Source organism: Dendrobates tinctorius, unplaced genomic scaffold, assembly GCF_039654945.1.
Source record: "Dendrobates tinctorius isolate UK_male_01 unplaced genomic scaffold, ASM3965494v1 ptg000106l, whole genome shotgun sequence".
In the NCBI taxonomy this organism is placed as follows: domain Eukaryota; kingdom Metazoa; phylum Chordata; class Amphibia; order Anura; family Dendrobatidae; genus Dendrobates; species Dendrobates tinctorius.
This window is the reverse complement of record NW_027361774.1, coordinates 378,047-608,744: the sequence shown is the minus strand read 5'-3', so window position 1 is coordinate 608,744 and position 230,698 is coordinate 378,047. Positions and strand designations below refer to the sequence as shown.

At 45.1% G+C, this 230,698-nt stretch overlaps 4 protein-coding genes and 2 long non-coding RNA genes across 7 annotated transcripts; 3 read left to right on the top strand and 3 right to left on the bottom strand.

The window, feature by feature from the left end:
• Positions 1-13,305: 13,305 nt before the first annotated feature.
• Positions 13,306-19,869, top strand: LOC141100552 (uncharacterized). Its single transcript, XR_012234713.1, has 3 exons — positions 13,306-14,106; positions 17,127-17,556; positions 17,629-19,869. It is a non-coding gene; the product is annotated as an uncharacterized lncRNA (long non-coding RNA).
• An 18,640-nt stretch (positions 19,870-38,509) lies between these two features.
• Positions 38,510-112,895, bottom strand: LOC141100529 (uncharacterized). The gene is made up of 4 exons (XM_073589092.1): positions 112,865-112,895; positions 104,237-105,418; positions 58,205-58,210; positions 38,510-39,317 (listed from the first exon to the last, which is right to left on the bottom strand). Exons 1-4 carry the CDS (start codon positions 112,893-112,895, stop codon positions 38,563-38,565), a joined length of 1,974 nt encoding a protein of 657 aa, XP_073445193.1. The 3' UTR covers positions 38,510-38,562.
• A 3,896-nt stretch (positions 112,896-116,791) lies between these two features.
• On the bottom strand, positions 116,792-117,477 carry LOC141100528 (oocyte zinc finger protein XlCOF29-like). The gene is made up of 4 exons (XM_073589091.1): positions 117,460-117,477; positions 117,225-117,404; positions 117,018-117,141; positions 116,792-116,934 (listed from the first exon to the last, which is right to left on the bottom strand). Exons 1-4 carry the CDS (start codon positions 117,475-117,477, stop codon positions 116,792-116,794), a joined length of 465 nt encoding a protein of 154 aa, XP_073445192.1.
• Positions 117,478-117,549: 72 nt separating this feature from the next.
• LOC141100553 (uncharacterized) lies at positions 117,550-120,873 on the bottom strand. Its single transcript, XR_012234714.1, has 3 exons — positions 120,500-120,873; positions 120,130-120,398; positions 117,550-117,681 (listed from the first exon to the last, which is right to left on the bottom strand). It is a non-coding gene; the product is annotated as an uncharacterized lncRNA (long non-coding RNA).
• A 3,632-nt stretch (positions 120,874-124,505) lies between these two features.
• LOC141100527 (uncharacterized) lies at positions 124,506-184,141 on the top strand. Its single transcript, XM_073589090.1, is given in 7 exon segments — positions 124,506-124,523; positions 127,174-127,353; positions 127,437-127,560; positions 127,644-127,741; positions 127,940-128,030; positions 135,057-135,646; positions 179,388-184,141. Coding segments are annotated over 7 exon segments (3,519 nt in total). The 3' UTR covers positions 181,806-184,141.
• Positions 173,230-213,497, top strand: LOC141100549 (uncharacterized). Of its 2 annotated transcripts, none has more exons than XM_073589111.1 (3): positions 173,230-173,318; positions 191,301-191,458; positions 211,836-213,497. In XM_073589111.1, the coding sequence occupies exon 3, from the start codon at positions 211,985-211,987 to the stop codon at positions 213,356-213,358; it is 1,374 nt and encodes a 457-aa protein (XP_073445212.1). In that variant the 5' UTR covers positions 173,230-173,318; positions 191,301-191,458; positions 211,836-211,984; the 3' UTR covers positions 213,359-213,497. The 2 variants fall into 2 exon arrangements, with proteins under 2 accessions (XP_073445212.1, XP_073445211.1); XM_073589110.1 differs by having other exon boundaries at positions 173,231-173,318; positions 191,298-191,458.
• Positions 213,498-230,698: the final 17,201 nt, after the last annotated feature.

Genomic DNA, 230,698 nt, shown 5'->3' with positions numbered 1-230,698 from the left:
CTACATATATACAACATTCATACTACATGCATACTTCATATATACTACATTCATACAACATACATGCTACATACATACTACATATATACTACATTCATACAACATACATACTACATATATACTACATTTATACTACATACATAGTACATATATACTACATTCATACAACATACATACTACATACATGCTACATATATACTACATTCATACAACATACATATATACTACATACAACATACATATATACTACATTCATACAACATACATATATACTACATATATACTACATTCATACAACATACATATATACTACATATATACTACATTCATACTACATTCATACAACATACATATATACTACATATATACTACATTCATACAACATTCATATATACTACATATATACTACATTCATACAACATACATATATACTACATTCATGCAACATACATACATACTACATATATACTACATTCATGCAACATACATACTACATTCATACAACATACATATATACTACATTCATACAACATACATACTACATATAATACATTCATTCAATACATACTACATATATACTACATTCATACAACATACATACTACATACATACAACATGCTACAGACATACAACATGCTACATACATACTACATACAATACATACATATAGACCTACAGTACATATAACATACAGTACATACTTACCATTACTTGTCACTTTGTTCCCCGAAGCCTGTGTCATCTATGAAAAAAATTAGAAAATAACAAACAAGCGATATACTCCCTGATCCGCAGAAATCCACGAGGGTCCCACGCCGATTTCCCGTGGAGAACAGCAGCATCAGCTGATGCGACCGCTCTCCAGGGGGCTTCAGGAATCCAATGACGGGAGGTAGGTATCCTTCCGTACTGTATTCCTCCGCCACTCTAAAAAAATAGTCCCTAGTCTCACTTTATGGCAAAAGCTGCGTGGGAACTTTCTCACACAGCAATGCCAAAAGTGAGACTAGGGACTATTTTTTTACAGTGGCAGAGGAATACAGTGCGGAAGGATACCTACCTACCCTTAATTAGATTCCTGAAGCCCCGTGGAGAGCGGTCGCATCAGCTGATGCTGCTGTTCTCCATGGGAGATCAGCGTGGGACACTCGTGGATTTCTGCGGATCAGGGAGTATATCGCTTGTTTGTTATTTTCTAATTTTTTTCATAGATGACACTGGCTTCAGGGAACAAAGTGACAAGTGATGTTGAGTATGTACTCTGTTATATGTACTGTATGTAGTATGTATGTATAATGTATGTATGTATGTTGTATGTCTGTAGCATGATGTATGTATGTTGTATGAATGTAGTATGTATTGTATGTATGTTGTATGTCTGTAGCATTATATATGTAGTATAAATGTAGTATATATGTAGTATGTATGTTGTATGAATGTAGTATGTATGTATGTTGTATGTATGTTGTATGAATGTAGTATGTATGTTGTATGAATGTAGTATGTATGTTGTATGAATGTAGTATGTATGTTGTATGAATGTAGTATGTATGTTGTATGAATGTAGTATGTATGTCGTATGAATGTAGTATGTATGTCGTATGTATGTATGTCGTATGAATGTAGTATGTATGTCGTATGAATGTAGTATATATGTAGTATGTATGTCGTATGAATGTAGTATATATGTAGTATGTATGTTGTATGAATGTAGTATATATGAATTATGCATGTAGTATGTATGTATTTTGTATATATGAAGCATGTATGTAGTATGTATGTTGTATATACAGTATGTAGTATTTTTTTTCTTTTTACATTCAACACATTAGCCGGATGATGGGACTACTACTGTCCCATCATTGGCTAATGTGTCAATCACTGTCATTGTAGCAGGCATATCCCGATGGGACTTGTAGTCCTATTGGACGATGCCTGCACATACAACCCCCCGGCAGGCCCGCACAGACCACCGGCAGTCTACACAGACCCCCGGCAGGCCCATACAGACCCCCGAGAGGCCCGCACAGGCCACCGGCAGTCTACACAGACCCCCGGCAGCCGGCACAGACCCCCGAGAAGCCCGCACAGGCCACCGGCAGACTACACAGACCCCCGGCAGCCGGCACAGACCCCCATCAGGCCCGTACAGACCCCCGAGAGGCCCGCACAGACCCCCATCAGGCCCGTACAGACCCCCGAGGCCCGTACAGACCCGCACAGTGTCCGCCCACACTCTTCCCCCCCCTCCCGAACAGGATGTACAAGGAAAGAAAGGGGTTTTTTTTAATTCCAATATTTCTGTCCCATTGACTTGAATGGGACTTCCGGTATCGATATCGGCGATACCCGATACTTTTTTGGGTATCGGGCCGATCCAATCCGATCCGATACTTCTGTATATCGGATGGTATCGCTCAACACTACTGATCGGGTTAATTGTTTTTATGTTTTTTACAGAGGGGTAAAAGACACACAGGCAGTGCTGCACAAAAAACAACAGATAATGTAACAAAAAACAACAGCGAGCACCGAAGGAGATAAAAACTCCAAGATCCTGTTATTAGAGAAGCCGATAAAGGCAATAATGTAGTGTTAATACTAATGGACAGAGGCATATCTAGGTTTCTGGCACCCGGGGCAAGAATTTGGTTTGCCCCCCCAAAGTACATATGCAACTTGCACACTTAGTCATGTTCTGACGAGCTGCTCTCCCTAATGCTCTCAATGTTCAGTGAGAACTGAGAGAAGCAGGAAGAGAAGCTCGTTGTCACAGGACCATAAGTATGAGAGTCGCATATGAGTGACGTGTCCATGTAATGACACGGGAACCTGCAGAGCTGAATCCTGACACTGCAGCTTCTGAATCCTCACAACGAATGCACTGCACACTTTTAGGATTCTCCCTTGCCGATGTACAGTAATGTCAGCACATGTATGTGATTTGTATACTTCTGGCCACATTCCGACTAGACGTGCCCGGCCCCGCTCTGTTCATTTTCATTGAGTGAGGCCACACATGTCTAGTCAGCATGTGACCGCATGTATGTAAATTACCGGCATGAGAGAATCCTGACAGCGTTCAGTGAGCACTGTGAGAATTCAGAAGTCTGCAGTCACATAGAATGTCTGCAGACTCAGCACAAACCTGGAGAACCCCTGTAATGCTCCTAACATAAATAAAAACAAGAGAATTAGTCAGTATCACAGATAACACTTACATCCAGGTACCTTACAGATGACATTGTTTCTGGAGTCGGTCTCCTTTTCTTCTTCTTGTCCAGACCCCATGATGAGTTTCTCATCCACAGCCGTCTCTGCAGACTTCCATCTTCTCCGGTCTTCTGCTGCAAATCTCCACACGATGCCCTTAAAGATAGAAGTGTCATTATAGTGCTCCTAAATAAAAATATCTGCAATATACTGTCACCTCACTATTCCCCTCCCTCCTCATACTGTCTCCTCTAACATCCCCCCTGTTCACCATACTGTCTCCTCCTATATTTACTATACTGTCTGCTCACACATACCCCCGACTCCCCATACAAGATTCAAGATTCAAAGAAGCTTTATTGGCAGGACTAAATACACATTAGTTTTGCCAAAGCAAGTGTACAGAAGGGACTGTAGGGATGTTGGGTAGGGGCTGTAGGAAAGGTGGATGGTACTGTGTCTGCACACATCCCATCACCCTCACTCCCCATACTGTGTCCACATACATTAACTCGTTTGCTCCCTGTCTATACTGTCTGCACCCATCCCCCATACTGTTTCCTCATACACACTCTTCATTTTGTGTCCTCAAATCCCCCCCCCACACACATTAAATCCCCCCATCCCCAATCCCTCACACACATTAAATAACCCCCATCCCCATTCCAAATCCCCCCACCCACATTAAATCCCCCATCCCCACTCCAAATCCCTCACACACATTAAATAACCCCCATCCCCACTCCAAATCCCTCACACACATTAAATAACCCCCCATCCCCACTCCAAATCCCTCACACATTAAATAACCCCCCATCCCCACTCCAAATCCCTCACACACATTAAATAACCCCCCCATCCCCACTCCAAATCCCTCACACATTAAATAACGCCCCATCCCCACTCCAAATCCCTCACACACATTAAATAACCCCCCATCCCCACTACAAATACCCCCACACATTAAATAACCCCCATCCCCACTCCAAATCCCCCCACACATTAAATAACCCCCTGTCCCTACTCCCAAATCCCCCCACACATTAAATATCCCCCACACCCACTCAATAACCCCACATCCCTACTCCCAAAGCCCCCAACACATTATGTACCCCCACTCTAAATCCCCCCACACATTAACCCCCATCCCCACTCATTAACCCCCCACACACACTAACCCCATCCAAACTCATTAGCCCCCCACACATTAACCCCCATCCCCACTCATTAACCCCCCACACATTAACCCCCATCCCCACTCATTAACCCTCCCACACATTAAGCCCCACCCCTACTCTTTAAACCCCCCACATTAACCCCCATCCCCACTCATTAACCCTCCACTCAATAACACCCATCCCCACTCATTAACCCCCCACTCAATAACCCCCATCCCCACTTATTATCCCCACACACATTAACCCCCATCCCCACTCATTAACCCCCCACTCAATAACCCCATCCACACTTATTAACCCCACACACATTAACCCCCATCCCCACTCATTAACCCCCACTCAATAACCCCCATCCCCACTCATTAACCCCCCACTCAATAACCCCCCATCCCCACTCATTAAACCCCCACACACTGACCCCCATCCCCACTCATTAACCCCCCTCTCAATAACCCCCATCCCCACTCATTAACCCCCCACACATTAACCCCATCCACACTCATTAACCCCCACACATTATCCCCGATCCCCACTCATTAACCCCCACACACATTAACCCCCCACATTAACCCCCATCCCCACTCATTAACCCCCCACACACATTAACCCCCATCCCCACTCATTAATCCCCCACACACATTAATCCCCACTCATTAACCCCCCCACACATTAACCCCCTTCCCCACATTAACACCCCCCATCTCCCATCTTTGGTGGTTTTTCAGCTCCACATTGGAGCACAGTTACTTACCACCAGCGTTCACTCTGGGTGTCGGGGACTGACGTCAGCAGCGTGATCACATGACCTGATCATGCTGCTGACGTCGCTCTGACCCGGCGGTCAGAGCTTCAATTGTACTGGGGTCTGTATATAATTGTTCCCTGGGAGCCGACACGGCACCTTCTCTGCGCCGGCTGTCAGCTTGACAGCTGACACAGAGAACCGCTGACTCTCAGGCTGGGGAGCGGCAGAACGCAGCTGCCAGGGAGGACACTGCGGACCGCTGCATTAGGCGGCCCGACTGCGCCCCCCTGCTGGCTGCGCCAGGGGCAACAGCCCCAGCTGCCCCCCCTAGATACGCCGCTGGCAATGGAACAATATATTAAGGAAGCAGAAAGACAGCGATCAGATAGCAGCACATAGAAAAACAAGCGCTGATCCCACAAATAACGAGAAGGAACAACTAAGATCTTCTCTGAGATTTCAGATAGAGAAGGGACGATTGTCTAAGAAATATCAGAGAAACTCTTCCCTGAATTTCCACACAAGCCGCATTGGTGTTATATTCCTAAAGTCCACAAAGACGCAGCGCCCCCACCAGGCCGCCCGATAGTGTGCGGGGTCGGATCAGTAACAGAATCTTTATCTACATTTATAGACCGGTGTGTGAGACCATTACTGAGAATAGCACCTGCTCACATCAAGGACACCGGAGATTTATAGAGAATTGTGTCCGGTATAGATTGGCAGGAGGGTTATAAATTGGCTTTGATCGACGTCGGGAGCTTGTACGCACGAATTCCACAAATCACAGGACTGGAAGCAATAAAAAATCTATGGAAAAAACTGCTGAAACAGATGACTATATTGGATTCATCCTGGAAAGCCTGAATGTTATATTGTCCCATAAGGCCTTCTCTTCTGGGGGCAGCTGGTCCACCCCGATGACGGGGACAGCGATGGGGGCGCCAGATGCTGCAGTTTCACTAATTTGTTCTTGCCAGACTGTGAAAATAAATATATTTATAGTGTAAAACCCCACCTGACACCTCCGTGCGGACCACCGGTATGTGGATGATGTGTTTCTGGTGTGGGCTGATACAGAAAGGGGTTAATGATTTCATTACATATCTGATCGAGGAGAATAAGGTTAATATGAGATTTATTCACAATTTGGACAGAATAACTTAGATTTCTCAGATGTGAATAATAAAATAGTGGATGGTAGAATAATAACCAGCACCTATAAAAACCTGCAGCCATCAATATGTCCCTCCATTCTAATAATGCGCACCTGGAACATACTAACAGAGGCCGACCATACAGCCGGTATCTGAGGCTGAGAACAATGAATAGTAGAGAAGAAGGTTTCCTACAACAAGCGAATAACCTGACAGACGACTTATTACACAGAGGTTATCCGCCAACATTATTACACTGTGCTAGAGCGATGGAGGAACCCATGTGGGTCTAGTTACAAGATCCAGGAGGAAGAGCAGAAAAAGGACGAGATAATAAAAGGTTTATTGTTACTTTTACACCTAATCCCAATATGAATGTAATAAAATCAGCGATAAACAGGAATTGGCATTTGTGAGGAGATAAAGATTTAGCCGTAGCAGCAAAGAACAACCCTCGATTGCTTCTAGAAGAAGCGGTGACTTAGATGACTTATCGCTACAGGAAAGATTCCAGGAGAAGAACAATAAAGTCACCTGGTTACATGGAAGACGCCCAAGAGGCCATTTCCATTGTGGGGATTGCTCCTTCTGTCATCTCCATCTTACAGGAGAAATCTGAGGATCGGGGCGATGACGGTAGATAAACCAATCACGGGCCGCACAGAGCAAGCGCTTTATGTCATATACTGCCCAGGACATTTATTATATTGCCCAGACTATTAGACCGCGGCACATCAGGCTCAGAGAACATTTCCATTCAGTTACACAGGAGAAGGATCTGTGACATTAATGATATAAGAGAGGTCCATAATGCGGACCCCGATGTGCTGAGATCTGCAGGAATTGAGCCCGCTGATTATCCTGTACAAGGCAGTGACCAGAATAGATTACTACTAAAAAGAGAAGCAGCATGGATTGAGGATTGCGATGCACAAGTTCCCATTGGCCTCAGTGATACATTGAATATGTCTGTGTGGCTATGATCTATGTTATATTTTAATTTTTTATATTAATCATTTCACTGTACTCACTATAAATGTTTTGCACTTCTCAGTTAACCATTCCCTAACCCTTGTTAAAAGGAAGTGGGGTAACCCCCTGACAAGCATGGACCGGTAGAAGTGCTAAGCAAGTGCGAAACGGCCGTAGTCCGTCAGGCTCTCTCATCTGTATAGCTCCCTGCTACCTGCACGCCGCACTCTAATATGGTCTGATGTCACGTTTCACCATGGAATAAAATTGTAAGAAGGATCTGGGTGACAATTCCTTCAATTCTTTATGATTACTCTTATACGTATACACAATGGTGATGAATGGAAGGCCGCATTCAATACACCGGAGGGGCATAGTGAAAATTTGGTGATGCCATTCAGATTAAACAATGCTCCGGTAGTCTTTAAAAATGTCATTTTTTTTCTCCCCGATGGGTAGATTTGTGGTAGATTACCTGATGATATATTGAGTTACTCACATCCTCTGCAGGAGCATCATGAGCATGTCAGACAGCTGGAGTGGGAAAAACATTACCCAGCAATCCCTTTTTGACATTTTGAAGACCTCCATCATTGAAAAATGTCCTAGCACCAAGAAACATAAAAGAGAAGGAAGATTTGCTAAAAATCGCCTGTCTCCCGAATAAACTCCTTACATGCAATCTGAAAACTTGCCTCTGTTGTGACTCGATCTGCCATGGTCTCTCTGAATTCACCCTTATTTCTACTGGTGAAATTTTCCTGACCAATAGTCCCATGTCATGTTCCACCAGTTATGTTACGTGATTATATGCTCATACCAGAAATTATATGTGGGAAGGACGACCCAACCCCTCCACAAAAGGCTGAACTCACACCGTTCCAATACTCCATAGGGTTTTCTCCAACATGGGCTTTCACGTCACTGCACCATCAAACACAAGAAAGATTCCACACAACTGAGAATATTCCCCACAGAGGAGATTCCCCCACAGGGTCAGAATCGCATTGGACAACTACATCGGGAAGAAATCTTCTGGATTTATAAACTAAACCCCCTTACTCCAAATGGCCTCAGTGAGATTACAGATGTTACAGAGGCTCCTGCTGCACCAGCCTGGGATAAGTCAGGTCATCGCCGGATCACCGCACACCTCCTGTGACCCGGCTCCACCAGCGCTGCCGATCCCCCCCCGGGTTTACTGAATTCAGACTGTGGGACAGACCCCCATTTGACACATTAACTTTTGCCCTATTTTCCTTCTGAAAATTTGGGGTGCGTTTTATAGTCTAGTGCGGCTTATAGTCCAAACCAATGAAGGGACTGCTGGGACCGTAACGGGGTCCATCTGAACCCCCAATGCAGAAGCCAAATGTCTTGAGAACTGGACCTGCTGTACCACAAATTGTCATTTCTCCAGGTTACCAAATAAATAGTTGTCACGAAGAACCTGGAGAACCTGTCTGACATGCTCAGCATGCTCCTCCAGAGGACGGGAGTAACTCACTATATCATCCAGGAAAATTACCACAAATCTACCAATCAGTGAGAAAAAATATAATTAATGACATTTTCACAGACTGCCGGAGCATTGGTTACCCTGAATGGCAGCATCAGATTTTATATCTGCCCCTCAGGTGTATTGAATGCGGTCTTCCATTCGTCCCCCTGACGTACACTTATAAGGTTATATTCCCCTCTCATGGTAAGTTTGTAAAACCATTTAGCTCCAGATAATTGGATAAACAGGTCAGGTATAAGGGGTAAAGGATAGGGAAGGTGACCCGTGACTCACAGGCCCAACCCTCCATCCTTCTACCAAACCCCCCACGGTGACTGGAGAGGAGCATGGCCGTATATAGCCTCAGCCGGACTCTGGAAGGGAGGAAATAAACAAGATTTGGGCATTTTAGCTCCTGGTGTGGAGTCGATAGCACAATCATATGCCGCCATATAGTAGACGGCCGGTAACTGGTGAGAATTCCCTCATGTGTGGGGTCTATTTCCCTCCAGAGAAATCACACGTTACATTCCACACATAACACTGTGTAGAAAAGGCGGCGCGGGGTAATTGTGCCAGTAGTGAGGGGCAAATAATGGCGGGAATGTCACTGACTGAGGAAAAGCCTCCATGGAGCCTCTTCACTCCGGAGATCATGTGACCCCTGACTTGTCCCCTCCTGTGACCTCATCAAAGGTCCTGTGCACAGAGAAGCCATATATGTGGAGTGCGGCTCTGCAGGTTAGTGATGGGCAGTCCGGCTCTTCTGGCTCCTTTCCCCACTTTTCTCCCTCCTGTCCCTTCACTATAAAGCCTGGACCTCATTATACAGCTGTACAGGGGTCTAGTGAAGGCTTTTTAGCCCTTTCCTCAGACTGTAGCTCCTGGGAACAGTCCCTGACTCCTGTCCCTTCACTATAAAGCCTGGGCCTCATTATACAGCTGTACAGGGGTCTAGTGAAGGCTTTTTAGCCCTTTCCTCAGACTGTAGCTCCTGGGCACAGGCCCTCACTCCTGTCCCTTCACTATAAAGCCTGGGCCTCATTATACAGCTGTACAGGGGTGTAGTGAAGGCTTTTTAACCCTTTCCTCAGACTGTAGCTCCTGGGCACAGGCCCTCACTCCTGTCCCTTCACTATAAAGCCTGGGCCTCATTATACAGCTGTACAGGGGTCTAATGAAGGCTTTTTAGCCCTTTCCTCAGACTGTAGCTCCTGGGCACAGGCCCTCACTCCTGTCCCTTCACTATAAAGCCTGGGCCTCATTATACAGCTGTACAGGGGTGTAGTGAAGGCTTTTTAACCCTTTCCTCAGACTGTAGCTCCTGGGAACAGGCCCTCACTCCTGTCCCTTCACTATAAAGCCTGGGCCTCATTATACAGCTGTATAGGGGTGTAGTGAAGGCTTTTTAACCCTTTCCTCAGACTGTAGCTCCTGGGAACAGGCCCTCACTCCTGTCCCTTCACTATAAAGCCTGGGCCTCATTATACAGCTGTACAGGGGTCTAATGAAGGCTTTTTAGCCCTTTCCTCAGTCTGTAGCTCCTGGGAACAGGCCCTCACACCTGTCCCTTCACTATAAAGCCTGGGCCTCATTATACAGCTGTACAGGGGTCTAGTGAAGGCTTTTTAGCCCTTTCCTCAGACTGTAGCTCCTGGGAACAGGCCCTCACTCCTGTCCCTTCACTTTAAAGCCTGGGCCTCATTATACAGCTGTACAGGGGTCTAGTGAAGGCTTTTTAGCCCTCTCCTCAGTCTGTAGCTCCTGGTCACCATGTGATCTCACCATAACCCTAACAAGCGAATTAAGGTGTGAAATCTTGGTCAAAATTATCTCAGTACACAAATCTCCAAGGGTGCCCAAAGTTTTGCATCGCCCCTTTTTCCTATAAGCAATTATGAAATTGTAAAAAAATCTATATATATATCTATTTTTATTATTATTTTTGCCTAAAATACAAAGGCCATGTGTCATCTTAGAGGTTCGGCCTTTTAGAGATCATTTCATCTTCATCTTACTACTGCTCACAATAACGGTCATTTTGACCCAGGGCGCCCAAACTTTTACATGCCGCTGTCAATGCTTTATCCCGCTGGTGCTCAATATTTAATAGGGTCTCACTATTAAACTTAATGAAAAGTTCGGTGAATTTCTTTGAGCTGTTATTACTAGAGATGAGCGAATATCGTCGGAGAAGTTGTTATTGGCTAATATCACTTACCGAATAGCTGCATCGGGACCCCGGATCCCTGGAGCGCTCCCGATAATCAGCTGCATGTGTCGCCCTCCATGCAGGTGCTGTGACTATCACACAGCGCGACACACGCAGCTGATTATCGGGAGCGCTCCAGCACACTGAGTCCTGCACACACTGAGGCCCCTGATCATGTGACCCCTGACTCCTCCCCTCCTGTGACCTCATCACAGGTCCTGTGCACAGAGCAGCCATATATGTGGCGGACACTCCTGGATCTTCTGCTTTCTGGGCCGGTTCCTCTTGTGAGTCCTATTAACCCTTTTGCTCCCTGTATTCTCCTTTCTGACAGGACAATATCTGAATTCGGATAGTGTGACAGGAATTTAAGCAATGTGGAAGGAAAAAATGACAATTTTACTTTATCTCCTCACAAAAATGTGACTTTAGCCCCAGAATTGGCAGCGTAACAAATCCTTATTCCCCCACTGTAGTTTGTAGACTCCATATACAGATCCGTTAAGTGAGAAAAGAGCTGAATTCCCCACTTAAGTTATTGCATTTTGGAAATTGCCCCCACTGGGAATTTATCTCCAGGTAAAGGCACAATTGTGTCTGTCAGGGGAGTTTGTCTTCCAATTAGAAATCGTCCAGACCTGAATAAGTAAGATGTTTCTTTATTGGACATGCCGGCACGGAGAGAGAGGATGACAGCCACACTAGGTGTGGGCCGTCCTCTGTCTAACTCAATACATATTCTTAAGAGTTTAAATAGCAAAGCTGAAAGGGTGTTGGAACACATTGCGTTTGCAGAATAGTAAATACAATTTGCTTAGCATTGGGTTATCCTTATCTCTGTTACCACAGAAGCAAAGGTATGACTGTTACTTTTTGTACGTTAGATAAGTTTTGCAACCTAAGCATTACACCCATGTATTACATCAGCTGAAAAGAGTGACTAGGGATAATAATGGCAGAATCATGTACGATATATACTGTGTATATACACACACATACACATATGTATATAGATACATACATATATATATATATACACATGCACATAAAAGAAAGGACTTTATTACAATTATTATAACATTCCCTCATCTTGTAATAAAATCATCTATCTGAACACATTGGGGACAGATTTCTTTTTGTCAGATTTCACAGAAGATCTTCATATAATCTAGAGGGAGAGTAATACGTTCAGTATATTTATCATTAAGTCCAAAAATTTTCATTCTTTTGTTGGATTCCAAGGTCTCCATTCCTTGATGCATAGTTTTTGTTATGGCAGAGTCAGTCAGTCTTTGAACAAGTCCTCTAGTGCATAGAATAGCACAGCATCCACAAACAATCAGCAGTCCGGCCACGATGGTAAGAGATGTCAACGCAGAAGTGAATAATCCGGACCATTTCCCAAACCATCCTTCAGTCCAGGAATATGTCATCATATCCAGAGTTCTCTGCTAATTCATTAGATGGGGCAGTCAGTCCATCAAGAGCTTTGGAGATACTCCCATCGGGATCTGTATTAGGGATAAAGGGTGCAACAAAATCCTCCAAACATTTTATATACACCTCCCTTTTCTGCTACTAACTTGTCTAATGCCATCTTATTCTACCAAGCCATGAGAGAAGTTGGTCCTAATTGCTCAGCTGTCCCTTTAACTACATCTCGGGTATAATTAACAAATCTCTGCTGGTTATAGTATAAGTAGTTTATCCAATCTACATTCATTTTTATAATCACCCACCAAATTATGGATTCCCACCCGGCTGCTACCTGGTTCCTACCCTTGTACTCGGTGGTCACTCCCCTGGGAACTCCAATGTCATCTCTGTAGATACTAGAATGGAAGGATCCTTGCGGAGTTTTATGCTTATGTCTCTTCCACTACGTACCTTTGGCCATATCTCTGTTGACAACAGGTGGAACGGCATGATTGGCTGGACCACCGCACAGTCCCTTCGGGAACCATGTGGTAGTCAGGCTCTTATGCTTTTATCACCGCATAACCACCATACATCCGCTCTCAGGGTAGTGTGGTCTGACCATATGGCTGAGTACTTGGCCCTGTGGGAGACAATGATCCATTCTCTACAAGAGTCGCCTTGGAGCTCTCCGAAGTCGTGCCCATGCCCTGGAAGACTAAAACAAGTATAGTTACCAGGATTAGCAATCACCTGTGGTGGGACATCCGGTTTCTCATGTGGAGGATATAAAAATGTTAACATTTTACATTTTCCTTCCCTTTCTGAGCAGACATAAGTTTTACTATATAGCTTAATTTTTTTAAGCTTTCTGCAATGTATTTAAGCCATTCTAGCCATTCATTCTCCTCCTCACAGCCTCTCTCTAGAGCTAGTTTATCTTCATAAGTTAGGTTAGACAATCTAACTATGAACCCTATGGACTCTGTTATGGTTCTCTCTGGCATACCTTCCTTGGGTCTATGTATGCTATTATTCTGAACTTCTATGTAGAAATGTCCTATTGGGTCTGCTCCTGACATATCAGCTCCTATAACCTTCGATCCCTCATCTTAGGCCTCTTTCACACTTCAGTTTTTTGCCATCAGTCACAATCCGCCAAAATTTGAAATTGGCGGATCCGCTTTTTCTTGTTGCGGATCCGCCAATTTCCCCATTGGGATACATTAGTGGCGGATTTTGACAGATGGTCGTCCGTTGCGTCCGATATTCGGCGGATCCGCAAAATTCTTTGCGGATTCTGTCTGAGGGGGACGGAGAATGTAACGTTTTTTTTCGCCGTCAAAATGGCGGATGACGGCGGATCCGCCGTCATCAGCCATGCGGTAGAATGGGGCCCTATGGGCGGCGGATCCGCCGGGATCCGCGATTTTGCGGAATCCGCCGGCAGGATCCGCAAAATCGCACTGCGCATGCCCAGAAAAAAAGATACTTTTCCAGACAGTCCCAAAACTATATAAGATGGGCTAATTGGGCCCAGACATGCAGTAGCAGCCAGACAGCAAGCCAGCCAGACCACCACCAAGCCTGCAAGACAGCCACCAAGCCTGCAAGACAGCCACCAAGCCTGCCAGACCACCCAGCCTGCCAGACACCCACCAAGCCTGCAGCCACAGCTATCAAGAGGCCTGCCAGTACCAGCTTTACCAAGTGTGAGTATACCTATGACATTTCTGTGTATGGCCTGCAAGTGTGTAGCGTGTGTGTGTGTGTGTGTGTGTGTGTGTGTGTGTGTGTGTGTGTGTGTGTGTGTGTGTGTGGTCTGCGAGTGTTGCATGTCTGTTTTTTTTTTTTTTTATATTTTTTTTTTCTGTTGCTTGTGTACTGCATTTTATTTTCATACAACTGTAATTATATTGTATTTTTTATGCTGTGATTGCTGCGATTGAGTGGTGTATGGTATGTGGTGTAATTGGGCCCAGACAATCCGGCACCAGCAACACTGAATACTCCAAGCAAGATATCCGACTCCAGCCTGCCTGACAGAAGATTCAACTAGAGCTATAAAACCTGTCTGCCCATCTGCAAGTCTACCACCTGCAAGACCCCTGGAGCGTGTGTGTGTATGTGTGTGGCCTGTGTGTGCATTTTTTTTTTTTTTTTTTTCTGTTGCATGTGTACTGCTTTTTATTTTCATACAACTGTAATTATATTGTATTTTTTATGCTGTGATTGCTGCGATTGAGTGGTGTATGGTATGTGGTGTAATTGGGCCCAGACAATCCGGCACCAGCAACATTGAATACTCCAAGCAAGATATCAGACTCCAGCCTGCCTGACAGAAGATTCAACTAGAGCTATAAAACCTGTCTGCCCATCTGCAAGTCTACCACCTGCAAGACCCCTGGAGCGTGTGTGTGTATGTGTGTGGCCTGTGTGTGCATTTTTTTTTTTTTTTCTTTTCTGTTGCATGTGTACTGCTTTTTATTTTCATACAACTGTAATTATATTGTATTTTTTATGCTGTGATTGCTGCGATTGAGTGGTGTATGGTATGTGGTGTAATTGGGCCCAGACAATCCGGCACCAGCAACATTGAATACTCCAAGCAAGATATCAGACTCCAGCCTGCCTGACAGAAGATTCAACTAGAGCTATAAAACCTGTCTGCCCATCTGCAAGTCTACCACCTGCAAGACCCCTGGAGCGTGTGTGTGTATGTGTGTGGCCTGTGTGTGCATTTTTTTTTTTTTTTCTTTTCTGTTGCATGTGTACTGCTTTTTATTTTCATACAACTGTAATTATATTGTATTTTTTATGCTGTGATTGCTGCGATTGAGTGGTGTATTGTATGTGGTGTAATTGGGCCCAGACAATCCGGCACCAGCAACATTGAATACTCCAAGCAAGATATCAGACTCCAGCCTGCCTGACAGAAGATTCAACTAGAGCTATAAAACCTGTCTGTACAGCTGCAAGTCTACCACCTGCAAGACCCCTGGAGCGTGTGTGTGTTGCATTTTTTTTTTTTTTTTTCTGTTGCATGTGTACTGCATGTTATTTTCATACAACTTTAATATTGTATTTCTTGCTGTGATTGTGTGGTGTAAAGGCTGGTTTCATATTTGCACTTTATAGCGCAGGGATAACCTGCACACGTCCACCACTAATCCCCGTCCCATCTGGTCATCACCGCCTACTAGCACACATGGACGCTTGCGATCTGCACACCCTATCTTTAGTATGGGGTGCGCAGATTGCAAGCGTTCATGTGCGCTAGTAGGTGGGGATTAGTGGCGGACGTGTGCAGGAAATAGCTGCGCTATAAAGTGCAAATGTGAAACCGGCCTAAATGGTATTGTATGTGGTGTTATTGGGCCCAGACATCTACATCAAACACCAGCCTGACTGTATCAGTCAGGCTGGTGTTTTAATGTAGATGTCTGTGCCCAATAACACCACATTCAATACCATTTAGGCCGATTTCACATTTGCACTTTATAGCGCAGCGATGGCCTGCACACGTCCGCCACAAATCCCCGCCTACTACCGCACATGAATGCTTGCGATCTGCGCACCCTAGCTTTATCATAGGGTGCGTAGATGGTGCGCTGGCAGGATTTTACCATGTGCTGCGCACTTTTGAAGGTGTGCCCTTGCGCGCCAAACGCAGCATGTTGCATTTTGGCGCGCACGGCACACCTTCAAAAGTGCGCAGCACACTGTAAAATCCTGCCAGCGCACCATCTGTGCACCCTATGATAAAGATAGGGTGCGCAGATCGCAAGCATTCATGTGCAGTAGTAGGTGGGGATTTGTGGCGGACGTGTGCAGGCCATCGCTGCGCTATAAAGTGCAAATGTGAAACCGGCCTAAATGGTATTGTATGTGGTTTGTGCCCAGACATCTGGCAACAGCCACACTGAAGAAACCGAACCAGACATCAAACACCAGCCTGACTGATAGAATTTCAAACTCCGCTGCAAATCTTCCACCTGCAAGACACCTGGAGTGTGTAGCCTGGCTGTGTGTTATGCGTGTTTGCGTTTTTTTATTTTTCATGTATTGTGGTATTTAAAATAAAGAGCAGAGTAGCTCCTATTTTTTGGAAAAAAAAAAATAATAAAAAAAAAAATAAATAAATTGTTTTGAAAAAATCTACTTTGTATCATTTTAAAAAAGGTAAAATTAAGTTACCATAAAGGTAATTGAAGTGTTCTGGTATACAAGTGTGGTTAAAAGTGAGATTGCAACATACCATGAAAAAATGGGTATACACAACTGAGTTTCAGGGAATTCAAAACCATGCAAACACAGTGGGTATACACAGAAATTAAACACCTTCAATCACTGGTTACATACTCTGTTGAGAGTTTCAGGGAATGCAAACACTGGTATACACAGCAATTACACACTACACGCCTTCAATCACTGGTTACACGGTGAGACCTTTAATCACTGGTTACACTCTCGGTGAGAGTTTCAGGGAATGCAAACTGGTATACACAGCAATTACACACCTTCAATTACTGGTTACACTCAGTTACAAAACACAAAGAAAGTAGGTTTACACAAAATATTAGACACCTTCAATCACTGGTTACACTCTGAGATAAGGGAATGTAGACATGCAAACACTTAAAATTGCGTATAATTAGTTTCAGGGAATTACACATACAAAATGTGTTTTTTTTTTTTTTTTTTTTTAAACTTTCATATCATTTTCTTTCAGTTCACACAATGAAGCGCCACCATACCGGCAGACACGGCCAGCCCAACCGTAGCAGAGATTCAGACCGCAGCAGGGATCAACGCAGCAGACATGACCGGTCAGACCGCAGCAGAAACAACCCTGACCGCAGCAGAGAGGAACAGCCACACCGCGGCGTACAGGCAACCATTAGTTTCCCTGTAAGTATAAAGACCTGAAAGCTTATTATGATCCTTTGTATAGTAGCTTAACAAGTCTCTTTATACTTGCAGATCACTTCAAGCACTACCAGCAGGGTAGCAGCAGAGAGAGCCAGCCAGGCTGCAGCAGAGAGGCCCAGCCAGACCGCAACAGAGACTGCCAGCCAGGCTGCAGCAGAGAGGCCCAGCCAGACCGCAACAGAGACTGCCAGCCAGGCCGAAGCAGATACTGCCAGCCAAACATTTTCCCTGTAAGTATAAAAGCCTGAAAGCTTATTATGATACTTTGTATAGTAGCTTAACAAGTGTGTTTATACTTGCAGATCAGTTCAGGAAGCAACACAGCTGCCCCAAGCCGTAATGTCTTCTCCTGAAAGCTCCCCCTCACATCATCAGCGAGCTGAGGTAAAAAAAATTTTGTTTATTTTTTATTTAAAATAATTTTTTTGTGGTTAAAAACACTATCCTATTATGTTTTAACAGGAAGCTGATTCAGAGGAGCTTCCAGGAGGAGACGTGCAGGGTGGAGAGACACACGGAGGGGGTGCGCAGATTGTAAGTTTAGCACATACACAGATACATAATGCTACACCCAACACAAACATTCATCACAGTGCACACCATAACTGCATCCATCCAAACATTTTTTTTTTTTTTTCCCACAGTCTTCAGAATCCGGTGCCCGCACTAGAGTGACTCCCAGGACATCCCAGGGTCGTCAAGGTGATGCCTCTGGTGGTCGGCAAACGGTAAGTAACCCTATTTTGATAATTGTTTAAATGAACATCATGTGTTTGAATATAATGTAATTTTTTGCTTTTTGTTTTGTTTTTTATCTTCACAGGTTTCACAGCGTGCTCCCCGCAGACATCAGGAGGAGGGTGTCATTATTGATAGTGATGACCTCATCCATGAGGTGGAAATCCGGGAGCCGCTGTGGAACATGGCAAACCGTCTTCATGCCGACCAACCAACCACACGACGGCTCTGGGATGAAGTCTGTACTTCAGTTATTGACAACTGGGAGGAACTCAATGCGAGGGCCAGGGATTTTGTGCGTAAGTATTACAACTTCAGTAACTTATATTTCCAGCATGTGAAGTGTTGAATACTAAACCTTTTTTTTTTTTTTTTGCTTCACAGGTGACAGGGTTATCACACGGTGGCGGTCGCTCCGGGATCGCTTCAAGAGGGACTACAACAAAGAGATTCAGACCCCGAGTGGATCGTCGGGAGGACGCCGGGGACCCCAGTACAAAAACTACCAAGCCCTGGCGTTCCTGCGATCTACAATGGCGTGCAGAAGGTAAATATTCCCCAAACAATTCCTGTAGTAGAAATGTTTAACCAATTTTTTTTTCAGCAGACTTAAATTAAATATCAATATTTTTAATATACATTTTTTTCTTCTTTTTTTTTTTTTAGCACCATCTGCAGCACTCGGGAGTCTGCATCAGAGTTGCGTCCCTCTGGAGTGATCCCTAGTGAGACCGCCCCCGGTGACCACATCGAGGTATCCGACCCCTCTGTACCTACCCTCTTGTCTGATCCCTCTATCCCCTCCACCAGCACTGGAGCAGCAGGGCAGACTTCATCACATGAAGCTGCTGGTGACGACTTGTTCCCTGTTCCCCACCCCTCAGACACTGCCGCAACATCTCGACCAACTTTTGGTTCTGGCCGGCAGCGTCTGAGGAGTCAGGAAAGGCTGACCTTGTCTGACTGTTTGAGTCTAAACTCAACTGTTCAACACGGTTTCCACACTTATGGACAACGGTTATCTTCTGGGTTGACCATGATCAATCAAAGTATCATGGAACTCAGAAGATACATGGAACAGATGAGTTTAGAATCAAACCAGACACCGAGACATACCTTTTTTCAATCTGTTGTCCGGCAAATGGAAGGTTTAAGTACTCACCAGCAGATGCGTGTGATGCAAGCCTGTCAGAATGCTCTAGTGGAAGTGCTTGCTGAAGCATCTCTTCCTCCCCCTGTCTATCCTTCCACAGTCCATCCTCCCCCTGTCTATCCTTCCACAGTCCATCCTCCCCCTGTCTATCCTTCCACAGTCCATCCTCCCCCCGTCCATCCTTCCACCACCATCAATCACACAGCCGTCCCTCCTCCTACCACTCCCTCTCCTTTCTCTAGTTCCCCATTCCATTCTTCCCAGTACCTACCTTCCCCATTGCATTATACCCCAATGCCCTCGCCATACCCACCCCCACATACACCTTCAATGTACCCACAAACCTCGTCTGTCCATCCACTCCCGTCCCAACCACATGTGTTAAACCCCCCTTCCACTTCTGGTCCTCACCAACTCCCTCCCCAGTCCCCTACCCCCCCCCCTCGATGTGGTCAACCCTGTTAACCCCCCCTCCAATACTATCTCCACCCAACATTATCATAGTTTGTAATTTTTCTGTTGTAATATACCAAAAAAAAATTAAAAAAGTAATATACCAAAAAAAATTAAAAAAGGTAATATTATACCAAAAAAAAGTTACCAAAAAGGTAATACCAAAAAAAGTTACAAAAAAAGTTAAGAAAAAAAATAAAAAAAAAAAAATACAGTTAATACAAATTGTCAGAAATAAACTGTTTTTTTTCAAAAAACTTTATTGTGATGTTTATTTTTTGCTTCTTTATTCAAATTACACCAGTGGTGTAAAAGGTAAACACAACACTTGTTAACACAACACACAACCCTGGGTAATATTTCACAGTACACCGGTGGTGTACAAGGTACAAAAAAACACTTGGTAGCACAACATTTGATAACCAACACTTGTGAACATTTCAAAGTGTAAAACGCTTGGTACACAACACTTGGTAACTTTACGCTTGGTACACAACACTTGGATAACTTTACGCTTGGTACCCAACAATTGTTAACACTGCAAAGTGTAAAATTAACCAAATCACATGGTAAAACACAATGCTTGTGCAAAGCAAACACTTGGTAAAATTTCAGATAAAAAAAAAAAAAAAAATTACTCACAATTGGTAAGAAGAAAATTATATCATGTGATATTGCCAGTCCACTTGTCCCTCTGGTGTAACAAAATAATCTGCAAAGGTATCCCTAATTCTTGCCACTGAACCAGTACTCCGAAAAGTTTGCTGCTCATAATCCCACAAGGTGGTTTCATACACATTGTCATCGATGGAAACTGGTTCCTTTGAAAGGACAAAATTGTGCAGGATTACACAGGCCTTTACCACCTCATCCACAGTCTCTGTTTTCATTTTCATGGCTGTTAACAGGACTCTCCATTTTGCAGTTAAAATTCCAAACGCGCACTCCACCACTCTGCGCGCTCTGGTTAACCGATAGTTATAGATTCTTTTCTGGTGTGTTATTCCACGACTACCATATGGCTTCAGTAGGTGTTTTGAAAGTTGAAAAGCATCGTCGCCAACACACACAAAAGGCATTGGTGGGCCTGTTGTTCCAGGGAGTGGTCTTGGAGGTGGGAAGTTAAAATTGTCTCCATACAAGCGACAGCCCATGGTGGAACTCTTGAATACCTGTGAGTCGTTAGAACGACCGTATGCACCAATGTCCACGGCAATGAATTTGCAGTTTGCATCCGAAATGGCCATTAGCACAATGGAAAAGTATTTTTTATAGTTGTAAAACTGTGAACCAGATCCCATGGGTTTCACAATCCCGATATGCTTGCCATCCACGGCACCGATGCAGTTTGGAAACTGGCAGATATCTTGAAACTTCTCTGCAATCTCCAGCCACCTCTCCTGGGTTGGCTCTGGGATGTATTCCTCCTGTAGAGAATCCCATAATGCCCGGCAGGTCTGTTGTACAATTCCAGCAATAGTGGAAATCCCAATCCGGAACTGGAAATGGAGGGAGGTGAAGGATTCTCCAGTTGCCAGGAATCTTAAAAAAAGGGAAAAAAAGTAAAATTAATACAAACTACAAGCCATAACATAACAATAAAAGCCTGCAGAATCTGAAACATTTTAAAAGGTAGATAACTTACCGAAGGGTCACCATCAAACGCTCCGCCGGTGATATAGAAAACCGCATGTAGGTGTCCCTTCTCCGGATTTGTTCTCCAACACGATCCACCAATATCTCAAAGAATTCCATCCGCATGCGCACGTAGTTGAAGAACTTGTCCGGATTCTCCCTCAATTCCAGGTACAGTGTGGAAAAAACGCCACGGGTGAACCTCTGCGCATTAATGGGATGAATCCACTGGCGCCGTCTCCTCATACACAGGATTCGCAGTCTTCTTTTCTCCCTCTCGATAGCAATAATTGCCAACCGATTCAAGTGAAGATCCAATTCCACACAGAAGCTGTCAATACTCGCAATAACTCCTTCCAGACTCGCACTAACTCCTTCCATCGCTGCCACTAGCTCTAAAACCTTTCAAAGAAATTGTATCACAACACCCTAGATATATTTCTCCCTAGTTTCCAGCATCCAATCACATTTGAGAGCATTTTCCAATAGCGAATCATATTTGGGAGCATCCCATTTTGGAGGAGTGGAAAAACGGATCCGCAAAAAAACGGATCCAACGGATGACAAAAACGGATGCAAACTGATGGAACGGATCCGTTTTGTTGAGGATCCGCAGTAAATCGGTATGGCGGATCCTCAACAAAACGGATCCGTTCCATCAGTTTGCATCCGTTTTGTTTCCATTTTTGCGGATCCGCCATTTTCAAATTTTTGGCGGATTTTGACTGATGGCAAAAAACTGAAGTGTGAAAGAGGCCTTATTGTCACAGGAAGATGGACAGAAGCTACATCTCTTCCTTTTTTTGCTGGTAGCTGTGCTGGTGGAGGCCGTGGATGTGGAGTGTCTTTCTTGAGCATGCTGGACACTTTTTACAATGGCTGTTGCTCCATCACTTCTGGGGGTCACTTTTCTGCTCTCAATATATGGCCTCACCAGGGTTTTTCCCAATTCCTCAAGAAATAATCTTCTTTTATACAGCTTATTCCGGTTCCAATCGGGGTCGATTTCTCTCCATAAGACAAATGCATTGTATGCAGAAACGTCCAGTATGTTATAAAATAAAATCATTGGCCACCGATTGGTTTTGCGTTTGCATGTATATGTTGATATTGCTTGGTCTAAAGTATCAACTGCTCCCTTTGTGGCATTATAATCCAAAATAATGTCAGGCTTTCTGTCTTCTCTATCACTTACGGCATTGTCATGGTGCATTGTGCTCATTAGAATTACCTGTTTGTTTGTTTTTGGAACATAAGAAACAACAGTTGTATTTCCAGAAAAATAAAAAGTAGAACTGTACACCTCTCTCTTGCTAAGGATACCTTGCGGTAGTTCAGGTTTGTTTTTTCTCATAGTACCCAGCATGGTAAGTTATTTTTTCTTCAACATCTGGCCTAGTTGATAGGATGTAAAAAAGTTGTCACATGTGACATTTTGTCCTTTTAGTCCATGAGTCAAATCTAGAACAACTCGCATACCCTGATTTTTTTCAGGTCTTTCATCAGGGGTTTTTCCTGTATACACTTGAACATTTAGAGCATATGAACTTTTGCTGTCACAAAAGTACACATAAAAAAACATAACTTTTGCAGTCAGAAATAATCAGAGACCTGTAGAACAGTATAAAATGCTATCGGGTCATATTGACCCGAACAGTACAAGTGTAACAATCAGTGTGTAGCAAAAAGTAAACAAAAAACAAAATGTAGAGCTCCACAAATGAGGAGAAGTCAAGGAACCACTAGTTTCAAATCCTCATTAAAAAAAATCTGCAGGGTCTCAAAAATCATTTTGGGTCATATTGACCCGAACAGTACAGCAGGGTTAAATGGGTTGTCTCTTGTCATTCCTCATGATTGCAGACAAAAGGATAAAACTAAACTTTATTAATTCCAAATGTAAAACTATACCCATAATTCACCCCTGAAGGTTAGTCAATAGGTGACATATACCCCACATCTCAGTATATAGGGTGAGGTGACATATACACTCACTCTCCAAGCCTCTTATTTCTACGGGTTTCATCGTCCTCACCAAAGACGACTCATCAAGAGACTATTTAATATTGACCTGCAGTTAGGTCCATATATATTTGGACAGAGACAACATTTTTCTAATTTTGGTTCTAGACATTACCACAATGAATTTTAAACAAAACAATTCAGATGCAGTTGAAGTTCAGAGTTTCAGCTTTCATTTGAGGGTATCCACATTAACATTGGATGAAGGGTTTAGGAGTTTCAGCTCCTTAACATGTGCCACCCTGTTTTTAAAGGGACCAAAAGTAATTGGACAGATTAAATAATTGTAAATAAAATGTTAATTTCTAGTACTTGGTTGAAGACCCTTTGTTGGCAATGACTGCCTGAAGTCTTGGACTCAAGGACATCACCAGACGCTGTGTTTCCTCCTTTTTGATGCTCGGCCAGGCCTTCACTGCGGTGGTTTTCAGGCCTTCACTGAGGTGGTTTTCAGTTGCTGTTTGTTTGTTGGCCTTTCTGTCTGAAGTTTAGTCTGTAACAAGTGAAATGCATGCTCAATTGGGTTGAGATCAGGTGACTGACTTGGCCATTCAAGGATATTCCACTTCTTTGCTTTAATAAACTCCTGGGTTGCTTTGGCTTTATGTTTTGGGTCATTGCCCATCTGTAGTATGAAACGACGAGCAATCAGTTTGGCTGCATTTGGCTGGATCTGAGCACACAGTATGGCTCTGAATACCTCAGAATTCATTCGGCTGCTTCTGTCCTGTGTCACATCATCAATAAACACTAGTGACCCAGTGCCACTGGCAGCCATGCATGCCCAAGCCACCACACTGCCTCCGCCGTGTTTTACAGATGATGTGGTATGCTTTGGATCATGAGCTGTACCACGCCTTCACCATACTTTTCTCTTTCCATCATTCTGGTAGAGGTTGATCTTGGTGTCATCTGTCCAAAGAATGTTCTTCCAGAACTGTGCTGGCTTTTTTAGATGTTTTTTTAGCAAAGTCCAGTCTAGCCTTTTTATTCTTGATGCTTATGAGTGGCGTGCACCATGCAGTGAACCCTCTGTATTCACTTTCATGCAGTCTTCTCTTTATGGTAGATTTGGATATTGATTCGCCGACCTCCTGGAGAGTGTTGGTCACTTGGTTGGCTGTTGTGAAGTGGTTTCTCTTCACCATGGAGACTATTCTGCGATCATCCACCACTGTTGTCTTCCATGGGCCCCAGGTCTTTTTGCATTGATGAGTTCACCAGTGCTTTCTTTCTTTCTCAGGATGTACCAAACTGTAGATTTTGCCACTCCTAATGTTGTAGCAATTTCTCGGATGGGTTTTTTCTGTTTTTGCAGCTTAAAGATGGCTTGTTTCACCTGCATGGAGAGCTCCTTTGACCGCTTGTTTCCTTCACAGCAAAACCTTCGAAATGCAAGCACAACACCTCAGATCAACTCCCAGGCCTTTTATCTGCTTAATTGAGAATAACACAATGAAGGGATTGCCCACACCTGTCCATGAAATAGCCTTGGAGTCAATTGTCCAATTACTTTTGGTCCCTTTAAAAACAGGGTCGCACGCGTTAAGGAGCTGAAACTCCTAAACCCTTCATCCAATGTTAATGTGGATAGCCTCAAATGAAAGCTGAAGGTCTGAACTTCAACTGCATCTGAATTGTTTTGCTTAAAATTCATTGTGGTAATGTCTAGAACCAAAATTAGAAAAATGTTGTCTCAGTTCAAATATATATAGACCTAACTGTATATTCAAGCGAAACTAAACGAAAAAATGAAGACTAAAATCATGTATCATGTTATCTGAAACAGTCAGAAAACTAGCCACATATTGGCAGATCCCAGACCTCAAACTATATACTTCGGAAGCTTATAAGCCACTCCAGTGTCAGGAATAGATAGTATGAATTTGAATTTACCAAGTGGCTGCAATGAAACAAAGAGTGAAAAATATAAAGGGGTCTGAATACTTTCCATTCCCCCTGTATCAGTAAAAATAACTCCTCTTTATTAGGTAAAGTTTAAAAGAATTGCACCATTTTCCGATACCCGTCGCGTCTCCATTTTTCATGATCTCGGGTTGGGTGAAGGCTTATTTTCTGTGTGCCGAGCTGACGTTATTAATGGAAACCATTTTGGTGCAGATACGATCTTTTGGTCATCCTTTATTGCATTTTAATGCAATGTTGCGGCGACCAAAAAAAAGTAATTCTGGCGTTTTGACATTTTTTCTTGTTACGCCATTTCACGATCGGGTTAGTTATTTTTTATAGTGATAGATCGGGCGATTCTGAACCCTTCTATAACAAATATGTATATGTTTGATTTTGTTATTGTTTTATTTTGAAAGTGGCGAAAGGGGGGTGATTTGAACTTTTATTTTTTTTTATATTTTTAAAAATATTTTTTTTACTTTTGGCATTGTCATACACACAGAACAAAAAGAACGATCCAAAAGTCCAGCAATTGATGTGAAAAATTCATAAAAAGTTCTTTATTATAATAGGAACATGAAAGAAGGCTAAAACACCACAACGTGATTATAGCTTACAAAACTAATGACGCTGACTCATCACACAAATATCCCATATATAAGACCAATAAGAGTCTAATAGCTTTGCATATAAAACAAGGTAATCTCTCCTGAGCCTATTGACATATCATGTACCATAGTGTATGTGCCTAAAACAAAGGGCACTCATATTAGCATAGAAAGTTAACAATCAATGAGATAAACATACCTAAGGAATCCACTTATTGCAAGAGCAGGCAGCAGGAGAGGAGAGATAGAAGCGGTCAGAGTACAGGCGTCTCCCCGACGCGCGTTTCGGAGCGCTATGCTCCTTCTTCAGGGGGCATTGTGAAGACATACAGCATTGTATCTTAATTAACCAGATGACTATTTTTTAGCAATGAAGAATAATAGAATGTTATCTGTATGTTGGCTTTCAAATCTAAGTGTTGATTTCTAATTGGTCAAGAAAACAGACTTTTGTTTGTGTAAGCCTGAAATATTGACTTTTATTGTGCGCTTATCCTTTAATAGGTTATAGGAAGTTTCGCCCCCAGCAGCTCGCCCCCAGGTACATTTCACCCCCTCACATTTCACCCCTATCATTTCACCCCCAGGAAGATTCGCCCCCAGCATTTCGCCCCTGGATGTTTCGCCCCTAGCATTTTGCCCCTGGATGTTTCGCCCCCAGCAGTTTGCCCCCGGATGTTTCGTCCCCAACAGCAGTTTGCCCCCGGATGTTTCGCCCCAGCAGTTCGCCCCCGGATGTTTTTCCCCCGTATTTTTTCGTTCCGGCAGTTCGATCCCAAATGGTTTGCCCCCAGATGTTTCGCCCCCCGATTTTTCACCCCTGGATGTTTTGCCCCCAGCAGTTTGCCCCCGGATGCTTCGCCCTCGGATGTTTGTACCGTTTTGCCCCCACAATTTTGCATTTGGATGTTTCACAAGTTTGTCCTTGTGGTTCATAAATTCCCGTCCGTCATCAATCCACATGTCACAAAAGTACTGTACAGAGTGCTGCACTTTTGTGACTTGTTAAATCTGTAAACCTCACAACTGATTGAATTATAGTGTCAGAGCATTTTGCCCGCACTTTTAACAAGCCATTTTCCAAAACGTTTCATGTCATTCTCCGCAAGGAGAAACAGTACTTCTTGGATATCGGTCAGACGCCTCTAACCCAGCCATACCAGATCTCACACTTTGCACTGACGAGGGGCAGTACCCCGAAACACAGTGTTTGCAAATTGAGATTCTCATTTTGGCTTTTATCCTAAGTCATGTAACAAGGCTCGTTAAAGGGTCGACATTGACTTTTAGGATTGCTACTTCCAATAGGTGGCACTAGAGTTCTAGCCCTCTTCCTCTCTGAAGAGACAATTTACATATTTCCCAGAGGAGCATTGCGGCTTTAAGTCTCCTCATCTCGGCATGTTTAGCATGTCATTCTCCGCAAGGAGAAACAATACTTCTTGGATATAAAACATTTTTGTGTTGCAAAAACATAACACGAAAAAAATAAATAGATTCAAAAAATGTAGTGTGAATGAGGCCTGATTTAGGTGGGGAATGTAAACCACTCAAAAATCCAAACATTTTGTGACCTTTTTCCTGACCCAGCCCTGACCTGCTTTTTTGCAAGTTTTGTTGCAGATGTAACAATTTTCATGTCGGGTGTCCTGCAAGTTACATTAGACGAGCTCTTATTCCATCGTTACATCAGAATACAGCAGTGTCAATGATCTCTACAAAGCTTCCACAGCAAGTCACTGTCTACAAGTATGAAGTCAGTTCTATCCAAACGTGGGAAGGAGAAGTTGGTCTACGAGAATCACATTTACGTATGTTCCAAACGGACGGCTGACGATGTCCATTCCATCTGGGTCTGTGAAAAACGGTCGACTTGCAAGTAACCAATCCCCACAACCACGCAGCACAAGCAGCAGGACCTGACGCAATCCGACTCGTCAATGAGGCGGTCACCAGGGCAAGGACCACACCGGAGACACCACCACAGATTCTCACAGAAGGCATCTCAGGAGCCCATGCTAATGTTGTAGCACTTCTCCCAAAGAAAGCATCACTGAAGAGAACAATGCAATGATCAAGGCGACTTGGCAATATTCCAAGGTTGCCCCAAACCCTTGATCCACTTGTTATTCCCCAGGAGTTCCAGGAGATCAGTATTGATGGTATCCAGCAGCAGTTCCTTCTGCTTGACTCTGGTGAGCATTTAACATTTCCATAAAGCAGAATCATTGCAAAGTTTATGTTGCACAAATGTGAAAAATTATATATTACACAGTGCTGATATAGAACACTATGTGATTTTTTTTTGTCTTAACCCCTTCATGACCCAGCCTATTTTGACCTTAATGACCTGGCCATTTTTTACACTTCTGACCAATTTCCCTTTATGAGGTAATGACTCAGGAACGCTTCAACGCATCCTAGCGATTCTGAGATTGCTTTTTCGTGACATATTGGGCTTCATGTTAGTGGTAAATTTAGGTCGATAATTTTTGCCTTTATTTGTGAAAAAAACGGAAATTTGGCAAAAATGTTGCAATTTTCAAATTTTTTAATTTTATTTTGTTAAACCAGACAGTTATGTGACACAAAATAGTTAATAAATAACATTTCCCACATGTCTACTGTACATTAGCACAATTTTGGAGACAAATTTTTTTTTGTTAGGACGTTATAAGGGTTAAAAGTTGACCAGCGATTTCTCATTTTTACAAACAAATTTACAAAACCATTTTTTTTAGGGACCACCTCACATTTGAAGTCACTTTGAGAGGTGTGTATGGCAGAAAATACCCAAAAGTGACACCATTCTTAAAACTGCAGCCCTCAGCCTACTCAAAACTACATTCAAGAAGGTTACAGGTGCTTCACAGGAGCTAAAGCAACGTGGAAGGAAAAAATGGACATTTTAATTTTTCCAACAAAAATTTTCTTTTAGCATCAATTTTTTCATTTTCTCATGGGTAACAGGATAAAATGGATCCTAAAATTTGTTGGGCAATTTCTCCTGAGTACACCAATACCTATGTGGTCATAAACCACTGTTTGGGCACACGGCAGGGCTCAGAAGGGAAGGAGTGCCATTTGACTTTTTGAATGGAAAATATGCTGGAATATTTAGCGGTTGCCATGTCACTGTCCCTGTGTGCCTAAACATTGGAGCTCCCCCACAAGTGACCCCATTTTGTAACTAGACCCTCCAAGGAATTTATCTAGATGCATAGTGAGAACTTTGAACCCCCAGGTGCTTTACAAATTGATCCGTAAAAAATAAAGGACCTTTTTTTCACAAAAAATTTCTTTTAGCCTCAGTTTTTTCATTTTCACATGGGCAACATCATAAAATGGATCCTAAAATTTGTTGGGCAATTTCTCCTGGTTACACCGATACCTCATATGTGTCATAAACCACTGTTTGGGCGCACGGCAGGGCCTGGAAGGGAAGGAGCACCATTTGACTTTTATGTAAAATTAGCTCCAATCATTAGCGGACACCATGTCGTGTTTGGAGAGCCCCTGTGTGCCTAAACTTTGGAGCTCCTCCACAAATGACCCTATTTTGGAAACTAGACCCACTAAGGAACTTATCTAGATGTGTTGTGAGCACTTTGAACCCCCACTTTTAGCCCACTATTTTTTATTTTCACAATGGTAACAGGAGAAATTGGACCACAAAAGTTGTTGTCCAGTTTGTCCGGAGTATGCTGGTACCCCATATTTGGGGGGACCACTGTTTGGGCACACGTCGGAAGTAGTGACGTTTTGAAATGCCGACTTGATGGAATGGTTTGCGGGTGTCATGTTAAGTTTGCAGAGCCTCTGATGTGCCTAAACAGTGGAAACCCCTGACAAGTGACCCCATTTTGGAAACTAGACCACCCAGGGAACTTATCTAGATGTGTGGTGAGCACTTTAAACTCCCAAGTGCTTCACAGTTTATAAAGTAGAGCCATGAAAATAAAAAATCTTTTTTTCCTCAAAAAATGATATTTTAATCCACAATTTTTTATCTTCACAAGGGTAACAGGAGAAATTGGACCCCAAAAGTTGTTGTATAGTTTGTCCTGCGTACACTGGTACCCAATATGTGGGGGGGAACCACTGTTCAGGCACACGTCGGGGCTCGGAACGGAAGTAGTGATGTTTTGAAATGTCAACTTTGATGGAATGGTCTGCAGGCATCATGTACGTTTGCAGAGCCCCTGATGTGCCTAAACAGAGGAAACTCCACAAGTGACCCAATTTTGGAAACTAGACCCCCCAAGGAACTTATCTATATGTGTGGTGAGCATTTTGACCCCCAAGTGCTTAACAGAAGTTTATAACGCAGAGCTGTGAAAATAAAAAATCATTTTTTTCCTCAAAAAATGATTTTTAGCCCACAATTTTTTATTTTCACAAGGGTAACAGGAGAAATTGGACCCCAAAATTTGTTGTCCAGTTTGTCCTGAGTACGCCGATACCCCATATGTGGGGGAGGACCACTGTTTGGGCACACATCGGGACTCGGAAGGGAAGTAGTGACGTTTTGAAATACCGACTTGATGGAATGGTCTGCGGGCGTCATGTTACGTTTGCAGAGCCTCTGATGTGCCTAATCTGTGGAAACCCCCCCCACAAGTGACCCCATTTTGGAAATTAGACCACCTAAGGAACTTATCTAGATGTGTGGTGAGCGCTTTGAACCCCCAAGTGCTTCACAGAAGTTTATAACGCAGAGCCGTGAAAATAAAAAATCATTTTTTTTCCACAAAAATAATTTTTTTTAGCCCTCAATTTTTTATTTTCCCAAGGGTAACAGGAGAAATTAGACCCCCAAAGTTGTGCAATTTTTCCTGAGTACGCTTATACCCCATATGTGAGGGTAAATCACTGTTTGGGTACACGTCGGGGCTCGGAATGGACGGAGTAATGTTTGACTTTTTGAACGTAAAATTGGCTGGAATAAATGGCGCCATGTCACGTTTGGAGACCCTGTGATGTGCCTAAACAGTGGAACCCCTCAATTCTAACTCTAACCCCAACACACCCTTAACCCTAATCGCAACCCTAATCATAACCCTAACCCCAACACACCCCTAACCCTAATCCCAACTCTAACCCTAACCACAAGCCTAGCCCTAATCCCAACCCCAAGCCACCCCTAACTTCACCCCTAACCCTAATTCTAACCCTATCCCTAATTCCAACCCTAACCCTATTTCTAACCCTATTTCTAACCCTAACCCTATCTCTAACCCTAATTCCAACCCTAACCTTAATTACAACCCTAACCCTAATTCTAACTGTAATGGAAAAATAAAAATTTTTTTTTATATTATTATATGTCCCTACCTATGGGGGTGATAAAGGGTGGGTGTATTTACTTTTTTTTATTTTGATCACTGTGAGAGTTTATCACAGTGATCAAAATGAAAAAATGAATCTGCAGCATTGCAGATTCGACAGGCGCACTGCGCATGTGACAGCTGTTTTCCAAGATGGCGGCGCCCATGATCCGAGACGGCGGGACACCGGGACGGCCAGAGGGACTTTGTAAGTACTGTGGGGGGTGAGGGGGGGATCGGAAGGTGAGGGGGAGCGGAGGGAAGGGGGGCAGATGATGACGGCGGCGACCGATCGCAGCCGTCTGTCGGTGGCGGGGGCCGATCGCCCCCACCAGTCGGTGTGGGGGGGTCGGGTCTCGGTCTCCAGCCATGGCAGATGCTATTGCAGTATCGGCCATGGCTGGATTGTAATCTTTCACCAAATTTCATTGGTGAAATATTACAAATCGCTCTGATTGGCTGTTTCACTTTTACCAGCCAATCTGAGCGATCGTAGGCATGTGGGGGCTAAGCCATGCCCCCTGAGGTTAACTATAAAGTGTCCTCTGTGTGCGGGTCGGGTGACCTTTCAGTGACCCCGGTCACCCGACCCACAGGGGGGCAATCAATTCATGACGCCACATAGGCATGATGGGTCATATTGGCACGACTTTTCATGACGCCTATGTGGCGTCAAAGGTCGGAAGGGGGTAAAGGGAAACTTTGAGGATAGTATAATGTAGGATGAGGCCTAATAATTCCAACTATGCCTCACTTGTTTATTTGCAGTCTGAGTCTCTGCTCAGCTTCAAAGTAGAAGTCCTGCCTTTGAGATACAGTGGTCTGCCATGTTCATAAGCAGAGTGGCAACCTTGTCCACCAACCATGATTTGCAGGTATCCAGCCATTGTCAATCACAGCCAGAGGACAAGGTTGTCGCATCAGACCAGCACCAATAGATGTCAATTTTAGTGTAGAATTTTCTGCTTTAAATTAGCTGCAGATTATCTATTGCAACTCCTTAGTGCATGTGAATGGACCTTAAGGATTCATTAACATGTCTCCTAACCTCTGTGGATTGTCCATGACTGTAGATCTACAGCTACTCTGGTGGAGATAATTCTACACCAAAATCTCTATTTAGCTCTATGGATTTAGGTGCAGGTTTTAGTGCAGGATTTTAGCCCCTTGTCTGAATGGCTGGAATCTTCTTTGCATACTGGCAGCATACATTCACATGCAGGGACATAAGTAGCTTGGCCCTGGCCCCATAACAAAGTTATGCCTCCTGACTAAGCTGTTTAGGGCGAAACGTACGTTGAGGTTGCAGGGTGGGACTCCTGCAGGGGCACCTACCTTTTGCTGTCGGCACCATGACTTCAGGTATAATATTTCACCCTCATTAGTGGGTATGCTTAGATAATTCATTTGGGCTCTTTGTTAGGCTAGTTTCACACTTGCGTTTTTTTGCTGCACGTTTTTTGCGCAAAAAAACGCATGAAAAAAACGCATACAAATGCTGCGTTTTTTCCAGCATTTTTATGCGCATGCTGGAAAAAAATGCAGCGTTTTTATGTGTTTGTATGCGTTTTTAGTGCGTTTGCGTTTTTTCTACATTTTTTTTCCTCAACCAAAAAAATCAAGATAACAATTATTAGGGTTGGGGTTATGGTTAGGTTAAGGGTTAGGGTTAGGTTAAGGGTTAGTATGGTCAGGGTTTAGGGTTAAGGGTTAGGGTTAGGTTAAGGGTTAGGTTAAGGGTTAGGGTTGGGTTAAGGGTTAGGGGTGGGTTAAGGGTTAGGGTAAGGGTTAGTTAGGGTTAGTAGTACTATCCCAAACCCTAACCCTTAACCCAACCCTAACCCTTAACCTAACCCTAACCTTTAACCTAACCCTACAAACCCTAACCCTAAATCCTGACCATACTAACCCTAACTAACCCTAACCCTTAACCTAACCCTAAACCTTGACTTTACTAACCCTAACTCATCCTAACCTTTACCATAACCATTGTACAAAAAAAAACGCATGCACAAAAAACGCATAAAAAACGCATGTATATGCGCAATATGCGCACCCATAGACTTATAATGGGTTTCTTGCTGTAAAAAAACGCAATGCGTGCGCATGCGTTTTTTTGGGGCAAGTTGGACGCTCAAAAAATGCAACAAGATGCAGTTTGTGCGCCCGAGCGCACAGTAAAAAAACGCATGCGCGCAAAAACGCATAAAAAACGCATTCACATAAGCGCATCCCATGCAAAATATAGGGGAAAAAAACGCATGCGTTTTTCAGCGCTATAAAAGTGTGCAAAAAAACGCAAGTGTGAAACCAGCCTTAGACATGTGTCTGGACTGATTATTAGCCATTCAGTGGTAGTGTTATTTATACTGTTATTCTATTACTATTTTATACAGACTATGCAGTCCAGACATGTGTATATCTACTTATGACTAAGGTTCCTTGTAACTGGAATAGAGGTGGTATATTTAGATACTTACATTGTTAAAGCGCCTTCCATAATATATAGTCAGTTGCTGACTTATTTGAACCTTCAGCCATTTCTAGGTGTTCATTGTTCAGTGAGTCCTTTATGGGTTCTGTGATGAGGTTTCACGCTGTGTATCAATTCTCACAAAAAAAAAATATGTATTTTTTTTGTTATGACTTGTTATCATAGACATTGTTAGTATTTTACTAAATAAATTTTGTACTGAATTAAAAAAATCCTTTTATGGTGATCTCATTTCTATATAGTTATATCTATTTAATAGAATATGTGCTCACATTTTGGTTATATGTTATACCCATGATTGTGTTTATGAAGCTACAGCTTCAAATTTAGAGGATTAGCTTGTTGGTGCAAAAAGTTTTGAAGGGGCCTGGGCCCCCCTTCCTCCGCGATGCCCTGCCCCTGTTGCCACGCCCCCTGCCAACAGCCTGAAATGAAGTTCCAATGCTGAATTAGTGCTGGGAAGAGGGTACACCGTGCTCCGGTAGGTGCCGGTCACCTACCGGAGCATGGCAGGGGGTGAATTAATATTCACCACCTGCTGCCACACGCTGCGTTCCTCTGCATTGATACAGGACCTGGAACGATGTATGCAATCATGTGATCGCTCACATCTTAGGATCTGCATCTAACCCTGCAGCAGCAGGCAGTATTAATTTATCCTTGCCAGGCTCCAGTAGGTGACAGGCACCTACCAGAGGATGGTAGATACAGGGGGCATTACAACCCTCGGCGGCAGGCCCCTGACAGCCCGAGGGCAGTGGCGTCCCCTGCCTACATGGTAGGTACGCCACTGCTGCCCTGCATCCATGTGGATGGGATTTAGACCTTTATGCTGCATATGACCCCAACCTAATGAACCGTTGAGTTAGCATGCTTTTTCTTCACAAATACTTCTTACATGTTTGCTTGTTTTTCCTGATGTAAACCTTTTATTTTCATGGAATTCTGCATTTTGCTAGTTTCTGCTGCCGTTAATCCTTTCACGACTTTGAAAATGTGACATTTTTGAAGCTTGGAAGCATTTTTAAACAGGAATATATCACAGTTATTCACCAAGGGCCACACCAATTTATGGTTGTCCCCGAAGGGCCGTTTGTTACTCTGCAGGTTCTGTAGAAGCTGGTTAACCACCACTTTAGTTCAGCAAAGCCAATATCTCAGTTCTGCAGCGATCGTTGGTGGGATTAACCCTGTAGTCAGTCAACAGTCCCCCTGCTTAAATACATAGCCTGCATTAAAGGGGTATTCTCATGCCGAACAGCAAAATAAGGCAGCATGCTTTCAGCAATCATGGGAAGGAGAAACAGATGCTATAATTACTTACTAAATGGGAAACTGCTGGGGAAATCAGACATGGAAAAAGACTTAGTCATCTTAGTCAATAAGAAGCTAAATTGGAGTGCCCAGTGTCAGGCAGCTGCCACCAAAGCAAATCGGGTCATGGGATGCATTAGAAGAGGTCTGGGGACACGAGATGAAAACATAATTCTCCCTCTGTACAAATCACTCGTCAGACCACACTTGGAGTATTGTGTGCAATTTTGGATGCCGATGCTCAAGAAAGACTTTACTGAACTTGAAAGGGTTCAAAGGCGGGCTACTAAAATGATAAATGGAGTTGGTTCACTACAATACCCAGAAAGGTTATCAAAATTAGGTCTGTTTACTCTAGAAAAGAGAAGACTTAGGGGAGACCTAATATATATGTACAAGTATATCAGAGGGCAATACAGAGATCTCTCCAATGAACTGTTTGTACCAAGGACTGTGACAAGAACAAGGGGGCATTCTCTTCGTTTGGAGGAAAGACAATTTCTGCACCAGCATAGAAGAGGGTTCTTCACGGTAAGAGCAGTGAGGCTCTGGAATTCTCTTCCTGAGGAAGTGGTGATGGCCAACTCACTGAATGAATTTAAGAAAGGAATGGATGCTTTTCTTGTGAGTAACAGTATAGAAGGTTACGAATAACAGAATATTATAGGTAGATGGTTGACCCAGCTTAGGGGAAGGAATTTTTTTCCCTATGGAGAAAATTGGCTTCTACTCTGTGCGTTTTTTTGCCTTCCCCAGGATCAACAATGCAGAACAGCTGCACTAAAAATAGGCTGAACTAGATGGACATAAGGTCTTCCTTCAGCCTTCAAAACTATGTTACTATGATCTTCTCCTCCTAGTACTTACCTAGAGGTCTTCTGCTCATCTTTGCCTGATCTTCTCCTGGCTGTGTGGGCTGGCGATCGCCATGCTGGATCTGGAGGCCACGAGTCCTCTTCTTCTTTCCAGCATCCTCTTCTTCTGCCTGATCTCATTGCAGCACTGCGCATGCGCAGCAGTGTCATGGTGACAGGAGAGGCATCCTGCCCCCTGGATTGACTGATGAATGGGACAGGAGTGACGTCATGTCAGTGAGTGGCCAGGAGACATTTGGCCTCACTTCCACGACATTCTTCATGTTTCATGGATCAGTGATCCAGGCAAGATGAAAAGACAGCCGGAAGCAGGAGAAGAAGACACAGGGAACCGCTAGACTGTACTCCGGGACCCAAGGAGCTGCAGTTGCGACAGGGAAGTATGTGAGTTTTTTTGTGTTCTAGGGTGATAATACTCCTTTAAGGCCAGCCAGAAGAGCTACTGAAAAGGCAGCCACAAGAATCCCCAGCAATTGGAGTCCTGTATATTTTACCCCCAGGTATGTTCAGCTCTAGATGTTTTGTTCCCTGCAAGCTGAGGGTGAAACATCTGGGGTCAAAATGCTAGGGGCAAAACATCAGATGGCAAAACATCCAGGGACAAAATTCTGTAGGTGAAACATCCGGGGGAAAACTGCTGGGAGTGAAACATCCAGGGGTGAACTGAGGGGGGTGAAAAATCCTTGGGCGAACTGCTGGGGTGAAACATCCTTGGGCGAAACATCTAGGGGCGAACGGCTGTGCCCCCGCACATATCGCCCCCAGCAGTTTCTCGCCCAGCAGTTCCCCCCGGATGTTTCACCCCCAGCAGTTCGCCCCTGGATGTTTCGCCCCTGGGGAAACATCCTGGGGGCCAAATGCTGGGGACGAAATGTGGGGGGGGCGAAATGTACCCGGGGGCGAAACATCCAAATCCCCCGATACACATGGCCCCCCTCATCCCTATACTGGTATGCATGGATCCCTCATCCATATCCTGGTATGCATGGCCCTCATCCCTATCCTGGTATGCATGGATCCCTCATCCCTATCCTGGCAGGAATGATCACCCTCATCACTATCCTATCCTGGTATGCATGGTCCCCATCTTTAACCTGGTATGCATGGCCCCATCTCGCCCTGGTATATAGGTTGCCCATCTCGTCGTAGTATGCAGGGCCCCATCTCGTCCTGGTATGCAGCGCCCCATCCTTATTCTGGTATGATTGGCACCCATCCCGGTCCTGGTATGCATGGCCCCATCAGAAAACATAAAAAAAAAATTACAATTACCTACCCGGCGCTCCTTCATAGCGTCCTGCTCCGATGTCAGCAACTGCTTTATGCTTATAAGCAGCACATGGCATGGATGTCATACGTTGCTCACAAGCAGAGCTCAGCTGCCGGAGTACTCAATGGGACTGTGCGCACAGAGAGCAGTGAGTATTCATTCCTCTTCAGTAGCGCGCAGTGTCAGCCACCGGCTTCCTGCTGCTGCCGGCGGTCACGTGTGCCGCTACTTAAGAGAAATGAATATTCATTGGATTCATCATTCATTCATTAGGAGACTATTTAATACTGAACCATATTCAAGCGGGACTAGACGAAGAAAACCCTAAAACCATGTATCATGTTATCTGAAACAGTCAGAAAACTATCCACATATTGGCAGATCCCAGACCTCAAACTATATACTGTGTAAGTTTACGAGATGGACTAAATGTATAGACTTGTTAGGAGACTATGTAGAAAAATAAATTTTTTTTTTTTACTATATTCATTGTGTTTATTATTCATTATCATTACTTTTGGATCGCCCCTCGTATAAGCCCCTCCAGTGTCAGGAATAGATAGTATGTGACAATCCCGTATATACCGCTCAGGGAGCACTTACCTTTCAGAGATAATTTCCATATCCATACTAAGTAATGGCACAGATCTCCCAGACATTATGACTGCACATATCCCTAGTCTTTATAACGATATTGCACTCATTCCCTGACAGACCGCAGCATGGCCATTAGTTAGAAGCTGCTAATGATCTTTGGAGCAGGTAAGTTTTCCCTGAGTGGTACATATTGGGCCGTCTGAAGACTGAGTTTAGTCTAGGACAATTTGTCTGCACTACTAATTAACAGCAGTTACATTACCAAACTAGGGAAGTCCCTATAGGAGAAAAACACAAGAATTATACTGTATTATCACATACTATCTATTCCTGACACTGGAGTGACTTATAAACTTACAAAGTATATAGTCTGAGGCCTGGAATCTGCCAATATGGGGCTGGTTTTCTGACTGTTTCGGATAACATGATTTTAGTTTTTTTTGTCTAGTCTCGCTTGAATATAGGTCAATATTAAATAGTCTCCTGATGAGTCGCCTTTGAGGACGATGAAGCCCATAGAAATGAGAGGTTGGAGAGTGAGTGTGTATACGTCACCTCATCCTATGTACTGAACTGTGGGGTACATGTTTTTTCTATTAGTCACCTACTGACTAACCCTCAGGGGGTGAATTATGGGTATAGTTTTACATTTGGAATTAATAAAGTTTAGTTTTATCCTTTTGTCAGCAAACATGAGGAATGACAAGAGACAACCCATTTGAGAAGATTCAGTTTTGGTTAAAACTATTCCAACACTATGAACATAAAAAAGGCTTCTCCCCTATGTGACATCTCTGATGTTTATTAACGGTTGATTTTCAAGTAAAATATTTCCCACATTAACAGGAAAAAGGCGTCTCCCCTGTGTCAGCTCTATGGTGATTAACTAAATCTGATTTCTGGTTAAAACATTTCCCACATTCTGAACAGGAAAAAAGCTTCTCTCCTGTGTGGGTTCTTTGGTGTTCATCAAGATTCCCTTTCTGGTTAAAACATTTCCCACATTCTGAACAGGAGAAAGGCCTCTCCCCTGTGTGAGATCTTTGGTGTCTAACAAAACGTGATTTCTCGTTAAAACATTTCCCACATTCTGAACAGGAAAAAGGCTTCTCCCCTGTGTGGGTTCTTTGATGGCGATCAAGACTTGTTTTCCATTTAAAACCTTTCCCACATTCTGAACATGAATATGGCTTCTCTGCTGTGTGAATTCTCTGATGTCTAACAAGACTTGAATTCTGAGTAAAACATTTCCCACATTCTGAACATGAAAAAGGCTTCTCTCCTGTGTGGGTTCTTTGGTGTTCATCAAGATTCCCTTTCTGGATAAAACATTTCCCACATTCTGAACAGGAAAAAGGCTTCTCCCCTGTGTGAGTTCTCTGGTGAGTAACAAAATGAGATTTCTTGTTAAAACAATGCCCACATTCTGAACATGAATATGGCTTCTCTGCTGTGTGAATTCTCTGATGTGTAACAAGACTTGAATTCCGGTTAAAACATTTTCCACATTCTGAACAGGAAAAAGGCTTTTCCCCTGTGTGAGTTCTATGGTGATTAACAAGCAGTGATTTACGTGCAAAACATTTCCCACATTCTGAACATGAAAATGACGTCTTTGTGTTAGGAGCAGTTTGTTTTTTATTGCCTCTTTTTTGACTTTGATTTTCCTTAGTAGTCAGTAATGAATCAGAAGATGGGACCTGTTTCATAGGATCAGATGACAGAACTTTGCTGTGAATGGATGATGATATATCTGGAGTAATAGCAATCACTTCAGTTGTATCTTGTAGGATCTCAAGATCATCAGATTTGAAAATTGAAGATGTCAGCTGTCCCTCTGATCTCCTGGTACAGTCATCTGCTAAGATAAAAAACAATTTTTTTTAATAAAATATCCTTGAGTTTTATATTTTTGAATGTTTCTACTTAAACTGTCCATAAAAATGGCAAGCTATGTAAAAAACTTTGATTATTTACCAAGACAATGACAGTTCACAGTCTAATAGAAAACCTTGTTGGATGAGCCAGTAGTGTGCGGTGTTCAACTGTTTGTTCATTCTGCCTCCCAAATATCGAATAAAAAGAAACCAATCAATGTAGGCGAAAATAATACCAATTCTCATCTCACAAAAACAAGACCCCACTCAGGTCCATCATCTGTCAATAGAAAAACAGATAAGGCAGGTTACAGTCAATGCTATAGTTAGGGTTAGTGTTGGGGCTAAAGTCAGGGTTTATTCTAAAGTTAGGGTTAGGCTAAAGAATTTTGCTTTTCTCAATTGTTTACCCAATAATTTAATCACGTCAGTCACGTCAGAGTTTTGTTTCCGGAAAAAAAAATAAAAACAAATAAAATGGCCGGTCAGTATTATAGTGCAGAGGAGGCTTATGCACTTTTATGTTCTGACAGTGAAGAAAGTGCAGTGTCAGATGGCGATGTGGATTTTGAGGGTTTTAGTAGCAGTGACAGTGATAGCTCAGAAATGAGCAGTGATTCTGGTCCATCCTCACACACAAGGACCAGTACAACAAGAAGGACAAATAGCGCTTCTGGAGAAATGTCTCCAACTCAGGGAACAATGCCCAGTACTAGCGCTGTCCCTAGTGCTCGTGAATTGGCGCACACCAATGTCCAAGGGGCTTTGCCTCTTGATGCAGCATTTCCCAGATGGGAGGCTTCGGATTCGGCTACTCCATTCATCCCTAATTTTAATGCCATTCCTGGTATAAATGTGGAGGTGGAAAATTTTGGACCAATTATTTTTTTAAAAATACATAAAATTCATTTGCGCTTACATGGAAAGCCGAGGGTATACTCAGTACATGTGCCTCTTATTCATATAAATTGATAGTAAGGTTTGGATAAATTAAAGTGATTAGTGACTACTAAAAATAATTTTTTATAAAAAATGGTGTTTTTGGTCCTAATTAGAAGTATTAAAGATAAAAAAGGCAACAGTCCAAGGAATCCTAAGCAGCTGAAAGATATCTGTCTTAATTGGTGACAGGACTGGTGGTTTTGGGAGCTAAATGTTCACATCAAAATGCAAATTAATGAATGCAAGCATAGAGCCATACCTGAGATCATGAATAGTAGCGGTTGGAAAGAGTGAGAAATGTAGGTAACTTGGTCCTTTTTTCAACGGTGATGATAGCGCTGAAAGTTCCCGTCCACAGACAGATGTCTGAGTCTCCAATCACATGTAGTTACTGCTGATGCCGTAAATCCTGAGATCAAGGCTGTCTTCCAGCGAAGAGTGCACGTGGACGTGCTGTCAGGAGCAAAGTCTGAAGAGCAACGATGGATAATCTGACACAATGGGTTCTGTCACGGCCAATGACAGCCCACCCGCCGCGTAATCGTCGTTGCAAGACGGTAATTTAGGCAGCTTGTCTGGATCTTTGGGAAATTTCCACATTGGAAAAATATCTGACCTTTAACTGTGTACCAAAGGGACTGGGGGTACACAAAACACTAACAGGAGATATTGGAGACCCAGAAATCTTAATGGAATGGGATGCCATGTTTCACGATTTTTCGAAAAGAGCAGTCTCCTTTATTATAGAGAAAAGGAGGAAAGAATTAATGAGGGTGCGTAAAGAAATTATTGATCTATTTGAGGAGATTAAGCCTTATGAATTTCATCCAGAAATCATACATCTTTCCGATAATATCAAAAAGAGGTTACGCAATAAGGAAAATGAAATTATGGAGAAAAAATGTAAAAAATTTGGGAGGGATTTTTCTACCACCATCATAGATAAAACTACATTAGTAACAGTATCGGAACATGGAAATGAACAAAGTATTAATCGGGATGGGGACTGCCAATCTTCCAAATTATTGACTTTGGATGAGATACAAGGAGGGGACACTACTCTCTTCACCTCCAGTGAGAGGTTCTCCATTCACCTGACCTAAGATATGGAAAACCCTACATGCAATGAAGTACCCATTGAAGAAGTATTGGCAACAATGCATATGGAAGAACCTCCTAATATATCAACACCAGTAACCTCTATAAGTTCTCAGGATAGATTTGCAGTTCTGGACAATTTAGATAATACCCCCTCTACATCTAGGGACAAGCAACCACGGAAAATCACTGATAAACCAGGTCCCAAATTACAGAGGAAACAACCAGTAAAAACAAAACAGAGCCACCTTCCTTTTTTTCAGGTGGGACTAAAACGAAACCCAAAAGGGGATGTAGGGGCGGGCAATTTACCAAAAAAAAGAATCAGTCAACATATTCAGCAAAAATCAACCAAACACTAATATCTGAACAGAAAATATTTAATTTAAGCCGACACCCTCTACAAGACAATGAACTTTGTTTACTAAAGAAAGGTTTGAAGTATGCTCCCAGTGCCAAGTTCAACAAATTTCAGGCATTTATTGGGATCAAATTATTTATGAGGAAATTGGCTTTGAAAAAGCATTATATGAAAAAGAATAATATTGGAATTAATCCCAACATCTCCCCTTGCGTAACCGACCCCTATCAGCATACTGCTTTAAAGAAAAAAATCGAACTTTAACCCGCTTCAAGAATATTCAGAAGCCTTTGAAGCATTCCAAAGTAATGTTATACATGAGATCAGAAAAGTATCTGAAAAAAGATGCAATAAATTTAAACGCAATTTGTCTTATCAAGAAACCAAAGCTCTGAGACAATTACAGTGGAATAAGGAACTAACAATATGACCGGCAGACAAGGGCGGGGGTATAGTTATACTTAATACTTCAGACTATGAGAACGAATCTTCCCGCATTCTTGGTGATACAAATACCTATAAAGTATTACTTAACCCCTTCACCCCCAAGGGTGGTTTGCACGTTCATGACCGGGCCAATTTTTACAATTCTGACCACTGTACCTTTATGAGGTCATAACTCTTGAACGCTTCCATGGATCCCGGTGATTCTGACATTGTTTTCTCGTGACATATTGTACTTCATGATAGTGGTAAAATTTCATTCAAATAACTTGCGTTTATTTGTGAGAAAAACGGAAATTTGGCGAAAATTTTGAAAATTTCGCACTTTTCCAACTTTGAATTTTTATGCCCTTAAATCACAGAGATACGGCACACAAAAAACTTGATAACTAACATTTCCCACATGTTTACTTTACATCAGCACAATTTTGGAACCAAAATTTTTTTTTGTTAGGAAGTTATAAGGGTTAAAAGTTGACCAGCGATTTCTCATTTTTACAACACCATTTTATTTTTAGGACCACATCACATTTGAAGCCACTTTGAGGGGTCTATATGATAGAAAATACACAAAAGTGACACCATTCTAAAAACTGCACCCCTTAAGGTGCTCAAAACCACATTCAAGAAGTTTATTAACCCTTTAGGTGCGTCACAGGAATTTTTTTGAATATTTAAAAAAAAATGAACATCTAACTTTTTTTCATAAAAAAAATACTTCAGGTTCAATTTTTTTTATTTTACCAAGGGTAACAGGAGAAATTGAACTGCAAAAGTTATTGTGCAATTTGTCCTGAGTACGCAGATACCTGATATGTGGGGGGGAACGACTGTTTCGGCGCATGGCAGAGCTCAGAATGGAAGGAGCGCCGTTTGACTTTTTCAATGCAAAATTCAGATTGGACGCCATGTCACGTTTGGAGAGTCCCTGATGTACCTAAACAGTGGAAACCCCCTACAAGTGACCCCATTTTGGAAACTAGACCCCCCAAGGAACTTATCTAGATATGTGGTGAGAACTTTGAACCCACAAGGGCTTTACAGAAGTTTATAACGTACAGCGGTACAATTAAAAATCATATTTTTTCCACAAAAATGATCTTTTCACCCCAATTTTTATTTTCCCAAGGGTAACAGGACCCTAAAAGTTATTGTGCAATTTGTCCTGAGTACGCCGATACCCCACATGTGGGGGTAAACCACTATTTGGGCGCATGGCAGAGCTCGGAAGGGAAGCAGCGCCATTTGACGTTTTTGGCTGGAATTGAGATCGGACACCATGTCGCGTTTGGGAAAACCCCTGATGTACCAAAACAGTGGAAACCCCCCACAAATGACACCATTTTGGAAACTAGACCCCCTAAGGAACTTATCCAGATGTGTGGTGAGAACTTTGAACCCCCATGGGCTTCACAGAAGTTTATAACATAAAGCCATACAATTAAAAAATCATATTTTTTCCACAAAAATGATCTTTTCACCCTCAATTCTTATTTTTCCAAGGGTAACAGGACCCTAAAAGTTATTGTGCAATTTGTCCTGAGTACGCTGATACCCCACATGTGGGGGTAAACCACTATTTGGGCGCATGGCAGAGCTCGGAAGGGAAGCAGCGCCATTTGACGTTTTTGGCTGGAATTGAGATCGGACACCATGTCGCGTTTGGAAAACTCCTGATGTACCAAAACAGTGGAACCCCCCCACAAATGACACCATTTTGGAAACTAGACCCCCTAAGGAACTTATCTAGATGTGTGGTGAGCACTTTGACCCCCCCCAGTGCTTCACAGAAGTTTACAACGCCCGGGCGTGAAAATAAAAAATTCGTATTTTTTCCACAAACATGATCTTTTAGTCACCATTTTTTTATTTTCCCAAGGGTACCAGGAGAAATTGGACCCCAAAAGTTGTTGTCCAATTTGTCCTGAGTATGCTCATACCCCATATGTGGGAGAAAACTACTGTATGGGCACACGTCGGGGCTCGGAAGGGAAGTAGTGACGTTTTGGAATGCAGACTTTGATGGAATGGTCTGCGGGTGTCATGTTGCCTTTGGAGAGCCCCTAATGTACCTAAACAGTGGAAACCCCCCACAAATGACACCATTTTGTAAACTAGACCCCCCAAGGAACTTATCTAGATGTGTGGTGAGCACTTTGACCCCCCCAGTGCTTCACAGAAGTTTACAACGCCCGGGCGTGAAAATAAAAAATTCGTATTTTTTCCACAAACATGATCTTTTAGTCACCATTTTTTTATTTTCCCAAGGGTACCAGGAGAAATTGGACCCCAAAAGTTGTTGTCCAATTTGTCCTGAGTACGCTGCTACCCCATATGTGGGAGAAAACTACTGTATGGGCACACGTCGGGGCTCGGAAGGGAAGTAGTGACGTTTTGGAATGCAGACTTTGATGGAATGGTCTGCGGGTGTCATGTGCGTTTGGAGAGCCCCTGATGTACCTAAACTATTGAAACTCCCCACAAGTGACCCCATTTTGGACACTAGACCCCCCACGGAACTTATCTAGATGTGTGGTGAGCACTTTGAACCCCCAAGTGCTTCACAGAAGTTTATAACACTCGGATGTGAAAATAAAAAAATCATTTTTTTCCACAAAAATGATATTTTTGCCCCCAATTTTCTATTTTCCTAAGGGTAACAGGAGAAATTGGACCCCAAAAATTGTTTTGCAATTTGTCCTGAGTAGGCTGCTACCCTACATGTGGGGGTAAAACACTGTTTGGGCGCATAGCAGAGCTTGGAAGGGAAGGAGCACCATTTGACTTTTTCAACTCAGAATTGGCTGGAATTGAGATCAGACGCCATGTTGCATTTGGAGAGCCCCTGATGTGCCCAAACAGTGGAAACCCCCAATTCTAACTCCAACCCGAACCCCAACACGCCCCTAACCCTAGCCCTAACCCTAGCCCTAAACCTAGCCCTAACCCTAACCCTAGCCCTAATCCTAACCCTAACCCTACCCCCAACCCTACCCCAACACACCCCTAGCCCTAACCCTAATGGAAAAATGGAAATAAATACATTTTTTTATTTTATTATTTTTCCCTAACTAAGGGGGTGATAACGGGGGGTTTGATTTTACTATTTATGGCGGTTTTTATATTTGGCTGCTGTCGCACGCTAAAAGACGCTTTTTATTGTAAAAATAGTTTTTGCATCACCACATATTGAGAGCTATAATTTTTCCGTATTTTGACCCACCGAGTCATGTGAGGTCTTATTTTTTGCGGGACGAGTTGACGTTTTTATTGGTACCATTTTCGGGCACGTGAAATTTTTTGATCGCTTTTTATTCCGATTTTTGGGACGCAGAATGAACAAAAACCAGCATTTCATGAATTTCTTTTGGGGGGGTGCGTTTACACCGTTCCGCGTGCGGTAAAATTGATAAAGCGGTTTTATTCTTCGGGTCAGTACGGTTACAGCGATACCTCATTTAGGTCGTTTTTTTATGTTTTTGTCGGTTTTATGCAATGAAAACTATTTTATATAAAAAATAATTATTTTTGCATCGCTTTATTCTGCGAGTTATAACTTTTTTATTTTTTCGCTGATGATGCTGTATGGCAGCTTGTTTTTTGCGGGACAAGATGACGTTTTCAGCGGTACCATGCATATTTATATGCGTCTTTTTGATCGCGCGTTATTGCACTTTTTGTTTGGCGGTATGATAATAAATCATTATTTTTTGCTTCGTTTTTTATTTTTATTTTTTAAGGGGTTCGCTAAAGGGGTTAACTAATGGGACAGTTTTATAGGGCAGGTCATTACGGACGCGGCGATACCTAATATGTGTACTTTTGTTTCTTTTTTTATTATTTTCAAAAAATGAATTTATTGGGGAATATTTTTATTTTTTTTTACTAATTTATTTGGCGATTTTTTTAAATTTATTTTTACACTTTTTTTTAATTTTTTTTTTACTTTATTACATAGTCCCAGGTGGGACATCACTGTCCTGTGACAGATCGCTGATCTGTCACATCACAGATCACTGTGACAGATCAGCAATCTGTCACAGGCAGTGCACAAGGCTTCCTCATGCCTGCGCTTTGCAGGCACTGAGGAAGCCAGCTTCCCCAGGCCCCCGTCGCCATCTTGGATTCGGGGGCCTGGAGGAAAGGAGCCCCCCGCAGCAGCGCTGCACATTGCGCTGCCGTGGGGGGCTCAGGGAAGCACGGAGGGAGCCCCCTCCCTGCCGATGCTTCCCTTTAACTCCCGGTACACCGCGATCGCGTTTGATCGCGGTGTGCAAGGGGTTAACGTGTCGGGGGCGGTCCGTGACCGCCCCTGACACATTGTGCCGGGTGTCAGCTGTGATAATCAGCTGACACCCGGCCGCGATCAGCGGCGCTCACCACGTGGGCGCCGCTGATCGCGGTAGACGTACTATCCCGTCCCCGGTCATACGGGCCCGGGTACCGTGGACGGGATAGTACGTCTCATGTCAGGAAGGGGTTAATGACCCCTCTGATATATATCTAATAGAAATGCGTGACTTGATTAAGAGGGGCCTTATGAATGGGCTCCTCAACAAGCAAGAATTTTATAGATACTCCATGTCCAAAAGTTCCCTATTTTTATTACTTACCGAAAGTGCACAAAGACCTAAAAAATCCACCCGGGAGACCAATTATTTCTGCTATTGGGGGTCTAACATCAAATTTATCTAAATTTGTGGACTGTCATTTACAACCATTGATACCGAAACTTCCAGCATATCTTAAAGACAGTACCCACATTTTAAATATTCTAATGGATGTAAAATGGCGTGAACATTACATTATAGGTACAATGGATATCACCTCTCTATATACTGTCATTCAGCACCAGAAAGGTTGTGAAGCGGTTAGGTACTTTTTGGGGATGGTAGACACATTACCCCATGACCAAATTGATTTTATTTTAGAATGTATTAATTTTATTTTAACTCATAATTATTTTAAATTCGGGATGCACTACTACTCCCAGCAGTGGGGTACAGCCATGGGTACCAGGTTCGCTCCTAGCTATGCAAATCTGTATGTCGGACGATGGGAACATGAAACCATCTATCCGGGAGGCAAGCTACGGGCGAACCTGGTACTTTGGCATCGTTTTATAGACGATATTATATTTATATGGTCTGGTGGTCCTGATTCACTGAAACAATTTTTTAATGAACTTAATAAAAATATGTATTTTTTAAAATTTTCTATGACCACCAGCACTAGTGAGATCAACTTTCTTGATTTAAAGATCTTTACAGAAGATAATAAAATAATGACACGAGTATACCATAAGCCCACTGATTCTAATGACTTTATATCATTGGATAGCTGCCATCTACCCAGCTGGCTATTGAACGTCCCGAAAAGTCAGCTAATAAGAGCACATCGGAACTGCTCCAAAAAAGAGGACTTTAATCAAGAGGCAGTGGCTATGATAGATAGGTTTGCCAATAAGGGATAAGATCGAGAGTTTTTACAAAAAACGAAAGAAACAGTAGAGAAAATACTGAGGGAACAGCTGTTACAACCATGCAAGCAGAAAAATGAATATGCAGCTGTAGAGGACATACCTATAATCATACAATACAATGCAAATAGTGCAATTCTCAAGAAAATTGTTAAGAGAAATTGGAATATTTTGAGAAATGATAGGATTATAGGAGAATCTTTACCACCATATCCTAAATTTATTTTTCGCAAAGTGCAAAACCTGGGCAATATGATAGCCCCCTCTATTTCTAAACCTTTCGAAACGGGCAGTAATAATGAGGTTACACTACCAGCCGGTTTTTTTCCCTGTAAAAAATGTGGACCTTGCAAAAAACTGGCCAATAAGAAACAAAAGTCAATTGCCAATAAATTTGCAGAGCTACACATAAAGGAGTTTATCACATGCAACACAACTGGTGTTATATATGGTATTACTTGCCCTTGTGGCAAGATATACATTGGCCGTACTATACGCCCGATGCATATTCGAATAGCTGAGCATTTGCGCAATATTACTAACAGATTTACTGGCCACCCACTCTCTCAGCATTTCCTTACCCACCATGGGGGTTCTATTAAGGGCATTATAACCACTGGTATATGAATAGTTAAAAGGAGCTGGAGGAAAGGGAACTTTATTCAGCAAATGTCCAGGGAGGAGAGTAAAATTATTTTTGAGATGAACACCTTGATCCCGAATGGCCTAAACAGTGAAATTGAGCTGTTCGCTTTTAATGTCTGAACTTAGTCATAGGAGAGCCGTGGATATATAAGCACTGATAGAACTCTAATGGACCTTCTCTGATGAAGGAATCCGCTGATTCTGAAACGCGTCAGAAATTTGTCAGGTCCAACCAGTGCCTGCTAACCATTCACGTGCTTTTACACGTGGCCGTGACGTCACGCAGGGTCCTGCACTATCCAGGCATACCCTGTTGGTTTACTATCCAGACACGCTGCCTAAATTACCGTCTTGCAACGACGATTACGCGGCGGGTGGGCTATCTGTCATTGGCCGTGACAGAACCCATTGTGTCAGATTATCCATCGTTGCTCTTCAGACTTTGCTCCTGACAGCACGTCCACGTGCACTCTTCGCTGGAAGACAGCCTTGATCTCAGGATTTACGGCATCAGCAGTAACTACATGTGATTGGAGACTCAGACATCTGTCTGTGGACGGGAACTTTCAGCGCTATCATCACCGTTGAAAAAAGGACCAAGTTACCTACATTTCTCACTCTTTCCAACCGCTACTATTCATGATCTCAGGTATGGCTCTATGCTTGCATTCATTAATTTGCATTTTGATGTGAACATTTAGCTCCCAAAACCACCAGTCCTGTCACCAATTAAGACAGATATCTTTCAGCTGCTTAGGATTCCTTGGACTGTTGCCTTTTTTATCTTTAATACTTCTAATTAGGACCAAAAACACCATTTTTTATAAAAAATTATTTTTAGTAGTCACTAATCACTTTAATTTATCCAAACCTTACTATCAATTTATATGAATAAGAGGCACATGTACTGAGTATACCCTCGGCTTTCCATGTAAGCGCAAATGAATTTTATGTATTTTTGATTTTTACCCTGGGACTTTTTTAGTGGCACTGTCTACATTTTGCTGCTATTGGAGCCGGTATCCGAGTTGCATGCGCCTAATATTATTTTTATCTACCAATTATTTTTTTAATTTGTTTCTGACAGACAGCTTGCTAGAGCATATTGTCCTACAAATTTATAAGCGTCCCAATTCATCAGCCAGAATCCACGATCCTATTATGCTAGGTCACATTTATGGAACCAACTAATGTCCTAGAAATGAAAACATTTTTAGGACTTATATTCGCTATGGGGCTTGTTAAATAAACGAGCATTCAGTCCTATTGGTCCAACCGCCCTGTTCAAGCCACCCCTATGATTTCTGCCGTTCTTCCTAGGACCCGTTATGAAATGCTCATGAGATTTTGGCATTTTAACGACAATAGTCAATGCCTGCCCAGAAATGCCCCAGAACATGACAGACTATTCAAAATCAGACCTATCATCGAAGACTTGACATAAAAGTTCTTAAAGCTTTACACCCCAACAGAAAACATTTCCATTGATGAGTCCCTTGTAAAATTGAAAGGAAGACTGCACCTCAAGCAATTTATTCCTTCTAAGAGGGCAAGGTTCGGAATAAAGCTCTATAAAATGTGCGAGAGATAAACCGGATACACATCAGCTTTTCACATTTATGAGGGGAAAGACAGCGAACTAAACCCACCAGGAGGCCCTACTTATCTGGGGACATCTGGAAAAATCGTTTGGGAGCTGATAACTCCATTTTTACAAAAAGGCTACAATCTGTATGTTGACAACTACTACACCAGCATACCCCTATTTAAAAGTCTGGTTGAACAAAACAGAGACTTGTGGGACCATTCGCAAAAACCGTCAGGGGTTTCCACAATCATTGGTCAAAGAAAATTTCCGAAAGGGGCAGTCAGGGGCTTTACACAATGGAGAGCTGCTTGCGCTTAAGTATAAGGATAAAAAAAAAGATATTTTTATCCTGAGCTCGATCCACACAGATGCCACAAGGGCCACTGCAGACCAACAGGGATCCACTACTCCAAAACCTGTGTCTGTCATTGACAACAACAAATATATGGGGTGTGGACCTTGCAGATCAGGTTCTACAGCCATACCAGGTATCAAGAAAATCATATATCTGGCATAAAAAGTTAGTCATGTATTTTTTTTTCAGGTGGCCACATATAATTCTTTTGAGTTATACAAAAAAGCAGGAAATGCAGATACTTTCCTTGATTATCAGGAAAAGGTCACTGAAAATCTTGTTTTTGATAATTTTGTCCCCGCCAACCCTTTAGAATGTGAAGATGTCAGAAGACTCACTGAGCGACATTTTATTGTACTCATCCCAGGGACTGAAACAAGAAAGAACCCCCAGAGAAGATGTCGTGTATGTTCCAAGAGAGGAATGAGGCATGATACCCGCTATTATTACCCACAATGCCCATCATTGCCAGCCTTATGCCTCCATGTCTGCTTTAACCCCCAAGGGTGGTTTCCACGTTCATGACCGGGCCAATTTTTACAATTCTGACCACTGTCCCTTTATGAGTTAATAACTCTGAAACGCTTCCATGGATCCCGGTGATTCTGACAATGTTTTCTCATGACATATTGTTCTTCATGTTAGTGGTAAAATTTTATTCAAATAACTTGTGTTTATTTGTGAAACAATGGAAATTTGGCAAAAATTTTGAAAATTTCGCAGTTTTCCAAATTTGAATTTTTATGCCTTTAAATCACAGAGATACGACACACAAAATACTTAATAAATAACATTTCCCACATATTTACTTTACATCAGCACAATTTTGGAACCAAAATTTTTTTTTGTTAGGAAGTTATAAGGGTTAAAAGTTGACCAGCCATTTCTCATTTTTACAACACCATTTTATTTTTACGGACCACATCACATTTGAAGTCACTTTGAGGGGTCTACATGATAGAAAATGCCCAAAAGTGACACCATTCTAAAAACTGCACCCCTCAAGGTGTTCAAAACCACATTCATGAAGTTTATTAACCCTTCAGGTGCTTCACATGAATTTTTTTAATGTTTAAAAAAAAGAACATTTAACTTTTTTTCATAAAAAAATTACGTCAGGTTCAATTTTTTTTTATTTTACCAAGGGTAACAGGATAAATTGGACTGCTAAAGTTATTGTGCAATTTATCCTGAGTACACTGACACCTGATATGTGGGGGGAACCACTGTTCGGGCACATGGCAGAGCTCAGAAGGGAAGGAGCGCCGTTTGACTTTTTCAATGTAAAATTGCCTGGAATTCAGATCGGACACCATTTCACGTTTGGAGAGCCCCTGATGAACCTAAACAGTGGAAACCCCCCACAAGTGACCCCATTTTGGAAACTAGACCCCCCCAAGGAACTTATCTAGATATGTGGTGAGAACTTTGAACCCACAAGGGCTTCACAGAAGTTTATAATGTACAGCCGTACAATTACAAAAATCATATTTTTTTCCACAAAAATGATCTTTTCACCCCCAATTTTTATTTTCCCAAGGGTAAGAGGACCCTAAAAGTTATTGTGCAATTTCTCCTGAGTACGCTGATACCCCATATGTGGGAGTAAACGACTATTTGGGCGCATGGCAGAGCTCAGAAGGGAAGCAGCGCCATTTGGCTTTTTTGGCTGGAATTGAGATCGGACACCATGTCGCATTTGGAAAGCCCCTGATGTGCCAAAACAGTGGAAACCCCCCACAAATGACACCAATTTTCCCCACAAATAACACCAATTTGGAAACTAGACCGCCCAAGGAACTTATCTAGATGTGTGGTGAGCACTTTGAAAGCCCAAGGGCTTCACAGAAGATTATAACGCCCGGGCGTGAAAATAAAAAAATCATATTTTTTCCACAAACATGATCTTTTAGTCCCCAATTTTTTTATTTTCCCAAGGGTAACAGGAGAAATTGGACCCCAAAAGTTGTTATCCAATTTTTCTTGAGTACGCTGATACCCAATATGTGGGCACACGTCGGGGCTCGGAAGGGAAGTAGTGACGTTTTGGAATGCAGACTTTGATGGAATGGTCTGCTGGTGTCATGTGCGTTTGGAGAGCCCCTGATGTACCTAAACTATTGAAACTCCCCACAAGTGACCCCATTTTGGAAACTAGACCCCCCACGGAACTTATTTAGATGTGTGGTGAGCACTTTGAACCCCCAAGAGATTCACAGAAGTTTATAACACCCAGGCGTGAAAATAAAAAAATCATTTTTTTCCACAAAAATTATGTTTTTGCCCCCAATTTTCTATCTTCCTAAGGGTAACAGGATAAATTGGACCCCAAAAGTTGTTTTGCAATTTGTCCTGAGTAGGCTGATATCCCATATGTGGGGGTAAAACACTGTTGGGGCGCATGGCAGAGCTTGGAAGGGAAGGAGCACCGTTGACTCTTTCAGCGCAGAATTGGCTGGAATTGAGATCAGATGCCAGGTTGCGTTTGGAGAGCCCCTGATGTGCCCAAACAGTGGAAACCCCCAATTTTAACTCCAACCCTAACCCCAACACACCCCTAACCCTAATCTCAGCCCAGACCCTAATGGGAAAATGGAAATAAATACATTTTCTTTTAATTTTATTATTTTTCCCTAACTAAGGGGGTGATAGCGGGGGGTTTGATTTACTATTTATGGCGGTTTTTATGTTTGTCAGCTGTCGCACGCTAAAAGACGCTTTTTATTGTAAAAATAGTTTTTGTATCACCACATATTGAGAGCTATAACTTTTCCATATTTTGACTCACCCAGTCATGTGAGGTCTTATTTTTTGCGGTACGAGTTGACGGTTTTATTGGTACCATTTTCGGGCACGTGACATTTTTTGATCGCTTTTTATTCCGATTTTTGGGATGCAAAATGAACAAAAACCAGCATCTCAAGAATTTCTTTTGGGGGGGGGGGGCGTTTACAACGTTCCGCGTGCGGTGAAATTGATAAGGCAGGTTTATTCTTCGGGTCTGTACGATTACAGCGATACCTCATTTATGTCTTTTTTTATGTTTTGTCGGTTTTATGCAATAAAAACAATTTTATATAAAAAATAATTATTCTTGCATCGCTTTTTTCTGCGAGCTATAACTTTTTTATTTTTTCGCTGATGATACTATGTGGTGGCTCGTTTTTTGCGGGACAAGATGACATTTTCATCGGTACCATGGATATTTATATCTGTCTTTTTGATTGCGCGTTATTGCACTTTTTGTTCGGCGGTATGATAATAAAGCATTGTTTTTTGACTGGTTTGTTTTTTATAAGGAGTTCACTAAAGGGGTTAACTAGGGCGACAGTTTTATAGGACTGGTCGTTACGGACGCGGAGATATTAAATATGTGTACTTTTATTGTTTTGGGTTTTTTTTTATTTCCAAAAAATGAATTTATTAGGGAATATATATATTTTTTTTAATTTATTTAGTGATTTTTTTACAAATTATTTTTACACTTTTTTTTTTTACTTTATTACATTGTCCCAGGGGGGACATAACTGTCACATCACAGATCGTTGTGACAGATCAGCGATCTGTCACAGTCAGTGCTGGAGGCTTCCTCATGCTGGCGCTTTGCAGGCTCTGAGGAAGTCAGCTCCCTGCAGGCCCCCGAAGGTCCCCGCCGCCATTTTGGATCCGGGGACGTGCAGGGAAGGAGGCCCCCGCAGCAGCACTGCACATTGCGCTGCTGCGGGGGTCTCAGGGAAGCACGGAGGGAGCCCCCTCCCTGCCGATGCTTCCCTAAACTCCTGGTCCACTGCGATCGTGTTTGATTGCAGTGTGCCAGGGGTTAACATGTCGGGGGTGGTCCGTGACCGCCCCTGACACGTAGTGCCGGGTGTCAGCTGTGATAATCAGCTGACACCCGGCCGCGATCAGCTGCACTCACCACGTAGTAACCCGTCCATGGGCAGAGGGGCCCGGGTCCCATGGATGGGATAGTACATCAGATGGCAGAAAGGGGTTAAAATCTTCCACACAGAACCACGTTTTTGAACTGTTTTGACATTCAAGCATTTGGATTATTTAGTGACAGACACATTTGAGTAGAGCTGACTTAATAATTTCCGGGGGTAGGTGGGGGGAGGTCTCCAGAGACACAAGCTGGGCACAATATATTGGGCACTACAATGACATTTTTGCAATTTTTGCTCTGAAACTTCTACTACGAGTTTCTGGAAATCATCCATGTAGTGAAAATAATAATAATAATAATAATCTTTATTTATATAGCGCCAACATATTCCGCAGCGCTTTACAGTTTAACAGTTTCAAAACACAAGTCATAAGTAACAACATTAACAATACAATAAATAAAGCAAAATAAGACGAAATAAGTCGTCCCTGCTGGTGAGAGCTTACACTCTACAATGAGGTGGGGGAGACACAGAGTACAGGGGTGTATTTACAATGGTGTATTTATAATGATGGTCCAGCCATCTTGAAGGAGTGAAGGATGGATGGAGATAGTGAATGGGCTACACACGCACACTTACACATAGAATGACTTTGATTAGTGAATGTGATAGGCCGCTCTGAACAAATGTGTTTTGAGGGAGCGCCTAAAACTGTGCAAATTGTGGTTAGTCCTAATTTCTTGGGGTAGAGTATTCCAGAGGATAGGAGCAGCACGGGAGAAGTCTTGGAGTCGGGAGTGGGAGGTACGGATTAGTGCAGAGATTAGTCGAAAGTCGCTTGCAGAGCGCAGCGATCGGCTGGGCCGATAGACAGAAATGAAGGAGGAGATGTAGGGGGGTGCCGCCCCGTGGAGAGCTTTGTGGGTGAGAACAAGTACTTTGAATTGGATCCTATAATGAATGGGCAGCCAATGTAAGGACTGGCGAAGAGAGGACACGTCCGAGTACCGATTACCCAGATGGACGATCCTGGCCGCTGCATTAAGTATGGACTGGAGAGGGGATAGTCGAGTGACGGGGAGGCCAATTAAGAGAGCATTGCAGTAATCCAGGCGGGAGTGGATCAATGCAACAGTGAGGGTTTTTGTCGTTCCCATGGTGAGAAAAGGGCGGATTCTAGAGATGTTCTTTAAGTGTAAGCGGCAAGAGCGGGCAAGAGATTGTATATGGAATGTGAAGGAGAGATTGGTGTCAAACATAACAGCGCGCCTGCTGCCGGGGTGTTATTGTGGTGCCACTGACGGAGAGGGAAATGTCAGATTTAGGGAGGTTTTTTTTTAATCAGATAAATTTTTATTAATATTACCAATTACATCATATGCATGACATCAAGCAATTTTTTTTAACATACAATCATGTTTATATTAACAAAACTTCCCCCTCCCTTTCCCCCCCCCCAACCCCCCCCCCCCCCCCCGAGATCCCTTCGGTGTCTTCCCCGATCCTCGTCCAGTACACTTTCCATCATCCATATATATAGTTATGCAATGTGCGTATCTTCCATAGCCAATGCCACCCTCCCACCCCTCTAACTCCAATCTACCCATGGCTGCCATATCTTGTGAAACACCTCAAGTTTATTTCTCTTAGTATAGATACTTTTTTCCAATGAAATTATATGCTCCGCCTGCACAAGAAATTCCCGTCTAGTCGGGGGCTCTTCCCTGATCCAAAACCGGGCAATCAATTTCCTTGCTATGAACAACAGTCTGGCAATCGCCAATTTGACCATAGCCGTCACTTCCAATTCTTCAACAAAACCTAGAATACAAATCAAAGGGTCCCTGGGGATTTCACATCTATATATCCATTTGATCCGATTCAGTACAACTGTCCAGTATGTAGACAATCTGGGGCAACACCACAGCATGTGCATCATATCTGCCCGTTCCTGCGAACATCGTGGACAATCGGAATCAGACCTCAAACCCATCTTGAACAATCTATCAGGAGTTCTATAAGCTCTATGAATTACATACAGTTGAGACATCCTCCCAGGTTCGCTCATAGATATCTTAGGCACATATTCTAAAATAGATTCCCATCTATCATCCCCTATATCTCCCAGTTCAGCTTCCCACTTCGCTCTAGCCTTGATGGGATGACTAGCTAGAAAAGTAAAAAGTAAATCTCTGTACACCTCCGAGATTGCCCCCTTCGTCTCGCTGTTCCCCAAAATGGAGGCCAGCGCGACATCAGTCTGGATCTCAACAGGCCTCACCTGGCACTGTGACCGATATGCATGCTGAATTCTTTTATACTGATACAAATTAAAATGTGGAAGCTGGAACTCCGATTGTAGCTCTATGAATGATTTTAGTCTCCCCTGATCCACAAGCTGACTCATCCTTCTGATTCCTGCCTTTCTCCAAAGCCCAAATCCCTCCATTCGTTGGAACTCTTGCAAATTAATGTTATCCCATACTGGAGAGTATTTAGTAAGGCCCGTGACCCCCCTAATTTGTTTAACTTTCTCCCATACCTTATGAATAAGGAAAACCGTAGGAAACCTAGAGCCAAATTTAAGAAACCGCCCCCCTTCCAAGCTCTCTCCCAGAGGCCATTTCCCAAACAGCTTTCTCAAACTACTGGGCGATTGATCCTGTCCCGTCTCCTCCCCCCATCCTCCCATATGCTGACATTGTGCCGCTAGAAAATACACCCAGGGATTAGGAAGCGCCAACCCCCCGTCCTCTTTTGGCCTCTGCAACGTTTCTTGTTTAAACCGTGGGCTTTTTCCCCCCCATATTAGGTCGCCGAACAACGATTTAATTTTACCGAACCTACTCTGTGGGATCCAAATTGGAGAATTATGCAATACATATAGCAGCTGCGGCATCACAATCATTTTAAGAAGATTCACCCTTCCAATCACCGAGAGATGTAATTTGTTCCACGCCGAGACCTAAGAGCGAATTTTTTGTTACAGAGGGCTTAAATTGAGTTCTTCAAAACTACTCAAAGGAAGGGCGATCTGTATCCCCAGATATTTAAATCTCGAAATTACTCTCAATTTCGGTGATATTTCAATCTCCCCAATATCTCCATCCACCGTATCAATGGGCATAATGCACGATTTATCCCAGTTAATTTTGAGTCCGGAAAATTCCCCAAATTCCTCAATTAATGTCATCACATTATCCAAATTCTCCCCAGAGTCCCCCAGGTATAACAGAATATCGTCAGCGTACAGAGACACCTTCTCCTCCTTCCCACCATAAACAAATCCCTTTATCTCTTGTGTATTCCTTATTTTAATGGCCAGAGGCTCCACGGCGAGGGCGAACAGCAACGGAGATAATGGGCATCCCTGTCTCATACCCCTATGTAGTGAGAAACTGTCAGATAATTTATTATTTACTCTGATTTTTGCCGTTGGAGAGGAGTAAAGCAACCCCACCCAAGACATAAACCTAGGCCCGAATCCGAAGCCCAACAAGACCGACCACAAGTACTTCCATTCTACGCAATCAAAAGCCTTATGTGCATCCAAAGACACCACCACTCTTTTTCCCGCATTATCGGCCGGAATTTGCATATTTAAATATAATCTTCTTAGATTGATTGCTGTAGATTTATTGGGCATAAAACCCGATTGATCTGGGTGAATTATTTTAGCCACCACACGGGTCAACCTGTTGGCCAAGGCCTTTGCCAAAATCTTTATATCTGCCGTAAGGAGTGAGATCGGTCTGTAGGACTCCGGATCCAAAGGGTCTCTATCGGTTTTGGGAATGACCACAACTATGGCCTCTCTCATAGAAGTAGGCAACAGTCCCCTCCCCAACGATTCATCAAATACCGTCACCAAATTATTTATTACTTCTTCATTAAGTATTTTATAGACCTCCGTCGGAATACCATCTGCCCCTGGGGCCTTATTACCCACCATGTCCGCCAATGCCACCCTCAGCTCCTCCGCCGTAAGCGGCCTATCCATCCACTCTCTATCTTCATCCCCCAATCTAGGAAACTCAATCGCCCCCAAATAACTATCCATCTCCTCTTGACCTTTATGTACCTGTGAGGAATATAACTCACTGTAAAACTGTTTAAATACTTCCAAGATTTGATCCCCCTGTGAAACCACGATACCTTTCTTATTTTTAATTGCATATACATGGGAGGATTCCCGCTGTGCCGACGCCACCACCGAGAGCAGGTGCCCCACTTTTTCACCCTCCGCGTAGAATGCCTCATTCTGAAATGCCTGCCGTCTCTCTGCCTTACGGATATGAAGTTTATTAACTTCCGATTGGGCCACTTTCATACGGGTCTGCGTATCTGCATTACTCTGCGCACTCAATGCCTCCTCCGCTGCCCTTAGTTCCTCCATCACTGCTTTATCTTGATTTTGAGACTTGGTCTTATATCTAGATACTTCTCTGAATAAAATCCCTCTCAAAAAGGCCTTCATAGTATCCCAGACTATATGGCACTCGGCACTACCTTCATTTATCCTAAAAAATTCTCCCAATTCCTCTCCTACCTTTTCCATATCCAGCAACCGTAACCAAAAGGGGTGAATCTTCCATCCCATTCCTGTCAACCTTCCTCGTCCTCCCAATTGTAGAGACACCAACAGTGGGCAATGATCCGATAGGACCCTGGGCAGATATTCCACTTCCTGTACCAAATCATTCATTCCCTCATTTCCCAAAGCCACATCGATGCGAGACAATGATCCATATGTCGCCGAGTAACACGAATAAATATATTTCTCCATATTCCGAACTCTCCACAAGTCTAACCAACCAATTTCCCTCATGTAATGTCCAAAAGGTGTCACGTTCCCCCCTTCCCACCCCCCGTGTGTTTACCTTTATCCCAATGATCATTTGCAATATTATTCACATCACCTACTACGAGCAGCGGGACTCCCATCCATTTCCCAGATAAGTCCAGAATTTCCTGTATCTTTTTTCTAGAGAATGGTGGAGGGATATACAAGGACACAATACATAATAATCTATTCAAAATTTTACATACAATAAACACGTATTGCCCGTCCCTATCTATTATAGCCTCCACTTCTTCATATGGAGTAGAATTGTGGATTAACACCGACACTCCCCTTGCATAGGCCGAGTACGTCGAATGATACGCCTTCCTCACCCATCTTTTTTGTAACATAGCTACTTTATCATTTACCAGGTGCGTCTCTTAGAGGCAAATCACTGAGGGCCTCAGTTTCAGCATATATTGTAAAATTGCACCCCGTTTTGAAGCGTTAGCGAGACCCCTAACATTCCAGCTCAGAATCTTAATCTTATCCCCCATGATATGTTGCAATGCTGTTAAGGGGAGAATATATGGCACATGAATATATACAAGAATCAAAACTGTACCACTATATAGTGGCTTTGCTGAATAATAGGACCATGTTGCTTTAAGATACTTCTGATTTTCTGCTGAATTATTTCTGTGCATGACCCACCTAGGCTTCATGTAAACATTAGACACGTTATAACTAGAATCTCGGTCTTCCCCCCCCACCTTCCCACCTCCAGCCCCTATCTCAACTTCCCAACTAGAATGAACTCCCCTCCCCCTCCCCCCCCCTCCCGGATTTAGGGAGGTTAGTAGACGGCGGGAGCAGAAGTTCAGTTTTGGAGAGGTTGAGTTTCAGATAGAGAGTGGACATGATGTTGGAGACTGCGGACAGACAGTCACTGGCGTTCTGTAGTACAGCGGGGGTAAGGTCGGGGAATGACGTGTATAGTTGTGTGTCATCAGCATAAAGATGGTACTGAAAGCCAAATCTGCTGATGGTCTGTCCAATTGGGGCTGTGTAGAGAGAGAAGAGAAGGGGGCCAAGGACTGAGCCCTGAGGTACCCCGACAGCAAGAGGAAGAGGAGATGAAGTGGAGCCAGAGAACAAAACACTGAAGGAGCGGTCAGAGAGATAGGAAGAGAACCAGGAGAGAGCAGTGTCCTTAATGCCTAGTGACTGGAGCCTATGGAGTAGGAGACGGTGGTCAACAGTATCGAAAGCTGCAGATAGGTCAAGAAGATTGAGCAGAGAGTGGTCACCATTACGTTTTGCTGTCAGAAGGTCATTGGTCACTTTGATGAGTGCAGTTTCAGTCGAATGAAGGGGGCGGAAGCCGGACTGTGAAGGGTCTAGAAGGGAGTGAGTGGAGAGGTAACGGGTAAGGCGGGAGTAGACAAGGCGCTCCAAAAGTTTAGAGATGAAGGGGAGATTGGAGACTGGTCTGTAGTTGTATGTGCAGGATGGGTCGAGAGCGGGTTTCTTTAGTATTGGAGTAACGATGGCGTGTTTGAAGGAGGATGGGAAAATGCCCGAGGAGAGGGAGAGATTAAAGATTGTAGTTAGGTGGGTTGTGACGACTGGAGAGAGAGACTGGAGGAGATGTGAGGGAATAGGATCGGTAGTGCATGTAGTCGGACGAGAAGAAGAGAGGAGTCTGGAGACTTCTTCTTCTGTAATGGGATCAAATGTGGAAAGTGAGCCAGGGGAGATGCAGGAAGGGATGGGAGTCACAGCACTTGGTGGTTGGGAGCAGATTTCTTGACGGATATTATCTATTTTTTCTGTAAAGTGGGAGGCCAGGTCATCAGCACAAATGTCTGTGATAGGGGCTTGTGCTTTTGGCCTGAGGAGGGAGTGAAAAGTGTCAAAAAGTTTCTTGGGGTTGTTGGCTAGTGAGGAGATCAGGGTGGTGAAGTAGGTCTGTTTGGCAAGGTGAAGGGCAGCGGTATAGGTTCTTAACATAAATTTGAAGTGGATGAAGTCTTCTGGTGTGCGGGTTTTTCTCCATAGGCGTTGAGCACTCCTAGAGCATCGCTGGAGAAGTTTAGTTTGCGATGTGAGCCAAGGCTGTTTTACTCTGTGCTTGGAGGTTCTGAGGGTGAGGGGCGCTACCTGGTCAAGGGTGCTTCTAAGAGTGTCATTGTAGTGATGAACAGCCAGATTAGGACAGGAAGAAGAGGAGATTGGGGACAGTGATGAGTGTAGGGAGTCTGAAAGTGTCTGAGGGTTAATGGCTTGTAGATTTCTGGCTGTGTGGTAGGTAGGAGTGAGCTGGGGTGGGCGAGGATTTGTGAGCGTGAAGGAGAGAATGTTGTGGTCAGAGAGTGGAAGCGGTGAGTTATTTAGGTCACTATAATGACCTAAATGAAAATGGTCACTATATCCATACATGAATTCTCAGAGGGGTGTAATTTCTGGAAAGGGGTCACTTCAGAGAGGATTCTGTTGTTCTGGCACTTAGCGGCTCTCCAAAGTGCCACAACAGCAGAATCCCCCCTGAAGTGACCCCATTTTGGAAATGACACCCCTCTGGGAATTGGAAATGACACCCCTCTGTGAATTCATCTATGGTTGTAGTGACCATTTACCTATCTACCTAATTTCCAATGTAATATCTGGGGTTAAAACAACATTTTAGTCGTAAAAACGTACAATATTTTTCGGACTATAAGACGCACTTTTTCCCAAAAAATTTTGTGGGGAAATGGGGGTGTGTCTTATATTAGGAATATACTTACAAATGCTGTGGCGGCGGCACTCTGTGCTGCGTGGAGGGCTCCACCGGAATTTTGTCAAAGTCCAGAGATCCCCGCAGTTCCATTGCTGCGATGCGGTGGTCTCCAGAAAAATGGCCGCTGTGAACGGCCCATGCTCAGATTCAGAACTCGCCCCGAGATCTCGTTGCCAAGATCTGAATCTGAGCATGCGCCGCCCCCAGCTGCCATTCTCCCGGAGGCCACCGCATCGCAACAATGGAGCTGCAGCGGCCTCCGCCTTTGACAAAATGGCGGCGGAGCCACCCCACGCAGCACAGAGTGCCGCTGCCCCAGCACAGAGCGCTGCCGCCGCCACAGAACACAGTGCTGCCACCGCTCCAGCACAGAGCACTGCTGCCGCACCAGCTGGGATGGGATTTTCAGGGGCTCTGACAATGTGACATGTCACCCACAAACAATTCCAGCAAAATCTGCTCTCCAATATGGTGCTCATTCCCTTCTGAGTTCTGCCATGCACCCAAACAGTAGTATTCTCCCACACATGGGGTACCGGCGAGCTCAGGAGAAACTGCACAACAAACTGTATGGAGCAATTTCTCCTGTTACCCTTATGAAAATGCAAAATATGGAGCTCAAAAGATTTGTGAAAAATCTTATTTTTTTATTGCCACGGCTCTACGATATAAACTTCTGTGAAGAACCTGTGGGTTCAAGGTGCTCAATACACATCTGGATAAGTTCCCTAGGGGGTCTAGTTTCCAAAATGGGGTCCCTTGTTGGGGGTCTCCACTGTTTAGGCACATCAGGGGCTCTCCAAACGTGGCATGGCAACAGCTAATTATTCCAGCATATTTTACATTCAAAAAGTCAAATGGCGCTCCTTCCCTTCCGAGCCCTGCCGTGCACCCAGACAGTAGATTTCCCCCACTTATGGGGTATCGGCATGCTCAGGAGAAATTCTAAAACAAAATGTATAATCCATTTTCTCCTGTTACCCTTGCAAAAGTAAAAAAAAATTAGGTGCAAATGAAAATTTTTATTAAATTAGTAAATGTTTATTATTTCCTTCCACATTCCATTCATTCCTGTGAAGCACCTGAAGGGTTAATAAACTTCTTGAATGTGGTTTTGAGCACCTTGAGGGGTGCAGTCTTTAGAATGGGGTCACTTTTGGGTATTTTCTGTCATATTGACCCCCCAAACTCACTTAAAATGTGAAGTGGTCCCTAAAAAAATGGTTTTGTAAATTTTGTTGTAAAAATGAGAAATCGCTGTTTAACTTTTAACCCTTATAACTTACTAACCAAAAAATTTGATATAGTTGATATAGAGGCTACTGCGCAGGAACCGCCATCACCAGTGACATTTTGCTGGATGTAATTTTTTTCTAAGCCTCACAATAGTCACAACAGTATCAACAATAATATCAACACTATTATATGCATTATGTAAAAATGGGGGGCAGGTCAGTGAGGGGTCAGCGACCTGTCATAAGCCAATACAGATGAATATGTAATCAGAGCACCACATAAAGCCCTGCCCACAGCCCTACCCACAGCCCCGCCCACAGCCCCGCCCCAGAGCACGAGAATCTCATTACTGAAAACTACAAATACAGATAACACAACAGTAAACCAGAGTTGCCCTCATTTATGGTGGACCATTGGAGCTACTATGGATCCTGACCAGAAGATTAGAGAAAAAAATATTGCTCCCCATTTCAGGAGAGATTGTGCAGTAATCTGAATTCCTTAGGATCAAAAACAATGTAATTGGCTGTAAGTTCTATAGAAAAGAGCTTTCAATGCCCAAAGTCATTTGAACAGTTTTGGGTGGAGGAGAATGTTGTGGTCTAGAGGCAAAATGGTGATCATGGTAATACGGCCGGACTACACCACCGATAAAGCAGCCACAGCCGGTGACTGAGAGGAATCTGTGACTTCTCTGCATTCAGTGGTTACTACTCACCTGGGTAGTCATATGTGGGAATCTCCTCTTTACACCACTCATCACCCCTCACATATGTCTCTGTAGTGTTAATATGGGTCAGATCTTCACCCTGAAACAAATATTGTAAAGTCACCGACAGATGGAGAAGTCCCATCTATGATCAGCTCTAATCCTGCCATCTCCACCGCTCTCATTACACAAGTATAAAACATATAATACTGGTGGATAAAACAAGACTGAGCACAAGACCTTCACAGCCGTCTACACATCATAGGGGCGATCTCCTGACACCTTCTCTCCATCTACCTGATGATCCTGAGGAGCACTGGGATCTTCTTGGTTACAGTCCTGTGGAAGAAGAGGACGGGGACATCTCTCTGGCGTTGTCCTCTTACTGGATAGATCTGGAGGAAACACATACAGGGACTGAATTCATTCTCTACATACAGATAATTATAGGCCGTGTGTATTTAGTCCTGTCTATTACCTGGAGATGTGAGGGGCTGGGGAACCTCCATTATGACGTTCTCGTACAGATCTCTGTGTCCTTCTAAATACTCCCACTCCTCCATGGAGAAATAGACGGCGACATCCTGACACCTTAGAGGAACCTGACACATACAATGATACCGTCATCCCCCGATCCCTTCATAGTGTTACTGTATAATGTCCCAGCATTCCCAGCAGTGTCACCTCTCCAGTCAGCAGCTCAATCATCTTGTAGGTGAGTTCTAGGATCTTCTGGTCATTGATGTCCTCATGGATCAGGGGCTGAGGTGGAGGCCCCGTGATTGGGCTCAGGAGTCTTCCCCATCCCTCAGACACAGGGTCCTGACAGCGATCACTAGAGGTCTTCTTCACCACTGTGTAATCCTGGTTATGGAGAGACACATTAATAAATCTCACTACAGACATTTCCAGAGTCCTCACCTCTCCAGTTCTGTCCATCTGTTTTTCCCATAGATAAGAATGATGTAATGTGACGTCATCAGAATCTCTCACCTCTCCAGTGAGACGGAAGAGGATCTCTAGGGTGAGGTGTAACATCCTCTCCGCCATCTTGTCTCTGTCCATATCCATCCCTGATGGGTAAATCAGGAAAATTCTCTTCTGTAGAAGATCTTCCCTGAGAGGATCCGATATTGTAGAGACCTGAATGAGAAGAAGATGATCCGATGTAACATCATAAGAATCCTGTGTAATAATACAATTACTGGAGATAATAAGGGAAACATATGAGGAGATTTATTATTTTACAGGGTTTAGTTTTCTTCCCTGACATCTACTAATAAAAGCTATATATTTAGGCCACAGACAACAAGCAGTTTCCTCCTCGGAGTCGGCAGCTGAACACGTTCCTCATAGACTCATCTTCCATAACGCTAATTCTCGTCTCATTACCGACACTGGAATCGGCATTAGCGATACTGCAGGAGATATTCATTACACGCGACATGAGAAATAACTCCTTCACGATGAGGACGACATCTCCATCTTCTACTACGGCTCTAGAGACAGATTTGGCCAGAGTCGGTCACTGCCTCCATCCCCACCGGCCGTCTATATGAAGGTTTCCCGTCTTCCCCGCACTGGAATCTTCTGTCATGTTAGATAGACCAGAAAAAGCCATACACCTGACAAATGCTATTGAGAACTCTGCTATTAGAAGTGGAAAGGAAGAACAAAGACAAAAGAATCTAAATAATAAAAATATTGGAGAAAGAGAAACCAATCACAAACTAAAATGTTTCTATACTAATGCACAAAGCATGGGCAACAAACAAGGAGAATTGGAACTACTAACACAGGAAAAGAAATATGATGTCATTGGAATCACTGACACTTGGTGGGACAATACACATGATTGGAATACAAGACTAGAAGGATCCAACTTATTTGCAAGAAACAGACTTGTTAAACGAGGAGGAGGTGTCACATTGTATGTTAGAAACGCGTATATCTGCACAGAGATTGAAGCTTCAGAGACTGGGAGTTCTGTGGAAACTGTTTGGGTAAGAATACAAGTACAGAACAATGGAAAGGACACCATTGTAGGCATTTACTACAGGCCGCCTGTTCAAGCTGAAGATATGGATGAACTCTTTATGCATCAAATGGCCAAGTTCTCCAAAAAAATAGGTATTAGACCTACCGGTAATGATGTTTCCAGGAGTCCATCCTGACAGCACCATGGAGGACGTCCTCCTCCTTACAGGGACAGGAAAGCACACGAGAGGTTAAAAGCCCATGTCCCACCCCCTTTCCCTCAGTGATTTGACAAGTACCACAAGGTGGATGATACTAGAAACGGTTTAATGAAACGATCATATTACAGCATATGACATGACATAATACATTGTAGTATAACACAACCGGGAGGGAACTACCCGTGCTGTCAGGATGGACTCCTGGAAACATCATTACCGGTAGGTCTAATACCTATTTTCCAGGACGTCCACCTGACAGCACCATGGAGAGTACCAAAGCACCTCCTCAGGGTGGGATTACCGCCTGGAGAACTTTCCTCCCAAATGCGGTTTGTTGACCAGCTAACACATCTAGCTTGTAGTGTTTGCAGAAGGTATTAAGACTAGCCCAGGTTGCCGCTCGACAGATCTGATCAACTGACGCCCCTGCTCGGCCCATGAGGCCGATACCGCCCTCGTAGAGTGGGCTTTTATGGAGTCTGGCGGGCTGGCGCCTTCAGCTTGGTAGGCATCCGAGATTACTGAGGTAATCCAACGCGCGATGGACGCCTTAGAGGCCTTCTTCCCCTTATTCTTACCCCCAAAGAGGACAAACAGGTTCGGGTCGACGTGCCAACTATTGGTGGCCTCTAAGTAGCCTATAACTGCGCGCCTCACGTCTAGCGAGTGGAGCCGCTGCTCCTTCTTATTTCGGGGGTTATCGCAGAAAGAGGGTAACACTACCTCCTGGTTCAGATTTTTTGTAGAGGCTACCTTCGGGGTAAATGCCGGGTCTAATCTTAGGATTATACGGTCCTCTCTTATCTGGAGGTATGGGTCCTTAGTGGATAGGGCCTGGATCTCCCCTATTCTTTTGGCCGTGGTAATGGCTACTAGGAAGGCCGTTTTACGAGTGAGAGCAGGGATGGTTATCTTCTCACTAAGGGCGAAAGTGTCTGAGCAGAGGAACCGAAGTACCAGGCCCAGGTCCCATGGCGGGGTGAGCTGCCTGATCGTGGGGCGCAGGCGCTGTGTGGCTCTTATAAACCTTATTACCCAGGGATGTGCAGCTAACTGGTAATCGAAGAAGGCGCTCAAAGCTGAAACCTGGACTTTTAGAGTGCTGGGCCTGAGGCCTTTGTTAAAACCTGCCTGCAGGAACCCTAGTATGTTAGGGAGATCAGGGGTGCCTGCCACGAGCTCGGACCTGCCCCCCTCCAGACAGAATTTTTTCCATATCTTCCGATAAATTGCCGACGTTACCGGCTTCCTACTGGCCTGAAGGGTGGAGATGACCTGATCCGACAGTCCTTTTGCCTTCAGGATGTCCCTCTCAGGATCCAAGCCGATACATGGAGTCTTGCTGGGTCTGGGTGGTGGATCGGGCCCTGGTGGATGATGTTCTTCCACGGGGGTAATTCGACAGGGCCTTCTACTGCCATGGCTCCTAGAAGGGGAAACCAGCTTCTCCTCGGCCAGTACGGCACTATCACCATCACTCTTGCGTGGTCTTCGCGTATCTTCCTGAGCACTGCCGGTATGAGGGCCAGTGGTGGGAATGCATAAGAGAGGGATTCTCCCCAAGTCTGACTCAGGGCGTCTACGCCTTCTGGATGGTCCATCGGATTTAGGGAGTAGAATCTGGGAACCTTCGAGTTCTTCCGGCTTGCGAAAAGATCTATACTGGGGGTCCCCCAGCGCTGACAAAGCTGGTCGAAGATCTCTATGTTCAACTCCCACTCCGTCGGGTGGATCTGTTGTCTGCTCAGGTAGTCTGCCACTTCGTTTTGGGAACCTTCTAGGTGTACCGCGGTCACGGATCGGACTGTTCGTTCTGCCCACGTGAATATCTTTTCCGCCAGTGCCTGTAGCGGTTGATGTCTGGTTCCTCCCTGGTGTTTCAGGAATGCCACTGTTGTTATATTGTCGGATAATATGCGGACATGACGACTCTTTAGTGCCGACCGGTTTCTTCGCAACGCTTCCCAGACCGCGAAGAGTTCCCTGAAATTGGAGGATCTGGCCTTGATGCTTGCTGGCCACTTCCCCTGGAAGATCTTTCCTTCTATGTGGGCTCCCCATCCCCACGCACTTGCGTCTGTGGTGACTACCACGTATGGAGAGGTTGTCCATTGCACGCCCACCTGAAGGTTCCTGGACTGTGTCCACCAGCGAAGGGACTCTTTCACTCGTTCTGGCAGCCTTAGGGGTTTGTCTAGTGACGCCTGACTTCTGTCCCACCTTGCGAGGATTTCTCTTTGTAACGATTGCGAGTGGAATTGGGCCCATCGGACACACTGGATGCAGGCCGTCATGAGGCCCAGGACCTCCATTGCTTCTCTTATGGAGCATTGACGCTTCAACAGGCCTCTGGTTCTGGCCTGAATGGTCTTCTGCTTCTGCTCGGGTAGCCATGATATTCTGTCGGCTGAGTCTAGGAGGACTCCCAGGAATACTTTTCTGGTGTCTGGTGTGAGGTCCGACTTCTCCCAGTTGATCACCCAGCCCAGGAACTCCATTACGGTAGTTGTTCGGATCCTGTCTCGGATGAGCGCTTCTTTGGATCTTGCCACCAGCAAGAAGTCGTCCAGGTATGGAACAATCACGATACCCTGATCTCTCAGGTAGGCCACCACCTCTACCACCAGTTTCGTAAAGATTCTGGGAGCTGAGGCCAGCCCGAATGGAAGACCCTGGAACTGGAAATGGCAGGTCCGGGCTGGTGAGCTGATCGCGAACCTTAGTAGGCTTTGGGAGGAGGGATGGATAGGGACCTGGTAGTATGCCTTTTTTAGGTCTAGGGTGCACATAACTGCGTCCCTGTCTATTAGGGGAATTGCGGACCGGATGGATTCCATCCGGAACCTCCTGTATCTGACCCAAGTATTTAGTGGCTTCAGGTTTATGATGGTGCGGGCCTCGCCTGATTGCAAACAGGGAAGAGTAGTGCCCTCTCTCTCTTTCTGACGGTGAAACTGGCATTATGACCCCTGAATTTAACATGTCCTGAAGATCCGACCACATTGCGGAGTCCTCCCGGATCATGGTGGGGGCAATATATCTGTCGGGGGGGATGTGAATAGAGCTCTATCCTGTAGCCTTCCCTGATGGTTCTGAGGACCCACTGATTGTTGGTGACTCGGGGCCAGTTTGCTGCAAAGTGGCGAAGTCTCCCCCCAATGCCTATGGCGTCATTGTCTCCTCGACCTAGATGTTGATGCAAATGGGGGACCTCTGTTCCTCCCACCTTGGCTGAAGGGGCCTTTGTAGGAGCTTCTATTAGACCTCACCCGACCCCTAAACTCCGACTGTCCTCTGAAGAAGGAGCCTCTCCGAAAGGACTGGGGCCGCCTGGGTTTTCCCTCCGGGAATCCCTTATTCTTATCGGACACCAGCTCTAGGATATTATCAAGGGCTGGACCAAACACCCTCAGGCCTGAGAAAGGGATGGCACATAACCCTTCTAAATCAAAGCTATCCCCCGACCAGGACTTAAGCCAGACTGCTCTCCGGGCCGCATTAGAGAGGGAGCTGTTTCTGGCCGCGAACCTTACTGATTCAGCCGACGAATCCGACAGGAATGCCGTGGCTGATTTTAAGAGAGGAAGAGATGCTAGTATCTCTGACCTCGGGGTCTTGTCGGTTAGGTGTTCCTCCAACTGCCCCATCCACAAGAACATAGACCTGGCCACCGAGGTGGCTGCTATGTTGGCTCTAATCAGGGCCGCCGACGTCTCCCATGCTCTTTTTAACAAGACGTCCGCCTTTCTATCCATCGGTCTCGAAGACCTGATGAGTCCTCGGATGGGATAGCAGTCTTTTTAGTAACCTTGGCGACTGGGACATCTATCTTAGGGACTTCTTCCCACGCCCAAGTTTCCTCGGGATCGAAAGGCAGTCTATTTTTAAAGTCTCGGGAGAGTGTCAACCAACGTTCTGCTTACTTCCACTCCTCCTGGATCATTGCTTTGATATGTTCGCTTACAGGGAACACCACCTGTTTGCGGGACACCAGTCCTCCAAACATTAAGTCCTGTCTGGACTGTGGTTTAGGGACTTCTTCCATCTGCATGGTATTTCTGACTGCGTGAACCAGCTCGTCCGTATCCTCCAGTCTGAATAGGTACTTCCTGCTCTGATCCTGTCTATCCCCCAGGATCTCCCCTTCTTCCTCCTGGTCTGAGTCCCAGAAGTCGGATTCCTCGCTAGGGCTCACTTCTGATACTGGATCAGGTTCCCACCTTGGACGCTTGCAACTTGGCCCAGGGCTGGGGGACTGACGCCGGGCTGTAGAGGCCTGAATCTCTTCCCTTATCAGCGACCTCATTTCGGAAAGGAGGGATGGCTGTTCCTCGCCTATGACCCTGGAGGTACAGGGTCCGCATAGGGTCTTGCAATAGGTGTCTGGCAGCTTTGCTCTGCACACCGGACATCTGACCGATTTGGAGGTGGCCTTTGCCGGATCCTTCCCCGAGGGGGATCCTGCCGGGATTCCCTTTTCCTAGTAATATAAGGGGCACCTATTCAGATCTGGGCTGCGGGGATGGGAGGGGAGGGTGGTCTGCGCTATGCGCACTTACCCCTCCACCGGCTGCAGCGTTGCCTTCCATCCTGCTCCAGGCTCAAGCTGCTGAGTATCCAATCACCGACAAATGCAGTCACACAGCCTAGAATGCCTGTGGCGACCCTGGAGGCGCTGTGGTCCAGGAGCGCACGCGCCCTGGATTTGAAACCGGCGTCTGACGTCACCGGATGTGACGCTGGTAAGCCGCGCCTACACTTCCTGTCGGGCTTCTGCGCGCGACCGCGCTCGGTCCCCGGTGCCCGCCGCCTGCAGGGAAACCACCTCCCCGCCTGCCATGGCGTTCCGCTGGCGGCTCCCAGCGCGCCAGTCGTCGGCGCCATCCTGCGGGTACTCGGCCCGCCGCGGGGCCCGGCTCTTCTGCCCGGGTAGTCAGGCTGGCAGCCCCAATTGCGCCTTCTTCTGTCGGTGCCCGCTCGGCCAGCCGCCTGCGGGGAGCCGACCCGTCCTGGAGCCGAGAGCCTCCCACCGGGAGGAACGGCTCCCTCCAGGAGCGTCGTCCTGCTCCTGGCCTTTGGAGCAGAGGGACTCCCCATCGGGGAGTTTCGGCCCCGGGACCTCTTGACAGTGGAAGGATTGGACCGGCCGCACGATCCCCTGAGCCCCTCCGGTAAGCTCTCGTGTGTCCCTCCATGCAGGGACAGGAAAACACTGAGGGAAAGGGGGTGGGACATGGGCTTTTAACCTCCCGTGTGCTTTCCTGTCCCTGTAAGGAGGAGGAGGACGTCCTCCATGGTGCTGTCAGGTGGACGTCCTGGAAATATGACATAGTTGTCATGGGAGATTTCAACTATCCAGACATTTGTTGGGAATCTCTCTCAGGCAAAACTAACAGGTCAAGGAAATTCTTATCCTCTCTTGCTGACAACTTTATCTTCCAAAACGTAGGGGAGAAAACAAGGGGAACTGCTACCTTGGACCTAATCCTTATAAACAGGGAGGAAATGGTTGAGGAGGTAAAAGTGGCTGGGACCCTAGGAGGTAGCGACCATGCTATTTTAGAATTTTGGATAACTAGAGGAGGAAGACCTGTGAAGACTCAGACGTCAAGGTTAGATTTCAGAAAGGCAGATTTTAAGGGATTCAGAAAGAGAATTGGTGGGATCCAATGGCTGGATATCCTTAAAGACAAAAATGGCCAGGAAGGATGGGAAATCTTGAAAAATGAAATTCTCAAAGCACAATTGTTACCAATCCAAAAAGAGGGAAGAATAGGAAGCATTTAAGGAAGCCAGGATGGATGAACACAGAACTTAAGCACATGCTAAAAAGGAAGAAAAAAATGTTTATAAAATGGAAAGAGGGAGGCATATCTAAAGAAGAATATAATGCTGTCTGCAGAACCTGCAGGGCACAAATCAGATTAACTAAAGCTGACAATGAATTGAGGCTTGCAAGAGATGTCAAAAGCAGTAATAAAGGATTGTGGGGATATGTCAAAAGTAAAAGAAAAGTCAAAGATGCTATAGGATTTTTACAGGATGAAAATGATGAAATGGTAAGACAGGATGTTGAGAAGGCCGAACTTTTAAATTCCTATTTTGCATTTGTTTTCTCTCAGAAAGGAAATGTAACATCAACTGTTCTTCACTGTCCTATTAAGGGAATAGAAGAATCCAGGATATCTATAAACAGAAAGATAGTGAGGAAACACTTAGCTAACCTAAATGAATTCAAGTCTCCAGGTCCAGATGAATTACACCCCAGAGTACTGAAGGAGATAGCAGAGGAAATTTTTGAACCCCTCTCCATAATCTTTGAAAATTCTTGGAGAACAGGAGAAGTCCCAGAAGACTGGAGAAGAGCAAATGTTGTTCCTATCTTCAAGAAGGGGAAGAAGGTGGACCCAGGCAACTATAGGCCGGTGAGTCTGACTTCCATACCAGGAAAGATCTTTGAACAAATTATTAAACAACATGTATGTTTGTACCTGGATAAGAATGAAGTGATTAAACAGAGTCAGCATGGGTTTGTAACTAATAAGTCATGTCAGACTAACTTAATTTCCTTCTATGACGGTATCACTGATTGGGTGGATCAAGGAAATGCTGTAGATATAGTATATCTTGACTTCAGCAAAGCATTTGACAAAGTATCTCATACAATCCTTATTGAAAAAATGACTAAGTATGGAATGGACAAGGCAACTGTTAGGTGGATTCATAACTGGCTTGGTGATCGGACCCAAAGAGTGGTCGTAAATGGCTGCACATCCAGTTGGAAGAATGTCTCAAGTGGGGTACCACAGGGCTCTGTCCTGGGCCCTGTATTGTTCAACATCTTTATCAACGATTTAGATGAAGGAATTGAGGGTAAACTGATTAAATTTGCTGATGACACAAAGCTAGGAGGGATAGCTAATACTAGAGAGGAGAGAGAGAGGATTCAAAAAGATATAAATAAACTGGAGCAGTGGGCAGCAACTAACAGAATGGTTTTTAACAGGGAAAAATGCAAAGTACTACATCTGGGCAATAAAAATGAAAAAAGCATATATAGAATGGGAGGAGTAGGGCTAAGCAACAGCACATGTGAAAAAGACTTGGGTATACTAATAGATAACAGATTGAATATGAGTCAACAGTGTGATGCAGCAGCAAAAAAGGCAAATGCCACTTTAAATACCTTTTCTCATGATTTGATACACCTTGCTAAGAAGTTCAAAGCTCAATGAGGTTACAAAACCAATTTAGTGCTTCAGGAAGTCAGTAAAAAGTAGTTAGGAGTGTTCAAATCAAGAAAATGATAAGGGTGCCCATACATTTGCACCGGTCAAATTTTGTTTAAATGCAGATTGCACATTTTCTGTTAGTACAATAAACCTCATTTGAATCCAGAAATATAACTGAGTCCATCAGTTATTAGATATATGAAACTGAAATACCTGTTGCAAAAACCAAAATTGTTATAAAGAAAAAAGGTTAACATTAATAAGGGTGCCCAAACTTTTACATATGACTGTATATAATGAGGCCCAGGCTTTACAGTGAAGGGACAGGAGTGAGGGCCTGATCCCAGGAGCTACAGTCTGAGGAAAGGGCTAAAAAGCCTTCACTAGACCCCTGTACAGCTGTACAATGAGGCCCAGGCTTTATAGTGAAGGGACAGGTGTGAGGGCCTGTTCCCAGGAGCTACAGACTGAGGAAAGGGCTAAAAAGCCTTCACTAGACCCCTGTACAGCTGTATAATGAGGCCCAGGCTTTATAGTGAAGGGACAGGAGTTAGGGCCTGTGCCCAGTAGCTACAGTCTGAGGAAAGGGCTAAAAAGCCTTCACTAGACCCCTGTACAGCTGTATAATGAGGTCCAGGCTTTATAGTGAAGGGACAGGAGTGAGGGCCTGTGCCCAGAAGCTACAGTCTGAGGAAAGGGCTAAAAAACCTTCACTAGACCCCTGTACAGCTGTATAATGAGGCCCAGGCTTATAGTGAAGGGACAGGAGTGAGGGCCTGTGCCCAGGAGCTACAGTCTGAGGAAAAGGCTAAAAAACCTTCACTAGACCCCTGTACAGCTGTATAATGAGGCCCAGGCTTTATAGTGAAGGGACAGGAGTGAGGGCCTGTGCCCAGGAGCTACAGTCTGAGGAAAAGGCTAAAAAACCTTCACTAGACCCCTGTACAGCTGTATAATGAGGCCCAGGCTTTATAGTGAAGGGACAGGAGTGAGGGCCTGTGCTCAGGAGCTAGTCTGAGGAAAGGGCTAAAAAACCTTCACTAGACCCCTGTACAGCTGTATAATGAGGCCCAGGCTTTATAGTGAAGGGACAGGAGTGAGGGCCTGTGCCCAGGAGCTACAGTCTGAGGAAAAGGCTAAAAAACCTTCATTAGACCCCTGTACAGCTGTATAATGAGGCCCAGGCTTTATAGTGAAGGGACAGGAGTGAGGGCCTGTGCTCAGGAGCTAGTCTGAGGAAAGGGCTAAAAAACCTTCGCTAGACCCCTGTACAGCTGTATAATGAGGCCCAGGCTTTATAGTGAAGGGGCAGGAGTGAGAGCCTGTGCCCAGGAGCTACAGTCTGAGGAAAAGGCTAAAATGCCTTCACTAGACCCCTGTACAGTTGTATAATGAGGCCCAGGCTTTATAGTGAAGGGACAGGAGTGAGGGACTGTTCCCAGGAGTTACAGACTGAGGAAAGGGCTAAAAAGCCTTCACTAGACCCCTGTGCAGCTGTATAATGAGGCCCAGGCTTCATAGTGAAGGGACAGGAGTGAGGGCCTGTTCCCAGGAGCTACAGTCTGAGGAAAGGGCTAAAATGCCTTCACTAGACCCCTGTACAGTTGTATAATGAGGCCCAGGCTTTATAGTGAAGGGACAGGAGTGAGGGCCTGTTCCCAGGAGTTACAGACTGAGGAAAGGGCTAAAAAGCCTTCACTAGACCCCTGTGCAGCTGTATAATGAGGCCCAGGCTTCATAGTGAAGGGACAGGAGTGAGGGCCTGTTCCAAGGAGCTACAGTCTGAGGAAAGGGCTAAAAAGCCTTCACTAGACCCCTGTGCAGCTGTATAATGAGGCCCAGGCTTCATAGTGAAGGGACAGGAGTGAGGGCCTGATCCCAGGAGCTACAGTCTGAGGAAAGGGTTAAAAAGCCTTCACTAGACCCCTGTACAGCTGTATAATGAGGCCCAGGCTTTATAGTGAAGGGACAGGAGTGAGGGCCTGATCCCAGGAGCTACAGTCTGAGGAAAGGGTTAAAAAGCCTTCACTAGACCCCTGTACAGCTGTATAATGAGGCCCAGGCTTTATAGTGAAGGGACAGGAGGGAGAAAAGTGGAGAAAGGAGCCAGAAGAGCCGGACTGCCCATCACTAACCTGCAGAGCCGCACTCCACATATATGACTGCTCTGTGCACACAGGACCTGTGATGAGGTCACAGGAGGGGAGGAGTCAGGGGTCACATGATCAGGGGCCTCAGTGTGTGCAGGACTCTGCTGTGCTGGTTGTCATGGTGCTGGATGAGGGGAAGTTTCTGTGTAGGGTCAGGAGGGGTTTACAGGGTGGATGTAGCAGAGCCGTGTGTGTACGAGGTGTACGGAGCGGAGCCGCGTGTGTACGAGGTGTACGGAGCGGAGCCGCGTGTGTACGAGGTGTACGGAGCGGAGCCGCGTGTGTACGAGGTGTACGGAGCGGAGCCGCGTGTGTACGAGGTGTACGGAGCGGAGCCGCGTGTGTACGAGGTGTACGGAGCGGAGCCGTGTGTACGAGGTGTACGGAGCGGAGCCGCGTGTGTACGGAGCGGAGCCGCGTGTGTACGAGGTGTACGGAGCGGAGCCGCGTGTGTACGAGGTGTACGGAGCGGAGCCCTGTGTGTACGAGGTGTACGGAGCGGAACCGCGTGTGTACGAGGTGTACGGAGCGGAGCCGCGTGTGTACGAGGTGTACGGAGCGGAGCCGCGTGTGTACGAGGTGTACGGAGCGGAGCCGCGTGTGTACGAGGTGTACGGAGCGGAGCCGCGTGTGTACGAGGTGTACGGAGCGGAGCCCTGTGTGTACGAGGTGTACGGAGCGGAGCCGCGTGTGTACGAGGTGTACGGAGCGGAGCCGCGTGTGTACGAGGTGTACGGAGCGGAGCCGCGTGTGTACGAGGTGTACGGAGCGGAGCCGCGTGTGTACGAGGTGTACGGAGCGGAGCCGCGTGTGTACGAGGTGTACGGAGCGGAACCGCGTGTGTACGAGGTGTACGGAGCGGAGCCGCGTGTGTACGAGGTGTACGGAGCGGAGCCGCGTGTGTACGAGGTGTACGGAGCGGAGCCGCGTGTGTACGAGGTGTACGGAGCGGAGCCGCGTGTGTACGAGGTGAACGGAGCGGAGCCGCGTGTGTACGAGGTGTACGGAGCGCAGCCGTGTGTGTACGAGGTGTACGGAGCGGAGCCGCGTGTGTACGAGGTGTACGGAGCGGAGCCGCGTGTCTACGAGGTGTACGGAGCGGAGCCGCGTGTGTACGAGGTGCACGGAGCGGAGCCGCGTGTGTACGAGGTGCACGGAGCGGAGCCGCGTGTGTACGAGGTGTACGGAGCGGAGCCGCGTGTGTACGAGGTGTACGGAGCGGAGCCGCGTGTCTACGAGGTGTACGGAGCGGAGCCGCGTGTGTACGAGGTGCACGGAGCGGAGCCGCGTGTGTACGAGGTGCACGGAGCGGAGCCGCGTGTCTACGAGGTGCACGGAGCGGAGCCGCGTGTGTACGAGGTGCACGGAGCGGAGCCGCGTGTGTACGAGGTGTACAGAGCGGAGCCGCGTGTGTACGAGGTGTACGGAGCGGAGCCGCGTGTGTACGAGGTGTACGGAGCGGAGCCGCGTGTGTACGAGGTGTACGGAGCGGAGCCCTGTGTGTACGAGGTGTACGGAGCGGAGCCGCGTGTGTACGAGGTGTACGGAGCGGAGCCGCGTGTGTACGAGGTGTACGGAGCGGAGCCGCGTGTGTACGAGGTGTACGGAGCTGAGCCGTGTGTGTAAGGTGTAATGTTTTAGAATCAAATTTTTCAATTTCACAGAGAGTAAAATGGAGCCACAGTTTACACAGAAATTTCTCCCAAACCTGAGGCCAGGAATGACTGCACATGGCCGGGCTCCAATGGGGAGAATCACTGTTTTGCTTTTGGAGCAATTTGGCAGTCCTCGCTTGTGGGGCCAATTGTAAAGCCCCCAATGATTGTAGACAACATACAATCCCCTAAAGTGACCCCATTTCAGACTGTGTACCCATCAGGGAAGTCATCTAAGGGTGTAATGGGCATTTTTATTTTACAGGTGTCACTGATTTCTTTACCACTTGCTGTGAAGATAATATTACATTTGTTCCGAGGTGCAGGGCGGGGTTCAGCGCAGGGACATCTGAGTGGGCTCCTAACCAGGTGTTATGGTGATCTCTCACATGCCCTCTCAGCGCCTCCCTACTCACTATGGTCACTGCAGCTTTTCAGCATTTTGCTTCCATTTAGCCTTGGGGGATTGGCCAGTCTCTACAGGAATTTAACCCTGCTGTGTCCTTCACAAATTAGGTTCCCCAGCCTATCCCGTGCCGGCAGATCCTATATTAGGCAGCTCCACCGTCCGCTCTCTGCTGGATGTTGGTTCCTAGGCAGTTCACTTTGCCTGTTGCACCTCACACTTATGTCTCTGACCCACCAATCAGCTGAGGTAGTCTTGGGGACTACCCTGGAGTAGTTCCTGGTGTCTACCAGCTGTCCAGCCTATCCTCTCCACCAGTAACTCTAGTGAAGTCCTGGTGGACACCTACTTACACCTCTCTAGGGTAAGCCTGGCCGATGGTGCAGTGGGTCCACATCCACCAGTGTTACACCAAGTAACTGTGCACACCTCACAACTTTTGAAGCACAGATAGAGGCACAGATCATGCGGCGCACATAGCAGCAAATTTTGGCCTCACCCTAATCCATGGCCATTTACCACTGCTTTCTCTACCGGCAGGAGGAGTTGTCAGAGGGGCGCTGGTAGTGAGGGAAATTCAGCAGACGCCTGAGACTGCAGGGCGTAGACCCAAATCCGGGACTGACCGCTGTATCAGGGACAGTTGGGACTAGAGATGAGCAGGTGGATTCATGGCTCTCTGGTCCAGCGTGCGTGGGACCTGGGGATTATTTTTTGTGCCTTCATTCACAGTCGGAGCCTCCAGAACATTCTCCTCTTTATGTAGCGTCACTATACGACACCCGGCTTATTTGTGTCTGTAAGGCCGTGTTCACACACTGCAGAAATACGGTGTTTTTTGTTTTCTGCAGGATCCGCACCGTCTACAATAACGATCTTCTCCCCCTTATTTGATGCGTTCTTGGTGCAGATGTGAAGCCGCGTTTTTATTGCGCTTTTTAGAGGACAGAAAAGCTTTGATTCTGCACTTAATAAAGTTTCTGCAGTTTTTTACCTGCGATTTTATTAGAGTGAGAAAAGCCCCAAATCCGCACAGATCAGCCGCGTGCCTTGGGCGCACAGCGGGCGCCTTTTATGGTAAAGTAGTTTTTATTAAGGATTTATTTACATAAATGGGGTAAAGAAAAAGGGGAGACAGATTATAAATACCCAGTAATACAGACAAGAACCAAACAACAGCAAAAAAGAGAAATGTAAAGTCATGAAAGACAGAGGCAGAATAAAGGGGAGAAAGGGTTAAGGAGGAGACTGGGGAAGAAAAAATAGGGTTTGTTAACCCCTTGGAGACCTTGCCCTTTTTCGTTTTTGCGTTTTTGTTTTTCGCTCCTCTTCTTCCCACAGACATAACTTTTTTATGTCTCCGTCAGTATGGCCATGTTAGGGCTTGTTTTTTGCGGGTCAAGTTGTGCTTTGGAACGACATCATTGGTTTTACCATATCGTGTACTCAAAAATGGGAAAAAAATTCCAAGTGCGGTGAAATTGCAAAAAAAAGTGTAATGCCAAAAATTTTTTTGGATTTACTTTCTACCATATTCACCAAATGCTAAGACTGCCCTGCCATTATGATTCTCCAAGTCATTCCAGGTTCATAGACACCAAACAGGTCTCAGTTCTTTTGTATTTAAGTGGTGAAAAAAAATCCAAAATTTGTTGGAAAAAAAATGCGCCATTTTCTGAGGTCCGTAGCGTCTCCATTTTTCATGATCTTGGATTGGGTGAGGGCTTATTGTTTGCGCGCTGAGCTGATGTTTTTATTGATCCCATGTTGGTGCAGATACGATCTTTTGAACATCCGTTATTACATTTTAATTCAATGTCGCAGCAACCAAAAAACCTTAATTCTGGCATTTTGCCTTTTTTTCTCACTACACCGTCTAGTGATCGGGTTGTTCCTTTTTTTTATTGATAGATCGGGCGATTCTGAACGCGGCGATACCTAATTTGTGTATGTTTGGTTTTTCTATTGTTTTATTTTGAGTGGGGTGAAAGGGGGGGATTTAAACTTTTATATTTTTTTATATTTTTAAAAACTTTTTTTTCACTTTTGGCCTGCTTCAATAGTTTCCATGGGAGACTAGAAGCTGCCATAACTCGATCGGCTCTGCTACGTACAGGCGATGATCAGGTCACCTGTATGTAGCAGAATACATCACCTGAGCAGACGTGTGCTGGGAAAGATGCGGGCTCACCACCGGAGCCGACATCAAAGGGAGAGAAGCTACCTGCACCGTACTAGTACGGTCATGGAGGGGTTAAGGAAAATGGGGAAAAGGGAAAAATGAAAGGGATAGAAAGAAAATGAAAAAGATTGGTCTGCACCGGATAGGCCGGGAAAGGGGTTACGGGACACATGTAATACCTTATATATAAAACATTTAAGAGGCGGGAGGGGAAGAGAAGGAATGGGAAAGGCGAGGAAAGAAAAGGGGAGAAAGGAAGAACAGCTGTAACCAGGCGGAGAGACGAGAATCTAGAGGAATCCTGACTGTTACATCATGGAAGATACTGATTGTTGGAGTCTGATAGAGCCGCAGTTCTCATGAACTCTGCGCTCTCTGTGGTCTGAAGACCCTGCGGACCTCTGGGGCTTTGATGCGTTTTCCCATTATTCACTGATTTGTGATGCTTATTATTTAAAAAACGCATTAAAATGACATTTTTTTTCATTATCAAGTGTTTTTCATTATTATTAGTAATGTTATAGGATGAAAAAATCTCTTATTCTCCTAGAATACAGAAACATCCATTGTACACAGCAGTGTATTTCTATCAGAATAATCTGCCTGTAGTCAGAGCCTGGAATATGGATCAAGTGCACACAATCCTGCAGACACTTCACCGGAGCTTGTGGCTCAGCAGCTTACAGTGCCTGTCAGTAATGTTGAGGCTGTGGGTTCAGGATCTGGGAGTGTAACATTAAAAAATATTATTTTAAATACTTTTATAGGAACAAAAATATATATTTTTCTTCCCCTCAGTATACAGGCACCATAAAAAAAGCATTCTTATACACAATGTATTGCTATGGATATGTATACTCTGCTTCTGAGTTCATTGCCGGCAATATAGCGGTCAATATGACCAAATTCTCCCATCTCCAGCATTGTGAGCTGTGGCTCACTGGTAAAACAGCAGCCTGTGGAGACTGAGATGGAAGCTCATACTCCTGGGGAGACCAATCACTGAAGGGAGAGGAAGTGAATCTATAATCTAATTTATGCACTTAGCAGAGAAGCGGCCAATCCCTCCGAGCAGGAAGAGCTACAGGAGCAATGAAAATGTCAGAGAGAGGAATATAGAGGTTGGGAGAACAGCTGAGATGGGACATGACAGTCCAGCTGAATCTGGGATGGTTGGGAGCTATGCAATTGAAACGCTGTTGTGTCATTACCTTAACAAGGCGGTCCATGCTCGGAAATTCTGCTAAGATGAGTGGCCAAAATTCCTCCAGAAACTTACTGCCAGTTATTGCAAGCGCTTGATTGCAGTTGTTGCTACTAAGAGTGGCCCAACCAGTTATAAGGTTTAGGGACAATCACTTTTTCACACAGGGCCCTGAAGGTTTGGATTTCTTTTTCCCCATATAATAAAGATCTTCATTAAAAAACTGCATTTTGTGTTATCTTTGGCTAATATTTACATTTGTTTGGTGATCTGATACATGTAAGTGTGACAAACATGCCAAAGAATAGGAAATGTGTATGCATATGTCTATGTATACATATATACAGTGTGTGTGTATATATGGTGATGGTGAGGAGGCAGGGAGGAGTTTGTGTGGAAAATGGAGAAGGCGTGCTAAGTGCTGGCTCACAGGCCACTGCAACGCATAGCGGAGCTTGTAGTATTAGAGCGCAGTACGCCGGGGGACAAGAAGTGATTGATAAACATCAGAGCTGCATCTGGCAGACACCAAGTGATGCTATCTGCCTTATAAAGGTATATATTACTATAATAAGTGTATGGATCCATTACTGGCAGATAATAGTAAGAATAATGAATACAAAATTAAACGAATTAGGGTAGTGGATAACTGTTTTAATATTTGGTACAGAAACCTTTGTTTGTAATTACAGAGGTCAGACGTTTCCTGTAGTTCTTGACCAAGTTTGCACACACTGCAGCAGGGATTTTAACCCATACTTCCATACAGATCTCCTAATCTTTCAGGTTTCAGGGCTGTCGCTGGGCAACATTGATTTTAAGCTCCCGCCAAAGATTTTCTATTGGGTTCAGGATTTGAGACACGCCAGGACCTTGAAATGCTTCTTAGTTCCTCTTGCTGTGTGTTTTGGGTCTTGGGTGATTGCCATGCTGGAGGACCCAGCCACGACCCATTTTCTATGTTCCAACTGAGGGAAGGAGGTTTTTGGCTAAAATCTCGCGATCCTTGACCCATCCATCCTCCCTTAAATATGGTGAAGTCATCTTGTCTGTTTTGCAGAAAGACACCCCTAAAGTATGATGTTTCCGCCCATCGTGCTTCATGGTTGGGATTGTGTTCTTGGATTTGCACTCATCTTTCTTCTTCCTCCAAACATGGCGGGTGGTGATGATAGCAAAAAGTTCTATTTTGGTCTTATCTGACCAAGTGACATTCTCGCTTGCCTCCTCTGGATCATCCATTGTTATGAGTGAAGGAAGACACTAAATAAAAAATAAATAAATTGCCTTCGTCACTCAGGGTCCACCATGCGGTGGATGGAATAACCGCTGCTAAAAGAGGCAGAGCACTAAGGCGGTAATGTGCACAGGGTTTTAGCTGTACCCAGTGCACTGAAGCAGACTGTTATATGCACAGAGCTGCAAACAAAAGCATAAATAACGCTGAGTCTGTACAGGGTCACAGACTTCCAGTGATGCAGATACGGTATTAAAGGTCACGGAAGTAGCCTTAAACACCAGGACTACTCCTTCTAGACCTACCATAAAAATAGGATGCGGAACGTCGCAACTGCGAACGCCCGACAGGCTGCAACCGCAGCGCGGCGTGAACTGAGCCGCAGAGAAAGCACCGCTATGCTGCAAGCGCGATGCAGGACGCTAGCTGCTGGCAAAGATGAAGCTGGAGTGCGCTGGTGCTGACGCTAATACTGACTGATGCCCAAACACTCACACAGACGTATTATCAGAGGGAAGGGGTTCTTAATAAGTCAGTCACCAGTCCAAGCATCCATCACCATACATACAGCAGCCGTATGAATCATAGAATCATAGAATCGTAGAGTTGGAAGGGACCTCCTGGGCCATCTGGTCCAACCCCCTGCTCAAAGCAGGATTCGCTAAATCATCCCAGTCAGATGTCTGTCCAGCCTCTGTTTGAAGACTTCCATTGAAGGAGAACTCACCACTTCTCGTGGCAGCCTGTTCCACTCATTGATCACTCTAACTGTCAAAAAGTTTTTTCTAATATCTAATCTGTGTCTCCTCCCATTCAGTTTCATCCCATTGCTTCTAGTCTTTCCTTGTGCAAATGAGAATAAAGTTGATCCTTCTACAATGTGACAGCCCTTGAGATATTTGTAGACAGCTATTAAGTCTCCTCTCAGTCTTCTCTTTTGCAAACTAAACATTCCCAAATCCTGCAACCTTTCCTCATAAGACAGGGTTTGCAGACCGGTCACCATTCTGGTCGCTCTTTTCTGAACTTGCTCCAGTTTGTTGATGTCTTTTTTAAAATGTGGTGCCCAAAACTGGACACAATATTCCAGATGAGGTCTGACCAAAGAGGAGTAGAGGGAAATAATGACTTCATGTGCTCTAGACTGTATGTTTCTGTTAATACATCCTAGAATTGCATTTGCCTTTTTTGCTGCTGCATCACACTGTTGACTCATATTCAGTCTGTGATCTATTAGTATACCCAAGTCTTTTTCACATGTGCTGTCACTTAGCCCTATTCCTCCCATACTATATATGCTTTTTTTATTTTTATTGCCCAGATGTAGTACTTTGCATTTCTCCCTGTTAAAAACCATTCTGTTAGTTGCTGCCCACTTCTCCAGTTTATTTAAATCTTTTTGAATCCTCTCTCTCTCTTCTCTAGTATTAGCTATCCCTCCTAGCTTTGTGTCATCAGCAAATTTAATCAGTTTACCCTCAATTCCTTCATCTAAATCGTTGATAAAGATGTTGAACAATACAGGGCCCAGGACAGAGCCCTGTGGTACCCCACTTGAGACATTCTTCCAACTGGATGTGCAGCCATTTACGACCACTCTTTGGGTCCGATCACTAAGCCAGTTATGAATCCACCTAACAGTTGCCTTGTCCATTCCATACTTAGTCATTTTTTCAATAAGGATTGTATGAGAGACTTTGTCAAATGCTTTGCTGAAGTCAAGATATACTATATCTACAGCATTTCCCTGATCCACCCAATCAGTGATTCCGTCATAGAAGGAAATTAAGTTAGTCTGACATGACTTATTAGTAACAAACCCATGCTGACTCTGTTTAATCACTTCATTCTTATCCAGGTATTGACATACATGTTGTTTAATAATTTGTTCAAAGATCTTTCCTGGTATAGAAGTCAGACTCACCGGCCTATAGTTGCCTGGGTCCACCTTCTTCCCCTTTTTGAAGATAGGAACAACATTTGCTCTTCTCCAGTCTTCTGGCACTTCTCCTGTTCTCCAAGAATTTTCAAAGATTATGGAGAGGGGTTCAAAAATTTCTTCTGCTATCTCCTTCAGTACTCTGGGGTGTAATTCATCTGGACCTGGAGACTTGAATTCATTTAGGTTAGCTAAGTGTTTCCTCACTATCTTTCTGTTTATAGATATCCTGGATTCTTCTATTCCCTTAATAGGACAGTGAATAACAGTTGATGTTACATTTCCTTTCTGAGAGAAAACAGATGCAAAATAGGAATTTAAAATTTCAGCCTTCTCAACATCCTGTCTTACCATTTCATCATTTTCATCCTGTAAAAACCCTATAGCATCTTTGACTTTTCTTTTACTTTTGACATATCCCCAAAATCCTTTATTATTGCTTTTGACATCTCTTGCAAGCCTCAATTCATTTTCAGCTTTAGTTAATCTGATTTGTGCCCTGCAGGTTCTGCAGACAGCATTATATTCTTCTTTAGATATGCCTCCCTCTTTCCATTTTATAAACATTTCTTTCTTCCTTTTTAGCATGTGCTTAAGTTCTGTGTTCATCCATCCTGGTTTCTTTAAATGCTTCCTATTCTTCCCTCTTTTCGGAATTGTTAAAAACTGTGCTTTGAGAATTTCATTTTTCAAGATTTCCCATCCTTCCTGGACATTTTTGTCTTTAAGGATATCCAGCCATTGGATCCCTCCAATTCTCTTTCTGAATCCCTTAAAATCTGCCTTTCTGAAATCTAACCTTGACGTCTGAGTCTTCACAGGTCTTCCGCCTCTAGTTATCCAAAATTCTAAAATAGCATGGTCGCTACCTCCTAGGGTCCCAGCCACTTTTACCTCCTCAACCATTTCCTCCCTGTTTATAAGGATTAGATCCAAGGTAGCAGTTCCCCTTGTTTTCTCCCTTGAAAATACTAGCGCATGGCGGAACGGCCATGAGCACTTTTTATAGCGTACGGAACCTGCCAGAAATCTCCAGGTCTCCAAAAGGAGCCAATAGGATCCGGAGCAGGACCTGAGCACCTGACTCCTGAACTCCAGTGGGAGCTCATCTCGTGAGCATGCTCAGAAGATGGCACAAAGGACTTAGCCTCTGGAGATAAATGTGAGAATCTGGATTCCTGCATAGGCATGGTAGAAACCAGATTCCTAACATCCAGATGGCCATTGGCAAACTTCTAATGGGCCTTGACATATGCTGGTGTGAGTAGCAGGACCTTGCGTGCCCTGGAAGATGTTAATCCATGATGGCATAGTGTGCTTGTAGCTCTATTACCGGAACCCCTGCATGGTGGGACGCCAGCTTACTCACTGCCTCAGACCCTCGGCACAATCCTCAGCGCTCTCCTGCTTCCTGGTTGTGTGAGCCCCGCAGCTCCCAGCGGTGCACCTAGTACACACATGCGCGCACTAAAGGGGCAGAGCAAGTATATACTAAATACCCTTAGCTTGTTACTCAGAGATATTTAGTATAATTACTACGCCTGGAAGATGGCTTCCAGCTAATTGCTGGGAGTCATCCTATATAAAAGACTCCCTCTCCCTTAGGGATTCGCCATGCGACGTGTAGAATCATTAGTCAGTAAGGTGTACTACTAGTGAGTTATGCGGTCCCCTGGTCCTAGTTTGGCTAGTGTCCTAAACCTGTATTCCTTGCCCCAGTGTGGCCAGTAGTGTTGAGCATTCCGATACCGCAAGTATCGGGTATCGGCCAATACTTGCTGTATCGGAATTCCGATACCGACTTCCGATATTTTTTCAATATCGGAAATCGGCATCGGAATCGGAAGTTCAAAGTTGATTGACAGCCTGACGTCATCATGATGTGCGGTGTGTGCGCATCATGATGCGCCGTCATTTCGGGCCTTCCGGGGGTCTCTGCCGGCCTGCCGGGGGGCTGTGCCGGCCTGCCGGGGGGCTGTGTGGACTGCCCGGGGTCTGTACCGGCCTGCCGAGGGGCTGTGCCGGCCTGCCGGTGGTCTGTGCACCCTGTGGGGGTCTGTACTGGCCTGCCGGGGGGCTGTGCTGGCCTGCCGGTGGTCTGTGCACCCTGTGGGGGTCTGTACCGGCCTGCCGGGGGGCTGTGCCGGCCTGCCGGGGGGCTGTGCTGATGTCCGGGGGTCTGTGCAAGCATCGTCCGATGGGACTACAAGTCCCATCTGGCGATGCCTGCTACCATGACAGTGATTGACACATTAGCCAATGATGGGACAGTAGTAGTCCCATCATCCAGCTAATGTGTTAAATGTTAAAAAAAAAAAAAAAAAAAAAATACTACATACATACTACATGCATGCTACATACATACTACATGCTACATACATACTACATATATACTACATACATACTACATACATGCTACATACATGCTACATACATACTGCATGCTACATACATACTACATACATACTACATACATACTACATACATACTACATGCATGCTACATGCATGCTACATACATACTACATGCATGCTACATACATACTACATGCATGCTACATGCATGCTACATACATACTACATGCTACATACATACTACATGCTACATACATACTACATATATACTACATGCATGCTACATACATACTACATATATACTACATGCATGCTACATACATACTGCATGCTACATGCATGCTACATACATACTACATACATACTACATGCTACATACATACCACATATATACTACATACATACAATACATTCATACAATACATACATAGACATACAGTACATATAACATAGAGTAACATACTTACCAATACTTGTCACATTGTTCCCCGAAGCCATTGTCTTTTCCGGAATAAATATTAACATAACAAACCACAAAAATACTCACCCACGATCCGAAGCAGTCCACGAGTGTGTCCCACGACGATCTTGGGTAGAGAACTGCAGCATCAGATGATGCTGCCATTTTCTACGGGCTGCAGGAATCCAATGACGGAAGGTAGGTATCCTTCCGCACTGTATTCCTCCGCCACTTAAAAAAAAAAAGTCCCTAGTCTCACTTTATGCCATTGCTGCGTGGGAAATTCCCACACAGCAATGGCATAAAGTGAGACTAGGGACTTTTTTTTTTTTTAAGTGGCGGAGGAATACAGTGCGGAAGGATACCTACCTTCCGTCATTGGATTCCTGCAGCCCGTAGAGAACGGCAGCATCAGCTGATGCTGCAGTTCTCTACCCAAGATCGTCGTGGGACACACTCGTGGACTGCTTCGGATCGTGGGTGAGTATTTTTGTGGTTTGTTATGTTAATATTTATTCCGTAAAAGACAATGGCTTCGGGGAACAATGTGACAAGTATTGGTAAGTATGTTACTCTATGTTATATGTACTGTATGTCTATGTATGTATTGTATGAATGTATTGTATGTATGTAGTATATATGTGGTATGTATGTAGCATGTAGTATGTATGTAGCATGCATGTAGCATGCAGTATGTATGTAGCATGCATGTAGTATATATGTAGTATGTATGTAGCATGCATGTAGTATATATGTAGTATGTATGTAGCATGTAGCATGTATGTAGTATGTATGTGGTATGTATGTAGCATGTAGTATGTATGTAGCATGCATGTAGTATATATGTAGTATGTATGTAGCATGTAGTATGTATGTAGCATGCATGTAGTATATATGTAGTATGTATGTAGCATGTAGTATGTATGTAGCATGCATGTAGTATGTAGCATGTAGTATGTATGTAGCATGCATGTAGTATATATGTAGTATGTAGCATGTAGTATGTATGTAGCATGCATGTAGTATGTATGTAGCATGCATGTAGTATGTATGTGGTATGTATGTAGCATGTAGTATGTATGTAGCATGCATGTAGTATATATGTGTTATGTATGTAGCATGTAGCATGCATGTAGCATGCATGTAGTATGTATGTAGTATGTATGTAGTATATATGTGGTATGTATGTAGCATGTAGTATGTATGTAGCATGCAGTATGTATGTAGCATGCATGTAGTATATATGTAGTATGTATGTAGTATATATGTAGTATGTATGTTGCATGTAGTATTTATGTAGTATGAATGTAGCATGTATGTAGTATGTAGTATGAATGTAGCATGTATGTAGTATGCATGTTGTATGTATGTAGCATGTAATTTTTTTTTATTTTTTTTTTACATTCAACACATTAGCCGGATGATGGGACTATTACTGTCCCATCATTGGCTAATGTGTCAATCACTGTCATGGTAGCAGGCATCGCCCGATGGGACTTGTAGTCCCATCGGACGATGCCTGCACAGACCCCCGAAGCCTGCACAGACCACCGGCAGGTCGGCACAGCCCCCCGGCAGGCCGGCACAGCCCCCCGGAGCCTGCACAGACCACCGGCAGGCCGGCACAGCCCCCCGGCAGGCCGGCACAGCCCCCCGGCAGGCCGGCACAGACCACCGGAGCCTGCACAGACCCCCTGGCAGGCTGGCACAGCCCCCCGAAAGGCCCGTACAGACCCCAGAGAGGCTGTACAAGGCAAAAACAGGGTTTTTCTTATTCCAATACCGGAAGTCCCATAGACTTGAATGGGACTTCCGGTATCGGAATCGGCGATACCGATACTTTTTTTAAAGATCGGCCGATACCATCCGATACGATACTTTGAAGTATCGGACGGTATCGCTCAACTCTAGTGGCCAGTCCTGAATCCGTCATCCCCTGGTCCCAGAGCAGCCAGTGTCTGAAACTCATTCCGGTGTGGCAAGTCCTGTATCCATAGTCCCCTGGATCCAGAAAGGCCAGGGCCTGAATCTCATTCCCGGAGCGGCCAGTGCTTGAAGCTTGTCCATGAGTGGCCAGTGGCTGAACATTGTCATCTGGTCTGTGTTCAGCCAAACCCTGTTCCAGTATCATAGACCAGAGTGTCTTAACCTTGCCCTAATCAGTGTCAGTAACCATTCTGTAGAGGTACCAGAACTTACTAGTCTGAACAGAAACCTATCCCTATTCAGTGTCAGCAAACCTGACCCCTGGGGTCTGCAGCTGCAATATTGGGTTCTGCCCAGGAGTGGTACCTGGCGGCTACCTGCAGGTCAGTCTGTATCCACCAGTGAACACTAGGTAGCTGATTAGCTATGCACACTTCCTGAGCAGGCCCAGTCCTGTGATCCCAGCTCTCTTCAGGTCATTGACCCAGTCTTACCATGTAGTTCTGGGCTTTCTGACCTTTCTCAGAATCTTCCTTACCCCACGAGACGAGATCTTGCATGTAGCCCCAGACCGAAGAAGACTGACAGTCAACTTGTTTTTCTTCCATTTTCTAATAATTTTGTCAACAATTGTTGCCTTTTCACCAAGCTACTTGCCTATTGTGCTGCAGCCCACCCCAGCCTTGTGCAGGTCTACAATTTTGTCCCTGGTGTCCTTAGACAGCTCTTTGGTCTTGGCCATGGTGGAGAGGTTGGCGTGTGACTGATTATCTTGAAAGGTGTCTTTTATATAGGCAACAATTTCAAACCAGTTGCAATTAATACAGGTGAGAGCAGAGTAGAAGGGCTTTTTAAAGAAAAACTAACAGGTCTGTGAGAGTCTGAATTCTTGGTGGTTGGTCGGTGATCATACACTTATTTCATGCAATAACATGCAATTTCATTATTTTAAAATCATACAGTGTGATTTTCTGTTTTTTATTTTTAGATTTTCTGTCACCGTTGAAGTGTACCTGTGATAAATATTACAGACTTCTCCATTCTTTGTAGGAGGGAAAACTTGCAAACCGGCAGCGTATCAAATACTTATTTTCCGCACTGTGTCAGGATCTTGGCTGTACATGTCCTTAAAGATTCATTTCTTACATTCGCATCGACATTTTTCAACCAAACTGTGAAGTCGTGAGCGATGAGCACGGTGAGAGATTTCACCAAGATATTGCATCTATGGAAAAAAGAGATCAGGGACAATGGAATCCATCAATGCTTGTAGATAACGTTGGACCATTGTAAGAGATGACCCGGTGCAGGAGTACAAGAGACAAGCAAAAAGAGCTGTCACTGAATGAGGGCCACAGCTTATAATGCAATTTCTGTGACTGTGTGTAATCCGTAATAGTGTTTAGATATGTCTTAGATATTGGAATTGCTGCTAAGCTTCCTCTAAGTATCAGACAATTGGCCTAACAAAATATTACGCATCTTTATATTTGCAAAAATAATGTTTCCGAGTCCTGAAACTTTTATGTATCAATAACATGTAGCGGTAAAAGGAAAACTTGTAGATATCGTAGAGACAAGGGACAAGTAAAATTGTCATTGTCAGACCTGAATTCAGAAGGGGAGAATCAGGAGGACACGGCTCGTTTCATAACTCAACCGGACAGCTTCTTTATAACCAATGAATTTTTATTAAATGTTAAACAGCTACAAGTCCTACAGTCAGCGCAGAGACCATAGAGTCGGTGATAGGGGCATCACATATGACTTGGCTCCTAGAGAAAAGGAAAAACAAGGAAAACTGAAGCACAAAAAATAGGGATCATACGAACTAAGGGGGGGGGGTAAGAGGGAAAGGTATACATTGCTCCATGAAACTTTAAGCTGATTTTCATCATGCGGTAATTATTTAGCTTCAAAGGCAGCGTAATACAATAAATAAGAGGGGTGGTGTTGTGAGTTCATTCTCTGGTTCACCAGTTGTGAGTTCTCCTTCCAGACTCTCTCTGGTGGTAACAGGAGGTAGTGAGGATGATTTGATCGCTGGAGATCTGCCACCTGAGAATGAGGATGACGATTGGATCTCAGGAGTCTCAGATTGGATTTAATACAGCCGACGCCCTATTCAGTTGCTGGTGATTCCTTCTGGCTTGTCAGCTCTTGGTTTTCAGCTCTGTTCCAGTCATCTAAGCCAAGTTTTTCTGCTAATGTTCACACTTGATTTTGTTGGTCTATTCAGTTTTTTGTGTGGTCAGCCAGCCCCTGCTGAGGGCTGTGCCGAATTTCCACTCTTATTTATCAGTATTTTGCCAATTTTCTTTTTGTCCCGTACTAGTTTGGTCTCTTTTTGCTCTGTCTCAGAATATTTGAGAGTGCTGATATAGTGGGAGAAGTGATTACTATGATTTAAGTCTAGTGACTTCAGGGTTAATTTTGCTATCAGAAGTGTTGGACATTATTTTTGTAGGGTTTTTTGCAGTGTCTTTCCTTTCCTTTCCTCTCTAGTTAGTTTGGGCCCCATCGCTTGCTCAACCTATTTTCCTGCCTGTGTTTGTGCTTTCATCTTGTTTCACCGTCAATACATGTGTGGGGGCTATCTATTCCTTTGGGGTCTGCTCTGGGGCAGTTAGTTTTCCCCTTTTCATGCTTCAGGCTTATTTAGTCCTCCGGCCGTGACGGGCGTCTAGGAACATCGTAGGTACGCTCCACGGCTGCTGCTAGTTGTGTGGTAGGATCAGGGATCTGAAATCTGCATAGTTACCAACCTTTCTGGTTTTCTGTGGCTTAGCTTGTTTTGCTTTTTTCTCCTCGGTGACCCATTCATAACAGAATCACCAGCCATACCGCAGATTCTACGGTACTCAAAAGCAGGAAAAAGTTGTTAAAAAAAAGTGTCAGAATTTTTTTAAAAATATTTTTTTCTCTGGGGCCGTAGGAGGATTTTTTTTTCTTTTTCCTAATGGAGATAAAGCAATTGTCTGATCGTGTGGAGCAGCTGGCTGCTGAAGTGCAGGGAATTTCCATCTACCTCATTCAGTCACATGCTGCTGAACCTAAGATCCCTACTCCTGATGTGTTTTCTGGGGATCGGTCTAAATTTTTGAATTTTAAGAATAATTGTAAATTATTTCTGGCCTTGAAGCCTAACTCATCGGGGAGGTCTGTGCAGTAGGTTAAAATTGTCATCTCCTTGCTGCGCGGCGATCCCCAGCATTGGGCTTTTTCTCTGACACCTGAAAATCCTATTCTGACTAATGTGGATGCATTTTTTCAAGCCTTGGGGTTGTTGTATGATGAACCTAATGCTGTTGATCAAGCTGAGAGAACCCTGTTGGCATTAAACCAGGGTCAGGATTCTGCAGAGTTATACTGTCAAAAATTCCAAAAGTGGGCGGTCCTTACTACATGGAATGATGGTGCATTGGCAGCTCTCTTTCAGAAGGGTTTATCAGAGACTGTAAAAGATGTTATGGTGGGATTTCCTATTCCCCCTGGTCTGGATGATTCTATGTCATTAGCCATTCAAGTTGATCAGCGTTTACGTGAACGTAAAACTACACGGGAGGCGCTGCCACCTTTTGAACAAACGTCTGAACCTATGCAATGTGATGGGGTTTTGTCTAGGGCGCAACGTCAGGAGTTTAGAAGGCGTAATAAGCTGTGTTTTTTCTGTGGAGACGCCTCTCATATTATTTCTGTCTGCCCAAAACGAGAGAAACGTTTTGCACACACATTGCTGTGGGCAGTATACAACCTAAGTTCCTTTTGGCAATTACTCTGATCTGCTCCTTATCCGCGTTTTCCACAAACTCTTTTGTGGATTCAGGAGCAGCATTGAATCTGATGGATTTGAACTTTGCTAAACATTGTGGTTTGTCCATGACGCCTCTGCGGATGCCAATTCCTTTGAGGGGTATTGATGCTACTCCTTTGGCGGAGAATAAACCTCAGTTTTGGACCCAGGTGACAATGCGAGTTGCCCCAGACCACCAAGAAAATTGTAAATTTTTGGTGCTGCATAATTTGCATGATACTATTGTTCTGGGTTTTCCTTGGTTGCAAACTCATAATCCAGTTTTGGATTGGAAATCTGGGTCTGTGGTGAGTTGGGGTTGTCAGTGTGTTCTTAGAGACGCTCCTGTTTTCTCCACCTCTCCTCAGTCTCATGATATTCCTGATTATCTGGCTGATTTTTCTGATGTATTTAGTGAGAGTAAGTCTGCGTCTTTGCCTCCTCATAGGAGTTATGACTGTGCAATTGAGTTGATGCCTGGGTGTAAATTTCCCAAGGGTCGGCTTTTCAACTTATCAGTACCCGAACATGAAGCTATGCGATCCTATATTAAGGAGTCATTGGAGAAGGGTCATATTAGACCATCCTCGTCACCTTTAGGTGCTGGGTTTTTTTTTGTGGCCAAGAAAGATGGTTCATTAAGACCGTATATTGATTATCGTTCCCTTAACAAGATGATGGTTAAATATCAGTACCCATTACCTCTGATGTCTGATTTATTCTCCAGAGTTAAGAGTGCCTGCTGGTTTACTAAGCTTGACCTCAGGGGGGCATATAATCTTATTCACATCAAGCACGGGGATGAATGGAAGACGGCCTTTAATACTCCGGAGGGACATTTTGAGTACCTGGTGATGCCTTTTGGGCTCACTAATGCCCCTTCTGTCTTCCAGTCCTTTATGAATGATATTTTCCGTGACTTTGTGGATAAGTTTTTGATCATCTATCTGGATGATATTTTGATCTTTTCTAGTGATTGGGATTCTCATGTGGCACACGTCCGGACTGTGTTCCGGATTTTGAGGGAGAATTCCATTTGTTAAGGGATCGAAATGCCTCTTTGGTGTACAGAGGATTTCATTTTTGGGATTTATCTTATCTCCATCGACTATTGAAATGGACCCGGCCAAGGTACAGGCCATTTATGATTGGGTTCAGCCTACTTCTTTGAAGGCCCTCCAGAAGTTTTTGGGTTTTGCTAATTTCTATCGTAAATTTACAGGTAATTTTTCTGGTATTGTCAAACCACTGACTGATCTGACCAAGAAGGGCGCTGATGTGCTGAATTGGTCTCCCGAGGCTATCTCAGCATTTCAGGAGCTTAAGCAGAGATTTACTTCAGCTCCAGTTTTACGACAACCTGATGTCTCACTTCCATTTCAGGTGGAGGTAGATGCTTCTGAGATTGGTGCAGGAGCTGTTTTGTCCCAAAAAGACCCTGTGACTTCTAAGATGAATCCCTGTACCTTCTTTTCTCAAAAGTTCTCCCCATCTGAACGCAACTATGACGTGGGGAATCGGGAATTGTTGGCCATGAAGTGGGCATTTGAGGAGTGGAGACATTGGTTGGAGGGAGCTAGACATCAAGTTGTGGTCCTCACCGATCACAAGAATTTAATTTATCTGGAGTCGGCCAAACGCTTGAATCCTAGACAGGCTAGATGGGCCTTCTTTTTCACGCGTTTTAATTTTGTGGTCTCTTTTCTTCCGGGCACTAAGAATGTTAAGGCAGATGCCCTTTCTAGGAGTTTCTTTGCTGACTCTCTTAATGTGACCAAGCCTGTTACCATCCTAGGTGAGGGGGTAGTTCTTTCTGCCATTTCGCCCGATTTGAGACGTGCCCTGGAGGAATTTCAGGAGGATAAACCTGAGTGTTGCCCTATGGGAAAATTGCATGTTCCTGACCAGTGGAGAAAGAGAGTGATGTCTGAAATTCATTGCTCCGGATTGGCTGGTCATCCAGGTATTTTTGGTACCATAGATTTGGTGAGTCGGTCCTTTTGGTGGCCTACCTTATCTCGTGACGTCAGGAATTTTGTACAGTCCTGTGGGACTTGTTCTCGGTCTAAACCCTGTTCTTATTCTAGTGGGTTGCTGATGGCCTTGCCGGTGCCCAAGAGGCCATGGACCCATATCTCAATGGATTGTATTTCTGATCTTCCTGTCTCTCAGACAATGACTGTTATCTGGGTGATTTGTGATAGATTTTCGAAGATGGTCCATCTTGTACCACTCCCAAAGTTGCCATCTTCCGCTGAGTTGGTGCCCTTGTTTTTACAACAGGTGGTTCGGTTACATGGGATTCCTGAGAACTTTGTGTCCGACAGGAGTCCAGTTTGTTTCCAGATTCTGGAAAGCCTTTTGTTCCTATCTGAGAATTCAGTTATCCTTATCCTCCGCATTTCATCCCCAGACCAATGGACAGACTGAGAGAACAAACCAGACCTTGGAGTCTTATTTGAGATGCTTTATATCTGCTGATCAGGATGATTGGGTCTAATTTTTGCCCTTGGCCGAATTCGCACTGAACAATAGAGCTAGTTCTGCCACTTTGATGTCACGCTTTTTCTGTAATTTTGGGTTTCATCCTCGATTCTCTTCAGGGCAAGTGGAATCTTCGTCCTGCCCAGGTGTGGACACTGTGGTTAAGAGAATGCATCAGATATGGGACCAAGTGGTGGATAAGTTGTCACTCTCTCAGGAAAAGGCCCAGCGATTTTCCAACCGGCATAGGACCATTGGTCCCCAGTTTAAAGTGGGTGATATGGTTTGGTTGTCGTCTAAGAATATTCCTATGAAGGTTGCATCTCCTAAATTTAAGCCAAGATTTATTGGTCCTTATAAGAGTTTGGAAATTCTTAATCCTGTTTCGTTTCGATTGGCTCTTCCAGTTATGTTCAAGATCCATAACGTATTTCACAAATTTCTGTTGAAGAGGTTTGTTGAGCCAGTGGTTCCTATGGCAGCACCTCCTGACCCTGTGTTGGTTGAAGGCAATGTGGAATATGAGGTAGAGAAAATATGGGATTCTCGTTTGGTTAGACGGAGACTCCAGTATTTGGTCAAATGGAAGGGTTATGGTCAGGAGGATAATTCTTGGGTCTCTGCCTCCGATATTCATGCCAATAGATTGGTTCGTGCTTTTCACCGGGCCCATCCTGATCGGCCTGGTGGCGTGGATGAGGCTTCGGTGACCCCTCCTCAAGGGGTCTACTGTTGTGAGTTCATTCTCTGGTTCACCAGTTGTGAGTTCTCCTTCCAGACTCCCTCTGGTGGTAACAGGAGGTAGTGAGGCTGATTTGATCGGTGATCTGCCACCTGAGAATGAGGATGATGATTGGATCTCAGGAGTCTCAGATTGGATTTAAGACAGCCGATGCCCTATTCAGTTGCTGGTGATTCCTTCTGGCTTGTCAGGTCTTGGTTTTCAGCTCTGTTCCAGTCATCTAAAGCTGTTTTTCTGCTAATGTTCACACTTGATTTTGTTGGTCTATTCAGTTTTTTGTGTGGTCAGCCAGCCCCTGCTGGGGGCTGTGCTTAATTTCCACTCTTATTTATCAGTATTTTGCCAATTTGCTTTTTGTCCCTTACTAGTTTGGTCTCTTTTTGCTCTGTCTCAGAATATTTCAGAGTGCTGATATAGTGGGAGAAGTCTAGTGACTTCAGGGTTAATTTTGCTATCAGAAGTGTTGGACATTATTTTTGTAGGGTTTTTTGCAGGTTGCAGACAGTGTCTTTCCTTTCCTCTCTAGTTAGTTTGGGTCCCATTGTTTGCTCAACCTATTTTCCTGCCTGTTTGTGCCTTCATCTTTTTTCACCGTCAATACATGTGTGGGGGCTATCTATTCCTTTGGGGTCTGCTCTGGGGCAGTTAGTTTTCCCCTTTTCATGCTTCAGGCTTATTTAGTCCTCCGGCCGTGACGGGCGTCTAGGAACATTGTAGGTACACTCCACGGCTGCTGCTAGTTGTGTGGTAGGATCAGGGATCTGCAATCTGCATAGTTACCAACCTCTCTGGTTTTCTGTGACTTAACTTGTTTTGCTTTTTTCTCGTCGGTGACCCATTCATAACAGGGTGGTATAGTGTTTAAGCCCTTTCTGACATCAGACGTACTATTCCGTCCATGTTACCTGGGCCAATTTGACCATTGACGGAATAGTATGTCTCGGCGATCGCCCGCACACACGAGTGGTGTGCGGCCGATCGCGGCCAGGTGTCAGCTGATTCTCACAGCTGACACCCAGCACTAAGTGCCAGGAGCAGTCACAGACCGCTCCCGGCATTTTAACCCCTGAAATACTGCAATCGAACACGATCACAGCATTCCAGGAGCAGGCAGAGGGCTGACAGTCCCCCTGCCTTTGGATCGGAGACCCCACAACATGACGCAAGGTCGTGATCACTGCCATGGTAACCCGATGTTGTCACGATCCGGGGTTAAGAAACTTCCTGGTCATGCGCAGTGCAAGTCAGGCGGTCTCTCAGTGTCACGGCACTAAGTGTAGCGCTGACAGCTTCTATAGCAGGGGTGGGTAACCTCAAGCTCCAGGGCCATTTACGGCCCTCAATGACCTTTTATCAGGCCCCCGAGCAGATTCTCAGGGACTGCATTCTTGGGCAGGGAGTTGTATTTTGATTGCCAGAAGCTCATTAATTTCTTCTTGCTCTGTTAGCACACACACGCAGTGTTCACTACTGAACATTGAAGGGCATACAATAAAAGATTGAGTCATGAAACCAGTGCCAGAGTCAGGATGTACTTTGTGGGCGGAGTTTGTATGGCCCCCGAAGGATGGTATAAATATCCAAATGGCCATTGGAAGAAAGAAGATTCCCCACCCCTGTTCTATAACATGGGGATGCTGCTTCATCTGCCTGCCATAAAAGCGATCAGCCTGCAAAAAATGACTGTCCCATAGTGGGACAAAGTGTAAAAGATAGAATGAAATAAAAAAACATGTAACTAATTGTAAAAATATAAAAAAATAAATAAAAAATAATAGAATAAATATTGACTTTTTTATTAACATTAAATATTTGAATGAAAAAAATCTAAACAGTAAAAGTACACATATTTGGTATTGCCACGTCCATAACGACCCGCCCTATAAAACTGTTCCACTAGGTAACCCCTTTAGTGAACACCATAAAAGCAAAGGCAAAAAACAACGCTTTGCATTCATACCGCCAAGCAAAAAGTGGAAAAACACGTGATCAATAAATAAACATGGTACCGCTGAAAACATCTTGTCCCGCAGAAAAAAAGCCCCCATACAGTGTCATCAGGGGAAAAATAAAAAAGTTATAGCTCTAAGAAAAAGCGATGAAAAAATAATAATTTTTTATATAAAATAGTTTTTATTGTATAAACATAAAAAAATTATATAAATGAGGTATTGCTGTAATCGTACTGACCCGAAGAATAAAACTGCTTTATCAATTTTACCACACCTGAGACGGTATTAACGCCCCCCCCAAAAGAAATTCATGAATTGATGGTTTTTGTTCATTCTGCGTCCAAAAATCAGAATAAAAAGCAATCAAAAAATGTCAAAAAATTATAGCTCTCAAAATGTGGTGATGGAAAAACTATTTTTACAATGAAAAGCATCTTTTAGTGTGTGACAGCTGCCAAGCGTAAAAACCCGCTATAACACCTCATTCACATGTCCTGATATTTCTGGTACTGGTACTGTGGCGGCGATCGGCACAAGCAGGGGAGAATGATGAGAGTCGTGTTCAGCACCTGGAGCTGGGGAACAGCGCTTACTGTAACGCTTCTTCCCCGGTGCCGATGCGTGTCACATGAATGACATCCATGTGTTTTATGTGTGCACGTATGCTGGCTGTTTTGTGGCCCACGCTGACATTAAAAATCGACATCAGCGTGTTTTGCTCATGGACAAACGGTCCGTGGAAACACACTGACATGTGCACAGACCCATTCACTTGAATAGGCAAATAGTGCTCCGTTCCTCCCGAGTCTCTCCGCATGGCTGCCCAATGGTATAAAATTCTGTGACACACCTATGATGTCTATATGATCACTGCAAACCCTAGATGAATTCATTATGAGGTGTAATTCATAAAATGGGGTCACTTATAGGGGGTTCTACTGTTCTGGCACTTCATGGGCTCTCCCAGTGTGTCATGGCACCTTCAAACCATAACAGTAAAATGTGGCGCTCCTTCCATTTTGAGCTCTGCCATGCACCTAAACAGTGGCTTACCCCAACATATGGGGTATCAGCGCACTCAGGACAATTAGCACAATAACTCTTGTGGTCCAATTTCTTCTGTTTCCCTTGAGAAAATAAAAAATTGGCTTAGAAAATATCATTTTTGTGGAAAAAAATATTTTTTACTTTTATGGCTCTACGTTATAAACTTCTGTGAAGCACTTGAGGTTCAAAGTGCTCACCACACATTTAGATAAGTTCCCTGGGGGGTCTAGTTTCCAAAATGGGGACACTTTTGGGGGGTTTCCACTGTTTAGGCACATCAGGGGCTCTCCAAATGCGACATGACACCGGCAGACCATTCCATCAAAGTCTGCATTCTAAAACGTCACTACTTCCCTTCCGAGCCCCAATGTGCACCCATACAGTAGTTTTCTGCCACATATGGTGCATCAGTGTACTCAGGACAAATTGGACAACAACTTTTGACGTCCAATTTCTACTGTTACCCTTGGGAAAATAAAATATTGGGGACTAAAAATCATGTTTGTGGAAAAAATGATTTTCATATTTTTACGCCCAGACGCTATAAACTTTAGTGAAATACCTGGGGGTTCAAAGTTCATATCACACATCTAGATAAGTTCCTTGGGGTGTGTATTTTCCAAAAAGGGGTCACTTGTGGGGGTTTCCACTGTTTATGCACATCAGGGGCTATCCAAACGCAACATGGCGTCCAATCTCAATTCCAGCCAATTTTGTGTTGAAAAAGTCAAACGGCGCTCCTTCCCTTCCAAGCTCTACCATGCGCCCAAACAGTGGTTTACCCCCACATATCAGGTATCAGCGTACTCAGAACAAATTGCACAATAACTTTTGCAGTCCAAAATCTCCTGTTAGCCTTGGGGAAAAAAATAATTGGATCTGAAGCAATGTTTTTATAAAAAAAAGTTAAATGTTCATTTTTTTTTTTTAAAAACATTCCAAAAATTCCTGTGAAGCACCAGAAGGGTTAATAAACTTCTGACATGTGGTTTTGAGCACCTTGAGGGATGCAGCTCTCAAAATGGTATCACTTTTGGGTATTTTCTATCATATAGACCCCTCAAAGTGACTTCAAATTTGATGTGGTCCCTAAAAAAAAAATGGTGTTGTAGAAATGAGAAATGGCTGGTCAACTTCTAACTTTTATAACTTCCTAACAAAAAAATGTTGGTTCCAAAATTGTGTTGATGTAAAGTAGACATGTGGGAAATGTTATTAAGTCTTTTGTGTGACATATTTGTGTGATTAATGGGCATGAAAATTCAAAATTGGAAAATTGCAAAATTTTCCACCAAATTTCCATTTTTTTACAAATAAATGCAAGTCATGTCAAAGAAATTTTACCACTAACATGAAGTAAAATATGTCATGAGAAAACAATGTCAGAATCACCAGGATCCATGGAAGCGTTCCAGAGTTATTATCTCATAAAGGGACAGTGGTCAGTATTGTAAAAATTGGCCCGGGCATTAACGTGCAAACCACCCTTGGGGTAAAGGGGTTAATGGCTAACTGAAAAGATGGTAACACATTGCAAGCTTTCCAGACAATTCAGGTCTCTTCAGGCATAGAATAATACAAAATCTGAAGAATCACATAGCACAGACATAATGCAATAGGTAAGACAAATGACGTGAAGTAGAACTATCATTATGGGAGAGGGATAAACAGTGGTGGTCATAAATATTGGAACAGTTCATAGATTAGGAGTGTGAAAGTTTTATTGTCCCCTGATAGGGGTCTGGTTCTGTGTTGTGATGCCCCACTAGGTCTGAGAAAATTCCTTAATTGATATAAAAAGACATGAATCCATGCGACACATTCATTCCTGCATTGAGTGTCAAAGGCTGTCATGAGTTTATACTCCCAGATCCTTCTGTTTCTCTGAGATTTGAAGTTACCTTTTTAATACAAGTAATTTCATGTCCATGGTGCTGTGATCAGGGCTACAAAAATGTTTTGCCACACGTAGATCTATTCTTTTTTCTCTTATTGTGTAGTTGTGAGAAGTCATCCTTGTTCTAAGTTTTTGCTATGTCTCTCCCACATACAGACCCCCAGTTGGTACAAATAATTAAGTACACCACACTTTCATACCTTACACCACTCTTAATTATTTGTGGAGTTACAACATTTGACATTTGCCTGCATTTTTATAGCTACACATGGTTTACACAAATTATATTTTTTTGTCTTAACTCTATACTATTTACCATTAGAAGCTGTGTATTTTTGTAATTATCTGTATGTATACATGATTGATTACCACTTCTGTCTCTGTAAAAACAATGCCCTTTAATCCCTTTCCGACATTTGGCATAAATGTATTCCAATTTCGGACTCCCTTCCTTTGATGTGGGCTCCATCACTGAGCCCACATCTTTTCCGGCACATGTCAGCTGTCAACTACTCCACCTGTGGCACGCACACAGAGATGGGGTAACAACAAGTGTAGGAAGATGACAGTCCATTGAGTCCATACAAGGTGCAAAGCCACTTGATCCGAGAATCACAACCTGGCTTCCCCAAACGTATCCATGGTTCAGCGATGGTCAATGGAGCAGATCTGTATTCTTCCAACCAAGGCTGAAAACCCCTAGGTTGTTTCCTATAGAATGAAAGATCCGTGACCTTCGTGATGGAGCCATGATGTAAATGGCTGCCGTCCTGTCTCTGGTCCTTTTGGGATGTATAGATGTCTTGGCAGAATCTCTCTAGCTGTTTCTCTCTCTGTCTCTTTATACAGAGGCCTGTAACCTATTTGTACACTTAACAAGTGTCCCTCATTCAGTATTTACATTAAGGGTAAGAATGGAGATGAGAACAAGTAGCATTACTTGATTATTTAAACTATTTGCATAGTTTTTCCCTCTCTGCTTTAGAAGTCAACAAACTGGCTCCATAACATAACGCATAATTAGCATATCAGCAAACATCACTAGTGATCAAGGATAAGCGCACAATAAAAGTCAATATCACCGGCTGACACAAACAAAAGTCTGTTTTCTTGACCAAATAGAAATCAACACTTAAATTTAAAGCCAACATACAGATAACATTCTATTATTCTTCGTTTGCTAAAAAATAGTCTTCTGGTTAATTAAGGAACAATGCTGTATGTCTTCACAATGCCAAAAGTAAAAAAAAAGTTTTTAAAAATATTAAAAAAATAAAAAAAAATATAAAAGTTCAAATTCCCCCTTTTGCCCCATTTAAAATAAAACAATAAAAAAATACATATTTGGTATTGCTGCATTCAGAATCACCCGATCTATCAACATAAAAAAAGAATTAACGCGATCACTAAACGGCGTAATGAGAAAAAACGTAAAACAATGCCAGAATTAATTTTTTTGGTCGCCACACTATTGCATTAAAATACAATAACAGGCGATCAGAAGATCATATCTGCACCAAAATGGTATCATTAAAAACGTCAGCTCGGCCCACAAAATATAAGCCTTCACCCAACCCAAGATCATGAAAAATGAAGATGCGACGGGTATCGGAATATGGAGCAATTCTTTCATACTTTACCTAATGAAGAGGAGTTATTTTTAATGATAAATGTTTGTTTTGGGTCGTTTATTTTCTGTTGGTATTTGGTTTATTCTATAAAACTCCCATATAATATTCTCACCTTGAATTTATCCTATAAAACTCCCATATAATATTCTCACCTTGAATTTATCCTATAAAACTCCCATATAATATTCTCACCTTGAATTTATCCTATAAAACTCCCATATAATATTCTCACCTTGAATTTATTCTATAAAACTCCCATATAATATTCTCACCTTGAATTTATCCTATAAAACTCCCATATAATATTCTCACCTTGAATTTATCCTATAAAACTCCCATATAATATTCTCACCTTGAATTTATCTTATAAAACTCCCATATAATATTCCATCCTTGAACACACGCCACGTGCATCATGCTTTTGTACAATTTGTGAATAATATATATAGGTTCTCCTCGTCTGAGTTATTTTTGAAGGTCAACAAAATACGATTTTCCTGTAATTCATTTCTCACACTCTAGGTATAATAATGACTTTTCCCTGTGTGGGATTTTTGATGTTTAAAAAGGTTTTCGGTACCTGCTTTCTTGGGTGTCTTGAGGTTGTTATGTGATGTGAGCAGTGTGCCCAATCAGCGCTGACGTCACTGTCCCCACCTTCGGACAAATCAAGCATCATGAAGCCGTCAGAGAGCAGCCGCAGCCCTGGCCTCCTGTTCATGTTCAATATGTCTGAAGGAAGGAGCAGTGAAGCTGCCGCTGATTGGGTGCAGGGCTCGTGTGATGTGAGAACCTCACATAAGCCCCGGGACAGTGAGTCTCAACACCACTGAATTGGAGCCGGCACGCCAGCGGAGTATGAGTGTTTTTATTTTAATGAGGCCAAACATAAGGAATGAGTTCACTGAGAAAAAAATATATATAAACCGTGTTTTTTGGACTATAAGACACACCTAGGTTTAGAGGAAATTAGGAAAAAAAAATTTGAAGCAAAAAATGTGGTTAATTCTGTACTTAATATCCCTTATCCTGGTATATATGGTCCCCTCATCCCTATTCTGATACACATGGCCCCCTCATCCCTACCCTGGTATACATAGATCCCTCATCCCTATCCTAGTATGCATGGCCCCATCCTTATCCTAGTATGCAGGGTCCCATCCTATTGTGGCATGATTGGCCCCATCCCACTCATGGTATGCTGTGCCCCATCTCATCGTAGTATGCATGGCCCCATCCTTATCCTAGTATGCAGGGTCCCATCCTATTGTGGCATGATTGGCCCCATCCCGCTCCTGGTATGCAGTGCCCCATCTCATCGTAGTATGCATGGCCCCCATCCCTATCCTGGTATGCAGGGCCCCCATCTCTTCCTAGTATGCAGGGCACCATCACTATTCGGGTATGACTGGCCCCCCATTCCAGTCCTGGTATGCATAGCCCAATCCTTATAATTGGCCCCCATCCTGGTATCCATGGCCCCATCACAAAACATTAAAAAAAAAAAGCATTACACTTACCTACCCGGCGCTCCCTAGCTGAATCCTGCTCTGATACCAGCAACTGGTTCATGCTTGTAAGCAGCACATGGCAGGGACATAATGCATTGCTCACAAGCAGAGCACAGCTGCCGGAGTACTCGCCGTTAAAACTATATCAACATTATGAACATAAAAAAGGCTTCTCCCCTATGTGACATCTCTGATGTTTATTAACAGTTGATTTCCAAGTAAAATATTTCCCACATTAAGAAAATGAAAAAGGCTTCTCCTCTGTGTGACTGCTCTGATGTCTAACAAGATTCCCTTTCCGGTTAAAATATTTCCCACAATCTGAACAGGAAAAAGGCTTCTCCCCTGTGTGAGTTCTATGGTGAGTAACAAGCAGTGATTTACGTGCAAAACATTTCCCACATTCTGAACAGGAAAAAGGCTTCTCCCCTGTGTGACTGCTCTGATGTCTAACAAGATTCTCTTTCCGGATAAAATATTTCCCACAATCTGAACAGGAAAAAGGCTTCTGTCCTGTGTGAGTTCTATGGTGAGTAACAAGCAGTGATTTATGTGCAAAACATTTCCCACATTTTGAACAGGAAAAAGGCTTCTCTCCTGTGTGAGTTCTTTGGTGTATATCAAGATTCCCTTTCTGGTTAAAACATTTCCCACATTTTGAACAGGAAAATGGCTTCTCCCCCGTGTGAGTTCTCTGGTGACTAAGAAGATGCCATTTCTGGTTAAAACATTTCCCACATTCTGAACAGGAAAAAGGCTTCTCTCCTGTGTGAGTTCTTTGGTGAATAAGAAAAAGTGATTTTTTGTGAAAACATTTCCCACATTCTGAACATGAAAAAGGCTTCTCTCCTGTGTGCGTTCTATGGTGTGTAACAAAATCTGATTTATGTGTAAAACATTTCCCACATTCTGAACAGGAAAAAGGCTTCTCTCCTGTGTGCGTTCTATGGTGTGTAACAAAATCTGATTTATGTGTAAAACATTTCCCACATTCTGAACAGGAAAAAGGCTTCTCTCCTGTGTGAATTCTCTGGTGTCTATCAAGAACCGATTTCTGATTAAAACATTTCCCACATTCTGAACAGGAAAAAGGCTTCTCTCCTGTGTGAGCTCTCTGGTGTCTATCAAGATCCGATTTCTGATTAAAACATTTCCCACATTCTGAACAGGAAAAAGGCTTTTCCCCTGTGTGAGTTCTATGGTGAGCAACAAGCAATGATTTACATGCAAAACATTTCCCACATTCTGAACATGAAAAAAGCTTCTTTGCTAAAGGAGCAGTTTGTTTTGTAATGCCTCTTTTGTGACTTTGATTTTCCTTATTAGTCAGTAATGAATCAGAAGATGGGACCTGTTTCATAGGATCAGATGACAGATCTTTGCTGTGAATGGATGATGATATATCTGGAGTAATGGCAATCACTTCAGTTGTATCTTGTAGGATCTCAAGATCATCAGATTTAAAACTTGAAGATGTCAGCTGTCCCTCTGATCTCCTGGTACATTCATCTGCTAAGATAAAAAAAAAAAATATTTTTAATAAAATATCCTTGCGTTTTATATTTTTGAACATTTCTACTTAAACTGTCCATAAAAATGGCAAGCTATGTAAAAAACTTTAATTATTTACCAAGACAATGACAGTTCACAGTCTAATAGAAAACCTTGTTGGATGAACGAGTAGTGTGTGGTGTTCAACTGTTTGGTTTCTTTTTATTCAATATTTGGGAGGCAGAATGAACAATCAATGTTATGTAGGTGAAAATAATACCAATTCTCATCTCACAAAAACAAGTCCCCACTCAGGTCCATCATCTGTCAGTGGAAAAACAGAGGTTCCCGCACTATTAGTGACTCAAAGGCTGTTGAAAAGCAACAAGGTTTCCATAAACCAATCCAGCAAAATCCGCTCTCACTTCGGAGTCTTGCAGTGTGCGCAAACAACATTTAGGATCCCTGTATTTAGCAATATTATAGTGAGAAGAATCTACTTAATTTGTGGTGTGTGTCTCCTGGAGCACAATCTGGGCACTATGTGCTGGGTAAGAAAATGGCAAATGTGTAATTTTCACTCTCCAACATCCACTAAGTGTTAATTTCCGGGAAGTGGCCGTGGCGTCAAAATATTCATTCCTCCTACACACGTGGTCAAAATTGTTGGTACCCCTCGTTTAATGACAGAAAAACCCACAATGGTCACAGAAATAAGAATCTGACAAAAGCAATAATAAATAAAAAAATCTATGAAAATGAGCAAATGAAAGTCAGACATTGCTTTTCAACCAGGTTTCCACAGAATTAAAAAAAAAATAAAACTCATGAAATAGGCCTGGATAGAAATGATTGTACCCTTAACTTAACCGCTTCGTGACCACCAACGTTAGATAAACGTCGGCGCTAGCAGGGCTTTGTGCAGCGCGGACGTTTGTCTACGGTCGGCAGTTTTGTGCTCATCGGGACCCCACATACCTTATAACTAGGGGATTCCACCGCACAACGCTTCCTGTGACCCTTGACCTCATTGAGATCTGATTTGTTCAGGTCCTGATGACATCAGCATCACACCAGCCAATGAAACAAATCACTAGGAAAGTTTGCTGCAGCAATCAACTTTCCCGGGCGATCTGCCCCATAAAAACGCTGTTTCTCCTCAGATCTCCTGTCAGTGAGAGATTAGAGGAGAAACAGTGTTACAAGTGCCGCTGGGAACAGCTGTGTCAGTCAGCGATTGTGCTATAAAGTAAAAAACAGATAAGGCAGGTTAGGGTTAGTGCTATAGTTAGGGTTAGTGTTGGGGCTAAAGTTAGGGTTTATCCTAAAGTTAGGATTAGGCTAAAGAATTAGGCTTTACTCAAATGTTTCCCCAATTATTTGGTCACGTCGTAGTTTTCAATTTCCGGTAAAAAAATAAAAATGAATAAAATGGTCCGTCAGTACTATAGTGCAGAGGAGGCTTATACACTTTTATGTTCTGACAGTGAAGAAAGTGCAGTGTCAGATGGCGATGTGGATTTCGAGGGCTTTAGTAGCAGCGACAGTGATAGCTCAGAAATGAGCAGTGATTCTGGTCCATCCTCACACACAAGGACCAGTACAACAAGAAGGAGAAATAGCGCTTCAGGAGAAATGTCTCCAACTCAGGGAACAATGCCCAGTACTAGCGCTGTCCCTAGTGCTCGGGAATTGGCGCACACCAATGTCCAAGGGGCTTTGCCTCTTGATGTAGCATTTCCCAGATGGGAGGCTTTGGATTCGGCTACTCCATTCATCCCTAATTTTAATGCCATTCCTGGTATAAATGTGGAGGTGGAAAATTTGGGACCAATTATTTTTTTTAATTTGTTTCTGACAGATAGCTTGCTAGAGCATATTGTCCTACAAATTTATATGTGTCCCAATTCATCAGCCAGAATCCACCATCCTATTATGCTAGGTCAAATTTATGGACACCAACTAATGTCCTAGAATTGAAAAAATTTTTAGGACTTACAGTCGCTATGGGGCTTGTTAAAAAAATGAGCATTCAGTCCTATTGGTCCAACCGCCCTGTTCAAGCAACCGCTATGTTTTCTGCCATTCTTCCTAGGACCCGTTATCAAATGCTCATGAGATTTTGGCATTTTAATGACAATAGTCAATGCCTGCCCAGAAATGTCCCAGAACATGACAGACTATTCAAAATCAGACCGATCATCGAAGACTTTACAGAAAAGTTCTTGTTCTTAAAGCTCTACACCCCAACAGAAAACATTTCCATTGATGAGTCCCTTGTAAAATTGAAAGGAAGACTGCACCTCAAGCAATTTATTCCTTCTAAGAGGGCAAGGTTCGGAATAAAGCTCTATAAAATGTGTGAGAGTTCAATCGGATACACATCAGCTTTTCACATTTATGAGGGGAAAGACAGCCAACTAAACCCACCAGGATGCCCCTCTTATCTGGGGACATCTGGAAAAATGGTTTGGGAGCTGATAACTCCAATTTTACAAAAAGGCTACAATCTGTATGTTGACAACTACTACACCAGCATACCTCTATTTAAAAGTCTGGTTGAACATAACATAGGGGCTTGTGGGACCATTCACAAAAACCGTCAGAGGTCTCCACAATCATTGGTCAGCAAAAAGTTCTGAAAGGTGCAGTCAGGGGCTTTACACAATGGAGAGCTGCTTGTCCTTAAGTATAAGGATAAAAAAGATATGTTTATCCTGGGCTCGATCCACACAGATGCCACAAGGGCCACTGCAGACCAACGGGGATCCACTACTCCAAAACCTGTGTCTGACATTGACTACAACAAATATATGGGGGTGTGGACCTTGCAGATCAGATTCTACAGCCATACCAGGTATCAAGAAAATCATATATCTGGTATAAAAATTTAGTCATGTATTTGTTTCAGGTGGCCACATATAATTCTTTTGTGTTATACAAAAAAGCCGGAAATGCAGATACTTTCCTTGATTATCAGGAAAAGGTCACTGAAAATCTTGTTTTTGAAAATTTTGTCCCCACCAATCCTTTAGAATCTGAAGATGTCAGAAGACTCACTGAGCGACATTTTATTGCACTCATCCCAGTAACTGAACCAAGAAAGAACCCCCAGAGAAGATGTCGTGTATGTTCCTAGAGAGGAATGAGGCATGATCCCCGCTATTATTACCCACAATGCCCATCACTGCCAGCCTTATGCCTCCATGACGGCTTTACAATCTTCCACACAGAACCACGTTTTTGAACTGTCTTGACATTCAAGCATTTGGTTTGTTTAGTGACAGACACATTTGAGTAGAGCTGACTTAACAATTTCCGGGGGTAGGTGGGGGGAGGTCTCCAGAGACACTGTCACGCTTAACGCTCCCGCTGGTCCCACGCTCGCCGCCTCCACCGCGCGCTCGGCTCCTGCCGCGTCCTCCTCTGGCTCCACGCTGCCCGTGGCCTCCGAGCGCGCCCGCCGTTCCAGCGCGCCCCTGCAGTGGGCGCGCACCCGCCGGCACTCCAGCCTCTTGCCCCGCAGTCAGCCTGACTGCTCTGCTCGGGGCGCACGCGCAGCTCACACCCCGGGTCTCAGCACTGGCTAGCCGGTTCTCTCTCCGCCCCCATGACCCTGCTGATCCGACTCGGAACTCATATCCCTATAAAAGGCAGCCTCTCCTCTGGATCGCTGCCTGATGGTATTCCATGACAGACTCTCGGGTCCACCTAAATCCTGCCTAGCACCCAGCCTTGCTTTAGCATACCGCCTTGCTTCACTAGCTGAACTCTCACCGCCTTTGCATTTTCTTCCAGAGCCGGCCGGTCCAGTCCGTTCCTGCCTCCTCCCGTGTGTGCCTCTTCTGTCTGTCCCTGCCTGCTCCTGTGCCCCGGTCATCCTCTCCATTTAGCCCTGCAGCCGTTCTTCCTGTGTCCTTCGGACGGTCCTGTCTGCATTTCATCCCGGTGACTGACGGTCTACTCCTCCAGTTGTCCCCCAGGTATCAGCTTCCGCGGCGATAGTCTCCTCCGGGCCTGCCCCAAACGCTCCCTGTATAGGGGTGGTACACCTGGCCCGCTCGCCCGGGGGTAGGTTCGTCGTCGCGGTCCTGTGGGTTCACCCTTGGAGTCCTTCCAGCCTCACAGAACGATCAGGCCATGGACCCCGCTGGTACCGCGACCCAGAAGGAACTTTTGTTCCTACGGGAGGATCATGCCCTTCCTCAAGACAATGGAGTCCCGCCTCTCATCGTTGCAGGCCTCGGATCCAGGGAGTGCCAGCCAGATCGCCGGTCTCCAACAGGAGCTTGCCCAGCAGCGTGACACTCAGGCTCACATCCTGAATTACATGGCCTCGGTGGATAACCGCCTGCTTGCCCTCCAGACCGCGGCCGCAGCCCCGGCACAGCCTGCGGTTCCGCTCCCATCTCCTCGTTTGGCTAAACCCCCGCGATACAGTGGCGACCCCAAAATGTGTAGAGGGTTTTTAAATCAGTGCCAGCTACACTTTGAATTGCTGCCACACCAGTATCCCACCGATCGAGCCAAGGTGGCGTTTATTGTGTCCCATTTAGAAGGAGAGGCCCTAGCTTGGGTTAACCCCCTCTGGGAACGAGATGACCCATTAGTTGCTCAACTCTCCTCTTTCCTGGACACCTTTCGTAAGGTGTTTGATGAGCCGGGCCGCCTGGCCTCTTCCACAGAATCTCTGTTCAATCTGCACCAGGGCGCGCTCTCGGTAGGTCAGTACGCCATTCGGTTTCGCACCCTGTCCTCAGAGTTGGGCTGGAACAATGAGGCCTTGGTGGGAGCCTTTTGGCGGGGTCTCTCAGGTCGAATCAAGGATGAGTTGGCGGGTCGTGATACTCCCACCTCTCTGGAGGACCTGATCTCTTTGGCCACCCGCATCGACCTACGCTTTCAGGAACGATCTCGAGAGCTCGCCAGAGAGAGAAGGCCTTCTCGCGCTCCACCGGCTGCCCATAGTCCACCCCGTTCCCGCCCAATGTCAGCTTCCTCTGTCCCGGTACCGGAACCCATGCAAGTGGATCGCCTCAAACCGGTAGAGGAGCGTCGGAGAGAAAGGGTCGAACAGAGGCTCTGTTTCTATTGTGGGAGTGCGTCTCACTTTCTTCGTTCTTGCCCCATTCGTCTTGGAAACGCCTCCACCTAGGACAGGTAAGAGAGGCCTCCCTAGGTAATTGTGACTCCTCTCTACCCTTGACTCTTTCTGTCCTTTTGCATCTAGGTACTAAGCGTTTTTCTGAATGGGCCTATATTGATTCTGGGGCAGCCGGTAACTTCATCCAACTTGAGGCGGTTAGGAGACTTCGGATTCCTGTCAGATCCCTGGAGACCCCTCGGCAGATTGCGTCGGTCGATGGCCAACCCCTCCGGGAGTCCGTTACTCAGGTCACTGAAGAAGAAGTGGAACTTCAGGTCGGAGCCTTGCACCGGGAGAAGATTGTATTTTACGTGCTGCCTTCTTTATCCCATACCATTCTTTTGGGCCTTCCCTGGCTAAGAACACACAAACCTATCCTGGACTGGCGTTCTGGAGACATCCTGCGGTGGGGCCAACCTTGCCAAAATAAGTGTCTGCTCACCGTACAGCCGCAAGATTCCTCACGTTCTAGGTTGACGTCTACCGAGCTACCTTCCGCCTATTGGGCCTTTTTGGACGTCTTTGACAAGAAGGAAGCAGAGACCCTGCCTCAACATCGTCCATATGACTGCCCCATCAACCTTGTCTCCGGTTCCACGCCGCCTCGTGGTCGAATCTACCCGCTGTCCCCTTCCGAGACTCAGGCTATGTCTGAATACGTCCAGGAAAATCTGGCCAAAGGCTTTATTCACAAGTCGCCCTCACCCGCGGGAGCCGGATTCTTTTTTGTCAAGAAGAAGGATGGGTCCTTTCGTCCCTGTATAGACTATAGATGTCTCAATGATATCACCATTAAGAACAAATACCCCCTTCCTCTTATTCCGGAGCTATTTGACCGTCTACGGGGTGCAAGGATCTTCACGAAATTAGATCTTCGGGGGCCTACAATCTGGTCCGGATCCGCTCTGGCGATGAATGGAAGACCGCCTTCAACACCCGAGACGGCCACTATGAGTACCTGGTTATGCCCTTCGGCTTGTGCAATGCCCCCGCAGTGTTCCAATAATTTGTTAATGACATATTCCGAGACCTTCTCTATGTCTGCGTGGTGGTTTACTTGGACGACATCCTGGTGTTTTCCCCGGATCTGTCTACGCACAGAAAAGATGTACGCCAAGTCCTACTTCGTCTGAGAAAACATCATCTCTATGCCAAGCTTGAAAAATGCGCCTTCGAACAGTCGTCACTGCTGTTCTTGGGTTACATCATTTCCAACTCTGGCTTGTGCATGGACCCTGGAAAAGTGACCGCCGTACTCAATTGGCCGCGTCCCCAGGGAATCAAGGCAATCCAGCGGTTCCTGGGATTTGCCAACTATTACCGGCAGTTTATTCCACACTTTTCCGCTCTGACCGCTCCAATCTCCGCTTTGATCCATAAGGGAGCCGATCCTCACCACTGGTCTACCGAAGCCGAGAACGGCTTCCGAACCTTGAGGCAAGCCTTTGCCACAGCTCCCGTGCTACACCGTCCAGAGGCTAACAAGCCATTCACACTCGAGGTGGATGCCTCTGCCACCGGAGCCGGTGCGGTTCTCTCTCAGAGATCTCCTTCCGGACGGTTGGTCACCTGCGGCTTTTTCTAAAAGACGTTCTCCCCTCCAGAGAGAAACTATATCATCGGAGACAGAGAACTGCTCGCCATTAAGCTAGCCTTGGAGGAGTGGCGATATCTTCTGGAAGGAGCCGTACACCCACTCCAGATCTTCACTGACCACAAGAATCTAGCATATATTCAGTCTGCACATAGGCTTAACCCTCGGCAGGCCAGATGGGCGCTATTCTTTACCCGGTTCGATTTTGAGCTCCATTTTCGTCCTGGTGATAAGAACCTCAAAGCGGATGCCTTATCCCGATCCTTTCTGGTCTCTGATAAAGAGGAGGAGCCTTCACACATAGTGGAGCCTAGCAAGCTTATCGTAGTCGCTCCTGTTAACCTGACTTCCTTACCTCCCGGCAAGACTTTTGTCCAAGACAACGACAGGAGGCGAGTTCTACATTGGGGTCATGCCACCAAGTTAGCCGGCCACGTCGGTCTCAAGAAAATGCTCTCCCTCATCTCTCGCTTTTATTGGTGGCCCTCCCTGCCTCAAGATGTCCAAAGTTTCATCGCCTCTTGCCTGTCTTGTGCCAAGAACAAGGTTCCCCGGCAGCGACCCTCTGGTCTCTTGCACCCACTTCCGGTTCCCTCGGCCCCGTGGCAACACATTGCGATGGATTTTATTACGGATCTGCCTCAGTCCTCGGGCCACACCGTCATTTTTGTGGTCGTGGACCGCTTCTCTAAGATGGCCCACTTCACCCCTCTACCAGGATTACCTTCCGCTCTCGAACTGGCGAGAATTTTCATATCTCATATCTTCCGGATCCATGGCTTCCCCAAGCACATTGTCTCGGACAGAGGGGTTCAGTTTACCTCGCGATTCTGGAGGGCCCTATGCAAGATGATGGAAGTAACGCTGGACTTTTCCTCCGCTTACCATCCTCAATCTAATGGTCAAACGGAGCGTACGAACCAAACTCTCGTGACGTATCTCCGACATTTTTCCAACGCCCACCAGAACGATTGGTCCAGCTTGCTCCCTTGGGCTGAGTTCGCTTACAACAACCATCCCAGCGAATCCTCCACCAAATCACCCTTCTTTATTGTCTACGGGCAACATCCTGGTGTACCTCTGCCGGTACTCCCGGCCTCGGGTGTGCCGGCGGCCAATCTTCTGACCGAGGAGTTCTCCAGGGTCTGGCAGGAGACCAAAACCGCACTTGAACGAGCACGTGACAGATTCAAGAGACATGCCGACAAAAGACGCCTAGATTCTCCGTTGTACCATCCTGGGGATAAAGTTTGGCTATCCTCAAAATTTGTCCATCTCAAAATTCCCTCTTATAAACTGGGCCCGCGGTACATCGGTCCTTTTGAGATTTTAGCCCGTATCAATGATGTTGCCTACAAGTTAAGACTCCCCGCTTCGCTACGGATTCCTAACTCGTTCCATGTGTCCCTCTTGAAACCGGTCGTACTCAATCAGTTCCATGCTTCTGCTGGCCGTGCCCCCGTGCCCGTCTCCACTCAGGATATTTTTGAGGTTAAGGAAATTCTTGCCATGAAAAGGTCTAGAGGTAAAACCCTTTTCTTAATTGACTGGAAGGGTTTTGGTCCAGAGGAAAGATCTTGGGAGCCCCGGGAGAACATTCAAGCCCCTCAAATTTTAGCTAAGTTCCTTTCCGACCTTAAGAGGAGGGGGCGTAAGAGGGGGGTACTGTCACGCTTACCGCTCCCGCTCCCGCTGGTCCCACGCTCGCAGCCTCCACCGCGCGCTCGGCTCCTGCCGCGTCCTCCTCTGGCTCCACGCTGCCCGTGGCCTCCGGGCGCGCCCGCCGTTCCAGCACGCCCCTGCAGCGGGCGCGCGCCCGCCGGCACTCCAGCCTCTTGCGCCGCAGTCAGCCTGACTGCTCTGCCCGGGCGCACGTGCAGCTCACACCCCGGGTCTCAGCACTGGCTAGCCGGTTCTCTCTCCGCCCCCATGACCCTGCTGATCCGACCCGGAACTCATGTCCCTATAAAAGGCAGCCTCTCCTCTGGATCGCTGCCTGATCGTCTATGGTATTCCATGACAGACTCTCGGGTCCACCTAAATCCTGCCTAGCACCCAGCCTTGCCTTAGCATATCGCCTTGCTTCACTAGCTGAACTCTCACCGCCTTTGCATTTTCTTCCAGAGCCGGCCGGTCCAGTCCGTTCCTGCCTCCTCCCGTGTGTGCCTCTTCTGTCTGTCCCTGCCTGCTCCTGTGCCCCGGTCATCCTCTCTATTTAGCCCTGCAGCCGTTCTTCCTGTGTCCTTCGGACGGTCCTGTCTGCATTTCATCCCGGTGACTGACGGTCTACTCCTCCAGTTGTCCCCAAGGTATCAGCTTTCGCGGCGATAGTCTCCTCCAGGCCTGCCCCAAACGCTCCCTGTATAGGGGGTGGTACACCTGGCCTGCTCACCCAGGGGTAGGTTCGTCGTCGCGGTCCTGTGGGTTCACCCTTGGAGTCCTTCCAGCCTCACAGACACAAGCTGGGCACGATATATTGGGCACTAAAATGACATTTTTGCAATTTTTTCTCTGAAACTTCTACGAGTTTCTGGAAATCATCCATGTAGTGACAATGGTCACTATATCCATAGATGAATTCCCAGAGGGGTGTCATTTCCAAAATTGCGTCACTTCAGGAGGGAATTCATCTCTGGGTGTAGTGACCATTTACCTATCTACCTATTTTCCAATGTAAAATCTGGGGTTAAAACAACATTTTAATTGTAAAAATGTAATTATTTCTTCTTCACTGCCTAATGGTATAATTGTCTATGGAACAGCTGTGGTGTCAGTATGCTCACTACACCACTAGAAGAATTCATTCAGGGAAGTATTTGGTAAAATGCAGTCACTTTTGGGGCTTATGCTGTTCTGGCACCTCAGGGGCTCTGACAATGTGACATGTCACCCACAAACAATTCCAGCAAAATCTGCTCTCCAATATGGCGCTCCTTCCCTTCCAAGTTCTGCCATGCGCCCAAGCAGTAGTATTCTCCCACATATGGGGTATCGGCGAGCTTAGGAGAAATTGCACAACAAATTGTATGGAGCAATTTCTCCTGTTACCCTTATGAAAATGCAAAATATGGAGCTAAAAAGATTTGTGAAAAATCTTATTTTTTTTTTTATTTGCATGGCGTCATGTTATAAACGTCTGTGAAGCACCTGTGGGTTCAAGGTGCTCAATATACATCTGGATAAGTTCCCTAAGGGGTCTAGTTTAAAAAATGGGGTCCCTTTTTGGGAGTTTCTACTGTTTAGGCACATCAGGGGCTCGACAAACACGACATGGCAACCGCTAATTATTCCAGCATATTTTACATTCAAAAAGTCAAATGGCGCTCCTTCCCTTCCAAGCCCTGCCGTGCCCTAACAACAGATTTCCCCCACATATGGGGTATCAGCATGCTCAGGAGAAATTGCAAAACAAAATGTATCGTCCATTTTCTCCTGTTACCCTGGCGAAAGTAAAAAATAATTAGGTCTAAGTGAAAATTTTTGTGAAAGAAAAGTAAATGTTTATTTTTTCCTTCCACATTCCATTCATTCCTGTGAAGCACCTGAAGGGTTAATAAACTTCTTGAATGTGGTTTTGAGCTCCTTGACGGGTGCACTCTTTAGAATGGTGTCACTTTTGTGTATTTTCTGTCATATTGACCCCCAAACTCACTTCAAATGTGATGTGGTCCCTAAAAAATGGTTTTGTAAATTTTGTTGTAAAAATGAGAAATCGCTGGTCAACTTTTAACCCTTATAACTTCCTAACAATAAAATTTGATATAGTTGATGTAGATGCTGCTGCGCAGGCGCCGCCATCACCGGTGACATTGTGCTGGATGTAATTTTTTTCTAAGCCTCACAATAGCCACAATATTATAGGCATTCTCAACAATAATATCAATGCTATTATATGCATTATGTAATAATGGGGGGCAGGTCAGTAAGGGGTCAGCGACCTGTCATAAGCCAATACAGAGGAATATGTAATCAGACCACATAAAGCCCCACCCACAACCCCACCCACAGCCCCGCCCCAGAGCACGAGAATCTCATTAACTGAAAACTACAAATACAGATTACACAACAGTAAACCAGAGTTGCCCTCATTTATGGTGGACCATTGGAGCTACTATGGATCCTGAGCAGAAGATTAGAGAAAATAATATTGCTCCCCATTTCAGGAGAGACTGTGCAGTAATCTGAATTCCTTAGGATCAAAAACAATGTAATTGGCTGTAAGTTCTATAGAAAAGGGCTTTCACTGCCCAAAGTCATTTGAACAGTTTTGGTTGGAGGAGAATGTTGTGGTCTAGAGGCAAAATGGTGATCATGGTAATATGGCCGGACTACACCACCGATAAAGCAGCCACAGCCGGTGACTGAGAGGAATCTGTGACTTCTCTGCATTCAGTGGTTACCACTCACCTGGGTAGTCATATGTGGGAATCTCCTCTTTACACCACTCATCACCCCTCACATATGTCTCTGTAGTATTAATATGGGTCAGATCTTCACCCTGAAACAAATATTGTAAAAGTCACAGACAGATGGAGAAGTCCCATCTATGATCAGCTCTAATCCTGCCATCTCCACCGTTCTCATTACACAAGTATAAAACATATAATACTGGTGGATAAAACAAGACTGAGCACAAGACCTTCACAGCCGTCTACACATCATAGGGGAGATCTCCTGACACCTTCTCTCCATCTACCTGAGGATCCTGAGGAGCACTGGGATCTTCTTGGTTACAGTCCTGTGGAAGAAGAGGACGGGGACATCTCTCTGGTGTTGTCCTCTTACTGGATAGATCTGGAGGAAACACATACAGGGACTGAATTCATTCTCTACATACAGATAATTATAGGCCGTGTGTATTTAGTCCTGTCTATTACCTGGAGATGTGAGGGGCTGGGGAACCTCCATTATGATGTCCTTGTAGAGATCTCTGTGTCCTTCTAAATACTCCCACTGCTCCATGGAGAAATAGACAGCGACATCCTGACACCTTATAGAAACCTGACACATACAATGATACCGTCATCCCCCCGATCCCTTCATAGTGTTACTGTGTAGTGTCCCAGCATTCTCAGCAGTGTCACCTCTCCAGTCAGCAGCTCAATCATCTTGTAGATGAGTTCTAGGATCTTCTGGTCATTGATGTCCTCATGGATCAGGGGGTGAGGTGGAGGCCCCGTGATTGGGCTCAGGGGTCTTCCACATCCCTCAGACACAGGGTCCTGACAGCGATCACTAGAGGTCTTCTTCACCACTGTGTAATCCTAGTTATGGAGAGACATTAATAAATCTCACTACAGACATTTCCAGAGTCCTCACCTCTCCAGTTCTGTCCATCTATTATTCCCATAGATAAGAATGATGTAATGTGACGTCATCAGAATCTCTCACCTCTCCAGTGAGATGGAAGAGGATCTCTAGGGTGAGGTGTAACATCCTCTCCGCCATCTTGTCTCTGTCCATATCCATCCTTGATGGGTAAATCAGGAAAATTCTCTTCTGTAGAAGATCTTCACTGAGAGGATCCGATATTGTAGAGACCTGAATGAGAAGATGATCCGATGTAACATCATAAGAATCCTGTGTAATAATACAATTACTGGAGATAATAAGGGAAACATATGAGGAGATTTATTATCTTACAGGGTTTAGTTTTCTTCCCTGACATCTACTAATAAAACCTATATATTTAGGCCACAGACAACAAGCAGTTTCCTCCTCGGAGTCGGCAGCTGAACACGTTCCTCATAGACTCATCTTCCATAACGCTAATTCTCGTCTCATTACCGACACTGGAATCGGCATTAGCAATACTGCAGGAGATATTCATTACACGCGACATGAGAAATAACTCCTTCATGGTGAGGATGACATCTTCATCTTCTACTACGGCTCTAGAGACAGATTTGGCCAGAGTCGGTCACTGCCTCCATCCCCACCGGCCGTCTATATGAAGGTTTCCCGTCTTCCCCGCACTGGAATCTTCTCTCACGTTAGATCTCAGCTCTGAGTCACACACAGAAGTTTGAGGCTTTTAGAAAAAAATTTTAGTTTCCACAAACACAACGGACAGAAATGATCTGATCCCAAAGTCTCCATGTACAGTGATTTATGGGGTTTATTTCTGCCTTAGGCTTTCCCATATTACAAGAAAAACTCCAGAAAAAGCCGATATTAACACCTTTCCTACATTAGACGTACTATTCCGTCCATGTGACCTGGGACCTAAGTCCCAAGGACGGGATAGTACGTCTAGCGCGATCAGCTGCACTCACGGGGGGAACGCAGCTGATCGAGGCCGGGTGTCAGCTGATTATCACAGCTGACACCCAACACTATGTGTCAGGGGCGGTCACGAACTGCCCCGACACGTTAACTCCTGGCACACTGCGATCAAACACGATCGCAGTGTATCGGGGGTTTAGGGAAGCATCGGCAGGGAGGAGGCTCCCTCCGTGCTTCCCTGAGACCCCCACAGCAGCGCGATGTGCAGCACTGCTGCGTGGGGCTCCTTCCCTGCAGGTCCCCGAATCCAAAATGGCAGCGGGGACCTTCGGGGGCCTGCAGGGAGGCGGCTTCCTCATGCCTGCAAAGCACCAGCATGAGGAAGACTGCAGCACTGCCTGTGACAGATCGCTGATCTCTCACAACGATCTGTGATGTGACAGATCAGCGATCTGTCACATGACATTTATGTCCCCCCTGGGACAAAGTGATAAAGTAAAAAAAAAAAAAAAAGTTTAAAAATAATTTATAAAAAAATCACTAAATAAATTTAAAAAATATATATACATATATTCCCTAATAAATTCATTTTTTGAAAAAAAATAAATAAAAGTACACATATTTGGTAACGCTGCATCCGTAACGATCCGCCCTATAAAACTGTCCCACTAATTAACCTCTTTGTTGAACCTCTTAAATAAAAATAACAAATGAAGCAAAAAATAATGCTTTATCATCATACCGCCGAACAAAAAGTGCAATAACGCGCGATCAAAAAGACGGATATAAATAACCATGATACCGCTGAAAACGTCATCTTGTCCCGCAAAAAACGAGCTGCCATACAGCATCATCCGCAAAAAAATTAAAAAGTTATAGCTCACAGAATAATTATTTTTTATATAAAATTGTTTTCAGTGCATAAAAGCGCCAAAACATAAAAAAAGAGATAAATGAGGTATCGCTGTAACCGTACTGACCCGAAGAATAAAACCGCTTTATCAATTTTACAGCACGCGGAACGGTGCAAACGCACCCCCCAAAAAAAATACATGAAACGTTGGTTTTTGTTAATTCTGTGTCCCAAAAATCGGAATAAAAAGCGATCAAAAAATGTCACGTGCCCGAAAATGGTACCAATAAAAACGTCAACTTGTCCCGCAAAACATAAGACCTCACATGACTCGGTGTGTCAAAATATGGAAAAATTATAACTCTCAATATGTGGTGATTCATAAACAATTTTTACAATAAAAAGCGTCTTTAAGCGTGTGACAGCCGCCAAACATAAAAACCGCCATAAATAGTAAATCAAACCCCCCGTTATCACCCCCTTAGTAAGGGAAAAATAATAAAATAAAAGAAAAATATTTCCATTTTCCCATTAGGGCTAGGGTTAGGGCTGAGATTAGGGTTAGGGGTGTGTTGGGGTTAGGATTGGAGTTAGAATAGGGGGGTTTCCACTGTTTTGGTACATCAGGTGCTCTCCAAATGCAACATGGCGTCCGATCTCAATTCTAGCCAAAAAGGTCAAATGGCGCTGCTTCCCTTCCGAGCTCTGCCATGCGCCCAAATAGTGGTTTACCCCCACATATGGGGTATCAGCGTACTCAAGACAAATTGCACAATAACTTTTAGGGTCCTGTTGCTCTTGGGAAAATAAAAATTGGGGTAAAAAGATCATTTTTGTGGAAAAAATATGATTAATTGTACGGCTGTACTTTATAAACTTCAGTGAAGCCCTTGGGGGTTCAAAGTGCTCACCACATAGATACGCTTCTTGGCGGGTGTAGTTTCCAAAATGGGGTCACTTGTGGGGGGTTTCCTCTGTTTAGGTACATCAGGGGCTCTCCAAACGTGACATGACGTCCGATCTCAATTCCAGCCAATTTTGCACTGTAAAAGTCAAATGGCGCTCCTTCCCTTCTGAGCTCTGCCATGCGTCGAAACACTGGTTCCTTCCCACATATCAGGTATCAGCGTACTCAGGACAAATTGCACAATAACTTTTGCAGTCCAATTTCTCCTGTTACCTTTGGTAAAATAAAAAAAATGGACCTGAAGTATTTTTTTTGTGAAAAAAAGTTAAATGTTCTTTTTTTTTTTAAATATTCAATAAATTCCTGTGACGCACCTGAAGGGTTAATAAACTTCTTGAATGTGGTTTTGAGCACCTTGAGGGGTGCAGTTTTTAGAATGGTGTCACTTTTGGGTATTTTCTATCATATAGACCCCTCAGAGTGGCTTCAAATGTGATGTGGGCCGTAAAATTAAAATGGTGTTGTAAAAATGAGAAATCGCTGGTCAACTTTTAACCCTTATAATTTCCTAACTAAAAAAAATTTTGATTCCCAAATTGTGCTGTATAATGAGGCCCAGGCTTTATAGAGAAGGGACAGGAGTGAGGGCCTGTGCCCAGGAGCTACAGTCTGAGGAAAGGGCTAAAAAGCCTTCACTAGACCCCTGTACAGCTGTATAATGAGGCCCAGGCTTTATAGTGAAGGGACAGGAGTGAGGGCCTGTTCCCAGGAGCTACAGTCTGAGGAAAGGGCTAAAAAGCCTTCACTAGACCCCTGTACAGCTGTATAATGAGGCCCAGGCTTTATAGTGAAGGGACAGGAGTGAGGGCCTGTTCCCAGGAGCTACAGTCTGAGGAAAGGGCTAAAAAGCCTTCACTAGACCCCTGTACAGCTGTATAATGAGGCCCAGGCTTTATAGTGAAGGGACAGGAGTGAGGGCCTGTTCCCAGGAGCTACAGTCTGAGGAAAGGGCTAAAAAGCCTTCACTAGACAGCTGTATAATGAGGCCCAGGCTTTATAGTGAAGGGACAGGAGTAAGGGCCTGTGTCCAGGAGCTACAGTCTGAGGAAAGGGCTAAAAAGCCTTCACTAGACCCCTGTACAGCTGTATAATGAGGCCCGGGCTTTATAGTGAAGGGACAGGAGTGAGGGCCTGTGCTCAGGGGCTACAGTCTGAGGAAAGAGCTAAAAAGCCTTCACTAGACCCCTGTACAGCTGTATAATGAGGCCCAGGCTTCATAGTGAAGGGACAGGAGTGAGGGCCTGTGCCCAGGAGCTACAGTCTGAGGAAAGGGCTAAAAAGCCTTCACTAGACCCCTGTACAGCTGTATAATGAGGCCCAGGCTTTATAGTGAAGGGACAGGAGTGAGGGTCTGTTCCCAGGAGCTACAGTCTGAGGAAAGGGCTAAAAAGCCTTCACTAGACCCCTGTACAGCTGTATAATGAGGCCCAGGCTTTATAGTGAAGGGACAGGAGGGAGAAAAGTGGGAAAAGGAGCCAGAAGAGCCGGACTGCCCATCACTAACCTGCAGAGCCACACTCCACATATATGGCTGCTCTGTGCACAGGACCTGTGATGAGGTCACAGGAGGGGAGGAGTCAGGGGTCACATGATCTCCGGAGTGCAGACCTCCATGGAGACTTCTCCTCAGTCAGTGACATTCCCGCCATTATTCTCCCCTCACTACTGGCACAATTACCCCGCGCCGCCTTCTCTACACAGTGTTATGTGTGGAATGTAACGTGTGATATCTCTGGAGGGAAATAGACCCCACACAGGAGGGAATTCTCCCCAGTTACCGGCCGTCTACTATATGGCGGCATATGATTGTGCTATCGACTCCACACCAGGAGCTAAAATGCCCAAATCTCTAATGTAACCGCTATAAGAGAAGATATAACAAATTTCCCCTAAACTCACACAGCGGAGGAGGCCTCACTTGGAGCAATGTGACTCGCGCACAGAAAATCTATTCCCGGTTCTGTGATAAGTTATCGGCCGACAGGAAGAAGAAAGGTCTGAATTACAGCCCAGACTGGAGGAGAAACTGCAGGAGTGAGAATTGGCCAATCAGCGCTCTTCACCCCTATACTTATCTACACAAATACAAGATATGAAATGACAATTAGACGCCATTCTCACCACCAGAACGGAGAGGCGCTAACTTGGAGTAAAGCCGCGTTTTATCACCATGCCAATAAGCCTAATAAGATGCCGCTCGTAAGCTCAGAATGAGAGAGTCACTGCATATAATCTCCTCTATAAAAGACCCTAAGGGTCAGACCTCAGCCCACCCCGATGTCATGTATAGCACTTATAATGAATACCCCCAGAGTTTGTATTCCCCCCACAATCACCCCCCCTCACTACTGGAGTCATTCCTTCACACACTACATCTACCTAACCTGACTGAGTCCGCGGCACAACAACTCCATTTACACATCTCTGAGGAGGAAATAGTTTCAACAATCAAAAAACTAAAAAGAGGAAAGTCCCCGGGGCCGGATGGTCTTACACCAATATATTATAAAAAATGCAGCGATGTGCTGACACCACATATAAAAACCTCTGTAATTCACTACTAAATGGCTCACAGCTGCCCCCTGAGCTCTACGTGGCGCATGTAACCGTAATCCCTAATCCTAAGAAAGATCATCTCACCACAAATTATAGACCTGTATCCCTCTTATACATTGACTTCAAAATCTTTACATCCATTGTGACTAACAGGACCAATAAAATCCTCCCTCACCTCATCCATCGGGATCAGGTTGGTTTTATACCAGCGCGACAGGCCCCAGATAATATTAGGAGAGCGTTAAATATTATTCATACAACTAACCTACAACGAAAGCGACTTCTCCTGCTTGCATTAGATACTGAGAGGGCTTTCGATTCGGCGTCCTGGACATATCTCTTTACGGTTCTATCGGAAGTCGGATTCTCCCCTAAACTTATAAAGTGCCTCCAATTGTTATATGATAGCCCTATCGCTTATGTAAAACTCCCGTCACCACATCCCCCTCCAATTAATATTCAGAGGGTACCAGGCAGGGCTGTCCTCTATCTCCGGATCTTTTTGCACTTGTAATGGAACCCATTGTGGAAGCAATAAGGAGAGATCAGAATATCCTGGGCCCTGAGAATATGGGAGACCAATATAAAGTCAGCCTCTTTGCGGATGATGTCCTGCTAACATTAATAAGTCCCCACACTACACTCCCTCACTTGTTTTCCCTCCTTCACAAATTTGAGAAGATCTCAGGGTTGAAGATTAACATTGATAAATCCGAAGCATTATTTGTAAATTTTCCTAAGAGCAAACTAATATAGCCTCCCATTTTGGGTTTATACACAAAGAACATTATCTAACATATCTGGGTATAAACTTAACAGCCAACAGGTCAACTGTGTTTAGGTGGAATTACACTCCACTGATCCAAAACTTCCAGAGGGACCTGGATAGATGGGCTTCCTCAAAGTTACCCTGGCCCGGCAGAATACAGGCATTAAAAATGGTGTCACTGCCTCACTTCTTACATCTATTTAGGTCCCTCCCAATTATGGTACCAGCCAGAACGTTCCCTCATTTACACTCTATGATGTCTAAGTTTCTCTGGCCAGGAAAACAACCCAGAATTGTGCAAAAACGTATGTTCCGTCACAGAAAAGAAGGGGGTTTATCCCTCCCTAATTTTACACTTTATTACAAGTCGGCACAGATTGCTCCATTAATAAGTGCGTGTTCATATCCCAATAGTCCGAGATGGGTTATTCTGGAATCATTTCTCTCCAAACCATTCTCTTTATCAGGCCTAATGTGGACCACAGACCGACTTTCATGGGGGTTAATGAATGTGGCTCCTTTTACAGTCCACTCGTTGCTTCTTTGGAGGAAAGTCCGATTTAAATATAACTTACAATCAAGCCCTTCTCCCCTGACAGCTATATTACAAAACCCCATGTTCCCGCCAGGCCTTGAGCCACAAATGTTTTCTTGGTGGAAGCTGAAAGGTATTCATATACTTAAACATTTGTGTTCCCCATTTAATATCTTACTTGACAAACAGGAATTTGTTCAAACATTTGACCCTCTAGTTAGGGAGGTAATGCGACTGAACCAGATCTCCCACTTTGCAAAGCAGATCCTCCCGAGCGGTACTACTCTCAGGGCAACGAGTTTTGAAAATAAATGTCTAAATGACCCTTTGGGCAGGGGAACAATCTCATTGATCTACTGTGCTAGAAACTCCCCACAAGATGATAAAAAATTGAAGTATATGTTACAGTGGGAGGAGGATCTGGGGTTTGAACAGTCAATTGATGAATGGTATCGTAGCTATGACGCCATATCAAGAGGTAGTCACCAGACTTCCCTTGTGGAGACATCCTTAAAACTATTGCACAGAGTCTATTATGTACCGGAAAAAATTCACAGCATTTTTCCTAAAATCTCGGGAGACTGTTTTAGGGGCTGTGGAATATCTGGTGACGTGAGACATATTTGGTGGTCTTGTATGGTGGTTTCTGGGCTTTGGGAGGTGAAGCATCTGATAGCACAAATGAATGGTGGATCGGTTGATCTGGAACCTTCTACCCTTTTACTGGGAACCAGGCCTTCCCGGCTTCCAGAAAGCTTTCAGAAGCTAGTAAACTACTTATGTATGGCCACTAAAATCCACATTGCGGCAAAGTGGAAGTCGCCCTCACTGTCAATATCTATGGTGAAAGAGAAGATGAACGGCATTATGTTATTCTCATTTGTGGCCCCAGCGTTTCTTGTAGAATAAATCCCTTTCTCACACAGTCCTGTAGTAATGACTTTGTTCTCACGTTTTGTAGGAGGGTTCGTCTGACTCCATCTTATGTTATCAGTATAAGTGCGAGAGATGAGAGACCGACGACCGCAGTTTTACCGTGTGTGTCCGGCGTCAGTTCTACAGTGTGAGAGATGCGGGGTCTGTGACCGAAGCTGGGGGTATACGGGTGTATAGAGCATACACAGGGGTCTGTGACCGAAGCTGGGGGTATACAGGTGTATACAGTATACACAGGGGTCTGAGACCGAAGCTCCGTACACCTCGTACACACACGGCTCCGCTCCGTACACCTCGTACACACACGGCTCCGCTCCGTACACCTCGTACACACGCGGCTCCGCTCCGTACACCTCGTACACACGCGGCTCCGCTCCGTACACCTCGCAGACACACGGCTCCGGTCCGTAGACCTTGTACACACACGGCTCCGCTCCGTACACCTCGTACACATTCGGCTCCGCTCCGTACACCTCGTACACACGCAACTCCGCTCCGTACACCTCGTACACACGCAGCTCCGCTCCGTACACCTCGTACACACACGGCTCCGCTCCGTACACCTCGTACACACATGGCTCTGCTCCGTACACCTCGTACCCACACGGCTCCGCTCCGTACACCTCGTACACACACGGCTCCGCTCCGTACACCTCGTACACACGCGGCTCCGCTCCGTACACCTCGTACACACGCGGCTCCGCTCCGTACACCTCATACACACACGGCTCCGCTCCGTACACCTCGCACACACGCGGCTCCGCTCCGTACACCTCGCAGACACACGGCTCCGGTCCGTACACCTTGTACACACACGGCTCCGCTCCGTACACCTCGTACACATTCGGCTCCGCTCCGTACACCTCGTACACACGCAACTCCGCTCCGTACACCTCGTACACACGCAGCTCCGCTCCGTACACCTCGTACACACACGGCTCTGCTACATCTACCCTGTAAACCCCTCCTGACCCCACACAGAAACTTCCCCTCATCCAACACCATGACAACCAGCACAGCAGAGTCCTGCACACACTGAGGCCCCTGATCATGTGACCCCTGACTCCTCCCCTCCTGTGACCTCATCACAGGTCCTGTGCACAGAGCAGTCATATATGTGGCAGACCCTCCTGGATCTTCTGCTTTCTGGGTCGGTTCCTCCTGTGAGTCCTATTAACCCTTTCGGTCCCTGTGTTATTCTTTCTTTAGTTTCCCTGTCTCTGTGTTTCGGGTCGTTGTTCTGTTCGAAGACCCAGCCTCCACCCATCTTCAATGCTGTTAGTGAGAGAAGGAGGTTGTTGGCCAAAATCTCCCGATACAAGACCCCATCCATCCTTCCTTCAATACGTTGCAGTTGTCCTGTCCCCTTTACAGAAAAGCACCCCCAAAGTATGATGTTTCCCCCACTAGGCTTCACGGTTGGTACTGTGTTCTTGGGGTTGTACCCATATATTACATATAGATAGAAGATTCCAGTGCGGGGAAGACGGGAAACCTTCATATAGACGGCCGGTGGGGATGGAGGCAGTGACCGACTCTGGCCAAATCTGTCTCTAGAGCCGCAGTAGAAGATGAAGATGTCGTCATCATCATGAAGGAGTTATTTCTCATGTCGCGTGTAATGAATATCTCCTGCAGTATTGCTAATGCCGATTCCAGTGTCGGTAATGAGACGAGAATTAGCGTTATGGAAGATGAGTCTATGAGGAACGTGTTCAGCTGCCGACTCCGAGGAGGAAACTGCTTGTTGTCTGTGGCCTAAATATATAGGTTTTATTAGTAGATGTCAGGGAAGAAAACTAAACCCTGTAAGATAATAAATCTCCTCATATGTTTCCCTTATTATCTCCAGTAATTGTATTATTACACAGGATTCTTATGATGTTACATCGGATCATCTTCTTCTCATTCAGGTCTCTACAATATCGGATCCTCTCAGTGAAGATCTTCTACAGAAGAGAATTTTCCTGATTTACCCATCAAGGATGGATATGGACAGAGACAAGATGGCGGAGAGGATGTTACACCTCACCCTAGAGATCCTCTTCCGTCTCACTGGAGAGGTGAGAGACTCTGATGACCTCACATTACATCATTCTTATCTATGGGAATAACAGATGGACAGAACTGGAGAGGTGAGGACTCTGGGAATGTCTGGAGTGAGATTTATTAATGTGTCTCTCCATTACCAGGATTACACAGTGGTGAAGAAGACCTCTAGTGATCACTGTCAGGACCCTGTGTCTGAGGGATGGGGAAGACCCCTGAGCCCAATCACGGGGCCTCCACCTCACCCCCTGACCCATGAGGACATCAATGACCAGAAGATCCTAGAACTCCTCTACAAGATGATTGAGCTGCTGACTGGAGAGGTGACACTGCTGGGAATGCTGGGACATTATACAGTAACACTATGAAGGGATCGGGGGGATGACGGTATCATTGTATGTGTCAGGTTCCTATAAGGTGTCAGGATGTCGCTGTCTATTTCTCCATGGAGGAGTGGGAGTATTTAGAAGGACACAGAGATCAGTACAAGAACGTCATAATGGAGGTTCCCCAGCCCCTCACATCTCCAGGTAATAGACAGGACTAAATACACACGGCCTATAATTATCTGTATGTAGAGAATGAATTCAGTCCCTGTATGTGTTTCCTCCAGATCTATCCAGTAAGAGGACAACACCAGAGAGATGTCCCCGTCCTCTTCTTCCACAGGACTGTAACCAAGAAGATCCCAGTGCTCCTCAGGATCATCAGGTAGATGGAGAGAAGGTGTCAGGAGATCTCCCCTATGATGTGTAGACGGCTGTGAAGGTCTTGTGCTCAGTCTTGTTTTATCCACCAGTATTATGTGTTTTATACTTGTGTAATGAGAACGGTGGAGATGGCAGGATTAGAGCTGATCATAGATGGGACTTCTCCATCTGTCGGTGACTTTTACAATATTTGTTTCAGGGTGAAGATCTGACCCATATTAACACTACAGAGACATATGTGAGGGGTGATGAGTGGTATAAAGAGGAGATTCCCACATATGACTACCCAGGTGAGTAGTAACCACTGAATGCAGAGAAGTCACAGATTCCTCTCAGTCACCGGCTGTGGCTGCTTTATCGGTGGTGTAGTCCGGCCGTATTACCATGATCACCATTTTGCCTCTAGATCACAACATTCTCCTCCACCCAAAACTGTTCAATGACTTTGGGCAGTGAAAGCCCTTTTCTATAGAACTTACAACCAATTACATTGTTTTTGATCCTAAGGAATTCAGATTACTGCACAATCTCTCCTGATATGGGGAGCAATATTATTCTCTCTAATCTTCTGCTCAGGATTCATAGTAGCTCCAATGGTCCACCATAAGTGAGGGCAACTCTGGTTTACTGTTGTGGAATCTGTATTTGTAGTTTTCAGTTAATGAGATTCTCGTGCTCTTGGGCGGGGCTGTGGGTGGGGCTGTGGGTGGGGCTTTATGTGGTGCTCTGATTACATATTCATCTGTGTTGGCTTATGACAGGTCGCTGACCCCTCACTGACCTGCCCCCATTATTACATAATGCATATAATAGCATTGATATTATTGTTGATAATGCCTATAATATTGTGGCTATTGTGAGGCTTAGAAAGAAATTACATCCAGCAAAATGTCACCGGTGATGGTGGCGCCTGCACAGTAGCATCTATATTAACTATACCAATTTTTTTTGTTAGGAAGTTTAAGGGTTAAAAGTTGACCAGCGATTTCTCATTTTTACAACAAAATTTACAAAACCATTTTTTTAGGGACCACCTCACATTTGAAGTGAGTTTGTGGGGTCAATATGACCGAAAATACCCAAAAGTGACCCCATTGTAACAACTGCGCCCCTCAAGGGGCTCAAAACCACATTCAAGAAGATTATTAACCCTTCAGGTGCTTCACAGGAATGAATGGAATATGGAAGGAAAAAATAAATATTTACTTTTCTTTCACAAAAATTTTCCATTAGACCTATTTTTTTTTTTCACTTTCGCCAGGGTAACAGGAGAAAATGGACTATACATTTTGTTTTGCAATTTCTCCTGAGCGTTCCGATACCCCATATGTGGGGGAAATCTACTGTTTGGGCGCACGGCAGGGCTCGGAAGGGAAAGGGCGACATTTGACTTTTTGAATGTAAAATATGCTGGAATAATTAGCGGTTGCCATGTCACGTTTGGAGAGCCCCTGATGTGCCTAAACAGTGGAAACCCCCAACAAGTGACACCATTTTGGAAACTAGACCCCTTAGGGAACTTATGCAGATGTGTATTGAGCACCTTGAACCCACAGGTGCTTCACAGAAGTTTATAACATGGCGCCATGCAAATAAAAAAAAAAAAAGATTTTTCACAAATCTTTTTAGCTCCATATTTTGCATTTTCATAAGGGGAACGAGAGAAATTGCTCCATACAGTTTGTTGTGCAATTTCTCCTGAGCACGCCGATACCCCATATGTGGGGGTAAACCACTGTTTGGGCGCATGGCAGAGCTTGGAAGGGAAGGAGCGCCGTATTGGAGAGCAGATTCTGCTGGAATTGTTTGTGGGTGACATGTCACATTGTCAGAGCCCCTGAGGTGCCAGAACAGCATAAGCCCCAAAAGTGACTGCATTTTACCAAATACTACCCTGAATGAGTTCTTCTAGTGGTGCAGTGAGCATACTGACACCACAGCTGTTCCATAGAAAATTATACCATTGGGCAGTGAAGAAAAAAAAAATACTGTATTTTTTGGACTATAAGACGCACCCCAAATTTTCAAAAGGAAAATAGGGGCGGAAAAATGTGCAAAATGGGGGTCCGTCTTACAGTCCAAATTCAGCTTACCGGTGGTCCAGGCTGGTGCGGTGGCCTCCGGAAACTCCCATTCCAGGCTGGTGTGGCAGTGGTGCTCTGTGCTTGGGTGGAAGTGCTCTGCGCTGGGTCGGCAGCACTGCACCTGTGGCGGCGGCAGCGCTCTGTGCTGGGGCAGCGGCACTCTGTGCTGCGTGGGGGGCTTTGCAGCCATTTTGTCAAAACCTTAGGCCCCTGCAGCTCCATTGATGTGATGGCCTCCGGGAGAATGGCAGCTGGGGGCGGCACATGCTCAGATTTAGATCTCGGCAACGAGATCTCGGGGCGAGATCTGAATCTGAGCATGTGCCGTTCACAGCGGCCATTTTTCTGGAGACCACCGCATCACAGCAATGGAACTGCGTGGGTCTCTGGACTTTGACAAAATTCTGGTGGAGCCCTCCACGCAGCACAGAGCGCCGCTCCACAACATTTGTAAGTATATTCCTACTATAAGACGCATCCCCATTTCCCCACAAAATTTTTTGGCAAAAAGTGTGTCTTATAGTCCGAAAAATATGGTACATTTTTATCACTAAAATGTTGTTTTAACCCCAGATATTACATTGGAAATAGGTAGATAGGTAAAAGGTCACTACACTCATAGATGAATTCACAGAGGGGAGTCATTTCCAAAATGGGGTCACTTCAGGGGGGATTCTGCTGTTGTGGCACTTTGGAGAGCCACTAAGTGCCAGAACAACAGAATCCCCCCTGAAGTGACCCCATTTTGGAAATGACACCCCTCTGGGAATTCATCTATGGATATAGTGACCATTTTCACTACATGGATGATTTCCAGAAACACGTAGTGGAAGTTTCAGCGCAAAAATTGCAAAAATGTCATTGTAGTGCCCAATATATTGTGCCCAGCTTGTGTCTCTGGAGACCTCCCCCCACCTACCCCCGGAAATTGTTAAGTCAGCTCTACTCAAATGTGTCTGTCACTAAATAAACCAAATGCTTGAATGTCAAAACAGTTCAAAAACGTGGTTGTGTGTGGAAGATTGTAAAGCCGTCATGGAGGCATAAGGCCGGCAATGATGGGCATTGTGGGTAATAATAGCGGGGATCATGCCTCATTCCTCTCTAGGAACATACACGACATCTTCTCTGGGGTTCTTTCTTGTTTCAGTTACTGGGATGAGTGCAATAAAATGTCGCTCAGTGAGTCTTCTGACATCTTCACATTCTAAAGGATTGGCGGGGACAAAATTATCAAAAATAAGATTTTCAGTGACCTTTTCCTGATAATGAAGGAAAGTACCGTATATACTCGAATATAAGCCGAGATTTTCAGCCCGTTTTTTTGGGCTGAAAGTCCCCCTCTCGGCTTTTATTCGAGTCATATACACCGGGGGGTCAGAGGGGGAGGGGGGGGGCGGGGGTGTCAGGTCATACTTACCCATCCTGACGCTGTGTCTTGAGCCCCCAGCTTCTCCCCGTGCTCTCTCTTCCTGCCTTCAGCGGTCACGTGGTGCCGCTCATTAAAACTCATGAATATGCGCATATCATGAGTTTTAATGAGCGGCACCACGTGACCGCTGAAGGCAGGAAGAAAGAGCGCGGAGAAGCTGGGGGCTCAAGACACAGCGTCAGGACGGGTAAGTATAGCGATACTCACCTGTCCTGCGTCCATGGCTGCTTGCTGCTGTCTGTCATCGGTCAGTGACTTCAGACAGCAGAGGGCACGGTGACGTGGTTAGTGTGCGCCGCGCCCCCTGCAGTCTGAACGTCACTGACTGATGACGTGGCAGATAGTGGTGAGCAGCCATGGACGCAGGACAGGTGGAGTATCTGACACCCAGCAACGGAGAGGTGAGTATGTCATTTTTTTATTATTACATGCTGCAGCAGCGGCAGCACATGGGGAAATAATCTTAAGGAGCTTCTAATGGGGGCAGCATATGGGGGAATAATCTATGGAGCTTCTAATGGGGGCAGTATATGGGGGAATAATCTATGGAGCTTCTAATGGGGGCAGTATATGGGGGAACAATATGGAGCTTCTAATGGGGGCAGTATATGGGGGAACAATATGGAGCTTCTAATGGGGGCAGTATATGGGGGAACAATATGGAGCTTCTAATGGGGGCAGTATATGGGGGAACAATATGGAGCTTCTAATGGGGGCAGCATATGGGGGAACAATATGGAGCTTCTAATGGGGGCAGTATATGGGGGAATAATCTATGGAGCATTTCCCACCCTAGGCTTATACTCGAGTCAATAAGTTTTCCCAGTTTTTTGTGGCAAAATTAGGGGGGTCGGCTTATACTCGGGTCGGCTTATACTCGAGTATATACGGTATCTGCATTTCCGGCTTTTTTGTATAACACAAAAGAATTATATGTGGCCACCTGAAACAAATACATGACTAACTTGTTATACCAGATCTATGATTTTCTTGATACCTGGTATGGCTGCAGAACCTGATCTGAAAGGTCCACACCCCCATATATTTGCTGTAGTCAATGACAGACACAGGTTTTGGAGTAGTGGATCCCTGTTGGTCTGCAGTGGCCCTTGTGGCCTCTGTGTGGATCGAGCTCAGGATAAAAATATCTTTTTTACCCTTATACTTAAGGACAAGCAGCTCTCCATTGTGTAAAGCCCCTGACTGCCCCTTTTGGAAATTTTCTTTGACCAATGATTGTGGAAACCCCTGATGGTTTTTGTGAATGGTCCCACAAGCCCCTATGTTATGTTCAACCAGAGTTTTAAATAGGGGTATGCTGGTGTAGTAGTTGTCAACATACAGATTGTAGCCGTTTTGTAAAAAAAAGGCTCAAAACCATTTTCCAGATGTCCCCAGATAAGTAGCACATCCTGGTGGGTTCAGTTTGCGGTCTTTCCCCTCATAAATGTGAAAAGCTGATGTGTATCCGGTTGAACTCTCGCACATTTTATAGAGCTTTATTCCGAACCTTGCCCTCTTAGAAGGAATAAATTGCTTGAGGTGCAGTCTTCCCTTGAATTTTACAAGGGACTCATCAATGGAAATGTTTTCTGTTGGGGTGTAGAGCTTTAAGAACTTTTCTGTCAAGTCTTCGATGATGGGTCTGACTTTGAATAGTCTGTCATGTTCTGGGGCAGTTCTGGGCAGGCATTGACTATTGTCGTTAAAATGCCAAAATCTCATGAGCATCTCATAACGGGTCCTAGGAAGAACGGCAGAAAACATAGGGGTGGCTTGAACAGGCCGGTTGGACAAATAGGACCGAATGCTCGTTTTTTAACAAGCCCCATAGAGAATGTAAGTCCTAAAAATGTTTTCATTTCTAGGACATTAGTTGGTTCCATAAATGTGACCTAGCATAATAGGATCATGGATTCTGGCTGATGAATTGGGACACATATAAATCTGTAGGACAATATGCTCTAGCAAGCTATCTGTCATAAGCAAATTAAAAAAAATAATTGGTCCAAAATTTTCCACCTCCACATTTATACCAGGAATGGCAATAAAATTAGGGATGAATGGAGTAGCCGAATCCGAAGCCTCCCATCTGGGAAATGCTACATCAAGAGGCAAAGCCCCTTGGACATTGGTGTGCGCCAATTACCGAGCACTAGGGACAGCGCTAGTACTGGGCATTGTTCCCTGAGTTGGAGACATTTCTCCAGAAGCGCTATTTGCCCTTCTTGTTGTACTGGTCCTTGTGTGTGAGGATGGACCAGAATCACTGCTCATTTCTGAGCTATCACTGTCGCTGCTACTAAAGCCCTCGAAATCCACATCGCCATCTGACACTGCACTTTCTTCACTGTCAGAACATAAAAGTGCATAAGCCTCCTCTGCACTATCATACTGACGGGCCATTTTATTCGTTTTTATTTTTTCCCGTAAATAGAAAACTACGTGTCTGACATGACCAAATTATCGGGGAGACCATTGAGAAAAGCCTAATTCTTTAGCCTAACCCTAACTTAAGAATAAACATTAACTTTAACCTAACACTAATCCTAACTATAGCACTAACCCTAACCTGCCTTATTTTTTTTTTTACTTTATAGCACAATCGCTGACTGACACAGCTGTTGGCAGCAGCACTTGTAACACTGTTTCTCCTCTAATATCTCACTGACAGGAGATCTGAGGAGAAGCAGCGGTTTTATGAGACAGATCACCCGCGAAAGTTCGCTGCTACAACAAACTTTCCTAGTGATTTGTCTCATTGGCTGGTGTCATGCTGATGTCATAAGGACCTGTACCGATCAGGTCTCAATGAAGTAGGGGGTCACAGGAAGCATTTTGGGGTGGAATCCCCTAGTTATAAGGTACGTGGGGTCCCGATGAGCACAAAACTGCCGACCGTAGACAAACAACTGCGCTGCACAAAGCCCTGCTAGCGCCGGCGTTTATCTACCATTGGCGGTCATGAACCGATTAAGTTAAGGCCTATTTCATGAGTTTTAATTGTTTAAAAATTCTGTGGAAGCATGGCTGAAAAGCAATGTCTGACTTTCATTTGCTCATTTCCATAGATTTTTGATTTATTTCTACTTTTGTCAGATTAAAGTTATTTCTGTGACCATTGTGGGTTTTTCTGTCATTAAACAAGGGGTACCAACAATTTAGACCACGTGTGTAGGAGGAGTGAATATTTTGACTCCACAGACACTTTCTGGAAATTAACACACAGTGGATGTTGGAGAGTGAAAATTACACATTTGCCATTTTATTACCCAGCACATAGTGCCCAGATTGTGCTCCAGGAGACACCGCAAATTAAGTGGGTTCTTCTCACTATAATATTGCTAAATACAGGGATGCTAAATGTTGTTTGCGCACACTGCAAGACTCCGAAGTGAGAGCGGATTTTGCCGGATTGGTTTATGGAAACCTTGTTGCTTTTCAACAGCCTTTGAGCCACTAATAGTGTGGGAACCTCTGTTTTTCCACTGACAGATGATGGACCTGAGTGGGGACTTGTTTTTTGTGAGATGAGAATTGGTATTATTTTCGCCTACATAACATTGATTGGTTTCTTTTTATTTGATATTTGGGAGGCAGAATGAACCAACAGTTGAACACCGCACACTACTGGCTCATCCAACAAGGTTTTCTATTAGACTGTGAACTGTCATTGTCTTGGTAATTAATTAAAGGTTTTTACATAGCTTGCCATTTTTATGGACAGTTTAAGTAGAAACGTTCAAAGATATAAAACTCAAGGGTATTTTATTAAAAATAATTGTTTTTTATCTTAGCAGATGACTGTACCAGGAGATCAGAGGGACAGCTGACATCTTCAACTTTTAAATCTGATGATCTTGAGATCCTACAAGATACAACTGAAGTGATTGCCATTACTCCAGATATATCATCATCCATTCACAGCAAAGATCTGTCATCTGATCCTATGAAACAGGTCCCATCTTCTGATTCTTTACCGACTACTAAGGAAAATCCAAGTCACAAAACAGGCAATAAAAAACAAACTGCTCCTAAAGCAAAGAAGTCTTTTTCCTGTTCAGAATGTGGGAAATGTTTTAAACAGAAATGGAATCTTGATATACACCAAAGAACTCACACAGGAGAGAAGCCTTTTTCCTGTTCAGAATGTGGGAAATGTTTTAACCGGAAAGGGAATCTTAATGAACACCAAAGAACTCACACAAGAGAGAAGCCTTTTTCCTGTTCTAAATGTGGGAAAGGTTTTGCACATAAATCACTGCTTGTTACTCACCATAGAACTCACACAAGGGAGAAGCCTTTTTCCTGTTCAGATTGTGGGAAATATCTTAACCGGAAAGCGCTTCTTGTTAGACATCAGAGCAGTCACACAGAGGAGAAGCCTTTTTCATTTTCTTAATGTGGGAAATATTTTACTTGGAAATCAACTGTTAATAAACATTAGAGACGTCACATAGGGGAGAAGCCTTTTTTATGTTCATAATGTTGATATAGTTTTAACGGCGAGTACTCTGGCAGCTGTGCTCTGCTTGTGAGCACGCATTATGTCCCTGCCATGTGCTGCTTACAAGCATAAAGCAGTTGCTGGTATCAGAGCAGGAATCAGCAAGGGAGTGCCGGGTAGGTAAGTGTAATGCTTTTTTTTAATGTTTTGTGATGGGGCCATGGATACCAGGATGGGGGCCAATTATAAGGATTGAGCTATGCATTCCAGGACTGGAATGGGGGGCCAGTCATACCCGAATAGTGATGGTGCCCTGCATACCAGGATAAGGATGGGGGCCATGCATACTACGATGAGATGGGGCACTGCATACCAGGAGCGGGATGGGGCCAATCATGCCAGAATAGGGATGGGACCCTGCATACTAGGACAAGATGGGGGCCCTGCATACCAGGATAAGGATGAGGACCATGCATACTATGACAAAATGGGAGCTCTGCATACCAGGATAAGGATGGGGCCATGCATACTAGGATAGGGATGAGGGATCTATGTATACCAAGGTAGGGATGAGGGGGCCATGTGTTATGAATGAGTCACCGGAGGAGGAAATAACAAAACTGCAAGCTAAGTCCAGAAAACCGGAGAGGTTGGTAGCTAGCGGATTGCAGACCCCTGAGCCTATTCACAACAACTAACAGTAGCCGTGGAGCGTTCCTACGGTGGTCCTAGACGCCTCTTCATAGCTGGAGAACTAAATAAGCCTAAAGAAAGAAAGGGGAAATCTAAACTGCCCCAGAGCAGACCCCAAAGCAATAGACAGCCCCCAACATGTATTGTCAGTGAAAACAGATGAAAACACAGACAGAAAGACAGGCAGAGCAAATGATGGGGCCCAACTAACTAGATAGGAAAGGACAGAAAAGATGCTGGCTGCAATCTGCAAAAACGCTACCAAAAATGTCTCAACATGTCTGATAGGAAAAACGGCCCTGAAGTCACTAGACTTCAAAATCCCTATATCAGCACTCCGATATATTCTGAAGACAGAGCAAAAGAGATTTAACGGATCAGGGACAAAAATGGAAATTCAGCAGAGCCCCAGCCGGGGCTGGCAGAACACAAAACTAAGCAAATCAGACAAAATCTCATGGAACAATAAGAGCAAAACTTAGCTTTAGAAGACAGGAACTGAACTGGAGGCCAGAGCTCAGAGCAGAGAAATCACCAGCACCCTACAGGGCGTCGGCTGCCTTATATCCACTCAGAGATTCCGGATGTCCAATCGCAATCCACCTGTTCAGGTGACAGGTTTCTCCCATCCAAATCAGTTTCACCACCTCCTTTCACCAGCAGAGGGAGTTCATCGGACATCAAAGGTGAACGAGAAAATGAGCTCACAACAGCCATGTGTATCAGAATAGGGATGAGGAGACCATATATACCAGGATAGGGGATATTAAGTACAGAATTAGCCACATTTTTTGCTTCAATTTTTTTTCCCTAATTTCCTGTAAAACCTAGGTGTGTCTTATAGTCCAAAAAATACGGTATATATATTTTTTTTTTCTCAGTGAGCTCATTCCTCATGTTTGGCCTCATTAAAATAAAACCACTCATACTCCGCTGGCGTGCCGTCTCCACTTCAGTGGTCTTGAGACTCACTGTCCCGAGGCTTATGTGATGTTGTCACATCACACGAGCCCTGCACCCAATCAGCGGCAGCTTCACTGCTCCTTCGGACATATTGAACATGAACAGGAAGCCAGGGCTGCGGCTGTTCTCTGACGGCCTCATGATGCTTGATTTGTCCGAAGGTGGGGACAGTGACGTCAGCGCTGATTGGGCACAGGGCTCACATGAAGTAGAAACCTCAAGAGACCCCAAAAAGCAAGTACCGACAATCTTTTTTAACATCAAAAATCCCACACAAGGAAAAGTCATCATTATACCTAGAGTGTGAGAAATGAATTACAGGAAAATCGTATTTTGTTGACCTTCAAAAATAACTCAGACGAGGAAAACCTATATATATTATTCACAAATTGTACAAAAACATGATGTGCGTGGCGTGCGTTCAAGGATGGAATATTATATGGGAGTTTTATAGAATAAACCAAATACCATAGAATGAACAAAAACCATCAATTCATGAATTTCTTTTTTGGGGTGGAGGAGTTTATACCGTTCCAGGTATGGTAAAATTGATAAAGCAGTTTTATTCTTCGGGTCAGTACGATTACAGCAATACCTCATTTATATCATTTTTTATGTTTATACAATAAAAACTTTTATATAAAAATAATTATTTCTTCATCGCTTTTTTCTGAGAGCTATAACTTTTTTATTTTTCCACTGATGACACTGTATGGGGGCTTTTTTTTGTGGGTCAAGATGGCGTTTTCAGCGGTACCATGTTTATTTATTGATCACGTGTTTTTCCACTTTTTGTTTGGCGGTATGATGACAAAGCGTTGTTTTTTGTCTTTGCTTTTATGGTGTTCACTAAAGGGGTTACCTAGTGGAACAGTTTTATATGTTGGGTCGTTATGAACGTGGCAATACCTAATATGTGTACTTTTACTGTTTAGATTTTTTTTAATTCAAATATTTATTTAATGTTAATAAAAAAGTCAATATTTATTCTATTATTTTTCATTTTTTTTATATTTTTACAATTAGTTACATGTTTTTTTTATATTTCATTCTATCTTTTACACTTTGTCCGAGTCATTTTTTGCAGGCTGATCGCTTCTATGGCAGGCAGATGAAGCAGCTTCCCCATGCTATAGAACAGGGGTGGGGAATCTTCTTTCTTCCAAGGGCCATTTGGATATTTATACCATCCTTCGGGGGCCATACAAGCTCCTCCCACAAAGTACATCCTGACTCTGGCACTGGTTTCATGACTTAATCTTTCATTGTATGCCCTTCAATGTTCAGTAGTGAACACTGCGTGTGTGTGCTAACAGAGCAAGGAGAAATTAATGAGCTTCTGGCAATCAAAATACAGCTCCCTGCCCAAGAATGCAGTCCCTGAGAATCTGCTCGGAGGCCTGATAAAAGGTCATCGAGGGCCGTAAATGGCCCTGGGGCCTGAGGTTCCCCACCCCTGCTATTGAAGCTGTCAGCGCTGCACTCAGTGCCCTGACACTGAGAGACTGCCTGACTTGCACTGCGCATGACCAGGAAGTTTTTTAGCTCTGGTCATGGCAACATCAGGTTACCATGGCAGTGATCGCGACCTCGCGTCACGTTGTAGGGTCTCCAATCCAAAGGCAGAGGGACTGTCAGACCTCTGCCTTATCCTGGAATGCTGTGATCGTGTTCGATTGCAGTATTTCGGGGGTTAAAATGCCGGGAGCGGTCTGTAACTGCTCCTGGCAGTTAGTGCTGGGTGTCAGCTGTGAGAATCAGCTGACACCTGGCCGCGATCGGCCGAACACCCTAACCCTAACCCTTTCCCTCTTACCCCCCCTTAGTTCGTATGATCCCTATTTTTGTGCTTCAGTTTTCCTTGGTTTTTCCTCTTCTCTAGGAGCCAAGTCCTATGTGATGCCCCTATCACCGACTCTATGGTCTCTGCACTGACTGTAGGACTTGTAGCTGTTTAACATTTAATAATTCATTGGTTATAAAGAAGCTGTCCGGTTGAGTTATGAAACGAGCCGTGTCCTCCTGATTCTCCCCTTCTGAGTTCAGATCTGACAATGACAATTTTACTTGTCCCTTGTCTCTACGATATCTACAAGTTTTCCTTTTACCGCTACATGTTATTGATACATAAAAGTTTCAGGACTCGGAAACATTATTTCTGCAAATATAAAGATGCGTGATATTTTGTTAGGCCAATTGTCTGATACTTAGAGGAAGCTTAGCAGCAATTCCAATATCTAAGACATATCTAAACACTATTACGGATTACACACAGTCACAGAAATTGCATTATGAACTGTGGCCCTCATTCAGTGACAGCTCTTTTGCTTGTCTCTTGTACTCCTGCACCGGGTCATCTCTTACAATGGTCCAACGTTATCTACAAGCATTGATGGATTCCATTGTCCTTGATCTCTTGTTTCCATAGGTGCAATATCTTGGTGAAATCTCTCACCGTGCTCATCGCTCACGACTTCACAGTTTGGTTGAAAAATGTCTTGATGCGAATGTAAGAAATGAATCTTTAAGGACATGTACAGCCAAGATCCTGACACAGTGCGGAAAATAAGTATTTGATACGCTGCCGATTTTGCAAGTTTTCCCTCCTACAAAGAATGGAGAAGTCTGTAATATTTATCACAGGTACACTTCAACGGTGACAGAAAATCTAAAAATAAAAAAAAAACAGAAAATCACATTGTATGATTTTAAAATAATGAAATTGCATGTTATTGCATGAAATAAGTATATGATCTCCGACCAACCACCAAGAATTCAGACTCTCACAGACCTGTTAGTTTTTCTTTAAAAAGCCCTTCTACTCTGCTGTGGCCTGTATTAATTGCAACCGGTTTGAACTTGTTGCCTGTATAAAAGACACCTTTCCAGATAATCAGTCACACGCCAACCTCTCCACCATGGCCAAGACCAAAGAGCTGTCTAAGGACACCAGGGACAATATTGTAGACCTACACAAGGCTGGGGTGGGCTGCAGCACAATAGGCAAGCAGCTTGGTGAGAAGGTAACAATTGTTGACAAAATTATTAGAAAATGGAAGAAACACAAGTTGACTGTCAGTCTTCTTCGGTCTGGGGCTACATGCAAGATCTCGTCTTGTGGAGTAAGGAAGATTCTGAGAAAGGTCAGAAATCCCAGAACTACATGGTAAGACTGGGTCAATGACCTGAAGAGAGCTGGGATCACAGGACCGGGCCTGCTCAGGGAGTGTGCATAGCTAATCAGCTACCTAGTGTTCACTGGTGGATACAGACTGACCTGCAGGTAGCCACCAGGTACCACTCCTGGGCAGAACCCAATATTGCAGCTGCAGACCCCAGGGTTCAGGTTCGCTGACACTGAATAGGGATAGGTCTCTGTTCAGACTAGTAAGTTCTGGTACCTCTACAGAATGGTTACTGACACTGATTAGGGCAAGGTTAAGACACTCTGGTCTATGATACTGGAACAGGGTTTGGCCGAACACAAACCAGATGACAATGTTCAGGCACTGGCCACTCATGGACAAGCTTCAAGCACTGGCCGCTCCGGGAATGAGATTCAGGCCATGGCCTTTCTGGATCCAGGGGACTATGGATACAGGACTTGCTACACCGGAATGAGTTTCAGACACTGGCTCCTCTGGGACGAGGGGATGACGGATTCAGGACTGGCCACACTGAGGCAAGGAATACAGGTTTAGGACACTAGCCAAACCAGGACCAGGGGACCTCATAACTCACTAGTAGTACACCTTACTGACTAATGATTCTACACGTCGCATGGCGAATCCCTAAGGGAGAGGGAGTCTTTTATATAGGATGACTCCCAGCAATTAGCTGGAAGCCATCTTCCAGGTGTAGTAATTATACTAAACATCTCTGAGCAACAAGCTAAGAGTATTTAGTATATACTTGCTCTGCCCCTTTAAGAATGGGGGAGTGCGCGCATGTGTGTATTAGGTGCATCGCTTGGAGCTGCGGCGCTCACACAACCAGGAAGCAGGAGAACGCTGGGGATTGTGCCGAGGGTCTGAGGCAGTGAGTAAGCTGGCGTCCCACCATGCAGCGGTGCCGGTAATAGAGCTACAAGCACACAATGCCATCATGGATTAAAATCTTTCCGGGCACACAAGGTTCTGCTACTCACACCAGCCCATTAGAAGTTTGCCAATAGCCATCTGGATGATCCAGAGGAGGCAAGGGAGAATGTCACTTGGTCAGATAAGACCAAAATAGAACTTTTTGCTATCATCACCACCCGCCATGTTTGGAGGAAGAAGAAGGATGAGTGCAAATCAAAGAACAGTGTCCCAACCATGAAGCACGGTGGGGGGAAACATCATACTTTAGGGGAGTCTTTCTGCAAAACAGACAAGATGACTTCACCGTATTTAAGGGAGGATGGATGGGTCAAGGATCGTGAGATTTTAGCCAAAAACCTCCTTCCCTCAGTTGGAACATAGAAAATGGGTCGTGACTGGGTCTTCCAGCATGGCAATCACCCAAAACACACAGCAAGAGGAACTAAGAAGCATTTCAAGGTCCTGGAATGGCCTAGCCAGTCGCTAATCCTGAACCCAATAGAAAATCTTTGGAGGGAGCTTAAAATCAATGTTGCCCAGCGACAGCCCTGAAACCTGAAGGATTAGGAGAAGATCTGTATGGAAGTATGGGCCAAAATCCCTGCTGCAGTGTGTGCAAACTTGGTCAAGAACTACAGGAAATGTCTGACCTCTGTAATCACAAACAAAGGTTTCTGTACCAAATATTAAAACAGTTATCCACTACCCTAATTCGTTTAATTTTGTATTCATTAATCTTACTATTATGTGCCAGTAATGGATCCATACTCTTATTATAGTAATATATACCTTTATAAGGCAGATAGCCTCACTTGGTGTCTGCCAGATGCAGCTCTAATGTTTATCAATCACTTCTTGTCCCCGTACTGCGCTCTAATACTACAAGCTCCGCTATGCGTTGCAGTGGCCTGTGAGCCAGCACTTAGCACGCCTTCTCCATTTTCCACACAAACTCCTCCCTGCCTCCTCACCATCACCATATATATACACACACTGTATATATGTATACATAGACATATGCATACACATTTCCTATTCTTTGGCATGTTTGTCACACATGTATCAGATCACCAAACAAATGTAAATATTAGCCAAAGATAACACAAAATGCAGTTTTTTAATGAAGATCTTTATTATATAGGGAAAAAGAAATCCAAACCTCCAGGGCCCTGTGTGAAAAAGTGATTGCCCCTAAACCTTATAACTGGTTGGGCCACTCTTAGCAGCAACAACTGCAATCAAGCGCTTGCAATAACTGGCAGTGAGTTTCTGGAGGAATTTTGGCCACTCATCTTAGTAGAATTTCTGAGCATGGACCGCCTTTTTAAGGTAATGACACAACAGCATCTCAATTGCATAGCTCCCAACCATCCCAGATTCAGCTGGACTGTCATGTCCCGTCTCAGCTGTTCTCCCAACCTCTATATTCCTCTCTCTGACATTTTCATTGCTCCTGTAGCTCCTCCTGCTTGGAGGGATTGGCTGCTTCTCTCTGCTAAGTGCATAAATTAGATTATATATTCACTTCCTCTCCCTTCAGTGATTGGTCTCCCCAGGAGTATGAGCTTCCATCTCAGTCTCCACAGGCTGCTGCTTTACCAGTGAGCCACAGCTCACAATGCTGGAGATGGGAGAATTTGGTCATATTGACCTCTATATTGCCGGCAATGAACTCAGAAGCAGAGTATACATATCCATAGCAATACATTGTGTATAAGAATGCTTTTTTATGGTGCCTGTATACTGAGGGGAAGAAAAATATATTTTTTTGTTCCTATAAAAGTATTAAAAATAATAAGCAATTACAAAAATGTATTTTTTAGCATTACACTCCCAGATCCCAAACCCACAGCCTCAACATTACTGACAGGCACTGTAAGCTGCTGAGCCACAAGCTCCAGTGAAGTGACTGCAGGATTGTGTGCACTTGATCCATATTCCAGGCTCTGACTACAGGCAGATTATTCAGATAGAAATACACTGCTGTGTACAATGGATGTTTCTGTATTCTAGGAGAATAAGAGATTTTTTCATCCTATAAAATTACTAATAATAATGAAAAACACTTGATAATGAAAAAAAATGTAATTGTTAGTTTTATTTAAAATAATAAGCATCACAAATCAGTGAATAACCCGGACATAGTTGTGCCAATATAACTGTAATGACCCGCAGAACACAGCGATCAGATTATTTACAGGAATCGGTAAATTACAGGAAAAACAAAATGTGTAGTGCGGAGGACGTGTTCACACGTAGCGTAAATGCTGCGTTCTTTCTTCTGTAAATGTCTGACCCAGATGACGTAGTGACAATCCTCCCTGATTATTGTGCGTTTGCTGCGTTTCTTCTTTTTTGCATTTTCCCCCATATTTGATGTTTTTTGGCAGATATGAAGCCGCGTTTAACACTTTTTTATTAGTACAGAAAAGCTTTGATTCTGCGCTTATAAATGTGACGGCGGTTTTCTCTTCATACATTTTTTTTCTTAATACTTTTTTTTCAGAAGAAGCCTATAAAGGGAAAACGCATCAAAGCCCCAGAGGTCCGCAGGGTCTTCAGACCACAGAGAGCGCAGATTTCATGAGAACTGCGGCGCTATCAGACTCCAGCACTCAGTATCTTCCATGGTGTAACAGTCAGGATTCCTCTAGATTCTCGTCTCTCCGCCTGGTTACAGCTGTTCTTCCTTTCTCCCCTTTTCTTTCCTCGCCTTTCCCATTCCTTCTCTTCCCCTCCTGCCTCTTAAATGTTTTATATATAAGGTATTACATGTGTCCCGTAACCCCTTTCCCGACCTATCCTGTGCAGACCAATCTTTTTCATTTTCTTTCTATCCCTTTCATTTTTCCCTTTTCCCCATTTTCCTTAATCCCTTCATGACTGTACTAGTACGGCGCAGGTAGCTTCTCTCCCTTTAATGTCGGCTCCGGCGGTGAGCCCGCATCTTTCCCAGCACACGTCAGCTCAAGTGAGGTATTCTGCTACATACAGGAGATCTGGTCATCGCCTGTACGTAGCAGAGCCGACCGAGTTATGGCAGCTTCTAGTCTCCCATGGAAATTATTGAAGCAGGCCAAAAGTAAAAAAAAGTTTTTAAAAATATATAAAAAATATAAAAGTTCAAATCCCCCCCTTTCACCTCACTCAAAATAAAACAATAGAAAAATCAAGCATACACAAATTTGGTATCGCCGCGTTCAGAATCGCCCGATCTATCAATAAAAAAAAGGAACAAACCGATCACTAGACGGCGTAGTGAGAAAAAAAGTAAAAATGCTGCGACATTGAATTAAAATGCAATAACGGATGATGAAAAGATCGTATCTGCACCAAAATGGGATCAATAAAAACATCAGCTCGGCGCGCAAACAATAAGCCCTCACCCAACCCAAGATCATGAAAAATGGAGACGCTACAGGCCTCAGAAAATGGCGCAATATTTTTTTCCCTACAAATTTTGGATTTTTTTTCACCACTTAAATGCAAAACAACTGAGACCTGTTTGGTGTCTATGAACCTGAAATGACCTGGAGAATCATAATGGCAGGGCAGTCTTAGCATTTGGGGAACATGGCAAAAAGAAAATCCAAAAAAAGTTGTGGAGCTGCACTGTTTTTGCAATTTCATCACACTTGGAATTTTTTTTCCCATTTTTGAGTACACGATATGGTGAAACCAATGATGTCGTTCATTGTAAATACCCCCCTGTCCTCTGTATCTCCCCTCCTCATTGTAGAGTGTGAGCTCTCACCAGCAGGGGCGGCTGATTCTGCTTTAATTATTGTATCAACGTTGCTACTTATGACTTGTGTTTTGAAACTGTTAGGCTGTGTGCACACGCTGCGGATTTCTAGCAGATCCGCAGCGGATTTTTCCACGCAGAAACGCTGCATATCCGCATTGTGATGTACAGTAGCATTAAAATCAATGAAAAAAAAAACCGCTGTGCAGACGGTGCGGATTTTTCCACGCGGTTTTCCTGCGGTACAAAATCCACAGCATGTTACTTCTTTTGTGCGGTTTTCCACCTCCCCAGTCTCCAAATCCGCAGGGGGTAAACCACAGTGGAAAACCGCACAAAAAACGCATTAAAAATGGAAGAAATCTGCAGGAAAAATGCAGGCCATTTGTCCTGCGGATTTCTTCCATCCTGTGTGGAAAAATCTGCAGGGCCAAAATGTACGTGTGCACTCAGCCTTAGGCTGTGTGCACACGCTGTGGATTCTACTGCGGTGTACAGTAACATTATTCCCTATGGAAAATGGAAACCGCAGTGCAGACGCTGCGGAATTTTCCGCGTGGATTATCTGCGGTTTCTAAACCGCAGAAGTCAATTCTTTCTGCGGATTCCTATCTCCTCCATTGTGGAGATGGTAAAACCGCAGGGCAAAACTGCAGGATAATCCGCAGCAGATTCCGTAGCGTGTGCATGTACCCTTAAACTGTAAAGCGCTGCTGAATATGTTGGCGCTATATAAATAAAGATTATTATTATTCCAAAGCTCAACTTGTCCCGCAACAAACAAGCCCTCACATGGCCATACTGACGGAAACATAAAAAGTTATGGCTGTGGGAAGAAGGGGGGCGAAAAACAGAAACGCAAAAACGAAAGAGGGCAAGGTCTCCAAGGGGTTAACAAACCCTATTTTTCCTTCCCCAGTCTCCTCCTTAACCCTTTCTCCCCTTTATTCTGCCTCTCTCTTTCATGACTTTATATTTCTCTTTTTTGCTGTTGTTTGGTTCTTGTCTGTATTACTGGGTATTTATAATCTGTCTCCCCTTTTTCTTTACCCCATTTATGTAAATAAATCCTTAATAAAAACTACTTTACCATAAAAGGCGCCCGCTGTGCGCCCAAGGCACGCGGCTGATCTGTGCCGATTTGGGGCTTTTCTCTCTCTAATAAAATCGCAGGTAAGAAACTGCAGAAACTTTATTAAGTGCAGAATCAAAGCTTTTCTGTCCTCTAAAAAGCGCAATAAAAACGCAGCTTCAAATCTGCACCAAGAACGCATCAAATAAGGGGGAGAAGATCGTTATTGGAGATGGTGCGGATCCTGCAGAAAACAAAAAACACCGTATTTCTGCAATGTGTGAACACGGCCTTACAGACACAAATAAGCCGGATGTCGTATAGTGACGCTACATAAAGAGGAGAACGTTCTGGAGGCTCCGACTGTGAATGACGGCACAAAAAATAATCCCCAGGTCCCACGCACGCTGGACCAGAGAGCCATGAATCCACCTGCTCATCTCCAGTCCCAACTGTCCCGGATACAGCGGACAGTCCCGGATTTGGGTCTACACCCTGCAGTCTCAGGCGTCTGCTGAATTTCCCTCACTACCAGCGCCCCTCTGACAACTCCTCCTGCCGGGGGAGAAAGCAGTGGTAAATGGCCGTGGATTAGGGTGAGGCCAAAGTTTGCTGCTATGTGCGCCGCATGATCTGTGCCTCGATCTGTGCTTCAAAAGTTGTGAGGTGTGCACAGTTACTTGGTGTAACATTGGTGGATGTGGACCCACTGCACCATCGGCCAGGCTTACTCTAGAGAGGTGTAATTGGGTGTCCACCAGGTCTTCACTAGAGCTACTGGTGGAGAGGATAGGCTGGATAGCCGGTAGACACCAGGAACTACTCCAGGGTAGTCCCCAAGACTACCTCAGCTGATAGGTGGGTCAGAGACACAAGTGTGAGGTACAACAGGCAAAGTGAACTGCCTAGGAACCAACATCCAGCAGAGAGCGGACGGTGGAGCTGCCTAATATAGGACCTGCCGGCATGGGATAGGCTGGGGAACCTAATCTGTGAAGGACACAGCAGGGTTACATTCCTGCAGACACTGGCCAATCCCCCCAAGACTAAATGGAAGCAACATGCTGAGAAGCTGCAGTGACCATAGTGAGTAGGGAGGCGCTGAGAGGGCATGTGAGAGATCACCATAACACCTGGTTAGGAACCCACTCAGATGTCCCTGAGCTGAACCCCGCCCTGCACCTCGGAACACATGTAATATTATCTTCACACCAAGTGGTAAAGAAATCAGTGACACCTGTAAGATAAAAATGCCCATTACACCCTTAGATGACTTCCCTGATGGGTACAGTGTCTGAAATGGGGTCACGTTAGGGGGTCGTATGTTGTCCACAAACATCAGGGGCTTTACAATTGGCCCCACAAGGGAGGACTGCCAAATTACTGCTCCAAAAGCAAAACAGTGACTCTCCCCATTGGAGCCCGGCCGTGTGCAGTCATTCCTGACCTCAGGTTTGGGAGACATTTCTGTGTAAATTGTGGCTCCATTTTACTCTGTGAAATAGAAAAATTTGATTCTAAAACATTTCACCTCGTACACACACGGCTCCGCTCCGTACACCTCATACACACACGGCTCCGCTCCGTACACCTCTTACACACGCGGCTCCGCTCCGTACACCTCGTACACACAGGGCTCTGCTCCGTACACCTCGTACACACACGGCTCCGCTCCGTACACCTCGTACACACACGGCTCCGCTCCGTACACCTCGTACACACAGGGCTCCGCTCTGTACAGCTCATACACACGGCTCCGCCCCGTACACCTCGTACACACACGGCTCCGCTCCGCACACCTCGTACACACACGGCTCCGCTCCGTACACCTCGTACACACGCGGCTCCGCTCCGTACACCTCATACGCACGCGGCTCCGCTCCGTACACCTCGCACGCACGCGGCTCCGCTCCGTACACCTCGCAAGCACGCGGCTCCGCTCCGTACACCTCGCACGCACGCGGCTCCGCTCCGTACACCCCGCACGCACGCGGCTCCGCTCCGTACACCCCGCACGCACGCGGCTCCGCTCCGTACACCCCGCACGCACGCGGCTCCGCTCCGTACACCCCGCACGCACGCGGCTCCGCTCCGTACACCCCGCACGCACGCGGCTCCGCTCCGTACACCCCGCACGCACGCGGCTCCGCTCCGTACACGCCGTACGCACGCGGCTCCGCTCCGTACACCTCGTACGCACGCGGCTCCGCTCCGTACACACGCGGCTCTGCTCCGTACACCTCGTACACACGCGGCTCCGCTCCGTACACACACGGCTCCGCTCCGTACACCTCGTACACACGCGGCTCCGCTCCGCACACCTTGTACACTCGCGGCTCCACTCCGTACACCCCGTACACACACGGCTCCGCTCCGTACACCTCGTACACACGGCTCCGCTCCATACACCTCGTACACACGCGGCTCCGCTCCGTACACCTCGTACACACGCGGCTCCGCTACATCCACCCTGTAAACCCCTCCTGACCCCACACAGAAACTTCCCCTCATCCAGCACCATGACAACCAGCACAGCAGAGTCCTGCCCACACTGAGGCCCCTGATCATGTGACCCCTGACTCCTCCCCTCCTGTGACCTCATCACAGGTCCTGTGCGCACAGAGCAGCCATATATGTAGAGTGCGGCTCTGCAGGTTAATGATGGGCAGTCCGGCTCTTCTGGCTCCTTTCCCCACTTCTCTCCCTCCTGTCCCTTCACTATAAAGCCTGGGCCTCATTATACAGCTGTACAGGGGTCTAGTGAAGGCTTTTTACCCTTTCCTCAGACTGTAGCTCCTGGGAACAGGCCCTCACTCCTGTCCCCTCACTATAAAGCCTGGGCCTCATTATACAGCTGTACAGGGGTCTAGTGAAGGCTTTTTACCCTTTCCTCAGACTGTAGCTCCTGGGAACAGGCCCTCACTCCTGTCCCTTCACTATAAAGCCTGGGCCTCATTATACAGCTGTACAGGGGTCTAGTGAAGGCTTTTTAGCCCTTTCCTCAGACTGTAGCTCCTGGGAACAGGCCCTCACTCCTGTCCCCTCACTATAAAGCCTGGGCCTCATTATACAGCTGTACAGGGGTCTAGTGAAGGCTTTTTAGCCCTTTCCTCAGACTGTAGCTCCTGGGAACAGACCCTCACTCCTGTCCCTTCACTATAAAGCCTGGGCCTCATTATACAGCTGTACAGGGGTCTAGTGAAGGCTTTTTAGCCCTTTCCTCAGACTGTAGCTCCTGGGAACAGGCCCTCACTCCTGTCCCCTCACTATAAAGCCTGGGCCTCATTATACAGCTGTACAGGGGTCTAGGGAAGGCTTTTTAGCCCTTTCCTCAGACTGTAGCTCCTGGGATCAGGCCCTCACTCCTGTCCCTTCACTATAAAGCCTTGGCCTCATTATACAGCTGTACAGGGGTCTAGTGAAGGCTTTTTAGCCCTTTCCTCAGACTGTAGCTCCTGGGAACAGGCCCTCACTCCTGTCCCTTCACTATAAAGCCTGGGCCTCATTATACAGCTGTACAGGGGTCTAGTGAAGGCTTTTTAGCCCTTTTCTCAGACTGTAGATCCTGGGCACAGGCCCTCACTCCTGTCCCTTCACTATAAAGCCTGGGCCTCATTATACAGCTGTACAGGGGTCTAGTGAAGGCTTTTTAGCCCTTTCCTCAGACTGTAGCTCCTGGGAACAGGCCCTCACTCCTTTCCCTTCACTATAAAGCCTGGGCCTCATTATACAGCTGTACAGGGGTTTAGTGAAGGCTTTTTAGCCCATTCCTCAGACTGTAGCTCCTGGGAACAGGCCCTCACTCCTGTCCCTTCACTATAAAGCCTGGGCCTCATTATACAGCTGTACAGGGGTCTAGTGAAGGCTTTTTAGCCCTTACCTCAGACTGTAGATCCTGGGCACAGGCCCTCACTCCTTCCCTTCACTATAAAGCCTGGGCCTCATTATACAGCTGTACAGGGGTCTAGTGAAGGCTTTTTAGCCCTTTCCTCAGACTGTAGCTCCTGGGCACAGGCCCTCACTCCTGTCCCTTCACTATAAAGCCTGGGCCTCATTATACAGCTGTACAGGGGTCTAGTGAAGGCTCTTTAGCCCTTTCCTCACACTGTAGCTCCTGGGCACAGGCCCTCACTCCTGTCCCTTCACTATAAAGCCTGGGCCTCATTATACAGCTGTACAGGGGTCTAGTGAAGGCTTTTTAGCCCTTTACTCAGACTGTAGATCCTGGGCACAGGCCCTCACTCCTGCCCCTTCACTATAAAGCCTGGGCCTCATTATACAGCTGTACAGGGGTCTAGTGAAGGCTTTATAGCCCTTTCCTCAGACTGTAGCTCCTGGGCACAGGCCCTCACTCCTGTCCCTTCACTATAAAGCCTGAGCCTCATTATACAGCTGTACAGGGGTCTAGTGAAGGCTTTATAGCCCTTTCCTCAGACTGTAGCTCTGGGCACAGGCCCTCCTGTCCCTTCTCTATAAAGCCTGGGCCTCATTATACAGCTGTACAGGGGTCTAGTGAAGGCTTTTTAGCCCTTTCCTCAGACTGTAGATCCTAGGCACAGGCCCTCACTCCTTCCCTTCACTATAAAGCCTGGGCCTCATTATACAGCTGTACGGGGTCTAGTGAAGGCTTTTTAGCCCTTTCCTCAGACTGTAGCTCCTGGGAACAGGCCCTCACTCCTGTCCCTTCACTATAAAGCCTGGGCCTCATTATACAGCTGTACAGGGGTCTAGTGAAGGCTTTTTAGCCCTTTCCTCAGACTGTAGCTCCTGGGAACAGGCCCTCACTCCTGTCCCTTCACTATAAAGCCTGGGCCTCATTATACAGCTGTACAGGGGTCTAGTGAAGGCTTTTTAGCCCTTTCCTCAGACTGTAGATCCTTGGCACAGGCCCTCACTCCTTCCCTTCACTATAAAGCCTGGGCCTCATTATACAGCTGTACAGGGGTCTAGTGAAGGCTTTTTAGCCCTTTCCTCAGACTGTAGCTCCTGGGCACAGGCCCTCACTCCTGTCCCTTCACTATAAAGCCTGGGCCTCATTATACAGCTGTACAGGGGTCTAGTGAAGGCTCTTTAGCCCTTTCCTCACACAGTAGCTCCTGGTCACAGGCCCTCACTCCTGTCCCTTCACTATAAAGCCTGGGCCTCATTATACAGCTGTACAGGGGTCTAGTGAAGGCTTTTTAGCCCTTTACTCAGACTGTAGATCCTGGGCACAGGCCCTCACTCCTTCCCTTCACTATAAAGCCTTGGCCTCATTATACAGCTGTAGAGGGGTCTAGTGAAGGCTTTTTAGCCATTTCCTCAGACTGTAGCTCCTGGGCACAGGCCCTCACTCCTGTCCCTTCACTATAAAGCCTGGGCCTCATTATACAGCTGTACAGGGGTCTAGTGAAGGCTTTTTAGCCCTTTCCTCAGACTGTAGCTCCTGGGCACAGGCCCTCACTCCTGTCCCTTCACTATAAAGCCTGGGCCTCATTATACAGCTGTACAGGGGTCTAGTGAAGGCTTTTTAGCCCTTTCCTCAGACTGGAGCTCCTGGGCACAGGCCCTCACTCCAGTCCCTTCACTATAAAGCCTGGGCCTCATTATACAGCTGTACAGGGGTCGAGTGAAGGCTTTTTAGCCCTTTCCTCAGACTGTAGCTCCTGGGAACAGGCCCTCACTCCTGTCCCCTCACTGTAAAGCCTGAGCCTCATTATACAGCTGTACAGGGGTCTAGTGAAGGCTTTTTAGCCCTTTCCTCAGACTGTAGCTCCCGGGCACAGGCCCTCACTCCTGTCCCTTCACTATAAAGCCTGGGCCTCATTATACAGCTGTTCAGGGGTCTAGTGAAGGCTTTTTAGCCCTTTCCTCAGACTGTAGCTCCTGGGAACAGGCCCTCACTCCTTTCCCTTCACTATAAAGCCTGGGCCTCATTATACAGCTGTACAGGGGTCTAGTGAAGGCTTTTTAGCCCTTTCCTCAGACTGTAGCTCCTGGGAACAGGCCCTCACTCCTGTCCCTTCACTATAAAGCCTGGGCCTCATTATACAGCTGTACAGGGGTCTAGTGAAGGCTTTTTAGCCCTTTCCTCAGACTGTAGATCCTTGGCACAGGCCCTCACTCCTTCCCTTCACTATAAAGCCTGGGCCTCATTATACAGCTGTAGAGGGGTCTAGTGAAGGCTTTTTAGCCCTTTCCTCAGACTGTAGCTCCTGGGCACAGGCCCTCACTCCTGTCCCTTCACTATAAAGCCTTGGCCTCATTATACAGCTGTACAGGGGTCTAGTGAAGGCTTTTTAGCCCTTTCCTCAAACTGTAGATCCTGGGCACAGGCCCTCACTCCTGTCCCTTCACTATAAAGCCTTGGCCTCATTTTACAGCTGTACAGGGGTCTAGTGAAGGCTTTTTAGCCCTTTCCTCAGACTGTAGATCCTGGGCACAGGCCCTCCTGTCCCTTCACTATAAAGCCTGGGCCTCATTATACAGCTGTACAGGGGTCTAGTGAAGGCTTTTTAGCCCTTTCCTCAGACTGTAGCTCCTGGGAACAGGCCCTAACTCCTTTCCCTTCACTATAAAGCCTGGGCCTCATTATACAGCTGTACAGGGGTTTAGTGAAGGCTTTTTAGCCCATTCCTCAGACTGTAGCTCCTGGCAACAGGCCCTCACTCCTGTCCCTTCACTATAAAGCCTGGGCCTCATTATACAGCTGTACAGGGGTCTTGTGAAGGCTTTTTAGCCCTTACCTCAGACTGTAGATCCTGGGCACACGCCCTCACTCCTTCCCTTCACTATAAAGCCTGGGCCTCATTATACAGCTGTACAGGGGTCTAGTGAAGGCTTTTTAGCCCTTTCCTCAGACTGTAGCTCCTGGGCACAGGCCCTCACTCCTGTCCCTTCACTATAAAGCCTGGGCCTCATTATACAGTTGTACAGGGGTCTAGTGAAGGCTCTTTAGCCCTTTCCTCACACTGTAGCTCCTGGGCACAGGCCCTCACTCCTGTCCCTTCACTATAAAGCCTGGGCCTCATTATACAGCTGTACAGGGGTCGAGTGAAGGCTTTTTAGCCCTTTACTCAGACTGTAGATCCTGGGCACAGGCCCTCACTCCTGTCCCTTCACTATAAAGCCTGGGCCTCATTATACAGCTGTACAGGGGTCTAGTGAAGGCTTTATAGCCCTTTCCTCAGACTGTAGCTCCTGGGCACAGGCCCTCACTCCTGTCCCTTCACTATAAAGCCTGAGCCTCATTATACAGCTGTACAGGGGTCTAGTGAAGGCTTTATAGCCCTTTCCTCAGACTGTAGCTCCTGGGCACAGGCCCTCCTGTCCCTTCACTATAAAGCCTGGGCCTCATTATACAGCTGTACAGGGGTCTAGTGAAGGCTTTTTAGCCCTTTCCTCAGACTGTAGATCCTAGGCACTGGCCCTCATTCCTTCCCTTCACTATAAAGCCTGGGCCTCATTATACAGCTGTACGGGGTCTAGTGAAGGCTTTTTAGCCCTTTCCTCAGACTGTAGCTCCTGGGAACAGGCCCTCACTCCTGTCCCTTCACTCTAAAGCCTGGGCCTCATTATACAGCTGTACAGGGGTCTAGTGAAGGCTTTTTAGCCCTTTCCTCAGACTGTAGCTCCTGGGAACAGGCCCTCACTCCTGTCCCTTCACTATAAAGCCTGGGCCTCATTATACAGCTGTACAGGGGTCTAGTGATGGCTTTTTAGCCCCTTCCTCAGACTGTAGATCCTTGGCACAGGCCCTCACTCCTTCCCTTCACTATAAAGCCTGGGCCTCATTATACAGCTGTACAGGGGTCTAGTGAAGGCTTTTTAGCCCTTTCCTCAGACTGTAGCTCCTGGGCACAGGCCCTCACTCCTGTCCCTTCACTATAAAGCCTGGGCCTCATTATACAGCTGTACAGGGGTCTAGTGAAGGCTTTTTAGCCCTTTACTCAGACTGTAGATCCTGGGCACAGGCCCTCACTCCTTCCCTTCACTATAAAGCCTTGGCCTCATTATACAGCTGTAGAGGGGTCTAGTGAAGGCTTTTTAGCCCTTTCCTCAGACTGTAGCTCCTGGGAACAGGCCCTCACTCCTTTCCCTTCACTATAAAGCCTTGGCCTCATTATACAGCTGTACAGGGGTCTAGTGAAGGCTTTTTAGCTCTTTCCTCAGAATGTAGCTCCTGGGCACAAGCCCTCACTCCTGTCCCTTCACTATAAAGCCTGGGCCTCATTATACAGCTGTACAGGGGTCTAGTGAAGGCTTTTTAGCCCTTTCCTCAGAATGTAGCTCCTGGGCACATGCCCTCACTCCTGTCCCTTCACTATAAAGCCTGGGCCTCATTATACAGCTGTACAGGGGTCTAGTGAAGGCTTTTTAGCCCTTTCCTCAGACTGTAGCTCCTGGGCACAGGCCCTCACTCCTGTCCCTTCACTATAAAGCCTGGGCCTCATTATACAGCTGTACAGGGGTCTAGTGAAGGCTTTTTAACCCTTTCCTCAGACTGTAGATCCTGGGCACAGGCCCTCACTCCTGTCCCTTCACTATAAAGCCTTGGCCTCATTATATAGCTGTACAGGGGTCTAGTGAAGGCTTTTTAGCCCTTTCCTCAGAATGTAGCTCCTGGGCACATGCCCTCACTCCTGTCCCTTCACTTTAAAGCCTGGGCCTCATTATACAGCTGTACAGGGATCTAGTGAAGGCTTTTTAGCCCTTTCCTCAGACTGTAGCTCCTGGGAACAGGCCCTCACTCCTGTCCCTTCACTATAAAGCCTGGGCCTCATTATACAGCTGTACAGGGATCTAGTGAAGGCTTTTTAGCCCTTTCCTCAGACTGTAGCTCCTAGGCACAGGCCCTCACTCCTGTCCCTTCACTATAAAGCCTTGGCCTCATTATACAGCTGTACAGGGGTCTAGTGAAGGCTTTTTAGCCCTTTCCTCAAACTGTAGATCCTGGGCACAGGCCCTCACTCCTGTCCCTTCACTATAAAGCCTTGGCCTCATTATACAGCTGTACAGGGGTCTAATGAAGGCTTTTTAGCCCTTTCCTCAGACTGTAGATCCTGGGCACAGGCCCTCACTCCTGTCCCTTCACTATAAAGCCTGGGCCTCATTATACAGCTGTACAGGGGTCTAGTGAAGGCTTTTTAGCCCTTTCATCAGACTGTAGCTCCTGGGAACAGGCCCTCACTCCTTTCCCTTCACTATAAAGCCTGGGCCTCATTATACAGCTGTACAGGGGTTTAGTGAAGGCTTTTTAGCCCATTCCTCAGACTGTAGCTCCTGGCAACAGGCCCTCACTCCTGTCCCTTCACTATAAAGCCTGGGCCTCATTATACAGCTGTACAGGGGTCTTGTGAAGGCTTTTTAGCCCTTACCTCAGACTGTAGATCCTGGGCACACGCCCTCACTCCTTCCCTTCACTATAAAGCCTGGGCCTCATTATACAGCTGTACAGGGGTCTAGTGAAGGCTTTTTAGCCCTTTCCTCAGACTGTAGCTCCTGGGCACAGGCCCTCACTCCTGTCCCTTCACTATAAAGCCTGGGCCTCATTATACAGCTGTACAGGGGTCTAGTGAAGGCTCTTTAGCCCTTTCCTCACACTGTAGCTCCTGGGCACAGGCCCTCACTCCTGTCCCTTCACTATAAAGCCTGGGCCTCATTATACAGCTGTACAGGGGTCGAGTGAAGGCTTTTTAGCCCTTTACTCAGACTGTAGATCCTGGGCACAGGCCCTCACTCCTGTCCCTTCACTATAAAGCCTGGGCCTCATTATACAGCTGTACAGGGGTCTAGTGAAGGCTTTATAGCCCTTTCCTCAGACTGTAGCTCCTGGGCACAGGCCCTCACTCCTGTCCCTTCACTATAAAGCCTGAGCCTCATTATACAGCTGTACAGGGGTCTAGTGAAGGCTTTATAGCCCCTTCCTCAGACTGTAGCTCCTGGGCACAGGCCCTCCTGTCCCTTCACTATAAAGCCTGGGCCTCATTATACAGCTGTACAGGGGTCTAGTGAAGGCTTTTTAGCCCTTTCCTCAGACTGTAGATCCTAGGCACAGGCCCTCACTCCTTCCCTTCACTATAAAGCCTGGGCCTCATTATACAGCTGTACGGGGTCTAGGAAGGCTTTTTAGCCCTTTCCTCAGACTGTAGCTCCTGGGAACAGGCCCTCACTCCTGTCCCTTCACTCTAAAGCCTGGGCCTCATTATACAGCTGTACAGGGGTCTAGTGAAGGCTTTTTAGCCCTTTCCTCAGACTGTAGCTCCTGGGAACAGGCCCTCACTCCTGTCCCTTCACTATAAAGCCTGGGCCTCATTATACAGCTGTACTGGGGTCTAGTGATGGCTTTTTAGCCCCTTCCTCAGACTGTAGATCCTTGGCACAGGCCCTCACTCCTTCCCTTCACTATAAAGCCTGTGCCTCATTATACAGCTGTACAGGGGTCTAGTGAAGGCTTTTTAGCCCTTTACTCAGACTGTAGATCCTGGGCACAGGCCCTCACTCCTTCCCTTCACTATAAAGCCTTGGCCTCATTATACAGCTGTAGAGGGGTCTAGTGAAGGCTTTTTAGCCATTTCCTCAGACTGTAGCTCCTGGGCACAGGCCCTCACTCCTGTCCCTTCACTATAAAGCCTGGGAATCATTATACAGCTGTACAGGGGACTAGTGAAGGCTTTTTAGCCCTTTCCTCAGACTGTAGCTCCTGGGCACAGGCCCTCACTCCTGTCCCTTCACTGTAAAGCCTGGGCCTCATTATACAGCTGTACAGGGGACTAGTGAAGGCTTTTTAGCCCTTTCCTCAGACTGTAGCTCCTGGGCACAGGCCCTCACTCCTGTCCCTTCACTGTAAAGCCTGGGCCTCATTATAGAGCTGTACAGGGGTCTAGTGAAGGCTTTTTAGCCCTTTCTTCAGACTGTAGCTCCTGGGATCAGGCACTCACTCCTGTCCCTTCACTATAAAGCCTGGGCCTCATTATACAGCTGTACAGGGGACTAGTGAAGGCTTTGTAGCCCTTTCCTCAGACTGTAGCTCCTGGGCACAGGCCCTCACTCCTATACCTTCACTATAAAGCCTGGGCCTCATTATACAGCTGTATAGGGGTCTAGTGAAGGCTTTTTAGCCCTTTCCTCAGAGTGGAGCTCCTGGGAACAGGCCCTCACTCCAGTCCCTTCACTATAAAGCCTAGGCCTCACTATACAGCTGTACAGGGGTTTAGTGAAGACTTTTTAGCCCTTTCCTCAGATTGTAGCTCCTGGGAACAGGCCCTCACTCCTGTCCCTTCACTATAAAGCCTGGGCCTCATTATACAGCTGTACAGGGGTTTAGTGAAGGCTTTTTAGCCCTTTTCTCAGACTGTAGCTCGTGTGAACAGGCCCTCGCTCCTGTCCCTTCACTATATAGCCTTGGCCTCATTATACAGCTGTACAGTGGTGTAGTGAAAGCTTTTTAGCCCTTTCCTCAGACTGTAGCTCCTGGACACAGGCCCTCACTCCTGTCCCTTCACTGTAATGCCTGGGCCTCATTATAGAGCTGTACAGGGGTCTAGTGAAGGCTTTTTAGCCCTTTCTTCAGACTGTAGCTCCTGGGATCAGGCCCTCACTCCTGTCCCTTCACTTATAAAGCCTGGGCCTCATTATACAGCTGTACAGGGGTCTAGTGAAGGCTTTTTAGCCCTTTCCTCAGTCTGTAGCTCCTGGGCACAGGCCCTCACTCCTGTCCCTTCACTATAAAGCCTGGGCCTCATTATACAGCTGTACAGGGGTCTAGTGAAGGCTTTGTAGCCCTTTCCTCAGTCTGTAGCTCCTGGGCACAGGCCCTCACTCCTGTCCCTTCACTGTAATGCCTGGGCCTCATTATAGAGCTGTACAGGGGTCTAGTGAAGGCTTTTTAGCGCTTTCCTCAGACTGTAGCTCCTGGGAACAGCCCCTCACTCCTTCCCTTCACTATAAAGCCTGGGCCTCAATATACAGCTGTACAGGAGTCTAGTGAAGGCTTTTTAGCCCTTTCCTCAGACTGTAGCTCCTGGGCACAGGCCCTCACTCCTGTCCCTTCACTATAAAGCCTGGGCCTCATTATACAGCTGTACAGGGGTCTAGTGAAGGCTTTTTATCCCTTTCCTCAGACTGTAGCTCCTGGGAACAGGCCCTCACTCCTGTCCGTTCACTATGGGTCGCCCTCCACCAAGGGCTGTGGGGTACTCGGTACCTTGCCGGTGTCAGAGGGATGTGTCACAGCGGCGGTGACCTGGTCCGTGGCCCTGGGTGCCCAAATCAATGGTAGTCTGTAATGTAGTTTAAATAGAATAGTTTGTGACGCCGCCTGTGGTGTTCGGCAAGTGAGATGTTAGGCCGACGCTGCATGCAGATCCTCTGCTAAATATACCAAGTATGACTAGGACACATGGTAACAATCATTATATATAATTAGTTTGAGTCCCCATGTGTCCACTCGGATTAGTTATGCCTATCACCAAATATAACATATCCAACGAAAGAAAACGATGATTAAAAGGCTTTTTTTACTAATATAAAGAGAAACTTTATTGTTTAGAACCATAGATAAAATATTACATATCACCAATTAGGGGATTAAGGGGAAGTAAACATACACATATGTATATTGTGATTACACATCTAAAAAGACGCACATAACCAGCACCTGAAGGTGTAACCTATACACCTCCAATTATATGACTATCAAAAATTGACAGTTTTGCTGAAAAATAGTACATCAATCTCAAAGTGGACACTACAATATTATGTCCTCATATCCTACAGCTAATTTAGAAAATTCATATTATAGATGACTATTATATCATGCCTCCACCGCCGAGAAGCTAACCGTTATATATAATGGACGTAATCACTTATAAAAATAGATCTTATATGGTGTGGTACCTAAATGTAGCCACTTATCCTGGCTAATCACCCATAATGTTATCTACAATACCGCCAGCAAGTGGCCACTAAACATACCATAGTGATTATCACCGGCAACAGCCGCTATGTACAAAAAATCACATCACACCATAATGGCCATTACCAGCAATGGCCGCTACATATGTAGATTAACGTCCTTACTAAACTAATTATTACCGGCAGTGGTGGTCTGGAGGTGCACAGGTGCCTGGGTAGCGCGTCCGCCCCGACGCGCGTTTCGGACCCGCCTTTTTCAAGGGGCCTAGCCGGTATGTACACCAGCGTCCTTAAATAGTGTACCCGGACGCCGTGAAATCGGCGTTACTGGAAGTCATGTCCGCGGCCCGGAAGTGACGCGCTCTGTCACCGAGGCAACCACAACACCGGTCAGCATCGGCGTCACACAGTGGGAGTGGCCGGGGCGGGCCAACCCCACCATGTAGAGACGCCACATGCGGACAGGGGCAGCGGTGACAAGGGGACAGGCGCGTACAGGGCCGCTGGCACCGACCCATAGCTACACGGAAAACATACAAAGAACACATTTATTGTAATATACACATACTACCAATTATACACAGGATCAGCAACCATCTATAAGGACACTACCATATATATTTTTTCTATAATATATAACAATTATTACACCATCAACAATAATCCTTGCATATCATTATTAGACTAAGGATATATATAATATAAACATCATGATCCTTGCTGACTTCTTCATTTCTTGGCAACAATTATTCACCCACAAGGGGCTAGAATATATAATATGATGTCCATAGATATATGGTTCACTTTGTCCATCCTTATAGATCCCAACACTAAAGTAATAAAATAAAACATTAAAAGAAAAATTAAAAAAGTGATATCACAAATCATAGGCGATGTTTACCCACAGAGCAGTATTCATAGGAATGGGGCATAACTGATGTTTTCATTGAGTCCAGATGGATGGACTGATCCAATTGTCCATATCCATCTGGACTCAAGTTGGGCCATCTTCTTGGAAATCCCACCCCCACGGATCCCTGTCTCAACCATGTCGATACCCCTCACCCTAAGGAGGCTGCCATCGCAGCCATGGTATCTCCGAAAATGGCGTGGAATGGTCTTTAATGATGTTATATCCTCCGCGGTCGCTGCAGCCTCTATGCCCAAAACATGTTCCCGCACTCTAACCTTTAGCTGTCTAGTAGTCATACCCACGTAGATCATATTACATGGGCAGACAGCATAATATACTACATTTTTACTAGTACATGTGATATATTTTTTTATTTTAAACTCCCGGGATCCATTTTGGGTAACAAAAACTTCTGTGCGATCAATGTTTGGGCAAGTGACGCAGCGACCACACGGAGTACTACCACAACGACCAGCCATTTGATCTAAGAAGGTGACCATTGGCTCACCCAGATAGTGGCTTTGCACCAACTTATCGCGCAAATTCCTTGATCTTCTGGCCGCGACAGCAGCCCTATCCGGCAGGAGACTCGACAAGACCGGATCAGCCTTCAATATATGCCAGGATTTAGCTAGAATCTTCCGCATACGCGGGAAGTGAGAATGATAATTGGTAACAAACCTCACTTTACCCGATTCTTTCCTGGATTTTGTACCATATAGGAGTGTGTCTCTTGACGAGTATCTGGCCCTATTAAATGCCTTTTTGATCATTCGGTTACTGAAACCTCGTTCAAGCAGCCTTTCCTTTAAATCTTCCGCCTGCCTGAAAAAGTCTTCATTGGTCGAGCACAACCTGCGTAATCGCAGGAATTGTCCGGTGGGAACCGACTGGACCATATGTCCCGGATGGGAAGATGATGCGTGGAGTAACATATTGGTAGCAGTTGGCTTACGGAAGATATCCGTTTGTATCTCACCCCTATGATCTTTCTTCAAGACTATATCTAGGAAATCTATTGATACCGGATCATATTTATAGGTAATGTAGATATTTAAATCATTATTATTTAAGGATAGCATAAAGGACTCGAGGTCAACCCTAGACCCCTGCCAGATCAACAGTATGTCATCGATGTACCGCGTCCAAGAGAGGACGCGGCACATCGGCATCTGCTGATCTGGCAGGGAGAGGTCTCTCTCCCACAGCCCCAGGAACAGGTTAGCATAAGCAGTGGCAAAAGATGCTCCCATAGCTGTTCCCTGGAGCTGTAGGAAGAAAGACCCCTTAAAAACGTTAGTTATGCGTCAAAGTAAAACGCAATAACTCGATCACCAATTCTTTAATCTCCACAGGTAAATTGGACATACCAAGAAAAAATGTTGTAGCCCTAATGCCATCCTCATGCCTGATGCTGGTGTACAGGGATTCAACATCTCCTGTCACCAGCATCATGTCATCTTCCAAATGCAAGCCATCCACACGTCTCAACAGCTCACCCGTATCTTTAAGAAATGATGGCAACCCCTCCACTAGCGGTTGCAGTTTGGAGTCTACCACCTATTTACATGCTCCAGGTAATTACCTCTACCCGATATAATGGGCCGGCCTGGGGGCGTCTGCGCGTCCTTGTGGACTTTAGGGAGTAAATAAAAAGTCGGGATAGTTGGCTCCACAACCATCAGGGCATCAGCCAACTCCTTAGTGATGCTTCCTGCTTCCCTTGCTTTATTAATAATAGTATGTAGTTGTAGGGAATAGGCGGACAAGGGGTTAAATGTGAGTTTTTTTATAGCAGATTTTATTATCTAACTGGCGAAAGGCTTCTTTTTCATATAACACCTTTGGCCAAACTACTACATTGCTCCCCTTGTCCGCCGGTTTAAAAACTACATCCCTTAAGTCTTGAAGGACACGCAGACGTCCCCGTTCTTCTTTTGTAAGGTTATCACCACGAATATATTTTGGAATTTCTAAAAATTCTTTACTTACAATTTGTACAAATAAGTCCACATTGGGACATGATGATATAAGGGGAAACCTCTTAGATTTGGGCCGTATCGAGGGTGGAACCTTACCTCCCTCTGGAACACTGTGTTCGGTGGCTAGATCCTCCAATGTCTGCAACGCTATTTGTTCTTCCTCTGTTGGAAATAAATTCGAGAGGTTGCCATCAAAAAATTTTTTATTGTAAATCAATGAACGGGCAAACAGATGTAAATCCTTAATTGCCAAAAATGCATCAAAGGATGCAGATGGAGAAAATGAAAGGCCCTTCTCCAATAACTTCAAATCAATCACAGTAAATTTATGATCACTAAGGTTAATTACCTTGTTACCATATCTAGTAGATACGGGAGAGCGATCATGACGTCTGTATGGATGAAACGTGCGTTCTCTTTGATTAAGTCTCATCAATCCTGATCCAGTAGTCATAGATGACCCAGATCTTTCTGACATGTCACTTAGAGATGAGACTGACGTTTGAGATGGAGTATGACCTAATTGATGGCCATGTGATGGAAACTTCCTCCATAAATATACTGTATTATTTTCGTAATCTCGACGATCACGGTTAATTTTATTCAACTGTGTAGCCTGTATCTTCTTTACAACAGTTTCCAAAGTCTTATCCATATTACTATGAAAGGTTTTCAATTTTTCAACCGTACCAATAGATTTGAGTTCTTCAAGATTTTGAATAGATCCATCTAATTGAGTAATAATTTTAGTATTATGCTCGCTTAAAAGTTGCATAAGGAGTCTTTCTTCCTACAGCTCCAGGGAACAGCTATGGGAGCATCTTTTGCCCCTGCTTATGCTAACCTGTTCCTGGGGCTGTGGGAGAGAGACCTCTCCCTGCCAGATCAGCAGATGCCGATGTGCCGCGTCCTCTCTTGGACACGGTACATCGATGACATACTGTTGATCTGGCAGGGGTCTAGGGTTGACCTCGAGTCCTTTATGCTATCCTTAAATAATAATGATTTAAATATCTACATTACCTATAAATATGATCCGGTATCAATAGATTTCCTAGATATAGTCTTGAAGAAAGATCATAGGGGTGAGATACAAACGGATATCTTCCGTAAGCCAACTGCTACCAATATGTTACTCCACGCATCATCTTCCCATCCGGGACATATGGTCCAGTCGGTTCCCACCGGACAATTCCTGCGATTACGCAGGTTGTGCTCGACCAATGAAGACTTTTTCAGGCAGGCGGAAGATTTAAAGGAAAGGCTGCTTGAACGAGGTTTCAGTAACCGAATGATCAAAAAGGCATTTAATAGGGCCAGATACTCGTCAAGAGACACACTCCTATATGGTACAAAATCCAGGAAAGAATCGGGTAAAGTGAGGTTTGTTACCAATTATCATTCACACTTCCCGCGTATGCGGAAGATTCTAGCTAAATCCTGGCATATATTGAAGGCTGATCCGGTCTTGTCGAGTCTCCTGCCGGATAGGGCTGCTGTCGCGGCCAGAAGATCAAGGAATTTGCGCGATAAGTTGGTGCAAAGCCACTATCTGGGTGAGCCAATGGTCACCTTCTTAGATCAAATGGCTGGTCGTTGTGGTAGTACTCCGTGTGGTCGCTGCGTCACTTGCCCAAACATTGATAGCACAGAAGTTTTTGTTACCCAAAATGGATCCCGGGAGTTTAAAATAAAAAAATATATCACATGTACTAGTAAAAATGTAGTATATTATGCTGTCTGCCCATGTAATATGATCTACGTGGGTATGACTACTAGACAGCTAAAGGTTAGAGTGCGGGAACATGTTTTGGGCATAGAGGCTGCAGCGACCGCGGAGGATATAACATCATTAAAGACCATTCCACGCCATTTTCGGAGATACCATGGCTGCGATGGCAGCCTCCTTAGGGTGAGGGGTATCGACATGGTTGAGACAGGGATCCGTGGGGGTGGGATTTCCAAGAAGATGGCCCAACTTGAGTCCAGATGGATATGGACAATTGGATCAGTCCATCCATCTGGACTCAATGAAAACATCAGTTATGCCCCATTCCTATGAATACTGCTCTGTGGGTAAACATCGCCTATGATTTGTGATATCACTCTTTTAATTTTTCCTTTAATGTTTTATTTTATTACTTTAGTGTTGGGATCTATAAGGATGGACAAAGTGAACCATATATCTATGGACATCATATATATTCTAGCCCCTTGTGGGTGAATAATTGTTGCCAAGAAATGAAGAAGTCAGCAAGGATCATGATGTTTATATTATATATATCCTTAGTCTAATAATGATATGCAAGGATTATTGTTGATGGTGTAATAATTGTTATATCTTATAGAAAAAATATATATGGTAGTGTCCTTATAGATGGTTGCTGATCCTGTGTATAATTGGTAGTATGTGTATATTACAATAAATGTGTTCTTTGTATGTTTTCCGTGTAGCTATGGGTCGGTGCCAGCGGCCCTGTACGCGCCTGTCCCCTTGTCACCGCTGCCCCTGTCCGCATGTGGCGTCTCTACATGGTGGGGTTGGCCCGCCCCGGCCACTCCCACTGTGTGACGCCGATGCTGACCGGTGTTGTGGTTGCCTCGGTGACAGAGCGCGTCACTTCCGGGCCGCGGACATGACTTCCGGTAACGCCGATTTCACGGCGTCCGGGTACACTATTTAAGGACGCCGGTGTACATACCGGCTAGGCCCCTTGAAAAAGGCGGGTCCGAAACGCGCGTCGGGGCGGACGCGCTACCCAGGCACCTGTGCACCTCCAGACCACCACTGCCGGTAATAATTAGTTTAGTAAGGACGTTAATCTACATATGTAGCGGCCATTGCTGGTAATGGCCATTATGGTGTGATGTGATTTTTTGTACATAGCGGCTGTTGCCGGTGATAATCACTATGGTATGTTTAGTGGCCACTTGCTGGCGGTATTGTAGATAACATTATGGGTGATTAGCCAGGATAAGTGGCTACATTTAGGTACCACACCATATAAGATCTATTATTATAAGTGATTACGTCCATTATATATAACGGTTAGCTTCTCGGCGGTGGAGGCATGATATAATAGTCATCTATAATATGAATTTTCTAAATTAGCTGTAGGATATGAGGACATAATATTGTAGTGTCCACTTTGAGATTGATGTACTATTTTTCAGCAAAACTGTCAATTTTTGATAGTCATATAATTGGAGGTGTATAGGTTACACCTTCAGGTGCTGGTTATGTGCGTCTTTTTAGATGTGTAATCACAATATACATATGTGTATGTTTACTTCCCCTTAATCCCCTAATTGGTGATATGTAATATTTTATCTATGGTTCTAAACAATAAAGTTTCTCTTTATATTAGTAAAAAAAGCCTTTTAATCATCGTTTTCTTTCGTTGGATATGCAGATCCTCTGGGGCTGGTGGTGTGTTGCAGCTTAGATGGTATAGCTCCCCACAGGTGAAGCTGTAGCCCCAGGGCAGTGTAGATGTGATGACACTTAGATGGTGTAGTGTCTGGCGCAGGGGATGTAGCAGTGCCAGGCAGGCGGACGCAGGAAGGAATGGAGGACACCAGGGAATGTAGTTCCAAAGCTTTTCTCACAGTCTGTAGTGCCTGCTTCCGTACCATGTCCTCCGGGTCAGAGACTCAATCAACCCCCCCCCCGGGCAAGTTAGCACTCTCCTCTCTAGCACTCCGCCAACATGTACCTTCCTGAACGACTCCTCTATAGCGCCTTAAAGTGTGAAGATCTCCTAGTACCGTGTTACACTGGAGTTCTTCCTGACTGATGTTCCCAAGAACTCTACTTGTACGGCAGACAGCTGTAGCCTGCTTCGCGGACTCCCTTCTCCTGAGTCCCGGCTCTCTATACAGTCGCTGTTGTGCCCCAAGTCTTAGATGGGAGTAGTGCATTTACAGCCAGCTACTCCACCGGTGTCTGCTGCAGTACCATAAGTGTCCATACAACCTCGGGGTCCGGGCCCCAGCCTTGCGCTGAGAACCTGTAGGCAGGGTTCCTCTTCCAACCCACTTCTCTCTGTTCTCTATACTCCTTCGTTCTGTACTAATCTCTCTCTTATGGAAGCTTAGGGTTTAGTTCACGTCTTTCTCCTCCTTTCCTTTCCCGTGCCAGCTGGCTCAGGTCACTGAGGCAGCTGCAGCACTCCTTCCTCCATCCCTTCTTCCAGGGATCCTCACTCCTCTCAGAGTGACCTCCTACTCCGCCGACCTTCTGTCTGACTGACCTCGGACTGCTCTGTAATCCTACACTTTCCCACTCTTTTTATGTATCTTAACTCCACCCACCTCCCAGCACGTCCAGTGTTCCAAGCAGGGAACCACCAAAGGTGCTCTGCTACTCTCTTAGTACAAAGCCGCTTGTGGTTGTGCAGAACTACCTTGTTGTGTGGGGTGCAGGTGTTGGAGTATGGAAAGGAGTTCCCACCTTACCTGGGTGGTGGGGCACCACACATCATGAAGAGAGAGAGGAGGTGCAGTACCTCTGTGGCGACTGAGCCTCAGGGGCGCCACAACTATAAAGCCTGGGAATCATTATACAGCTGTACAGGGGACTAGTGAAGGCTCTTTAGCCCTTTCCTCAGACTGTAGCTCCTGGGCACAGGCCCTCCTGTCCCTTCACTATAAAGCCTGGGCCTCATTATACAGCTGTACAGGGGTCTAGTGAAGGCTTTTTAGCCCTTTCCTCAGACTGTAGCTCCTGGGAACAGTCCCTCACTCCTGTCCCTTCACTATAAAGCCTGGGCCTCATTATACAGCTGTACAGGGGTCTAGTGAAGGCTCTTTAGCCCTTTCCTCAGACTGTAGCTCCTGGGAACAGACCCTCACTCCTGTCCCTTCACTATAAAGCCTGGGCCTCATTATACAGCTGTACAGGGATCTAGTGAAGGCTTTTTAGACCTTTCATCAGACTGTAGCTCCTGGGAGCAGGCCCTCACTCCTGTCCCTTCACTATAAAGCCTGGGCCTCATTATACAGCTGTACAGGGATCTAGTGAAGGCTTTTTAGCCCTTTCCTCAGACTGTAGCTCCTGGGAACAGACCCTCACTCCTGTCCCTTCACTATAAAGCCTGGGCCTCATTATACAGCTGTACAGGGATCTAGTGAAGGCTTTTTAGCCCTTTCCTCAGACTGTAGCTCCTGGGATCAGGCCCTCACTCCTGTCCCTTCACTATAAAGCCTGGGCCTCATTATACAGCTGTACAGGGATCTAGTGAAGGCTTTTTAGACCTTTCATCAGACTGTAGCTCCTGGGAACAGGCCCTCACTCCTGTCCCTTCACTATAAAGCCTGGGCCTCATTATACAGCTGTACAGGGGTCTAGTGAAGGCTTTTTAGCCCTTTCCTCAGACTGTAGCTCCTGGTCACCATGTGATCTCACCATAACCCTAACAAGCTAATTAAGGTGTGAAATCTTGGTCAAAATTATCTCAGTACACAAATCTCCAAGGATGCCCAAAGTTTTGCATGCCCTTTCTCCTTTTTGCAATTATGAAATTGTAATAAATGTGTGTCTCTCTTATATATATATATATATATATATATATATATATATATATATATATTTTTTTTTTTTTATTATTATTTTTGCCTAAGATACAAAGGCCATGTGTCATCTTAGAGGTTCGGCCTTTTAGAGATCATTTCATCTTCATCTTACTGCTGCTCACAATAACGGTCATTTTGACCCGGGGCGCCCACACTTTTACATGCCGCTGTCAATGCTTCATCCCGCTGGTGCTCAATATTTAATAGGGTCTCGCTATTAAACTTAATGAAAAGTTTGGTGAATTTCTTTGAGCTGTTATTACTAGAGATGAGCGAATATCGTCGGAGAAGTTGTTATTGGCTAATATCGCTTACCGAATAGCTGCATCGGGACCCCGGATCCCTGGAGCGCTCCCGATAATCAGCTGCATGTGTCGCCCTCTATGCAGGTGCTGTGACTATCACACAGCGCGACACACGCAGCTGATTATCGGGAGCGCTCCAGCACACTGAGTCCTGCACACACTGAGGCCCCTGATCATGTGACCCCTGACTCCTCCCCTCCTGTGACCTCATCACAGGTCCTGTGTGCACAGAGCAGTCATATATGTGGCGGACACTCCTGGACCTTCTGCTTTCTGGGCCGGTTCCTCCTGTGAGTCCTATTAACCCTTTCGCTCCCTGTATTCTCCTTTCTGACAGGACACTATCTGAATTCGGATAGTGTGACAGGAATGTAAGCAATGTGGAAGGAAAAAATGACAATTTTACTTTTTTCCTCACAAAAATGTGACTTTAGCCCAAAATTGGCAGCGTAACAAATCCTTATTTCCCCACTGTAGTTTGTAGACTCCATATACAGATCCCTTAAGTGTGAAAAGAGCTGAATTCCCCACTTAAGTTATTGCATTTTGGAAATTGCCCCCACTGGGAATTTATCTCCAGGTAAAGGCACAATTGTGTCTCCATGGGGGTTGTGCTCACAGCCCAACATCGTGCGGCCCTACAAAGAAATGCCACCCCGCACCATTACTGACCACTGCCAAACCGGTCATGCTGAAGGATGTTGCAGGCAGCAGATTGCTCTCCACGGCGTCTCCAGACTCTGTCACGTCTGTCACATGTGCTCAGTGTGAACCTGCTTCCATCTGTGAAGAGCACAGGGCGCCAGTGGTGAATTTGCCAATCCTGGTGTTCTGTGACAAATGCCAAGTGTCCTGTACGGTGTTGGGCTGTGAGCACAACCCCCATCTGTGGACGTCGGGCCCTCAGACCATCCTCATGGAGTCAGTTTGTAACTGTTTGTGCAGACACATGCACATTTGTGGCCTGCTGAAGATCATTTTGCAGGGCTCTGGCAGTGCTCCTCCTGTTCCTCCTTGCATAAAGGTGGAGGTAGTGGTCCTTGCTGCTGGGTTGTTGCCCTCATACGGCCCCCTCCACATCTCCTGGTGTACTGGCCTGTCGCCTGGTAGCACCTCCAGCCTCTGGACACTACACTGACTGACACAGAAAACTTGCTTGCCACAGCTCGCATTGATGTGCCATCCTGGATGAGCTGCACTACCTGAGCCACTTGTGTGGGTTGTAGAGTCCGTCTCATGTTACCACAAGTGTGAAAGCACAGCCAACATTCAAAAGTGACCAAAACATCAGCCAGACACATTGGTACTGAGATGTGGTCTGTGGTCCCCACCTGCTGAACCACTCCTTTATTGAGGGTGTCTTGATAATTGCCAATAATTTCCATCTGTTGTCTATTCCATTTGCACAACAGCATGTGAAATTGATTGTCAGTCAGTGTTGCTTCCTAAGTGGACAGTTTGATTTCACAGAAGTTTGATTTACTTGGAGTTATATTCTGTTGTTTAAGTGTTCCCTTTATTTTTTTGAACAGTGTATATAGATAGATAGTTTTTTTTTACGTTGGATGGTCCAATTCCAGCTATTGCTGTGGGATCTGTGATTTCTATCTACTCCACTGTGTACAGGATAATAGAGTATAATAAAGTAGTTATGGACGTGACGTAACTAACATTGTGCAGTGACTCTGCTTTCCATATAGTGACGGATATTTCTTGTTGCTGAAACTGTGATATTTTTTCCACTTTAAGCCTTTTTAAACCCCTCTGATCAGTGCGATCACACAACATACAAGCCTCTGATGGCTCCGGTGATGCCCTGTACTACTGTAGTGCCGTGTATCATCACTGCCTGTCAGTGTAATACTAACGGCCCCATACACATGAGATCAGAGTTGGCTGAACGGTCATTTGTCAGACGGCGATCTCTCCCGACTCCCCCATACACACAAATATTCCAGCTTTCCTGTGGTCTGTATGAGAGAGTCGCCTCCAGACTCCTCTAGAGGAGGATTATCTACAGGAAGAACAAACGGATTATCCTCTGAAATTCAGGATGCCAGATCCTTCTCTGCCCTGACATCATCTGTCGGGAGGCCCCCAAATACATTATATGGTCGGCCAAACCCCCCCGAAATCAGTGCTTTCATGGAACTTTAGTCTAATGTGTATGGGGGCGTTATAAGGTAACTTATTGGACGCTGCCTCTGGCCCGGCCTAATAGACCTTCATACATTGCAGCCCAGACACCATTATTAGGCATGTAAGTATCGGAGTCACTAGGCCACCCCATACTATCGAGTACTTGGAGGCGGGGGGCCTTCAGCCAAACTCTGTCACACCTTCTTAGATGTCATGTTTGCTTTTCACAGCAGCAAGTGGTTAAACTGTCAGGGTTTTTGTTGAAGCCTCATCTGTGCCGTCCCTGCGGTGTACATCTATGTTCTGGGGCACAAAAGAGTTAATTTGTAAAAAAAAAATGTTTCACTTGTTAAAATATAATAAAATGTGTCTTCTGCTTTTTTATGTTTTTCTTTTTATTTTTACAAGAATTGTTGGAGCCAATTTTCTTGAGAAACATTTTAATATCGGCTTTTTCTGGAGTTTTTCTTGTAATATAGGAAAGCCTAAGGCCAGAAATAATCCCCATAAATCACTGTACATGGAGACTTTGGGATCAGATCATTTCTGTCCGTTGTGTTTGTGGAAACAAAAAATCTTTTATAAAAGCCTCAAACTTCTGTGTGTGACTCAGAGCTGAGATCTAACGTGAGAGAAGATTCCAGTGCGGGGAAGACGGGAAACCTTCATATAGACGGCCGGTGGGGATGGAGGCAGTGACCGACTCTGGCCACATCTGTCTCTAGAGCCGCAGTAGAAGATGAAGATGTCGTCCTCATCATGAAGGAGTTATTTCTCATGTCACGTGTAATGAATATCTCCTGCAGTATTGCTAATGCCGATTCCAGTGTCGGTAATGAGAGGAGAATTAGCGTTATGGAAGATGAGTCTATGAGGAACGTGTTCAGCTGCCGACTCCGAGGAGGAAACTGCTTGTTGTCTGTGGCCTAAATATATAGGTTTTATTAGTAGATGTCAGGGAAGAAAACTAAACCCTGTAAAATAATAAATCTCCTCATATGTTTCCCTTATTATCTCCAGTAATTGTATTATTACACAGGATTCTTATGATGTTACATCGGATCATCTTCTTCTCATTCAGGTCTCTACAATATCGGATCCTCTCAGAGAAGATCTTCTACAAAAGAGAATTTTCCTGATTTACCCATCAAGGATGGATATGGACAGAGACAAGATGGCGGAGAGGATATTACACCTCACCCTAGAGATCCTCTTCCGTCTCACTGGAGAGGTGAGAGATTCTGATGACGTCACATTCCATCATTCTTATCTATGGGAATAACAGATGGACAGAACTGGAGAGGTGAGGACTCTGGAAATGTCTGTAGTGAGATTTATTAATGTGTCTCTCCATAACCAGGATTACACAGTGGTGAAGAAGACCTCTAGTGATCGCTGTCAGGACCCTGTGTCTGAGGGATGGGGAAGACCCCTGAGCCCAATCACGGGGCCTCCACCTCACCCCCTGATCCATGAGGACATCAATGACCAGAAGATCCTGGAACTCATCTACAAGATGATTGAGCTGCTGACTGGAGAGGTGACACTGCTGGGAATGCTGGGACATTATACAGTAACACTATGAAGGGATCGGGGGATGACGGTATCATTGTATGTGTCAGGTTCCTATAAGGTGTCAGGATGTCGCTGTCTATTTCTCCATGGAGGAGTGGGAGTATGTAGAAGGACACAGAGATCTGTACAAGAACGTCATAATGGAGGTTCCCCAGCCCCTCACATCTCCAGGTAATAGACAGGACTAAATACACACGGCCTATAATTATCTGTATGTAGAGAATGAATTCAGTCCCTGTATGTGTTTCCTCCAGATCTATCCAGTAAGAGGACAACACCAGAGAGATGTCCCCGTCCTCTTCTTCCACAGGACTGTAACCAAGAAGATCCCAGTGCTCCTCAGGATCATCAGGTAGATGGAGAGAAGGTGTCAGGAGATCTCCCCTATGATGTGCAGACGGCTGTGAAGGTCTTGTGCTCAGTGTTGTTTTATCCACCAGTATTATATGTTTTATACTTGTGGGTCACCCTGCCAGGGCAGTGGGGTACTCAGTACCGGGCTGGTCTCTCAAAGGGGAATGTCACAGCAGCGGTGACCCGGTCCGTGTCCCTGGGCGCCCATGTAGAAGGGGTTAAGTGATGGAATAAAGTTTATGAGTGAATAATTCGTGATGCCACCTGTGGTGTTCGGCAATGAAGATGTTAAGCCGACGCTGCAGACAGTTCCTCTGGGACAGATGGTGTGCTGCAGCAATGATGTTGTGGCCCTCCACAGGTAGGGCAGTAATCCCAGGGCAGTGAGGATAGGTATTGAGGAAGAGGATGCAGTGTCTGGCACAGGGATGAAGCAGTGCTGACGGAGTTGCAGGAAGAAGGGAAGGACACAACAGGGTGCAGTTTCTTTACCTTTACTTTGCTTCGCAAATGCAGTCCAGGGTCCAGATTACAGATGGCACAGGAGCTGGCTAGCCTGGGAGCAACTTAGGAATCTCTCTATGCAGATGGGTTGTGTAGTCTCCTTCCTAGCACTTATTTTTAGGTACTTGCAGCACTGTGTTACACCGAAGTTCCACTTGCTTATTCTCTTTAGAACTCCCTCGTATGGCAGACAGCTGTAGCCTTCCTCTTCTGGCTCACATGTCGCTGTTGTGCCTCCGAGTCTTATGTGGGAATAGAGCATTTACAGCTTCCTATTCCTCCGGTTTCTGTTGCAGGACCATCAGTGTCTGTACAGCCTTGGAGACCGGGCTTCAGACCATGCGCTATAGCTGGGAATGAGCCTGAACTCTCTGCTCAATCCCCCAGCTCTTCTCCTCCATGTCCACACACGTTGCCCTCCTCACAAGAACTCCCTAATTTTCCTTCCTGGCCCCCAGAGAGTAGCTCCTCCCCCAGTTTTGGTTCAGAGCTCCCTCTGCTGGCCTGGAATGGAAACTGTGTTGTGTGTTGTGGTTAACTGCTAGAGAGATCCTTTATTGCTTCCAAGCATGACATCACACTCCCTAGGAGGAAGGCAATGCCACTGTGGCGACCATACTCCTGGGGGCGCCACATTTGTGTAATGAGAACGGTGGAGATGGCAGGATTAGAGCTGATCATAGATGGGACTTCTCCATCTGTCGGTGACTTTTACAATATTTGTTTCAGGGTGAAGATCTGACCCATATTAATACTACAGAGACATATGTGAGGGGTGATGAGTGGTGTAAAGAGGAGATTTCCACATATGACTACCCAGGTGAGTAGTAACCACTGAATGCAGAGAAGTCACAGATTCCTCTCAGTCACCGGCTGTGGCTGCTTTATCGGTGATGTAGTCCGGCCATATTACCATGATCACCATTTTGCCTCTAGACCACAACATTCTTCTCCACCCAAAACTGTTCAAATGACTTTGGGCATTGAAAGCCCTTTTCTATAGAACTTACAACCAATTACATTGTTTCTGATCCTAAGGAATTCAGATTACTGCACAATCTCTCCTGAAATGGGGAGCAATATTATTTTCTCTAATCTTCTGGTCAGGATCCATAGTAGCTCCAATGGTCCACCATAAATGAATGCAACTCTGGTTTACTGTTGTTTAATCTGTATTTGTAGTTTTCAGTTAATGAGATTCTCGTGCTCTGGGGCGGGGCTGTGGGCGGGGCTTTATGTGGTGCTCTGATTACATATTCATCTGTATTGGCTTATGACAGGTCCCTGATCCCTCACTGACCTGCCCCCCATTATTACATAATGCATATAATAGCGTTGATGTTATTGTTGATAATGCCTATAATATTGTGGGGGAAATCTACTGTTTGGGCACATGGCAGGGCTCGGAAGGGAAGGCAAAATGTGCTGGAATAATTAGCGGTGGCCATGTCGCTTTTGGAGAGCCCCTCATGTGCCTAAACAGTGGAAACCCCCAACAAGTGACCCCATTTTGGAAACTAGACCCCCTTAGGGAACTTATCCAGATGTGTATTGAGCACTTTGAACCCACAGGTGCTTCACAGAAGTTTATAACGTAGAACCGTGGAAATAAAAAAAAGCAACACAGTGCGTTTTTGTGTGCTCGGCGCAGAGCCAAAAGGGCACAATCGCCGGCAAAATCATATCTGCACATGGACAGCGTACCCAACGCTAAATGTAGGGTACGCTAGTTGCATGCAGCATCATGCGCCCATAGGAGGAGCTGACCGGAGGAGGCGCGGCCAGGGGAGGAGCTTAGCGGCAGCCCTGCTCTGCGCCTCAGAACGCTAGTCTGAAAGTAGCCTAAGACGCACCCCAAATTTTCAAAAGGAAAATAGGGGAAAAAATGTGCCAAATGGGGGTCCGACTTACAGTCCGAATTCAGCTTACCTGGGGAATCAGTACAGGTGCAAGAGTGGTCACAGCGCTCTGTGCTGGGGCGGTGGCGCTCTTTGCTGCGTAGGGGGCACCTCTGCCATTTTGTCAAAGCTGGAGGCTCCTGAAGCTCCATTGCTGCTGTGCGGTGGCCTCCGGGAAAATAGCAGCTGTATGCGGTGGCCTCTGGAAAAATAGCAGCTGGGGGCGGTGCATGCTCAGTTTCAGATCTCGGCAACAAGATCTCGGGACAAGATCTGAATCTGAGCATGCGCCGCCTACAGTGGCCATTTTTCCCGAGACCATTGCATTACAGCAATGGAACTGCGGGGGTCTTCAGGCTTTGACAAGATGCCGGCGGAGCCCTCCATGCAGCATTTGTAAGTATATTCCTACTATAAGACGCACCCACATTTGCCCCAAAAAATTTTTGGGAAAAAGTGCGTCTTATTGTCTGAAAAATATGGTATATTTTTACCACTAAAATGTTGTTTTAACCCCAGATTTTACATTGGAAAATAGGTAGATAGGTAAATGGTCACTACACCCATAGATGAATTCACAGAAGGTGTAATTTCCAATTCCCAGAGGGGTGTCATTTCCAAAATGGGGTCACTTCAGGGGGATTCTGCTGTTGTGGGACTTTGGAGAGCCACTAAGTGCCAGAACAACAGAATCCCCCCCTGAAGTGACCCCTTTTTGGAAATGACACCCCTCTGGGAATTCATCTATGGATATAGTGACCATTTTCCCTACATGGATGATTTCCAGAAACTCATAGTAGAAGTTTCACAGCAAAAATGTCATTGTAGTGCCCAATATATTGTGCCCAGCTTGTGTCTCTGGAGACCTCCCCCCACCTACCCCCGGAAATTGTTAAGTCAGCTCTACTCAAATGTGTCTGTCACTAAATAATCCAAATGCTTGAATGTCAAAACAGTTCAAAAACGTGGTTCTGTGTGGAAGATTGTAAAGCAGTCATGGAGGCATAAGGCTGGCAATGATGGGCATTGTGGGTAATAATAGTGGGTGTTACAGAACCCCCCAGCACACCGAATAGGAGATGTATGCCCTTAAAGCAGCAACCAACTGGCTGTGACCCCCGGGGCAGAGGTAAACAAGACATCCCACTTCTGACCTCCCCCCACCTTTGTAAATCCCACGGCTATTGTAATGTACGTCTGGCGTCTTAATTGGAGCCTGTTATCTACTGGCACGACACACATTGGTTGTCCTGCCCTCTGTATGTATATATATTCTGAGACCGATGAGTAAAATGTTGTCACACTGGAAATACATGGAGTAGCAGTGATCTTTTATATGTTCCCATGTTACAAAGCCTTTTGAACCAGCGTCCTTCATTCAGAAGTGAGGAAAACCAGAGTGAACCTCCTGAGAAACGGGGTGATAATGTAAGAGGTATTACAGCACAGAAGACCCCGTTACACAGGTTGCAGCAGTGGGATGTGACAACCCGTCTATAGGAGTAAAGGACTGAATGGAAAACAACTACCAGAAGTTAAAGAGGAATACATTAAAAGACCTGGTGGAAGCTTGAGGATTAATCGCCAGCAACAAAACAAAAGCGGATTTGATAGCAGCCATCATGAAACACGACAGTGCAGCACCCCCCAATGTGAATGTGGAAGAGACTGAATTCCAGAGGGAGGTAAAGAGCAGACTGGCGTTCTATGGCCCAAACCCTGCAGGTTTCGTACGAGAGGTGATGGCTGTTGTGCGTATTGGTCTGAAGGAAAAGATGGCCGAGCGGACCAGGATAGAGCTTGCCAAAATGGAGATGGCAGAGCGGACCAAAGTAGAGCCAGCCAAGATAGAGCTAGTCAAGATGGAGATGGCAGAGCGGAGAGAGGAGAGTCAGCGAGCAGGAGAGCTCTAACCTCTGCCCAGGTACCGTCAGCAGTAAGCCACAAAAAAATCCAGTATAATGCCTTCCGACAGTTGGGGGAGGCAGAGGAAGACATTGATGCCTTTCTGCAGGACTTTGAGCAGCAGTGTGCCCCCATAGCCAGACACATTTCTTGGGCCACCCCAGCTGAGTTTAAAAGGGAGGTACTTGAGGACTCCTCATTACAGGGGTATCGTGGGAAGGCACAGGAAGGGGAACAGTTTGTATGGCATCAGGGACTCCTCTACCGGGTTACAGAGCAGCGCCACACAAGGACGAGCCCCACTATAAAACGACAGCTAGTAGTTCCCAAGAAGTATAGGCAGGAGCTACTGCGAATCTCTCATGACATACCCTTGGCCGGGCGCCTCGGCGTCAGTCGCACCAGGCATCGTCTGACACAAAACTTCTTTTGGCCGGGGGTAACCTATGATGTTCGTCAGTACTGCCAGACCTGTGACAGTTGCCAGCGCATTGGCAAGAGGGGAGATCACTGCAAGGCCAAACTACACTCCCTCCCCATTGTGGAGGAGCCATTTAGCTGAGTAGCGGTCGATCTGATAGGGCCGTTAGCCAAACCCAGTCCATCAGGGAAAAAGTATATATTGACAGTGGTAGGTTATGCCACATGGTATCCAGAGGCGGTTGCATTACCTAACATACTGGCAGAGACAGTGGCAGCTGCCATGCTCCAGGTTTTCTCACAGGTTGGATTTCCCCAGGAAGTTATCTACGACCAGGGTACCCAGTTACAGCAGAGGTGACCAACCAACTGTGGAAGCTGTGCGGCGTAAAGTCCATTAGAAGCGCCCCGTACCACCCGCAAACCAATGGGTTGTGTGAACGTTTTAACGGAACATTAAAACAACTCATTGGGACTTTTACCAGGACCTACAGAAACTGGGAGAAATTCTTGCCACACCTCCTGTTTGCCTATCGGGAGGTGCCCCAAGAATCCACAGGGTTCTCCCCGTTCGAACTGTTATACAGGAGGTGGGTAAGGGGACCCCTAGACTTAGTGCGAGAACACTGGGAAGGGGAGGGAACCATAGAAGGGATACCTATTGTGCCCTATGTGTTGGAATTCTGGGACCGCCTACAGGAGCTGACTCAGGCTGTACGTGGGAACATGCAGGCGGCCCAACGGCGCCAGCGCGTATGGTACGATTGGAGGGCCAGAGAATGCATCTTTGAGATAGGACAGAAGGTCCTGGTATTAGAACCATCTAGGCAGAACAAGTTCAAAGCTGCATGGCAGGGGCCCTACCAGGTAGTGGGGAAAATAGCCGACACCACCTACAATGTCGCCGATTGAGACGACCCCAGGGTTATCCGCATGTTCCACGTGAATATGTTGAAGCCCTACCGGGAGCGCCCTGAAGAGGTAGTGGCCATCTGTGCACCCGAGGCAGAGGATTTAGCAGGACTCCCCCTTGCCTGATGTCTTAGGGGAGAGGACTCGGTCTAAAACATGGGACCAAGTATACATGGGAGAAAACCTAGGGTCCCGGGAGAGACAGCAGGTGGAGACGTTGTTGAGGCAGCGACAGAAGATGTTTTCAGAGAGACTGGGGTACACCCGCCTGGCACAACACAAGGTTGAGACCCAGGATCAGACCCCCCTGAGACAACCCCCCTTACGCGTCCCTGAGTCTGTACGAGAAGGGATGCAACGAGATACAAGAGATGTTGCGTTTAGGGGTCATTGAAGAGTCAGTCCCTGGGCATCCGCCATAGTGTTAGTGCCCAAGAAGGATGGGACTACCCGGTTTTGTGTAGACTATCGCAAGCTAAATGAGAAAACGGTGACTGATGCGTATCCCATGCCGTGTGTGGATGAGTTGTTAGACCGGCTGGCGGGGCAAAGTGTTTGACCACCATCGATCTATGCAAAGGCTATTGGCAGATCCCCCTAAGTCCTGACGCTATTCCCAAGTCTGCATTTGTCACCCCGTTCGGCTTATTCTAGTTTCGAGTTATGCCATTCGGGATGAAGAATGCCACGCAACCTTCCAGAGGCTGGCTGACCGGCTTCTGGATGGTCTCCAGGACTATGCTTGTGCCTACCTGGATGACATCGCCATCTACAGAGTGACATGGGATGAGCATCTAAATCTCCTAGAGACAGTATTGGACAGGATCCACAAGGCCGGTATCACGTGGGTAAAGCAGAGGTTCAGTATTTAGGACATTGGGTGGGAAGTGGGAAACAGCGACCAGAACCAGCCAAGATTGAGGCCATAGCCAAATGGCCCACCCCACGCACTAAAACCTATGTCATGATGTTTCTAGGGACCGCCGGGTATTATAGGAAATTTGTCCCCAATTGCAGCAGCGTAGCCAAGCCCCTCACTGATCTGACCCATAAGAACCTCCCCCGCCAGGTAACCTGGACCCCCGAGTGTGAGGAAGCCTTCCGCCAGCTAAAGGACGCCCTCACAAATACCCCGGTATTGGCCACACCCGATCCAACTAAACGTTTCCTTGTTCACACAGACGCTTCTATGTTTGGATTGGGGGCAGTGCTGAGCCAAGTCAGGCCGGACGGTCAAGACCACCCGGTAGCTTACCTGAGTCGGAGACTGTTGCCCCGCGAAGTAAGCTATGCGGCCATCGAGAAGGAGTGCCTAACAGTAGTATGGGCACTCAAGAAGTTACAACCATATTTGTATGGACAACAGTTTTCCCTCCTAACGGACCCCTAGTGTGGCTTAATCGGGTCTCTGGAGACAACGCCAGATTGTTGCTGTGGAGTTTAGCCCTACAATCTCTAGACTTCACCATCCACTACAGACCCGGCAAACAAAATGGTAATGCCGATGGACTAAGTCGACAAACGGAACTTGTACCAACCCCATAGACTTTGGTCATCCCCAAGCCGATCCGTTAAGGATCAGACAGTGTATGCCGATCGCGTCGCTGAAAAGGGGGAGCCGCGTTACAGAACTCCCCAGCACACCGAATAGGAGATGCCATTTTTATGGACAGTTTAAGTAGAAATGTTCAAAAGCATAAAACTCAAGGATATTTTATTAAAAAAAAATTGTTTTTTTTATCTTAGCAGATGACTGTACCAGGAGATCAGAGGGACAGCTGACATCTTCAATTTTTAAATCTGATGATCTTGAGATCCTACAAGATACAACTGAAGTGATTGCTGTTACTCCAGATATATCATCATCCATTCACAGCAAAGATCTGTCATCTGATCCTATGAAACAGGTCCCATCTTCTGAATCATTACTGACTACTAAGGAAAATCGAAGTCACAAAAGAGGCATTGAAAAACAAACTGCTCCTAAAACAAAGAAGCGTTTTTCCTGTTCAGAATGTGGGAAATGTTTTGCACACAAATCACTGCTTGTTACTCACCATAGAACTCACACAGGGGAGAAGCCTTTTTCTTGTTCAGAATGTGGGAAATACTTTAAATGGAAATCACAATTGGTTAATCACCATAGAACTCACACAGGGGAGAAGCCTTTTTCCTGTTCAGAATGTGGGAAATGTTTTATCAATAAATCAGAATTGGTTAGGCACCAAAGAACTCACACAGGGGAGAAGCCTTTTTCCTGTTCAGAATGTGGGAAATGTTTTAGCCAGAAAGCGATTCTTGTTAGACATCAGAGCAGTCACACGGGGGAGAAGCCTTTTTCCTGTTCAGAATGTGGGAAATGTTTTATCAATAAATCAGAATTGGTTAGGCACCAAAGAACTCACACAGGGGAGAAGCCTTTTTCCTGTTCAGAATGTGGGAAATGTTTTATCAATAAATCAGAATTGGTTAGGCACCAAAAAACTCACACAGGGGAGAAGCCTTTTTCCTGTTCAGAATGTGGGAAATGTTTTAACAAGAAAGAGAATCTTATTAGTCACAAGAGAACTCACACAGGGGAAAAGCCTTTTTCCTGTTCAGAATGTGGGAAATGTTTTAACCGAAAATCACAATTGGTTAATCACCATGGAACTCACACAGGGGAGAAGCCTTTTTCCTGTTCAGAATGTGGGAAATGTTTTAACCAAAAATCACAATTGGTTAATCATCATAGAACTCACACGGGGGAGAAGCCTTTTTCCTGTTCAGAATGTGGAAAATGTTTTAACAAGAAAGAGCATCTTATTAGTCACCAGAGAACTCACACAGGGGAGAAGCCTTTTTCCTGTTCAGAATGTGGGAAATGTTTTAACAATAAATCAGATTGTGTTAAGCACCAGAGAATCCACACAGGGGAGAAGCCTTTTTCCTGTTCAGAATGTGGGAAATGTTTTAACCAGAAATCACAATTGGTTAATCACCATGGAACTCACACAGGGGAAAAGCCTTTTTCCTGTTCAGAATGTGGGAAATGTTTTAACCGAAAATCACAATTGGTTAATCACCATGGAACTCACACAGGGGAGAAGCCTTTTTCATGTTCAGAATGTGGGAAATGTTTTAACCAAAAATCACAATTGGTTAATCATCATAGAACTCACACGGGGGAGAAGCCTTTTTCCTGTACAGAATGTGGGAAATGTTTTAACAAGAAAGAGCATCTTATTTGTCACCAGAGAACTCACACAGGGGAGAAGCCTTTTTCCTGTTCAGAATGTGGAAAATGTTTTAACAATAAATCAGATTGTGTTAAGCACCAGAGAATCCACACAGGGGAGAAGCCTTTTTCCTGTTCAGAATGTGGGAAATGGTTTAACAATAAATCAGATTGTGTTAAGCACCAGAGAATCCACACAGGAGAGAAGCCTTTTTCCTGTTCAGAATGTGGGAAATGTTTTAACCAGAAATCACAATTGGTTAATCACCATGGAGCTCACACAGGGGAAAAGCCTTTTTCCTGTTCAGAATGTGGGAAATGTTTTAACCAAAAATCACAATTGGTTAATCATCATAGAACTCACACGGGGGAGAAGCCTTTTTCCTGTACAGAATGTGGGAAATGTTTTAACAAGAAAGAGCATCTTATTTGTCACCAGAGAACTCACACAGGGGAGAAGCCTTTTTCCTGTTCAGAATGTGGGAAATGTTTTAACCAGAAATCACAATTGGTTAACTATCATAGAACTCACACGGGGGAGAAGCCTTTTTCCTGTTCAGAATGTGGGAAATGTTTTAACAAGAAAGAGCATCTTATTAGTCACCATAGAACTCACACAGGAGTGAAGCCTTTTTCCTGTTCAGAATGTGGGAAATGTTTTAACCGGAAATCACAATTGGTTAATCACCAGAGAATTCACACAGGGGAGAAGCCTTTTTCCTGTTGAGAATGTGGGAAATATTTTGTCAACAAATCAGAATTAGTTAGGCACCAAAGAACTCGCATGGGGGAGAAACCTTTTCCATATTCAGAATGTGGGAAATATTTTAACCGGAAAGCGCTTCTTGTTAGACATCAGAGCAGTCATACAGAGGAGAAGCCTTTTCCTTTTCTTAATGTGGGAAATATTTTACTTGGAAATCAACTGTTAATAAACATCAGAGGTGTCACTTAGGGGAGAAGCCTTTTTTATGTTCTTAGTGTTGGAATAGTTTTAGCGAAAATTGAATCTTCTTAAATGGGTTGTCTCTTGTTTGGTTGTCTAGTTTGGTATTGTAACTGCTGTTACTGTATATATTTGCATATAAGCCGAGATTTTCAGCCCATTTTTTGGGGCTGAAAGTCCCCCTCTCGGCTTATACATGAGTCATATACGCCAGGGGGTCAGCGGAGAAGGGGGAGCGGGTGGTGTCAGATCATACTGACCCCCCTGGCGTGTCTCTGCAGCCCCCCTGCTTGTCCCACGCTCTCAGGCGCCTTCCATCAGCGGTCACGTGGTACCGCTCATTAAAGTCATGAATATGCACATATTCATGACTTTAATGAGCGGTACCACGTGACCGCTGAAGGCAGTCATGGGAGAACGGGGCTGCAGAGACCACGCCACAAGGGAGTAAGTATATGCTACATTCACCTGTCCCCGTTCCAACGCTGCTTGACGCTGTCAGCCGAGTCCTCTGTCAGTGACGTTCAGGCAGCAGAGGGCGTGATGTCATAGCTATTGCGCTCCCTCTGCTGCCTCAACGCCACTGACAGAGTACTCGGCAGACAGCAGCGAGCAGCATTGGAACGGGGACAGGTGAACATCTCAGGTGCCGGGTCCTGAGCCAGCGGTGACACCGGCACATGTTCCCCATAGTTTGCCAGTGTCCCTGCGTGCTCAGCACACCAGCACCTGGCCCCCAGCGACGAGAGGTGAGTATGTCTTTTTTTTATTTGCAGCAGCGGCAGCATATGGGGCCTATTCTATGGAGCATCTTATGGGGCAGCATATGGGGACATAATCTATGGAGCATCTTATGGGGCAGCATATGGGGCATATTCTATGGAGCATCTTATGGGGCGTATTCTATGGAGCATCTTATTGGGCAGCATATGGGGCATAATCTATAAAGCATCTTATGGGGCATAATCTATGGAGCAGCATATTGGGCCACAACCTTTATGTAGCATCTTATGGGGCCATAACCTTTATAGAGCAGCATATGGGGCATAATCTATGGGGCATTTTATGGGGCCATAACTTTTATGGAGCAGCATATGGGGCATATTATTCTATGGAGCATCTTATGGGGCCTTTATTAACCTTTTTGCAGCATTATATGGGGCGTATTTTGTATGGAGCATCATGAACTGGATGGAGCATTATATGGGGCTCCTGATTCAATATGGATATTCAAAAACATTTAGCCTACTAATGTCTCAATTAATTTTACTTTTATTGGTTTCTATTTTTATTTTTGAAATTTACCAGTAGCTACTGCATTTTCCACCCTAGGCTTATACGTGAGTCAATAAGTTTTCCCACTTTTTTGTGGCAAAACTAGGGGGTCAGCTTACACTTGGGTCGGCTTATACACAAGTATATACGGTAAATAGAATTGCAGACAAATTGTCCTAGACTAAACTCAGTTTTCAGACGGTCCAATATGTACCACTCAGGGAAAACTTGTCCATCTATCATCATCTTAGTGGTGCGCATGCGTGGTTCGGATCCTAGCTGGAGAGGTAGAAGGCGTTCCTTAGTGCTCTTAGGTGAGGTCCGCGTCATCTTAATTGATGACGCGGCATCACGGATCACGTGATCGCCGGATACCTCCCCTGTTTGAGAGCAGGGACGGTAAACTGACGCATGCGCCGTAATGATCTGAAATGATGATTGGGCGTTTAGCCCTGGGTGATATCGAAGAATTTGGACATGCGCTGTAGGCATTCCTCCAATCATGATAGAGATCTTGACTATTTAAACTAGCACACCCCCATCATGACCGCGCCTCCCGAAGAAGCGGTAGCGAAACACGCGTCGGGGCAGAGGAATGCCCGGGGGATTCCACACACCATTAGGTATGCTTATTTTAGGACACTGTGCTTAAGGCTGGTGCTCGATTGGGGAGGATAGTATGCTGTTACATTAGTACTAATTGTGGCATGTCGGTTTGGCAGCCTTATACATGTGTTTATAAGATCAGCGTCTAATCCTCTTTTTAGTGCACTAAGTGGCGGTCAAGAGGGCTTAAAAGGTAGCTTTCTGAGTATTGCACTGAAGTCCATAGTAATTATAGCCGCTTTAGCCTTAGGCTGTTACAAATCTATATGATTGCTTGCATTGCACCATATTGGTCTAGGAGCATATGTTAATATCATTAATATTGAATTATGGTGGTTTTTGTGGATAAACCTATTGCTTCTGTTAGTTCCTCATTTTAGATGTACCTTCCCTTTTTCATTAATGTATTAATATATATTTTTAATATGTTGTTTAATAAATAATAAAACAATTCTTATACCATATTTTGGAGTCAAAAATAATTTTTTGGAGTATCCAATTGTGTGAATAATTTCAAAATTAAGTGTTGAGTTGATTTCTGGTTGGTCAAGAAAGCAGACTTTTCTTTGTGTAAGCCGGTAATATTGACTTTTATTGTGCGCTTATCCTTGATCACTAGTGATCTTTGCTGATATGCTAATTATGCATTGTGTTATGGAGCTAGTTTGTTGACTTCTAAAGCAGAGGGAAAAACTATGCAAATAGTTTAAATAATCAAGTAATGCTATAATAATCTCATCTCCATTCTTACCCTTTATGTAAATACTGAATGAGGGACACTTGTTAAGACTAAAAATAGGTTACATGCCTCTGTATAAAGAGACTGAGAGAGAAACAGCCAGAGAGATTCTGCCAAGACATCTATACATCTCAAAAGGACCAGAGACAGGACAGCAGCCATTTTACATCATGGCTCCATTACGAGGGACACGGATTTATCATTCTATAGGAAACAACCTAGGGGTTTTCAGCCTTGGTTGGAAGAATACAGATCTGCTCCATTGATCATCGCTAAACCATAGATAAGTTTGGAGAAGCCAGGTTGTCATCCTCGGATCAACTGGCCTTTTACCTTGTATGGACTGTCATCTTCCTACGCTTGTCATTACCTCCTCTCTGTGCGTGCCACAGGTGGGGTAGCGACCCTGGGAGCGAATCAGCGGAAGGATAAGACTCTGTAATGTGCACTCTGTTGGGTATTTTGCTGGGACTGTTCTATGTGTTATCTGCCTGTTTTGTGGTTCAATAAAGCATTGCCACACTGTTTTACCCTCACCGTGTGTTGTCTGAGTAGCGTTCAGTGGGATGATCCCTGATCCATGTGGTTTCGGCCAGAGGACTGGGGCGCCCGCTGACCACCCCATGTCTCCACAGGCATGCTTCTATAGTCTCAATTGGAGGCTAGAAGCTGCTATAACCCGATCAGCGCTGCTACATACATGCAATGATCAGATCACCTGTATGTAGCAGAGTTGCTCACTTGCTATGAGCGCTGACCACTTATGGCCCATCATGAGCGAGAAAAGCGGCAGGGCCCACATCAAAGGAAGTAGACCGACATCAGCGTACATTTACACCCGATGTCAGAAAGGGGTTAAAGGGGATTGTTTTTACAGAGACAGAAGAGGTAATTAATCATGTATACATACAGATAATTACAGAAATACACAACTTATAATGTTAAATAGTATAGAGTTAAGACAAGAAAATATAATTTGTGTAAATCGTGTAGATATAAAAATTCAGGCAAATGTCAAATGTTCAAAACCACAGCAAAAAGGCAGAGATGCTGACCTGCCCAGACCTCCAAACAAATGCACTATCAGGGTGAGTGAGCCCATATAGTTAGGATGGGGGCAACACAGGTGCAAGAATACCGATGAGACAACCGTTCACAAACTACCAATGTATGGAGGGACGGATGCTTGGTATATTAATGCACAATGAAGACTTGTATGTGGCGCTGTTCACACAATGGTAATGCACAGCAACCTTACATTTATCATTGTTAAACCGCATCTGCCACCTTTTGGCCCAGATTTCCAACCTATCCAGATCCATCTGTAGCAGAATACTATCTTCTCTTGTATTGACTGCTTTACATAGTTTTGTATCATCTGCAAATATCGATATTTTACTGTGTAAACCTTCTACCAGATCGTTAATAAATATGTTGATTAGCATAGGTCCCAACACCGACCCCTGCGGTACCCCACTGGTCACAGCGACCCAGTTAGAGAATATACCATTTATAACCACCCTCTGCTTTCTATCACTAAGCCAGTTACACATTTACACACATTCTCCCCCAGACCCAGCATTCTCATTTTGTGTACCAACCTCTTGTGTGGCACGGTATCAAACGCTTTGGAAAATCAAGATATACCACGTCCAGCCTATAGCTTACTTCATAAAAACTGATTAGATTGGTTTGACAGGAGCGATTCCTCATAAACCCATGCTGATGTGGAGTTAAACAGTTATTCTCATTGAGATAATCCAGAATAACATCCCTCAGAAACCCCTCAAATATTTTACCAACAGTGGAGGTTAGACTTACTGGCCTATAATTTCCTGGTTCACGTTTAGAGCCCTTATGTTGATTGCGCATGTGAAAGTTCATACATGTAGTAGCCAAATTATTGCACTTTTTACCTCGGCTCAATGTTTTTTGCAAAGTTGGCAGATTACGTGAGTTGGCTCATAATTTGCAGTGCCCTTGCCACCTCTGTGAACTGCAGACCCGCAGACGCTGCTGGTCAGAGGCACAGTTGTGGCTGAGGATGCATCGCTCGTCGTGGCTGCCTCACTACGTGTCTGCAACATACAGCGCAACCTAACCACCTCTTCTTCCTCCTCAGATGACCTATTCACCCGTGTCACTATGTGTCTGTGACATACAGCGCAACCTAACCTCCTCTTTTTCCTCCTCAGATGACCTACTCACCTGTGTATCTCTTTGTTCACACCAACTGGGATCTAACACCTTATCATCATCATCATCATCATCCTCTGTGTTATCACATTCCTCGCCAGTGGAGTCACCCTCCTCCTCTTCTTGCCCTGACAGCACAGTACAGTCCACATGAACCTCAGATATGAGTCTCATCAGGACCATGCCCCCCTGGGGTTAACATCTGCTGATGAGGGTCAGGATGCTGTTCGGACCCTATTTTGCCCTGCCCCGGATCCAGCTAAAAAAATTTTGGGCATCGGTGCAGATTTCCTTCCTCTTGACTCTGCGAAGCTTTTGAGTACACTTCTGATGAAAACTGCATAGAATGTGTAAACAGCTCTTCATACTCACCCATCTGTGGTTCCGTACAGGCAGTTGGATAGTTGGGATGCGGGGGGAAGCAAGGGGAAATTTGGTGCCACATCTGTGCACTGTACTGGGTGTGATTTAGGAGGAAGAGGAGGAGAGGCCAATTGAATCTACACTTGCCATCCACTCGAGTACATGCTCTTTCTGGGTATCATCGTTAAGGCATACTGCTGGACGACTGCCAAAGAAAGGTAGTGGTGTAGCCTGTCCATTAACATGTTATCAGTTGTCTTTGAATAGGATGTGATGTTGCTTCACTAGTGCTTTCACAAACATTACCAGCTACCCGACGTACACCGTGAACACCAAGTCTAATTCCCCTTCCATCACGGTTTCCCTTTTTCGCAGTCATGTTGCTCAGATAGTGTAGGAGCACAGTATTAGCAACAAAAAATTAGATTTTAAACTCTGCACCACCTCTGCAAATAGCTAAACACCGTAATCCAGGCCAGGTAGCCCCTGCCACCTCTGTGAACTGCTGACCCGCGGCTGCTGGTCAGGGGTACAGTTGTGGCTGAGGATGCATCGCTCGTCGTGGCTGCCTCACTTCGTGTCTGTGACGTACAGCGCAACCTAACCTCCTCTTCTTTACGGCATGCATTGCACTTCTGTCACAGTCCTCACAGGTAACATGAGACTGTCTGTGATCATCCTGGAGCCGATCATTGGCTGAGCCTTTGCCATTCTGGCTATTCTTCCTTCCATTTGAATGGTCGTCTTCCGTTTTCTTCCATGTCTCTCTGGTTTGGCTTTCCATGGTAAAGGATTGGAGATCATTTTAGCTGAACAGCCGATCATTGTCTGCACTTCTTTATAAGTTTTACCATCTCCAATCAACTTTTTAATCAAAGTACTCTGTTCTTTTGAACAATGTCTCGAACGACCCATATTTCTCAGGCTTTCAAGGAGAAATGCATGTACAACATGTCCTGGCCTCACCCTTAGATAAGGGTCATCGGATTCCCACCTGTCTCTTCACAGAATGATTGCCCTCACTGATTGATCTCCACACAGCTATTATTGTGATCATCATTCTAATACACAGACTCAAAAACCCGCAGATCATGAATTCGGAGTCTGGTGGTTTTCTTAGAATAACAATTTTAAGTGTGCCGTGAAAATGCATTTATTCAGACTGGCCTACCGCCTCAACACATTAACCTAATCTATCCCTGTGTGGCACAGCCAAAAGTTTTACCATAACCAGGTTTCCCGCATCATGTTCCCACATGCTTTATGCATCCATTATCCCTCTGCATCCGTACTGTTACCCACTTAACATTATGGCTGGTCCATACAATCAGGGCAACTGTTACCACCCACCTTTCGTGTCTCCCTTTTTCCTCATAGACTGTAACCTTGCGAGCAGGGCCCTCACTCCTCTTGGTATTTGTTATAATCTATGTGATTATTGCTATGCTTTAATGTCTATTGTCTGTACAAATCCCCTCTGAAATGTAAAGTGCTGCGGAATGTCGGCGCTATAGAAATAAAATTTATTATTATTATTACTGCACCAACTGGTAAATTGTGTGACACGTAATTTAATTTATACCAAAAACAGGGATTAATCGGGTTAGTCATACTGGACTGCTGTTATACTGAACCCTACTGTAGCTAGTGTAACACAAGAGATGGTCGCCAGCGTCTGAGCAAACTGAACAGTGGCAAATCCTCTGGCCCAGATGGCATTCACCCATGGATATTGAGGGAATTGAGCTCAGTATTTGACAGTCCTACTGTATCTCATCTTCTTAGACTCACTTGTACTTGCATTTTCACTTTTTACATTATCCTTATTTTTTTCATTCATTTTTTTCACATTTTATTTTTTTCTCCTCATTATTTCTCCCTTTGTCCTGACACCCTTTCACACAGTGTCGGTATTCGTTCATCTACATATTAATTGCAAATATTTCCACAAGTCCTTACCATAATGTATGTGCACATTAATAACTTTTATTCACCGACTCTGGCACTCAGCACTTTGTACAATTTTATTTACATATAATCCTATTGATTGGCGCCTGGTAACAGCTTTCATTCTGTTCCCTCCCCATTCCTTCAAGTCTGTTTTTTTCTTATGATGCGATTCCATGCCTTTTATGCCAGAACAATGTCCTTATACATGGCTGTTTCCAGCTGAATTCTTAAAAATTATGTGATGAACAGCCCACCGCTGCCACCAATATGTGATGAACAGCAAGCAGGAGGCACGCCGTTGCCACCAAATTGTGACGAACGGCGCGGCCGGTGCCACCAAAACGTCACGATCCCACCACTGGCACCAGCAGGTCAGCGGACGGAGGGACGTGACACACTGCCGACACACGGCTATCACAGGCACAGTGGGGGCTTATCTTAGTTATCCCACCACCGGCACCACGTGACAAAAATGCAGCAAGCTAATCTTGCTCTAACAATTTACCGCAGGGGGGTATTTTGGATGCCCCACCACTGCTAACAACCTTCCAAGAACTGTGGGGATTTATGTATATCCCACTTTCTCAGTTACACTTCGGAACTCGCAGCTCTCCAGCGTCCTCCTTACCCTCAGGTCAGTCAGGGAACTGCACCTAGGATAATTAGTCGCTGGACGGGCTGCTTGTGCACGGGCCACTGGACTACTGCAGTAAGGGAATTATCAATGCTGTGGCTGCAGCCCCTCATTCAGCATGTAAGACCCGTCTGTACTGCCAGCTAGCCTAGCCAGCCGTGCACACCACACTGCCACCAGCCACGCTTTACTTAATCAAAGAGTTAATTAAGAGGGTCCGCGGCAAACCCCAAATTAGTAGCGAATATCTAAAAAAGGCGCATAGTTCGTTTCTTAGAGCATGGAGGAAAACTAATAGAATTTTATCATTTATTCCCGAAAGGGCAGTAATTATACAGATAAAAGTTGCTATAAAGTTGAGACATTAAATATGTACAATACAAATATAAAACAAAGGGATTAAATGGCAGAAAGTAACACTCACATGTGTTCAGTCGATATCAGGCAGACCATGTGGGGGGAGAAGGAGGAGCCACACGTCTCCACTCATCTGGGGGTTCTTGTCAGCACGGACTCTGTAGCTCCAACTGACTGGAATTTGCTAGGGAATACCTATAGACTAGGGTCTGTGACCTCATGAAATGGGCGGTCTGGAGAGGTCCAACCTCCCTCTCTCCAAGTTATGATTTGGCTGCAAAACTTAGAATAACTATAAACGAGAAAAACCCGTACCAACACACATAGGGCATCACTGTTTGTGATTTACCAAATAGAATCCGAAGACACCAAGCATGCCATACTTAAGACACTCCGTTTGGGAGCAATCCATATCTCAGGTTCTGGAGAGGTTATAACTGTCAAAATTAGGAATTAGTAAGCTGGCCTTGTGCCCTTCGCAGAAATGTGGGTTTTATATCTCTGCTGCGTATGGTTTCCGCAATATGAATTGTTTTAATACTTCCCATAGCTGCATTCAAGCCCCTGGTTTTAAACAAAGGAACATCTTTTCCACTTAGCTGCTGCAGGGAGGGGGGATGGAGGGACTTTGAGAGGAAATGGACAGTATCATGTTTAAGATGCAAGCGGAGAGCACACACACAGCCAGCTGCTAAGAAGTGAGAAACCAAAAAGGAGGGGGGCTGCAGCTGTGTGACAAAGGGATTTTCTAGAATGTTCCAGAAACATAGACATTTTACATTACAAATTATATGATTATATTTATCACTATTAGTCATTTAGGACAACAATGGATCATTCAGAGATCCACAATGAACTTCTCGAGTGAGTTTTTCTGCAGAATGTGCACAACGTTTTTTGTTTTACATTGACTATAATGGTACTGTACAACGCAGGAGAATCGGCTGCGGATCCGCAGGGCCAAATCTGCTGCGGATCCGCAGTAGAATCCACAACGTGTTCACAGACCCTTACAATAAGATGCTTCAGATTGAAGATAGAGGAGGGAGGGGTTTGGGTGTGTTTTGGAGTGGGTGTGCTAGGTGCTGGCTTAGAGGCCAGTGCAATGCATCATGGAACTTGTAGTATTAGAGCACAGTAAGTCGGGAGAAAGAAAGTTGTCGATTTACCCCATGAGAGCTGGAGCCAGCACTGAAAATGTGCTGCGAGAGGATGATAATAGATAATATTGCTAAAATAAACACAGTGGGTTTTTAGTGGCACATAATAGCAAGATATATGAAAAACAAAGTTACAGTAGTGGGCAACTTCTTTAAGTAGAAATGTTCAAAAATATAAAACTCAATGATATTTTATTAAAGAAAATTGTTTTTTATCTTAGCAGATAACTGTACCAGGAGATTGGAGGGACAGCTGACATCTTCAATTTGTAAATCTGATGATCTTGAGATCTCACAGGATACAACTGAAGTGAATGCCATTAGTCCAGATATCTCATCATCCATTCACAGCAAAGATCTGTCATCTGATCCTATGAAACAGGTCCCGTCTTCTGATTCATTACTGACTACTAAGGAAAATCAAAGTCACAAAAGAGGCATTAAAAAACAAACTGCTCCTAAAGGAAAGAAGCATTTTTCCTGTTCAGAATGTTGGAAATGTTTTGCACACAAATCACTGCTTGTTACTCACCATAGAACTCACACAGGGGAGAAGCCTTTTTCTTGTTCAGAATGTGGGAAATGTTTTAGCAATAAATCAAATTGCATTAAGCACCAGAGAACTCACACAGGGGAGAAGCCTTTTTCCTGTTCAGAATGTGGGAAATGTTTTGCACGTAAATCACATTTTGTTACTCATCATAGAACTCACACAGGGGAGAAGCCTTTTTCCTGTTCAGAATGTGGGAAATGTTTTGCACGTAAATCACAATTTGTTAATCACCATAGAACTCACACAGGGGAGAAGCCTTTTTCCTGTTCAGAATGTGGGAAATGTTTTAACCAGAAAGGGGATCTTGTTAAGCACCAAAGAACTCACACAGGGGAGAAGCCTTTTTCATGTTCAGAATGTGGGAAATATTTTAGCCTGAAAGTCAATCTTGTTAAGCACCAAAGAACTCACACAGGAGAGAAGCCTTTTTGATGTTCAGAATGTGTGAAACGTTTTACTCAGAATTCAAGTCTTGTTACACATGAGAGAATTCACACAGCAGTGAAGCCATATTCATGTTCAGAATGTAGGAAATGTTTTAAATGGCTCTTGAACGCCATCAAAGAACGCACACAGGGCAGAAGCCTTTTTTCCTGTTCAGAATGTGGGAAATGTTTTAACCGGAAAGTGATTCTTGTTAGACATCAGAGACCTCACACAGAGGAGAAGCCATTTTCATTTTTTTAATGTGGGAAATATTTTACTTGGAAATCAACTGTTAATAAACATCAGAGACGTCACATAGGGGAGAAGCCTTTTTTATGTTCATAATAACATAGTAACATAGTTTTGAAGGCTGAAGGAAGACCTTATGTCCATCTAGTTCAGCCTATTTTTAGTGCAGCTGTTCTGCATTGTTGATCCTGGGGAAGGCAAAAAACCCACAGAGTAGAAGCCAATTTTCTCCATAGGGAAAAAAATTCCTTCCCCTAAGCTGGGTCAACTATCTACCTATAATATTCTGTTATTCGTAACCTTCTATACTGTTATTCACAAGAAAAGCGTCCATTCCTTTCTTAAATTCATTCAGTGAGTTGGCCATCACTACTTCCTCAGGAAGAGAATTCCAGAGCCTCACTGCTCTTACCGTGAAGAACCCTCTTCTATGCTGGTGCAGAAATTGTCTTTCCTCCAAACGAAGAGAATGCCCCCGTGTTCTTGTCACAGTCCTTGGTACAAACAGTTCATTGGAGAGATCTCTGTATTGCCCTCTGATATACTTGTACATATATATTGAGTCTCCCCTAAGTCTTCTCTTTTCTAGAGTAAATAGACCTAATTTTGATAACCTTTCTGGGTATTGTAGTGAACCAACTCCTTTTTTCATTTTAGTAGCCCGCCTTTGAACCCTTTCAAGTTCAGTATTGTCTTTCTTGAGCATCGGCGTCCAAAATTGCACACAATACTCCAAGTGTGGTCTGACGAGTGATTTGTACAGAGGGAGAATTATGTTTTTATCTTGTGTCCCCAGACCTCTTCTAATGCATCCCATGACCCTATTTGCTTTGGTGGCAGCTGCCTGACACTGGGCACTCCAATTTAGCTTCTTATTGACTAAGATGCCTAAGTCTTTTTCCATGTCTGATATCCCCAGCAGTTTCCCATTTAGTAAGTAATTGTAGCATCTGTTTCTCCTTCCCATGTGCATAACCTTACACTTATCTGTGTTAAACCTCATTTGCCATTTTTCAGCCCAATTCTCCAATTTACTCAAATCTGTCTGTAGTTGCAACTACCTTACATAGTTTTGTATCATCTGCAAATACTGATATATTACTGTGTAAGCCATCCACTAGATCATTAATAAATATATTTAACAGTAGGGGGCCCAATACAGAACCCTGTGGTCCCCCACTAGTAACCCTTGCCCAGTCTGAGTATGCCCCATTAATAACCACTCTTTGTTTTCTATCACTAAGCCAGCTACCTACCCATCTACACACATTTTCCCCTAGCCCAAGCTTTCTCATCTTACTTACCAATCTTTTATGTGGGACAGTGTCAAATGCTTTAGAGAAGTCGAGATAAATGACATCCAATGATTCTCCTGGGTCCATTTCAGAGCTTACATCCTCATAGAAGCTGATCAGGTTAGTTTGACAGGAGCGATCCTTCATAAATCCATGTTGATATGGAGTTAAACATTTATTAACATTGAGATATTCCATAATGGTATCCCTTAGAAAACCTTCAAAAATTTTACCCACAACAGATGCTAAGCTTACCGGCCTATAGTTTCCAGGTTCCCTTTTACACCCCTTTTTGAATATTGGTACCACATTTGCTTGCCGCCAATCAAAAGGAACAGACCCTGTTTCTATAGAGTCTTGAATGTTGGATCAGTTTTAACCAAACTTGAATCTTCTTAAATGGATTGTCTTTTGTCATTCCTCATGTTTGCTGCCAAAAGGATAAAACTAAACTGTATTAACCCTCAACTGGTGAGGTGGGGTTTGACACACCCCAGGGAATTTTTGTTCGGCTGACATTCATTGAAAAATGCGGGTATGAGGATATGTCTCACTAGCTACCATCCATTTCCTTGTCAACAGGATGTCGTCAAGGCCTCTCTCTTTTGGCCACACAACAGAGCTAGCTGTCGTTAAGTGTTGCCTTGGCCTTGCTGAACCCCACATCACCACTCATGCAATTCTTTTTACACATTTTCAAAGTTTGAAAACTTTATTTTTACACAAATTTATAACTGAGTTTCTGATTGTTCGTGATACTTGGTGTCGAAAATTTGTTATACTCATGTGTAGTGTTGAGCGATACCACCCGATACTGAAAAATATCGGATCGGAATGGATCGGCCGATCTAAAAAAAGTATCGGGTATCGCCGATTCCGATCCCGGAAGTCCCATTCAAGTCAATGGAACAGAAATATCGGAATAAAAAAAACCCTTTCTTTCCCTGTTGGTTAATTCTACATGAAGAAAAACAACATAATAATGTAGAATGTATTGTGGGAGGTGTAGGAGACATTAAAGCCATAGAGGTTTAGCCCAATCAAATGGAATAGCAGGAATTTTTTTTTTTTTTAAAGACGTTCGTAGTTAAAAAGATATTGACTATGTTAAAGTCTTTAATTTTTTGTCAGATATGTATGTTTCACTACTTCCATGCTCTTCACCTTCTTTTTTACTTCTCCCACACTTTCTCCTTCATCATCTTCAGCAGCAGCAGTATCTTCTTCTATTCTTCATATTCTACTTCATCTTCTTCTTTTATTCTTCTTCATATTCTACTTCTTCATCTTCTTCCTATTCTTCTTCATCATATTCTTATTTGTGTCAGGCATTCCTGTAGTTATCTATAAAAGTTTGAAGATTACACCTTCCGTTCAGCCTGTCACAAAAGATTTACAACAGGATTTGTCCGCGTTCAGTTTGGCCTGCAGCAGCAGGCCTTTTCCAGGGGCACCACGAGGAGGAACGGACTCACCACCATACACTGCTTAGTCTTCTTCTGCTTATAAATTTGACAATCTCATTTTCTCAGATTTTTAGTCTTATGCTTAATGTTCTTCTGCTTTTGGTTTTTATGCTTCTTGGTCTTCTGTCTCTTGTTGTTCTGCATCTTGGTGGTTGTCTTCCTGTTCTTTGTCCTCTTGGTCATCTTCAGGGTCATCTTTTAGGTATTCTTCTGTGTGGTCTTCAGGGTCGTCGTCTTCAGGGTCATTGTCAGGGAGATCCAGAGTGAGAATCAAAAACCATTTCCACAAGCTTGAACTTTGAAAAGTAGCAGAAGTTACAAGAAGGCTGAGGAACTGGCGAGAACCAGCTGATGGTACTGGAACCCGGAGTGGCAGCAGAATGAACAAGAGCCAATGGCACAACCGTGGACCAGCTGACGGTGCTGGAACACGGTTACTAAGCAGGAGGTACCTGTGCTCCAAAGCACTACCAAGGACCAGCAGACGTTGGTGGAACTCGGATACCGACAAGGAGGCACCTAGGCCAAAGGCACTGCCGAGAACCAGCTGACGGTGCAGGAACCCGGATGGGTAGCAGAAGCTGCAAGAGCAAATGAAACTAGCGAGGACCAGCTGACGGTGCTGGAACCCGGAGGGGCAGCAGAAGGAACAAGAGCCAATGGGACAACCGTGGAACAGCTGACGGTGCTGGAACACTGTTACTAAACAGGAGGTACCTGTGCTCCAAAGCACTAGCAAGGACCAGCAGACGTTGGTGGAACTCGGATACCGACAAGGAGGCACCTAGGCCAAAGGCTCTGCCGGGAACCAACTGACGTTGCTGGAACCCGGATGGGTAGCAGAAGGTACCCATGATTAACAAAGTGTCGCGTCCGCGAGCAGGCCGCAGTTACCGAAACCCACAGTCCTGCAGGGGGTGCTTTTCCTATTGGCACTATGGAACCAGCCTTTGTTACCAGAACCCGCAGTCCACATAGGAAACTGCAGGCACCATAGACTCGGCTAACCCGACCGCAACACGACAGGACAACGTATCAGTGGCAAAGTGACGTTGACACTACCCGGAAACAGCAGGCGTGCTGTAACCAGGCTGGGCAGGAGGCAGTACCCTTGCCAAAGACACTGCCGAGAACCAGCTGATGGTGCTGGAACCCGGAGGGGCAGCAGAATGAACAAGAGCCAATGGCACAACCGTGGACCAGCTGACGGTGCTGGAACACGGTTACTAAGCAGGAGGTACCTGTGCTCCAAAGCACTACCAAGGACCAGCAGACGTTGGTGGAACTCGGATACCAACAAGGAGGCACCTAGGCCAAAGGCACTGCCGAGAACCAGGTGACGGTGCTGAAACCCGGATGGGTAGCAGAAGCTACAATACTCAATGGAGCGACCGAGAACCAGCTGACGGTGCTGGAACCCAGAGTGGCAGCAGAAGGAACAAGAGCCAATGGGACAACCGTGGAACAGCTGACGGTGCTGGAACATGGTTACTAAGCAGGAGGTACCTGTGCTAAAAAGCACTACCAAGGACCAGCAGACGTTGCTTGGACTCGGATACCGACAAGGAGGCACCTCAGCCAAAGGCACTGCCGAGAACCAGCTGATCTTGCTGGAACCCGGATGGGTAGCAGAAGATACCTATGAAAAACAAAGTTGCAATGCCGCGATCCGGCCGCAGTTACCGAAAACCACAGTCCTACAGGGGGTGCTTGTCCTATTGGCACTATGGAACCAGACTTTTTTTACCAGAACCCGCAGCCCATATAGGAAGCACTGAAACTGCAGGCACCATAGACTCGGCTAACCCGACCGCAACACGACAGGACAACGTATCAGTGGCAAAGTGACGTTGACACTACCCAGAAACAGCAGGCGTGCTGTAACCAGGCTGGGCAGGAGGGAGTACCCATGCCAAAGATACTGCCGAGAACCAGCTGACGGTGCTGGAACCCGGAGGGGCAGCAAAAGGAACAAGAGCCAATGGCACAACCGTGGACCAGCTGACGGTGCTGGAACACGGTTTCTAAGCAGGCGTTACCTGTGCTAAAAAGCACTACCAAGGACCAGCAGACGTTGCTGGAACTCGGATACCAAGAAGGAGGCACCTAGGGAAAGGCTCTGCCGAGAAACAGCTGACGGTGCTGGAACCCGGCTGGGCAGGAGGGAGTACCCGTGGCAAACACACTTCTGAGCAGCAACATGCGATGTTGAAGCCCAGCAGTCAATCATGCAGCAGGCTGAGGCCAACTTGGAGTTTTATGTTGGTTGTACACAACTACTGATTGTAACCGTGCTCCACTTTGGCCTCTGGCTCTACTGTCTCTAGTATTTCCCCTGGCCTCCAACCACGCCAGTTGCTGCTCTGCAGTGTTGTCTGCATAATCCACACTTGTTCCTGAGTTACTGGGGCTCAGTCACGTCAGTTGATCCCCTGATGTGTGTCCGGCAAGGTGTCCTGCTCTGTCCACATTCCCACAACTATTAATGGGAATGGGGACAGAGCAGGAGACATTGCCGGACACACATCAGGGGATCAACTGACGTGACTGAGTCCCAATAACACAGGAACAAGTGTGGATTGTGCAGATGGCACATCAGAGCAGCGACTGGCGGGGTTGGAGGCCAGGGGAAATACTAGAGACAGTACAGCCAGAGGCCTAAGTGGACCACGGTTAAAAGTCAGTAGTAGTGTGATGTTGGAGGCAGCAGTAGACTTTGCCATCCGCACAGCAGGGGAACAGCTGGCGTTACTGAACCCCACAGACACAGGAGCGAGTGTTTCTATCTGTGCGGACGGCACTTCCAAGCGACAACTGTGTTGAAGCCCAGGATCAATGCTCCGAGCAGGCTGAGACCTACTTGGAACAAGTGGAAAATAACATGTAGTGTGATGTTGGAGGCAGCAGGAGACTTTGCCATCCGCACAGCAGGGGAACAGCTGGCATTACTGAACTCCACTAACACAGGAGCTAGTGTGTGTTTCTCTGTGAAGACGGCACTTCTGAACACCAACTGGCATTGTTGGAGACCAGGATGAGGCATGGAGCAGGCTGAGGCCTGCTAGGGTTGGCATGTGGAGGCAGCAGGAGACTTTGCCATCTACACAGCAGGGTAACAGCTGGCATTACTGAACCCCACTAACACAGGAGCTAATGTGTGTTTCTCTGTGAAGACGGCACTTCTGAACACCAACTGGCGTTGTTGGAGCCCAGGATGAGGCATGGAGTTGGCTGAGGCCAACTTGCAGCACGTTTTATAGAGGTTGTAGACTACTACTGATTGTAACCATGCTCCACTTAGGCCTCTGGCTCCACTGTCTCTAGTATTTCCCCTGGCCTCCAACCCCGCCAGTGACAGCTCTGAAGTGGCGTCAGCACAATCCACACTTGTTCCTGTGTTACTTGGCCTCAGTCCCATCAGTTGATCCCCTGATGTGTGTTCGGCAAGGTCTCCTGCTCTATCCTCATTCACACTACTAGTAATGGGAATGTGGACAGAGCAGGAGACCTTGCCGGACACACATCAGGGGATCAACTGACGTGACTGAGGCCAAGTAACACAGGAACAAGTGTGGATTGTGCAGACGCCACTTCAGAGCTGTCACTGGCGGGGTTGGAGGCCAGGGGAAATACTAGAGACAGTGGAGCCAGAGGCCTAAGTGGAGCAGGGTTAAAAAAATCAGTAGTTAGTTTGAATGTGGATGGAGCAGGAGACTTTGCCGTCCACACAGCAGGGGAACAGCTGGCGTTACTGAAACCCACAGACAGGAACGAGTGTTTCAATCTGTGCGGACGACTCTTCCAGGCTACAACTGGCTGTGTTGTAGCCCAGGATCAATGCTCCGAGCAGGCTGAGGCCTACTTGGAGCGAGGAGAAAAAGCGTTGTAGTGTGAGTTTGGAGGCAGCAGGAGACTTTGCCATCCACACAGCAGGGGAACAGCTGGCGTTACTGAACCCCACTAACACAGGAGCGAGTGTTTCAATCTGTGCGCAAGGTACTTCCAGGCTACCACTGGCTGTGTTGTAGCCCAGGATCAATGCTCCGAGGAGGCTGAGACCTACTTGGAGCGAGGAGAAAAAGCGTTGTAGTGTGAGTTTGGAGGCAGCAGGAGACTTTGCCATCCACACAGCAGGGGAACAGCTGGCGTTACTGAACCCCACTAACACAGGAGCGAGTGTTTAAATCTGTGCGGACGGCACTTCCAGGCTACAACTGGCTGTGTTGTAGCCCAGGATCAATGCTCCGAGCAGGCTGAGGCCTACTTGGAGCGAGGAGAAAAAGCGTTGTGTGAGTTTGGAGGCAGCAGGAGACTTTGCCATCCACACAGCAGGGGAACAGCTGGCGTTACTGAACCCCACTAACACAGGAGCGAGTGTTTATATCTGTGCGGACGGCACTTCCAGGCTACAACTGGCTGTGTTGTAGCCCAGGATGAAGCATGCAGCAGGCGGAGGACAACTTGCAGCTGGTTTTATAGAGGTTGTAGACTACTACTGATTGTCACCGTGCTCCACTATGGCCTCCGGCTCCACTGTCTCTAGTATTTCCCCTGGCCAACAACCCCGCCAGTTACAGCTCTGAAGTGGCGTCTGCACAATCCACACTTGTTCCTGTGTAACTGTGGCTCAGTCCCGTCTGTTGATCCCCTGATGTGTGTCTGGCAAGCTCTCCTGCTCAGTCCTCATTCACACTACTAGTAATGGGAATGTGGACAGAGCAGGAGACCTTGCCGGACACACATCAGGGGATCAACTGACGGGACTGAGCCACAGTAACTCAGGAACAAGTGTGGATTGTGCAGATGCCACTTCAGAGCTGTAACTGGCGGGGTTGTTGGCCAGGGGAAATACTAGTGACAGTGGAGCCAGAGGCCTAAGTTGAGCACAGTTACAGATCTGTAGTAGTTTGCATGTGGATGGAGCAGGAGACATTGCCGTCTACACAGCAGGGGAACAGCTGGCATTACTGAACCCGACTAACACAGGAGCTAGTGTGTGTTTCTCTGCGAAGACGGCACTTCTGAACACCAACTGGCGTTGTTGGAGCCCAGGATGAGGCATGGAGCAGGCTGAGGCCTGATGGTGTTGGCATGTGGAGGCAGCAGGAGACTTTGCCGTCTACACAGCAGGGGAACAGCTGGCATTACTGAACCCCACAGACACAGTAGCGAGTGTTTTTCTCTGCGAAGACGGCACTTCTCAACACCAACTGACGTTGTTGGAGCCCAGGCTAAGGCCAATTGCAGCACGTTTTATAGAGGTAGTAGACTACTACTGATTGTAACCGTGCTCCACTATGGCCTCCAGCTTCACTGTCTCTAGTATTTCCCCTGGCCTCTAACCCCGCCAGTGACAGCTCTGAAGTGGCGTCAGCACAATCCACACTTGTTCCTGTGTTACTTGGGCTCATTCCCGTCAGTTGATCCCCTGATGTGTGTCCGGCAAGGACTCCTGCTCTGTCCTCATTCACACTACTAGTAATGGGAATGTGGACAGAGCAGGAGACCTTGCCGGTCACACATCAGGGAATCAACTGACGTGACTGAGGCCAAGTAACACTGGAACAAGTGTGGATTATGCAGACGCCACTTAAGAGCTGTCACTGGCGGGGTTGGAGGCCAGGAGAAATACTAGAGACAGTGGAGCCAGAGGCCTAAGTGGAGCAGGGTTAAAAATCAGTAGTAGTTTGAATGTGGATGGAGCAGGAGACTTTGCCATCCACACAGCAGGGGAGCAGCTGGCGTTACTGAACCCACTAACACAGGAGCTAGTGTTTTTCTCTGTGCAGACGACACATCTGAGCGACAACTGGCTGTGTTGAAGCCCAGGGATTATAGTTCAGGTGGTAGAAACATGAACACAACAGGAGACCTGGATACAGTTACCAACCAATTATTTAGTCGGGAAGAGGACTGGCAAATTCTGGGGAGATCCAGGCCTTGTTCATTTTCAGAAAAGTAAGCCGGTCGACGTTATCGGAAGAAAGTCGCGTGCGACGGTCTGTTAGTACACCACCTACGGCACTAAAGACGCGTTCCGATAATACACTGGCAGCAGGGCAAGCCAGCACCTCCAATGCATACTGGCTAAGCTCTGGCCATGTATCCAGCTTAGAGACCCAAAACTTGAAGGGGGAAGAGCCATCTGGGAGTACAGTCACAGGGCGAGACATGTAGTCTGTCACCATCTGACAGAAACGTTGCCTCCTGCTGACTGGAGCCGTCAGTGATGGTGTAGACAATTGTGGCGGACACACAAAACTTTGGCACATTTGGGCCATACTGGTCTTGCCTTGTGCTGAGGCGCTGCCTCTGCTCCCTCTTTGTGCCGAGTTTCCTCCACTGGCTCGACGCACAGAGGTGCTTTGTAAAGCACTAGCACCACTGCTGTCGGGTGGAATGGAAAACATGATGGACTGCACCAGTGTGTCTTGGTACTCCCGCAGTTTACGCTCCCGGTTCAATGTTGGTATGAGGGTTTGCAAGTTGTCCCGGTAGCGAGGATCTAGGAGGGTGTACACCCAATAATCAGCCGTGTAGAGAATGTGGGCGATGCGGCCGTCGTTTCTCAGGCACTGCAGCATGAAGTCAACCATGTGCTGCAGACTCCCAACTGCCAAAGAACCGCTGTCCCCTGCTTGAGGCGTGATCTCTGACTGCTCTGCATCACCCCACCCTCGCTGTACATACTGACTAGAGCTTTGTGTACCTCCCTCCTGTGGAGAGATGTCTTCCTCCTCCATCGACTCCTCCTCATCCTCCTCACAAAGTGTCCCCTGCCTAGGCCTTTGTGAGGAAGCACGTAGCGCAGACTGTCCAGAAGCAGATGGCATTTGGGACTCCTCATCCTCCACCTCTTCCAAAACCTCATCCCTTAGTGCTTGCAGTGTTTTTTGAAGCAGGCAGATAAGGGGGACAGTCATGCTGACTAGTGCATCATCTGCACTCGCCATCCAAGTGGAATCAACGAAGGCACGCAAAACGAGGCAGATGTCCTTCATAGAGGCCCACTCAGTGGTGCTGAAGTGTGACCGGCGCACATTGCGACTTGTTTGTGCCTGATGCAGCTGGTACTCCATGACTGCTGCCTGCTGCACACACAACCGCTCCAACATATGTAACGTTGAATTCCACCTGGTGGGTAGGTCACATATGATGCGATGTTCCGGAAGGCGTAATCGGCGCTGCAGAGCAGCAAGGCACGATCTTGCCGTGCTGGAACGACGCAAGTGAGCGCACTCTATGTGGACCTTGTGCAGCAGTGCATCAAGATCCGGATAGTCCCTCAGAAAGCTCTGCACGACCAAGTTGAGCACATGTGCCAGACATGGGATGTGAGTGAGGTTGCCTAGGCCAAGAGCTGCCACCAGATTTCAGCCATTGTCACACACTACCAAGCCCGGCTGGAGATTCGCTGGCACAAACCACACGTCGCTCTCCTGCTTGATGGCATTCCAGAGCTCCTGCACTGTGTGGCTTCGATTCCCCAAAGAAATTAATTTGAGTACGGCCTGTTGACGTTTGGCCATGGCTGTGCTCATATCGGTCGTAACAGGCTCCTGCTGCGCTGTTTCAGAGGAACTTGAGTAGGAGGAGGAGTCAATATGTACAGACTGGATTCCTGCAATCCGTGGAGTTGGCAGAACATGTAGAGTGCCACTCTCCAGATCTGTACCCGGCTCCACAACATTGACCCAATGGGCAGTGAGGGAAAGGTATCGTCCCTGTCCATGGTTACTGGTCCACGAATCAGTGGTCAGGTGGACCTTGCTACTGACGGCGTTTAGTAGCGCATGTTTTATGTTTGCCTCCACATGTTTCTGCAGGGCAGGGACGGCTCGCCTGCTGAAATAAAAGCGGATGGGCACGGTGTATTGTGGGACTGCCAATGCCATGAAGTCCCAGAAGGTGTCAGTCTCCACCAGCCTGAATGACAGCATTTCAAGGGCCAGTAGTTTGGCAATGCCAGCATTCAGAGCCTGTGCTCGGGGATGGTTTGCCGAGTATGGTCACCTTTTCTCCCATGCCTGTGCTACCGATGGCTGCCGAGTGGCCTGGGAGTGTGAGGATGACTTGGAACGTGGTGCTGTGGGTGGAATGTCACAGGGTCTCCGGACAACAGTGCCAGAGGTTCTTCCTTGGCGATCCTGTGAGGAAGCCGAACCAGCTGTGTGTGAGCTGGAGGAAGAGGCCCCAACACGAGCTGAAGAGGTGGTAGGTGGTGCTGTACGTTGGCCTACGTCTTCAGTGTGTCTGTGTAACTCCACCTCGTGCTTGGTCCGCACTTGTTTCTACATATTAGTGGTATTGAGGTTGCTGACATTTTTTCCTCTTTTGACTCTCTGATGACACAGCTTGCGTTTGACAAAGCAAATGTCATCTGCAACTGTGTCAAAAAAGGACCACGCACTGCAAGTCTTGGGAGCGCCCGTTTTGCCTTTTGAAAGTGGAATGCTCCTAACGGGTGCCGAAGTGGAGGCTACAGGCAACCAAGTCTTCCCCCTCCCTCTCCCTCCGGTTTTGGCCGTTCGGGGAATCTCTTCCTCAGAGCTGCTCCCACCACCTTCCTGTTCCTCACGCCATTATGGGTCAAGGACCTCATCATCTACACTCCCCTCTTCAAACATCTGCTTCTCCTGGGTTGTCTCGCCAGCACCGTATACACCAGAAAGTGGTAACTGAGTCTCGTCATCATCTGATGCGTACTGAGGTGTGCTGAACATAGGCACTGGCCCACCCGCCTCTTCAGATTCAGAGGGACAAAGAAGTTGCGCATCACTGCATACTCCCTCTTCTTCACATTCTGGAATGCTGCTTGGCTGGCCCCCTCTTTCCAAACCAACAGATTCCGAGAACAGAAGTAGCGACTGTGATGGCTCCTGTCCAGGGCTCTCTGACTGCCTGGGCACTTTGGCAGGTGGTGAAGAGACAGATGGTTGCTCTTCGGTGCTCTGGCCCTGTGAGGATGTGGAAGTAATTGAAGTCGATGCGTTAGCTGCCATCCATCCGACAACGGCTTCAATTTGTTCCTCCCGCAGCAGTGGGGTACGGTGAGGTCCTACAAAGTTGCGCATAAAGGACTGTTGCCTGCTAAAACTGGGGGATGCTGACTCACTGGTGCCAACAGCAGGCACAGAATCCCCACGTCCTCTCCCTGCAGAATCCCCACGTCCTATCCCTGTAGAATCCCCAAGTCCTCTCCCTGATGAAACTCCACGGCCACGTGCCTTACTCTCTGCCTTCTTCATCTTGCTAGACTGAGAAAGATAGGCAGAAAAGTACAAAGGGGGGCCTTAGTGTGTTTATTCCAGAACAGCTGGTTACAGGTATAAGAAAAACTAATTTTATGAAGTGTGTGTGTTGACTACACTTTAATGGGAGCTAATGTGGCCTACACAACTTTCAAATGTAGTGTTTGGTGAACTTTGTTGTTTTTTTTGGGGGGGGGAAAAACTAAAAGGATGTGACCAATGATTTGAAAGTCAGAGTATCACCAACTTTCTGGAGCTATTACAATGCAGGCAGGAAACCTACAATGCAAAAGATGAGGCTCCAGAAAAATTGGGTAATACTGATCTGGCTGCAGCTGAAGGGCACAAGCCAGAAAAAAGGATCCTCTATCTACTCCTATATAGTGTTTGCAACCAACCAATGTAGATGGATATGGATGGATGCACACTAATAGGAGAAGAAAAAATGAGCTGCAATTAAAGAAAAATATGTGTGAGGCAGTGAGCGGCCTACAACCAGACGTAGCTGCAGGACACACTACTCAGCGTGAGCTGCACTCACACACAGTCAGAGACCTCTCAGACAGCCGTGAAGAGTGCAGCTAAGTGGGCACTAGCACTGAAAGGCTGCAGAAAGGCTCCGCTGTCTACTACTATTGTTTGCAAACAACGTATATGGATACGGATGGAAGCACACTAGATAGAATTTTTTAAATAAGCAGCTCAAAAAGAAAAATATGTATGAGGCAGCAGTGAGGCACGCTGGGCGGCCTACAACCAGACGTGGCTGAAGGACCCACTCCACAGCGTGAGCTGCACTCACACAGCCCTTGCAGATAGCTGTGAACACTGCTGCTAGGCAAAAGAAAGCTACAGTGGTGGTTTATGTAGCCTGGGTAAAGCACAATATTGTTTTGAGAATCGCTATTTCTAACTGTCCCTCACAGTCTTCAACAGCAGCCTGTCCCTAACTGAATTCACAGCAGAGTGACCAGAAATGGCGGCGGCGGTGGCTTTTATAGTGCATCATGACATCATTTCAGCAGCCAATCACAGCCATGCCAATAGTTAACATGCCTACATGCCTAACAGGATGTGCCCACACTTCTGAGGATTCCCATTGGCTGAATCAAAGTGAGCGGGCTGATAGCATTATGGGAACTTCCGATTCCGGTATCCGATATGAAAAAAGTATCGGAAGTCAGTATCGGAATTCCGATACAGCTAATATCGGCCGATACCCGATACTTGCGGTATCGGAAAGTTCAACACTACTCATGTGTAATCAATCGCCAAAATGAAAACGATTAAAACAAACGTGATCCTTGAATTTTCTGTAAAAATAAGAGATTTCTAAACACTGGGGTATAGGAAACCCCACATCACCAGTTGCGTGACAAAAAACCCACCTCACCAGTTGAGGGTTAATTCCAAATATAAAACTATACCCATAATTCACCCCCTGAAGGTTAGTCAGTAGGTGACTAATAGAAAAAACATGTACCCCAAAGCAGGGCTGTGGAGTCGGTAAGCCAAACCTGCGACTCCGACTCCTCAATTTCCCTTACAGCGACTCCAACTCCGACTCCACGACTCCGACTCCCACATATATTGCTTATATTTAAGTGAAAAATGTATTCTAGTACAATGTGAACATCAGACATTAAATCATTTTTATGATACAATAATCAAGATATTTAGATAGAACATAATATTTATTGGAATACAACTTTAGAACACAAAAAATTGTAATAAATTGTAAACATGTAATACACTATGTCATATCGATTACATATATATATATATAACACTATGTAGTAAACTATAAGTGGAAAAAACAGTTTTCAACAAAAACATACTAAATAACATTTGTGCAGTCTATGAATTTGTTCTAAGACAAAGAATTGCCTCCATCAGATCCTCCTTCATAGATGACCTCAAATCTGACCTAATAATTTTAAGGCTAGAGAACAACCTCTCTACAGTAACTTGGGTTGGAGGCAAAGCCGTAACCACATGGGCAACATCTCTAACAATTTCCGGGTGTAAAGGAATTGCCTCATGCACAGTCAGTTTTGATGAACGGTTGAATTTTTCTTTTTCTTTGAGAGCAAGTGAAACATTTTGCTGAAATATGGTCAATCTGCTGCTATAGGAGACAGAGTGAAATCTTTTTCCTTGCGGCAATGCTTTGCCTGCTCCATGTCATACAAATACTTGCCAAAGTCAAACTCCTCATCTGATGAGGATGAAGATATGGCAGCAGTAGCACTGTCAGGACCCGAGTCCTCTTGCGCCTGGCAGTCCTCCTGTAGGCCACTCTTCCTAACTGCTACCTCAGTCAGAGCTTCTTTTCCTTTAGTAAGCTGTTGATCATCAAGCAATATACGATGACTTGGGTCCACATAAACAGCTGCCAGAAAAATTGTATTTTCCAATAGCTGTGTCTCTCCATTTCATTGAAGCAGAAATGCCATCTGCGATTAAACAGCAAAATAGCAATTTCTTCCGCTCCCTCATGAAAATGCCAGGAGTTAAATCCTCAGCTTGTAATTTTTTAGTCACATTAAATGGGTGATTAAGCAATTCCTTCAATTCAGCCACCTGTGTCCATTGACCTTCATTTAGGGTTACCTGAGGGTTCACCATATCTATAAGAAACGGTTTTAGTTGATCAACAATTGCCATTTTCCAGCACGTCTCTTCAAGATGGAATCAATTTTAGGGGTTCTGGCGGCAATAACCAATTTCCTCACTTTTCCAATCAGATTTCCAGCATGTCCCTCTTGCAGACTGTCTCTTATTGCCAGCTGCAGCGTGTGCACAACACAGCGCATGTGATGAATAGGAAAGTGTTTTGAAGCAGCTTCAACAAGATCATCTATTTCTACAGTATAATTTTGCTGTTCTTCTGTAGTAATATCTGTTTGTTCCTCAGTTACATGAACAGCACTGTGGCCTTCCATCTCAAACATACTGAATCCTAAATGTTCCTCTAGCTGCTGTTCATTACTCTCATTCATCAGTGTAATTGTACTTATGTTTGAAGCATTGTCCGTTACAATAGCAAGAACCTGTTCTTTTTTGAGTTCGTAATCTTGCAGAACTTTTTCCACTAAGGCCTGGAGAAACTGGCTGCTGTGATGAGCTCTAGTATCTTTTACTGCCAGCGTGTTGGTAACAATTTTTGTTGTCACAAACCTATCGAATATTGATGGCAAAATAGTTCACTCTGTGACGTGTGCAGGCGTCCAGTGTAAGGAACATGAAGCGTCTTTTGAGAGTCTTTTTAAGATCTTCCTTTTGGTTAAGGGCTTCTTCAATCACTAATTTTCTAATACTTTCTCTTTCCAGAGAAACACCAAGTTTGTGGCCATTTCTCCATTAAGAGCTGTAAAAGCTGGTCATGCAAATAATGATAATGGTACACCGTCCTTCACAACAAGCTGGATGAGCTGTCTTTTAGACATATCTGCTGTCATTGTTACAGTAACTTTGTCACTTACAAAATATCTTGTTAATGATGTTTGAGATGCTCTTTCCTCCTCCTTTGCCTGGCAGGAAGTGTCAGTCTGTGTGCTACCCGGCTTTCATTCTTTTTGGTACCGATAAGATATGGATAGACAGATATGGATAAATGGATATATAGATAGAGCAGATTTCTAATCTGCTTTTGATATTGAAAACATTATCTATGAGCTCAAAAAGCTTTCAGGTGATGCGTTTTTTTTAAAAATCTGATCTGCTTTTGCAGCTGAAAAACGTATTCTCAAAAAACGCAGCAAAAACAGTGTGTGTGAATGTAGCCTTAGATCAGGAATAGAACAGCCATTTGTAGGGCATTTCATAACTTTCCCAAATTCCTATGAAAAAATATTCAGCACATTCTGCATTGAACTACTGTACCCAATTTATTATATATTTTAGGAGTCGGAGTCGGTCCATTTTATACCGACTCCAACTCCGACTCCACCAAAATGAGCTCCGACTCCACAGCCCTGCCCCAAAGTTCAGTACTGTACCATTCCACCTCCATTGATGATCAGATCGTTAGGGCCACAAGGATCCCTAGAAGTCAAGTACTTCAATACAGAAAAAAAGAGGAAAATCATCGTGTACCACTGGTAGTGACCTACAACCCACAACTTGAAATACTCAGAAAAATGGCTAAGAAACTTCACCATATCCTACACAATGATGACCAGTTAAAAACACTATTCAAAGACCTCCCCTTGCTATGTTACAGACAACCTCCCAATCTAAGAAACATCATTATCCGAAGTTCAATGCCCTCAGATTCACCAAGAGGAACATATCCTTGCAATGGGAGAAGATGCAAAACCTGCATTCACATAGATACCAAAGACAAAATCCGAATTCCCAACACAGCAGGTCTATAAGATCCCAGGGACATTCACATGTTCCTCTTCCAATGTGGTGTATTTAATTCTATGCAATATATGTCCTGTGGGTGGCCTCTATGTTGGAGAAACAGGACAGAGACTGAGAGCAAGGATGAGGTCTCATCGTCATACAATTACAGACAAAAAAAACATTTACCTGTGGCCAAACATTTCTGTGGTCCAGGACACAACATAAACAATATGAAAGTTGTCATTTTAAAAAGCAATTTTAAATCACACACACATCGGAGAGTGTGGGAGCATAAATTCATTACTATCTTTGATACACAGGACTCAATTTGTCAGAAGGTTTTATAGCCTATTACCATATCTGAGCTACTTGCTCCAAACAGCCCTTTGATCTCACAGAATTTTCACACCTCTGATGTAATCGTACCTAATTAAGGATTCTCCCTTCAAGCTCAGTATTTGTTTATTGAGATTGTATTCTCTATTTAAATGTCCATGTATCACACCAGCATGTGCTTTAAACTGTATATAAAAAAGGTTTCTTCAAATATTTTGTTATATCAGCCTGATGAAGGGACATAAGCAGTCCCGAAAGCTTGCTTTGTAACATCATTTACTATTTGTTAGTCATTCAAAGGTATCATACCCACAAGATTCCTATTTTGTTTCTCTCACTGAGAGCACTTTATATATTTTTTCTACTGGCTAACATGGTACCAAACCACTTTTTTCGCTTTTCAAAATAATGCACATATTTTATTAAAATTTCATACAAGACATTATTATGCCCTGTATCATCCTTGGTAGCTGAGCCTGATTGGATATCCAGGTAATACTGTTCACATGCCCATACACTATATTAGCATAATAGCAATCACTTATAGATGTGGGGTGGTCTTTGTCTATTAATTATTGTTGTCCATGTTGTTTGGCTCTATCCATAGCACTGAGATATTTTCTCATCTTGTGATATATACAGCATAGCTCTCATGGTTGCTTTTCCAAGGGGGTGGTGTGTCCTTTAAATCAACAGCTGCATATTTTGCACATTTCTTATCCATCATTCCCTCATGTTCTTTCCCCTGTGTCTTTTTTTTAGCATAATAATGTTTTGTATGAAATTTTAAACAATAAAATATGTGCATTATTTTGAAAAAACTCTTTGGACTAGTACACTTTTTTTCGTTTTTTCTTGCAGCCACCCCACAGAGTATAATGCAGCCCCCCTCATAGAGTATGATGCAATCACCGCTGATAGAATATAAATATAATACTGTCCCCCAAAGAATATAATGTAGCCCCGAATAGAATATAATACAGCCCACCTCCCCATAGAATATAATGTAGCCCCATCAACGAGTATGATGCAATCCTCCCTCATAAAATCTAATACAGCCCCCCATAGAATATAATACAGCCCACCTCCCCATAGAATATAATGTAGCCCCATCAACGAGTATGATGCAATCCTCCCTCATAAAATCTAATACAGCCCCCATAGAATATAATGTAGCCCCCCATAGAATATAATACAGCCCTCCTCCCCATAGTATATAATGCAGCCCCCCATAGTATAAAATATACCGCCCATAGTATATAACACAGCCTCCCTCATAGAATATAATATACCCCACAATAGTATATAACCCAGCCCACATATATAACCCAGCCCACATAGTGTATACCACAGCCCTCATAGTATATAGCACAGTCCTCAAAGTACATAGCACTGCCCGCATAGTATATAGCACCGCCTGCATAGTATATAGCACAGCCCTCATAGTATATAGCACAGCCCGCATAGTTTATATAGCACAGCCCACATCTCCCCCGCAAGAATGGCCTCACAGTCAAGTATTCACTGTTATAGTAAAAAAAAACCCACTATCCTCACCTCTCCTCGTGCCTGCGCTGCTCCTGGCTCCTGTCTCAGCAGCTGCCTCTGCACTGCCTGCACCCGCAGTGTCAGAGGCAGGGAATGATGGGAGAGGGAGCATCAGCTGCCGCGCTCTCCCCCATCATTGCTTTGAACTGTACTGGCAGACGCCGGTATATTTCAATGTGGCGGTGGGTCAGCGCTGGTGGGCCCCCCTGCCTCACGGGCCTCAAAGCGGCTATGTGATGTGCCGCTAGCTGGGGACCCCTGGGGGAACGGGGGCCCTAGGCAGCGGCCTGGTCTGCCTGACCCTAATGCCGGCCCTGGTTATAAGATACGTGGGGTTCCCGATCAGTTCGAAACCACCGACCATAGACAAATGTCGGCGCAGCACAAAGCCCTGCTAGCGCTGACGTTTATCTACCGCTGGCAGTCATGAAGCGGTTAAGTTAAGGGTACCATAATTTCTGTCCAGGCCTATTTCATGAGATTAATTTTTTTTTCATTCTGTGGAAGCATGGCTGAAAAGCAATGTCTGACTTTCATTTGTTCATTTTCATAGATTTTTGATTTATTATTAGTTTTGTCAGATTCAAGTTATTTCTGTGACCATTGTGGGTTTTTCTGTCATTAAACGAGGGGTACCAACAATTTTGACCACGTGTGTAGGAGGAGTGAATAATTTGACTCCTCAGTCTCTTTCCAGAAATTAACACGCAGTGGATGTTGGAGAGTGAATTACACATTTGCCATTTTATTACCCAGCACATAGTGCCCAGATTGTGCTCCAGGAGACACACACCACAAATTAAGTGGATTCTTCTCACTATAATATTGCTAAATACAGGGATCCTAAATGTTGTTTGCGCACACTGCAAGACTCCGAAGTGAGAGCGGATTTTGCTGGATTGGTTTATAGAAACCTTGTTGCTTTTCAACAGCCTTTGAGCCACTAATAGTTCGGGAACCTCTGTTTTTCCATTGACAGATGATGGACCTGAGTGGGGACTTGTTTTTGTGAGATGAGAATTAGTATTATTTTCACCTACATAACATTGATTGGTTTCTTTTTATTCGATATTTGGGAGGCAGAATGAACAAACAGTTGAACACCACACACTACTGGCTCATCCAGCAAGGTTTTCTATTAGACTGTGAACTGTTATTGTCTTGGTAAATAATTAAAGTTTTTTACATAGCTTGCCATTTTTATGAACAGTTTAAGTAGAAATGTTCAAAAATATAAAACTCAAGGATATTTTATTAAAAAATAATTTTTTCATCTTTGCAGATGACTGTACCAGGACATCAGAGGGACAGCTGACATCTTCAACTTCTCAATCTGATGATCTTGAGATCCTACAAGATACAACTGAAGTGATTGCTGTTACTCCAGATATAGCATCATCCATTCACAGCAAAGATCTGTCATCTGATCCTATGAAACAGGTCCCATCTTCTGATTCATTACCGACTACTAAGGAAAATGAAAGTCACAAAAGAGGCATTAAAAAACAAACTGCTCCTAAAGGAAAGAAGTCATTTTCCTGTTCAGAATGTGGGAATTGTTATGCACATAAATCACTGCTTGTTAATCACCATAGAAATCACACAGGGGAGAAGCCTTTTTCATGGTCAGAATGTGGGAAATTTTTTAACCATAAAAAAGATTTGGTTAATCACCATAGAACTCACACTAGGGAGAAGCTTTTTTCCTGTTTAGAATGTGGGAAATGTTTTACCCGGAAAGCGCAACTGATTAGTCACCAGAGAACTCACACAGGGGAGAAGCCTTTTTCATGTTTAGAATGTGGGAAATGTTTTAACGATAAATCAGATGGTGTTAAGCACCAGAGAACTCACACAGGGGAGAAACTTTTTTCATGTTCAGAATGTGGGAAATGTTTTAACAATAAATCACATTTTCTTATCCACCAAAGAACTCACACAGGGGAGAAGCCTTTTTCATGTTTAGAATGTGGGAAATGTTTTAACAATAAATTACATTTTCTTATCTGCCAAAGAACTCACACAGGGGAGAAGCCTTTCTCATGTTTAGAGTGTGGGAAATGTTTTACTCGGAAAGCGCATCTGATTAGTCACCAGAGAACTCACACAGGGGAGAAGCCTTTTTCATGTTTAGAATGTGGGAAATGTTTTAACGATAAATCAGATTGTGTTAAGCACCAGAGAACTCACACAGGGGAGAAACTTTTTTCATGTTCAGAATGTGGGAAATGTTTTAACAATAAATCACATTTTCTTATCCACCAAAGAACTCACACAGGGGAGAAGCCTTTCTCATGTTTAGAGTGTGGGAAATGTTTTACTCGGAAAGCGCATCTGATTAGTCACCAGAGAACTCACACAGGGGAGAAGCCTTTTTCATGTTTAGAATGTGGGAAATGTTTTAACGATAAATCAGATTGTGTTAAGCACCAGAGAACTCACACAGGGGAGAAACTTTTTTCATGTTCAGAATGTGGGAAATGTTTTAACAATAAATCACATTTTCTTATCCACCAAAGAACTCACACAGGGGAGAAGCCTTTTTCATGTTTAGAATGTGGAAAATGTTTTACCCAGAAAGCGCAACTGATTAGTCACCAGAGAACTCACACAGGGGAGAAGCCTTTTTCATGTTTAGAATGTGGGAAATGTTTTAACCATAAATCAAATTTTCTTATCCACCAAAGAACTCACACAGGGGAGAAGCCTTTTTCATGTTTAGAATGTGGGAAATGTTTTAACGATAAATCAGATTGTGTTAAGCACCAGAGAATTCACACAGGAGAGAAACTTTTTTCCTTTTAATGTGGGAAATATTGTAACCAGAAAGTTCTTCTTGATCGCCATCAGATGAAAAGCTTTTTCATTTTCTTAATGTGGGAAATATTTTACTTGCAAATCAACTGTTAATAAACACCAGAGACGGGGAGAAGCCTTTTATGTTCATAGTGTTGGAATAATTTTAACCAAAATTGAATCTTCTTAAATGGGTTGTCTCGTGTCAATCCTCATGTTTGCTGACAAAAGGATAAAACTAAACTTTATTAATTCCAAATGTAAAACTATACCTATAATTCCCCCCCTGAAGTTTAGTCAATAGGTGACTAATAGAAAATAACATGTACCCCACAGTTCAGTATATAGGGTGAGGTGATGTATACACACTCACTCTCCAAGCCTCTCATTTCTATGGGTTTCATCGTCCTCACCAAAGGCGACTCATCAGCAGACTCTTTAATATTGATATATATTCAAGCGATACTAGACAAAAAAAGCTAAAATCATGTATCATTTTATCCAAAACAGTCAGAAAACTAGCCCCATATTGGCAGATCCCAGACTTCAAACTATATACATCGTAACAAGAAACGAGGAATGGATTCGGCACACCAACCATGTAAAAATAAAAGAAAACCTTTATTGCAGCATGTGAAACTGGTTTAAAAACATTGGAAACACATAACACGTTACAAGAGCCCTTATTCATAGGATATAAAAAAGAAACTGACATAAGCATTATATATAACAGAAAACCAATCAAAATCATGTGAATAATGGCATTAATTATGCACCAGTTGTGAACCAATGAACCTGGGAATGGAAAGACACAATACAATAGTCAATGGACCCAACACTGTTCCTGTGTTAACGTGAAAAACAAAAACTGATGATATAAAAATTATTAACATGATAATTGTACAGCCATGAAAAGAAAACATAAAATAATATGGCAGGAAAATTAATAAAAATAAAACAAATCGTTTCTCAAATTCATGCCTCTGGGGTGTTTAGTGCCAAGCTTTAAGATCCAATAGGCTTCACGTATAGTCAGAAGTTTGTGTTTATTGCCTCCTCTGGTCGGATTATAAACCTTCGCAAACGCATAAAAGGTACAATTAGAACCATCTCCTCTGTGAACATTAACAAAGCGCTTGGCAGCCCCCGAAAAAGCCACATTCTTATTGGGAAGATTGGTCAAGTGCTCGGCAATACGTTTGTTTTTATTTTCCGCGTATGTAATTTATCCCACACAATGTACAGCAAATACAATAAATTACGGATTGGGGGTCACAATTGATAAATGAGGTGATGTCGTACGATTTGCCGTCTGATGATTAAAAAAACTTTTTTCTATCGCATGCGTGCAAACATTGCACCTACTACCGGCACATTTATAGAAACCAGAAATGGACGACCAAGATTTAGGAGTAGACATTGGCTTTAATAGTCTAGGGGAAAGAGCATTAGCTAAACTGCAACCCCGTCTGGCCACGGACCGCAGCCTGTACTGATAATATGCCGCAATTTGTCGTCCTGATATTGGTAAATTTTTCTTAATTATAGATATTATTCGATTATAATGGGGCTGTAAGGTGCGGAAAAGGTGATAATAGAGTCGGAATTAAAATGAATAACGGATGATGTTTTAGTCGGTTCTAATGCGCTGGGTTTATTGGAAGCGTTATTAAATGCACGCTTGATGTTCAGGTTACTATAACCCCTGTGAAGTAGACGTTTACTGATAATTTCACTCTCCTTATAGAACAAACACTGATCACAGCATATACGCTTCACTCCGTTACACTCACCGTAAGGGATCACCTTAGTTGTATGATGGGGATGAGAAGATGAAGAAAGTAACAGAGAATTACCAGAATTCTCCTTCCTATGGATAGTGGTGTGAATACAATGGAGGGTGGGATCGCCCATAAGAAAAATGTCCAAGAGGCGGATTTGGGTATTTATATTACTGACAGTAAAAGAAAGATTCAAAATATTAGAATTCAGATACTTATGAAAGGAAGACAAATCAGATGGGAACCTCGCCAAATGAGCAGTAAATCATCCACATACCTACCAGAAAAAGCAAGATTTATACAAAAAGGATTGGAATCAGAAAATAAATATAATTCCTCCCACCAAGCCATATAGAGAAAAGCTAATGTTGGGGAGAATTTTGAGCCCATTGGGGCACCAAGGACCTGCAACAAAAAAAATAATAATTGTTAAACAGGAAAAAATTATGTTTTAACAAATATGTAATAGAATCAATGATAAATGACTTAAGACGATCAGAATCATTGCTGTAACAATCTAAATGGTGAATAATCGCACGTACAGCCAAATTGTGGGGAACAGAAGAATATAGGATAACAACGTCACATGTAAAAAATTGAAAATCCTCTTGCCAATGAAAATGCTCAAAAACCTGCAAGACCGACAAGGTATCCTGGAAATCCCCGGGATTCTGGACACAAGAACTCAAATTCTCATGTAAAGATCCAATTCTAGAAATGATAGGACATAAAGGTGGTGGAAATATATTTTTGAGTCTTGGGTAGACCATGAAAACCAGGAATAATGGCATGATCTGGTAATAGCCATTTGCTGACTTTAGAATTTATGATGCCGCCACGTGTGGCTTTTCCACAGCACAACCCCCTTTGTCAGATTGACGTATCACAATGTTGGAGTTGCACTGTAATTCCTCGACAGCATTAGATTAATAGACAAATTATTAACATGATTTATGTCAATTTTGGCATCCAGTGCTTTCAGTTCTTTTTCAACCAATGATCGGAAAACATCAAGAGAAGGAACCCTTGATTGTAAAAGGTAATAAGTCGAATTCTAAGAAACAAAAATGTCATTGTCTTGAACAGAACATGGATTGCATTTTGGATGCTGAAGAGATGATAATGTACAAATGGCTTTCTGTTCCTCAAGTGAAAATAATGCGGTAGTCATAGGTGATGAAGCGGGTTCAAATATTGGCAAATTACATTGCTGACCCTCAGAGAAAAAGTGTCTTTTGACGGTTAACAACCTCGTAAGTTTATTAACATCTTTGATGGTCTGGAATGAGTTGAACTTTTTGCTCGGTAGAGAATTCAGTCCTTTTGATAAAACTTCCATTTGTGCTTGAGATAAAACCACAGGGGTCAGAATCAGGACATTAGAAAAATTATCAATGGCTTTTACTAAGTTGTTTTCCTGTGCCTTGTAGGATAGCGTCTCCATGGACGGTTTTCTCTGTCTCCGTCCTTCTCTCCTACACACATTGCGTTTTTTGTTGCAACAGTGGAAAAACTATGAGGGTCACGTGTATCCACAGTCCTCCTATGTGAGGAATGACCAGTGTCATAATCCGAGCTATGATATTCAGATGAAGAAAAATAGACGGTTTTATTGCGTTTATAACCAGGCTTGGAAGCGTTCACATCATTTCTCAAGATGGATTTTTTAGAGGAACCATGAAAAGAAGATTTATTCCAATTATATACTTGATTGTTTTTATAGTCCTTAGTGTCTTTAGTCTTGAATATATTTTGTCTTCCAATGATTTTATATTATCAGTGATTTTTTTCATGGAAATGTCAAATCAGGTAGTGAGTTAAATTTATTTACCGTATATACTCGCTTATAAGCTGAGATTTTCAGCTCATTTTTTCTAGGCTGAAAGTGCCCCTCTCAGCTTATTCTCGAGTCATTGTCTCAGGGGGTAGGCGGGGGAGGGGGAGCACAGGAGTCGGCGGCTGTCAGATCATACTCACCCCCTCCTGGCGCGGTCTCTGCACTTCCCTGCTTCTCAGATGGTTTCCGGTGCCGCAGATCTTCCTGTGTTCAGCCGTCACGTGGTACCGCAGGTGAATATCACAGGTGTCGGGGCCCTGAGCAAGTGGCGACACTAGCACCTGGCCCCCATAGCATGCCAGTATCCGCACCTGCTCATGACACCGTCATCTGGCCCCCAGCAGTGAGAGGTGAGTATGTCATTTTTTTTAATCACAGCAGCATATGGTGCATATATATCTATGGAGCATCTTATGGGGCCATCAACATTTATGCAACATTATATGGGGCATATATATCTATAGAGCATCTTATGGGGCCATCAACCTTTATGGAGCAGCATATGGGGCATATTATTCTATGGAGCATCTTATGGGCCATCAACCTTTATGGGGCAGCATATTATTCTATGGAGCATCTATTGGGGCCATCAACCTTTATGGAGCAGCATATGGGGCATATTATTCTATGGAGCATCTTATGGGGCCATCAGCCTTTATGGAGCAGCTCTCCTCAACCACGACTATAAACTCTTGGTGAGGATCCTGGCGAACTGACTGCAGATGCTGCTACATGGCCTATGTGAGACTAAGACAGGATTTACTCAGGGATGCAGCAGCGTGGCAAATATTCGCATTTCAAACCTTTCAAACCTTTGCGGGCATTAAGGTTCCCGTGTCAATTTACTAATGGCTCACTAAAATACTTGGGAATACAGGTGACAAAACACCCAGCTAAATTATAGAAAACTAATATTAATACATATCTTAAAAACGTAGAATCTACCTTAGTGAAATGGAAAGATTTTAACTTGTCATATCTAGGCAGAGCCAACTTAATTTAGATGACGGAATTCCCACGTCTCCTCTACCTCTTCCATACTATCCCAATTAACTATCTGTATCGCTCATTCATCTGGGAGGGAAAAATGCCCTGTATAGCCTTCAAAATACTCCAATTATTGCGGCGAAACGGGGGGATAAATTTCCCTGACATTTGACACTATACCTTAGCATCCCTGTACCGGGTGGTGGTGGACTGGCTGAGAGGAATGTCTTATTATGTCCAATATGACCTGCAGCGGTCTTACCCCGGCACTGGCTCTCCCTACCCTTCTACATCTCCCTTATACGGAATTGCTGACTGAAGTATAAGGGAGGGACAGGACTGTAGTCGTGACCTGTATTCCGGTGACAGCTGTGTCCAGTCCTTCCCCTACATGAAACAATACTATTCTCGGCATACCTGCATCTCCAGATTCAGTTTCACCCGGGCACTTCCCAGGCCATAGCAGTCTCTCTTCTAATGCGACCCCCATCAATGGAGACACAGTCCGAGACAACTTTAACACTTTCTCTACTTAGAATTTTGCACGTTACATTCACAGTTGGTACATCATAACATTTTCTTGCTTCCTGATCTTTCCCTTGCTTGTTGTCACTTCTGTGCAGTAAACGCCCGGCCCGTACTTCACTGCTTCCCAGTTCCTTCCAGGCCTGACCTCACTATAATGACATTTCTTTCAGCCTGTTTCACCCCAGACATGAATTCATCAATCACTACGTTTGGTGACCCCTAGTAAAGCATCCGGCCTGTCTGTACTGATCTTGTCGAAGCTCCAACTCCTTTCATCTCCATAGTCCAGCCAACTTCTGCCCTAAAAGCATTGGCACAGGCGGTAAAATGCCTCATCTTCCTTTTCCGATTCTGACCCACTGCTTAGGCATGCAGTGGCCGTGGGTAACGTGGACAATAACGACTTATTTTTATGTGACTGCCGAGCTGTCTGGCCCTATAGCCCATGTGGACACTTGGGCACCCTGGCCCCATCTGACTAAACCACTCTTCATCACTAACCTTAACTCTCAGCAGCCCCTCCTACAAATAACCCTCTAAGAACCTCCTATCAGGCCCCACTAGTATACCCCCTCTAGTGGTCCGCAACATAATTACAACTACCTGGTCTATAGGGGAAGCTATATAGTAAGAGTGTCCTTCTCTAATATCCCAAGAAGGATACACTACCTATCCCTGACTGTACATATACAAAGAACACATAATATGTAAGCATTATAATACAGGAATACAAGTCAATATATACAGTTTTCTATACAATGGTAACACATTCAAGTGGCAATACCATAAGCAATGAGCAGTAATACATAGCTATACATGTAGCAGTACCACAGGCAATTATCATAAAACACGTCTGTAAACATTTAGAACTGGAAGACAATCAGAGGGAAGGGGAGCATGAAAGACATCATATCTTACCCCCTTACACTCATGAGAGCTAACCAGCCACTAATTACAAATTCATCCATGCAGCTCTGGATTATGCACAATTCCAATTTCCAGTAACAAAATGGCAGACTGAAGACCCCAGCATGTCCTGTGACACTATTCTGAAAGCTCTAGACCCAGCCTACAAATTCCTCCATCCAGCCCGTTTCCTAGAAATGAGATTGAAAATCTGTCACGGCTCTTACCTGACTCCACAAAAGGTCATAGAATGGGGTTGTACACAACTTCTAAATGTTTTACATGCCATTCCCCAGAAGCCAACCTGTTTCATTGCTTGTGGGCATGCCCGGTCATTAGACTATTTTGGGAAAGAATACGGCAATACACCGCCACACATCTGACAAACTTTGTTCCTGGTGAACCCTTATGGGCCATATTTGGATACCTAAAACCAGATAATTACACCTGTTCTCCAGGGGCCCATAAACTACTGCATTTGGTGGCGGCTGCCAGGACTAGGGCCATTTTACAGACATGGATCCACGACCATGCCCCTCCTTTCAATATCTTTCTAGAGAAGCTGTCGTTCTTGCTTCAAATGGACTGGGTTGAGGTCTCTTTACATAAAGAGGGAAGGGTGCAGGCCTTTTTTGAAACTTGGGAAAGCTTCATCTCTCTGCTCCCAAAACGCATCCACAGCAATATTAAGACCTGTTCTCAGCCGACAGTCTGGTACCAGGAGCAGCTACTACTGTGGGAGACACCTGTCCACTGATGTCTCTGGGAGAACCGCTGCGAAGAGACACTTCGGGGTGTTTGGGGTGTACTTTGGTGACAGTGGGTCCTGAACTTAAGATTGGACACACGTGCTGGATGTCTGATGGGTAAACATTATGCTTGTGTTTGACATGCCCCCCGCTTCCTTCTCCCTTTTTTCCCTTCCCCGGATTTTCATGTTTGTCTTGATCTATTGTTCTGTGTACCAATGCGATCTCTAATGAGGAGGTTTTGTTACATATGCCTCAAACATTATCTGCATGGATATATGTAGGAACATTTTTTTTGCATTCAATAAAAACAAAGATTAAAAAAAAGACACAGCTGGACCCCAATGAAGGAGTAGAACCATCTCAAGGAGGATCACAGGGAAATGGACAGCATGAGACTTACATATGAGTGTCTGAGCAAAGGGTCTGAATACTTATGACCATGTGATATTTCAGTTTTTCTTTTTTAATAAATTAGCAAAAATTTCTACATTTCAGTCAAGATGAGGTGCAGCGTGTACATTAATGAGAAAAAAATGAGCTTTTCTGAATTTACCAAATGGCTGCAATGAAACAAAGAGTGAAAAATGTAAAGGGGTCTAAATACTTTCCGTACCACTATATATGTAGGGTGTATTTAGGTCATTGAGTGTAAGCCGGCAGTGAGTGGGGCCGCCATATCGCAATGTTAGGGTGCCAACCTCGGCGGCAAGGCGGGCTGAGTGATAGGCCATAATATGGCTAGATAACTTCTCCTCTCTGTACCTCTGATATGATAAGCCCCCCTTTATAAAGTATTAGAATCGCTGTAAATAGGAGGGTCTCGTTTTTAGCTATTTTTTCATCTTCCCACTCTTCCATTATCATGGCTCTAATGTGTTTGTTAGCTGGAAAGACTCTGTTTCTCTGGGTTCACAGCCCCTAAACATTTCATCCTGTATTGAGTGAGCCATTTGTGCTTCCACAGTTTTCATTGTACTCGTTCTGTATCGTCGGATGAAAAATAATCTTTATTCCTTTCCTCTGGGAGAACCTGAGGCATTTCCTCTCCACCCTCCAGATATTGGTACCGATCATAAGAACCTTCATCTTTCTCTGATGATACTTCCGTTTCCCACCTGGCTCTCTTATGACGGCACATGACCTGTACTGTCTGAGGGGGAACTGGACTGGAAACTGTGCTTAGCGCGTCTTCCCTAATTATAGACCTCATGTCAGCCATGAATGAGGTCTGCTCCTTCTTTAGGATCTTTGTAATACATTCAGCACACAGACGTTTCTTATGTGTCACAAGTAACTTAGCCAAGACACCTAACTATTTTGGCACAAAGGGTAATAAAAGGGATTTTTTCCTTGTAACTGTATAGCTTGCCCCAATATGGAGAGGAGATTGACATTTAGCTTGAGTAAATAAACCAATATATTTGGTTGAAGATCATTAGATCTAGTGATCTTCAACCAAATATATTAGTCTACCTGACCTAATACTGTAAGTGTTCTTTAATCTGTAACTGATGTAAGAACGAAACGTTTTGTTTACTACGATTGTGGACATTAAATTATTGTTTGATCACTTAAATTGGGTGCTCAGCCCATGAACTGGGGTGAACCCTGACATCACCGCACGAACACTACCAACGCCGGCCAAAAATTGCTGAGCAGTGGAGTGAATAAGCCGGAAGTTATTGAGCGGCCCCGGAAGTAGATATGGTTGGGATACAGGGAGATGGGACGACGCGTCGCTGGACCAGTAAGTATAATTATAATGTTTATTATTAATTTTATTCTTTGTTTTACAGCCCTCCCCATCCCATATCTATAAAGTCCAAGCTCGGGGTTCGGACACAAGTTCACGTCATCTCCGGCCCCGAGATCAAACTTTACAAAAAAACTCAGGAGAACCCACCGATATCGGTCATCGGGGGATATGCCCATCACTAATGGACACAATTAGAAACTAAATGGATCCGGCAATTAAATCCCTGACATCCCTATGGTGTAAATGAAGTTCTCAGCTTCTCCCCTTTCCTATAGGGGGGTTTGGTAGAATTCGTTCTCTACACTCTTTATTACATAAAACAGTTTTCTCTGATCTCAATGTGTCTTATTTGTTTTTATTTCCCCATAATACAACGGTCACAAGATCACCGATCTGCACTTTACTCTCCGATGGTGATGATCCTCTAGACATCCGGACAGTCAGGAGCATTGGTTCCCATCTGTGTCTCCCCACTATTCTAACAATGGACGCTCTCTCCGCGATCATTTCCTCCTCTATACGGTTATTACGGGGAATGACGCTGTGATGACTTCTCTTCTGGGAGAGACACAGATCACATGTGACTAATATTGCAGTGTGAAGAGAAACTTATATTTTCCGGTATTTTTCTGACCTTACATTGTGGGTTATGAGGTGTTTGGGGCTTGTTTTTTGTTCCACCCCTTTTTTCCTTTGTTTTTATCTTTCCAGTTGGTAATTGGGATTCTAATATAAGCCCATATACAGGGCCAGCTCCAGGTTTTTGAGGGCCCCGGGCGAAAGAGTCTCAGTGGGCCCCCCTTTTAACACATACCATGATTCATGCCGTGTGGCATCCGTGGTGCTGGCCAAAAAACGGACTTGTCTCCATGTGGATCACACAGACACACGCTCTGTAGCAAAACACGTTCATGCGAAGGAGGCTATTGATTAGGCCGGTTTCACACTAGCGTTTATGAGCGCAGTGACGGCCTGCGCACGGCTGCCGCTAAGCCCTGCCCCCTGCCGTGCCTCCACCGGTAGCTCCGCCTACCGGCGCATGACGCTGCATGCGCCCTGCGTCCCCTATCTTTATCACTGGGGGCGCAGGCCGTGCGCAATATGCATTTGGCGGCGCATGCGCCTTTTTGACGGTGCGCCGGCGCAACCAAACTGCAGCAGGTTGCGTTTGGCGCAGGTTGGCGCACCGTCAAAAGGACGCATGCGCCGCCAAACGCATATTGTGCACGGCCTGCGCCCCCAGTGATAAAGATAGGGGACGCAGGGCGCATGCAGAGTCATGCGCCGGTAGGCGAAGCTACCGGCGGAGGCGCGGCAGGGGGCGGGGCTTAGCGGTGGCCATGCGCAGGCCGTCGCTGCGCTCATAAACGCTAGTGTGAAACTAGCCTTAGTAGTGTACGTATAAAGGAAAGATGAGAAAGAAAGGAAGAACAGAGAGAGAGAAAGAAAGAACAGAGAGAGAGAAAGAATGAACAGAGAGAAAGAGAAAGAAAGAACAGAGAGAAAGAAAGAGGGGAAAGAAAGAACAGCGAAAGAGAGTACGAACACGGAGAAAGAAAGGAAGAACAGAGAGAGAGAAAAAAAGGAAGAGAGAGAAATAAAGAAAGATTAGAGAGAGAAAGAGTGGACAGAAAAAAAGAACAGAGAGAGAAAAAAAGAAAGAGGGGAAAGAAAGAACAGAGAGGTAGAGAGAAAGAAAGAGAAAGAAAGAACAGAGAGAAAAAAAGAGAAATAAAGAAAGAGGGGAAAGAAAGAACAGAGAGAAAGAAAGAGAAAGAAAGACCAGAGAGAGCGAAAGAAAAGAGAGAGGACGGAGAGGAAAGAAAGAACAGAGAAAGAGAAAGAAAGAGGGGAAAGAAAGACTAGAGAGAAAGAAAGAAAAAGAACAGAGGGAAAGAAAGCATGGCCAGAAAAAAAGAACAGAAAGAAAGAACAAAGAGGGGAAAGTGTAAGAGAATGGTCAGTTATAATATACTGAGCAGCCATGAGCGACTAGGCAGCCATTTTAGGAAAGTTAGGAAAGAAAATATTCAACTTTGATAATAGAAATAATACGATGTACTCTGTAAAAGCAGATGGAGGATGTAAAATGAGATCATGCCCATTAACAAATTTAGTTGATGTGCCTACAGGTAAATTGGATCAGCCTTAGGGCAATGAGAAACTAAAACCAACGAATATATGGTGAATATGTGAATTCATGATAGTGTTAGTAGGAAACAGACTTCTGAAATTGTCAAATGTATTAATTTATGGGTTTAGTCTAAGAACAGTAATAAGATTAATGACAGTAGTTAGAGATAATATTGGATTTATGTGGTTTTTAATGTGGTCTGGTGAAAAGTTAATTACTGATGTAATGTTGTGCCACTTCTTCCTTAGTCCAAAAAGATATGATGTAACCATATACGCCCTTTTGCTATAATATGTATACAGCTTTCTTTGTTTGCATAATGTATAAAAGGCACCTGCAATCTAGCTCGGGGCCTTATCATCGCCAGACTTCCTAGCGAATCTCTGCCCATCTGAATTCCTGTTTTTGCCCGCATATTTCAACTTCTTTGCCTTTCTGTTCTGTGTTGCCGTGTATCTCTGAATAAACTTCGACCTCAGCTTTAGAGGATTGTCTGCAGTTTGGTCCGGCTCTTCCAACTCTCCATTAGGACTTTCTCTAACAAGTGGCGATTGCCAGCCAGGAGGAGCAGCTCCGGAGAGCGGCCTCCAGAGGAACCTTTGGAAAAAGTTGCAGATGAGAGTTTCAGGTTGGAAGAGTGAAGAAAAAAACAAAAAAACGCGTGTGGCCACACGTGAAACCGATCAAAGGAAGTCAGCCTGAAGGAGAACCTCTCGTGATTGCTCTGAGAACGCCTGCCTGATTTTTTATAAGAAAAACACGGACAAAGAAAAAGACTATAAAAAGATGAGTAACTAAGAAGAAGCTATCTACAAGGACGTGAGAATTTTTTTTTGTGTCCGGTAGCAAGAAGCTTTAAAAGGGCGTGGGGAGACACCTGGCAAGCTAACGAGTGAGGCTGAAATCATGGCTGCACCTCTTTGGATATCTGGTCAAAAAGCTGCAGCGAGGTCTTCCATCTGAGAGGTGTGAGTATCTAACTTTGCTTAAATTGCATTTGCTGATACTAGAACAGAGTAAAACATCCTTGTAGACCACTGTAAATGTGGAGTGGTTACGGAAGCAGGCAGAGAAATATGCTGGCACACCCCAGCTGGAGGAAACCACGTGGCTAAATTGTATGTGATGGTTTACCACAGAGAACAGGGAACTAGATTGAAAGAATTCGCTAGGGAAAAGTAACAGCCGGGTATCGGCTTTGTGTAAGACAGTCATAACCTTTGATCAGGCTCTTGATAAACAGTCTACACCACAGTATGTATATGAGGTCACCCGGGCAGGGGCAGCGTATGGGGAGAGCTTAGAACAGTTGAATGAGACATTGAGACAAGCAGGAGAGACACAAAGGGAGGGGGTTGAGTTGGAGCCTTTGAAAGCACTCATAGCACAGATGGAGTCTGCAGTGGAGAAGTGCGGGGCTGGTCCAGAAACAATCTCGGAATGGAAATCAATGATACAAGACTGGATAATGGAACACACAGATACACTGGATAGATTGTTCCGACATCTTCAACACATGCAGGCACAGTTAAGTAAAGAATTGATCGAAGAGGAAGGGGATGATTCATCACAGGTAGATTTTAAATTTAACGCCGACACTGCCTCTACCCCGAGAAAGAGTCCTGGTCAGATGTCCCTGGTCCATCTTAAATTTATTAAAAATTTGCCTAATTGGGAGGAAAGTATGGGAGTGTTTTGTAATGTCCTTGGCTTTGAATCATGGCTTGATAAATTCCAAATTAAATCTAGGGAGGATGCTTCCCGTTATTTCATGTCTTTTGTGCACCCTGAGTTCATGTCTCATCTTCGAGCCCAGCAGGCGAAGGGTGTTCCGTGTGATCTGACAGAGCCGCAGGGAAGAATGAAGTTTGTGATTTCACAGAAGTTAGGGGGGAGAAAGCCCTCTCCGGCATTGTTAGATTCTTTTAAAATTAAAAATGGAGTGATCTCAGGATGGAGGCAGATAAATGGGTTGCAGCCTGGTGCGTGGTGTTTAATAAGACCTTAGACACTATGGACCAGGGTGATAAATTTGCAATGATGGAACAATTTGTAAAAAAGGTTCCCTTAGAAGTTTTTAAATCAGGAGTTTTGCAAAATGCTGAATCCATTGAAGACGTGGTTGAGGCTTTATTAACTAATGTTAGGACAATGCAATCCGAGGTGAAGGGTGATGAGTCTAATGTTTTTGCATACCATTCACCTCTGGGTGTATCTGCTGATTTGAGGAGGCCAGGAGTTCCAGGGGGTACGGCCAGGTACCGAGAATGGGCAGGTCCCGTTCGGCCGAGCCCCCACGGGATCCCATGAGAGGTCCTCCCTTGTGTTATTTTTGCGGACAGTTGGGACACTTTAAACGTTTTTGCCCCAACTTTGTGCCAGGGCCTATATCCCAAGAGCTCCGGGAGTTCTCTAGACCACCTTTCAAAGTTAGACCTCTGTATCCAGCAGTGAATGACCCTAGGCAGTATCAGCAGTACAACGGTCTTCAAATGGTTAACCCAGTCTCACAGGAGCCTTCTGCTCCTGCTCCTTCCCCAACGGCTTTCACTCATCCGCGCCCGGAGGTCCATGCTATTCAGGGAGGGGTCACTCCTCCTCGTCCCTACACTCCCCTGATCAAGGAGCTACGAGAACATGAGGACCGGACCCTGACTAAGGATCTCTTTGGGGCGGAGGTGGCAGCTGTTGGACGGAAGCCGTGTCCAGATGGGGATAATGGATTTTTCGGGCTTACCACGGCAGGTAACACTGATTGATGGAGTGCTCTCCCTGTTCCCCTTACCCTCCTTGCCCCCCTTTCCCTGGGCAGGGACGGTAGACCTTATGTCAGAAGGAGAATAGAGGGGTTGCCGTGGGAAGACATCCTCATCGATACAGGAGCCTCAGTTTCAACAACAAGACACAAATTGCAGTCACCCCCTGGACTGCCTGAGAATACTACCACGTTGGTAGGATTTGAGGGCTCCTGTATTCAAGCAGTAAAAAGTCGTCCAGTGAACCTGAGATTTCAGGACACAGGGGGATCGAAGCAAAGGGGTCTTCGATGCGCTTTTTGGGTAAACCCACAGTTACGATCCACTATTTTGGGAACTGATGTTTTGGGAGCAATGGGAATTGTTGTTGATTTATGTAACAAAGTCTTGTGGCGGAACAAAGAAGCCACTATCTGTTCTGTAATTGTACTTGTGGAGGAGTATGAGGAGAGTCACAAATTACCCATTGCTAGCTTCGGATTAGGTGCTAATGAAAATGTTGAAAAGGCTGACAATGATTCTTTGAAAAATGTATTGAAGCAAAGGTTCCCTGAATTGTGGATCTCAAAACTGATTGTGGGTTAATGCAAACTCAGGTTAAAAGTGATGGTGAAAAACTGCCACCTTTCCAGCGTCAGTACCGTATTCCTGAGGACGCCATCCCTTACATAAGGGTTGCAGTCAGTGAGTTGGAAAAGCAAGGTGTTGTTGTGAAAGGTAATTCCCCATGTAAAAGTCCTATACTACCTGTAAAAATGGAAGATGGCAGTTTTCGAATGGTGGTAGACCTGAGACTTGTAAATAAGTACACTCCTTCAGCAGCTCACCTTGTTGCATCTGTCCGTGAAGTTATGTCACAGCTGCGGAGTGATTGTAAAGTGTTTTCTTGTTTGGACATTGCAAATGGCTTTTTCTCAGTACCCCTAACACCTGAATCTGCCCTCCACTTCGCATTCACTTTCGAGAATGTGCAATACTTGTTCACGCAGTTGCTCATGGGATTTCACAGTTCTGTGGATTTCCATCAGGCATTGGCTCAAGTGTTAGAACCCCTTGGTTACGGAGACAAAGTCTTACAGTATGTGGATGATCTATTGATTCAAACTGTCGATGAATGTGAACACAGAAACCCTTAGAAATGTTTGTCAGACTTTACAAGATGCAGGACTCAAAATGAGTCTAGATAAAGTACAATTGATGAAATCAGAGGTTAAATTTCTGGGTGTGTCTGTCTCAGCAGAAGGAAAGAAACCCATGCATGATAGGGTTAAAGCTATTCAGGCTGTTCCCCTACCAACTAATGTCATTGAGCTCAGAAAATTTTTGGGTCTTATCAACTTTTCCAGAGAATTTATTGAAGATTTTGCTTATCTGGCTAAACCACTGTATGATTTATTGAAAGATGTTAATGATGATTTTGCACCTGTCAATGTGGAGGGAGCCGCCTTACAGGCTTTTGAGGGATTGAAGTGCGCCCTTACGGCAGCTGCCGCATTGGTTAACCCTGACCCTTCCCAGCCTTTTTACATTCAGACTCATACCGGTGATGTCTCTATTTCTTCTGTGCTTCTACAAAAATGGCCCAAAGAAAGCCCAGAAGTGTCTAGTCAGTTGTATGCCCTAGGTTACTACTCTAGGTTGCTTACACCTGTGGAAGAAGGATTCACTCTGTGCATGAAGCACCTACTGGGCGTGCACTGGACTATGAATCAAGTGAGACATATAGTGGGATTTGCTCCTTTAATTTTACAAACCCTGCATGTCACTTTAAAAACTTTGCTGAAAGGAAAAGCTTCAGGTATTAATTCACAGAGAATGGCTCAATGGATCATTGATTTTGAGACTATAGACTTACAATAGAAATAATACGATGTACTCTGTGAAAGCAGATGGAGGATGTAAAATGAGATCATGCCCATTAACAAATTTAGTAGATGTGCCTACAGGTAAATTGGATCAGCCTTAGGGCAATGAGAAACTAAAACCAACAAATATATGGAAAATATGTGTATTCATGATAGTGTTAGTAGGAAACAGACTTCTGCAATTGTCAAATGTAAGAATTTATGGGTTTAGTCTAACAGCAGTAATAAGATTAATGACAGTAGTTAGAGATAATATTGGATTTATGTGGTTTTTAATATGGTCTGGTGAAAAGTTAATTACTGATGTAATGTTGTGCCACTTCTTCCTTAGTCCAAAAAGATATGATGTAACCATATACGCCCTTTTGCTATAATATGTATACAGCTTTCTTTGCATAATGTATAAAAGGCACCTGCAATCTAGCTCGGGGCCTTATCATCACCAGACTTCCTAGCGAATCTCTGCCTGTCTGAATTCCTGTTTTTGCCCACATATTTTAACTTCTCTGACTTTCTGTTCTGTTTTGCCGTGTATCTCTGAATAAACTTCGACCTCAGCTTTAGAGGATTGTCTGCAGTTTGGTCCGGCTCTTCCAACTCTCCATTAGGACTTTCTCTAACAGAAAGAAAGAACAAAGAGGGAGAAAGAAAGAACATAGAGAGGGAAAGAAAGATGGCAAAGAAAGAAAGAACAGAGAGAGAGAAAAAGAAAGAACAGAGAGAGAAATAGGAAAGAAAGAACGGAGAAAGAGAGAAAGAAAGAAAGAACGAAAGAAAGAAAGAGAACAGAAAGAAAGAACAGAGAGCGAAAGAAAGAACAGAGAAAGAAACAGAGAGAAATAAAGCTTCTATAGAGATACCATAGCAGCCCGGCTGCCATTGTAGTGCCCACCTGAGCCTCCCGATGCAGGACAGATCATGATCCGCTCACATGGCCGACATCCCCGAGTCCAAGGCGATCCCGCTGTTCACGCTGTCAGAGGACACGATGATGGATCTGAAGCATTCCCTGAAGTGCCTCCATGGATCCGTCACAATCTCCTCCCAAAATTACCTAATTTCCGGTCAGTTTCCAGCACGACACTTCCGGTAGAAAGTCACATGCGAGTTTTAAAGTGCTTCTCGGGGCTCCGCCGTGTACTCCTGTGTCCGTGGGAAAAGTAAACTCCCGGCTGTGGCAGTCTCTCTCAAAATCGGGACTGTCCGGCTGGACCTGGGACGGTTGAGAGGTTTGAATGCTTCCCACCATACACCTCGCACGGCTCCGCTCAGTACACTTCCGGCTCCGCTCCCCACACCTTTTACACACGCGGCTCCGCTCCCCACACATACTGCTCTGCTCCGTACACCTCATACACATGCTGCTCCGCTCACCTCGTACACACGCGGCTCCGCTCCATACACCTCATACACATGCGGCTCCTCTCCGTACACACGCTGCTCCACTCCCCACACCTCGTACACACGTGGCTCCGCTCCCCACATCTCGTACACATGCGGCTCTGCCCTGTACACCTCAGACACACGCGGCTCCGCTCCGTACACCTCGTACACACGCGGCTCTGCTCCCCACGCCTCGTACACACGCGGCTCTGCTCCCCACGCCTCGTACACACACGGCTCTGCTCCGTACATCTCGTAAACACGCGGCTCTGCTCTCCACGCCTCGGACACACAGGGCTCCGCTCCGTACACCTCGGACACACGCGGCTCCGCTCCGTACACCTCGGACACACGCGGCTCTGCTCCCCACACCTCGTACACATATGGCTCCGCTCCGTACACCTCGTACACACGGCTCCGCTCCATATACCTCGTAAACACACGGCTCCGCTCCGTACACCTCGTACACACACGGCTCCGCTCTGTACACCTCGTACACACGCAGCTCTGATCTCCACACCTCGTACACACGCAGCTCTGATCTCCACACCTCGTACACACACGGCTCCGCTCCGTACACCTCGTACACACACGGCTCCGCTCCGTACACCTCGTACACACACGGCTCCGCTCCGTACACCTCGTACACACACGGCTCCGCTCC

What these genes read in the sequence shown, in the direction of transcription:
- LOC141100529 (XM_073589092.1), bottom strand. Translation starts at nt 112,895, where the DNA reads ATGAAAATTCTCGCCAGTTCGAGAGCGGAAG. An exon ending in CGCCAGTTCGAGAGCGGAAG is followed by an intron (nt 105,419 to 112,864) that starts GTAATCCTGGTA and finishes TTATCTTAGCAG; the next exon opens with ATGAATGTACCAGGAGATCA.
- LOC141100528 (XM_073589091.1), bottom strand. An exon ending in TTGAGCTGCTGACTGGAGAG is followed by an intron (nt 117,142 to 117,224) that starts GTGACACTGCTG and finishes TGTATGTGTCAG; the next exon opens with GTTTCTATAAGGTGTCAGGA. An exon ending in CCAGCCCCTCACATCTCCAG is followed by an intron (nt 116,935 to 117,017) that starts GTAATAGACAGG and finishes TGTTTCCTCCAG; the next exon opens with ATCTATCCAGTAAGAGGACA.
- LOC141100549 (XM_073589111.1), top strand. Translation starts at nt 211,985, where the DNA reads ATGAAACAGGTCCCATCTTCTGATTCATTACCGACTACTAAGGAAAAT.